Source organism: Cyprinodon tularosa, unplaced genomic scaffold (genome assembly GCF_016077235.1).
Source record: "Cyprinodon tularosa strain WSP-4 unplaced genomic scaffold, ASM1607723v1 ctg166, whole genome shotgun sequence".
Taxonomy (NCBI): Eukaryota; Metazoa; Chordata; class Actinopteri; order Cyprinodontiformes; family Cyprinodontidae; genus Cyprinodon; species Cyprinodon tularosa.
The window spans coordinates 472737-761094 of NW_024038493.1; the positions used below are offsets into that span (position 1 = coordinate 472737).

General features: G+C 38.3%; 5 protein-coding genes and 1 non-coding gene across 8 annotated transcripts; 2 read left to right on the forward strand and 4 right to left on the reverse strand.

Moving 5' to 3' along the window:
- The first annotated feature begins 22201 nt into the window (after positions 1-22201).
- Positions 22202-139160, forward strand: filip1l (filamin A interacting protein 1-like). Of its 2 annotated transcripts, XM_038280913.1 has the most exons (6): positions 22202-22482; positions 68090-68415; positions 70414-70587; positions 70715-70893; positions 126253-129058; positions 138443-139160. In XM_038280913.1, exons 2-6 carry the CDS (start codon positions 68101-68103, stop codon positions 138641-138643), a joined length of 3675 nt encoding a protein of 1224 aa, XP_038136841.1. In that variant the 5' UTR covers positions 22202-22482; positions 68090-68100; the 3' UTR covers positions 138644-139160. The 2 variants fall into 2 exon arrangements, with proteins under 2 accessions (XP_038136841.1, XP_038136842.1); XM_038280914.1 differs by lacking the exons at positions 22202-22482; positions 68090-68415; positions 70414-70587; positions 70715-70893 and adding an exon at positions 114788-114917 and having other exon boundaries at positions 138443-138814.
- trnae-uuc lies at positions 110639-110710 on the reverse strand. The gene has a single exon. It is a non-coding gene; the product is annotated as a tRNA-Glu (tRNA).
- Positions 139161-141675: 2515 nt separating the features above from the next.
- On the reverse strand, positions 141676-167844 carry LOC119780771 (epithelial cell-transforming sequence 2 oncogene-like). The gene is made up of 21 exons (XM_038280915.1): positions 167613-167844; positions 158481-158593; positions 158228-158390; positions 157778-158033; positions 156083-156284; positions 155742-155835; positions 155448-155613; positions 152410-152538; positions 152219-152311; positions 151925-152131; positions 151750-151853; positions 151524-151649; positions 150798-150884; positions 149682-149791; positions 149443-149590; positions 149269-149342; positions 145600-145756; positions 145443-145508; positions 145246-145334; positions 143856-144028; positions 141676-142139 (listed from the first exon to the last, which is right to left on the reverse strand). The coding sequence occupies exons 1-21, from the start codon at positions 167754-167756 to the stop codon at positions 142006-142008; spliced, it is 2835 nt and encodes a 944-aa protein (XP_038136843.1). The 5' UTR covers positions 167757-167844; the 3' UTR covers positions 141676-142005.
- Positions 167845-173138: 5294 nt separating this feature from the next.
- On the reverse strand, positions 173139-181599 carry ccdc28a (coiled-coil domain containing 28A). Its single transcript, XM_038280932.1, has 6 exons — positions 181455-181599; positions 181011-181214; positions 180745-180926; positions 180513-180667; positions 177959-177981; positions 173139-173861 (listed from the first exon to the last, which is right to left on the reverse strand). The coding sequence occupies exons 2-6, from the start codon at positions 181172-181174 to the stop codon at positions 173807-173809; spliced, it is 579 nt and encodes a 192-aa protein (XP_038136860.1). The 5' UTR covers positions 181175-181214; positions 181455-181599; the 3' UTR covers positions 173139-173806.
- A 369-nt stretch (positions 181600-181968) lies between these two features.
- LOC119780774 lies at positions 181969-190412 on the forward strand. 2 transcript variants are annotated; one of them, XM_038280918.1, is made up of 3 exons: positions 181969-182125; positions 182207-182321; positions 187834-190412. In XM_038280918.1, the coding sequence occupies exons 2-3, from the start codon at positions 182235-182237 to the stop codon at positions 189862-189864; spliced, it is 2118 nt and encodes a 705-aa protein (XP_038136846.1). In that variant the 5' UTR covers positions 181969-182125; positions 182207-182234; the 3' UTR covers positions 189865-190412. The 2 variants fall into 2 exon arrangements, with proteins under 2 accessions (XP_038136846.1, XP_038136847.1); XM_038280919.1 differs by lacking the exon at positions 181969-182125 and adding an exon at positions 186583-186689 and having other exon boundaries at positions 182213-182321.
- LOC119780783 lies at positions 190015-192895 on the reverse strand. Its single transcript, XM_038280931.1, has 2 exons — positions 192598-192895; positions 190015-190879 (listed from the first exon to the last, which is right to left on the reverse strand). Exons 1-2 carry the CDS (start codon positions 192889-192891, stop codon positions 190547-190549), a joined length of 627 nt encoding a protein of 208 aa, XP_038136859.1. The 5' UTR covers positions 192892-192895; the 3' UTR covers positions 190015-190546.
- Positions 192896-288358: the final 95463 nt, after the last annotated feature.

Below are 288358 nucleotides of genomic sequence, written 5' to 3' on the forward strand. Positions count from 1 at the left end.
GTTTTGTTGTTAAAGAGAGCCACAGAGACTTTCTCCGCTTTTTGTGGTACAAAGATAACAACATGTCCTGCGAAATAATTGAGTACCGCATGCGCGTGCACATCTTCGGGAACAGTCCCTCCCCCTCTGTCGCTATATACGGCCTCAAGAAAGCGGCAACGACTGGTGAAGCAGAGTTCGGGACCAATGTGCGCAGATTCATAGAGCGAGATTTCTATGTCGACGATGCCCTCAAGTCATTCCCCACTGAGCAAGAAGCAGTTCATGTTCTAAGACAAGCACAGCAGGCTCTCGCTTATTCAAATCTCAGGCTACATAAAGTCACCTCAAACCGCCAAGCTGTTCTGAAAGCCTTTCCACCAGAAGACAGAGCTAAAGATGTCCAAAACTTGGATCTGTGTGCACAAGATCTCCCTGTCCAGCGGAGTTTGGGACTGTTGTGGAATGTTGGTCTTGACACTTTCACATTCAAAGTTGATGAGGATCAAAAGCCCTTCACTCGTAGAGGCGTCCTCTCTACAGTCAATAGTCTCTATGACCCCCTCGGGTTCCTCGCCCCCATCACAATCCAAGGCAAGCAAATACTGAGAGAGCTAACCAGTTTGACGGATGGCTGGGACGCACCTCTTCCCGACTACACAAAGGCAGAGTGGTGCAAGTGGAAGGACTCCCTCCAAGATCTGCAAAGTCTGCAAATAAAGCGTCCTTACACCTCGCTCTCCACAACTAACGCCCAAAAAAGAGAACTCTTCATATTTGCTGATGCGTCTGTAAAAGCCATTGCAGCCGTTGCATATATCAAAGTCTCAATGTCAGAAACTACAGAAACTGGATTTGTGTTTGGAAAGACCAAGTTGGCTCCTCAATCAGGCCTCACGATTCCAAGACTCGAGCTATGTGCCGCAGTGCTCGCAGTTGAAGTTGCAGAGTTGATAGTAGCAGAAATGGACATTTCATTCGACAACATTGAGTACCATACGGACAGCAAAGTTGTGCTAGGGTACATATACAACCAGAACCGAAGATTTTATGTGTACGTGCATAACCGAGTGCAACGCATACTCCAGTCGACACGCCCTCACCAATGGAAGTATGTTCCATCTGAGCTCAACCCAGCAGACTACGGGTCTCGTTCTGTGACAGCAGCCCAACTGAGCAGCACAACATGGTTGGAAGGACCGGCCTTTCTCCTCAAGCCTTCACTACAGGTACCTCCATTTGAAAACTACAACCTTGTTGATCCCGCTGCTGACATAGAAGTACGCCCCTTTGTGACAACAAACCTGACTCACGTCACAAAACCAGCAATCGCTCCAACATGTTTTGAAAAGTTCTCAAACTACAGCGCTCTCATCAGAACAATAGCCCAGTTGGTTCATGTCGTTCGCTCATTCAATCACTCAAACCAAGCATCCAGCTGCCACGGCTGGCACCTTTGTCGACCTACAGAAGAAGAGATGGCAGAGGCGAAGATTTGTGTCATAAATAGTGTTCAAAGTGAGTACTACAAAGAAGAGCTAAAATGCATATCAGAAGAGACAAAGATTCCCCCCTCAAGCAGTCTTTGGAAGCTGCACCCCATATTGGACAATGATGGACTCTTAAGAGTTGGGGGCCGAATCACACATTCTGAGCTGGGTATCGACACCACTCACCCTCTCATCATTCCAGCCAGACACCACTTGGGCACCCTCCTGATACGCCACTACCATGGATCTGTGAAACATCAGGGGAGGCATTTCACCGAAGGCGCGATAAGAGCTGCAGGATTCTGGCTAGTGGGAGCCAAACGAAGCATTAGCACTGCTCTTTTCAAGTGTGTCACATGCAGGAAGTTACGAGGAAGAGCTGAATGTCAACAGATGGGAAACTTACCTCCTGAACTGATGAAGGTTGCACCCCCATTCACATATGTGGGTGTGGATGTGTTTGGACCGTGGGACGTTTTCACCCGTCGCACAAGAGGAGGCCAAGCCAATTCCAAAAGGTGGGCCGTCATGTTTTCCTGCATGTCTACGAGAGCAGTACATATCGAGTTAATCGAAACAATGACCACGGACAGTTTCATAAACGCTCTGAGGCGGCTCTTTGCAATCAGAGGCCCGGCAAAACAAATCAGGTCTGATTGCGGCACAAATTTAATCGGCGCCTCTCACGAACTGAAAATGGTTGAGACGGATCTTTCCATCAAGGATGTCGAAGAATACCTGAACAAACAAGACTGCTCATGGATCTTCAATCCTCCGCACGCATCACATATGGGTGGTGCTTGGGAGCGAATGATCGGGATTGCCAGACGCATCCTCAACTCTATGTTCCAAGATTGTAAAAAAGCAATGTTGACCCACGAACTGTTGTCTACGTTTATGGCCGAAGTCTGCGCCATCATGAATGCTCGTCCTCTTCTTCCCGTGTCTACCGATCCTGAGTCACCTCTTATCCTCACGCCGTCGATGCTGCTCACCATGAAAACAGGATGTGCGCCACCACCTCCTGGAAACTTTGAAAACGGGATACTTCTGAAGGAACAATGGAAAAGGGTTCAAAGTCTCGCTGACATCTTTTGGTCAAAATGGAGACGTGAGTATCTTCACACTCTGCAGCTGCGCCACAAATGGCAGGATAAGAAGCAAAGCCTCAAGGAAGGAGACATCGTTCTGCTCAAGGACTCTCAGGCCAAAAGGAACGAGTGGCCCACGTCTATTGTCTCCAAGACCATCCCAGGGAAGGACGGACTTGTCAGGAAAGTTGAAGTAACTACTTCTCATGCCGGAACTAAGAAGACTTTTTCACGCCCTGTAACCGAAGTGGTGCTGCTTTTGTCCCCCGTGCAATTTGGAGACCGTTAATTTGAATGTGGGATAGTATTATCCCAGGCGGGGAGTGTTATGTTTATTGTGTATAATATTGTTGGTGTTACTATTAGTTGAAATACGCCACCAGGTGGTCACTTTAAGTTATTGTTTAAGTTAATAGTAGAAGAAGAATATGGACAGGAAGTGCCGATACCCAGAATCAAACGGCAGCTCCACACTCTTCCTGGTTCTTTCTTGGTGCTTGTTAAAGCATTGTCTGTGAGTATTACTTGGTAAAAAAAACTGAGACACCTGTAATGTCACATGATATGTTGGTATTGTGTAAAGTTGTATGTTTATAGCCAGTTATTATTATGCTAATGAGTCCGTTTTTTGTAAGCTAATTTTTGTTGCTAATTGCTAGCTAACATCTTCATTTCATTGAAAGTCAATGCCATGTTGGTCCTTTATTTTATTGATATTCTGTAAAGCTTTTGTTGCTAATCGCTAGCTAACATCCTCATTTCATTGAAAGACAATGCCATGTTGGTCCTTTATTTTATTTATATCATTCTGTAAAGCTTTTTGTTGCTAATCGCTAGCTAACATCCTCATTTCATTGAAAGTCAATGTCATGTTGGTCCTTTATTTTATTTATATCATTCTGTAAAGCCTAGATTGTAATACATTGCATTTTCTGTATGTTACAGTTTCACAAAAAGGAACTAGCACTGAAGTAAACTTCATTAACCAGTCATCGCTGTCCGGAGTTTCTTCATGTTCAAGATTGTTTAGCTGTTTGGATAGCTAGTGCGAGTATCTAGCGAGGCCATTAACAGAGAGAGTGTGCCGTTTACAGACACCAGAATGAACGAGTTCACAGTAACGTTCATCAGGCAGTAATACAGTACGTTCAGTTCTCGTTCGCCCAAAAAATGAACAAGTTCATGAACTTCCGTTCAATGAACGCGTTCAGCCACAACACTGACTGCCATTGTGGAAAACGACTTGTGAAGTTGGACCAGGTAAAGGAGCGAGGTGCATGACAACACTGTGACCCTTTCTCCACCTGGATACTCGCTCTTTTTTGTCCTCATGTCCCTCCGTTGTTGCACATACTTGCCCCTTGCGTTTTTCCATTGCCTCACCGCCTCGGCCGTATCTAGACCCACAGCTAGTTCGTGATTATCCCTTTAGCATTGTGAATAACATAGTGCAGACCATGCTTTAAAATTAGACATAAATCAAATATATCTGAAACAGGCTTATTCCTACACACTGCTGCGGGAGTATAACCTGCCCTTAAGGATGGCAGGATAATCCAGAGTGCAAAACGAAAGCCGGTAATGAGAAACAGTTCCAGGTTTGTGTCACTGACAGGCAGAAATCTAGCAGGAGTCCGAAAGCAGGTCGGGTGAACGGATCAGAATGGGGACAGGCAGGCTCAGAGATCCAGAGGCAGAACGAGTCCGGATCAGGCAATCACAAACACTCAAATACACTAGAGAACTCTCACCAAATGCTTAAATAATCTGGCACTGATGACTGTTTGAAAGCTGGTTAATTAGAGGCTTAAGCAGGTGGATCAGAGTGGTAATGAGAACTGGGCAGAGCTAGGCAGGTAAATGAAATTAGTAATTAGGCCAGTCATCAGCAGTAATCTTCGCTTATTGTTCAGACTTATGTCTGAACAATAAGCGAAGATTACTGTAGAGTGGCTTAAAAATAGTTTCCTTAGAAGCAAGATTAATTAATTGGTTACCTGCTCTCGCGTCTGTGGGGGTGGGTGTTTGGTTTATGGGGGGATGCTGTGGAGTAATTGTTGAGGAGGTTGTTGTTCCAGTGGGGTGAAATAGGCGCTTCCTATTGCCTGTTGTCATGGTTGCTCGTTGAATCGGGGCTCCACTGACAATGGCTTGTCATACTTGTTCTGCAATTGTTCCACTCTGAGTGGACCTACTCATTAGTTGATTAAACTAATTCACAGCAGCAGTTGTGAAACAAAAAAAAATGTGAGTTTCCAACCCTAGGCAAGATCATTTCAGAGTTGAGGATTTGACTCTTAGTTTGTTAAATCTGCTTTTTAAAATGGACTGCTGGTCTATTCCTGTTTGGCTTTGACATCATCCTGGAGAGAAATATCATCAGCTGTGCTGCTGCCATCAACACCTTTGTTTATAGATGCTGGAGGTTGGCCTATTTTTCAGTCCTGTTTCTCTGACTTCGAATAATTGTTTGTGCTGTCTTTCATCCTTTGGCATGGATGCTGGCTCTGACCTGGTTTGCCTGGCTTTGTGTTTCCTGGTTGCAACTGCCTGTGGAGATGGTTGATTGTTACCTTTTATATCTTTGCTTCTTATACTTTGTCCACTTCTGTCTCCTTGAACACCAGGCAGCCTTGGCAGATGGCTGCTCACACTGAGCCTGGTTGTGGTTTTGCGGGAGGTTGCTTCCTGTTAAAAGGGAGTATACCTCTCCACTATCGCTACAAGCATGCTTGGTGTGATGGATTGCTGTTGAGTCAATGAGTCAATGCAATGAACTGGTTTTCCTTACACAGAAACTAAGAAAATAAATAAATAAAAATAAAAGATAGAAACTTTTAGCAAATCTGACTGAATGATCTGGTTAAAATTTTTCTGTAAAGTGCCTTGAGATGACTTGCATTGTGAGTTAGAAAAAAAAGAAAATGCTCTTTTATTCATCATGCAGAAAACTGAAAACAAAAAAGTGTCAGAGTGAAATTATTTCACAGGAGGATTAAGGGTGTTGTAATTTCTTTTCTCAAATTGGTTAATGTTTTTGTTTTTTTAGTGCCAAAAACTTTTCTTTCATGCTTATTAGCAGTTGAATCTCTTTTTTGCGTATACAAATACAAAAAAGACTAAATATGAATATGCAAAGAATGTAATTTCAAAAATGTAATACGTACACAGGTTCTCCAAATTTTTGTTGTAAGCCAATTAATTTAATCTGTAGCTCTCAACCAATGAGAGGTACAGTTAAAAATTTAGAAAGTAAATTTAGATAAAAATTTAGATATAATGAAGATAAAACTGACCATTAGAATGTCATTTTTGGTAGAACACTTGCATTGCTGAGCTTGGCAAGACTTTGGCTTGTATAAAAATTAAGAGAGTCAGAACATTCAATTCAATTCAATTCAGTTTATTTATATAGCGCCAAATTCACAACACATGTCATCTCAAGGCACTTTACAGTTCAACCAGATCATACAGTCAAATTGATACAAAGTTTTCTATCTAAGGAAAACCAGTTGATTGCATTGACTCATTGACTCAAATACAATCCCCCACACTAAGCATGCTTGTAGCGACAGTGGAGAGGAAAAACTCCCTTTTAACAGGAAGAAACCTCCAGCAGAACCAGGCTCAGTGTGAGCGGCCATCTGCCGAGGCCGACTGGGGTTCAAGGAGACAGAAGCAGAGATACAAAAAGCAGCTGTAAAAGGCGGCCCCGTCCAGGAAACACACAGCCAGGCAGACGAGCTCCAAGGCAGCTCCCATGCCAGAGGACGAAGAAAGCACATCCACTCAGTCACGGTCAGAGAAACATTCAATTCCTCAAGTTTCCAGCCAGCAATCCCTCGTCGCCCTCACATGCTTGTGGTTGACTTCAGAAATTTCAGAACCCTCTCATTCAGTCATCAGTTTGGTTTAGTTTTGTAATTTACCGGTACACAAATTTTTTATGTCAAAAAACATTTTATACTTATTTTTTGTAATTTTAAAGAAATATGATGATACACTTCTGTCTTATTACAGTGGATGCTATTTAGGGCAAAATTAAGCAATTATGAAAATTATATTTTAAAGGAATGTGCTGAGAGACCATAGATAAACCAGAGACAAGAAATCATCATGTCCTCATCAGTTAAATCTGTAAACAACTAACAGGTCATGAAACTTGTAAACTAAACTTGGTGAGGTAAAGGGCATTAAATCAAAAAATATATATATTTCGGCAATAGCCTGTTAGACATTCTGTTTTATTTTTTATTTGGTCCAAATCTAAGATTTCTCCACCTATCATTAGGAAATAGACAAACAGATTGACGGATGGATGGACGGACTGACAGACGGAAAGACAGACAGACAGATAGTTAAAAAGCAAAATTAGATATAAAACAACGAAAAAATAAATAATAGTTATCTAAAAACACTTTCAAGAGGCATTAAACTGTCTAATGGTGGCAGTGACAAAAGATCTTGTGTGTCTCCTCGTTCTACTTCTCACAGAGATCAGTCTCGAACTATGGCTGCTTTCTAGAGCCACCATAGTGCTGTTCAATGGATGGCTCCCATTTGCCCTAATGGACTTCATTATTGCCCTAGACCTTTTCTCTTCCAGTTCCTCTCTATCAACGGCATCCCTCCCCATCACTGCCACACACCTGATGAACTTGTCTGTTCTGTTCCTGTCCCTGCTAGTAATGCTGTTTCCCCAGCAGACAACTGCAAACAGAGCAGTACTGACCACAAGTGACTGATAAAAGAGGAAAAGTATATCCCTACAAACATGAAACGACCTAAGTTGTTTGAGGAAGTAGAGTCTGCTTTGTCCCTTTTTTGTATGCCGCATTTGCCTGCAACAACCAGTCCAACTTATTGTCAAAGTGGACTCCGAGGTACTTACATGTGGAGAACACCTCGATTTCCACATTGTCCATGATGGTAGGTCTATGATGAGCTCTTCTCTTGCTAAAGTCCACAATCATCTCCTTTGCTTTGCTAGTGTTTTACACCAGCCCATTGCCGTTGCTCCACTGTAAGAACTCATTGATCACAGCTCTGTACTTTGATTAGTCCCCACCCCTCATCAGAGTATGTCTGAATATGGCATGTTGGTGGCATGTTTTCATAGGAAAAGTCTGATGTACAAACTGTGAAGAAGAATGCGGAAAGGACAGTTAGCTGAGCACCAATGTTTGTCATAACTGTTCCAATGACAGCCTTCCCCAGTCTGACGTATTGTGGCCTCTCTGTCAGGTAGCTGTTAATCCATGAGTTCAAACTACCTCACTGAGAGTTGGTGCACCTGTCCCTGCTGTTTTACCAACCCCTTTATGACCTGAGGTCAATACATAATATGTCCGGACAGCTGGAGACTGCCTTTGTTGGAAAACTTTTCCTGGCAGCGGAGAGCTCTTAAAAATCTCTCTAGAAGACTAAGTTTAAATCAAATAATATCAGATGCAGTGGAAACAGTTAGGAAATGTCTTCAACTACAGATCTGCACCCAATTGGGCCTTTGTCTTTCCACAACCTATTTCAAGTTAAGGGATAGTTTTTACAGACAGAAGCATGGTTGTGCCATGGAATCTCCTGTATCACCAATTACAGCCAATCTTTACATCTAAGAAATGGAAAAAAAGAGCTTTGGACACTTTCAGGCGAACACCGCCAACCCATTTGTCAAGATATGTGGATAACATTTTGGTCAAAATCCAGCTAAAAGAACTGAAAGCTTTCACAGGACACATCAACTCAGTTGACCACAACATCAAATTCACCAGAGAGGATGGCAACAACCTCTCTGGTGTCTTTCCTGGAGTGTTTGGTGGGCATGGAAGGAGATGGAAATCTTAACACTGCAGTGTATAGGAAATCCACTCACATAAACCACTATCTTCTTTTTGACTCACACCACCCACTGGAACACAAACTTTCAGTCATCACAACCTTACAACACCAGGAGCATGTCTCTACTAAAACAGAATGGACGCACAAAGAAAAGAAACACATGAATGATGGTCTTGGTGTTTGTCAAATCAACAAGGAATCAGCAAGGAAATCCAAAAGACAACATAACAACATGAAGATTAAACGCAAAAACATTGCCATTCCATATGTTGCTGGCGGATATTCTCCAAACACAAAATCCCAGTATATTTCATACCTAACAAGATCCATAAAGAGAGACTATTGCATCCTAAAGACAAAACCCTCAGACCAAATATGAGTGGAGTGGTGTATGCTGTTCACTGCAATAATGAATACTCTGATTTTTATATTGGAGAAACCAAATAGCCTCACCACAGATGCATGGCCCAACACAGAAGACGGACCTCCTCTGGACAAGACTGTACAATACATCTACACTTTATGGACAGAGGACATTCTTTTGATGACCAAAATGTTCACTTCTTGGACAGAGAGGATAGGTGGGGATTGAGAGGGGTGAGAAGGAAGCCATCTATGTTAAGAAAGAAAAAAAACAACCTTTAACAGAGGGCGTGGATTTAGCTTTCAAAAACCTACAGTACAACCCAGTGATTGGGTTGATTCCTTCTTGCTAACATTGTAATCCTCACCCCATTATGGGGGAACGGAGCACCTCGCCTCTTCAGCCAGGCCAACAATTCCCTTTAAAGTTGTAGGGAAGTCAAATTAAAATTTTTAATCATTCTGGCGTAACCAAGTATATAAATGTACTCTTTATCAGACTATATTGCCCCAAAATTTGAAACATTTCTATAAAAAAAAAAATCCTGTCTTTAAATCTGTCTTTTTTGTTTTTATTTTGTTATTTTATGCATGCCGGTTAGTTATATGTCAGCTTGTACACCTAAATTCGGCCAATCATATATCAACTGTCATCTGCCAATCAAATTTTGTTGATCATAGCATCTTGATTCATATGTTGCAGCTAATATATGCAATGGTTGAAATAAGAATCATCATTTAGTTACTTCCCAGTGTTAACAGGGATGGACTCTTAAATATTGTTTTCAAGTTATGCATTTGTTTGAAAAGTAAAATTATTTTGGGAACCAATATGTGTTGAATTTCCGCTTTAATTGAAAATAAAAGATAATCATTCTGCTACTACTCAATGAAGGGTTCTCTTTACTGAGTAGTAGCAGAACAATTTTGTTTTATTTTTTTTTTTAATAGATTTATGTACCTATTTATGTAGAGGCTAGCAAACTCATTGAAAACATTGCATAAGGTGCTATTTTTTGGCAGTTTTTTTTTTTCATTTTACAAAACTGGCAAAAGCTAACTTTTTTCAAAACTACATGTAGTTTAGTTTCTGTTTACTTTAGTCTCTTATCTAGAGCTCTTTCCTTATTTAAGAACTGTACTTTTTCAGCAGAGACATTCTAAATGTCATTGTTTTTCATTTTTATTCTCTGTGTGTCCCTTAAGTTTTCTTTGTAGTAGAAAATACTCATTGTTCAGTGTCTTGGTGTTTACCCATGTCCGTTTTCTGAACACATTCATTTAAGAAGCTATTGCTGCCAGTAAAACTGGACTTCACTACATCCATTAACTTTTTATTTTAAAAGCACTCCTGGCATTATCGTGCTTCTTTCTATCCTCTTAGCTCTCAGACATTAAAGGAAGATGGTCACTCATATACTGGAGAGCCTTATCCTCCATAATGGATATAGTCCTTACCCTCCACTGTCCTCAGAAGTTCATTTGAATTTCACTGCAATGTATTACATTTTCATTAAATAGGGGATTTTGTACTAAATATATCTGCAAGATAATATTGTGTAATTAAATGAATTAGACTGATTTGAATCCTGAGCAAATTGCATTCTGTAGTAACTCGAAATTAAATGTGTGTATCATGAAAAATTTTGGGGGAATTTTTACTTTATAAATGAAACCCCTTGAACATTAAAAATGTCTCAATGCTATCAACAGCATTTTGAAAGAAAATTATTTGGACATACAATGTTAGCTTGGCAATAATATTAGTCCATATGATAAGATGATCTTAAATATTTTAATGAGGTTTACCCTGTTTAAGTCTTTGACATTTAGTTCTGTGTGCTCTTTACTGTTGAAGGTCGAGGTTAAGTTTTTAAATGGAACAAATTTCCAAATCTGCTTTTTCCCCAGTCCTTCTTTTAAAAGTGCCCTACAGAGACTTTAAACTGTACATGCATGCCCCCTTATGTCAATCCCTTATGTGGACACAGAACTAAAGTAAAACAGATATTCCACACACATCTGCAGAGTGAACCCAATCTGGTTTCATTTAGTATGAATGAAGGTGGAGATTTGACACCCCCAATGTATTTTTTGTTCATCCATGGAAATCTATGAAGCCCAGAGCTTTAAGGGCTGCACGTTTTCTCTGGGTTAGGAATATATAACCTACACTTTATATTGCATAGTCTTCACCCTTTATGTTTATTTCTAATGGGTCGAGGCAGTATGCAGCCTTTATGCTTCAATGGACCCATCCTAACCATAAACACGACTTCTCTGCTGAAACAGAACAACTTCAGAGAAATAATGTTTGGTTAGAGCAGGGGCTGAAATCACAAACCTACTGCTGTGAATAGTGGGGATGAAGGTTATGGACTATAAAAGCATAGAAACGCATAGTAAGTAATGATGTAGTAATGAGTATGGATAAAGGTTAAAAGATAGAAATAAACTCTGACCACTTGAGTATAGATGAAATTCAGCTGTAGTGCCAAATAACGGCAGATGTCACGTCTCAAACTCCTGTGCAAGTTGTCCAAAATGCCCGAAAATATCTTACAACCAGGTAAATCATTACTACAGTGTTTAGCATAAAATATGTGTATTTGGAAGTTTTTAACTCAGTATTACTGCATGTGTATGACATGCATGCAATAAATATTATTAGTTACATTATTAAACATACATTGATAAGAAATGTAGATTAGTGATAACTGTTTATTTTGATTGCTTATTGATGAATTCAATTTCAACCATGAGAGATCACAAGGGAGTTTATTAACATGAATTAATGCAATTTTTTTTGCTGCTCAGATCCAGGCAGGATATATAGAGCTGAAAAGTGCTTCTGATGGTAGTGTTGTGATTTTATATTATTTTCAATTCCCACCCAGCTGGGAGTTTATATTTCTGATTCTTTAAGATGTTTATTGCCCTCCCCGGTAGGGTTGGTAAAATATCTTTTTTAATCAGATTTTATTTTGGCTGTTATATACTTTTTAAGAACACACACCCTACTAGCTATAAGTGAAAGAGTGATTCAAGCACTAATCATGGTCAATCAGTAAATTCTGCACATACATGGAATAAATTCACCATAACTTCTGTTCAAAATATAAGAGTTTATTACCAAAAATCATTCAGCTCCAAGTCAAACATATCAGTTTAACTCTCTCAACTAAGACGAGTGAAACTCAATTAAACTAAACTACTATGTACAAAGAGGAAGGGGGAACATGGTTGAAAAGCATATTACAGTTTAAGATGGATTTTGTGGTTGAAAAACCTAAGTTTATCTGGAAGAATTTGCAATATGATCAAATGAGCTTCTCACTAATTTGGAGAAATTGGAATGTTTTCAGACCAATTAACAATGCAAACCCATGAGGTGAATGAAACATGCGTGCAACGATCGAAAAAAAATCGCACAGTGTACTGTATGCCTGGCTTTGGTGGATTTAGAGGAAGACAAAGGTCAGTCAGAGCCTCTCAGCTAATCCAGGGCAGTCTACGTGAATGTCTGGTTGGACCTGATGTTGACATGGGCAGAGCTCTAAAGTGGAGCCAATACAACATTGACGGTGATATCATTTTCTTTTAGTTTCTCCTCTGCAATTGAAGGAAGGTTGTCAGCCCAGTAACTCGGAGTCCTGAAAACAGAAAGCTTGTGCTCCTGTGGGTAATGTGAGTCAAAAGGCAGATATTAGTTTGTATGTGTAGGTAGACCTCTGTATTAACAGGACAATGGGGTCTTGATTGGAGTAAACCGTACTTATGAAGAGGTCTTTAAATACTCATTCAGGTGAGGGGGGGCAAACTACAGTAGTTTAGTAATATATTAGCTCATTATTATACTTCATTCTGAATTTCTTTTACACCCAGACATGTTCCATAGTAATCCATCACCTGGAATATTGAAGGTAAGGATTTTAGCTGGTTGGAGAAACACAGCATTCAGAATTCATAGTAAAAGACTTTGGTTTCTACACATATATTTCTATCCAAGACCAAAGTAAAAGGCCATAGTCAAACTTTTTGAGGGAGAAAATTTTACACTTCCCATTGACTCTAATTTTCCAGTCGATGAGCCAACAAATTAGCCAGGATCTTACGTGTTTAACAAATGTATAGATCTATAAGAAGTACAGACTTTTGGGTGTATTTTGGGACCTTATCCTTTCTCAATATCAGGGGACTACAGGGCTGATAACATGTTTTAGGAAGAGCATCAGAATTAAATCATTCAAACTAAATGTTCAAGAATGTTTTGAAGAAACTTGCTAAGAGCCCATCAAGCCATTGTGATTTCCCTGATCGCACTGTTAATATAACGGCTTTAAAATTGATAGCAAATTCTAAATTTTGTCTTAAGTCTGGGGAGAGGAAAGCAATATTGAGAGCATCAAAAAGTACCTCTTTGTCTCTCAAACTGCATTCAATTTAAGCATATAAAACTTTAAATGATACATTTTAAAAGCGTGCTTGAATATTTTTTTATATCATGAGGTAAACTCAAAGCTAGTTTTTATATATGGTGATATTTGCCCGGCTCTAACGCTAGTAACCTTGCCCAGGTTTTTAAGCTTTTCCTCCCTACGCTTGTAAAAAAAACAACAAAAAAACAGAAAAAAAAAAAAAAACCTAGAATGTTCTAATACAGCCTCCAATCTGATGGGTGGAAAGTGAAAATTCAGTCTGTATCCTCAACCTTTCCTTATATAACGAGGATTAAGGTGACATATTGTTAAGCTATTCTCAGTATTTGATTAGAGCAATCCTTTTGTTTCTGTACGTGATTACGCAGAATCCAGCCTTTTCCACCTCTCACTCCCTCTTATTCTACGTTCCCACCCAAAGCGCTTCGGGCAACAGAAGCAGCCGCTTTACATGCAAAGTCTATGGTTGAAACGCATCAAAAGGTCCTGCAAAAGGTGTACAGAAGCAGGAGTAGCGCGTCTTGACTCATTTGAGCAGCTGAAGCAGCACCTCATGAGCTTCTGAGCATCTGAGGCGCATGACGAGCCACACAAGCAACAGATGCTGGAGTTGGTATGATCACTCCCCTTAACAGTTCTTGTAAAGTCCTCCTGGTTTTGCAGACAGAAATCACTGTGCTGTGCTAAGTGTCTTCATCTGATATATATATTTTTCAAAAAGTGAATCAGATAGTCTAGGAGCCACTGACTTTCTGCTTTTACCTGTCGCAACAACAAGTTTCTGCTCTTACAATTGTTGTTTTTATTGATTATTGATTAAGACTTGGCTACAGGAAACTTGCTAATACCTCCAGATATACTTAAGAACAATGCCCATGTATGCATTTACACAAAATTGAAGAATTTACCCTGACATATGTCTACACTCCTAAGTTATTTTTAACATGCCCTCATAGGCTCCGGCAGGAGATTAATGCAGCAGCATTCTAGCAAAATACAAAAATCAATAAACCTATTATTACAACATTTTAGGACTATATAGGCTCACTGGGAGGCACCCTAACCCAAATTGAGGGGCAAACAGCATGTTCCTCTGATGAATTTCTAGATGAAAATTAAAGCTTGAACAAAGTAACAAATTGTTCCATTTCTCTTAGTGGAAAAGGTTGACTTTTAGAGAGAACCCTATAAAGTATTTTTCAAGGGTTCTGAGTAAAGCACTTTTTACTCAGAACCCTGTAAAGTATTTTTTATGCCCTGGGACAGCAAATATTCTTGGAAAGCTGTCTTCATAAAGTAATAAAGTCAAATAAAGTAGTTCCCTAGTTCCCCACAGGACTATATCCAGACCCAAGTTGTTCTTCGGTGATTATTTTCAGTCTTTATATCCACTGGCCAAGTTAAACTACACTAGATTACTAAGCTGCATTGATCCACAGATGTTCAAATTGAGGAGTAAACTATTTTTACTTCTGCTAAGATGGAACTGCTAAGTGTGTTTAAAATCAGGAGTAAAGCAGAATCCCCTTTTTTAAACCTTTTGCTTTGTAAAGACTGACTTTTAATAAGAACTTCCCAGAGTCAAACCCACTCTACTGCACACACCCAGGCTTTTTTTCTCCATTGTTTATTTTCTTTTAATAGAAACCATAGCCTTTCGTTCAAATAACTAACACAGTGTGTGGGCAAATCTGGTTCTCTAAATCTTCTTCTGAAAAGTGCTGGACTTGGGTCCCTGTACTAATGCTAAAAAACAAATCGATTGGTGAAACTGCTTTGAATTTTCTTCGAATCCTCTATAATTCTTCTTGAAATTTTCTTCTAAAGTTTAGGAAACTTCTTTCACATCCATCTTATGTCTTCCTCTTATACCTTCAGAACCACTGACCAATTTTAAAATTACAAAATATAAAACAAAAACCCTTGATTTCATCAGATGTTGGCTTATATTCTAATTAGCAAGAAGAACTGGAATTTTAACTGCAACTCTCTCTCATCTATGAGAATGTCTTCTTTCTTGCTGCAGGTTAGTAACTGAGTACTTAAAGAAGGACTCTGTGATATTTATCCCACTCCCTAACCCTCACCCTCTCTCTCTTTCTCATTTAACCAATCCAACAGAGAGACGCTTCATCAGGGTGATAACTTTCTTTCAGCTAATAATTACCTTAAGCTCACTGTCATGCTTTTCACATACTCATGTGAGAGTGACTGCTATGTGTCGTCTCCTGTTATACACAAAGCTACTTACCAGCCAGAGCGTCTCTCAATTCCTCATTTTACTTAACTGAAAAATTACTTTCATTTTACAACATCACAGCTAAATTATAAAAAATCTCTTTCCATTTCATCTCAAATACCCTTTGATTATGATTTCAAAATGTAAAAAGAATTAATTTCTTATTCCAGGCCTCCTAAAATAAGAAATTAACTCTTTTTACATTTTATCAGTGGTAAGCAAATAATTTATTCCTGATTAAAGAACTTATTACAGTACAATTCAAAGAAAAGGCAGCCTGAAACAGGATGCATTCTCACTTTTTGTGATTACTTTGACATGCATGATCTGGTGAATTGTAAAGTGCATTGAGATGACATGTGTTGTGAATTGTCACTATAAATAAACTGAATTAAATTTAATGGAAAATTTTAAATAGATGCTGTAAATTAAGTTTTTCACTTTGCTTTTTCTTGTCTTACCTCCACTGATAAGCATCTCCATTATTCACTTGGTTTTGAAAACATATCTCTCTAAGATATAGACAATAATTCTATATCTTAGAGAGATAACCCTAACCCTAAGCTGCCTGGAATGTGCCAATAGCCACCCGGGCATCCACCCCCAAACCCCGAGCACCACCAGTGCACCGGCGAGCCCAGGTGCCAGCTAGCGGAGTGAGAGCAGGAAAGGGGGAATGGGCTCCGCACTTAGCGGAGACTTGAGATGTGCTTGGGAGGTGGAGCAGTTCAGATCCCAACCTGGGAGAGAGAAAAAAAAAACTCAATCTCAATTACTCCTTCCCACCCTAGTGCCCCCACTCACGCCAAACAGAAAAAAAAAAACGTGGACGCACATTCACACATAACACTCACATCCTCCTCACCCCCCCAGACAATGCCCTACATAGATGTGTATTGTGAAAATGTTGTAGATTGATGTGTCAAAAATGCAAAATAAATTTGGGGTCGGGGATGTCATCAGAAGGTGGGGCCCTCCAGTAATGGCCACCTCCCCAAAAACCTACATGTGTGGCAGTGTGACGGAGCAGGCAGACGGAGGATTCCGGGGATGGGGATCAAAGGACTGGGGTGCTTACTGCACTCCCAGGAAGCCAAACACCCTGCTGACTCCAACAGGCACCCTCGTTCCCCTAGAGGGGGGCCTGACCAGTAGCACCAACATAGTGCGGGAGCCAGGGACCGGCGGAAGGGCCAACAAACCAGGGCCACCCCCCCATCCTGTCCATCGAGAAAAAAAAAAGGGGGAGACAACTCTCGCCGGACAACTCTCGCCCTCCCCTACAGTACATTAACATTCAAATCACTCATCACACAAGAAACAAAAGACTAGATCATTCCGACTCCCCCTACCTCCCCTTCCCCCGCTAGCAGAGTGCAAAGCATTGGGTAAGCATCTGCCATAAGGTGTTAATGTCCATGCCCCCCTCAGCTCAACCGGCCCCGAGGGCCCCCAGCACACCAGAGGCACCGGCAGGGCCGGACAGCCGGGCGTACACCTGTCCAGACCCCAGGCAGCATTCCCCACAGAACCCAAACCCCAACACAATGACGAGGCACCTGCCCGAGGGCAACATGCCCCAGGGACCCCAGACCCCTGGACTCACCCCGGATCTATCCAGCAGCAGCAGAGCTATCAGGGCTGTAGCCCACGTCCGCCACCATGGAACCCTCCAAGAGCACCACAGGCGGCTGCCGTAGGACGACCCAAGGCATCCCAAAGCCCCGCCCCAATGGGGGTAACAGAAGGGAATAAAGGCAACAGGACTTACGTTTCAGGTAAAGGTGTCTTTCTCTGAATCCAGTCAGTGTGGGTTGTTCCAATAATCGTCTTGCTCGTTGGAGGGCAGACAGGGTTTACCCAGGTTAAGGTGTTTCCTTGAGGAGCGAAGGAGCTGACTGCCACTTAGATTTCCTTTGGTATTTGAACAGTTCTTGTGGAGATGAATCCCCTGCTCAGTATGTAAGCTAAAACAATCCTTTGGGGAAAAGTAGATCCGAACCTCCAGTTTGAATCCCCAGCTCAGTTTGAAGCTCAAATGATCCTTACAAGGGGAGAAGGTCCAAAACATCCAGTTTGTAGAATGACTTCCTGCCGAGAGGCAAAGATAAAAAAAAACAAGATCAGGACTCCAAAAACTCACTTTGACTCAGCAAAACTCAGCTTGGCTAGAGTACCCAAAACTGGCAAACACTCTGGCCTCGAATTAGTGCACTGTTAAAAAAGTAAATGGCAATTGTTGTTCTAACACACAATTGTATTGTAATCCGACTCAGAAATATAAATTTGACATCTAACAAATAAATACACGTTTGCCCAACTCAAATTCTCAGAAGTTGGTTTAACAAGGAGTTTTAAATCGCCTATACAAGATTTTTTGAGTTCCCTCAACTGTAAACTCATGGGCATGCGCACTGCTTATGTTCATGGACACGCCCACTACGGTACGGGGTTTCCTATCCCTTTCTTCAAGGGCACAGCCTTTTTCCCTCGTGTTTGAGAAGATTGGCGGACATTGTGATTTTATGCATCTGGAGAACCACGGAGGAACGACCCTGGGACCTTACCAGTTTTCCCGGTGAGTGCTGCAAAGTACAGACAGTTAGCGGTTAGCTCCGTGAGTTAGCATTCCCTTGTGGTGTATTGCCACCGAGTTGAAGCATGAGTTCACATGTTTTTCACGTTCTGATGAAAGGAAAAGCAGCGCACGTGCACGTGTATAATGCGCGTGTGCGCGTGCGTGTTTATGCCGCGCATGTGCGGGTGAGTGTTTATGCATAGAGAAAAGAGTGTGCCTGTTATTTTCATTGTACAAATGAAAAGAGACATTAAGTTGAGTGTAATAACTTATTAAATTTCTAAATTGTTTTATGTAGTGCAGTGTTGTTGCACTCAGGCACAGAATATTACAAGACTACATTATTTTACTTTCTTAATCCGATGTGGGTATTTACTGTTATTTACATTATTTACATGTGGATTTTTTGCTTTCATGATTTTATTTGCTTTACAAGAAAAACAGTGACATTAACATTTTATATGTTAACCCTGTAATGCAGCAGTTAATTCGTAATGAGTTAGAAAAGTTACATTACACACTGAAATTTATCATACTTGGAGAGATATAAACTGTACAGTTAAGAACAAGAAGTGAATGGATTTAACTAAGCCCTGTTGTGCTATGCAGGCTGGGTTTTTTGGATACCCTGGATTCTGGATTCTCTCCTTAAATGGAGATGGCGAGCCAACCGTGTGAACATCTGGATTTGGATTGAAGAGAAGGATTTGGACTGAAGAGGACTTTCTTTTTTTGCATTCATCGTCCTGTCGGAGTGGTAGGACTAAAAAGAAAAACTCAGAGATAAAAAGGGAAAACCTTTTTCTTTTTCCGTTGGGAAACAAGACATTTTATTTCATTTTATTTTTTTTAAAAGGGTGCACCCAATTTAAAGAGACTACAATTGAAAAAAACAAACTGAAGGCCGTCCAAATTTGTAAAACTGTTATTTTTTCATATATGTTAATACACTTACTTCACAAAAAATTACCTGTGTGTTTTCCTCTTACTAAAATGGTGTCTTACTGTTTTTTCCCTCATCATCACTCTTACGAATCTAGAACATTCTGGTCCAGTGTCATGTTACTTTGATCTGTGCAGTTAAGATTATGTTGTTGAACATGGTACTGTATCTATGCAATGTTTGGCTTGAAGCAATAAAAATGTTGTATTAACATAATTTTTTGTGTGTTGAATGATTGGTAGTGAAGACGATTGGTAGGACTAAAAAAACTGAGTTGATAGAACTCAACTTGCAGATAACACTACAAAATCTGAGTTTGTAGAACTCAAAATCTATATGTCAAACTCATAAAACAAAGTTGATAGAACTCAGAACTTAAAGGTGAAACTCAAAAACCTAAGTTGGTAGAACTCAAAATTTCTATGTAACACTCCAAAAACCTAAGTTGGCAGAACTCAAAAATCTTTGTAAACTCAACCACAGTGAATTTAAGTAAGGAAAACTCAAAAAACCAAATGCATCACGTTGCCTAGAAAATGTAAGTTCTGTCAACCTCTATTTTTTTTTCAGTGTGGCAGTCAGCAGCTTAAGAGTCCTCAGGTAATGAGGCAACCATCCGCAGGTGTGCGAGAGGGCCAACGACAACCAGGCCCCACCTGGTGGTGGAGGGAAATCACACAAAAACACAACACAAAACAACCCACACAAACTGGATTCCTGACAAAAACAAGATCAAGTGTGAACGTTGCTGATGTGTTGAGGGAGCATAAACACTATTTTTTAAAATTGGGTCTTAGAGTAGAAAGATCTGAGAGAGTCAATTTCATGTTTCAGCGTGAACATACAAGCCACTTCTTTGTGTAGCTCAACCTACCACTGTAACCTGCATGTGCCTCTTTACCACCATGTTGCCCTGGCTCGATCTGTAGCACATAGGCCTACCTCTGGTTGGTAGCTCCATTTCCTTCACCTTTTCTAAGGTCAACAGTAAAAGCTTTATCCAGGGTAACAAATGAAATGCTGTGCTGTATCCAGACTGCCTTCAGTGTTACATATATCATTATGCAATAGAGACGCACATAAATGACGCTGGTCAAAGTAGGACTAAAGCCTTCTGAAAAAGATCTACAAAGAACAAAATCTACAAAATGTGAATGTGAGGGCATTAGCATGTGTCACACAAAATAAATGTGAAAAAAATAAAGTATTTTTGCATGGGCGTAGGTTTGCATAGGGACCATAGGGACATGACCCTACCAAAATTTTGAACCGACCTAATTGTCCCGACCAATAATTGGATGTGAGCAACATGTTTATAATTTACAGCAGTAATTGTTGCAGCAGTGGCTTCTTTTCCTCTCGCAGCTCCTCTGCCTGGTCTCTCCTGTCCCTTTCATGTAGCAGCGCATGGAACTGTGCTGCGCTGTTTAACTCAACTCTCATTGGTTGTTCTGCCTTAAGTTCCGCCTTCTCTCTCTCTGATTGGCTGTTTTCTAATCTGCGTGTGCTTGGAGCACAACATTGAAAATTTATTCACACTAGAATGCAGCGGTTACTACAATTAATATTAGACTATGAAACTAGTCCCAATAAAAAACAAAAACCTTTTTTTTTCTTTTATAAAACGAAATATTCTGAGTCAGCCAGGAGTTCTGAGGACTGCTTGAAAAATGGGCAAGTAAAGGCTGTAAGCCATCAACATTTCTGATTCTTAGCCACAGCCAACTAAAAAAGAAAATGTGAGGATTTCCTTTTTACCGATATTAAGTTGATATTACTGTTTTAATTTTTTTTTTTTTTTTTTTACAATTTTGATATAATAACTGATCTAAGTGGGTTGCTCTGTGGGGAAAGGCACATTTTACATTTATATTACTGTATGTTTTAAAGTCTCTATACTCCAGTTAATGATGAATCACGTACTAAATTAGTCAACGATTATTGAAATAATCAATTAATATGATTCCTTTTTTTTCAGCCCCAGATGAAATACATGAAATTGGCTACACAGAGTAACTACAGCCCAGATGTTCAACTTTTATAGTGAAGTTAGTATTTTAATGAAGGTATTATTTTGCTTGATACAGAGAGAGAATAGTAGGTGCAAATATTAGAGTGGGGTTTACCTCTGCATAATTCTATATCTTCAAAAGAAAATACTGCATTTACCTTCTTTCTTAGTAGTTCAAATGAAACCGTTTTCAAAGTGGAAAACAGTCCTAATTCCACATTCATCAGAGCCGGTGATACTTCAAACATTGATAAACAGCATCTAATGAGTGTAGAGCTTATAACATTTTTATTAATGGAGCAAAATGTTGCTTTTCTCTTTTAACAATGACTTCCTCTTATCAGTACAGATGCTCACATCAAGCATAAAAAAGGGCATGCATATTGCATAGCACCAATGACACCAGACTAATAGTGTCCCTACCAAAGTTCAAATCAAACCTACGCCCTTGTATTTTTGTAAAACTTCATGAGGATAGGTTGTACCTATGTGTCCTGTCACACAAGGGATTTTGGGTAACCATAAATCTCCTGGTGGTGGCTGAATGAATTGTCCCTAGAAAGCATCCTGCCTCCTCCTCATCCTAGTTTCTTTCTTACTGCCAAGACTATTAGACTGCTGACGCACATTCACCTTGGCTTAAGTGTCCTTACCAAATTGAGATTTTCAAATCGAGCCTGAGCTGTCTACGCATGCCCAGTGTTTTTGTCAGTGCTTTTGGTGTTATTCTGTGGCACTGTCACAGCACCACCAAAGCCCCTGGCATATGTACTACAGCATCTTCAATGGAGCTGTGTACACTGCAAATGCAAATTTGTTCTATGTCTTTGATGAAAAAAAGGGCTCTTGGGTTAGTTGGTCTGTCCAGATCGATGAGACTGTGTATGCATATTTATTTTTTCTCCTGTGTGTTCGGAGCAGGAAACTATCCAGGCTGTACCCTGCTTAAGGACTGTTAGGCACTAGTCTCTGAGTGAGTATAGACAAAATAATATGTATATATGAATAAAAATGGAGGCCAATTTTTCTCCCCTTAATGCCTTTCATTCAGATATTCCTCTCTCTGAGTTTGTCACAGACTTCACAGCTTCGATGTCAGGGTACGTATGTCAGCGTTAGAGCTCTGAGTGGGTTTGAGGGGAAAGGCAGCCGTGTCTCAAGGTGTCAGAGGGAAGGGTGGTTTAAATTTAACCGCAACAAGGCAAATATCTGCAAGGCAGGTCCCCTGCCACTACCCACTCTCAGTGTTTACCCTCCTCTCCCACGAATACACAGCCTGTCCTCACAGCCATTAGCTTCAGAAACACGCTCACAGCAGTGACAGAAGCAGCAGCTTTGGTCTGTCAGGAGACGGAGCATCTCATCAACCTAGACTCTATAAGAGGATAAAGGAGGGACGCCTCGCTGCCTTCACGCTGAGGATAACACGCTGAGGAGGTCTGAGCTGGCAGGCTGCAGGGCTTCACTGCAGAGGAAAAGCGGCACCCGGAGCTAAGGCTTTGCTGTGAGAGGTAAGGCTAGAGCTTCGCTTGGAGATGCAGAGTGGGTGTGTTTGTGTTCATCAAGAGATAAGTGTGTGGTCAGGCTCCAACCCTTTTCCTTTGCTTTTCTATAAAGGCAGTAATGCCAATTGAAAATAATTCATCTCTGCATGACAGTAAGGATGGGAGGTCAAATGAGTCCAGCCTAGATTTTATTCTTTTTTTGCCACGGATTTAAAACAGTCTGTTTTTTTTTTTTTTGCCTACATAAACATATTCTTTGAAGTTCAGCGGACTATAGAAGTAGCCTCTGTGAGGTGCATAAGCTTTATTTGGCAGATTTGTGTGCAGTTCTTACTAAATGAACAGATACAGAGATTAGATTAAGGAGGTGGTCATCTCATTAATTGATGCTTATCTTAAACTAATAGCATTAAATGACTGATTATATTAGAGAAATTGTTACAGATTTGCTGTAGAATTTCCAATTTCCCCATTATCTCTTCATTACGGAATAGATTTAAATCTCCTTTTTTCATTTTTCCTCCAAAATAATTGCTGATGAGAGGAGCTAAAAAAAATATTACCAAGCTGATGGGTACCTTTCAGTGTTTTCCCCAGCATTATGCTGGTTGCAGCCAGGGTATTTCCAAAGGGCAGCATACCGTAATCTGGGTGCACTGAGGGCGACAGAGGGAGGGAGGGAGGAGGTCAAGTTACCAGACTTGCACTGGGATCTCAGTTTGGAAACACACTAAGGCCAGTGGGAGCAATAGACTAAAGTCAAATGTCAGGCCAAGGGAGTATCTTTCAACACGATGGAGCCTGATTATGAATTTCTTCTTTGCATTAAAAATACCAAGATAATTAGCACATGCTCAGACTAACTTTACGCTGGAATAGCCATTACTCATAACTGCTAAATGCTCTACCAATTTTTGATAAATCTACAAGTAAAATGTTTTTTTTCTAAGGTTCAAGAGACATGTCATCTCAAGACACTTACCACAGACAGTTAAACCAGATCATACAGTCAGATTGGTTCAAAGTTTCTATCAAGGAAAAAGAGCTGATTGCCAATAGTCATTGACTTTCAGGAAATGTTCTTGCTGGATGAGCATGCAATGACGATATTAACTTGATTTTTTGGGGAACTTTTAATGAAAATCTTGATTGTAACAGGATCCAGCAGAAAAACCAAAACCAGGCTCAGTGCTGAGGATGGGATTCAAGGAGACAGAAGCAAACATAGAAAAAGAAGTAGAGATACAAAGGCTAACAGTAAACTAGCACCACTGGAGGCTCTGTCTTGAAAAACAAAACAGTTAAGCAGGTGAACTCTAAGTTTTCATATCAAGGGTGAAAGACAGAACATACAGTTCGTCATAGAAAAAGCTGAGCCCAAAGCTATGTCTAGAAAAAAAAACAGGACTAAACACAAAAAAACAACTCTAACTTTATCTTCTATAAACAGAGGTGTTGATGGCAGCAGCACAGCTGATATATCTTTCCAGGATGAAGGCACAGTCTAACAGGAACAAACCAAATGAAGCTGCTATGATGAGAAAAAGCAGAGAGAGCATAAGGTTTGTATCACAACTCACTAAATAATGGGTGTGATACAAAACAATGATGACTCACTGCCTTGGAGACACTATGGCCATGATGAAAAATGGCAGCACAATGTGTGAAATCTTTAATTTTTTAAACCTTTGCAGCCATTTGTAATATGTTTATTTTTTTATGTTTATGTCAAGGGAAACACATTTTTTTTTTTATCTTAAATCATGTTTTATCAAGTTTTATCTTGTTTTCCCTCCTGCAGAAAGTTCCATGCAGTGCAAAGTCCCTTAGGCAGTTGCAAGAATAAACTGATCATTTTTATCTATCTATCTTTAACACGATACACAAATATAACAAAACACATTTTCCCGGAAATGAACACTTGGTGAAAGAGATGACTAAGTGATGTTGATAAGCTAATTTTGCGGATGCTACATCCACATAAACGCGCATATACACAAGTCAAATTCTGGCCATTCATGAGAAGAAAAAGGTATAAAAAAGATGTCAGTATGAGCTTTATTTATTTGATAGTGATGATGATGATGATAATCCATAATGATTTAACATGAATAAAATACAATGTCAGAAGGACTTTATAGGAAAAAATACATGGTTATGACTCCTTCAAAATTTCCAAGAAAAAAAATAAACAGCTGACAAAACATAGAAGCTTGATTTACAGCTGTTATTTTTCACATTGGATTATAAAGTTGCTTGCTTTGTATTCTGTGAGGGCTGGAAACGTGCCTCCTCCTTCCAGGCTGGGTTCAGAATCTCCTTTTCTCTCTCATATTAATGACACCGGTCTTGATGAGAATTTTCTGTCACCTGGCAATGTTCCATGAATGTCCTTTGAGACATCTTGAATTTTCTTTCTACTCTATATCTGGAAATTCATTCGGCACCTTTCTTTCCCACCAGTCTTTACTCCTTATAGGATAATCTTTATTGATTATGTGGAGTCTAATAATACCTGCCTGTTGCATGTCTAAAATGATGTTTTTCCAAATAGTTTATCCATCATCTTATGTACGTGCCAAAGATTTGTGAATGGAATGAGAGCGGTGTCCTTCATCTAAGAACAAATTGTAATATTTTGATAAGGCTGGAGCCATGGATGTCTTCTCATTTACAAACTCGTACATTGTAATAATTCATTTCAATTCAATACCGTTTATTTATAAAGCACCAATTAACAACACATGTAATCTTGAGGCACTTAACTGTTCACCAGATCATACAGTCAAATTGATTCAAAGTTTTCTAAGGAAAACCAGTTGATTGCATCGACTCATTGACCCGAAGGCAGTCCCCACATTAAGCATGCCTTTAGCGAGAGTAGAGAAGAAAAACTCACTTTTAACAGGAAGAAACCTCCCGCAGAACCAGACTCAGTGAGAAATAGCAGAGAAAGCATAATGTTAGAGATAGAACTATCAAATGCTGCAGAGTGGGAGAATAGAGACAGAAATAAGCAGAATAATAATAAAAAATGGTTCCCATTGTCCTCCATCAGTCAGAGGCCACTCTAACCATAAACCTTATCAAAAAGGAAAGTTTTAAGCTTACCCTTAAAAGTAGACAGAGTATCTGCCTCACGGACTCAAACTGGTAGTTGGTTCCACAGGAGAGGAGCCTGATAACTAAAAGATCTGCCTCCCATTCTACTTTTAGAAATTGTAGGAACCATTAGTAAACCTGCAGATTGAGAGCGAAGTGTATGAAGGACCAACTCTGCCATATTTAAAAATAAATATATAAATAAATAAATGCTCAATAAATGTATAAGCATACAATTAATTGCCAACAAAAAAGTGAGACATACCGGTAAATGTATATAACTCTTAATTAGCTTCTTTATTTATTTGCCTTTGTAATATTTACCTTATTTATTTTTCTGTCCTTTATAATCTTCAACTTTATTTTTTAAATACTTATATTTTTAAGTATTTATTTATGTGCATGTTATAATATTTTTGTCAGTTTTATTCTTCCTTTGTATTTTTTTACCTTAGTTATTTCTTCGCCGCTGTTTATTTCTCTCTGCCCTTTTTACATTTCTCTCTGCCCTTTTTACATTTCTCTATGCATTTCTGCCTCATTATGCAAATGAGGAGGGGGTGTGTCCTAGAGAGTCAACTTCTGCTCATTGGTTGGCTTGGCGGTCCATCTTCTTAACTCACAGAGCTCAGAGTACTAAGTTAAATGTTCTCTTTTCTGTTGCTGTTGTTCATTTAAAGTATGTTTTAAGATCATTTGAGGCGAGAACCTCATACTTTTAAGCATCACCATATGGCCCATTCACAGATTTAATGCGTAATTTAAAAGAAAATGTGACGAACTTGAGAGGACCGCGGCAACCAGCAAAGCTCCGAAGCTGACGGCAGCCAGGTCTAACCACAGCCCATCTGCAGCGGCCCTCTCTCGGAATAGCCGTGTGTGAAGAATCGCTGGTGATGATGGCGATTTTTTGTTGTTGTGAAGCGTGTTGGTTAGCATTTTATTACATCGGTCGAATCTACAGGAGGAGAGTCTGATGTCGAGTCTGAAGTCATTAGAACTTGAGTAGGGACTTTGCTAAACTTTGCCAAATACAACAAAAAATCGCCATCATAGCCTGGCTATAGACCTGGCTGCCGTCAGCTTCGGAGCTCCGCTGGTTGCTGCGGTCCTCTCAAGTTCGTCACATTTTCTTTTAAATTACGCATTAAATCTGTGAATGGGCCATATGGTGATGCTTAAAAGTATGAGGTTCTCGCCTCAAATGAACTTAAAACATACTTTAATTGAACAACAGCAACAGAAAAGAGAACATTTAACTTAGTACTCTGAGCTCTGTGAGTTAAGAAGATGGGCCGCCAAGCCAACCAATGAGCAGAAGTTGACTCTCTAGGACACACCCCCTCCTCATTTGCATAATGAGGCAGAAATGCATAGAGAAATGTCAAAAGGGCATAGAAAAATGTAAAAAGGGCAGACAGAAATAAACAGTGGCGAAGAAATAACTAAGGTAAAAAAAATACAAAGGAAGAATAAAACAGACAAAAATATAATAACATGCACATAAATAAATACTTAAAAATATAAGTAATTAAAAAATAAAGTTGAAGATTATAAAGGACAGAAAAATAAATAAGGTACATATTACAAAGGCAAATAATAAAAGAAGCTAATTAAGAGTTATATACATTTATGTCTCACTTTTTTGTTGGCAATTAATTGTATGCTTATACATTTATTGAGCATTTATTTATTTCTGTATTTATTTTTAAATATGGCAGAGTTGGTCCTTCATAGAAGTGCTCTGTTAGGAACATAAGGAATAATCATATCTGTGATATATGATGGAACATATAAGGCTAAATATGTGAGAAGGGGGATTTTAAATTCTATTCTGGATTTAACAGGAAGCCAATGAAGAGAAGCCAGGATAGGAGAGATGTGATCTCTTTTTTTTATTTTCATCAGAACTCTGGCTGCAGCATTTTAGATCAGCTGAAGGCTTTTAACTACAGTTTGTGGACTTCCTGATAGTAAAGAATTATACTAGTTCAGTCTTGAAGTATCAAATGCATGGAATAGTTTCTCAGAACCTTGACAGGATATTTCTAATTTAGGAAATGTTCCGCAGATGAAAGAAGGAAATTCTAGACAACTCTTTAATATGGGATTTAAATGACAGGTCCTGATCAAAAATAACACCATGATTTTTCACTTTATTATCTGAGATCAGTTTAATCCCCATCTAATGAAGTCACTGACTAAACAGCTTCTTTTTCAAAGACTCTGGTCCAAAGACTATAACTTCTGTTTTGTCCGCATTCAGGAGCAGAAAATTAAGAGTCATCCAGGTTTTTATGTCTTCAACACATGCCTCTAATCTATGTAATGTGTTAGCTTCAACTGGATTTATAGACAGTTACAGCTGAGTATCATCAACATAACAGTGGAACTTAATCCCATGATGTCTAATAATTCTACCGATTGGAGGCATATAAATAGTAAGGAGAATTGGTCCTAGCATTGATCCATGAGGTTCTCCACAGGTAACCCTGGAGCATGAAGAACATTTGTCAATAACGTGTACAAACTGAAATTGGTCAGATAGATAAGATTTAAACCACTTTATTTCTGTTCTTTTAATTCCTACGAAATATTCAAGTCTTCCTAAAAGAATATTATGATCAACTGTTTTAAATGCAGCACTATTTGAGGTAATAACAATATCTTTAGTAAGGTGACCAGATTTCTGAAATCAAATCTGGGGACATTTCTTGCTCGTGGATAAAAATCAATACATCTTATCGAGATGAAATTAGGAAACGGGGACAGTAATGGTTTCATATATTTTTACATATTTATTAATATTTAAACAACAAAAATCAAGTGTAAAAGCCAGGAATGTGCCTTTTCAAACGTTTAGTGTATCCTAAGATTAATAACTAATTAATAATGAATAGTGTTATTAGTAGAAAACTAGAACTGTGTCTCTGGGTTGGGGCAAAGTGGTGGGGGTGGGAGTGGAGGGGTCAAGGGTCATTAGCAGGGCTTTCCAATTTTGTCGGGCCCAAAGAGCTCTGCCGCCTCCTAAGGGGAGAGTGACATGAGGAAAAGAAATTTAGAAAAGTAAATACAAACATTTATTCTATGCCTGTGACTGTCTGTTGAGACAGAGTTCCCCCACCTCTTCAAAAAAGTGCAACAAATACTTATTCTGTTTACATCTACTGTACATACCTATAAGAAATATTTTTTTTCTTCATTAACATAAAAAAACAAGTAGTAGTCAAGCCTGCAGGTAAAGGTTCATATATGTTTCTTACTGTCACCTAGCCACATCAGGGGCCTGTGTGTCTCAAAGTAGCAGGTTCATTTTTCCTACTAACCTGAGTATACAGCCACTCTTTGTTCCACAGCATACTTTGCACACTACATCACTCAATATGTTAGTTTATCACTCAAATCATGTCAACGCTTTATCACTTGAACTTTATTAATACATATTATGTATGAATATTATGTATGAAATGTTTGAAACAGAAATATTAACTGAACAGGGTCTGCGGCAGTGGCCCTGGTAATTTGGGTAAAATAATATAAGAGAAGACATAGCAAGTAAAAAGCAAAATAACCTTTTTAAATATCTTAAACAAGTTTAACCATTGAACAGCAGAATAGGCTTAACATCAACACAATGTATATAATCCAAGAATAGTCCATATTTATAAACAGCAATAACATATACATATATAATTTCCCAATGGAAATTCTGATTGTAATTTCTCCGTAAAATGACACTTCCTCTTCTTTGAAAGAGCCATCTGGTCATTCAGTCTTGTCTGTTTTCTTCCCTCTCCACCTTCGCTTTTGTTTCTAGCCCTCTTTTGGATTCTGCCTGCTCTCTGCTTTACTCCTCAAAGTAAATTTTTCTCCCTTATTGTCAACCGTTTTTTCTATCAGAGTTCCTAGTTTCCTCCTCTCTCATTCAATCTCCTTTCTGTCTTTCTATCTTCTTCCTCACTCCTCCAGCATCAATCTTACATTATTCTAAAACAGAGACATTATATAATCAAAATCACCTCCAAAAAAAATTAGGATGTGCAACATGAAAACTTATTATTATTAATATCTCATCTAAATACTAAAAATGCTAATTACCACAATATTAGGAGCTACAAGCAAAAACCACATAATAAATGAACATTAAACAGGTGGTTATCTCTTCCTCCATCATTCTCAGATCATGTAGATCTTGTCTTATTCAGTTCTCCTGTTATTGACATATATATCCAAACTGAGCAGTAAAAAAGCACACCAAAAACTGGAAGTCTATGCTCATAAATCACAACCATAAATCATCAAAACAAATTGAAATAACTCTACTTATAATAACTATCTGAAATATAAACTAAAGGTCACCTATCCATTCTAAATCATCTTTATACAAACCCTTGTTGATCCCTGGAGAACCAGCGTACCAGATTAGCGCCTTACAAGGAGTTTTCAATCATTTTGCTACATTTTAACCCAGCGTCTTTTACTCATGCTCAACTCGTGGTCTTGTCTTACTTTTTATTATTGTTTTAACCTGGACACAAACCAAACATTTATCACAAGATCAGCCCGATCAGAATAAAATTTATTGATTAACACACTTACCATCACTCAGCGTAGCTCCCCATCAGTTGCCACAGGTTATAAAAAACGAACTTCCACTTCTTCTTCTTCTTCTGTTTTAAAAGTGATGCGCTCTTCTTCTTTTTTGTGTTTTAATGGCAGCTGACATCCAAAAGGATCATTACCTCCCTTTTAGTGGTGCGCTCTGTTCCTTATCTTTATGTTATCAGCAGCGCAACCAGCTACCGTAATACCTATTTTTGCGCGCAACAGCTCTACCGTAATAACAGTCTACACGCAACATTTTTCGCCTCGGTAAAATCGGGGACATTTCCGGGGACAGCTTTAGCCGGGGACAGGTGGTCCAAAACGGGGACAGTCCCCGGAAATCGGGGACGTCTGGTCACCCTAATCTTTAGCCCTCTTAGCCCTCTGTAGCACTGCTAAGCGACACACAGAAGAGAGAAAGTGAAACAGATTCTTTAAACTTTATAACTGCATTATCTGATAAGGATGTTCTAAGGTGAAACCTTCTTTTGGAGGCGGAGAACTCTGTTAAAGTAATCCTGAAGGTCATTATAAAGTGGTCAGAGAGGAAAAGGTTATGAGGAAATACTGTTTTCTCTTTACATTCTATGCCGTATGTCAGCACAAGGTCCAAAGTATGAAGATGAGAATGTGTGGAACTATTCACATTTTGAACAAAACCAATAGTGTCTCAGATTGCATTAAAAGCTGCACTTAAGCTATCACTTTCAATGTCAGCATGTATGTTAAAATCCCCCACTAAGATGACCCTGTCAGTATTCATCACCAAATCAGATAGGGACTTTGAAAACTCATCTAAAAATTCAGAGTAAGGGCCTGGTAGACGATACAAAGTTTCAAAAAGAAGAGGTTTTCTGGCTTTGCAATTTGGATGAGGCAAACTAAAGGTTAAATGTTCGAAAGAGTTGTAATTGTTAACTGCCTTTGTAATAATCAGTAAATTAGAATGAATAATTGTTGCTACTCCTCCTCCTCGCCCAGAATTTCTGGGTATGTGAAAATTGAAATCACTAGAGTTGCCTCATTTATGCAAACGTAATCCTCTTGTTGCAGCCAAGTTTCTGTAAGGCAACATAAATCAATGTTAGTAAATTAATATCACAAATCAAGTCATTAACTAGCAGACTTTTTGAAGAAAGAGATCTTAGGTTAAATAAATCACATTTATTTGAGTTATTTTTATTTTAATAAGATTATCATGATTTACTGCTTTGGAAGTCTTGTCTAATTTATTTTGTTTTGTCGTAGGCAAGATATTGTCTGGATGGAGTAATGAGTGGGTAACTCATTGGGTGATTTTGTATACTTGAGTTGTATAAAATGCTAACTGTGATTCGGGGCCACTTCAACAAGATGTATGCCTGGCTGGTAAACCTGCCTTCTGTAACCCTTAGCAACTTCTCTGGTCAGAGTAAGATTACAATTTCTGTCAAAATCTGTTGTCATATCTTATGGTTATTTAATAAAGCCTTATTTAAAGATTTTCTTCTCAGGAAAGAACGCAGAGAGAAAGCTACAAGATGACAGGCCTTCATTAAGCATGAAATTCAGTAGTCTCCCGAAACACTTGGATAAGAAATGTTTGAATATCTAACTCCTATGTTCATAAAAATGCTTTACATTTTGCCCAATTATTCGGTTTCTGCCTTGTCTGTAAGCCTGCACAGACAAGGCAGAAACCGACAGGGAGGAAAGTGTCTCCATAGCAGCTGGATTAGGCAGAAAGTGCTTTGTAGCAAAGGCCTGAAGATAAAAGTCTAAACACTGTATGTCCAGGATGTGTGTGATCTGCAGAGATATTAGCTGTCCTTTTCCAGACCACTGACCTGTGTGTGGAAGGAAGGTCAACCCTCCAGAGACATGCAAGACTTAATTAGTTGTTGCTGTGTAGATGTGCTCGGTTTTGTAGCTGAAATAAATTTTTTGCAACTATCCTGGATAGTTGGAACGCTGAATCCTCTCACTAGTGTGTTAAGAATGCATTAAAAGCTGCAAGGTAGTGGCTCCCAAGGCTTAGGCTAAGGTAGTGCTTGATCTAGATAATTGCCTTGTTTTTTAAAAATAATTTACTTAACATTTCCAATTCTTCAAAGTGAATTTTATAGTTAGATGTCTGTATAATGTTAAAATGAACCATTGGATGCTGTAAACCCAACAGGCTTCCAAATGTGTAGGTTAACATAAGGGGACCCCTGAATGCTCCCTGTGGATGGAGGTTGAAAGGGATTAGGGAGGGTTTTGTTGCGTGACAAGAACTGACGGGTTAATCACTTTAAGCTCATATAATGATGAAAAGAGGCTCGCAACCTTCTGCGGCTTGTGGTGTAATCTGCCCCAAGACGACACCAGGCGTCTGCTCGGCAGGTTGATTAGAAAATATACAGCTAACAGTGTCAGAATGTTTGTTAAATATTAGGTAAAACTCAGAATACATGTTGTCTGTTGATTAATCAGACTCTAATCAGAGTCGAAAGGAGACATTTCTGAAACATCGCCAATGCACTGAGTGCTTGCCTCTCTAAAATAGATGGCTGTACTATTTATACAGAAATAAGTTTAATAATGGGTGAGATAACATTTTATTCGGTGTGTTAGTTCAGTATTTAATACAGCTGGTCCAATAGATTGTTGAAATTTAATGATTTATTATTTTTGTGACTCAGCAGATTATAAAAATATGGGAAGAGGGAAGTCTGGGAGACTCTACTGAGCCTGCTGCTAGGACCAGGTCCCCAATAAAGTAGAAGGCGACAAGTACGAGTATTATTGTAATTATTTAGCCCTTTGTGTAATGAAAAGATTCTTTCTGGCAAAAGCAAACTCTGATTTTAAAGAAAGTGGCTGCTTATAAATCAACCAGTGATTTTATTGATACCTTTCATTCCTATTTAAATAAATGCTGTTGAGGGACAACCTGCTGGAAGTTTGAGTAGAATATTGTGCAGAAACTCCTTTCCTACAAAGTGTTTTCTGCATTGTTCTGTTCTTGTCTTTGATAATGAATACATTTTTTGTTAAAAACACATCATAAATATGTTTTAAAAAAAAAGCTTTTTCTGTAGCAAACCTGTTAGACATCCTGTGGTACTGGCTAAGACTGACAGATTGAGGGTAGTGGGGCAAGAGTCTTTAAACAACTAGTGCTCTAACACAGACCTTCTGACACCCTGAGCGTTACCAGGTGGGGGATGGATTAGAGGACCTGGCTTAAAAGGCTTTACTGGTCTTTGATTTCTTTACTGGAAAGGAGAAAGATGGAGTTCACCAGGAAATGAGAGTATGCTCATTAGAAGTCTCTTCTACCTCATGTAGAGGGGAAGACATACTTGCAGTTTGTTCTATCTTTGCAGCGTCAAGAAAATGCCCCTTCAGTGGGGTCAACCAGTCCAAATAGAGTCAGGTCATTGGAAAACACACCAGGCTTTTGGCTTCATGACTGGTGACAAAGGATCCTGTTTCCCTCACAGAACTCCAAACTGCTCAGGGAAAAGCTTTCTATATACAGACAGCGAAACACAGACGTTAGACAGTCTCTATTTCTCAGAGCTTGGCTTGCAGCCTTCCGCTGTCAAGTGAAGCCAAAAAAGTCGACTGAGATCAGCTTTGCCAGCAGGATATCCACTAATATATCAGTTGTAGCATGCTTTCGCAGAAGCTGTCCCTATGAGAAAAAGAGGGGACAGAAAATATCAAAGGCTCTAGGACTTATTGGGACAGAAATAAATAAACTATCCTATTGAGAGGGAATTCAAGTGCAAAGGATTTATAAAGATAAAAAAAGGTGAAACAGAAACAAAATTATGGAGTTATGGGGAGGAAAATATTTTTTAATTCAGCTAAAATATATGGTTCCTTCCCTCTGGTAAGTAAGGAACAAAAGCTACCAAAATCACAAGATTTCTTGTTGATAAGGAATGAACACAGTTAAGGGCTTGCAGGTAAATGTATTTATTCCCGTGTGTTGGAGGGGGAACTGATTATTTCAGGCAGCTAAAATATCCATTCTCTCCTCTCCTCCCTCCATACCTTTGGGAAATAAACAACTGTTTCCAAATTCTTAAAATAAAATGTTATGTGTGATAGCATGTCTTTTTCTAGAAATTTCCTTAATCCAGTAATCTGTCATATTTCACATTAGAACGGGATTTACCAGAGTGTCTACAGTCATGGCCAAAAGTATTGAGAATGACACAAATATTATATTTTCACATGATCTGCTGCCCTCTGGTTCTCATGTGTGTATGTCAGATGTTGTCATCACATACAGAAATACAATTCCAATCATATTAACTAAAGCTTTTAATGACAGCTAGAATGAGTTAATGCAGCAAGTCAATATTTGCAGTGTTGACCCCTCTTCTTCAGGACCTCTGCAATTCTCCCTGGCATGCTCTCAATCAACTTCTGGACCAAATCATGACTGATAGCATTCCATTCTTGCACAATCTATGCTTGCATTTTGTCAGAATTCCTAGGTTTTCGTTTGTCGACCCGTCTCTTGATGATTGACCACAAGTTTTCAATGGGATTAAGATCAGGGGAGTTTCCAGGCCATGGACCCCAAATCTCTATGTTTTGTTCCCTGAGCCAGTTAGATATCACCTTTGCTGTATGGCAAGGTGCTCCATCATGCTGGAAAAGGCATTGTTCATCACCAAACTGCTCTTGGACGGTTGGGAGAAGTTGCTCTCGGAGGACATTCTGGTACCATTCTTTATCCATGGCTGTGTTTTTAGGTAAGACTGTGAGAGAGCCGACTCCCTTGGCTGAAAAGCAACCTCACACATAAATGGTTTCAGGATGCTTTACAGTTGGCATTGAGACTAGATGTTACAATCTTGACATGATTATGTGAGTTGTTTTTAAAGAGAAATCAATCAGATCTTCACAGGGGAAAAGAATTTGGCACAAGACCGGGACAAACATTTCAACATCAGTCAAAGCTTCACATGCCTGGGACATCCGTCTGTGTAGCAACAGCTGTTGTTGTTGCTGCTGGTGGTGCATCTGTCAGCTTTTTGAAAAAGCTTTTAATATCCATTGATATCTGCCACTGGCCTATCCGTTTTAAATTTACCGCGGAGATACTTTACTCCTAAAAGCTAGCAGCTGAGAAAGGGAAACACTTCTTCTGCACGGGAATGCTACAGGCTGCTTTCCTGTACATGCTGCCACTCTCTGGTGAATTTTAGTACTGCATATTATATTCAGATCAGCTCAGAAGCAAGATCCAGGGATCTTGGGGAAACATTCGGAGCTGTGGCCCAAGTACTGTATCTGCCCCCTAGATCTGCCACTGCTTAAAACTCTTACGTTTGTGACCCATGAAATCAGGGAAATCAGAGGTTTCCGAAGTTTAACGAAGAGAGTTTACGCAACCTCTGTGTCTGTTTTCATACTAACATTCTTCCTAGAGCTAACCTTTTAGGAGCAGGTTTCCGTTTATAAATTTTGTGTCTCTTTTTCACCCTCCTTAAAGCCAATCGTTTCCTCATTTAATCAGTAGAGTTCTGTTATAATTTGTGTAAATACAAAAATCCGTCACTAGGTCCGTTATATGCATTAGCAGTGTTATGCCTGAACGCGTTCATTGAACGAAAGTTCATGGAGTCGTTCATATTTTGGGCGAACGTGAACTGAACGTACTGTATTACTGCCTGATGAACGTTATTGTGAACTCGTTCATTCTGGTGTCTGTGAACGGCACGCTCTCTCAGTTCAACTCCGTTCAATAGGTTGCCAAATTTCTATAGAGCCCTCCAGGCGAAACCCCGGCTAAATCACACCGTTAACAGGCCTTAATATGTAGCGGGGGAAAAACACCCAATCTGGCAACACCAGCTACCAGTGTCGTAGCCTACAGCCGCGTGCGTCATCAAAACAAAATGCAGCGTGGAAGCCACAGCAGCATGGAGAAGACCGTGGAGGCGACAAAGCAGCAGTATGATCACTTAAAACTGTTTTATGACCAGGTGGTCGGTGAGGATGATGGCAACAATCTTACATTTCTCTGCAAACTTTGCCCGCCGGCTTTCAGTAAAAAAAATCCGCACTAAAACCTGCCTGGTATAATTTTCCAGGATTCCTTTTTTAGTATGTACTGAAATGAAATTTCAAATGGAAAAAATTATTAAAATAAAAAAAAAAACATTTGCACCTTAAAGACTGCTTTCCTGTTTTTCTTTTAATAATTTCTCATAAAAAAGACCATTCAAGCAGCACATTTTTCCTGATGTTTTTGAGAATATACTGTAGGGGTGAAAGCTGCAGCTGCTACTAGTGTGAAGTGAATGGACAGCAACAAAGCGTTAAAGCAACAATGGGGAAATGCTGTCCCCTCAAAGCTAATGTAAACCCTGGTTGGATAAGGATTCAAAACTGGATATGAAGATGAAATCTGACGCACAGTTTCAGTGTTACAACTGATAAAATAATTGCTGTCTGTGGTTCTACAGTAGGCTATGGTGTAATTGAGCAATATAAAAAAAAGAACTATGAACTAGTTCATTTTTTTGGAACTGTGACATTTTATTACTGAATGTGTAAAATTTATACTATATATTAACAGAAATGGAAATAATATTGCCCTTTCAACATTCTGCAGACTCTGGGCTTACAAGTTGCCTGAGCAAAATAAATAGAATCAAAGAAGTGGCCAACCATGTGTCATGATCGGTTCTCTAAGAGAGACCCAAAGATGCAGAACACCACTGACGGACTCAGGATGAAAAGTTTAACAAGTTTATTTGCACAAGCACGTAATATGCAGATGACTGGTTTGGGCCTGGAATCTGGTTTCACCGGAGTCTGCGTGAGAGACAACACAGTTAAGGACTGTTGACGGGGTTTGGTTTCCAATGGTGCTCTGATAGTACCTTGAGGGTTCTTGAGGTTCTCCTTGGGAGAGTCACTGTTGGTTCTGGAGAAGGATGTGTTAGCAGAGTCCGTTAGCTGCTTCAGCGTCTCACGTCTTATTAGGACAGACCTTGGCTTGGGTTTCCTAGCTCTTGCCCAGAGCTGCTTAGAGGTTGACTGAGAATCTTCAGGGTTTGGCTCGGAGGGTCGGCTCGGCAGGTTAGCTCTTCCAGAGCCTTCACGGAGGAAGCGCGAGTCACCTAGAGGCACAGAGACAAACGTTAGAATCCGACTCGGGATTAAGGACATGGAAAAATCACTGAGATCAAGGCTTTAGCGCTGACCAACTGGAACAACACTGCGGCGTTGAGGTAAGGTCTGAAGGCAGCTTAAGTAGTGGATCCTCTGATGGTCTTGATGAGCTGCACCTGTGCAGGAGGCTCCCTCAGAGGATCCACGGCGGACTCTGCTGGAGAAAAGTGGTATTTTCTCCAGCTCCCAACACCATGACTATGAGGCTGATCCTAGTGGAAAATGTGTCCTCTGCATTTGTCCCTAACTATGACCTTGACCAAGGTCATTGACCTTGTTACTGACATGTAACAACCATACCATGCATTTTGCTTTAGGTCAGGGGTCTTCAACGTTTCCTACTGTAGGCTAAGGACCCCCAAACTGATGGCGAGATGTGAGCCGGGACCCCCTAATTATACATATTGTATGAAATTGTGTTATATCAAGTTGGTGCTATTGTCACTCTATTGAAAATGGTGTCATGTAACGAAAGTAGTTTCACCCTGGGATTATTTAAGTATTTCTGATTCTAATTCTTCATTGATGGGACAGGTGTTGTGAATGAATCGGTGCCCAGCTTGAAAGAGCTCCTGTGTGTCTCTGAATGAGTGCATTGATGACTGAAAGACATCTTCTGCCTCAATTTATCTGTTTACTGCAGTGTGTTGAATTAATGTTAATGTGTTTTTAAACACATTTCAATTAGTAGAAAAATTGCAGGGGGAATATAAAAAAAAAAAAAAAAAAAGTCTAATCAACCAAACCTTTCGCGACCCCCATGCAGTACCCCTATGGACCCCCTAGGGGTCGCGGACCCCCTGTTGAAGACCTCTGCTTTAGGTTAATAGAGGTTGGTCCCTGATGAGACGACAAGATGGTAGGAAGTAGGGCTAACGTCAGCACCCTTCTAGGATTGACATCATTACAGTAGGGTGTAAAATCACATGATTGTCTTTTTTTCTGGTTTGAAAAATGAGCTGACACACAAAAAGAAAAAACAAGCTACTTTCACACTGTGGATATAACAGCTGTTTTTAAGGAGAAGTCCGGTCAGCAAGGAATAATCAAACACTGCAACTTGCTTAACAGCCGATACGGCACCGTGACTTCACAAACCTGTAGGTGGCAGTGGTGTTCTTTGACAAACATGGATGTCTCCAATAAAGCACATTCAAATGAAAATTACTATTAGTTAGAAAAACGTATCAGTTATTAAACATTATGCAATAATTTCATATTTAAAGTACTTTCAGAAGTTTGAATTCTGAATATGACCGAATATGACTTCTTGTTTAACTGAAGCTGAGCATCAACCAACAGGTTTTGCCAAGGAACAGTCAGATTTCTGGGATAAATGAAAAGTAAGTTTAATATCTGGACAAATGTCGTTATCTTTAAAGGTACTTTGAATATGACAAATGTGTACTATCAGAATGCATTTTCTGATTTATTGATTATTAGCTTATAAGAGTGCCATATTTGTACTATAGTGAAAAACTCACCATATCTGTGGTAGTGAGTGAGAAATGGCTGATAAGTGACAGACTGACAGATGACTGCGTGTGCTGCCTTCAAATAGAAGCTGATTGTGCAGAAATGCAACATGAGGAAAAGACAAACCTGAACAAACTAAATAACTCTGTGTTTTTAACTAAGTATTTTCTAAATCACTTTGGCAAAAATATTGAATGACTAAATCTCAAATCTAAGCCATACATCTTATAGTTTTGTCATTTGTTTCAGTGGGATAAAATGTTTAGTGCAGCAGCAGGGATTGAACAAGATGTTTGTCCTTCTCTGCTCCCATGCAGTGCATTACATACTATAAATGATCTGAAATCCTATACTTCAGCTCTCTTTTAATCTATAAGTGAGAGTGCTATTAAAAGAAAATGTGCTAGATGTCAGCGTGAAGCTCTGCATTACTCGAATGCCAACCAGTCTTGTAGCGATTATGCTCTATGAAGTCAAATACAATCAAGCTGCTAGTCAGATTATACAACAACATACTGTTATAGAACCCAAGGATTCCAGAACACAGATGAAAGATGAACACTTTAAAAAGGGGATCAAAAAAGACAAAGCAATTGTATCAATAATTCGCCTAATTGTCTTTTCTCTTTGTGTGAGCTTTTCAGATTGAAATACTCTGCTGCCATTTTAAAACTTGCAAACATATCTCATAAACAGAAATAAGTGCAAACACAAATAAAAGAGCTTTTCAATTCTTTATACAAGATAGAGACATCATAAATGCTGTGTTCATGCACAGCTGGATATTCCAACTTTTCTTAAGTTTTTATGTGTGTGTATATACATATATATGTATACATATATATGTATATATATATATATATATATATATATATCTTTAAGCACACCATTGCACTTTTCTGTCACCAGTTCGCTGCATTTCTTGCCGCATTTCACACTTTCTTTTACTTTTCCCATTTTCTACTTCTTTCCAATCGCCTGGCTTGCCACAGGTTTGCCTGCTGTGTCTAAAATAAGCTAGCGGCAGCAGCCCTGACGACACAGCTCATTGGCTAATTTGCATCATGTACAACCAGGTCCTGGAGGACACTGCTGTCGGGCAACATGCGGTCATTTATAAATGTTTGAAATCAGGTTGGGTCCAGATTAGCAAGCAGGTTGGTCCGGATCCGGAAAGCGGTCTTCTAACCCGTCACCTCTGCTCTAGGGACATAGTACAAATCAGTTTGTTGTTTTTTTAGGCTTAAATAATGTCTAAATAGGCTAATAATGGGAAAAACTTTGGTTGGCGAGGTTTTTGAAGTGTTTGTAGAAGGGTTTAAGAAGCTGTTGGCCAATGGCAGCTAGAGATAACATCAGTGCCCTCCGACTTTGAATCCTATTATTTCAAAACACATCAAAAAAACATGGTGACAAACGTGTTGCATTGGTATTATGATGTTGTATTACATGGTCTTTTTTTAGATTAGAAATTCAAATTATAAAACACTGGCTCCATTTGATCAAAACAGGATACAATTACTTACCTAAAAGCATCATTGAAAATCTGCACCACTTTGTGGCCAGCTTACATCCTAAAAATGTTTAAACTTTTCTAATAAATATGTTCGGTTGATTGTCATTTTTCTGTAGCAATATTGCTTGTTGATTAATCTTATATTTTTGGTAAGTTTGTTTATTTCCAGCATTTGTGAGAAAAAAAAGCATTTGTTGGTATAGCAGTGACATTAAGCATATGGGTTGTTTTCATGAAAAAGGGGTAACAATAATGTCTACCAACCTACAATTGCACCTGGATCTCTCTTACTGGAAAAACAAGGCTTGACATTTTTGAGGCAATTTTAATGCAAAAAGAAAGTAATTCACATCACAGCCAATCTGGAGTTTGAAAAAATGCTCCTAAAGGGATTCCCGACCAAGAAGAACAAGGTTCTCTGGTTTGATGAAACAAATATTGATCACTTTGCATAAATAAATGTCTATTATATTCAAAAATGATGAGAATTTAAACTCTCAGGATGTCTTTGAGTTCCAAGAGCATTCCTTATTTCTAGATGAATAAGGTCAGTGTTTATTTACATTTATTCGGATGCCACTGAAATAGATCCATTCACATTTATTTCTCATTAAATAAGGTGGTTTATTAATTTTCCACCCTAATACAATGCTAACTTTGGACACTAATAAGAGGAAAGGGACCAATGTTAGAACCATCAAAACAAGGACGCCCTGAACAACCTTGCAACCTTATTATTACTTACATGGCAACTAAATCAGCTGTGTGCTGATTCACAAAAACGGCACTTTGGTGAAGATAAAGGCAAATGTTAAACCAAGCCAGTGTCTGAATGATTCATAATACTGGGCTGATGATTACAGAGGATGGAGAGGTAGAGATGTACGATCATTCACGCAGACAATCCCTCTTTTCTCTTTGCTCTTTCTTATCATTCTTGTAGACATAGGCACACTTAAAGATACATAGAGGAGCCCAAACATGCCAGAGGTCCACAGGTCCACTCGGGCCGCTGGTGTTTTTCTTACATGACTCAGAGACGTCAACCAACGAGGCCAATTAAGCCCTTTAAAGTACCTTTAAGCTAACTCGAGACAGAGAGGTGGATCTGGTTCATTTTCTCATTATGTCACATGCTGCTTCTGCAGGGAAGACTCTGGGATGGCACCTAAAGCTGGCCACATTATTTTCACTGAGCTGTATGTGGCATTGGAGGCAGCTCACACCGTTACACATGATGTAAGTCTTATGATTTCATATAGCTCAACACAGAGTTTTTTGTCCCGCAACTCAGGCTGCAAACCAATTCTTCCCTCTGTTCAGCAGTGTGTGCTCTGCAAGACATTCCTCGAAGGTCTGCGCAAAAACTAGGGTGACCAGATTTGTGTTTCTGAAAAGGAAGAAGACACTTTTTTTTTAGGGGGTGGGGGGATCCGGTGACTGGACCGGACGGGGCATTCGAACCGCGCCAGCCGGGGACGGAGCGACCGAACCCGACCCGGTGACGGTATGCTTCCCCCCGCCAGCCTGAAAATACACAAAGGCTTGAAATTGAATAAAAAAGAATATGCCCCATCGGGCTAAGGTAGTAGAACAATTTGACATAGATTTGGAGTCAGTGGGTCACATGACCTGAAAGCTATTGAAGAAATATCAATTATTTTTGTTATAAAAATGTTAAAAAATTTAAAAAGGCTTAAAATGGAATAAAAATGAGTGTGCTTCATCAGGCTAACGTAATAAAACTATTTCACAAAGATTTTGAGCTGATAGGTCACATGAGCTGGAAGCTATTGAAAAAATGTCCCAACTCTGTTCTGCTGCACTGTAGTCGACCAAAGTCCCAGACGATTTTAGAAATTCCCCCCAGACATTTTTTTAGGTATGAAAAGTAGGACATGTCCGGGAAAAGAGGACGTCTGGTCACCCTACAGAAACCAACAAAAATGGTGGACCCAATAGTATTCTGACTCAACTAACTGAACTTTACTTATAAAGCCTTTTTTTAAAAAACCCACAGCTGCCACAAAGTGATGTATATATTAGGTAAAGTTAAAATTGAAAAAGAAAAACATTGAAGTATAAAGGAATAAAACAAATATAATGAAATAAGTTAATTAAAACAACTAAAACTATTTAAAAAAACGAACAATAAAACAAACCACAAATTCAAAAATAGAGAGAGTCTCTGCTGTGTTGAAAGCCAAAGAATAGAAATAGGTTTTAAAAAATAGATTTCTGACTGGGATTGTTTTCTATGCAATTAATAAGACAGAACCAACTTGACCTTATGTAGAAAAAGTATAACAGATTACGCCCATGTTCCTTATTTTCTTTAGCCATTGATTTCTACTCAGTGTTACATACATCCTTTTCAGCTTCTATGAAATAAAACATGGAATCGTGAGAAATAAAGAAATGTATGAGGAAGGAAATACTTCATATGTAGGCTAATAAAATATCTGCTTTAAAGACAATTTGCGTTTTTTTTTTAGAATCCTAATTTTGATGATACAAAATTTTGTTATCTACTAACATTTAACTAAAGTGTTCTTCTTTATATTTTCATACAGGCTTAGGTGTAAATAGTTTAGCAAATAATGTTTTGTCACTTTAAAGCTAATATGCATTACAGACACATTTTTGGTCCCCAACATCATGTAAGGAATTATTGGAGAGCTAATTTAGCAACCAGGAAAGCATAGCTTGTGGGCCTAGCTTATTTTATGACCTCCGTCACGTTGCTATTTCTGGGACGTTTTCCCACCGGGGGGGCAGCAAGAAGGCTGTGAAATTTTTACCATTGAGGTTATAAAGGTACACAGGTGGTGGCAGGATGCTTAATATGCATCAGAGGAATAAATAAATCATCTGCTTCAAATTGAACTCTCCAACTGTTGTCGGTCATTGTGTTTACCGTTGCTATAGGTGTCGACATGGCTGAAAGAGAGGGCTTAGAGTGGATCTGGGACCCTGCATGGCTTCGGCATTCACTAAACGACAGGGTCAATTATCAGGCTATTTCTGATGACCCACTGACATTTTCCCTTGTAATTCTCATTTAGGAGAAGTTAGGCTTGTTGAGAACAAACAAGGGCAGGAGAGTAAAGGACAGGGTTGAGAAATGTCGCTGTCACATCTTTCGACAGTTTATCTACCAACTCTAGCCTGGAAGATCTAGAAAAGCTCTACAAATGGTTTGATTTGTAAAGAGAAGGATTGCCTTTGGGCCAGTGGTGTCAGTGTGTGAAGAGTTGTACGTCAGAGTGAGAGCAAAGTGAGTTAGACAAGGTAAGGAAGGGTGCAATGCTTTCATCTGCCAGGATGACTCATAACAACACAGAGGGCCAGGGTCACACTAGTGCTTGCGCTTTCACGTCTAAATTGTTAAGGATAAGCTTACCTTGTAAAGTTTCTCCTTGTAATTTCCCTTTGAATGTTCTACATGACTTTCAAAAGAAAGTTTTCTTTTCACCTTTTTTGTCTATGAGTCATCAGGTAGATGTTTAAAGAGCTGCAGCTGTCTTTAGAAAGTGCTGAGATTTTAACGGCTATGAAAAGTGAAATAACTGCATATTGTTTTGTATAAACATATGAACTTCACTATATTTCTAGATATAGCTGCTGTAAATATATGTATATTTGGGGAGCCCTGTGTTGTTGCATTGGTCTTTTTGGGGTCACACCCCTGAAGTTGTTTTACCATCCATCCATCCATTTTCCATCACACTTATCCGAAGTGAGGGGCGCTGCTGCCTATCTCCAGCTGTCAACGGGCGAGAGGCGGGGTAAACCCTCGACAGGTCGCCAGTCCATGGCAGGGCCACACAAAGACGAACAAAATTTATGCAAACACTCACACCTAGGGAGAATTTAGAGAAGCTAATTAACCTAACTTTCATGATTTTGGATTATGGGAGGAAGAAGAAGAGAACCCACACATGCTCAGGGAGAACATGCAAACTCCATGCAGAAACATCCTGGGCCAGGAGTGGTATCTCAACCTTCCTGCTGCAAAGCAGCAGTGCTACCCACTGAGTCACTGAGCAGCCAAGATGTTTAACCAAAATAGAATTAACTTAATTGACAATAAAAGCATTATGTTGTCTATGCTTTTTTGGTCTCAATGGCTGCGCAAAAACAGCTGTAAACAAATTAAATAGCTTTGATAAATAAAAATAAATAAATACATTTTTACTAAAACATATAACTCCAAAAGGAGTCTAGTGACCCTGAGGTCCTATGCAGTCACTTAGTTTGCTGATGCCTTGGGCAGTCCCACAGACTGTGGTTCATGCTTTTGACATGTTATAAACACAAATAAATGGTCAAAACAGTCCAACACTCATAACACATACCGACCAAAGAGTACGTGAATCAAGCATATCCATCCTTCATTATCCTTCTGTCAAAAGAAGGAAATTTTAAGGGGAAAATGAACAGACAGTTTAATGTGATCATAATCATACCCAAAGAATGGTTGTTTAAAAAGAAAAATACTTAGCAGTAATCGATTTACTGCCAATTATACAGAATTATAGTTGATAACCTGGTTAGACAGTAACGACAGTGTTGAGCAGTCAAAATCATTCAGTTCACTTCAGTTCAATTCACTTCAAACTAGAAGGAAAATGAAACCTTGGCAATTAGCCAAGCAGTAAGGTTCAGCTTTCTCCTCACTACATTGGATACTTTTAGCCACACATTTCTACACTCCTGCAGAGTCACAGGCAAAAAGAATACTGTACAACAAAGTGATAATTGGAGGGAAGATCAGACCAAAAAAGATTTCTGTTTGTCTTAAAGAGCTGCCTCTAATGATTATTTGCACTTAAGATGAAAGAACACGGTGGAGAAATGCAGCCACATAAAAAAGCATAACCTTAATCTAAGTAAAAACAGAAACAATTTTAATTGATGATGATTTGTTCATTTAAATTCTAACTTTGACACACATGTATTACCAGACCACACAGTCATATAGAGTGGAGCGCTATGCCAGATATGTCTGTCTGCATTCAAGCAAATCAGTGTGAAGGACCAAAGATTATGGTTGTCTTTTTAAGAGATAAAGCATCAGATTATTTATCAGCTCTAAAACATAAGTACAATTCTCTTTTTATGAATTTACTTAAAATATTTCAAATTCTTGTCTTGGATCTAAGCTGCTGTGCCATATGTACAGCCAGCTTCAGCATGCAGACCAAATGACTGATGTTTATAGCCTGTAATCCTCTGCTGTTCAACCTCAGTCATAACATAGATGGATGGATGGATGGATGGATGGATGGATGGATGGATGGATGGATGGATGGATGGATGGATGGATGGATGGATGGATGGATTTTACAGAGTGCAGTTTGCTCTATTATCATTGCAAGCAAGGAATCCGTTTATTAAATGGAAATTTGAGAAAATGCTATCTTAGATGAACCTTTGAACATATTGAAAAGTTTTAGAGCAGTCTTAATTGATTTTTTCAGACTTTATCTTTACAAAGAGTTTTAAAATAGAAAAAGTAAGATCTTAAAAAAACAGAATATGGAAAAAACTATAAAAGAATTCAAAAACAACAAAGTTGCATTTTAAAAAAGAAATGTTTGCAGAACTCATAATACTATGGCAAATAACCGAGAAAGCTTAGGGCCTTAACTTAATCATTTTAGTCTTGCTTTTAAGTTCACTAAATGTTGAATTATTGTAACTTGAAATTAAGATTTTTTTTGCATCTTATGTATGTAGTAACCTTTACTGTATGTAAAAGTAGTGGTTAATCACAAAACATATAACTTAAAAAATCATACTTTACCTTTAGGATCTAATGTACCTTAGTGAGGAAACCTGTAATCCACATTATTACTTAACCCTCTTGTCAGAAATAGGTTAAAGGGGAGCGCCATTTTTTTATATTGGGCCCTTGATTTTACATTATTACATCATGTTCTACTCACCCTTATGTGTTTTGTGTCATTTGGAGCTGTTCTGAAGATATTCGGTTAGGTTTTATCCAAGTAACGTCTTCCTATGGGCAACAACTTGAAGGCACAAACTTAATTGTTCATAATCTATTCTTTATGGTACGCCAGCGAATCACTGTCCCCCAAAGCGGAGCATGTATGATATCATCCATGTGCGGCCGACTGGAGTTGTAACAGGCAGCCCGGGCCACAGGCGGCTACGCTCTACCCCTTCTGTTCATTCATTCTAGCTACGGTAATCTGAATCGTTCAACTCCATTTCGAGAGCGAGATCATCTTTGGTAGTAGCACTAGACATCTTCCAGGCATGTAAATAAAACTAGCAGTTCAGCGGACAGGATGAACAAATGGTAGCCGACTTGCGCGGATGACGGCATTCACAATCGTAAAATTAAGGGCCCAATGTAAAAAAAAAACGGCGTTCCCCTTTAAGCTTCAAACCTCCAACCTTTAGGCTAATCAGTAGGCCGCTCCATGATATCTCTGATTACTGTTAACTCAACTATAGGTCAACTAAATAAAAAATAACTTAAACAGCACTAACACAACTAAATAATAAATAATAGACAGCGTATTTTCACAGCCTTTTTTATTAGTACTAAGTTTCCTTTCCAAATTGCATTTTTTTTTACAAAGCTCAATATACAAAACGTGTTGTTTGATCCATTTTTGGTCAAAACCTGTTATTAAAATCTGGGGGGAAATCAAAATCCATGTAGCTCAATGTTAGCCTGACGTAGTCCTACTCAATTCTAGTCAGAATATAAGTCTGATACTGCTCCATAGAGCTGTGATTATGGGGCGTGTTTCGAATGAACCAGGAACAAAAAAATGCCTCTGCACTCAATTGGATAGACCCACAACCAATAAGAGCAACGGAGTGCACGACGTATGTTAAGCGATGCATAGTTGTTGTCAACAAAAATCAAAGCGTGCAGTTGCAGGCTAGAATAAGAAGATGAGCCTTGATCGCGTTTCTCTGTTCCTCTTTTAAAATTAATTTGCTGTCGATATCTTCTAGAACAGACCTAATAGCAGAATCTACTCACCTCAACTCTCCTGCAGCAGCCATTGTTGTCACCCAAGCGCGCTTTGGTCACGTGGTTGATTACGTTACTGTTGATCATCTGTCCATCATCGTATAAAGCCCGCCCTGACAATTTGATTGGATCGCCAGAGGGTGGGCGATCATACTGGCGCTACTATGGAGCAATGCCAGACCGAACTTCCCGACCTCAAACCTTGTGGGCAGGACTAAGTTTGGAAAGGCACCCAGGCTAGCTCAATGTATGTGTCTCCAAAAAAAATCAAAAAGCTAATTCTATAACATACTTTATATGGAGAAACAAAACGCGTTATGTAAAAAAAAAAATCAAAACTGGTTAAAGACTATGAAAAAGGAGGTTTGAAAACACTAGATTTTGAATCAGTTATAAAAATAAATTGGATAAAAGCTTTTATGTCACAGACAGAATCCATCTGAACCAATCTAAAAAACTCACACAAAGAGAAAAGACAATTAGGAGAAATGTATTGATACAATTACTTTTTATTTAGCGCTCAGACCTCGGCAGGAAACATAGCCCTAGTTATGATAGATATGCAGGAACAGGAGCAAAGAATAGGGCTGTTTCCCCCAGGCCTGAAACTGGTGGCGAAGTGGAGATAGATGAAGTTGGTCAGTCTGTAGACTGCTGGTTAGAGAGACGGTCTGCTGAGCTTTATGGGGAGATCCAGTGGACTGCGTTAGCTGATACTAGAGCTTAACTCAGGGACCTGGAAGATGGAAGTCCAGTTGGATAACACAGGTTGAGAGAACCTGTCCATTATGAGCAAGCATGAAGCGACAGTGGAGAGGAAAAACTCCCCAATGGGAAGGAAACTCTGGCAGAAGAGGCTCAACATGGCGGTCTTCTGCCGGTTAAGATGAGAAAAAGACACAGCAAAGGTCCAGGAGGAATGACACTTTCAAGATGCTTTAGCTCAGAGATGGAGGAGGGGCAGGAGGTGGGTTGAAACATTGTCAGCTGAATGAAGTCACACAGCGCATCCGCCGCCTGCTCACAGGAGCAGACAAGTGTGTATTGGAGGCCTTTTAAGATGAACTTTGGATGCTGATTGGCTTTCCTGGAGGTGTGGTTCAAAGCTGATTGGCTGTGTTGTAGGTGGATGTAGGAAAGCAATGAGTTTCTTCTGCTGAACTTCCGTCTAGGCTTCATATCCCAAAAAATATTTTTTAAGAATGTGGGAGGGTTGGATTTTGTACTGAAATGTGATTATGAAATTAGGAAACTGCCTGTCATATTATCTGAATTTCATAAACAGATATTGCACTTTTGAAAGATGATTTTTTTTCCCAGATAATTTTACTCTACATAGCTCCACATTGTGGAACAACAGAACCATAATTTTAAAAAGCAAAACAATATTTAAAGAAATTTGGTTTGAAAAAAGGTTAGCTTTGTTACAGAGCTAATGGATGAGCATGGAAATTTCTTACATTTTAACACTTTTAAAGATAAATTTGGTATCAATTGAATAGATAATTTCAAAAACTATGCGAAATAATACCTGCTGCTCTGCTGCATCTAATATGAAGCACACTCTCTCAGTCAAATATGCAAGCAGTCTTACCAAAATTACAAAATTGAGCAATGGCCTATTAGATATAAAAAATGTAACAACCAATTTATCGGGGCAGCCTTTAAATGTCAAACCTTTCATAATTTTACTGGAATGACAAATATTCAGGTAATATAGAAAAATATTTAAAATATTTAAAATTGCCGATTTCACCAAAAGTAAAAGAAGTACAGTATATAATTATCAATATTTATTATCCAACAGCAGAAACTCTTAAGCAAAGACTTGGATTTTTGGTCACTTTTAGCAGAACCTGCATATTTGGTTAAAAAACAAAATAGATAATATAGCACCTTTTGAGATAAATCAAATATTAACATACAAGAATGATATTGCGAAGGAATTATTTGACATGATCAATATTGTCATGAGAATGGGAAGATATATACGTTGTGTGTAAATGGGAAAAAAAACAACTTAATTAATAGGTTTCAAAAAGGAACTCAAAATCTTCTATTCTTCCTTATCTCTGTTAGCCTACAAATATGGAAATATACAAAAACTTTGTAGTGACATGTCACAATTTCTGGTGTTTTGACTCAATAAAATGCTAAAGCTGACATGATGAAAGGAACTGTCTTGTTGTAGAATGAGTCCGCCTCTTAAAAAAAAAAAATGTATGTTTGCATTGATTCTAATAATACTATCTGATTATTTATTTATTTCTGTTGCGTTGCACAATTTAAGTTGATCTCCTGTATATAACTGTTACTTTTCTTTTTTTCACTTTTCATTCTTTTGTAAGAATGAAAAGTGGAGATTCCTACTTTAAAATGTAAATTCATGCTTTTCTGTTCAATAAAAACAAAACAAAAACAAAAAATGTGTTGTTTGCAGGCAACAATTATGGAACAAGGTTCACGATTTAGAATCCAAGCATGTTAATGTACATTTTAATCATGTTCCTATCTGTTCATTCAGTGAGACACAAACCCACAGCAAACCTTTGTTCTTCTGCATCAGAAGTCCTGCAAAAAACGGATACCATATAACTATATATATATATATATATATATATATATATATATATATATATATATATATATATATATATATATATATATATATATATATATATATATATATATATATATAGATGGCAAAAGTACTCACTTTCCATACTTGAGTAACAGATACTTGTGTTAAAAAATACTCTGGTAAAAGTGGAAGTACTGATTAAACTTCTTTACTCAAGTAAAAGTAACAAAGTACAGGCTTGTAAATTTACTTAAAGTATAAAAGTAAAAGTAGAAACCACCTTTTTCATGCCGTTGCCTACATTTTCAATGGATGTCTGCCAAAAGGACTAGATCTCCGTTGTGTTCATTTTCAATCATCTCGTCGTCCATGCTACTATGCTAACGCCACCGCCACCAAGCTGCAATGATTTGCCGCCAATGAATACCGCCGAATCTGTCGATTCATCTTGTAGTGGTGCGTCAAATGCAACGTAGATTCCCATCCAATTAGATTGAATTTGGTATTGATGACGCGAAAAATAATAACGGTAACTCCATTGAAATGATTCAAAACTAAAGTAACGAGCCAATTTTTTAAAATGTAAGGAGTAGAAAGTACAGATATTTGTGTAAAAATGTAAGGAGTAGAAGTAAAAAGTCGCCATAAAAATAAGTAGTAAAGTAAAGTAAAAATATCAGAAAAATCTACTTGAGTACAGTAACAAAGTATTTGTACTTCGTTACTTCCCATCTCTGATATATATATATATATATATATATATATATATATATATATATATATATATATATATATATATATATATAAAACTCTTTTATTGAGTTACCATTTGATAACTGTTTTATTTAGAAAATATTGTTTTTGACCTTTGACCTGGGAATAGCACATTGTGTAAGATCAATCTTGTTTGGCGACTGAGTAAAAAATGCATACTACTAATGCGTATTTTCACGACTATAAGGCGCACTTAAACGTCTTTTTTTCCCCTCAAAATGTGCGGTGCGCCCTATGGTGCGGTGCGCCCTATGTGTGTTGTAACTGCGACTTTTGAGACCACCTCATTGAGGAGATGATGAAAGAGTGGCTGAATGTAAGGAGACCACCTGTTTTTTTTCCCACTCATCACCATTAATCTGTAACTCCATGCGTGCCCATCTCACAGCTGATGTGAAAAACATGGGGAAACAAATTAACCCTGTGCTCGCTGTTCAACCGCTCAACATCGGTGTGAACCGGACCCAGCAGCTGCAGCAGAAGCAGCGAGTTTACATGCAAAGTCAATGGTTGACGCGCGTATAGGCGCAGCAAAAGGTCCTGCAGCGCGTTTTGAGCCGCAGGTGCAGCGCGTCGGGATCGTTTAAGCATCTGACGCACCGCCAGAGGAGATGATGAAAGCGTGGCTGAGGGAGGTGTAGCCTATGTGAGGAGACCAGGTGTTTTTTTCCACGCATCACCATCGCTGCGTGCCCATCTCACAGCCGATGTGAAAAAAAAGGTGAATCAATGAACGCTGTGCTCGCCGTTATCCCGGGGGTCTGACAAAGGAACTTCAACCGCCCAACATCGGTGTGAAGCGCCCGTTCAAAGTAAGGCTGCGAGCGGCGGGGGAGCGATGGATGACAGACGGAGACCACAGTTTCAGGATAAGTGGAAGGCAGCGCCGGGCAAGTTACGCCACCGTTAGCGGATGGATTGTAGATGCTTGGAATAACGTGTCTGCTGGCTCTGTTGTTCAAGCTTTTGCAAAAGCAGGCATTATTTCTGAGGAGCCGCGCTGCACGGAAAGTGACTCTGACAGCGCAGAAGGGGAAACTGGCATGTCTGATTTAGCGCAGCTGTTTAATTCAGAAACAGAGGATGAGGACTTTGAGGGGTTTGATTAATACTCTGTAATAAATACTTGAATAAAGCACAATCATACTCAGTTTTGCTCCCGCTCTATTTTTCTACCTGAAAACTTAATTCAACAGCAGCCTCTGGCCCGCGGCGCATCCGGACTCACCTCGGCAGGTGTTTTTTCATCTAAATAATCTAAATCTTTTTAAGTGAGAAAGTCCACCTGAAAATTTAATCATTGCAGTCAGCTCATCCAGATTATTATCCTGCCTATGTTTTAAGTTAATTTATGCGTCAATAAACGAAGAAGGGGAAACTGGCATGTCGGATTTAGCGCAGCTGTTTAATTCAGAAACAGAGGATGATGACTTTGATGGGTTTGATTAATACTCTGTAATAAATACTTGAATAAAGCACAATCATACTCAGTTTTGCTCCCGCTCTATTTTTCTACCTGAAAACTTAATTCAACAGCAGCCTCTGGCCCGCGGCGCATCCGGACTCACCTCGGCAGGTGTTTTTTCATCTAAATCAGTGGTCTCCAACCCTGGTCCTCAAGATCTACTGTCCTACAGATTTTCCCTGCTTCAACACAGCTGAATCAAATGATTGATTACCTTTTCAAGCCATTCATTTGATTCAGCTGGGTTGAAGCAGGGATGCATCTAAAATCTGTAGGACAGTAGATCTTGAGGACCAGGGTTGGAGACCACTGATCTAAATAATCTAAATCTTTTGAGTGAGAAAGTCCACCTGAAAATTTAATCATTGCAGTCAGCTCATCCAGATTATTATCCTATGTTTTAAGTTAATTTATGCGTCAATAAACGAAGAAGAAGGGGAAACTGGCATGTCGGATTTAGCGCAGCTGTTTAATTCAGAAACAGAGGATGATGACTTTGATGGGTTTGATTAATACTCTGTAATAAATACTTGAATAAAGCACAATCATACTCAGTTTTGCTCCCGCTCTATTTTTCTACCTGAAAACTTAATTCAACAGCAGCCTCTGGCCCGCGGCGCATCCGGACTCACCTCGGCAGGTGTTTTTTCATCTAAATCAGTGGTCTCCAACCCTGGTCCTCAAGATCTACTGTCCTACAGATTTTCCCTGCTTCAACACAGCTGAATCAAATGATTGATTACCTTTTCAAGCCATTCATTTGATTCAGCTGGGTTGAAGCAGGGATGCATCTAAAATCTGTAGGACAGTAGATCTTGAGGACCAGGGTTGGAGACCACTGATCTAAATAATCTAAATCTTTTGAGTGAGAAAGTCCACCTGAAAATTTAATCATTGCAGTCAGCTCATCCAGATTATTATCCTATGTTTTAAGTTAATTTATGCTTCAATAAACGAAGAAGGGGAAACTGGCATGTCGGATTTAGCGCAGCTGTTTAATTCAGAAACAGAGGATGAGGACTTTGAGGGGTTTGATTAATACTCTGTAATAAATACTTGAATAAAGCACAATCATACTCAGTTTTGCTCCCGCTCTATTTTTCTACCTAAAAAACTTAATTCAACAGCAGGCTCTGGCCCGCGGCGCATCCGGACTCACCTCGGCAGGTGTTTTTTCATCTAAATAATCTAAATCTTTTTAAGTGAGAAAGTCCACCTGAAAATTTAATCATTGCAGTCAGCTCATCCAGATTATTATCCTGCCTATGTTTTAAGTTAATTTATGCGTCAATAAACGAAGAAGGGGAAACTGGCATGTCGGATTTAGCGCAGCTGTTTAATTCAGAAACAGAGGATGATGACTTTGATGGGTTTGATTAATACTCTGTAATAAATACTTGAATAAAGCACAATCATACTCAGTATTGCTCCCGCTCTATTTTTCTACCTGAAAACTTAATTCAACAGCAGCCTCTGGCCCGCGGCGCATCCGGACTCACCTCGGCAGGTGTTTTTTCATCTAAATCAGTGGTCTCCAACCCTGGTCCTCAAGATCTACTGTCCTACAGATTTTCCCTGCTTCAACACAGCTGAATCAAATGATTGATTACCTTTTCAAGCCATTCATTTGATTCAGCTGGGTTGAAGCAGGGATGCATCTAAAATCTGTAGGACAGTAGATCTTGAGGACCAGGGTTGGAGACCACTGATCTAAATAATCTAAATCTTTTGAGTGAGAAAGTCCACCTGAAAATTTAATCATTGCAGTCAGCTCATCCAGATTATTATCCTATGTTTTAAGTTAATTTATGCGTCAATAAACGAAGAAGAAGGGGAAACTGGCATGTCGGATTTAGCGCAGCTGTTTAATTCAGAAACAGAGGATGAGGACTTTGAGGGGTTTGATTAATACTCTGTAATAAATACTTGAATAAAGCACAATCATACTCAGTTTTGCTCCCGCTCTATTTTTCTACCTAAAAAACTTAATTCAACAGCAGGCTCTGGGCCGCGGCGCATCCGGACTCACCTCGGCAGGTGTTTTTTCATCTAAATAATCTAAATCTTTTTAAGTGAGAAAGTCCACCTGAAAATTTTATCATTGCAGTCAGCTCATCCAGATTATTATCCTATGTTTTAAGTTAATGTATGCGTCAATAAACGAAGAAGAAGGGGAAACCGGCATGTCGGATTTAGCGCAGCTGTTTAATTCAGAAACAGAGGATGAGGACTTTGAGGAGTTTGATTAATACTTTGTAATAAATACTTGAATAAAGCACAATCATACTCAGTTTTGCTCCCGCTCTATTTTTGTACCTGAAAACTTAATTCAACAGCAGCCTCTGGCCCGCGGCGCATCCGGACTCACATCGGCAGGTGTTTTTTCATCTAAATAATCTAAATCTTTTTAAGTGAGAAAGTCCACCTGAAAATTTTATCATTGCAGTCAGTTCATCCAGATTATTATCCTGCCTATGTTTTAAGTTAATTTATGCGTCAATAAATTGTATCAGAGGAGTAATCACAGCCCTGTGTCATCAGCGATGTGTCTCTCATGGCCAGCTCCCAGGTTTGAATAATACTTTGTAATAAATACACCTTGCAGCTTTATTTGCTGTAATCAGTGGGAATAAAGTAGTTTTAATCTGTTTTTAAGTGGGAAAATCCACCTGAGAGGACATGTACCTGTATATAAAAAAACGCGCCCTATAGTCCGGTGCGCCTTATGTGTGTGTTAAATACAGAAATGGCACACATAACTGAGACTGCGCCTTTTAGTCCGGTGCGCCTTATGGTCGTGAAAATACGGTAGTCTGTTGTCATTTTTTTTGTTGGGTTCACCGGCCTAGGGCCTAAGAAGTACGGAAAGAACGGATGACATATTTGTTTCAAAATTAGGTATCAAATTAAAATCTAAAGTAGGTTTAAATTAAATTTTAATACAGTAATAAAAATAATAATAACAATGAATCATATCGTTCTTTTTGTTTGTTTAAACGTTAATTAATTTCAAAACTTGCTTAAAATTAGGTGAAGTTTACAAATGCAATGACAATTAAAGTACGTTATTAACTTGAATCTTTGGAAATTATCACAATTTACCATTTTATTTTTTTGGATCAACCAGGTGGTTTCCAAGAACAAGGTCAGCTACAGACAGCATAAAATTAATAGATAAGTTTGGACAGCATACAGCTTTAGAAAACCCATTACTACAGATATAATATGCAGCTCTCTTCTGGTTTGAAGCAGTGGAAATGTTTATCTTTTTTCTAATAACTTATGAATAAAACGTTAATAAGAAGTATTGTAAATTTGTAAGATTAGTCTTCCTAGTGGCATTGGTGGTTGAAAATAAGACAACAAAAAAATATAATTTCTCTTCAATTATTTCCTTTACAGATTAACATAATTTGGATGTGGGTCCTGTGTGCTGTATATTTGGCACAGAGAAGAGAGGTTTATCATGTGCAGTTCTGTCTGTGATCCGTCTTCGTTGCCCTAGTAGTGACATACCATTTCAGATATTCACACCTCCCTCTCACCAGATTAACCTGGAGCTGCTCTGTAATGCTGGACACATGGGTCCCCTCAGTAGTGGTGCAAAAGAAGGAGGGATATGAGGGAATCTGTTTTACACCTGCAGAGAGATCTCTGCTTGGTTTACAATGTACAACTCTCTGCTTTGTTTTTAAAAAATATGAAAAATATAATCGTAATATTTTGAATGCAAAATGTCCGTGTTAATACATGAAGAACTGGCAGATCTAAGTTACTTTAATTATTTCAGTGTTTAATCCAAAGTGGGTTAAACTAGCTATCTGTCATGGTTCTCCCCTTTTGTGAATCTGAGTTATTAGTTTTCAGTTATTCTTTTTTGTTGATCATTGGTTTATTTTCCATTATATTAAAGCAGTCTTTAGTTACTCTCTATTGCCCCTTTGTGCTTGTTTCCTTCCCCTTGGCTTCCTTCAAGTTAGTTCCACTCATATCTGCTCCTTATTCAGCCAGTTAGTCCATCCTTTGTTCCGTTCCCCTTATATACTCCACCTCTGAAGTCACTCAGTCCTGGTTCCTTGTTGTTGTTTTGTTGTTTCTCCTGGCTTCCCACGCCAGTTTTCCCTGACGTTTTGGTTTTTTGGGGTTCATTGTATTTTTTGTATTTTAGGAATTTTTCCTCAGTTAGTCCATTAAATTTGCAAGATTCACCTCTGCCTTTCATTCTCTGCATTTGGGTCCTAAACCAACCTTCATACAAATCATGACACAATCAGGTATTAAGCCAAGAAATCTATTTTTATTCTATACATTTTCTACACTGAATTAATAGTTTTATGGACTCTTAGATAAAATCAAACTTTCATTAAATTAGATTTAAAAGAATGAGCATTTATGATAAAAAAAAAACTAAACAGATACCTAGTCTGTTTTTTTGTTTGCTTTTTAACTTTACTGTTGCTTTAACGTAATCAACATTTTTGGAGACATGGCGCCCCCTGGTGAGGAAATCAAGCTCTCCTGCTGGTTTCCATTACTCAATATAGGTGATGAAAGGTCTGAACTGAAAGCAGATGACTAGGAGACTGCATCTGCTGAAAGGGGCTGCACAGATGGTCCCAGTCGATGTTATCTACCAGCATCTGATCTCTGTTTCCAGTTGATCGACTTTTTGATGTTTTATCAGGCTGATTTGCTTCTTTTAAATCCACTGGATGTAAAGTAAAGCTAAAGTTGTAATTGCTGCTTTTTCATTTATTTATTTAATTGCTTCATTCTGCAGAGAAAAGAAAGGCATTAGTGAGATTTTAACTTCAACAGAGCATTTTATCCCATATCCCTAGGCTTTAAAAGCCTGCATTCCTCCATATTATTAGGAATACCACAGTTTGAGTGAACATTTAGTCAAACAGGAGGTTAAATCCAAGCTGCAGGCGACCCTTTGCACTAAAGGGATCCCCAAATTGCTTCTCCTGTTGCTTTACGATCCGGCAGTACTAATGCTTACAGGAAACATCTCCGACCGATTTATGGCACCTCGTTCACCCTCAAGCCCTGAGACCTGAGCTCTACCTGTTGCTAGGGCAACCAGAAGTGTGTTTGTAAACATTGCACTGGTTTCTTTTGGCTGGATGGCGGAAACCCCTCTGGCACAGGGTGCTGCTGTCTACAGTCATTCTTGGAAGCCTTGCAAACCATTCTACACTGTAAAACAGAAAATATTGTTGTGAAAGTAAAGTGTTTTCTGCAGCTTTTATCAGATATTGTCAGAAAAAAAGTTTATCACTCCGTACAACTGTTTTTCAGCATCCTTTTTCACACACAAAAAAAATAACAAAATTGGAGTTTCAAAGTATTTAATGAATCTCAATTATGTTATCAAAGAGTATTTTTTTTTAATGTCAGAAAGTCGAGTTTAAAAAGTTAAACTCACATTAAATCATTGATTATTTCTTAGTTTTGACGGTTATGGCTTACAGCTTAAGAAAATGAAATGATACACTTTCCCTAAAAAAGAAGAATGTTGTGTTGAAGCCTGCACAATAGAAAAGGGAAAGTGTGAGCCTTGAGATGATAGGATAGTTTCAGGAACATTTGGAAAACAGACTGAAATTCTCACAAAACAGCCTTAAAGTGATTGGGAGAGAATAAAAATGGCCGACTAAGAAGAAGCCATGGTGACACTGTGGACAAATTATAACAGAGAAAAAAAACATTGCTTTTAGAAAATGTGTCTGTTAAAGGGCCAGACACGTACTTATGATTTTTTGATTAGTTGTAAATCCCTTATTGTCCCACAACGGGGAAATTAGTTTTCTGCATTTTGACCCATCCCCTTGGAAAGCAGTGGGCTGCAATTGTGTGAAGCTTGGGGAGCAATCAGGGGTTTGCTCAGGAATTCAGAGTGGAGGCTGTGAGGTGGCACACTGCTCTAACCCACTCGGCCAACACTCCCCTTTAGTTAGACAGCTTAGTCAGCTGGTTGCATCCTGTGTGCACTCAGGGAACACTAAAACATTCTGATGTCCTTCCAAACAGACAGGATACATCTTAACCCACCACACACAGTTGGATTGCCTCATAAGATTTGGTGTCTTTGAAGGGAAAAAATGTACACGATTATCCACCTGCATGAACTAGGCATTCCTATCCTGAAAAGTGGACTATAGCCTATTTCCTACAAAAAATACTGGGTTAACGCATGTTTTTCAAACCTCGGTCGATCCGCAAAGAATCAGCATTTGGCTCCCTTCCTATTGGCAAACAAAGTCAGGTCTTAATCCCCCCACTGCTATGTGTCTGGTGACATTAAACAAGCTGGGTTAACGTTGATGCTGTCACCAGTACTACGACAAAAATCAGGAAAGTAAACAATGGAGAGCACCATGGAAGAGAGCCAGCGCTTAGTCACTTTGCTTTATTGTTTTGCTCTTTTATCTGTCCGAATTCCTCTTACCAGTTTTGTGCCATGTTTATCGAATGTAAACAGAGTAGTTTCGGTTGTTTTAAAAAAAAAAACAGATTTTATGTTTTGAAATTCTATTTTTCAAATACCTTTTTTTCAGATTATGCTTTTTCAAATCACATTCTCTTCAATTGTGGTGTCGCACTTTCCTTTGGAGAAGTACATATGTATTTGTTTTGGTTGCTGGACAGTTTGGTTTACATTAACAGTTTTTATTGTGCAAGTGAAGATTCTCTGTACTTTAAACACAATGTAATCTTTAAAACTCAGTTTGAAAGGACAGCAATTAGTAAAACTTAATCTGAAAAAGAGACATTTGGAAAAATTTAATCAGTGAAAAACAAAAGATTTAAAGAAAGTGAGAAAAACTAAATGTGAAAAAGAGTAGAAAAATTTAAAATAACTTGAAAAATTTATACATTTTTTCAGTGTTAAAGTTATACTTAACATAACACTTAAAGTGTTACATTAGGACCAATCTGAGTACATTTCGTCCCACTGGGAACTAGTGTTATATGAACTCTTTCCATAGTGTGTATCTTACCCCAGCTGACGTTGCAACTGGTTGTTACAACAAAAACTTGTTTTCTTGACCATTCGGAAACAAATTATGTTTTATAAACATTTTTTGTTAAACAAAAAAAAGAATGGTCTGGAAAACAAGTCTTTGATGAATGGATTTGAAACTAAATGAATGCAGGCACTTAAGATCAAATGATTAAAAAAAACCCGCTACCCTCCAAATACAATTCAAAATCTACAAAAATCACAAAAAACATAAACTTAAGACATAAATTTGAGACAGTTGACGTATGCTCAAAAGTTTGTTTTTCAAATTTTTTGTTAGTCTGACTGGGACCCAATGGAATTCCAAACATGTTACAGAAAAAAAAAAACAGAAACCACTCTAACCACCCCAAAAATCTCACTCTTATGGAAACTTAACAAAAAGTTGCCCTCTTTAAATTATTAAAAGTGCAGATTTAGTTGAAACTTTGTGTACTGAGCTGCAAATTGACAGAAAATCCACCTAAGCATAAAAAGCATCTCCTCAGTCTCTTCCTTCCTTCTTCTCCCGTTCCCCAATTCCCTCTTTGATCTGAGTTTCTGGTACCCTCAATCATATTGACAGCAGTATGATGTCAGACCACAGGAATTTACTCTAATTTGAGTTGCGTCTGTGGAGCTGTACATGCATGCATATGTTCTTTGTATTTCTACTAGCTTGCCCTGCAAAGCTGCTGAGTGCATTTTATGCATATGGAGAGTAACGGGTGGCATAACATTTAACCATAGCAAGCAATGGACATCTAATCAGCTCTAATCGGTGAAGCTTTAGTTTACATGAAGGAATGTTAACATGGATAAGGTGATATCTGGTGGACTTTTCTGTGAGTGATGATGTGGTGCAAGTTAAATTTGTGACTCCCAGCAGTAACTGAGAATTGGTAAAATAATAAACTTGTTGAAGAGCTCAGGTGCATGATAAAAAAAAATGCATGATGGTCATTATAATCAGAGTTTACGAGGGCTTCACTAGACGCCGTCTGGAGGACTTGCTTGGCGAGCTTGCTGAATAAAAACCATTTGAAGAAATTAGCTATTTGACCTGGTAGCTTGCAGGAGAACACTAGGTGGTCTCTGCTAGATGAGCCAAAATGCCAAATGTTTCCAGTAACAGCTTTGCTTTTGGCTTCAGAAATTAACTGAATGCTTAATGTGAGGACAAGGTAAGGGAGGGACCTCAGGGAAGAGGAAGACAAGGAAATGATACTTTGTTTTTCTTCAGAAAAATATTACTTATGATAACAACTACAACTCTGTCTTGGTGTATAGAAATTTTCTTTGCAGGATGTTGCTTTAGCTATTTCATTTCATAAATAACAGTTAATACAACAAATGAGCCTCTAAATAGACCCTAAGCAGCTGTATTGGTTGTATAATGTACCGATACAATGACAGGAACATGTGTGATGATTACTGCATGTATATATATATATATATATATATATATATATATATATATATATATATATATATATATATATATATATATATATATATATATATATATATATATATATATATATATATATATATATATATATATATATATATATATATATATATATATATATATATATATATATACATAAAAGATATGTAATTGACATACATTACAAAAGAGAAATGCTACAAAAAGCAGAGTATACCGTAGAGAGCAGCAAAGTGCATATGCACTGCAGATACAAAAAAACCTACAACCTACAACGCAAGAAATGTATGAAGGAAAATGTGCTATAAGTAGCCAAAATAGCTGCAAATTGAGAAAAAGGTGCAAACTAACTCTGGATAACAAATGTTATTCTGACCATGAGGGAGAGACAATTGTCATTTCATATTGGACCATTTACCAGGGGCTGAAATTGACCAGCTTGATCTGGGAGACATGATACGTGGGGTGAACTCAGACTAGATGGAAACTCAAGACAAACAGTAGTAGGGCTGATCACAGTTTTACCCTGAAGGGGCCAATATATCTGGTTTCTCAGACATGGATTTGAGTGCAATATCTTTGGAGGAAAGCAAAACCTGTTATCCGAGGGTATACAGTACTGAGGTGCAGGGATATGTTTTCTGTCAGCGAACCTCTTGTTTTGAGCAGCGGTGCGAAGAAGTGTGGCAACAGTGTTAGTCCAGACCCTATGACAGCGGCGGATATGGCGATGGACAGAGATAACTCTGATGTCTTTCTCATCTGAAAATGGGAGATTTGTAACCTAGCAAGATCTCGAATAGGGAAAAACCACTTACAGAATAAACATGGGAATTGTGAGCATACACAATTCACGGCAAATACTGTTTCCAGAATGGCCTTCTTGGTTAAGAAGGCCATGAAATATCTAAAGTGTTTCCATACTTGAGAAATTAATTGTGTTCCATGGGTTTACAGAACATTGAGGTGGATTTCATGGAGCTGGAAGACTTGCTTGTAGGCAGGAAGTCTTGAGAGCTGAGAGGTCTATGTTGTCCGGGCCACAGGCGGCTACGCTCTACCGCTTCTATTCATTCGGCTAGCTGATCTGAATCGTTCAATTCCATTTTGAGAGCTAGGTCATCTGTGGTAGCAGCACTAGACATCTTCCAGGCATGTAAGTGAAACTAGCAGCAGTTTAGTGGACAGGATGAATGAATGGTAACCTGGATGACGTCATACACACTCCGCTTCGTTAAAAAAAAAAAAAAATATATAAAAAATATAACCTAGATGTCTGGGAGACAGTGATTCGCCTACATGTTATGAATGCTGGCATACCATAAAAAATAAATATGAACAGTTTAGTTTGTGCCTTCAACTCGTTGCCCATATGAAAACTAGGAAGATGTTACTTGGATATTACAAAACCGGATATCTTCAGAACAGCTCCATATGGCACAAAACTAATATGGGTGAGTAGAACATGATGTAATAAAGTAAAATGAAGGGGCCAATGTAAAAAAAAAAAAACGGTGTTCCACTTTAAAAGTTGCTGTTCTCATACTGTAGCTCATACAAGCTTACTGTGCCCGATCGTCCGCCCTCACACCTATATTCCTCAATCACTATATAGAGCGGGGACTACAGTATATAGTGGACTTTATAGTGAACTCAGTTAAATTAGCATTAAGACAGATGATCACTACTTTTTGCTCCCTGTTGGTCACATAACTCATCCTCTACCACGCAGTTCCTGCGGCATCTTTTTTATTAGTCACCGCAGTTGGGTAGCGACAGCCTATGACGACAGCGGACCACTGCGCAAAGTATAGCGGGATATATCTGCCTCTTCTGAGGCCTTTTTCTTCTTGTACACTTATACTTTTTCATTTACGAACCTCTGCCATTTTCACAGAATTGCAGTGATAAAGGTGAGCTTCAATGACTGAAAGCGTAGCTGACCACAAATATACACCTGAAAGTGTGCATGCGCAGAAAAACATAGCTAATGGGATGAGCACATAGGACGACCTTATATAAAAAACTTATCACCAGAATGATTGACAGTTAGGAGAACCACTTTTTTCTTCTGGGGCTTAAAGCAACTTTATTTGCACACCACCTCCCGCCACAGCGCTGACGTCACAGTCATCTGTTATAAAGTGTGGCTGATTGACAGGTTTATATATTTCTGTAATAACAATGCTTGGATAACTGCATGTAGCGAGGCTATCACTTTATTCTGCTTTCCCTGCATCCTTTTTCAAACATCACGATCTGACCCAGCATGGATTATGACAATTATGACTAAAGCACTATTCAGATTTTTTTAAATAATTTGATTAGTTTTTGGTATATGTCAATTTTGAAGTTATGGCCTTCCCTTGGAGAAAACTCCACTAGGACATTGTGATTGATCAGCAGGAGAGGATGGCTGTAGTGATCGATGTGGCCATCCCAATAATGGAAACCTCATGAAAAAAGATCATGAGAAATTGTAGAAATACCAAGGCCCCTGGGAAGAACTAGAGAGAACCTGGAAGCTGAAGACAAAAGTAGTGCTGGTGGACATTGGAGCACACCTGAGAAAATACATGGAGAAACATCAAAGATCTCCATCTCTATCCAGAAATGCACATTTCTAGGGACAGCTGAGAATAACCCTCATGATCCCAGGCCTCTGGTAAAGGACCCGACCTTGGGACGAAAAAGCAACCTAACACGCCCAGGAGTATTGGTGATGGAAATGGTAATTTAATATGAATTAAACAAAAAATAAAGTCTAACATTGTACCTACAAGTTCCCCTGGCCTATAGTTTGCACACATTCAGTGGTGTATGTGTGACTATTATAAAATATACATTTCTTTCAATGCTGACTTTAATGCTGCTGCATTACAAAGCAGCATTTTACCCTGACAAAATCTTGATATATTTTGCTACAAATAGCAGCTGTTAGCGGTATGTGCTGCACAGCAGCAGGACATGTTGTTTGTGCGTCCACAGAAAAAAATTACTGCTTAAAGCTGTCATTAGAGTCTATGTTTTAACATAAGCCACAATATGTCTCTAAAGTTAACATATAGCTCTTATTGCTAGACTTTAAAATGAGTAGTTTGTAAAATCAAAGCCACAAAAAAGAAGTTATAAAAGCAGCAAGAAAATCATGTAAAGGACAAGTCAAATTGAAACTACTTTCAGACATGACCAGCTGGTACAGGTCTTGAACTCTTGCGCAACTCCATCAGCTATTATTATTAATTCTACCTTTGTGCTTAATCCTGGTTTTGCTTGACAGACTCTTTTCGGTGTTGGGTTTTCATGAAATGAGCAGCAAAATGTGTTGTGTAAGATCAGAGTACCTGTTCTCTATAACGTCATCTCTTGGCACGGATTCCTGCTCACAATAAAATGCGATCAGAGTTTATTCAAGGTACTCAGAAACTGGTTGGAGGGGATTAAGTGAGAGTTGAAAGCACAGTTAAGTCATATTTGGACAGTTTTCTACACGTCACACACTAATTCATGCTGTTATTGTAAAGTCCTAAGCAGATGAAAACCCATGATAAATAATTATTGCAGGGAAAACGGCAGGTACAAACAGGATGGATAAAGGTTGACATCTGTGTAACACTGTGACTTCATCTGGAAAAAATGTTTTATAAGGTGTTTGTTTGTGCAGTAAGGTTTGATGAAAAGCCTTCCAAAGAAATTAAAACATTGTTTGGCAAAGAAATAGTTATTTGGTCCTGTATTTATTTAGTCAGCTGCATATAGCAGCTTATAGTTGCCTTACAGCGGTTATGATGATACACATTGCGGCTCATAGTCGCCTTACAGGGGCATCCATAAATATTTAATATCCATGATAGAAAAGTAAACATTTGTTATAGTGTCGTATTCTTCAAGAAAACTGTTTAACCTACCATTTAATTTTAATGCAACTTCACCTGTTTTAAAGGTATAGTGGAGGATTTTCGCAAATTTTTGAAAAGACCCACCCTCTTAAAAAAACAATGCACATGCACAACCCTGTACCCGCTCCCGAGACGGAATGCCTATTAAACTGGTGCGAGAGCATGCACAAGCCCATTTTCTCTTCCTGTGTTCAAAAGTTGCTGCTTGCATCACTCATACAAGCTTACTTTCCAAAAGAAGATTTGCAATTTTTTCCACTATGTCAGACTGCTAAGTGTAAATGGGGACAAGCTCGTAGGACAGCCTTATCTAAACATATCACCAGAATGATGGAGGATGAATTAGGAGGACCACTTATTTTGATAATCCACCCGGTAAAGGGAACATCTGCCACTATACCTTTAATATCAGTGCCAATCAAAACATTTTTTTTGAATTTCCATCAATTTCAAGGACATTTTGTGAGATCCTATTCAGGATAAGACATCCCCACCTGTATATGTGCAGGCATGCCTTAAAGCCAGGCTAGAGTGGACCTAACCTGGTAAAGGTCCGTTCCCCAGTCAAAAAATAGACCAGTAACTTTATTTCAGCACAAGAAACAAACTCCCATGGATCTGCAGGCCTCCGCTTCACTAAGACCTGGTATGCTGATAAGATCCTCAACAGAGCTCTTTTTATGTAGCCATTTTGAATGAACATCACTGAAGATCTCTATAAAATGAGGTGTTGGAAACTGTTTTTATTATGAATAATAATTGGAGGTTTGATGACACATGCTTCAAAACACATTTATTTTTCAGCTGGGGGTGATTACTCATGATCTGCAATCCCTTTTTTTCACCAATGGAGTTTTTGTCGATGTTTAGATCCTGAGCAGCAGAGCTTGAAAGACGTCTGGTTGAGCTGATAAAAGATCATCTCTGCATATTGTTCCTTAACTAGGCTCTCAAACCAACTTCATAAATGCAAACACCATATAAAACCTCATTGATAGAGAAAAACTCTGATAAACACTGCTCCAAAGGGGACTAATTAGCAGAGATTAGAGGCTTGCATTAACTGCATAGGTTGTGCCAGTTTTTAAGAGAACCAAGAAATTTGGAAAGACAAGTGAGGAAGACATGTCAGACCAAAGAAGGTTAAGATTCAGTTATTTTAAGCATTGCATTTTGATCTGACTTTTAATATGTGTCTTTATGCAAGTAGCTATGTATTGGCTAATAGAAAGCACCAATTAATATGCCCTCTTGCCTTTCCCATGTTGAACAGAGACTGAGAACAATGGGCCTCTATGTCAATATTTGTATATTACTTTGAAAGAGGAAATCTTTAAATCTAGATCTAAAGTTATTTTGTTAGAGTTACAGGTCTTCCCTAGTGCTAGCAAATGTCGCCTGATTTCAGGGATAAGCTCATAACACTAAGAATATGGCCATAACACACCCTACACATATATTGTTTTCAATCTCAATATGAAGATGTTCTTTCTAAACCTCAGCTATCATTATGTTTCTTAAAAACAGTTTTTTCCACCTCATGATTATTTTGATTTGGAATTTCTTGGCGTGGTATTGTGGGTTAGCAGATTGCTAATAGATGATAATATTTCACAAAAGGTAACCAATTTTTCTCTGTTGAATCAAATTCTATCAGAATCGAGATTTTCTTAAGAATAAAAGAAAAAGTTTTATGTTAATGACAGTTATCTAATACTGTTAGGGTATTATGTGTAATTTAGATGTCTAGTTAATGCAAAGCTTTAAAGGGAAAGTGTCTGTATGAAATATAGAATCTAAATACAGACAAAGTGCAGCTGGCAGGAATTCCAGTTTCTGTCATTTTTCTTTTCACATTCTCTTAAAGTAATAATAATAATAACGATGCTAGCCAAAATCAGGACCCTAGGACAGCAGAAATACTGCCCTGACCTCAAAAAGAAATTATTCAAGATCCTGCCACCCCTGCAGGGGGACTGACCTGGACCAATCTCCACATCCGTCCTGTGAACCTTCTTTATGAGCTATGTGATGCTTTTCTGATCCATCTTGGAAATTTTACAGATATGTGAGACTTACACATGTAGGGATCCCAGAGGGCCTACATCTGTGACCCCCGATTTGTTGCGGAATTTCTGCACATTCTTGCTTCATATGGCACTGAAGGTGTTGTTGTGTCAGAGGGAACATCTGCTTGTTTTTTCTTTTTTTGCATCATTCGTTTGACTCTGATGACTCTTAGGACTTACACATGTTGAGGAGTTCTGTCTATTGTCTGCAGCCCAGATCTGTGAGTAATCCAAAGCGGAGCCCGTCTTAGACAGCAGGGAATTACCTCAGCCCAGAATCATGTGGCGCCTTGCCGAGAGTGTGCACACAGCAATCAGCCAGCCATCTTTCTAACTCATAAACTGTCAAAGGGCCTCACACAGAGGCTGGACACTCACCGTTCTGTTCCTCAGTAAACAGAGTTTGTCCATCCTTTTTATTTCATGAAAATCTTTCATGGTTATATTAATCATAGATTGCACTTTAAATAAAACAGTTACTTTTGAGCTAAATGATTTAGCAAAACATTTTCATGTTGCTTGATAGATGATAGCAATGATGATGATGTAATGCTTTTAGGCAGATTATTCCATGCAGAAATGAGTCTATGCATGCCTTCTTTTCACTCTATCTCCTGGATATGTTTACCTTAGCTCAGTGTGAAGTAATAAATGACTTGGCAAAGCAGCTTATGGTTTCCTTTCCCTGAGAGAGAAGAGCTTATGAAGTTTATCTGTTTGCCTCAGCCTGATTTAATGTAGTCCATTGTTCTTGTATTCTCCGAACTAAAAAACAAGCCAATTAGTTTTTATTTATAGCCCATAAAACATCTATACTGATGTTAACCCTTTTACTGAAAAGGCGCATTAGAGTCCAATTCCATCTTCCTGCTTTAAATGAGGGCTTTAAACACCTTTTTTTCTGAGTTATATCAAACCTAATTAAAAAATAACAATGAAGAAATTGTAGATAATAATTACTGTAGTCAGACAATAGGTGTGACTTTTAATAAATTACCCCAACAACTAACAGTTAGATAAACTTTAGTAAAAATGCACTTACCGCATATTTTTCTTTGACATTGGAAACTTTTCTTTTGGTCAGGAATACTAAAATATTTATATTTTGTAAATTTTTACTGTTGAGAAATAAAATATTTTTTATGTAATATATTATTTTTTCAAATGCAGATTGACCAATGGTTTTATATATGGTTTCAAATGTGGGCGGATTGCTAGTTAGGGCATAGAGCTTGGAATCCAGAGGTTCTGAGTTCAAGCCCCACTCCCACAGACACAGCAAAGACCCTTAACCCCACACTGCTCCCTGGGCGCCACACAATGGCAGCCCACTACTCGCCCTCGGGGATGCGTTAAATGCAGAGAGTTGTTTCGTTGCTCGGTACTTGTGACAGTGTAATGACAATAAAAGCTGGGGAAAAAATTGCACAATATATTTTTAATACCAGAAATATAATCTTTGGACTCTGGATTGATCAACAGGGTGGAAGAACATGCGCTCCCGCAGCAACAGTCTAGAGGATGTAGCAAAAGCCAAATTGCCACAGCAGCACAACATGGACACACGCAAGCGATCTCCAGAGCGAGATGGACCTTTGGGAAGAACAGAACGACACAGTCGACGCCGAGACTCACCAGACGACACTGGCACCATTGAGCGGATCCACAAAGTGGCCAACAACAGCTGCAGCACTGGTGGAAGAACCACTGTCAGCAGTGCTGCAAAAGGAGGGCAACGGGAGAAGGGCAGGGACCTTTCCAGGGATGACCTCGTCTTTCTCCTAAGCTTGCTGGAAGGAGAGCTACAGGTAATCTAAACATTGCCAGTAATGCTGCCAGTTCATTCTAAGCCAAGTGTCCTGCAGCCATGGCACTGACCCCAGTTGGATGCAAGAGCCAAACTTGCTGGCTTAGTGGGCAATGGTTTACAGACAGCCAATGTCAACAGACAGCAAACAGCTGAACTTGCTTTCTGTCATTCCTCCATCAGATCCAGGAATTGACTGGTGGGTTCCAGTTAAGAGTTAAAGCGCCTACCAAACGAAAATTGGTTGAAAAGAAGACATGATTTACACCCAAACAATGTCTACATGTGGTTGAAAAATGAAAGGTGAAAAGCTGTAAATTTTAGATCATTGAAAGACGTTGAAAACTGGGTTTGCAATATCTGTTAAACGTCTATAATTGGACTAACAAATCATATGATAAATTACAAAATCAGAATGACCAAACACAACCCAATTTTCAGTGACTATATCTGGACTAAATCAAGGCTATGACGAACCAGATTTAGCCTCAAAACCAATGTCTGGATGACACCTGGTGTTTAGGGGGGGACCTAGATCTTTACACATCAAACATTTTAAATGTTAGCTGATCTACGTCTATGAGCAAACTTTTCCATATTTTGTTATTGCTCAAATGTTAGGAGGTGCAAAGAGACTTGGGTCGCTCATTAAAATGAGCAGTTTTAGAGTGACACTGGCAGTTGTGACTGGCTTTAAAAGAAAAATGAAGGTTCATGCAGAACCTACCTTTAAAGGTACAAACATGTTTCCACCTGCTTCTGAATATCAGGTCCATAGACTGCTGGAGGTGGACAGTGAACCTGACACACAAGCTTGAAATGTTCCTGTAAATATTTTTTATTTAGATTTTTTTGTTTTTGTTCATAATAAAATTATTTAAATAAGTCAAACTTCACAGAGTAAATTACAGTGGTTAATTTCACCCCCCAAAAAGGTTTGTTATTCCAAACACTGGCATTTCCTGTCTGTTTGGTCAGGGTTTGATGTTTTTCCAAAGATAAGTTGTTATTCCCATCAATAAACCCGGGTGGCGGTTTCCCTCAGTCACACCCCCTTGTTCGTCTGTGGGTGTACAGTACTTTGACCATGAAGCTGTCTTAATGTTCTGTTTATGGCAACTCTTAAAGACTGTAGATCACCTTTCAAATGTATCCCTATTACCGCATATATAGGATTGAACAATGGGTAAATGAATTGGAAAGTGCACTTTTCTCATCCAAATCAAAAAGGTGGGTGACTCACCAGCCATCAGTGATCTACCTGTACACATGCCTGTCCTCTGCACGTGTTGAAACTTAATGACATGTTTTCTTTGGTCTATTTGATTGAGCTCTATCTTTGTGGTTAGAAAAGGGGTCAGATATTAAGTTTCAAACATTCAAAAAACTGGTCTATGGCAGAGAAATTGATAAACTGTGATATTATTCAATAATATTGGAATAAATGTTTAATGACGACTCCGTTCAGATCCTTCAATCCATCTTATGCTTATCCATCAGGGTCAGTAGGGTCAGTGACTATCTCAAGCTATCAATGGGCAAAAGGCAGGGTACACCCTTGGAAAGGTTAGTAGTCTGTCACAGGTCATTGCAGAGACATAAAACCACATGCACACAACACTAAGGACAATTTAGAGACACCAATTTATCTAACAGACATGTTTTTGGACTGTGGAAGTAACCCAGAAAATCCAAGGATGCACAGGGAGAACATCCAAACTTCATGCAGAAAGGCTCTAGGCCAGGAATCAAACCAGAGACCTCCCAGCCAACAGTGCTACAAGCTGCACCAGCAACTGTTCAAAATAATTAAAGCAATTTGTTTAGAACTACGTCACCTTAGATAAAGAGCGCATCAAATGCATCATTAACAGTCCCAACTTAATCCAAGATTCATGCCAATAATGAGCATATCTGACTCTTTTTGTCAGTAATTGTACATCTTCATCCGTTTTGGTGAAGGTCAGTTCAACCACAATCACTCTCTCTCTGTTCACAGGCCAGGGATGAGGTGATCACAGTGCTAAAGGCAGAGAAAATTGATTTGGCGCTTTTGGAAGCCAAATATGGGTTTGTCACACCACAGAAGGTTCTACAGGCCCTGCAGAGAGACGCCATCCAGGGAAAGTCTGATGTTTTCCAGGAAGACATCTATGAGAAACCAATGGTAGAGGTAATGGCAGTTCTCAGTCAAACACACAAAAAAATCCATGCACGAAACAGTACTCTAACAATACTGGCCGTTAAATAACTGTCAAATAACTGAAGAAAAAGATGTTTTCTGTTTGCTCTTGAAACAGCTGGATAAGTTAGTGGAGAAACAGAGGGAGACCCACAGGCGGATGCTTGAGCAGCTGCTAATGGTGGAGCAGGCACACAAACAGGCTCTGTATAAGCTGGAGGATGAGAAGAGGAACCACAGAGAGTTTATGAGGAAGAGCGACGAGTTCACCAACCTGCTCGAGCAGGAGCGGGAGAGGTCAGTGAGAAACTCTGGAGTATTTTCAAAGGCAGTTGCAATATGAAAAGCTGACCCATGCAAAGTATGGACTTAGTCTTCCAGCTTAGCATCCAGCCGTAGCCACAATTATAGTTGAAGCTTGATTCTTGTTCCTGCCATATATCTGTCATCTGTGACATGATTCAAGGTTACTTTTGTATGAGAGATTTGATGTTGTTTTAAAGCAGTTTGAGATGTGAGCTTCCGCTCTTTTCTCCATGATTAGAAGGTTCAGAGGTACAAACGCACTGAAGTGCATCAATGCACAACAAATACACAGATAACTGCAAACACAATCAATTATGCTAACATAAAACCCGCTGCAAACTAATCACAGAAAATAGAGTGGTAAAGTTAAAATGCACTGCTAATAGATACATATATTTCCAACACTTAGAGCTAATGTCAGAGAGCTATAAAGATGTGAAAGTGTCCCCCCAGTTCACAGCTATAAATGATGTATATTATCATTGTAGCTTTCAATGTAGGTTTAGCAACACTAACTATACGACTTTCAGCATGTTAATTTTAGAAATATCAGTTCATGGTTTTGGTGAAGGGATGTTGTCAAAATTTCCGGTTTGGGCCAAACGTGATGAGAGTGTGAGAAGGTGAAATGATATAAAGACATCTTTTTGTGGAATGCATTTATTTTCTATCAATGTTACAACCCATAACATGTTTTGTGAATGGAAAAAAAAAAAAAAAAAGGAATTTTATAAACGGAATTTTTTAAAAAGCTGCATTTCAGATAAAAAGTGTTGAAAAATGCTTTGATAAAAAAAGAAGCTTTTGAGACTGGAACAAGTGGTCTGGAACAATAATGCAGAGCCATAAATTGCAATGTTTTTTTTTTTTTGCTGCTTGCTGCATTTTCAATTATTTTGGTTTTTCAAGCTGTGTTTGCACTGTTTTCCATTTGCATGTGTTTTGTGTGTTAACATCTTTTTTGTGTTAGAAGCTGTTTGTGTAATTTCTATTTTTAGCGTTTACACCATTTGTCATTTAAGTGTATTTTGGTTGTTTGTGTAATTTTTGTGTTTAATAGTGGGGTTTTTTTGGGTTTGGATTTGCTGCATATTTTTGTCTTTGCAACACATTTCTACCCCTCATTTGTCATTAATGAAAAATGATCTAAATCCTTCTAACTCTTGCAATTTCAAGAAATCCCAATCTATGACCAGTTCTACTATCCATACCAATTCAGGGGAATTTTTGAGGGGAAAGAAGGGAAAGTCCTGCTTTCAAAACCATTTTTACCCATTCTGATGATCGGGAGCCAGCCCTTCACCTTTTATGGAGTAAAAGTAAAGCATAAGTTGTCATTGGAGATGAGCCAGTCTGTGAGGTTGGAACGCTACATATTTTTTGACAGATAATTCTGGATTGGAACTTGAATAAACAAATGTTTTTTTTTTACATTTCCAGCTCTGTTTCATAGTCGCACTGTGGATATAAACTGAATTACCAGATTTGGTGGAAAATTAAAACTGGAAGCCATCAGTGAACCTCAGAGGCACCAACAGCTCAGGGTGAAGGACACTTAATAATGAAATTGTGGAAACTGTGGTTTTATGATATGTCATTGATTGATTGATTGACTTTAATGATCTCACAGTGGAGAAATTTACTCATTACATCGACTCAAATAATCAAAGGAGAAGAAGGTTGCAAAGGTGCATGGGATATATACAGTATATACAGTTTGTCCACATAAGACAGTTTTCTCTGTTTTATTTTCTTCTTTTTATAGTAGGATTATTACAGTGTGTTTATATATATATATATATATATATATATATGCACAATAAACATTGCATAACTTATTGCTGTTGTAGTGTCTTATTGTAGAGTTTGTTTGCAGCAGGGATGAATGGGATGTGGATGTAAAGGTTCAAACTTACAGGTAATAGCAGCATAGTGCGACTGGTTGATTGTGCAGCTTCTTAATCCAGTTTTCGGTTCACACTGTGATAACATACTCAGCTTTATTACTCTGAGGATGAACAACTTGGTGAGTTTTAAAGGTTTATGCTAGTTTTGTAAATGTGAATCATTCAATTTGGACCATATTTGGGTTTTTGTGCAAAAATGTTAAAGTGGGCAAATTGTGGGAGATTTGTTTAGCTCTAAGTAGCTTTGACTTTATTATGTGAGGTAGGCTTGCATCAACTTTAGCTGAATTCAAAAAAGTATTAATTCAGTTTCAATTCAGTTTATTAATATTGTGCCAGTTTACAACACATGTAATCTCACGGCACTCTTCAGTGATCAGATCATACAGTCTGTCATGATGGGTTTCAGAAAAGCCCAGTATGCAGAACACCACGGAGACTGATGAAAAGTTTAACAATGTTTATTGATTACAAGCACATGGAATAAACACTGGAACTGGTTCAGGCCTGGGTCAGGTTCACTGGAGTCTGTGAGGATGACAGTTCAGTTAGCTTGGGAGCAGAAGAGTTTGAGTTTGAGAGTTTCTGATGGATACCTTGAGGAGTCCGGGTTTGGCTTTGAGAGAGGAACTGTTGGGTCCAGAGACTGTTTTGTTCAGCAGAGTCCAATAACCGCTTCAGCGTCTTACTTCTAGCTTGAGGGCAGACCTTGGTTTTGGGTTTCCAGCTCTTAGTCCAGAGCTGCATGGGGATCCAGAGAAGAGTCTTCAGGTTTGGCTCAGAGGGCTGGCTCGGCAGGTCAAGCTCATCCAGAGCTTACAAGGGAAACAGGATTCCTGAAAGCAGAGACAAGGAGGTATTAGAATTCAAACTAAATCAAGACAACAAGGATTCTCAGGTGATGCTAGGCTCAGGTGCTAACCAAACTGGATCAACACTGCGGCGTTGAGGCAAGGTCTGAAGGCAGGTTATATACAGGAGGATCCTCTAATGACGAGATGCGCTTCAGGTGTGTTGGAAGCTCAGCTCAGGAGGATCCACGGCGCACTCTGCTGGAGAAAGGTGGGAACAGCTCCAGATCCCAACACAGTCAAATTGATTCAAAGTTTTCTATCTAAGGAAACCAAATGCAATCCTTCACACTAAGCATGCTTGTGGGGACAGTGGAGAGGAAAAACTCCCTTTTAACAGGAAGAAACCTCCAGCAGAACCAGGCTTAGTGTGAGCGGCCATCTGCAGAGGCCGACTGGGGTTCAAGGAGACAGAAGCAGAGAATTATTTGAAAAAAGAGAGAAAAAAAAATTAGAAATAGGTGTGGGCTAAGTTAGCAAAGATGTAGTTAATATGATGAAACTGACTAAAACTATCGGCAAACATGATCCTGCTGAAACAAAGTTTCAATGAAAAAAACCTTTCATCCAGTCAGGGTTCTTAGAAAGAATCATGACTTTCTAAGATGAGGTTCCTAGAAAATGTCCACCAAGTCAAAATGTAGAGGATATTCACTACCTTTGTTTAAAATGGGTAGCAGAGCTAAGAGAAGCAGAGTAAAAACAGGATTTACAGCAACACTTACCTTGAAAGCCCACTCTTTTGTTATTTCAGTTTAATTTATTGGGATTTTTCCCTCCTTTAAAAGCTTCTCTTTATTCACTTACCTATCATCTTGCTCCTGTTTTTATTTTGACCTCTCCTAGCCAGAAGCCTGACTGACCTCCTTCTAGAATTTCCTAAAAAGCTTGTAAATCATTGTCAGAAGAGGAGCGCAGAACTTGGTTCCTCTCTGATTAACTGTTGATCGAACGAAAGTCCACGGCCGATGAGCTCACCGCAGGCTGGGATCTGCAGGAGCAGCAGGGGTGTGAGAGCCGGAGCGGCATGCTAACCATCAACAGATGTTAACTTAAACATGACTTCAGCTCGCAGATTTACACGCAGGCCTTCAGCTCGCCTTTGTTCTTTTCAACAGAGGGCAAGGAGCACATTTTATCACCATGTGCTCCCACTAAAAAAAAAAGAAAAAGAAAAAATAATGCTATCTTTGCACGATGCTTCCAGATGATCGTAACCGGAAATAAACATGAAAACCAGGAACTGCTGTCATGTTCAATATAAGGTCAGCAAAATATGTGTCCTTAAAGTTTAAGGAAGTCACATCTGATATAGTTTTAACAAAAAAGACAAATGGAAAGGTTTATATTCCAAAATTTAATTAAACTTTTATTTGGGAAACCATCATATCACTTACATAAATCAACTTTAAATTTCACAATTGAGTCCTTCTGAAAGCTTGTTTAAAAACACCTTTAAATTAGCATACATTTTCTTACAGAAGATATATTCAGATAAATAACAGCATGATGCTGGGATTTCTTTAAGGACCCACAATATAGCATTTAAATTAAGCTTATAAGGATGTTAGGAAAAATTTTTAAATCCTATTTCATTCTCTAAACCACAAGTTTCTTGATTGTTGTTTACCTCATATGGGATGTGGCTATCTAAAGATGACAAAAAAAGAATAAGACACTTTCAAGCATCCAGTTTAGAGTTAAAGACAATTAATTAACCTTTGGCAAGAGGTTGGTATGTCGACAGAGCTCACTCAGACAAGGGGAGAACCTTCAGGGTCTAAGTACTGGCTAAGATATGAATCCACAACATTTTTTAAGCTTTAAGCCAAAAGGTATTTTTGAAGCTTAAAATGTGAAAAAAAAATCATAAAACCATCCACAGTGCAGAAACGTCAGACTGGAAGGACTGCAGAGATCACTAGGCGATAAACTAAAAAAGGAATCTTTAACAAAGTATAAAACGGGTAATTTTTGTCTTGCATGTAAAAAAAAACATTAACGGATTCATAAAAATAGGTTAATACAGTTAACATTTTAAGGAGTCTTTAAAGTCAGGAACGGCATGCAAATTATAAGATCAATTTACTGCTGACGATTCTGCAAATTAAGCTTATCATTAATTATACAGTACTTGAGGTTTCAGGAAACAAAGACACCTGAGATGAGAATGAAATGTATGATCTGATGTCTCTAAGTTCTCAGACATTGTATCCTTTAGGCCTAATACCTCTGTCTTCCCATTACTGAGTACGAGAAACTGATTTGATTTCAATTCAATTCAATTCAGTTTATTTATATAGCACCAAATTCACAACACATGTCATCTCAAGGCACTTTACAGTTCAACCAGATCATACAGTCAAATTGATTCAAAGTTTTCTGTCTAAGGAAAACCAGTTTGATTACACTAGAGTACATGTACTTTGAGAGGAGAACTCTGATGGCTGAAGAGATAAATACATATATGTTTCATCCATTAAAAATAATAATAATAATTTGGAATGCCTGGGCAATTTGTACACTAGAATTTAAATGAAAAATAGTAAAAGCACAAGAATGTAGCCCTGAGGAACACCAAAATATAGATGAGCATAAAAAGCAAAGACACAAATAAAAATGTTTAAGAAAAAATATTTTCTTAATAAATAAAACAATAAACAAATGCATTCATGATTCATATATTAAACAAGTTAAGATAAGACAATGAACTTTATCTTTAAAGAAGAACTTTTGGATGTAAGAAATATTTTGTCTTGTGTACTTTACATGCCAGTAAATGATGATGCTTACAGTTTTTAATTGTGTTCAACTTACTGCTAAAGATTCTGCAGACCATAAGTGACACTTTATATTCAGCGTAACTTTAAATTAAGTGTCTATTATCTAAAAGCCTGGACAGTGTTTGTTGAATATAGAAGCGTAGGAATCAAAGGAGGATGTTTTACTGGATTTTATCACAACTGATGTGAAAAAAAAAAACTGTGGAGATTCAAGGGCAAATCTAAGAACTACTTTCACACACTGGCAGACATTTGCAGGGGCAGTAAAAATATATATTTTTAGAGGAGAAACAGTTTTATTATATTCAAAATACAAGAGGATTTCATGTCTCTCTTTTTCTGTACAACAGAACGATTTGTTCAAATTCAGCATTTTTTCTTTTTCTAGGCATGATTTCTACATGTTGGAATGTTTATCAGAAATGAAACGCAACAAACAAAGCATGAAAAGCTTTATAAATCAGGCTCTCCTTAAATTAAATCCCTTCTTTAAAGCTCTTGAAAAAAAGAATACTTTTTTTTTTTATCACATTTCACTTAGATGCATTTTTTTCTGGTTTTATCAGACAGATGAAGACAAATTGTTGGTCATATTGTAAAGTGGAAGAAAAATCTTACTTATATTAAAAGTCCTTTTAATCTTGATTTATGATTGTTATACGAAGCAAGAACAGATTCTGTTTGATTTTTTTTATTTATTTATTTTTTTTTGAGAGTGAGAGAGAGAATTCTACTCAAAATGTTATAATCTACCAGTGCAGTAAGACTTCCTGTTTGGAGGATTTCAATCATTTCAGTAAGTCTTACCAAGTATAATTGTCTTACTGCACTTCCAGATTGTTGCACTTTTTTAGTAGAATCGTCTCCAAAGACAAACAATCTAACAAAATCTGCTTTGATAGCAATTTCCAATGGAGAGCTAAAAGATTTTGGACAAATTTAAGATAATAGTAATTGGCGAGATAAACCCTTTTTGCAGTGCATGCTGCACTGTTTAACTGAGCAAACCTTTGATGATGGAGAAACGCTGATTACAGAGAGAGACGGTTTATTTTTCAGCTTTAACGTAAAGCCAAATACGCATCTACATTTATAAAAGAATGGCCCTCTTTTTGTTTAGCATAGAACTTCTACAAACCAAAATATGAAAGGTGAGGTTAGGGAAGCAGACATTTCATTCAGTCTCACACGCCTTCTCATCTACAACATTTGCAAAAGCAAATTTCAAATGGATCTGTCGGGTTTGCATTATAAAATAAAACATTTCAAGCAAAATAAATACATTTTTAAGACATTCAGTTGATATTTGATCCTCCTTTAAATGCAGTAAGATAGTTAAAATGAGAAAAAGACATGCTTGTAAAATTCTTTAAAAAAAACAAGTTTTTTTAACTTTCATGCCATACAGTTGAGGTTTTAGGAGGAACAAATAAAGATTGCAAATGTTTTGACGTCATTTATTACAGCATTTATTGATTATTAACATTACTGAGGGCTTCTTTAATGCATAGACAACCACAGTAGCTGCATGTGTTGAAACAGACAACACTCTATTTCGTCTATGCAGTTTACAAGGCAGTATAGGTTCATGCCATCTGGTTGACTTAATTTGCAGTCAGAGTTACGTCATTCTCGTGGATCAGATTGAGAAAATTCCTCCTCGATGTCCTCATCTTCATCATTGTCACAGAGACGCTTATTATCCAGACCTACCTTCCAATTTGAAGTGCCGTTAGAATCTTTTACGAGCTGAGTGTTTTTGGTGTTAGTGATTGGTGTTCATGCCTCTGCAGGTTTATCTAGGAGGTGGTTTGTATGAATGACAGTGTTCGAGGGGGTTGCCAGGCGATAACAGCACTATATGCAAAGACTTTTATGCACACAAGAGCAGTACCTGTCCGCACCTTGGATTTGAGCTTAGATCTTAGAACGGACAGGAAGACGGATGTTTTTACATCATTTTGGACTCTGCAGAAAAGACACCTGCATTCCTCCCAAAAATGTTCCAGCCTTACAAAAAAAATCTCTAAATGTGTAACATCACTAGAAGTTCAACTTAAACTATAGCTTCAGTGTGATGGATGGGTGGAGAAAAGTGAGAGATATTTTTTGGTAACAAAATTGTTATGGTTCTCCCCTTCTGTACTACTGTTTGAGTTTCTTTTCAAAGTTTTTAGTTCCACTTTGATTTATGTTATTCTCAGTGTTGGGCACGTTACTTTAAAAAAGTAATTAGTTATAGTTACTAGTTACTTCTCCCAAGAAGTAACTCAGTTACTGAGTTTTACTCCACAACAATAGTAACTAGTTACTAGTAAAAGTAACTATTGCGTTACTTTTGCGTTTCTCGCCCCCGTAACCCTCACCACCCGGCCCCCACCTTCTTGCCGTGTGTTTCCAAAGCCAGCTGAATAGAGCGGACGACTATCTATCTATCTATCTATCTATCTATCTATCTATCTATCTATCTATCTATCTATCTATCTATCTATCTATCTATCTATCTATCTATCTATCTATCTATCTATCTATCTATCTATCCATCCATCCATCCATCCATCCATCCATCCATCCATCCATCCATCCATCCATCCATCCATCCATCCATCCATCCATCCATCCATCCATCCATCCATCTATCGGCTAACATTTGATCGTTCACGCTCTCCGTAGTTCCCCTGTGGAGCGAGCACAGGGGGGCTGTTACGCGCATGCGTGTTTCCTGTCGCTTGCGCGGTGAATCGTGCTGCCTGCGCTGTGCGGAGAAGCAGGGGAAACCGTATCTGATGGGGAAACGCAGCTCAATGTAACACCGGTATTTCCATCTGGAAAACGCTGTTTTGCTGCTGGAGTCCTCCTCACTCTCCATGTCTCTGTGTGTGATGTATGATCCAGATGAGATCATGTATGTGTGCTACATGTTTGGGGGCACTACAGCGATATTTAGTGTAGCTATTGGCGATTATATGCTTATAATAACAATGAGAATATCTAAAAAAATAGAGTTATGCAAATTTCCCCCCAAAAAACGTAGTGTGATCCCAGCGCAGTGGGAAACTCCTATTTAGGAAACTAGAGTTGTAGTTCACCGCCTGCCTTGCTGTGGTTGCTGAGAGATGTCGGTTTTGAACAAGAAATGATCGGTCGATGACTTATTGCCGAATCTGAGAGTATCTTTCTTACTTTACCGATGTTTCTTACTTGTGTCCCGAGAGAAACTCTTTTATTGTTTCGGAAAACAACTTATGGCTCCATGTCCTTGCTCAAGCTCAGTTACTGTCATGTTCTTGGCGCTGTTGGTTCGGTTTTTTTCCTTTGCTCCTTCTCACCTGTCTGATTGGTCCAGCGGCTGATTAACGCCAATCGTTTCCACCTGGTTCCTCTGCTATTTATGTTGTTTGCTTGCTTATCATCAGCGACAGGTTATTCGAGAAGTTTGGTGAGATTATATCCAGGGTTCTAAATTCTTTTCTGTTGTCCTGATATTGACCGGTGTCTGCCCTGTGGATCCCGAGTTTTACTTTGCCTCTCTCTGCTCTGGGGCTGGTTATACTCCCCGCAGCAGTGTGAGCTGCTTTGATGCAGACATTTTTGATTTATGCTCGATTTTGAGCGTAGTCTGCGCTATACGCCGTGGGTCTAGATACGGCCAAGGCGGTGAGGAAGTGGGGGCAAGTTTTTCTGACAACGAAGGGACAATGAGGGAGAAAAAAACGAGGCTCCAGGTGGAAAAAGGCTCCTAGCGTTCTCTCGCACCTCGCTCTTCTCTCAAAAACGAAACAAGCCAGTCTTCTGTCTGTGGCACTGTCTGTGGTCTTGGGAGAGGTGCAGCAGAGTGTCTGCGGAGGGGGCGGGGACGTCTTTTTGTTCACTGCAACATCTATGCAGACGACCTAGTTTCGAACTATAAATCAGCCTTTAGTTTGATCTGTTATGGACTGATTCCTGGACCCTACTTTGGATTTCACCTCAAGGACACTGTTGCTGTTCGGCGTCGGCCTCCGCCTGCTCTACTCTCTCTGTAGGAACTCTTGGGGGGCGGCGCCCGCTGCAAGCTGGGGAGTAACCTCCCGTTTAGGTTAAACTCTTTCCTCCGGTATCAGACCAAACAATGATTTGCCCCACAGCTGACAAGCGGCCTTGTGTTTCTTTGAATCTTCCCACTGCCTGTCTTGCCTTGAAATCTGGGTCAAACATTCAGAATTTATTACAATTACGCAGCAGCAAGTGCAAGTAACCCTACCACCCAAACCATTATTATTCCAGATATAGAGGTAGATAAGCATTCTTTGAATCAAAAACAGCAGGAAGAAGCTTACAAAACATCTAAAATGGATCATACTAGCTCTCTCAACAAGCTAGAAGTTTGTCCTCAGGAGCTGACAAGGCTCTAGTAAAGCAAATAAAGCGTACAATGCCAATGAAGGCACGAATGAAAAAAAAAGAAATAGATTAAATGTGGTTGTGATTTGCAGCTGTGACCGAGACCACACTCTGCTGTTTGCTCTCATTCTTCCCACATTGATATATATTGTTTCACTTTGACACTCGTCACAGTATCACTCCCACATAGGAGGAAAATCTGAGCGGCTTCTGACCTAATTTGGGCCGGTCAGCCAACACTCCCTTCTTCGCCTTTGCCAGATAACAAGAAGATCTGTCCTCAGCCTCCTTCACCCTTGGTTCATTTGTCTAAACATTAAGACAGACCAAACTTTCCATTCACTTAACCCCATATTTTGACACTCTTTAAAGTTTTGGATAAAAAAAAAAAAAAAAAAAAGATTTAAAAACGCAATTCCAACTGTTTTCTTTTTTTATATGTTGACAAAAAAGGACTAATTGATTTGTGTGACTACAGCGAGAAAATCAGCACCAGTAACAGACCAAGTAGATGTGAAACCACTTAAATAAGAAAAATATGGTCTTTAAACACTGTCAGAATGTTACTTAACAGCATCTGTAAATCGGGGAGGTAATTAGAACCAGGGATTCGTCATTGCATGCCATAATGTGATTACATCTTTACCGCAGAATGCAATGATAAGACCTCACCAACCACAAAGCCTCAAGACTGCCCCTTGTATTTTTCCAGCCATTTTTAGACTTAAATCCCCAGTCAGGAAGAATCTAAGAGCTTTTTATGAAATATGAACATTTTGCTCTGGTATACACTGTCTTTTACATATTGCCTAAGTGGTGCAAACTCACTGTAAATACATTCATTTGCAGGAAGCAAAGAAAGACTAGCAAACACTAAATGTATCATAGAAAAACATGCAAAGAAAAAACACTTTAAAAGGTTGCAAATACACAAAAAATCCCAGTAAAGTACTAGTGCCCTGCACAATGAAAAAAAATTTTAAGTAAGTGATTTTTTCTTAAAATAGGTGCATTTTGTCTCTAATTAAGGAGGTAAGTGAGACTCGTTGCCAATAGAATAATTATCTTATCTTAAGGGTAAAAATACTAATTCCATTGGCATATTATCTTATTTACTAACTTAAATTAAGGATAAATACTTTTAGTTTAAGAGAGTTTAGCTCCTTGCATACACATAAGTTATGCTACCTTATAAAACACAGAAAAAAATTAAAAGGGGAAATGTGTGCATGAAGCAACAACAACTGCATGTTAATAAGGCTACCAACAACAACTAGGAATAAAACTGTTCTGCCTCAAGAGATAGGATTTTCATAAAATAGCCAATACAATCTGGTTTACTTTATCTAATCAGTAGGATAGAGGCTACAAGATGTCATAAGATGTTAAAAAAGTAAAAAAAAAAAAAAACACTGCACTTTGTTTCCAAAGCTAAGGACTTTTTGCTTAGAAAGTCTAAGCCATAACAAGGCTTTGTTGGGCTGCTCTATAACCTTTGAAACTCAATGCTAATACAGCCATTTTTAATTAAAAAAAACTTCTTGGATGGGAAGCAAAGCATCTTAAAACTTGGGAAACAAAGTCCAGTGGTTTATTCTCTAAATTTTTTTAACTTTGGAATGACTATGACCTGCATGACTGAGAATCTTCACCAGCATAAGTCACAAGAGCAGAGTTATAGCATGCACTCATGTGTGTGACATATTTGGGGCCTCACGCTATTAAATCTGCATGCTTGAAATGTTTAGAATGAGTGCAAAGACTAGATTACATGTGTGTTTTAAAGAAAAGTGCTCATATCGGTATTTCTTTTAGCAGAATTCTGACATCATGGCTACACTAACTCAACACACTTAAGTTTACACACTTATAGGTGATGTCAGGACACATGTGGATTGATTGTGTGCCATCCAGAGTTCTCTTTAATGGAACAAAGGGGGAGAACCAAACTCCTTTGAAAACAGCCTTAAAAACAAATTTGTGACTGGATAAAACATGGGAAAAAAAACTCAAGATCCTATCAAATAATAGGGAAACACGAAGGCCATGTTCCTCACATTGATATTTAATTTCTTCAGTGGTGGCATACTGTATATTAAATCAGACTATAAGTGGGCTGGTTTGTATATAAACCAAACAGGGGGGCAATTTTTACTACACAAAGGCTAGAGAGGGAGATGTTTAGAGAGGACCTCTGATAGCTGAAATAAAGGGATAATGTGAGGAGACATTTTGACAGCTTGTATGAAAATTCTTACATGGTCAAAGAAAAAGCCGAAACAACTGAGAGGTCAAACTAAACAGAGCTTTTATACACGATTATAGGGACTGGGAATATTCAGAAGTGATGTATGAGCTAATCTTGTGTTTGCGAAAGGAAATAGTACCAAGGGTGGAGGTCAAGCGAGTGAGGAAAAAATGCAGCTAATGTGGACTTAGCAGGACATTTTTCCGTTTGCCGTGAACCGTGAAAGGCTGCTGCCAGACCTGGAGACAAATGATAGGGATACTGCAACCACTGCAAAGAAAACCCTATGACTGACATGCAAATGCAGCATGGAGGAGGATACTTTTACCCGCCTGCGACAACTCTGATTTAGTCCTCTCTCATTTGTGCTGGTGGACACAACCTTGATTTATTACTTGGAAAAACAGCGCGAAGGAAAAGCCTTTCAGCCAGCCGTCCTGTCTGGCTGGTAGGAAGCGACAAAATGAAACACTTTATGTCCCAACTGCTGGCAGCTGCTGTTCTTGGACAATAGGTCCGAGCCCGTTCTCCGGGTTAGGTCACAGCAGAGATAGTGAGTGAAATATGGAGGGAGGACCGAGCCTGCCTGCTTCTGCTAACTCACATGTCTCATTGTGGTGAAGGGGCTATCTGGATGTGGTCACAATGAATTCTGCAAATGAGGGTTGTTAATCAGTCCTGTGGGGCTTTTCTCTATGGCGCACTGCGGTGCAACAGAAGAACAATTTGGGAAAGTTTATAGTAAAGACGTAACTTCAGAGACTTTTTTTGTTCAAATTGTTAGGAATATTTTTATAGGTGATGTGTGGGTCTGTTAAACCCTAATAATATCTGCCTGTTGTGTGTCAGAACTACTGTTTTCCCAAGCAGTGTATCTTATTTGGACAGTTCCTCTGTCAGGATAAAAACTCATCTTCATTATGTATGTGGCAAAGATTTGGGAAAGGAATGAATCTGGAGTGTCCTTGATCTAAAAACGTAGTGTAATATTTTGATAAGGCTGGAGCCATGAATGTCTCCTCATTTATAAACGTGTATGATTTAATGATGTGATGATGTGGCAGACTGGTGTGATATATAAAATGCTTCTTTAACTGTGATTCAGGGCCACTCCAACGAGATGTTGGTAAACCTACTGTACCTCTTGTAACTCTAAGCAACTTCTCTGGTCTGAGTAAGATTACCTTTTCTCTCTAAATCTGTTGTCATGTCTCATTGTTATTTAATACATTTACATTATGAAGTGTTAAAGAGTTTGCCCTGCGTGATCTCTTCTCAGGAAAATAACCAGGGTGTAAAGACAGAGTTTTCCTTTACAAAGTATGAAAATAAGGCTTATCAACAACTGTAATTTTTCTCATTCCTGGACAAACATTGCAAACATAAAGCCAAAAACAACGAAGGATGTGTGGAAATCAACATTTGTAACTTCATAGGCTGCTTCAACATCTTTCATTTAAAAAGACAAACAAAAAACTATTGTTATCTAACATTGTTTGTTGAGCTTTTTATTCATTCATTTGCCTTTTTTACACAATAAAATATTATTTTAAATTAAATATATTTTTAAATGATAAAACAGTTTCAACGGATACCAATAACCGATAATTGTCTGCTTTTCATGACCGATACGGATTTACCAATAAGTTCATATTCAATATAATCTTTGAATAATCTGGGGTTTGTGGTTGATACAGCTATGAAAAACAAATTATTTCGTAGCGCTGGCTTATCTATAACACAAAACAAGAGGTTTTGGCTCTTCAAATGTTTATTTTTTTCGTCTCATCACACAAGGGGAATTCAATTCAATTCAAAAACATTGAACATCCCTTGAAAATTAAATATTGAACCGATCTATGGTTTAACTGCAGAGGTATTTTTGAATTCCAGTACTTTTCAAATATAATATTATATGCACTGACAGTTTAAAAAAAAGTCAAAGAAAAAGGGCATGTTAAAAAAAAAAAAAAAATCAGAATCTGCAAAGGTATTTGTGGAGCAAAGTCAAATATTTTCAAACATGAAATTAGCTGTACTAACACATGTATGTCAGCTTTGGTAACACAAAAATGTATGTGGATAAAAGTGTTTCCTCAAAAATGATCTGAATAAACAACGAAACGTTGCCTGAATGAACGAGGCCTTGTAGGCCTTGTGCATATAGCATTGCTTTTTGCGTGTTAAAATCTTGATCCAAGCACTGAGCCGTTACGTTTAACCTGCTAACCGGAATAACATCTGAAGTCTTTACGTCTGTGGTAAAACTTGTGTAGTCCGTTCTTGTTGATCAAGTTGTGGATGTGAGTTGCGACTACCTCAATAAGGGCAGGCAGAGACACGTCTGAGAAGAAGGATTGTGCTAACAGAGTTACATAAACTGGGCTTCTCAATGAAAGAAAAAGGCTGTTTTTTGAGCGCTATAAATTCCATCACTTTGTCATTAATAGCTTGAGCTTTCTCATTGTCTCTTGAAAAAAAATGTCCAGCTTTCAAAAGCCTTCTGAATGGATACATCTGCCCTTTGTGTTGTTGTTATCTTAGCCTTAGCACCACTATCTGCCACTGCTGTTGCTTCTTCCCATATTGCTTTGCTACAATGACGATTTTTCAGGTGAGCTATTAGGTATTTTGCATTAAAAACTCAAAGTTCCAGTGTTTTTTTTTTTATAATCATTACACTGTCACAAGTACAGAGCAAAGAACTTAACACTTTTCACCCCCTTGGGAAGCAGTGGGGTGCCATTGTCACCTTGTGTGACTTCTCAAAGGAGGGATTAGCATGAAGGGTCTTGCCTAAGGACCCACACTGGCAGCTCGTTTCCCCCATCCCGAATACCAACCCAGGCTTCCTATTTGCAGGACGGGTGACTTACCACTTTAGCTAGCCCGTACCAACACCACTAAAATTCAGTTAAATGTACAAGGTATCTTTAAATGAAACATGACCTCATGTGAGTACTACTGAATACTTCAACACAATAATCTAAAATGATTGATATTTCCACAAGTTGTTTGTAATGACAAACTGGTAAACAATTTGGATGCACTTCCTAAAACAGGAATCCCCAAAGTCAGTCCTCGAGTATTGCTGTCCTGCTTGTCATGATCGCTTTAAGGAATCTGACCCACATGCAGAAAAAAACACTCAGAGAACGCAGAGAAAAGTATAACAGGTTTATTTGTAGCAATGTGAACGGAGGTTGGATCTGGAAGTCAGAACTGGAAAGTCTGAAGGGGAGATCACAGAGATCAGTTCAGGGACCTTGGGAAATGAGACTGCAGCTTGAATTATGTTGGAGTGGGACTTACGTTTGAGTGGGCTCTTCGCAATCCTTGAATCCAGCCTGTGGGTTTATCCAGAGAAGAGGGAACTCGTTGGTGAGCGGACAGGTAGACATACATACGATGGTCCCGGAGGAGTAATGGAGCGGACTGTCACTTGGATTTCCGATGGGAACTTGAATGGATCATGTGGAGGTTTTCCCCTACTCAGTGTGTACTCGGTAAATCCTTCCAGGGGGAGAAGGTCCAGGTGTCCAGTTACACAGGAAGACTTCCTGCGAAGACCAAAAACAAAAACATCATAAGACTCAGAGAAATAAGACTCAGGTTAGGCTCAGCTAATCTCAGCTTGGCTTGATACCCAAAACTGGCAAACACTCTAGCCTCGAGGTAGTGACAGCCCACTGCTCAAATACTCCTCCAGTATTGAACCAACGAGCCGCAGGTGTGCAGGGAGACCCAACGAGGACAGGGCACCACCTAGTGGTGGAGAGGGAAGAAAACACACAAACAACCCACACAAACTGGATTCCTAACACTGCTGTTTTTAGAGGTTTCCCTGCTCCAGTACAGCTGATAGTTGATTAACAGGCCTGTGATGAACTGCAATAATCAGAATCAGCTGTGCTAAAGGAGTTAAACCTCTAAAACCTGCAGGACAGCGGCCCTAAAGAACCGACTTTGTGGATGCCTGTCCTAAAGAATTTAAGGATGTAGACGTTTTTTAAATTGTGGATGTAACTGTTTATAAGGGCGGGTTCAGTAGATTTCATGACCAAACTGAAGCCGCTATCTTTTTTTTAGATGTTTGTTTCAAGGGTGCAGTAGTCATTTAAGGTATAAAAGTGCTTATTTAAAAGCATTAAAGGAACTAGCTTTGTAGTTGTTACTGGTGCAAAAAAAACCCTACTAGGATATATTTGTTGAGCTTAAAAAGGGCCTGTCAAGACTTAGGCAGTCGGGTGTCAAGTTGGGACATGGAAACCCAAAATTTAAGGCTTTGGGGGAATTGGCTTGTTGGTGAGGGACAATAGAAAGCTGTCAGTGAGACCATCCTATCCCAGTTCATCCTAGGCTCTGACAAGAAACCCCAGAAACCAGGAAATAGAAGCCACAGTTGGGTTTTAAATTCTCTGCTCACATAGCTGACGCAAGGTGCCTGAGATGATTGATGAGAACACTTTCCTGTAAGGTTACGAGACTAGAGGAGAGCTGTCAGGGAGCCGTTTCTGTTTCAGAATACAAGGATAAACATTGTCTATTCAGGTCCAACTTTTATCCTCAATGGAAGGGATTGTTTTCCAACACGTTTGTCAGTAATATACTGAGAATTATCTTTTTTTATGAAGAACATAAAACAGCACAGGATAAAAAAAACAAAAAAACAATAAGATACATGATTTAAAACAGTATCACTCAAGCTTATAAAGTTAAATGAAAAAGTACCCCCACAGATGAAGTGTTTCGACATTTAGATTTTTTATTATCATGAAATAATTTTAATAATGGACCAAAAAGTACTGCATGACTGTAGAGTGGAAGAAAAATATTGACAACTAGAAGTTAGTTTTTGTATTTTTGTCATGATGGGTTTCAGAAAAGCCCAGTATGCAGAACACCACGGAAACAGATGAAAACTTTAACAAGTTTTATTGAGCACAAGCACATGGAATAAACACAGGAATTGGTTCAGGCCTGGGGGCAGGTTCACTGGAGTCTGTGAGGATGACAGTTCAGTTAGCTTGGAAGCAGATGAGTTTGAGTTTGAGAGTTTCAGGTTTATACCTTGAGTAGTCCGGGTTTGGCTTTGAGAGAGGAACTGTTGGGTCCAGAGACTGTTTAGTTCAGCAGAGTCCAATAACCGCTTCAGCGTCTTACTTCTAGCTTGAGGGCAGACCTTGGCTTTGGGTTTCCAGCTCTTAGTCCAGAGCTGCATGGGAATCCAGAGAAGAGTCTTCAGGTTTGGCTCAGAGGGCAGGCTCGGCAGGTTAAGCTCATCCAGAGCTTACAAGGGAAAACTGGATTCCTGAAAGCAGAGGCAAAAAGGGATTAGAATCCAATCAGGAATCAGGAGCAACAAAGGTTCTCAGAAGAAGCTAGGCTCAGGTGCTAACCAAACTGGATAAACACTGCGGCGTTGAGGCAAGGTCTGAAGGCAGGTTATATACTGGTGGATCCTCTGATGATGAGATGCGCCTCAGGTGTGTCGAAGGCTCAGCTCAGGAGAATCCACGGCGGACTCTGCTGGAGAAAGGTGGAACTTCTCCAGATCCCAACAATTTTATTTTGCAAAAGAAATATAACATTTCAATGTTATCTGCAAATGTCTTTACACGCTTTGCACATCTACACATTGAATTATTAGACCAATGTTCTTTGTTTTGGCCCGTTCAGATTTGGTGGAAAGCATCTGTGAACACTGACCTTCAAAAGTCATATGTGGAATTAATTCCTTAATTGGGTCATTTTAACACAGTGTCCTGCAGCCTGGTGGACGACAGAACAAAGTCAGTTTTAATGAAGATGACATATACGTAACTCCTTTTCTCAAGACATTTTTTTTTCTAAGGGCATTGAATTGTTAATATCTTCTCAAGAATTTCTTCTTCTATAAATTGTTTTAAATCTACATTTGCTGAAATGTACAAATGAATGAAATGTATAGGTGTTACTATCTCTCCTAAACTGGTTGAGTCATTAAATGGAATCAAATTTTTTTTAAATGAAAGAAAATGGCAGTAAATATGCTGCCTGTGTCTGGTGGCCTAGCATCTGTCAGTGCGCCCAGTGCAGGTGTGGCTAGAATGTAAAGTTTGTCCACATCAATGTGCGAACGACTGAATATATTGGAAAGCACTTTTGGGTCTTTGGATTACACAAAGCGCTATGTAGGATACAGGCCAAAAATGTTATATGAATTTGAAAAATTTTGAGTAGCATTTTAATTTCTTAGACTTTTTTGACTGGTTAATCGCAAAATCTGGACCTACAGTACTGTAGTATGTTTAAGGACTACTGTCAGAACAGAAAAACAAACTTGATCCATAAAGCCTTTTTTTGAAGCCATGTTGGGAGTCGATCTGAACCTACAACAATACTTCCATTTTATAGTTAAAGGATGAAATTATGTAGCCAATTTGTTTTAATTGAAAACTGTTCTTCTGTTCTTTTGTGCAAACTTCATCTAGTTGACTTTGACAGATAAAGGTGTTTGAGATAATATTTTGACAAGGTTACAGCAGCATGCGAGACAGCTTACGTAACGCACAGCAAGAGATCGGAGAGATAAAATGTGTCTCTTGTCAGAGTCCACAGACTAATATCTCAGGACATTGTTTCCGAGCTTTACACAGATAAAGTCATGCTGCTGGGGTGACAGCTGGAGCCAACTAAAGAGCTGTGAAAATTGTTTAACAGTCTATGCTATTTCAGTGCCCTTGTTATGTTTAAGTTAGATGGAAGAAACAGGAAATATCAATATCAGCAATGAAAACAAGTAGGGCTGGTTTCTACAGTTTACATCAAATGCTTCAGCTTTCATTGTTCTAGTTTCTGCTTTGAGGGTCGCTTAAACACATAATTGCACTTCTTACTTCGTGTAGGTATTATCTACAAGCATGCCTGAAACATCTCTTTAAAGGATAATACATTTATGGAGTAGATATTCTTCCATTATTGTTGCAAGCAAAGAAAAATATTTTATAAATTTATATTTTGTTAAACTTTTTAATAGAAAAAAAGGTTCAAGAGTAGTTTTGCCTTTTTTCAGATTTTAATTTTCTAATTTAGTTTTTAAGTGTTTGATATGTTCAAAGTGTATCTTATGAATTCTATTTATTCAACAACAAAAAATACAAAATGTGTTAAGCTAAAAACAGTGTTCATTCACTATTAGCTAAGCTGATCAAAGTTCTTAATTTAACATGATGTTCTTATAGCATATGGGTATATGTGTTTGTTTCTCTTAAAAATCTTTTTGCCTATTTCATGTTGACAGATAGACCATTTATTAAAGAATTCTGGTTCTGATAGCCTCTCAGTAATGAAATTTGATTGATACATATTCAGTAGCAGCCATTGAAAATGGCCTTTCCCAGTCAAATGCCAGCTGAATAACAGCCAACTTCCAGTCACTGGAGTGACCCCTTGCTTCTTCTAGGCATGCATATTTTTTACTCCGACTCCACCTTTTCACTGAATTACAGAGTCTGACCAGGAGAAGGCACTTCTCTTTAGATCTTAATGTCCAGAAATCATGACAAAAAGAACATTTTAGTACAAGGATTGATGTCTAAAAAAGGAATGTTAGGGGACCAGCCAAGGGCCAATCAAGGACAGTGGGGAAATTTTGAATGGCTTCTACTGTAAAATTTTAGTCATTTTTACAGTAAACTACTGATTTGATGTTTAACTTTTTCACTGATGTTTTTACCAAAGTAAAATAGTTCTGTCTTCCTTAAAATAAACTGTTTAAAATATTAAATACTAAATGTAGTAAATGCATTAATAAATATTAAAATACTTATTAAAATATTAGTTTAAGAATTCCAAACACAAAAGTGTAATATAAATATATAAATAATTTAAAAGAAGACAAATACTATTCCTCTTCAACTGTTCCTTTTTTTTCATTTGGTTAACCATAACTGGATATGACATAGTTCGTCTTATGTTTTCCTCAACATGGGCACACCCAGTTATACCCTTAAATTACAGACCCCCCTCATGGAGCACATTTTAATTAAACACTACAGCGACAATGTGTGCATAAATAGCTGACTGCTGCTTAGATTCTATAATTGTCATGTACAGTTATACTGTTTAGACTGAAATACGGATTCTTGTTTCCAGGAATTTACTTTAGCCTAATGTGCTTCTTAAGAATTTCCATTCCACTCCTAAACCAGATATCCAGAAAAATATGAAATAATGCTGTGGCATTCAAACTGTGACTCTTTTCACTTTAGAAGACAATCAAAGGCAAATGACCAAGCTATCACTAAGGATATTCACTAACAATAGAAAGTTAGCTTTCCAAGATCCCCAACCCACTGCCCAGCCTTCTTCTCTTGCCCTGCGAGACCAGTGATGTCACTTTAACACACAATCCAGCACACAGACAGCAAATTCCAGCGTCACACCCTACATCCTGAAAGACTATCATTTGCATTCCTCTTGAAAGCTAGAGGTAAAGGGTGACTCGGAGTACGGAGAAGGGAAAGACTGGAAGAGAGGAGCAAAAATAATAAAACATGTACAGGAAGTCGTAGCAAAAGTTTGGGGCTGCTTATATGTGACCATAATGGAAAAAACACATTATACAGTAACTTAGTGACTGACTGCTGTTTCATGGTTGTTCAAAGGTTTTCAGCATTGATATATTACATTCTTTACTAGCTATTTCATTTAGTGTAATGAAAATGAAGCTGATGTAACAGAAAAACCCACCACCAATTGCTAAATTGAGTGAAATAGTGGCACACAACACATTGCAGCTTCTTCTTTCATCTGAATTGCTTAACATTTCTTCTGCATATCCAAACAGATGAGTTCCTTTTTTGTTTATAATCCCTCAAATCTGAGACATTTGTCCAAAATGAAATGAGTGTAACTCCTGGGGTGTTGTTCACAGGTTGGACGCCGGGAAACACTTAATGAGAGATGTGATATAAATGACTAATAAGCACATCTGGAGAATTTTCTGGGAAATTTGTCATCTTGAGAGAGAGTTTGGAGCAACAGGAAAAGGGAGAGGAGGACACATAGACTCTGAACAGATACACAAAGTGGAGGAGGTGGGGAAAGAATTATAATTATATGGATAAACTACTACTAAATATCTACTGTTTATGTATAAGTTCTATGGAAACAAGCCTTTTACCATAAAGATGCTTCTGCTTCTGTTACTAAGACACACTGAACTCTCTGTAGTCGGTATGTTATTCATGAGATATTATTCATCTAAAAAATATTCAGTTCATTACAGTTTGTTTATATAGCGCCAATTCACATCTCATGTCACCACAAGGCTCTTTACAGAGACAACCAGATCATACGGTCTGATTGTTTCAACGTTTTCTATCTAAGTTAAACCAGCTGACTGTATTGATTTGTTAACTTGCTACAATTCCCTTGATTCACCAAGCATGCTTGTAGTGACAGTGGAGAGAAAAACTCCCTTTTAACTGGAAGAAACCTCCAGCAGGCCATCTGCTAGAGCCGACTGGGGTTCAAGGAGACAGAAGACGTTGAAAACCCAGTTTGCAAAAACTTTTCAAAGATCTGAAAACTGCAGCTTTCCACCTTTCACTTTTCAACCAAATGTAGCAGTTGTTTTGACATAAATACATTTTTGCTTTAGGGAAATGTCTATAGTTCAGTATGTTAGAAAATAAATCACTTTTTGTCTATTGCAGATTTTGACAAAGAGGGAAAGAAAATACACAAGAAACAAATACTTAAAACAAATACTTTTTTTAGCCATTAAGAAGCTCTGGAAAACTCTGGTTTGATGTTTGAGATGAGATCAGTATAACTGAAATCCTATCGTAGAAGTGAATATTTATCATAGTTATCAATACAGGGGGGAAAAATAATCCCAGATTAGCCCTATTTGTTACTACTATGGTTTATAACCAGCAACAAAAATAAGGGAGATGATACAAATTGAATGACAATTTTTACTTTTAAGAAAATTATGTGAATGTTTTGAAATGAAAGCTTGGAGAAGAAACCCAGTCTGAAGCAGCAGCACCATCTCAATCAGGAGCACGCTGGAACAGAAGCCAGACTGAAAAAAAAATCTCTAGCACCTCCGCACACCACCCCTCTTTATGTGATCCTGTTGATTGCTAACACCTGTGGAGGAGAGTAGGCAGGAAAGAACAAGCCCCCCAAAAACCCACAAGACAGACAGAGACGTCACAAGATATAAAAGAACTGGAACAACCTTCATAGGAATCCAAGGAACCAACTAAACTGAGGTCTGCCATGAATTAACACTAGAAGTCCCAGAGAATTTCAACTTTCCTGCAAGCCTCCCATCCTTAAGTTTGTGTTTTCACTCTACCTTGCTAACTGTCCCTATAGTAATGCAAATAACCCGCAATATGACCAGCCGTTCTACATGAGACTGGATAAAGGTTGAAACAAACTGACATTAGAACAAGATCAGGTTCCAAACACTTTTCATTACCTGCCCTTGTAATATCAGATCTTTTTGCAGGAATATATTGACAAGTCATATCTAAATCTTTTATTTAGGCAAACTTATTGAACAACAATATAATATGGGTCCAAGTTCCCTAGCTGGTAAGGCAAGGCAAGGCCTTGTGATAATTAATGTATTTTGTCTTGTCTTGCCTTTTCATGTCCTTCAACATGTCAGCTTAGAGAATGACAGTATGATTTCAGTATTGGAGTAACATTTATTTCACGCAAAGAAAAGCTCTACATATGAAGCTTCAATTGTCAATTGTTACAAAATTGGCTTTGCGCTGCAAATCGCGAGCAAAGCCGTGCTGCAGCTGAAGAGAGATCCCGCTGAACTGACCTGAGTTATATTTGCCCCCTATTAAATAGGGCGGATGGTCATTATTGCTTTTCCTCTCTACAGCTTTCCAACTCATGCAGCTATTTTCATTGTACAGATCAGTTATTGTCTGATCGCTGCGCTGGTGGCTCTGCTGTCTGGAATCTGTCAGAATCATTGGCGATACTGATGATGCAGACCTAGTTATATTTAATTACAAATATGATTTTTTTTCCACCTGCTCTCAGGTAAAACACTCGTCAACTGAGAGGCTTGAGTTAAAACCAAAACTGAAGGGGGTGGAATGGTTCTCCTACGACAGTACTGTTGGGGGGACTGGTGGCCGATGAAAGTTCTCGTATCTCTGGGCTTTCGGGTATTAAGAACCCCTGGAAATCCACTGACCCTAGAGGCTGTTGGGGGGTCAACCAATAAATTCACCAAAAACAAAAAATCTATAGGAGTAAAAAAATTCTGGTTGTTTCAGCTAAAATGACAAAGGGATCTGTTGTGAATACTGTAAGACCAAGACACAAAAGAAAGAAATACCTGTAGTAAAGTATGCTGTTTGGCAGCACTAGTGCTTTCCACACAATTATCTAAATAATAAAGAGGAACAGACATTCATCTAAAACATGCATCAAAACTGCTTTTGTTAAGGACAGAGTAGCCGCAAAGTTAACCCTACTAAAAAGGTGCTGATTACAAAGCTAGGTTAGTTTTAGAAAACGGGTTAAATTGGTTTGTATTCTTTTTAATAAAAAAGAGTGGAAGCATGCAGCTAGCATTATGTCAGAATGCTGTTGAAAACTAAAAAGGTGTTGCAAATATTGAGCAAACCACTCAGAGACACTAACTGTTTTTTTTTTTTTTGTGTGATAAATACATACCTAAACATAGCCCGATAAACCAGACTAAATGTGAGATTAAATGCGTGATTTTGTATGGCCCCGATGAATGAGACATCGACAACCCGTTGTCTTTCAAACCATGTCTGTGCCTATTGGCCAACGCTCTGACTCATGAGAACAACTGACTGGGACATAGGAAGTGCGACAGAAAGCTGATGGGGGAGTGTAAACAAACTGACGGTAAAACGGTGAATACGTCATTCTTAAAAATGAATGAGTGTAGATCCTCCTCCTGCTCACATTTCAACAAAAACCCCCAAGTCTAATCCTTCCAAAACTGATTCCAAAGCTGAGTCAAATGAGAACTGTTCAATAGTTGTTGCCATCTTCCTTGTTGTGCTTTCTCCAGCGTCGAACAGCTTTGTCGCTGCAGCGTGCCGCCCTCAAAACCCCGCCCGCTTTGCATCAAAAAATTCAAAACACATCTCTGCATTGTGATTGGCCCGCCAGTTCTAGGGCCTGGGGCACTGATATAGGCTAGACCACTCGCAGGCAAAAAGGATTTTGGCCGCTGGCGGTTGGGGCTAGTTTACTAGGCTAACCTAACCATGCATATTTACTGTATATGTTAATTAAAACATATTTTTGAATTTAACTCTTTAAAGCCAAGTGTATCATATTTAATACATGTGTTTTTGGGAAATCTGCATCATTAGTGTAATATTTGTGTTTATAAAAAACCCTGACTTACACAATCTTGTACACATGTAGTGAACAGAAAACCTTTAAATGTTTATACAGAAATGCCTACATATAAAAACTGATGCAAGTGAATTATCTAATTTAACTTATACAAAAATTATCTTTTAAATTTCATTTGTCAGAAAGTTCATTGACAAACCTAATTTTTGGGGTGCTGCTATGTCATGGAGGTAGGGCGCATTACTCATATTCCAGCTGTTGCAGCTTCAAGTTCTGGCCCTGCTGGCCTTTGCCTTCTTCTATCCCAATTTTCTGTCTCCATACTATAGAAAATAACAAAATAAAAGGCCGCTGGGACTTAAAAAGGATCTTTAATAATTAAAATATTAATATTATTAATATTATTTTCTGTCAATTATTTCATCGTCAAAGCTTGAAGAGTTAACTATTTAGTTTGAACTATAGTTCTAACACTAAACAATAGCAGGATAACAAATATACTTCACTTTCAGTTCAAAGAGCAAATACAGTTTGTTACAGTAAGAATGGAACCGATAGCTATGTCTAGGAGAGAATAAATTTAATATTTCATTCCAGGATGAAGTCTCAGCCAAGAAGGACCAGACCAGATTAAACTACTTTTATGAGAACATAAAGTTACAACATAAAGAACATAAAGTTACAAGTTCAACTACCATATACTGCAGAGCTAGAGAATAGAAGTAGAATCAAGCAGAGAGAGCAAAATTGGCCCGTGTGTCCTCCAGCAGCCTAAGCCTATAGCAACATGTAGAGATAACTCAGGATAATCTGTGCTTCTCTAGCCGTAAGCTTTATCAAAAAGGAAAGTTTTAAGTTGGTCTTAAAGGTAGTATATATTATAGTTTTCTTTTCTTGTAAGCATATTCATGAATGAGTGACAAAATAAAGAATCTCATTTCCTGTGTTTAAAGATGCTACGACGTGTGTGGGAGGAGTTGTCTTTAAGTTACTGTGGAGAATTTTCCATCCACTATTTCCTCTGCCGCTGGCCTCTTGTTAAGTAGACATTTTGGTTCCCCCATCTGTTATCAGAGTATAAGTGGGAGGTGAAATGAGTTGGTGCTTATATTCTGTCGGAGAATTGAGCTTAGGTTTACTTTAAGCAAGCTGAATTTGGATAGAAAGGGCTGGATCATTTTTATTGCTGCTGCTCATAAGAGAGCCTCTCTTTTTCAATACAGCCTATGTGGAAACCAAACATCAAGAGATTTAAGCAGATAGGGAGTGCGTTGAGAAAAATAGCACCTACCTTTCACCTTTGTGTACCAAGACTCTATCTGGAGAAAAAACAGCCTGATTAACGCTAAGATATAAAATACTACAGGTGGGAGAAAATAGTAAAGACTATCCCAGGGATTATGACTTGACCAATCAGGATCACTTTTTTGAAAATAGATGAAAGAGCAGCTCTTATATGTCTCCACGGACCACTTGAAACCAATGCTAATCCATCAGGAAACTATCCAAGGGTATTAAGAGGCAGATCCACCCTGCTTACCTAACAGCTGTGCACGATATCCCATCCTCTCATTTCTGTGAAATTAATGGGAGGTATATTTTACTGTTGTAGCATCGATCGTACAAAGCTTTCCTCCATTTTTTGTTGGTCTATGAAGTTATGGCTGCCGAGTGAGCCAGTGGCTGAGCCCCTCAACACAAATCCCCCACGTCTTTGCAAACAGGGATCAACGCATCCCCTTTAAGCATCCTTGATTTACATCAAAGTCAAAGCCGGATGGGAGGGGGGTAATGATTATTAGCTGTACCAACTGAGGGACAAACCTCCGCTGATGCCTCGTCTCAAGCACATGCTCCAGCACCTCTCTTTATTTTCTCCCTACCTGCAATTGTCATTGTTTGTTAGCCAATGGCTGTTGTTAGTCTGTAAATTATAGCTTCTTTCTCTGTTATACAGCCCTTCATCTTAAGCTGTAAGACTGACTCCCACCTATAATCTTGCATCTTTCTCTGATGATGTTTTCATCGTTACTCGGGTGGAAGGAACCATTTGTTCCAAGGGGGCTAGGTTTATAATGAAACACTTGTTATTACATAATCCTATAAAGCTAAATTTAACAACTCTTGTTTTAAACTGTATTCAAATTTAAACCTTACCGATGACCAAAACTGTAAATAAATTAAGTAGCTCAAGGTTAAATGCAATGCTTATCACTTAGGCTACATTATAGTCAGCCTCACTTGAGGGATGCTCTCACTGAGCCTGGTTCTTCTGGAGGTTTACTATGTCAAAAGAATGATATTTTCCTCTCCACTGTCACTTAATGCATGTTTTGTGTGCAAGCCAATACCTACTGTCACTAAATGCTAATCCATCAGCTGGGTTGCCTTAGATAGAATACATTTTACCTATCTGATTTAAGATAACATGTGCTGTAAATTGACACTAAATAAATAAACCAGTGAATTGAATTCTTAATGTGTGGAAAGCAACTTGGATCTTCTTCCAGACTTTGGTACATCTGTATTAACCTGGTATATATTCATGCTGCTTCCAAATTTGCAGCCTCATATTGCCACAATAGGGTTACTGTCCATCATTTAAATGGTGCTGGACCATCCAGAGGCCTAAAAAAGAGAGCCTGATTTAATGTTTGATTTTGGTCTGACCAGTTAGCTGGTTAACTGATTATTTTGGAACCCACATAACTATACAAATAGCCCCAAGAGGCTATGCTTACATATTTTCCCTCGAGTCCCTTCAGCTTTCATATTCTCCAGAGTTTATTTTTATTTTTTTTGCAAAAGCCGGGCGTACATTGTGTGATTTTCGGGGCGATTTTCCAGTCGTGCAAGAATCTTTCTTTCAGCCTGATCGCGCGTTGTCAGTCGTTTATTGTACAGGGGGATACGAGCGGCGAATCAGCCTCTCACGACCACGTCTCAATCAGGAATGGTGGGCAAATCGCTAAGTGCGCAAACAAGGACTCTTCTTTTTCTTCTTCCTCTCAGATGTAAACACAGCAGCATGGCAGGGATGCAATGAGTGAAAAGCAGTTCTTTCTGTAAAATTGACAGACCGTAGTAGCCACATTTGCTCAGCCATGTCTTTTTTACAAATATGTCGTCGTCTTTTCTTTTCAGGGCTTTCAGCACAGAATTGCACAAATTGCCAAGGCAGCACGTTTCACTATAGTGAGCTTATATTCCCCTTCTATTTATTTGGCTTCCAGTCAGACCAGTCAGAGCAACTCGATCTCACTGCGGAGCTGAGTCTGACGTGGCTTTTAGTCGTATAGTGTGAGCAGCAGATGCGTACGACTGAATAAAATCGCACAGTGTACGCCCGGCTCAATCTAAATAGGACAATCGATTAAAATCAGATTTGAATGGATCTTGGTATTGGCAAGTACAAATATATTTTTTAGAAACAAAAGTTCCATTCATAAAAGATTTCTATCAGCAAATGTTTATATTCGACCCTTTTTCGCAAACTTTACATTACATGTGCCTTAAAGGAATAGTACACCCAAAACATGATTAGCCTTCATTTTCTACTCACCCCCATGCTGAACAACACTCTGGAGTACTTTTTTGATATATCAAATGCATCTGGAGATCTGGGAGGCTTCTTGCTGTCTGCTGACATTCAAATAATGGAGGTCTATGGTGACCGAGACAGAAAGGTCCATAAAAGTCCACAAAAAACGTGTCAGTATTCCTCCATACTGCTCGTCCAATATATTCCAAGTGTCCTGAGTGGGTAGCATCCAGAATTTACTCGAAACGAAGTCATTTAGAATGTTTTTAGAGCTTAAACAGTAGTGTATAGGATTTCCTGAAAGCGCGCACATGCGCGTTCACAACGCTACGGAAGCCGGCATGCACACTTTCATCTGGTTTGGTCTGCCGCGGTTTCCGTAGACTCGTGAACGCGCTTTTAGGAAATTCTATACACTACTGTTTATCCTCTAAAAACATTCTAAATGACTTAGTTTCGAGTAAATTATGGACGCTACCCACTCAGTTACACTTGGAATACATTGGACGAGCAGTATGGAGGAATATTGACACGTTTTTTGTGGACTTTTATGGACCTTTCTGCCTCGGGCACCATAGACCTCCATTATTTGAATGTCAGCAGACAGCAAGAAGCCTCCCAGATCTCCAGATGCATTTGAGATATCAAAAAAGTACTCCAGAGTATTGTTCAGCATGGGGGTGAGTAGAAAATGAAGGCTAATCATGTTTTGGGTGTACTATTCCTTTAATGCCTCTAAGGTTTTGTTGTACCCAAAAAAATGTGTTTCTTTCTCTCTCAGAGTGTTTTTCATGAATTTCTTATAGAAGCACTTGTGTTATTTTTCTTACTATATTCGAGCAAGTTGGCGTTCGTTGTTATTACATTGACATTTATTTTTGCCATCAAAACATCCATATTTTAATAAGGTCTCATCCTGGATTCCACTAACACTATTGGCTTGAAATTTTGATTTTCAAAGGATTTCACTGAGTGCCCTAGAAAGGGTTTAAGACGATCCACAATAAAGTCAAACTGTAAGAAATGCCATAAATTCACAGTATTAAGTACTTTATTTATTTAAAGGAATTTAATGTAATTAGTTTTTATGGATCTTTTAAACAATATTTATCAGAGCCGTTTAGGTAAGAGAGTTATGACGACAATTGGCAACATTTTAAAACAATTTATGATAGAGAATCAGGGGATTTTTTTTCACAGGAAAAATAAAACAAATAGAAAAGGTCCTGGCAGAAAATTACCAGGACGTATTGTTTTGTTTTTTTACAATGCAGACCCAGTTCTTGTTTTTTACTGAGAACAAAGAAGTTCTTGCAGAGCAAAGAATTTATCGAGTGACACATTTTAATGAAAGCTGCAGAGACGTCTTCAAACGGGAAGGAAATGATGAAAGTCATAATGTTAATGCTGTTTACCAAAGAAGAATTTGCCTTCCTTGAATATGCTGTAATGCAGTAATTTAGACTCCGGAAGTTACCATCATAACAAAGGGTCTAAAGCCAGAGAATGGCCATAAAATCCAATTTTGGCCATAAAAGGCCAGCAAACATCCTCATGAGATTTTCTAAGCTGGCAATTGAAATCATGAGCCTTTTAATGGCTGAACATATGTTAGGGCCCAGGCTGAGATCAGAAACAAGAGACGAGTAGCCGTGTGGAAAAATTTGGGAAGTTAAAGAGAGAACAAATTTGATGACAAGGGTTTAAACAAATTACAAATTTAAGAACATGGAGGAAAAGTCATGGGTGGATAAAAAAAAAAGGAAAGAGCAGAGCAGTCCTGAGACGGACTCCAAAGAGGGGGAGGAAGAGGGAAGCAGACATATGGAGCTGATTACAAGCCGATGATGTCATACATTCATGTCAGGTAACCAAGCCCTGGGCTGTGTATCACACAAGCATGTGTGTGTCAGATGGCGCTGAGAGTGCTGAACAAGACCAGACCTTGTCCAGGAGAAGTGCGATGCACACCAGATATTAAACTAAACAGAAAGATCACACTTAGTGGAGAAGGTGACTGTGTGTCTTTGTCTTGCACTGTCTGGTTCAGCTGCAATCAGACGCTTGTGGGAATCTTTGCCAGACAGGAACCTTCTGCGATATCTCCACCTTCCATCTGGTTTAAACATTAATGTCTCTTGCTTTCTATTGATTCCTGTTATACATTTTTAGAAGTGCACCTTATATGATTCTAGCTATAAATGAAATTATTTTTATACAACCTGAGGGTCAATTTCATTTCTTCTTTTACTATTAAATACAGTATCCTTCCTTTTTGTAAAAATGTAGTGCAAAAATTTTCACCCGTTTGATATTTTCATGGTTTAATATCAGAAAGCTAGCTAAAATGAAATATTTAGAATTTTAATGGTGCAGAATAGTTCACACCACCATTTCTCTCATAAGATGTTTTTATATAAACTTCATCATTTATTACAGTGCAAGTTGTTCATTGCATTGTTTCTTAAGCCTTTTCAACCATACCTATTGTCAAAGTTAAAGATTTAAAATTTAGACTGTGCAGGGAAACAACAGTGTCTCACCTAAACACTCTTTCACCATATGAGTGTAATGGATCCTGGCATTGTTGTCCCAATTGATTTAGATGTTTAAGGAAAACAACCCAATTCAGGCCATCGGCTAGGGAAGAATCTCTAATTCCCAGCTGTAACTTATTAATCGCTGTGCTCCTTTGGCATTTGGAAACTCTTACCCCCTTGTTTAGTTAAACCCAGGTCTTTCATTTTTAAATACTCTTTGCTAGACATTTAAAGTAATGTGAAACGCTGAAACACCTAAATGTTTCCGATTAGTAAACAAATTTTGATATCAGGCTAAAGGTCGTTCAATGGAATGGGCCCAGCTGATATTGACATCCAGGTTCATGTCACAGGTAAACAAAACCAGACCAGATGAAGCTACTTTGATGAGTTAGAAGTTGAAAAACTAAAAACTGCAAAACCGGGGAATGGAAATAGAATGATGAAAAGTTTTTTCTGTGTTATCCAGCAGCCTAAGCGTATGGCAGCATATGTATAATATATAATATATAGTAGGGATGCACGATATAATGGGCCCCCTATCGATATTGGCCTAAAAACTGAATATCGGACATCGGCCACCCCACCGATATTTAACTTGATATTTGATCAGCTTCTGAGTTTCTAAAGTCTAAAAAAATAAAAATACTACTTCTTCTTCCTCAAAAGCTTCTTTTTTACAGACTTAAAAACTTCTAAAGACGAGGGAAAAAATATTGATACAATAAAATTTCACAATATCTTCATATGCTGATATATTGCCATTTAAAAACACCATATCAATCTCTTTTACTAATGAAATATTGCTATATGTCATCGTTACGCTACGAAATCCCCCGAAAATTCACGAAATTTTGCCATATTTTTATATGTTGATATATTGACGCGGTATTGATCTATTTTACTAACAAAATCTTCAAAAGAATTTGCAAAATATCACAAGAGTTTGTAACAGAACGATCAAATTTCACGAGATTTTGAAAGTAAAATAGATCAATACCGTGTTTTTAAAAATCTATTTGATATCAGCATATGAAAATATATTTGAGTATATTATTTTTCAAAGTGTCAGAAATGGATAACAAAACTGCTATTTTCAATGACTACTTATTTTTGTCCAGCTTTATCATCGGTATCGATATCGGTTATCGGCTACACGAGTTTTAAAATATCGGCATATCGGATATCGGCCAAAATCCCAATATCGTGCATCCCTAATATATAGTTAGCTCAGGATAAATTTTTCCACTTCAGTATTTTAGGTCTGAGAACAAAAATAGAGAATTTATTTCCAATTTCCTAATTAAAATGTATTCAGCTATGTTTTATGTAAAATGTAAATACTTATGTGGGAATTTGTGTTCAATAATTGGCATCAAGTAAGTACAAATAATTATCACAAAGTATATTATGGCTTTGTTCACACTGTTGACAAATGTGGCCCAAATCCGATTTTAAGATTCTTTCATGACTGTGTGAAAAGGCCAATTCAAATGGAATTTGACTTTTTCAGATCTGATCTGTGCCAGATTTTATTTGGTTTTAAATCAGACTTAAATTTTTTAATTAATAAGTATATAATTTTTTTATGAAAACCTATTTGGGCTGTTACAATAACCCCCCGAAAAAACCTTGAAGGGTCATACTGTAACAGGTCAGTAGACAACAATGCTTCAGCTAAAAAATTCTCCCCATAGATTTCGCTGCCTCTGCTCCTCAAAGAGGCATAATTAATAGTTTAGCTCTCTTTCTCCTCTGTCTCCTTATTTCACATCGTCTGCTGTATCATCCCGATATTCCACTGCTTAACAGCTTTAAATCTATCCATAGACACTGGCATCTGACACATCTTTTTATTGTTTTTCTGCGCATGCGGGTCACTTTAGACACACAATCTGAAATGGTTGTCAGTCACAGTCACACATCTGACAGAAAACAATTGCAATTATGCATTAAAACCTGCAGTTTGAACATAGTGAAATATGAATTGAGCTTTCTTGTGACCCTTTTACTATCTCAAAACTAAGCAGTTGGTTTTAGACACGTTTTTTAGGTCTAAAGTTGACCATTTCACCTATTTCCGTCTTTCGGACACAGTTTAAGTCCCATCAAGTGTTTGTTGAAGACTATGTCTCAATACTTAACTGCTCTAAAAGCTGAAGCTCAAACCTCCACATTATTCTGCACAGTGTCAGAGCAAGTGTCATTCTTTAGCGGTTACACAATACCTCTTCATCTCCCTACTATTTGTCATCTAGCAGAGGCTTGTCACAGCAAACATGTTCATGTGGCTTGCTCGTGTGTTTGATCCCCAACATCTGTTTCAAGTGTGCATTACTCAGAGCCCTCAATATGTCCAGGTCCCAAAATAGAATCCAACTCTGGATGACCAAACTGTTTGTTCCAAGAGCAAACATTGTGTTACAAAGGAATGGGAACAAACATCAGAGTTTAGAGTAGGAGTCTCATCGAAGGGGTTGATGGATTGTGAGTCTCCAAACACTGCACAACAATGTCAGTGGAGGTGAATGAAATCAAACGTTGTTACACAACTGTTACACAAGCAGTGCTTTATATATGTAGGAGGGAAAGGTTTCTCTAATTCATCCTAATGATATGATTTTGAGTTTGCAGGAGGACTAAGAACAGGGGAAGGGTTTTAGGTTTAGGTTCCTCTTATATCACACTTTCTAAAATTTTTATTAAATATATGACACCTGACATAGAGAGCATAACAAATAGTCTGGTCCATCTGTCTCCATACCAAACCAAATTCAGTGTGTTTTCATAGGCACGGCTGAGAAGTTCCTGCTATCTTTGGCTTTGCTTTGCCTTCTCTGCCTAGAAAAACCTTTTCTACACTGCCTCATTCATTGTCCTCCAAAAACTGTCTCCTCAAATTAGTTCCAAGTGTTTTGATTAATTCCAATTTCTTACATAAGCTATCGGGTTGCATTTTTGCAGCTTAAATCATTTTCTAAGATGATTCTGAAACAATACTCAAGACCACATTCATTTTTAGGCATCAAGGATCATCCTTTGAAGCGGAAATAACTGTGATTATCTTACTATTGTTCCCCCTCATTAAAGTATGCCTGATGTTTAACTGTGTCATCAAAAGGCATTAGCAACGGAACACGTTAGACGTTGAGTCATTGCTTGTGATGGTCCAGCCTGGCTGAACTCTTGGCAATTTTGTTACAAAACCCATTTCGACTTGCTTAACTTGAATCTCTTTATCCATCATGCTTTATATAAGAGTCTTGAACCCTCGTTTTAAATAAATCCCACAAGTATTTCCATCAGCTTGCCTGGCAAAGCTGGTAACATTCAGCAGCCATTACCTCAGCCATTGTGGAGCCATGACATATTTGATTCAGCGGTTTAGAGAAAGGAAGACATTTGGCCTTGTCATACAACGTTTGTCATCTGGCCTAAAAGTGCATACTGACAGAGAAACCCTGTCTCTTAACAAACTGTTTGGTAGACATGCAATACGTCATGCCTTATCACCTTACATCAAACGTAAGTGCTGGTTTTTCAAGAACAACTTGCTGATTTGCTCCTGCAACATCAAGACGATTCTTTAAGGAAATGCTTCTATTTTTCATCCAACAATAGATGTCGACAGAGGAGCAGCCGACTCCTTGACAGACACAAAACTTTCCCATCATATGAAAAAGGGTTGCTCACAGGGGTACGATTTGTTAATGTTCATGTAAAGTTGAAAAATGTTTTACCCCAAAGTTGCGTTGAAATTGGATTACATAAAAAAATTAAAGTTAGATTTATTTTAGATGCTTTCTCAATTGAACATTAACACTCAACTTTGAGCAGACATTGGATATGGGTCACAGTCCAACACCTTTTGATATTTTAACTGACATTAGACTGACATACTAACGTTGGCTTTTGGTTGTCCAACGTTGAAACCCATATCCAACCAGGAACCAACATTAATACAGCACAGTGTGCCTGCTAGCTATGAACTGGCAGGAAAATCTTGTATTGTTTACAAACCTGTTTAATTATTTGAAAAAGTAGTCAAAAGAATTTTTAAAAAGGATAAATGTAAAAAAAAAAAAAACTACTGTTCAATATTGGAAAAAGCTAACTTCATGATATTCAGTTATAGAGATAAGAGCAACTGGATTTAAACTTTCTATTAATGGTACTGAAATTGATAGTGCAACGCTACGTTCACACAGAGCGCATAAATGGGATAAAACTCTACTAGGTTTACATGGGAAATGGCCTGTACTTATAAAGCCCCCCGTAATTGACATTTATGCACTATTTTTGCACGCCACGCATCACTTTACTTGGATTTTCACTTTATTTGGATTTAGTTTTTACATATGCATAGATATACGTACAAATATATATATACAGCAGAGCTATATGTGTATATACTTATTTCTTTTTATTCTTATTTTTTTTATCTTTATTATATTGTATAGTTGGATGTGTGTATATATTATATAAAACTGTAACTGGAGCGTGTAACAAAAATAATTTCCCTCTGGGATTATTAAAGTATTTCTGATTCTGATTTTCAAGTCAGGAGACTTGACCAAAGCGCTTTACACTACGTTCAGTCATTCACCCATTCACACACACACTCACACTGTGGCAAGCTTCATTGTAGCCACAGCTGCCCTGGGGCTCACTGACAGAAGCAAGGCTGCCGTACACTGGCGCCACCGGGCCCTCTGACCACCATCAGTAGACAATGCAGGTGAAGTCTTACCCAAGGACACAATGACACTGAAAGTCGGAGCCGGGGCTAGAACCGTCAATCCTAAGAGAACTTAGGTTTCAGGGAATCATGCTTGATTAGAATCACATCATTTATACCAGAGTAAAACTATCAAAGACATTTGCAATTCACTACCAAAGCAAAAAAGTATTGCATATTCTATACAATAGTGACTGATCCTTATCTAACATATTGTGTAAACGTTTGGGGAAGAGCATGTAAAACATCTTCAATCAATTGGGTACATAAAAAAAGAGCCCCAAGAAGAATAAGTGGAAAAAACTATGTAAGGGCTACAAATCCCATTTTTTTGCAGTTAAATTGAGGAATTAGAAGATTATAGTCTTTCATAAACTATTTTAAAGCATTTAACCTTGAAAAGTAGACAGGGTGTCTGCCTCACAGACTATAACTGGTGTCAGATGGAGTTTGGCCATTTAAGGCTTTATATGTGAGAAGGAGGATTTTAAATTCTATTCTGGATTTAACAGGAAGCCAACGAAGAGAAGCCAGGATAGGAGAGATATGATCTCTCTTTTTAATTTTCATCAGAACTCTGGCTGCAGCATTTTGGATCAGCTGAAGGGTTTTAACTACAGTTTGTGGACTTCTTGATAGTAAAGAATTACAATAGTCCAGCTTTGAAGTAACAAATGCATGGACTAGTTTCTCAGCATCACCCCTGGACAGGATATTTCTAATTTTTGTAATATTCCGCAGATGAAAGAAGGAAATTCTAGAAAGCTCTTTGATATGGGATTTAAATGACAGGTCCTGATCAAAAATAACACCAGGATTTTGTTACTTTAGTATCCGAGATCAATTTAATCCCAAATGAAGTCCCTGACTAATCAGCTTCTTTTTCAAAGACTCTGGTCCAAAGACTATAACTTCTGTTTCGTCTGCATTCAAGAGCAGAAGGTTAAGAGTACATATCAGTTGTGCCTGATTTTAATGCAAAGTAAATAATCATCATAAAATTTATGTTGTGGTTAAGAGTATGCACAAAGACATTATGTATATTGTGATGTTTATTATATAATTATTTATGACTTTCGTATTTAAAGTAAAAATTCTTCCTTAAACTATTGCTTTAGGGAAAGGCATCAGATAATATTATGATATTAAGATTATTCTCCTTTTACCCAGTACTTTAAGTTATTTGTCTTAAATGATGTTTCCTTTTAATTTAATCATAATAAAAAAAAATAAAAAAAAAAAACTGGTGGTTAATGACTACAATCCAGTAGTGTTCATGATAAGGTCAAAATAATAGTTTAAATAAAAAAAAAAGGAAATAGGACGTTAAACAGGTGAAGCTGACAAGTTTAATTTTACTTGTTCTAGGACACGTGAACATAATTTTCAATGTATGAATAAGCTTCAGCTAAGCTAACAATATCTTGGAGCAGCATTAAGACTTAAAACAGATTGTTTTCTGTTTTATTGTCTTCTAATTTTGGAATGTAGCTGTGTAGCAATGCTAGGTTATATGCAAACAGAAACATAAGATCGGGTTATCTTTTGTATTAATCCTCCCCCTGATCTGAGCTTTCTCCTACAATGTTTTTTTTTAGTTTGCATCCTTGGATATGAAACATTGCTGCAACTTATTGTTTCAAGTTAAAAATTTTCATAGAAGCAAGCTATGTAGCAATGTTATATGTTTTTTTTATCCATAAACAGAAATATAGTTTATCTAAGTTTTGTAATTTTTTTCTGTAAAGAAAGATAGAAACATAACATAACATGTGGTTATCCATTTATTGAAATCGTCTTGATCAAAGCTTTAGCTAACAATATTTTTTTGCAAGCGTTCATTAATATGAAAAATTGTTCTCTGCTTTATTGTCCTCAGTTTCTAAAACTTTGCAGGTAGCTCCATATGGATGCTAGGTGATACAGTTAATCTTAATCCTCCTCCTGATGTGAGGTTTCTCCAATATTTTGTTAGCATTCTTAAATATGAAAAATTGCTTTTGCTTTACTGTTCCAAGTGTCTAGGTACCATAACAGCTAACCATGTTGCAAGGCAAAACAACTGTTTCTTCCCTTAACAGAGACACCGATTTTATTTTTAATCATTTTTTTTAATCAAATTCTTTCCTTTATCAACACTACAGTTGTCAGGTTGGGTGGAAGCTTTGAGGACCCAAATGCAGAGATTAGTTTTCCTGATTTAATTAAGGACTAGTGTGGTGATGGTGAGATGAAGCTTCATGAGGCTTTGAACCATTTGGCCAAATTGCTTCAACGATCCCCACAGTTCATGAGGCTTCATGTGAACATTTTACCACCTACTGGTGGAGTGCATAACAACTTTTAGTAATATAATGTGTGATTTTTTTTAATAGTTTTTTTCTTGTTTTTTTCCCCCATCTTAAGTTCCTTTAAAATTGTTAATGATTGGTGTTTATGATAAAATCCTTTGTAAGGTTTTTTGTTTAAAATGTAAGAAAAAAATGTACATCGTTTTTCTGCCATTATAGTGAAATAAGTTGAAACAGACAGTGAAAGTGTTTGTGCAAATTGGGCAATGATAAGCCAAATAAAAGGGGTTGGTCAGTTTTATTCAAACATAATTGTTTTTCCGTAGTTTTTGGTTTTAATCAGGTTGGAAGTTACAGACATCCCAAGTTCAAAAAACTAATTTCAAGGAGATGCTTATCCCCATACCCCCGCCCCCCCGGAGACAACGGATCCATACCGTGCCCCATACATACACACTTAAGGCCAGCAACTTCTCAAAAACTGTTTATTAACTAACAGTAATTTCAGTAAAAACACAAAACAGAACAGTATCGGTCTTTTATTTTTAATACTTTCAATCTTGTAGCCTTGAACATCGGTTGTGCTTTCTGTTTTTCATGGGACGTCAACATACAGTGCACCTTGCCACGGTGTCATCATTCCTCACCATGGGATGCACAGCTTTAAGTGGCAACTAGGTGACTGCCAGAGAGTAACCCCAAACTTAATTTTTTTCTTTGTTTGTTTCTTATACTTTAATAATCCCAGAGGAAAATTACTTCTCTTCATTTAACATATCCCCTTGGGGCTGCCATTGTGTGGGTCCTAGTTCCTGAGCTGAGAACAGGTCATAACCATGCTTTTCCAACAAGGCATGGCAGAGCCTATTTATATTGTCCATTCACCAATAGACTGATTTATATTGCAAAGCTCACTATGTTAAAAGAAAGAACAACTTAGAGAATAATTGTATTTTGTCTGTTCTTGCCTTTTCATGTAATTCAACATTTCAGCTTAGAGAATGACACACGGTATGATTTCAGTAACGGAGTAACATTTATTCCACCTAAGGAAAAGCACTACATATGAAGCTACAATTGTCCCATTTAGCAGTTTTTACAAATCCAAGGTGAGTCCTTTCTGCATTTGTGACAGGTATACTTTGTGCAGCGCACACAACGCTCAGTGCTGTGGTTCCTGTTGCAAAGATTGCACACCTGGCCTGCTTATAATAATCATGAAAAAAAAAAAATAAAGTTTAGCACATTTTTCCAAAGTAACAGTTGTAGTGTGAACTAGATGAGGTTATCTAAGTTTGGAGGCACTACAATGATCTATAGTATAAATATTGGCTATTATATGCTTATAATAACAAAGAAAAATGTTGCAACTTGCAGACGGAACATTTTTGGAGCAGCGAGCTCCCCATAGGGGCCAATGTAATTCTCCCAGCGCGATAGGAGACTCATTTTGAGGAAACTACGGTTGTAGATCACTGTCTGCCTTGCTCTGGTTGTGGAAAGGTGTCTGTTTTGTTGAAAAAATCATCTGCCGACGAGTTATTAATCCAGAAAATCTGAATCTGTGAATATATTTCCAACTTTACTGCAGTTTCACGATGCTGTTTGAGTGTCTGCAGCGGAGGAGAGAGAGAGGAGAGATCGCTTGAGTTATATTCCCCCCAAATAAATAATGGTCATTATTGCATAAATGGTCATTGTTGTGTAAATATTGTTGCTTTCTACAGCTCATGCAGCTATTTTCATTTTACAGATCAGTTATTGTCTGATCGCTGCGGTGGTGGCTCCACTGAAATCATTGCGGTGTTGGCGACACTAATGACGTATAGCTTGTTATAATTAATTACAAATATGATTTTTCCCCCCTACTCTCAGGTAAAACACTCAAAGAGAGAGACTTGAGCTAAAACTGAAAGGGGTGGATTGTTTCTCCAGCCACAGCGATAATGGGGCATTTACATCTGAAAAGGGATTCATATTCATGGATAATGAAGACTGTTGGGGGGATTCGAGGCTGATGAAAAGTCACTTAAGATTGGGATATCTTGTGCTAACCACTAGGCCAACTCACCCAAAGGAGAAGCATTCCCATACCGGGAGTCAAACCCGGGCCGCCTGGGTGAAAACCAGGAATCCTAACCGCTAGACCATATGGGAAGTTATTGATCTAATGCCATCAGCTCTCTCACAAACAGTCGCCCAGAATGCTGGTTGAACAGAGCATCACTTTGGACAGGTGCAGGATAATTTATCCAACTCGCAGGCATCTGTGATCAACTATCTATATCATGGAGACTTCCGGAACTTCCAGAAGTTATGTTTTTCAACCAATCTTTAGGCTAAACCACCCAATCTAGTGTTTTTACCCAATCTATACAGTATTTTTTCAAGGGCAAACTATTAGAAACTAGTCACATTAGCCAAAATACTTGTTAAATATTATCACAACTTTAAAAATCTGAGGTGGACCTCAAACTAACAACCTCAGGGGTGGAAGTCAATGTCTTACAGCTGACGCCACTAGCAATGGTAACTTCTTACAAAAAAAGCAATACTACTTAACACTAACTTTAAAACTGTAACCAGTGGTCTGATCAGATTTTGGTCATTAAATTGTTTAATCTAACCAAAATAGAATAAACCAACTAGATTGGTGGTTTTTCTAACCAATCTATTCTTAGAATATATCTAAACTCTATCCAACTGACAGCCACTCTGATGGGGAACTGAGTAGTGAGGCTGTTTAAAAGCCTGTTGAAGTTCTCACAGGGTCTGAACCACTTCCTAAAATGGTCAGGTGGTATCATGGTAAAAAGGCTTTGGATGTCATCAATTTTGCTCCTCCTTTAAATGAATCACACCTCGGCTCATATCATAACATCACAAACTATCAGGCAACTGAGGCAAAAATCCAGTAAAATTCTAATTTACAGAAAACCAAACTAAATCCATTAAACGTCAGGGAAATTTCATGTGGGAAGCAAGAGATCAGGAACCAACAAAACAACAGGAAACCAGCGAGTAGGAACTGCAGAGGTGGTGTATATATGGGAAACAGAACAAAGGATGGGCTAATGAGCTGATAGGGAGCAGATGTGAATAGGACTAGCTAGAAGGGAGCCACGGGGAATGGAACAGGCACAAGGGGGCAACAGAGAGTTACTAAAGAAATACCAAACTGACAGAAAGGAACTACAGAGATGTATAATAAAAAAGAAACCAGAAATAAACTAAACAGAGGGCAGAACCCTGTCAAGAATAACATTTTGGTAGCATTTCTCCTTTATTACTTATCTCTGCTTCATTGTTTCAATAATTTCTTTTGTAGCTAGCTGGACAGCAGTAATAACACTAGATTGTCATTAAAAAGGATGTTACATGGAAAAATTAACTGTATTATTTAATTCAACATGACAACCAAAGCTCACAGCATTTTGTCCCTGTGCTTAAGAGGAAATAAGTGTCTTTATTTTGTGGATTTTCAGTTAAACTATATTTTAACCATATACCCTCAATTCCTGCTTATATACCTGTGCTTTTAAAAACCAATGTCTGTATCTACATGTCATGTATCTACAATCCATGTTTCTTTCCAATATTAAAAAAGTCATAATAAGGCAGTTGCACATGTTGAACTGTGGCAGATTTGAAGTCAGAAGTTTATTTGTATTCTCATCTATTTTCCATTGACCATGTGGAAAACTCCTGTGTTGTTTAAACAACAAAAGTTTTAATCATTACAAAACAGATAGCGAGTAGACTTGGATTATGCAAGCCTTTGTTTTCAATAATAGTAACCAAACACTGCCTGGTTAAGCAGGAACAGACAACAGATGGATAGGATGGGAAATTATATATTTGTACCAAACAAATAATTATATAATTTTGCTCAGTAATAAAAGACAGGAAACAAAGGAGCTGGCTGAAGTTTAGGAAGAAGTGGAGTTGGGCATATAGCCCATTGTGAGTCGTGGCCTCGGTACATGTTGCAATGAGAAGATCCATATTCACTGACTTACAGGAGCCCCCAAGGCCTGAACTTTTTCTGGAAATTCAATACAAATAAAAACAGGAAACACTTAAAAAAAAAAGTATTTCTTATCCTCAAGCAAAAATAAACAAAATTTTAGACTTACTAAACCTCTTAATATCCACCTCATTTTGGGTAATCCTTGCCTATTTTGCATACCCAAATGGAAAAGGAAATAACTTAGCCCAAATTACATGTGCAATACATTATTTGAAAGCTAACACCGTCTAGTTTCCTAATATATAAATTAAAACTGGGTGACTAGAACACAGACCAACCTGCATCAGTTCAAACATGACTCAAAGTTGTTTATTATTCTCGGAAATGATAGGTCTTTTTCCAACAGCAGTAATAAAGACATTGTTGAGAAAAGGCAGGTTTTATTGTATTATATTTGGTCTACATCATGTCGACCACAAATGCAAAACAATTCAGACCTCTAGCTATAACAGTTCCAGAGCTGTGGGGCTTTGAACTTTTGGTGTTAGCTTGGAGCTGCGCACAATGGCTCCACCTGCTGGTAAAAATTTAAGCGGTCGAATTTTATGCATTCTGAATTGTTAGCCCCACTTAAGGTCCACTTAACCCCCACCGAGTCGCCGGCGACCAGGTGGGGGTTTAAGAGGTTAAAAAATTACCTGTCATGTATAGGACTAAGATTTAGGCCTACTTATTACAGTACTCATACAAACTAGTTGTTCATGACAGACCCTCCCCAACAGGTGTTGTCATCATTATTCCTACTATTAGCTGCTCATGTTGTGAAGATACCAGTCACAATTGCTAACTTAAAGGTGCAGCTTCTTGATTTCCTTGTTTCCTTACCCTTTAGGGCACTTCTTTTCAGCTACGTTTTCTCTACTTTTCTCCTCTTTTCTCGACCCTTTGTCAAATTTTTTTGGTTTTGCCACTTTCTTCCTGGATCATTTTTGCACACGTGAAGTAAAATTACACTCTTTCTGGTTTAGCAAAAGAATTTTAATCAAAAACATAATTAATGTGTCCAAAAAAGCAACAACTTCATGAGCCATACTACACGTATGGAGAAATTTGCAGGCAACCACTTAGTGTATGTCAAAAATGATTGCATTCTTGTTCAACTCAGTGATGAAGTTTCTTCATCCATGCCTATCTTCAACGATTTTTTAATACTTTTGTATTGAAGATTTTGTTTTCAAGTTCCTTTCTGGCCAAACAGGAGCGCATACATGCCTGAACTTAAAACCTAAATTACAATCTAAGTTTAAAATTACATGATAAAACAAGCCAATGGCACTTTACTGTGCTAATGCGCTGTTACAGGTCCAGTGTATTTTCCTCTTAATGGTAAGTGCATTCCTGCCACTGGGAAGAACGTTAGATTGTCTATCCATTTAGAAAGTGTGTACTGGGTCATCCAGCCTGGTTCCATCCATTAAAATTTACTTTTTAATACTATATCCCAATCGTGGAAAGGGGATAACTTTACATGTATACATAATAAAAAAATAATATAAGCTAACAAAACTAACCACTGTTGTTACGATGCTCGGGGGAATCGCTCTGCCTTCAGCTATGCTATGTCTACAGAAAAACATCATGTTTACCAAGTGAAAATGGGTCTAACCCTACTGTGGTCATTAGAGTTTGTGTCTCACTGTGTCAATTTTGCACAGCAATCAGGCTATTCAGAAATCTGTACGAAACATTAAATAAGAAAGCTTATTTTCTCACTATGTAATGTTTGAAATCAATCCAAACTGCTCCAATTAGACCAGCCCTAATAGTAGCTTGCTCAGACTTTAGCATTTTCCAATTGCCCTAATCGGTAAAACTGTACAAGAACACCGCTTTTAATTACATATCCTTGTCCAAATTAATTCATAACTTCACAGAATGATAATTTAGTTCCCTTCTCTTTTGACTCCATTAATGCTTTGATTTGACAGGACCCAGAATAAAACACTGAAACTCTACCCTCTCATCTCTCTTCACCTCCTAGCCTGCCTCCAGAGCACTGAAAGAAAGCCCCGACAGATATTTCACATATGACATACGTCAAGAAATACCTTTCCCTCTCTTTTACAGAAACTTTCAGTTAAACGTTTGTCTCACTCAAGCACGAGCTGCGGCTCCTAAAAGCAAGCACACCCCCTTTTTGTGAGTAGCTGCAGTGCAAAAGCCCCATATAAGGATATGCTGATGATGTAATGGTCTACAGGCAGGGAGCACATATTGTTTGGTCTATCTGTAGGAATGCCCACATTACAGCTACTCAAAGAGTGAGAGCCATAGACGGAGGACGAGCTGAGGGGTCCACAAGATAATAAACCCATGGTAAAGCTTTAAACCCAGGTAGGCAAAATAAATGCAATTATTTATGTATTCAGGATAACAAATTGAAAAACTTGAAGCAAGCTGATAATCATTATTTTGTTTAAATCCATTAAATTTAGCTTTTGCGTGTAGTTTAAGCAGTGTTTTGGTTGTTTCAGGGAAACGTCTTTAATTTCAAGTCTATCGGAAGGATGCCTAACCTCATTCAACTAAAATAGTTAGTTCTAAGACATGAGACCAGTAGCTTTTTAATTATACTAAAATTAAGTTTCCCGAATCTTGATTTAATATAAAATTATTAGCAATGGTAAAAGATTTTTGCAAGTAAATAACCTTATGAAAAGAACATATTTTATTCATTTATATCTTATTTTAAGTTTGGTGAACAAAATACAAATTCCACTGGCAGACAGTTTTATTAACCTGCTCTGATGATGGTGAAATACACTTATACAGAAAGTTGTACTTATTTTTAGATCACTTCTTTCACGGGGCTGTAGAAAATACTAAATGTTAGCAAATGACCACTTATCTGAGGTCTAATATTTCAGTTAAAAGTTTAGGATGTTGCGGTTATAAAAAGAAATGAAAGAAATATGTTTATCCTTTCATTAAAAAAAAGAAAAGCATGAAAGGTTTCAGATTTTTGTGAAGAGTTTTCACACCACTCAGTGTCAAAAGTAGTTTTCTTTTCGTGATTCGTTTCATGTTTTCCCAAAACTTTTTCATCCAACTTAATTCTTGAAAAGGTCAAATTTAGCATTTATATTTAACATGAAAGATTATAAAGCGTTTTAATTCTAAACAGTAACCGGATAATCCTGAGAGATTCAAATTACTTGAGTTGGGAAAATGTGTACTATAAAATGTTGGTTTCACCGACAACAACAAAACATTAAATTAAGACAAATGGAGTCTTGTAATTATTATAATCAAAATACATCTTTTGTTTGATTTGTATGAAATACTTCACAGAGTACAGACTGCTAAAACTGAAATCTATATTTCAATTTATCTTGAAACAAATGCATTTTTTCTTGTATTGAGCGGATAAGTAAAACAATTTGTCGAAGGCATAAGATCCATTATGTTTAAAATAAGAACTAAAAAGTCTATATTCTTATCTGAAGTGCATAATATATAGTCTCATTTTTACAGCAAAAATACTCATTCCATTGTAAGATTACGTTATTTACCTGCTGAAATTAAGTGCAAATAGACTCACTTTTAGAAATGTTCTCACTAACTCTATTTTTTCATTAATTTTTATATTTTATTAGCATCCATTTTAAATTAAATAAACATTCTAGAACAATATTTGTGTCACAAACAATACGTCGAGCATTGCTGGTTAAAATACTGACTTTTTAGTTACTAATTTATAAGCAGCCATTTTAATGGTTCTTAATTGTTTTTTTTTTTACACATTTTGGATGAACTGAATTGTTTATTTTTTAACTGACAAGGAATTTTTGGCAATTCAAGAGCTGTATCATTCATTCATGCTCTAATGAATAAATATATAAGGAATATATTTTAGACATTTTGTTTGCCCTCAGGAGGGAACCTTTATATTTGCCTGATTCACAATATGAATCATTATCCCTCTGAAATAGTCACTGCATAAAGCCGTACATACATGACCTAACCAGTTGTGGTGAAACATGCAGGGCAGATTTAGGCAATAAGCTGAGCCACAGTTTCCAGTCCTTTGGCGAGGGAATCCTGTTGGTTAGACCTGCTGCTGCAGGCTGGATGCTCCTTTTTTCCCTTTTATGATAGGATCTAATGTTGAGCTAACAGGAGGGGGAAATTTAATATCTTTAAAGAAAAGCAAAAAACAGTCCAGTTGAAGCCACAAACCCATCAAATCACACCATGAAAATTATTTGTCCTTGACATTTTTAAAACCCACGGTGGCTGTCAGGTTTTTTATTTTTACAGAGCTGAAAATCAACAGAGTTGTTAGTAAGGAGTTGTACTATGCTCTATGTTACAATTTAAATATGAGAGGAACTCGGTTTAACTGCTTTGGGCTTCCCAGGTCAGACGCTCGTTGCATATTCTAGTCCAAGTGTCAGTAATCTTTAAAATCCAGAGTACCATTACACTTTTCACATCATAAGAAATGTCTGGAGCCCCAGAAACTTTGAACATTTGCAGTCAAGAGCCCAATTTTTTGTTAATAAACCTTCATAAAGATCATAGGGTAACAAACATTTTCTTGTATGGAATGTTACATTTTTATTTAGAATTTTGAATCTATTTTTAAAACCATGTGCTTGGGAAGTACGATATTTCTATTATATTCATATATTAGAATCCATTTCCTTTTTGGGCTAAACTCACGAGAACCCAGTTATACTCATGTTTGGGCTCTGCCATTCTGGGATAAAGTTTGAAGTTTGAATGTCTCAGGTTATTCTGAGCTATCTCTTTAATTATGCTGCTTTAGGCTTAGACTGCTAGAAGACATAGACACTACTTTTATTCATTCTGTTTCATTCTATCTCTATTCTCTAGTAGTTCTTCCTCTAACTTTATTTCCTCCTTGCTTGAACTTTCATTATAGTAGCACCCTCTGGCCAGGTTTTGATTTTTCTTTTTTATTTATAATCCACAAAACACACCCCACCACCTTTATTTAGGAAAAATAACTTCATTAATGTCCAAAAATGACATTGACAGGATTAGTATCTGGCTGAAAACGTATAAAGAAAAAAACGATCAGTAGCAACTCCTGTCCTCCTTTGGGACAAAAGCCTTTCTGCTTCTATTTTCGACAATGACATCACCACCATAACAGCAGGGACTGAGATAAGAGGTTGAGTAAATAGTGATTACAGGCAAGTTTACCCCAGAGATGTGTTTGTTTTAGAGTATCCTTAGCAACCCCATGTTTGCGTATATGAGGTCTGTTTAAAAAGCAGCATTTTTAGCACTTTTCTCTCTGAGCAAGGAGGGTGCAAATTGCACGGTGGTTTATGATCACAGCAATATATGAACACAACAAACTTAAGTTACCATAAAGAAACACTTACTAAAAACATCAGGAAAATGGAAAACTCCACTTTCGGACATTTAAAGAAATTTTCAAAGACTTGATTAAGTAAAATTTAAAAATTAAAGGCCTACACAAGCATACCTAAACTTTCTCTTGTATTTGTAGTTGTATGGCATAACCATTAACAGTTTAAAATGTGATGCAAGAAGAAGTTAGAAAATTATACTTTTAGTAAAATTGTTGATTACTAATTTATAGCAAATTCATATTTTATATGTTCAAGGTGACATATTGACAGAATTTTCTCAACCAAAATATTATAGGTAATCTTTTTAGGTTTAAATATTTCTAGGTTGTAATCTTTTAATATAATAAATAATACAGAAAATTAGCAAAAAGGAAAAAAAAATTGCAAATGCACCAATCTAAACCAGAGTCACTGAATAGGCAGTTACATTGTTATATTACAATGTCTACTTTATAATATACTTTTTGTATGTATTTGTTTTTCATTGTATTTGATTTACAAAAATTGTGTTTGCATCTTTTTCTATAATAGAGGGTCCAAATATTTAGTCATCTGACTCACAAAATAGAGCCAGAATAGAACCAGGACCCAACGTATTGCTTTAACAATCAATATATTAAGTTTAGTTTTTTCCTAAGTGGTACATTCATATCTTTAAAACATAAATATGCCTCATCAGTAATATTTTAATTGTTTATTTTAATATTTGCAGAGGATCTCAAGACCCCATTCTTGATCTAGAAGTAGCTAGTAGCTAGAAAACCCCAACTTTGGGAGTTACTTTTAAAGAAGGGAGAGAAAAAGTATGAATACAGCAGCTTTACAAAGGAAGAACTGACTGAATATACAGAAGTTTCCAAAAGTATTTGTATAAGAGTGAAACTATAGTTAATAATTCTGGGCACATAATAAATAGTCATATCAGCATTTTAATTTAAAACACATTTATGTTAACTGTTGGCCAAACTTGAAGCTTTAATGAGTGCAGATTAAATACCATAAGATTCCATGTTTCCATAAGATTATGGTCTCTCTCCTACACCTGTGTGGAACTGTTTGTTGTTGTTGTTTCTTTGCGGTCATCCGCAACTTTTGTCACTTCGATAGAGGAACAAACCAGAGAAAGTCATCTCCCCTTGACAGGATACTTTTCGGGAAAGCCTGTTTAGACATTTCTGCTTTCTTCCTGTTTAGCAAAGCATCTTTAGTCTAAAAGCTGTTCTCTTCAAGAGTAAAATTTTGACTTCATATCCAGCAGTCATCTCTTGAATCAACTGGCAACGTAATAAAAAGAGTACTGACTTAAAATAAAAGAATTAACAAACAGTTTTTTGTAAAATGGTTATAAATGTCTATGTAGCTGTAAACATGTGTTTATTCTAAGGTGACCAGATTTCTGAAATCCAATCTGGGGACATTTCTAGCACATAGATAAAAAGAAGTATGTAACATCAAAATTCATTTAGAAAACCGGGACAGTGATCCCTTTATTTATTTTTCCATATTTATTAAAATTTAAACCAAAAAATCTATTGTGAAATCCAGGGATGTGCCTCTCCATACTGCTAGTATTTTCTAAGATTAATAAAATGAATCAATCAGCAGTGTTTATTGGTCTTCTCTGTCTTCTTCCCTCTCCATCTTCTTTTCTTTCTAGATCTCTTCTGACTTCTGCCTGCTCTCTGTTTAACTCTTTTTAAGCAGATTTTTCTTCCTTCACTTTAACTGACCTATCCATCAATGTTCCAATTTTCCTCTGCTCTCATTTAATCTTCTTTCTATCAGTCTTATAATCTTCTTCCTCTCCTCTTCTATCAATCCAGCATTAATCTAAAACAGAGACATAATACAATCAAAATCCCTTCCAAACAACAGTATGTACAACATGAATACTTACAATTTAACAGTTAAAGCAAGATTCCTGTTTCACACACCAGATGAAGCAACAAAATGTGTGACCCATCATGCATTGTGACCCAAGGAGGCGCTACATGTATTTAACCATAAACTTCTTTAGGTTTAGATATGAATCCAGTAAAGTGACTTTAGGGTCAGTAGATAACAGACTTGTGAGGAGACTCCATTACAGCAGACACTTTGGTCATAGTATATGATGGGTCATAACACCGGTATAATCTGATCATACATATTATGATTATGATGATGATTATCACTATTGTTATTATTTTTTTATCTGATTAGATACTGAAAAGGCTAATCACTACAATATTTGGATCGACAAGTTAAAACATACATAAAAAAATGAACGTTATACAGGTGGTTATCTCTTCCTCCATCATTCTCAGATCATGCAGATCTTGTCTCATTTAATTTTCCTGTTACTGCCTCATATTTTTTATGATGAGGAACATTCATATATCCAAATTGATTAGTAGATAATTGGATGCAAGCCTAGAAGTCTGTGCTCATAAATCATAACCATAAAACAGCAAAACAACTTACCGTATAACCCTACTTACAATAACTAACTATCTGAAACTATAAACTAAAGGTCATCAATGGATTCTAAAAACATCTTATGGTGAACCGTTGTTGATACCTTTCAAACCACCATACCAGATTTGCGTCTTACAAGGAGTTTTCAATCATTCTGTTTATTTTCATCTGAGTCTATTTTGGGTCTCTTCATCTTTAGCAAAAAAAAGCCCTTTTTTTTTATAAAGCTAGGCACAAACCAAACATTTATCACAATGATCAGCCCAAACCAAATCAAATGAACCAATTAACAGGCTAACTATAACACAAAGCAGCACCCCATTAGCTGCAACCAGTTGTGATAATAACCTTTTACTTCTTTCTCATCTGTCTTAAAAGTGGTGCCCTCTGCTTCTCATCTATACATTAACACCTGCCAATCAGCTAAAAGGCAAGGCAAATTTATTTGTATAGCACAATTCAGCACAAAGACAATGCAAAGTGCTTTACATGATTAAAATACAGGAAGATAAAACAGAAACAAAGCACATAGGAAAAATAAATAAATAATTTTTTTTTTTTTTAATTTAAAAAATAAAACAGCGTTTTCTGTGTGCAACATGCTCAAGTGCTGTTTCTGCCTTAATAATAGTCTACACACAACATTTTCCGCTTTATTCATAAAACTGTAAAATCTGGGACATTTCCGATGAAGGGACTGTGAACAATTTCCGGGGACAGTCCCCATTTTGGACCACCTTTCCCCAGAAATTGGGGACCTCTGGTCACCAATTTTATTCAAACTTATTCTATTTGAGCTAAGGTCATACCAAATTATACATTTTCATGACTGTGCTAATCTAAGTTATTTAGCAAACAGTAATGTATGCATAAAATTTTCAAAATTACTTGTAAGACTGCTAGTAAGAGTATTTATTATGCATGTGCTCTTTTTGCAGGATTTTGATTAAATATGCAACACTATGCATTAAGGGCTAAAAAGATGACAAGTTATTCTTATATTTAAAATAACATTTTACTGGATGTTATTTCCGGGCTGCACAATGGTAGTGTGGTAGCACTGGTGGCTTGCAGCAGTTCCTGGCCCGGGGTCTTTCTGCATGGAGTGTTTATGTTCTCCCTGTGTATGCGTGGGTTCTCTCCAGGTACTCCTGCTTCCTCCCACAGTCCAAAACCATGACGTTACATTAATTGGTTTCTCACAGTTGTCTTAGGTGTGAGTGTGTGTGTGCTTGACTATGTGTCTTTGTGTGTCTTTGTATTGCACTGCGCCAGACTGTCAACCTACACAGGGTGTAGCTGCATGTATGTATGTATGTATGTATGTATGTATGTATGTATGTATGTATGTATGTATGTATGTATGTATGTATGTATGTATGTATGTATGTATGTATGTATGTATGTATGTATGTACACTATATTGCCAAAAGTATTTGCTCACCCATCCAAATTATTGGAATCAGGTGTTCCAATCACTTCCATGGCCACAGGTGTATAAATTCAAGCACCTAGGCATGCAGACTGTTTTTACAAACATTTGTGAAAGAATGGGTCGCTCTCAGGAGCTCAGTGAATTCCAGCGTGGAACTGTGATAGGATGCCACCTGTGCAACAAATCCAGTCGTGAAATTTCCTCGCTCCTAAATATTCCACAGTCAACTGTCAGCTGTATTATAAGAAAATGGAAGTGTTTGGGAACGACAGCAACTCAGCCACGAAGTGGTAGGCCACGTAAACTGACGGAGCGGGGTCAGCGGATGCTGACGCGCATAGTGCGAAGAGGTCGCCAACTTTCTGCAGAGTCAATCACTACAGACCTCCAAACTTCATGTGGCCTTCAGATTAGCTCAAGAACAGTGCGCAGAGAGCTTCATGGAATGGGTTTCCATGGTCGAGCAGCTGCATCCAAGCCATACATCACCAAGTGCAATGCAAAGCGTCGGATGCCTTGGTGTAAAGCACGCCGCCACTGGACTCTAGAGCAGTGGAGACGCGTTCTCTGGAGTGACGAATCGCGCTTCTCCATCTGGCAATCTGATGGACGGGTCTGGGTTTGGCGGTTGCCAGGAGAACGGTACTTGTCTGACTGCATTGTGCCAAGTGTAAAGTTTGGTGGAGGGGGGATTATGGTGTGAGGTTGTTTTTCAGGAGCTGGGCTTGGCCCCTTAGTTCCAGTGAAAGGAACTCTGAATGCTTCAGCATACCAAGACATTTTGGACAATTCCATGCTCCCAACTTTGTGGGAACAGTTTGGAGCTGGCCCCTTCCTCTTCCAACATGACTGTGCACCAGTGCACAAAGCAAGGTCCATAAAGACATGGATGACAGAGTCTGGTGTGGATGAACTTGACTGGCCTGCACAGAGTCCTGACCTCAACCCGATAGAACACCTTTGGGATGAATTAGAGCGGAGACTGAGAGCCAGGCCTTCTCGTCCAACATCAGTGTGCGACCTCACAAATGCGCTTCTGGAAGAATGGTCAAAAATTCCCATAAACACACTCCTAAACCTTGTGGACAGCCTTCCCAGAAGAGTTGAAGCTGTTCTAGCTGCAAAGGGTGGACCGACGTCATATTGAACCCTATGGATTAGGAACGGGATGTCACTTAAGCTCATATGTGAGTCAAGGCAGGTGAGCAAATACTTTTGGCAATGTATGTATGTATGTATGTATGTATGTATGTAAGTAAACTGAGGTATCCGTCTGTCCGTATGTTATGTTAATCCCAACCTTTCTTGTTGTTATATTCTCATTTGGATGTCTTGTTTAAGACACATGACACTGCAGTGCTTATAAAAGACCCACATTGCTGACGTCATGTATCACAGACCTTTTTAGGAGGTTTTCGTTTAAACTCTGTAGAGCAGGGGAATTCCGGTAATTTTAAGGAGGAAAAAAAAGGGAAAGAAACAGGGAGGGTGGCAGTGGCGGGGGCATGCTCTAGAGGAACCCCTCAATTATTGGGTTGTTCCATGCCAGGGGGGTTATCGTTGTTAAAATGCCTGGCAGCGGATCCCCTTAGGGGATATATGAGCCATGCGGCAGCAGCCCTGACCAAGGTTACATGCTGCGGCTCCGACAGACATCACACATTGAGCATTGAGAACTAAACTATCAGATAAAGTTGCTTATGCTACGTTTTAAACAACAGAAGATTTCTCCTTGTTTCCTTGCAACTTTTACTAAGATCGCTCTAATTTTTACTTTACCTTGTTCTTAAATTTACCCATACTCACAAGTAAACTCTAAACTGTTTTTATTATTACAAACAGCTCAACTTTCTTCTGGTTTTTATATCTATTAGTGATTTGAGTCATTTGACCTGGATTTCTAAGTCTCCTATGCTTCTACATTCAATTTTCCCACCAAACCTATCTGACCTCATGCTGCTAAAGTCTTTAAAAATATTATCTATGCTCTATATAACTTTACAGCTTGTGGAACCACCTTCAGCAGCAGTAACGCTTAGGCCCCATCCTCATCCAGATTATATTAGGTGTGCCTTATAGGTATTTTGCCATCTAGGCTTTGTATCAAAGAGATGCAGCCCTTTTTGAAACCAAATAAATAATTTTTGACAGGTAAGTAGAGTAACTTAAATTTGACTCAAGTAAGAGAACTACTTTATTCATTTATTTTAATTCATTAATTTTAATTTGAGTGAATTAGAAAACAGGTTCCCAAACATGACTCAGGTAAGTGTAAAAGAGTTATTGGTAATATGGCTACGGAGGCACTGAGTGGGATAATAACACTTTATTTAATGTTCAAGTTATGAAATCAGACAGACTATTATTTTCACTTTGTGATACTATACATAGCACGTATGTTAGGATGGTATAGACTGAATTCTGTTCTATTGTTGTTGCAAGTTAAAAAGAAACATTTTGCAAAAAAAAAAAAAAAAAAAATTCAAACCAGACATTAAATTTCAAATTTTATGTTTTAAACTTGTATTTTAAGTGGAAAAAAATGTGTGGCAGTAACTTTCCTGTTTTCAGAAAAGTAGTTTTTTTGTTTGAAGTTTGACAAAAACATAAATTACATAAAAAATTACATTTAATATTTATAAATGGTGTTTATCAAGTATCTGTTCTTGAGATGAGTTTCTTAAACTGGATTCTTTTCAAATTGCATTTCATACCATTTACCTTCGGGGGCGGGCTTTTCTTTGCATGGAGGAGCGTAAACCCATTCCTATTGGTCTGCATCTGCGTTAACAACAAAGCTGTACTGGTGCATGTCCATGTCGGGAGTGATGGTTTGGATTACGCTTGAAGTGAAGAGAATGTGATCTATGAAAAAATCTAAGAAAACACCAGAGTTTCTCTTAAACCATTTTCTGATTAAAACTTTTTTCAAAGCTTAATTTCTGAATCCCATTCAACCAAATTTTCCATTTATGTTCTTTTATGGCAAATATAATGGAGCAAAATTCACAACATTCAAATGAAATTTCTTTTTGTATACACTTGTGTTCAAAATGACAAATAAAATCTATCTAAGTGGACATAATTATTTCCTAAGCTGCCGATGAAAACATACTGTGTTCATCTCCGTGTGGACTATGCCTTAGTTATAACTTTCTGTACGAATTTATCAGGCTTTTAGCTTGTTATCCGTGACTTCAGACTGACTGTACAACATTGCTTTGGCTCCATAAGGTTTCCAAAGTTTCCACAATATTTCTTTAGGTTGAAGATCTGAACCTTGAATATTTAACTGCAGGCTGTTGAAGATTTGTTGCTCTGTTTGGGATTATTTTCATATCGATGTTGGACAGATGACTTGACTTCAATTCTTTATATTAAAAATCAAATCCCGGTAAACCCGAACTGCTGATGTGTCTAGTTGTTTGAATGTGAGCTCTACTTCAGTTTTTCCCCAGTACTTTGTTCCACTACATTTTTGCTTGTTCATTGTCATTTATTTTAGCATTGAAATTTGAACTGAAGCCTTAAAATCTGTTTGTGATTATATATAAATAAATATATATATATATATATATATATATATATATATATATATATATATATATATATATATATATATATATATATATATATATATATATATATATATATATATAAGCACAAATTCTCATTACTAATGTCTTTTCACCTTGAAAAATAATCAGCTAATGAAGCAATTTTGTTTATTATACCCAAAAAGATTCAGTAAAATTTGTTGATGTAATGCAAAGATATTAACATTTAACATAAGAAGAAGAAATAAATATACCTAAAAACATGCCACTATGCATCCAGGAAAATAGCAGGAAGTCCACTACCAATAAATTCTACAGACAAAATTTATTTGTCTAATGCCTGTTATGCTTAAAGAGATTAAGAAGAAAGATCATTATGCATTGAGATGATAATCTTGAGATCAGTCCCTTTTTTTTAATTATTTCAACATCTCTTCTTGTTTTTAAACCTGTTCATGTCTATAACCTGTTAACCTGTTTATATCTGTCCTTAAAACAGTTAGATAAAGAAGCAGCAACACAATGTGATGTCTTAGAGTGTACCTTAAGGTTGCTAAATTTCATTTGAAATCCAGTGGAGAAAGCAAAAGTGGCCCATTTTGTTATCACAGCAGTACTTGAAACATGTTAAATATTACTGTTTCTATTTCACAATGACATAACATCTTAAATGTCTGCTGTTTTATGATGTATGAAATTTCAAATGAAATTTGCTCTTCAGTCAAAGTCAACAATGGAGTAAAGAGTTTTTGATGTCTTAGGAAAAAGGGCCAAAGGGTATAGGCAAAGTTGTGAAGCTGAGTCACACCAGCAAAGTTTGTGATCAGCTACTTCTGAATTCTCTTTAAACAAAATCTTTTCTCTTTTTACAGGCTAAAGCTGTTAATTGAACAGGAAAAGGCCTATCAAGAAAGAAAAGACCAAGAAAACGACAAAAAGGTTGCAAGTCTGAAGGAAGAGCTCACAAAACTCAAGTCTTTTGCATTGATGGTTGTGGATGAACAGCAGCGCCTCACTGAACAGCTGAATCAGAAAGCAGTCAAGGTCCAAGAGCTCAGCACGGGCTTTGCACAAGCTCAGGAAGAACTGAGTCTAGCTAATGCTCGTCTGCAGGAAGAGGAGCAAAAGGTCAGTCGTTTAGAGACTGAGTTACATGACCAAGCAAGTCAACATTATCAGGAACAGGAAGCAATGACTGCCAAACTGACCAGTGAAGATGCTCAAAACAGGCATCTGCGCCAGAAACTGTCGGCACTCAGCCGGCAGCTCGATGAGCTGGGGGAGACCAACAAGACCCTCAGAAGGGCCGAAGAAGAGCTGCAGGAACTGAGGGACAAAATTAGCAGAGGCGAGTGTGGAAACTCAAGTCTCATGTCGGAACTTGAGGAGTTACAAAAACGAGTTCTGGAGATGGAGGGGAAGGACGAGGAGTTGATCAGAATGGAGGACCAGTGCAGAGACCTCAACAAGAAACTGGAGAAAGAGACCAAACAGAGCCGGTGCTTGAAAGCTGAAGTTGATCAACTGAATCACAGAATTACAGAATTAGAAAAACTAGAGGATGCTTTCAGTAAAAGCAAACAAGAATGCATTTCCCTGAAGAGTAACTTGGAAAAGGAGAGGACTGTGTCAAAGGTTTTGAGCAGCGAACTGGAAATATTGAAGGTTAGAGTCAAAGAATTGGAGGGTGCAGAAGGCAAGATGGTCAAGACTGAGCAGATACTAAAAGAGGAGCTGTCCAAACTAAAGACTCTGACAGTTATGCTGGTAGATGAGAGAAAAGCAATGGCAGAAAAGCTAAAACAAATGGAGAACAAAGTACAAAACAGTACTGGCAAGCTTCAAGCAGAGCAGGACAGAGTTACATCGGTCACAGAGAAGCTAATAGAAGAAAGCAAGAGGGCATTAAAATCAAAAGCAGAGCTAGAGGAGAAAATGTGCTTTGCAACAAAGGAAAGTGATGACTTAAAGGCCAAACTAAGAGCTGAGGAAGAGAGGAATAAAGATCTGGAGTCTAAAATCAACATGATGAAGAAACGGTTGCAGTCACTTGAGACAATTGAGAGGGAATATCTAAGAAGCAAAGCGAAAGAGGAGCAACTTAAAACACCTCTCACTAATCGCTTCCAGCAAGAAGACAACAAAATCAAAGATCTGACACAGGAGGTTGAACGCCTTAGACGTAAGTTAAAGGATATGAAAGTGGTAGAGGGGGACTCCTCAAAAACACCCGAGTATGAAACACTGGAAAAAAGGTTCACCAATGAACAACAAAGAGCCAAATCCCTGATGGAGGAGCTTGAGGTATCCAGAAAAGAGCTTTCCATGTACCAACTGGCAGAAAAGAAAGAGTGCAATCAAGAGCATGTTCTTTATAAACGCTTGAAGGAGGAGGAAGCAAAGTCTAGCCATCTGTCCAGAGAAGTGGCAGCTTTGAAGGAGAAGATTCATGAGTACATGGGAACAGAAGAGTCTATTTGCCGCATGAAAACTGACCATTCTACTCTGCAAAGAAAGCTAACCCAGCAAGAGGTCAGAAACAAAGAACTGGCCCGAGAAATGGAGACGCTAACTCGAGAGCTGGAGAGATACAGGCGCTTTAGTAAAAGTCTTCGCCCAGGCATGAATGGAAGGCGGTTTTCAGACCTTCATGTTTCTACGAAGGAGGTTCAGACTGAGCCGCTTGAGCTCATGTCCCCCAACAGTAAGACTACTGTACCCCTTGAACGAGCAGTGGTCAACGGGAAGCTGTACGACGAAAGCGCCCCTGACGATGACGCAAACTACAGCAATGAACTACAGCTCGCCAAGTATAGCCCTTCGCTCATCAACAACGTCAACAACCTGAACAACAATATGAGACGAGGCCAATTCTTCAAAACGAAAGACAGCACTCATCAGGTGAATGGCAAAATGCAGCCGCGGCATAACAGCAACCATGTCCAAGCTGGAGACTTGGTGTTGACCCATAGTCCTGGGCAGCCGCTGCATATAAAAGTTACCCCTGACCACGGACAGAACACAGCAACTCTAGAGATCACCAGTCCAACCACAGAAACACCTCAGTCATTCACCAGCACCGCTGTCATACCCACAAGTGGAGGTCCCCCCAAGCAGAGAATTACCATCATTCAGAATGCCTCGATTTCCCCTACTGCAAAATCCATTTCTCCGACAACTAAATCAAAGCGTTCCTCAATCTCAGATGAATCATGCTCCCCAGATAGAGTACTATCACCTTTCACCATGGCTACATACTCTAGAGCTATGACCCCAGACTCATGCGGCTCTGTAACCCCAGACCGAGCCATGTCACCCATACAAATTGTATCCGTGACAACAGGTGTGCAGGATCGCTCCCTCTCGACAGAGCCTGCAGAGGTCGGGCACGCTGTCTTCCGTGTCACCCCTGAGAGACAGAGCAGCTGGCAGGTACAAAGGTCCAACAGCTCGGGGCCAAACGTCATCACCACCGAGGATAACAAAATCCACATTCACTTAGGAAGTCCGTTCATTCAGAGTATCAGCACTCCTTCGCAAGCGCCTGGAGCCTTGGAAAAAATGACTCAGGTTACTGCAAACTCCAGCACTCCAGTTGCCAAAGGCAACAGTAAAATTACAAGTAGCATCATGATTAAGCCCACATCTACCCCAATCCAAAGACCATCACAGATTACAGTAAGTAATGCCTACCAGTGACCCAACAGTCCCTGAACCCTCCATCCCATCCCTAGTTTGGAATCATAGTATCTTTGGCTCTAACAACTCTTAGAACCATGTCTGTTTTATTCATCTAATAGTCTAAACAGTTGGTTGTTGGACTTTTTATTTGGTTTGTTTTGTGCTGTGTGATAAAAAAAAAAAAAATAACCAAATGCATGAACACAGTAAAGACACCAGGTTCTAACTCATGTGCACTTACTGTATTGTACTCAATGGCCCATTTGCCATGTAGTCTGATTCACACTGATGTATCGTGCCAGTTTTTATTCACCATATTTTCACAAACTCCATTTTGTCTGAGCTGTTTTGATTTTATTTTGAATAATTAAAGTGTGAGAATAAGATTTTTGTTTTAGTTTGTCATCCATGCTTGCTGATTTTTATTCATTCAATAAATCCAGCATGTTTTAAGAGTGTTTCATTCAAGAAAAAGACTGAAGGGGATTATATACAAATTGAAACTTGCTGCGTGATTTTTACCGCATGTTAACAGGATAAAAATCCATTGTCTTTATTCAAAACTTCCTGTGAATCTATTGAACTCTTTCGCAGGCATAGATAAAGCACTCTGGGATTCTCACATATTTTCTCTTGCTTGACCTAAAATCATAGGCAGATGTCATAGTTTCTTCCTAGAATCTATCGCCCAGAAACCCAGTGACTAAAAATGAAAAGCAGGGGGGATGTTAACTTGGGAGTTCTCTGCCATGACTAAATGGAAACTCGGCTTTAAACCTTTGGACCTTAACATAGTGTCCCATAAACGGGGCAGTGGAACCAAATCCTTGCTTGTCCCAAAAATAGCTTTAGGAAGCAAAAGTAACATTATGGAGTGAATTTTTTCCCATTTATTCTTGTGGAAACCAAAGAACACAATTTATATAATTAACACATTCTGTGAATAAAATAAAAATAAATTAAAAATACATATTGTAAATGGAAATCTTAAGCTTTGTAAATTGGAATAAAAATAATAATGCAATTAATGCATAAAACTCAGTCTGAGAAAAGTGAAATAAAAAAAAACACACACACACACACACACACGAGTAGGTAAGTGAGATACGTTGCCACACACACAAACACACACACACGTATATATATATATATATATATATATATATATATATATATATATATATATATATATATATATATATATATATATATATATATATATATATAATATATATATATTTTTTTTTTACATTTTTTTATGAAAATAAACTTACTTAAAGTTACATATCTGTCTGGGCTGCATCTTTTTGGTCTTCTCTTGAAACAAATGAACCAAACTCACTCCATAATTATAGATGTGTTAAAACAAAGGCTTTTCAAGCTGTTTTTATGTTGTAGTACACTTGAAAGTTCTTCTACAGAAATCCACTACAGAGGAAATTAAAAGTATTCACATATAGCCGATAGTGATGCTGCAGAACTGTTGCTCACTTCCGTTTGGACCTTAATGTTTCTGAGTTAAAGAAGTAAAAGCTAATTGCAGTGCCTAATAAATATAAAATCTTTTTCCAGCCCTCATTTTAACAGCTTAGAAGAATCAAAAAGTGAATACATTCTTTTTTTAAAGTGGCTTATATTCCTACTGACAAAAGTATTAATGTGATAAGAGAATTTATTTTACATTTCTATATTAAATTAATATATCCCAATAATTATAATAAAATATCAGCTGATTATTGCAATACAAAAAAATGTATATCTATGTAGGTCCATTTTTCTTAAAATAAGTGCATTTTTTCTTAAATTAAGTAGGTAAGTGAGATACAATGCCAATGAATGAACAAGACAATTTATATTTGAAATAAAAAACAAATACACTTTTTATTCCAAATCCATCATATCTAATTCTTTTATTTTAAGTATAAAACTGCTTGTTCAATTAGTAGGTTATCTTATTTGCCTCCTCAAACAATATGCTTATTTTTAAAATGTCATGTGTATTTTTAGAGTTTTTCCATTGCATATTACCAAAACATTTTAAAGGTTATTACTGCAGGCACCGTAGTAAGGTAGTATAATACGAAAGCCAATTCTTGGTAGTAGTGACGCTTTTTATGCATTCTGCTGTGTAAAAATCAGATATATTATATTCGTCATTGTATTCAAGGTTACATACTATACTAAAAACTATGATGAATGCAGTTGATTACATCTAAGAGTCAAGATAAATAGTTTTAGCACAAGTGGATCAAAAACTGCAAATGAGATTGTTCTGGTGTTATTTTAGATTTATATTGAAAATTTATAGAGGTAATTTTAAATTTAATTCTAGAGCAAATGGCCAATTTTCCTATTTATAGATATATCAAATCCTCTACCTTTCATTTTTATTTGACATTAATAAGCTTGCAGTTAAGATGTATTTTTTGATTCATGTACAGAAAAAGGAAAGATAATATTGAGGAATTATTGAAGAGACATCAGATTCCTTTTTTGGGTAATTGACCTGCCAATCAGCAGTCAGTCACTGAGCATCGAACTGCCCCTAAAAGGAGATCTGCTTAAAAGAAGATCTGGTGCTGGGTGCTTCTTCCACAAGGTAGCATTTAGTTTTTAGACAAATTCTCGCTATGTTTCAACATATTCGTCCCCAGCACTCTTTACTTTTTCTTCACTCTTTTATAGTGAGCTGGTTAATAACCCATTCCATCTGTTTAATTTTCTTGCCCTGGAAATCCTGTCTTGTCAAGTGAGTCATCTGTACAGCTTACAAAAGCCATTCCATGAGTATGCATTACTCTAGAGGGGGGGGGGGACTGCATGCATGTGATTCATAAAATTGAGAAATGAGGAACAAATATGGGCGGAGATTGGGAGATTATTCACATTTCATGCCATGGTCAGGATCAAGGCAACATATTAAATTGACTCCATTTAAAGGGGGCTTGACCAGCTCCATATTCATTTGGCCCATTAGAGAGTTCCTCTTTTATTGCTTTTTAAGTAAAAGAGCATGTTGAAGAGCAAATATGGGCTGTTTTAGTAACAGATAAAGATGATGTAAAATATAGAAAGCAGTTATGAAATTAGGAGGAGAAGCAATCCAACCAATACAGCCTAAAACGTAAAAGTGATTGTAAACATTTCAAACTCTGAGTCATCCGAGTCAAGGCAACCACAAATCAAGCCTAAATGTGAGGTAATCAAACTTTCAATCAGTTTATCTGAAAATGTTTCGACATCTTAGACAGTCTAAGTTATCTACGTAGGACTCTTTGTTACTTTGGCTTACCATAACCAGGGCAATCCGGGTTGTAGCACCAATAGAGGCCCAGCCTCCTAGGTACATTTCAAATCTTCTGTTATCTATGGCTGTGTTTTTGATCATTTTAATTATTAAGACTTTTGTTGTGCAACGGGGACCGTTCGGACTCCTATGAGAAATCAAACAGAAACTAAACGAACGCATGGTGCAGCAAAGGCCAGCAGTTCTGGGCAAGATTCAGCTGTACACTTGCATCTCAAGAAAAAAAAACTTAACACCTTTGATGCCTGAAATGTTAGATTTTGGACAGAGAGGACAATGACAAGTGGATCTTTGATTTGCTTCGGACTTGGAATGTGCTTAGGGGTAATTGTTAAAGACTCGTGGATAAGTCTCTAGAAAAACAGAGTGAACGTCCAGTTTCCTCTGATTTAAGCCTGTTTTGTGATAGCAAGCTTGTCAGACTACAACTGCCATGAAGCACTTGTTCTATAAGGTAAACAGTCCATCCAATTCAATTTAGTTCACACATATCATCTCAAGGCAGTTTACAGAGACAATACAGACAGATTGGTTCAAGTTTTATTTTACATTACTAAATAGGAACTTTATCCAAATCTTGCAAATAACTTATGGTATTCCTTTCTGGTCATTTTGGTCAACAGCTGTATTCACACTGTTGACCAAATAGCCTCACATGGAGGCTATTTTTGCCCAGGTGGTTTCTTATCTTTGAATCAAAGTCAATGACCCTGGCAGACACAAAGCTAGTCCTGAGGTTTTTTAGATGTTGTTCTGGGTTCCTCTGTAAAGTGCTGATGGAATAAATCACAGAGGTCTACCCCTCCTGTGTCATCCACTCTTCCCTGTTTCCTCCATTGGTTCCTAAAGGCATTTCCTGGGGTTCCTTCCTACACATAAAAAAATGGCTTTGTACACATTTCCCCGTTTATGGGTGGCTTTTTTTGCGTAAATCAAGCAAGGGTCACTTTTTGACATCTTTTAGCCTGCTTCATGTTTTCTTTCAGGTCCTAATTAAAGTGTTTTTTGTTCTGCTGGTCTCACGGAAACCTGGAATTTCTATGATTTATAAATAAACTCTGCTTACCAAAGAGTCCATTTTATCAGTATTATCAGACTTATCTATGGGTCAAGACATTCAAACAGAGGGTCAGATTCTTGGCTTATACTTGATAATCGAAATGTTCTTTTAAAAAACACCCCAAATAATAGCAGTAATAAGAGTTTTTTGATTGCTAATTTGGAAAGCACAAAAACTCAGCCCTGCTTTTGCAATAAAAGATAAATGTCCATGCTTTGCAGTAAGAAAAGTGCAACTTCTTCAATTCCCAAAAATGATCACTCTGGCAGAGAGAAGTTTAATGCAAATCCTAGCTCCCATACACACACACGCACACCCACACACACCCAAATCATGAGATGATGAAATAAAGCATTAAATTGAACAAGTGAGAAGAGATGCAGCTGCGGGAACCAGATCCAAAACTGTCTGGGTGCGATGAAACGACTCAGGGGCCAAACAAGATGCTATTCATTAGAGAACCACCCGATAAACCACCAGCAGCTGAGACGTCTGTCTGTGACCTCAATTACCCCCCTGACTCACTTACCACTTCTTTGATCCATAAACTAAGCTCACCGGGTTCAGCTAGGGGAGGATATATGTGTGCAGGGAGTAATAATGGGACTTTCTAGAACGTTGCTCTTCTAAAGCAGCTCATAGTGATGCTGCATGTTATTCATAAAAATTCCTCAAACATCCTGAGAGCAAAAAAAAGAAAAAAGATAGAGCATAGAGACTGCAATAGGACCAAAACAAAACTTGTGTTTGGTTGCTACAGCAGCAGCAGCGGAGGAAACCCTCCTGCTGCACGGATACACGAGAGAACCAAACCACACTCTCTTTATTTTACTGTAAAATAAACAATGTTTCCATGTTGTGGAACCACTTTGGATTTTCAGGACCATTAAACAACACATATCGTGATACTGTCCTGAAGATTTCAGCATGTACTTCTGCAAGGTCAGTTTATGTGATTCCAGGAATTTCACGGCCCGTATGAACAAACGTCCGTGTGTTGGTGTCTGTGCGTGCTTTGGAAATGTGTGTGCCGTGATGAAACTACTGGAAATGTACTGAGACGTTTGACGAAGCGCTGTCAAAGCAGAATAATACCCCCACTCAGAAAAGAAAAAGGGAAAACAAAGACATTTGGTTATATTCAATCTAATTCAGCCAGGGTTGTGAACAAGGGGGGAAGATTTCTAGAGAGTTGTGTGCAAAGAAAAAGGAGGAGACTGGTATAGTGCTTAAGGGGGAAGTTATTCTTTGTGCCAATTACACTTCCTTGATATCTCTGGACAAAATGGAGGCTACCCACTATTTTCTTATAGTTACTCAGAGTTTGCAGTAAAGAAACTGGAGTCTACAGGCACTCATTCATGTATGAACTGTTTATACAACTCGCTTCGTGGATTAGCAAGAATTAAATAAATGAAAGAGTGATGTATACAGTGTTTATGGCTGAGTTTGCAAAGCTGTGTAACTGTGCAAACGTCTTATCAGGGTTACTGTAAACAGGATACAAAAGAGATTTACATCAGTATCCTGGCATGAGGCTGTACGAGTAAACACGTTGATTAAGATGGGATTTGGTGCTAAATGGAGCGGGGAGATTTTTGGAAAACATGAGTTGCTCGGTTTGTTTGACGGCCATGTGTCAAGAGTGGTCAATGGTTTTTAAGCCCAAAAAATAAATAAGGAAAACATCCAAACAGACAGGTTTAAGGTGCACACACACAAAAAATAAAGTTTTTGTCTTTCCACTGGGACCCCTACTGTAATGACAGTTTTCTGGCCTACAGTAAGTCTGACCTTTGGACAATTGGTCCGGATAAGTTAGATTGAACCCCTTTTTTTCAATTTACAACTCTTTTCATCTGTTCCTTTAACTGTAGCTTTTACTTTATGGTGCATCTGTTTTTTGTATTATTATTCCATTATTGTTGCAGGCAAGGAACGTATTTATCAAAGGCTCTGTAACTGGTTTTATTTGAATCCCCCTAAGAGAAATGCTTTTTACCTGGTAAATTGTGTGGTCATGTTGTTAAAATAAATTGATTGCGAATATGCAGGGGTTCAGGCAGTTTTAGCATCTGCTTTTAACTGTAATGTGGCATTTTCTCTGCAAATTGAGCTCATTCTGTAGGGTTTCCAGTGTTCAATCAGCCACTAAGAGCGTCGTCCAACAAGGAGTGTTTTCTCCAAGAGGATGCACGGTATGTCTTGTAAACAGACGCATGGGGGTCAACAAAGGGATAGCAGTGATACTTCTATGGGCTGTCACTGCATATACAGCAAAGCAACCTGAAAAGATCAAAAAGGAGGAAGTAAAGAGAAAGCTGAAATATAGAAATGACCAAAGAAGGTCTTGTTAATCTTAGGCCAGCCTACTCTAAGTGGAGACCTTTTCGGAATTTCCTCAGACTAAATATGGACTCGAAAATGGCTGTAGTCCTCCTAGACAAGTATGCCTGGGTAAATTCTGTCATCTGGGTCATGGCGACCATGATCTTGCTTAAAATGGAAGGCAACCAAACTGACGCTCAGTTTTTTTGAAGACATTTTGACATCTATCTAGGAGTCTTTGTTAATTCTGTTGGCTCGCACCAGAGAAAACTCTATTTGGATTGCTGATGTATTTAAGCAGCATGGAGGACCAACCCCTTGAACAAATTCCAAGTCAGATGGTAATCAATTAGCCACTCTTTTTTCTCAGGCTGATTTATACTTCGAAACTAGATCGTCTGCGTAGGCGTCGCAGTAAGAGATGTCCCCACCCCCTCAGCAGACACTCTGCTGAGGGGGTGGGAGGGGGTATTTATCTTCTTGTAAACTAAAACAGACTTTATTATGCTGCTGAAAAATTCATAAATGATGCTTACATGTTGCAAGTAGCAAAAACAACAGAGAGTTAAGGCAACCTGCACATCACAAAAGAGCCCAAGGCCAATACCGGGACAATTATTAAGTCATATGAGACCAGATCAAAGATGTTCAACAGATTCCTTTACTCAGATCAGACTCCTAGCAAAAACATAAATGGAATGATGTACAGAGGTCATCTGAAAGGAATAAAGGAGAGTTTTGTTTCAAATATATTTTTAACACTTCTTAACTCTAACTTTGTGTCAGCATATGTTGCGTTTCCAATAGTGGCAAAAAAAAGGTTATTGTCCATCATTGCAAAGGTTTCATATGTTATACTAGATCATTGCATGGGTTAGAAAACAGCAACAGATATAATTGATGTATTTTCAGGCCTTTTTGGTGATTTTGGGTGTGGCCACTTAGCAGTTCAATTTATTTTATTTATATAGTGCCAATTCCCCATACTTGTCATCTCAAGGCACTTTTCAATTCAACCAGATCATACAGTCAAATTGATTTAAACTTTTCTATCAAAGGGAAACCAGTTAATTGAATCAACTCATTGACACGAAGGCAATCCCTCACACTAAGCATGCAGCGACAGTGGAGAGGAAATACTCCCTTTTGACAGGAAGAAACCTCCAGCAGAACCAGACTCTGTGAGCGTCCACCTACCGAGGCCGACTTAGGTTCAATGAGACAGAAGCAGACATACAGTAAGAAGCAGAGATATAAAAGGCGACTGTAAACCAGCTCCACAGGGGGCCCCGTCTAGGACGAGCCCTGAGCCAGTTTCTTTGTCAGTGGATGAAGAGAGCACATCCAGCCAGTAACAGTCAGATTGGCTGGGTTGGGTTGTTTTTAGAATGTGATGAAGATGTGTGTGAGCCCAGTCAGACTGGTTGGATGGACAGATGACCCTCTCTTAGCTTCCCATTTATGCTTTGACTAAGGATCTTGTTCCATATCACCTCCTACTGGTCTAGAACACTTCAGTGATGCGGTGTAAAGGGCTCGCAGTGAGCTTGATGGAGACATTTTTGATTTATGCCCAATTTTGAAGAGTGGGCTGCGCTATGTTATTCCTCGCCACAACGCAAGATGGACAGTCACAAACTAGCTGTGGGTCCAGATATGGCCGAGGCGGTGAGGAAGTGGGAGCGTGTGTTCGACAACGGAGGGACATGAGGGCGAAAAAGAGTTGGGATCCAGGTGGAAAAAGGGTCACAGCGTTCTTGCGCACCTCACTCTTCTAGCTTGTCCAACTTCACGAGTCGTTTCCGCAATAGTGGTCATACAAACAAAAAACGCCGGTAAGGTACCAAACAGGAAATACGCATGAGTAGGGCGGATGCAGATTTGACCAATCAGAGGCCTCCTGTCTGCAGCACTGTCTGTGGTCACCTACAATCTGGGAGAGGTGCAGCAGAGTGTCTGCGGGGGGGCAGGGATGTCTTTATGTTCACTGTGACACTTACGCTGAAAATCTAGTGTCGAAGTATAAATCAGCCTTAAGTCGCTGCTTTTCTGAACAATTTTATTTTTTGCAACTTAAAGCATTTTCCCTTTGCCCATGTTTTGGTGTTTGCTGACCTAATTTTGGAGAATTTGCTGTAAAATAATTTCTTCACACCCCTTGGTCATTGTAGCATCCATTCCTACATATAGATATCCATCCATTCATCTATCTATCTATCTATCTATCTATCTATCTATCTATCTATCTATCTATCTATCTATCTATCTATCTATCTATCTATCTATCTATCTATCTATCTATCTATCTATCTATCTATCTATCTATCTATCTATCTATCTATCTATCTATCTATCTATCTATCTATCTATCTATCTATCTATCTATCTATCTATCTATCTATCTATCTATCTATCTACTCAATATAAGGAGCAATGCTTCTAAAATGTTTTCATGTATGAAAACGGATGATTTGCTTCCATCTACAGGTTTCTGTAGGCATTGCAGATCATCCTAGAAAAACCAAAGGAAGTTCTCTTTGTTAAAAACCAAAACTAAGTATTTAGAATTGTTTTTATAAGACACAAACATTTTTTTTCTGCTTGTAACAGCTTTCTGTCCCAACAGAGCTCTAGGTGACTATAAAGTCATAGTCTGTCCCTACTGAATTGTATTTTTCTCCTTCAGGTACCCCTAGAAGCATTCCGTCGTCCAGGACCGACAAGAATCCCCAAACCAAAGGGATTCACCTCCCAGAAGGGCACAAATAACCCAGCATCACACCCAGGACAACCACTGCTGGCTCCTGGAACGGGAAGGGAGTCGGCCTCACACACATCTTCATCACATTCTAAAAACAACCCAAACCTGGTGAACCGCAGAATCTGACAGCAGTTCTTCTATTCCCCACTAATCCAACTACAATAGACAGTATAGATATTGTGCTGAATAGATTGATTCTGTTCTTGTTCCACTTCACAAAATCTCCATCTGTGGTGCTGTGAAACTGACTTCACACAGCTGTTTACTGTGTCTGTATTATATTCTGTGAACACATGTTGTAAAAATATCTCATTTAATAACCCACAAACTATTGAGGATAAATTAGTAACCGATCTAAGGATTTACAGATTAATGGCGATGAAATAAAAATATGAGATCGAAGCGTATGATAGCCTATATGTATGTGTTGAATAAAAACTGTATGTATGTTTTCATTGTGAATATTGGTACAGGTCTAGATAATAGAAGAAGTATTTATCCCTTTCAGGAGATGGGACGCAAGTATATTTTAAAAAAAGAAAAAAACAGTGGCAATAATGTACAGAGTGACTGAGCTGTAATGCAGCTTCTTTGTTAAAATGTGATGTGTTATTTTTCAGTCCAATAAAAAGCCTTTTCTACTTCTTGCTTTCTCTGATCTTGACCTTGAGTTGCTTCTGTGTGCTGCTCAATAATTCCCTTTCCCCTTTCCCTTCAGGAAGGGGGAAAGGGAATAACTGGTGATCCAGTGTTTATTATTAGGGAAATTTACAATATATTTTCTGTTCCCCTTTTCTTTACGTTTACAAATTATGTTAATGTTGCCTGCTGTGTGACCAGGAAATAGATTATTTTAGGGAGCTACATTTCTTACAGCACTTTTTGATTAGCTTTTGAACATAGTCTTCTTGAACTTAAAGCCCAAGCTGTCTCTCAGTATACCAGATAACAAAACCATTTTGGTTCATTCCTTATCTTCAACTTTAGGATACTTGCAGCTGTGTAGAAACTTCAGGTTAAATCCAACATGCTAATATACCCTCCTAATTATTACATACATGAAACGGGAATCATGTTAAATCAAAAGATAAGTTCAGATGGATCCAAATGCATGTTTTTTTGTCTTTAGTTAAAGTCGTAGGGAAAACAACAATTCCAACCGTTGCATTTCTGAATTCTCCCTAGTGGTGCCCAACTTTACAGGAGTTAATAAAGTGAATGTGATTGGTTGATTATCAAGGGGGCGGGATTGTTGTGGCGGAAGGTTCGCAAGCAAGTTTGGTTGTGGCCGGTGTCTCAGAAGCATCTTGCTAACCAGTTAGCAACTTAGTGCTAGAAGGTTCCCTATGGGAAATTCCATTGGGACCCAGTAGCACTAAATTGGTGACTTAAGAACGACACTGTCAAGGAACGCTATGGACAGCGGAAACATGCAAGAGGATGAGAGTTTTGTGTCGGAGGTCGTGGATGAGTCTCTTCCGTCATACATTTTTTATTCAGTGGAAAGTGGGGATGAAGATGTTGTGGAAGAGGACGCCAGGGTGGCAGAAGCTTGGTTTGGTGTAGAAGGCTTCCAGCCGTACATGTTTGAGCCCTTGCCTCGCAACGCTGCCAGTTCTGTTAGCTCTACGCCTGCCGAAGACACAGACGTCCAAGCCCGTGAACACTGGGACGGAACTCAATAGTAAAGCAATAAAGAATTAATTATTCTTATTTCCTATTCCAACCGTTATGCATATAAATCAATATATTCATATATATATATATATATATATATATATATAAACAGTGGTCAATAACAAAAGTTCATCTCAATACTTTGTTATATACCCTTTGTTGGCAATGACAGAGATCAAACGTTTACTGTAAGTCTTCACAAGGTTTTCACACACTGTTGCTGGTATTTTGGCCCATTCCTCCATGCAGATCTCCTCTAGAGCAGTGATGTTCTGGGGCTGTCGCTGGACAATACGGACTTTCAACTCCCTCCAAAGATTTTCTATGTGGTTGAGATCTGGAGACTGGCTAGGCCACTCCAGGACCTTGAAATGCTTCTTACGAAGCCACTCCTTCGTTACCCGGGCGGTGTGTTTGGGATCATTGTCATGCTGAAAGACCCAGCCACGTTTCATCTTCAATGCCCTTGCTGATGGAAGGAGGTTTTCACTCAAAATTTGATGATACATGGCCCCATTCATTCTTTCCTTCACACGGATCAGTCGTCCTGGTCCCTTAGCAGAAAAACAGCCCCAAAGCATGATGTTTCCACCCCCATGCTTTACTGTAGGTATGTTGTTCTTTGGATGCAACTCAGCATTCTCTCTCCTCCAAACACGACGAGTAGAGTTTTTACCAAAAAGTTCTATATTGGTTTCATCTGACCATATGATATTCTCCCAGTCATCGTCTGGATCATCCAAATGCTCTCTAGCAAACTTGAGACGGGCCTTGACATGTACTGGCTTAAGCAGGGGGACACGTCTGGCACTGCAGGATTTGAGTCCCTGGCGGCATAGTGTGTTACTGATGGTAACTTTGGTCCCAGCTCTCTGCAGGTCATTCACTAGGTCCCCCCGTGTGGTTCTGGGATTTTTACTCACCGTTCTTGTGATCATTTTGACCCCACGGGGTGAGATCTTGTGTGGAGCCCCAGATCGAGGAAGATTATCAGTGGTCTTGTATGTTTTCCATTTTCTAATAATTGATCCCACAGTTGATTTCTTCACACCAAGCTGTTTACCTATTGCAGATTCAGACTTCCCAGCCTGGTGCAGGTCTATAATTTTGTTTCGGGTGTCCTTTGACAGCTCTCTAGTTTTGGCCATGGTGGAGTTTAGAGTGCGACTGTTTGAGGTTGTGGACAGGTGTCTTTTATATATATACATATATATATATATATATATATATATATATATATATATATATATATATATATATATATATATATATATATATATATATATATATATATATATATATATATATGTATATATATATACATATATATACATACATATATATGTATATATATGTGTATATATATATATGTGTATATATATATATATATATATATATATATATATATATATATACACATATATATATTTAGCTTGACTTTCACTTTAACTAAAAAAAAAGGAAAAATAGCAACTAAGGGTAATTTCATTCCCGTCCAAATGTACATCACTAATAATAAGTGAGTAACAGTTTTTGTACATTTAGGAAACACTTTTGGAAGGATGTATACCAGCAATGGTAAGGAGAAAATACCATTAGTGGTAGCAAACAACAAAACTTAGGGTTTACCAATCATAGTTAGGAAACATCATGAACTCAGGACAAGAAATGAGTTGTAACGGTTGTGAACAGTGCCACAAATAATTTTTCAGCAGTCCAGGGATTTGATGTCATATATTTGTTAATCCCTACAGAGACATCTATAATGTCTGGCAGTGGAGGGGATGGTATTGGATGGAGAGGTCTGATGATCAATGGTGTTCATTCAGGGAGGAGTTTATAGCCGAACGCAGCACAGACAGGAAGTATTCCCTCTCCTCTTCTTGCTCCATTGCACAAACCCAAGAGCGGTGTGGTCCGTCCAAGACGAAGGCATGACGCACATCTGGGTTTAAAGGAAAAAGATCGCTGTGTGTCAGGAATTGATGGGGGATCAAACAAAAAGGAATACTTTAAATAAGGATATACAGGTGCTGGTCATAAAATTAGAATATCATGAAAAAGTAGATTGATTTCAGTAATTCCATTTAAAAAGTGAAACTTGTATATTATATTCATACATTACATACAAACTCATATATTTCAGATGTTTATTTTGTTTAATTTTGATGATTACAAATGACAACAAATGAAAATCTCAAATTCATCATATCAGAAAATTAGAATATTGTGAAAAGGTTCAAAATTGATGGCCCCTGGTGCCACACTCTAATCAGCTAATTAACTCAAACCACCTGCAAAAGCCTTTAAATGGTCTTTCAGTCTAGTTCTATAGGCTACACAATCATGGGGAAGACTGCTGACTTGACAGTTGTCCAAAAGACGACCATCGACACCTTGCACAAGGAGGGCAAGACACAAAAGGTCATCGCTAAAGAGGCTGGCTGTTCACAGAGCTCAGTGTCCAAGCACATTAATAGAGAGGCGAAGGGAAGGAAAAGATGTGGTCGAAAAAAGTGTACAAGCAAGAGAGATAACCGCACCCTGGAGAGGATTGTGAAACAAAACCCATTCAAAAATGTGGGGGAGATTCACAAAGAGTGGACTGCAGCTGGAGTGAGTGCTTCAAGAACCACCACACACAGACGTATGAAAGACATGGGTTTCTGCTGTCGCATTCCTTGTGTCAAGCCACTCTTGAACCACAGACAGCGTCAGAAGCGTCTTGCCTGGGCTAAAGAGAAACAGAACTGGACTGCTGGTGAGTGGTCCAAAGTCATGTTCTCTGATGAAAGTAAATTTTGCATTTCCTTTGAAAATCAAGGTCCCAGAGTCTGGAGGAAAAGAAGAGAGGCACTTCATCCACGTTGCTTGAAGTCCAGTGTAAAGTTTCCACAGTCAGTGATGGTTTGGGGTGCCATGTCATCTGCTGGTGTTGGTCCATTGTGTTTTCTGAGGTCCAGGGTCAACGCAGCCACATACCAGGAAGTTTTAGAGCACTTCATGCTTCCTGCAGCTGACCAACTTTTTGGAGATGCAGATTTCATTTTCCAACAGGACTTGGCACCTGCACACAGTGCCAAAGCTACCAGTACCTGGTTGAAGGACCATGGTATCCCTGTTCTTAATTGGCCAGCAAACTCTCCTGACCTTAACCCCATAGAAAATCTATGGGGTATTGTGAAGAAGAAGATGCAATACACCAGACCCAACAATTCAGAAGAGCTAAAAGCCACTATTAGAGCAACCTGGGCTATCATAACACCTGAGCAGTGCCACAGACTGATCGACTCCATGCCACGCCGCATTGCTGCAGTAATACAGGCCAAAGGAGGCCCAACTAAATACTGAGTGCTGTACATGCTCATACTTTTCATGTTCATACTTTTCAGTTGGCCAACATTTCTATAAATCCTTTGTTTTTATTGGTCTTCAGTAATATTCTAATTTTCTGATATGATGAATTTGAGATTTTCATTTGTTGTCATTTGTAATCATCAAAATTAAACAAAATAAACATCTGAAATATATGAGTTTGTATGTAATGTATGAATATAATATACAAGTTTCACTTTTTAAATGGAATTACTGAAATCAATCTACTTTTTCATGATATTCTAATTTTATGACCAGCACCTGTAAGATTCTCTTGTAAACTCACAGGGTGTGTGCAGGATTTCTCGGACGGTCAGACTGCTTGTAGCAACAGAGGCCAGGAAGGTGTGAATGCTCCGATGAGACACAGTGAAAGGGGTATGCTCTAACTTTCTTCGAGTCAGAACTAAAGCATCGTTGAACAGGAACAGTCCCACGTCGCATATATGCTCAAAGGTCCTATGTTATGGAACAAAACCAAAGGATCTTAAGATCTACAAATAGCTTCTTACTAACTAAACCAAACTGTAAATGCTTGATTTCAGCTAGTTGTTATAAAGTCTGACAAAAGGGTACATGCAGGTGTGTATGCCCCTTCTCTTTGCTGGTAGCCATAGTTTCCAAGTCCCCTTAGTCACGCTAATACTGTGGACCTGTATCTGTGTACTACTGTCAGCTTTAGTAACATAAAGGAAAGAAAACAACTGGAGGAAAGTAAAATGGCTCTGATTGGCTACTTTTCAGGAAATCTTGCCCCTTGAGACAGCACTTTTTACTTCCTGTTTTTGGGCAGTAACGGTTACTACCGATCCATACCAGAAGCATGCTCCATACATCAGCTAATTTGAGCATGTGCAATCAGATATTCATGCAGGTCCCCATAAAAATAATGTAATAATAGTACTAAAAGTACTTATTTCTATCCCTAAATCACTGAATAATGCTAATACACATCTTTTAAAAAAATTCTGACTTTTCTCTGACATTTTGATGCTTTTTTACATTTTCTCCGTGCTGCTTGTCTGACATCATCATCGGATATGCTCAGAGTAGTCCGGCAAAATATGATTAAACCATGTTTATGTGCATTTTAGTTGTTTCTTTCTTTAGATTATGCATTTTTACCATCACGTTAACATGAAAGGAAAACATAAAACATAAAGTCAAGATTTATGTTTAAATCCAAAGCCGAAAAAGTTTGCACCCGAAAGTAGCACAGATCGGGCACAGGTGAGGGAGAAAAACAGCATTTATTTTCTCAGGAAATACATTATTCACATTTAATACATTATAGTTTAGTACAGTTACTATTTTTAGGGAGGGAAAAACTTAATTTAGATATTTTTTACAAAGCGTCCCAGATGTATATCTGGTTGCACATACACAAATGAGCTGATGGTACGGATCATGCTACCAGTACGGATCGGGTAGTGACAGTAATTTTAGCAAAACTTTTCAATAATAACAGTAGCATTGTCACTACCTGATCTATACCAGTAGCACAATAATTACATACAGCTCATTTGTGCATGTGCAACTAAAATATCTGGGTCACAATTGATTCTATGAAAATAGACGAACATTACTTATTTCAGCTTTTGTGTGTTAGTTTTAAATAGAATTGCTGTAATAGTTATGTTGTTTCCCTTTTGGAAGAATTCTGACTTTATAATTACCTCAGTGAATCTGGAATCTGTTCATCCGGGCTCTTGAGCAGCATGGCGTCCTGCGTTATTATGAGATGCCTATTTCCTTCATTAAGGTTCTGAAAATAGAAGTATATAAAAAAAAAATTATAAATAGGAAATTATTCAAGGTGTGACTTTTTTTTTCTCTCTACCAAGTAATAAAGAATTAATCTGTGTCTTCTGACCGGACAGCCCTGTATCAGTTTCTGTGTCTCCTCCAGCTGCCTGCCTGCCTCTGAGTTTCCCTTTAACTAAAACAAGACATCATCAAAAAGCAAAAAAAAAAAATAAATAACAGAGAAGTATGAAATGATGCATTAAGATGGATCCAAGCTCTTCTACCTGCTGAATGAATGTTCTGAACTGCAGCATCGTGTTGAGGGCGGAGCAGAGGTCTGAGTAGTCGGGATGACCGGGTCGTGTCTGTGAGGTCAGAGCCTGAAGCAGAGTAACATACTCTTGGATTCGCCACACTGGACACAGCAGCAGCTCCTGCAGGCTTTTACACACTAAAAATTAATTAGGATGTAACATAATAACGTTTAAAAAGCAATCAGGGACAGAGCTAAGATTTTTCAAAGGGGGGTGCGCACCTTAATGTCAAGACAACATGGAACTAAATAACATAAAATGCCTTGTTAACTCTTTATGGGGACACGTGTGTGGGGTGGCGTTTCATTTCATGAAAAGGTGCATTTCTAAAGTAATATGATAGTTAGGGTGGAAACTTTGATTGATGTTGGTAGCAGACCAATGGAGATGAACTATGTGTTTTCACCCCTCGTTACTTACTTTTCATGGCTATAAAAAAATTACCTGTGGTGGATTATTACGACACGAGTTTATCTTATGGGAAATAAAACTGGATATTACTTTTCTGTGAAGTCTAACTGACAAAATTATACAGTTTTTACCATGATCTGTCAACATCCAGTTGGCAGAAGAGGTAAAAAATGTAAGTGCTGGAAGTTATGAATCATAAATTGATGACAGAAACACATCAGCCTCAAGACCAGATTGTAATGTCTCTGCAGTGGGCCTATAAATCTGATAGGGTCCTGCTGTTGAAGCTCCTTGAAAATGTTATTTGCACCTAGAACTGCAGTGAGAGGTGATGGAGAGATAAGATCGCTGGAGGATTTAAATCAGAGATCACGAATAAGTGGACCGCTGTTCGGATCCGGACCAGCCTGCTGGCTAATCCAGACCCAACATTTATAAGTTACTGCATTTTGTCCGAAGGCAGTGTCTTGCTTCTCTTGCGCCACTTCGTTGCTTTGTCGCCATTCATACCCAGTTTTAAAAACCTTGCAGGGCAGCATACAGCCCCATTAGCTCATTAAGCCATAAAAAAACAAAAACAAAAAACAAAAAAAACGGTCAGTTCAGGTGTTATATAAAATGTGTGAATCAGGAAATACCCAATTTTTGCTAACTGAAAGATTGTTGTTCTCTACTTAAAAAAGCACTTTAGATTTTAAAATGGGAAAAAAAATAATATTTATGTTTTTTTTTTTTTTTTATAAACTCAATGTATAAAATTCTGTTTAAAGTAACAGATTATAACTGAAAATGTCTCCCAAACTTTACTGGTTGTTGATTTTCTTTTTTCGGACCCAGAAGATTTTTAATAGGTTACCCCTGATTTAAATAATAAATGTAATGCTTAATTCTCATCTCGGGGATATGGACATATTATAAATTATATCCTGTTAGGTTTATTCTTTATTAGTCATATGTATTACCTATCTGTCAGCCAGATTAGATGAGGTGGACGGCCTTCCTTTGCATGGTGTATCACATTTTGGATATGAAGGCTAATTAGGACAGTCCTTCTGTCTGTACAATAAGCACAGGATAATGCTACATCCTGGAGCCAGATTGATAACGAAGAGCTATCTGTAATTCTGAGGTTCCTGCGGAAGTTGCTGGGTCTACCGCGGAGCCTGAGCAGCATCGCCCTATACGGAAAAAAGAACATGCTGAAGCTCCCCTTCAGCAGCCTGAATGAGGAATTCAAGGTGAGCCAAACTAGGGAGGTGCTGCAATACAGAGAGTCATGTGACCCAAAAGTCTCTCAGGCTGGTATCGAGGTCCTGACGGGGCGGAAGACGCTGTGGAAGTGGCGGAGTCAGGGCTGCGGCACAGGACTCTGGTGGGGACAGTGGCTCGGGGAAGAGCAGGCCTTGCTAGCAGCACAACATCTTCTTGCGGCGGGATGGCAAAGGAGAAGAGGAGGAGAACGCTGCTCCAGGAAGAAGTGCGGGCAGCAGTGGAAGAAGAGCGGGCCGGCAGGGTGCTTGGAATGCGGCAGCAGGGAGCCTGGACGCAATGGGAGCAAGCAACAGAGCGCAAAGTCACGTGGACTGAACTGTGGAAAGCCGAGCCCCAGCGCATAAAATTCCTGGTCCAGGCTGTATACGATGTACAGTATTGCCAAGCCCATCTAACCTGTTCTGTTGGGGGAAGGTGGAGTCACCAGCATGTGCACTGTGCCAGAAGAGAGGGACCCTGGAGCACATCTTGAGCTGCTGTCCGAGGAGCCTGAGTGAGGGGTGCTACCGCTGGCGTCATGACCAGGTCTTGAAGGCCATAGCGAACACCATCTGCAGTCGAATAGCCCATTGCAAGCGCCTCCGCCCAGCAAAGAAAACTATCTCCTTCATCAGAGCTGGAGAAGGACCACCAGCTGGTGCCAGGGTCTCTTCCTCTGGCCTGCTCACAATGGCACAGGACTGGGAGCTGATGGCAGACTTGGGGAAACAACTGAAGTAAAAGCACTTTACACTACATTCACGCACACAGTCATGTTTGCAAGCTACATTGTAGCCACAGCTGCCCTGGGGCTCACTGACAGATGCAGGGCTGCCATACACTGGCGCCACCGGGCCCTCTGACCACCATCAATAGACAATGCAGGTGAATTGTCTTGCCCAAGGACACAACGACACTGAAAGTCGGAGCCAGGGCTTGAACCGTCAATCCTTCGATTTCAGGGCAAACTCCTACATCTGACGCCCCTGTGGCTCTATGTGTTGTGTGTACATGTGAGGGCATTGGAGCGAACTGGAGCGGAGCGGAATCCGTGCTCCGGCCTTTGAATTGAAAACCGCTCTGCGCCCCACCATATTTCTTTCACTCCGCTCCACCGCTGGCTCAAATCACATGCTCTGACTACCGCCCATGGTTTCATGTGACTTCATGCTCCTGTGGTTGGCCAAAAGGTCAACATGGGAGTCAGGTACTGCATGGTGATTTACCCAACCAGCTCAAAGAATTAATTTTACTGACTGTCCATCCCTTTTTGTGAACACTTTCCACAGGATCTCTTCCAGATAGATACTGTTTAGTATTCAAACTGAACTACTCTGATCAATCTGAGTTATGCCAGCTTACAATACGTCATTTACTGCAGTTGACTACTATTTTTTCAACTGTTAAAAAAACAGGTTAGGATGTTAAATAAACACATGAAGAAAACATTGAAAAAGAAGGGGCACCCAAAAAATTTGGAAGCCACTGATTTATTGCAAGCAGAACTGGGTTGGTGTCATTTTGGCTTCTCACATTATTCAGTGGTCTCCACAGAAAGTCAGTAAGAGTTACTCATTGACTTGGCAAAGTTTTCACTTCGGATGCTCTTTGTAATATAACAAGAGCTCATTTTTCCAAACTATTGAAATTCCCCCTGAATCATTTTTGACTTACTGCAATAGGGTAATTGTAAAGTTTTCCAGCCAAAAGAAGACCATACTATGACAAATTATTGTTCTATTGGCAGTTAAGTCTGTTAATAAATAGTCCTTTGATACACAGTTCTTGCCTCTCTGCATATGGAACCACTCAAAGCTTTGTAGAAACCTAAACATGCTTTACATATGATGACATTGCCCCAAATTGTGATAAAATCAACTCCTTTTTTTTTTTTAAACAGAGTTGTCTGTACTGTAGTGTACAGTGCTCCCAAATATAACTGTTTTTTATATCACATAAATAACCACATGTTTTTACCTCAGCATATGTGTCGGCAGAGTTCTGTCTGCTCTCTTCAGAAAAGCCCGAAATGCAGGATTTGCTTCCCTGCACTAAAACAGACACAAGGTTGACACAACAAAATTTTTCTCCGTTGTAATATTCCTCTGAGAAGACTATGATTATTATAAAGCTATATTCTTTGTAGATTACCTTATCGATGGTGCAGATGGTGGTGATGTAGTTATTCAGGTAGTTAGTGTAGATGTTAAGTTTTGAGCAAAACTTCACAAACACATCTCCAACACACTGCTCTGCACCCCAATGCTGCAGCCTGGTCTGTAAATCTGCCTTAAACAAACTTAAAAAAAAAAAAATTCAAAAATTCTGCCTTGCCTGGTCCTGACAGCAGACTCCTAAAAATTATAAATCAATCACCTATGTACCTTTACCTGTGTAGTTGGACTATCACTGTAACAGGGCTGAAGATGATCTGGATGTCGTTATAGCCGAGGATTGGTCTGCTGGAGTTGAAAGCAGCCATTAGAGGCTCTTGGTACACCTTTACAAACAAGAAAAGAGATGATAACAGAATAAGCCATTGCATAGCTACATCAACAAATATATGTAATGCCATAAGCTATCAATTATGGTCATTGAGAACCAATGATTTTTTTTAATATTGACAAAGGAAGTTTGAGTCTTCTGTATTCTCTGCTGTTATTCCCACTCTTCCCTCAGCTTGAGGGCAAAGCAGCTGCTTCTTGCTTGTCTCATCCTCTTTTGTAGGTGCCAGCCAATAAAGAGACCGATGAATGAAAGACCATGCAGGCCACCGGAATCATAACCTTCTGACTGCCAAAGTTAAGTGAGTCTGTTGCTAATCTCAGAACCAGACTTTTCAAAACAGACTTTGTGCAATGTTTTACTCTTAGTTTAAAGGACATTTGGAGATGTCAGAAACTGGAAATGTAGAGCATCTGAGAAGAAAGGGTAAAGAAGAAAGCTTTCCTGCTCCAGCACTGACATGTTGAGATTTGGAGATGCCTCGCCTTTCTAAAAGTGAGATCAGAAGTTAAAGGTCTGGCTAGGAAGTTAGGAAATGAGTTTTCGTCTAAACACTTAATATACATATGATGAATGATGGGGCTCTGTTTTTCCTTAAGGATTTTGTTTGGTTCACCCTTTAAAAAAAGAACAGTGCCCACCCTTGCATATTTGGTTGAGGACCTCCTCTTCTTCAAACCCATGCCTCCTTCTCACTATAACTACTGCAGACATTTTTCTGTGCCTATTTGCTCCTGATGTGCTAAATAAAATGCAGTAAGCAGTTTAACGTTTGCGGGTTTTGCAAGTTTCAAGGAATTGCATTAGCATATAACTCATTCCGATGATCAGCATATGTTCTTAATATTGTTTAAGACAAACAGATCAAATTGTTTGCAAGTGAAAGGCAACAATCTGCTGAACTGGTTGCATATGCCTTGAAGTTGGAACATGTTTCTATACAGCCAAACCTTATCATTTAGTTTAGATATATTAATTGTTAAAGTGTGCCACAGGTTTACCTTCAGCACGGCTCTTAGCCTTCCCAGATAAAGGCGTTCACTGTGGAGCACCTCTCTACCGACCGAACATCTCCAATCCAAAGTTGACTAAAGAGGGGGGAAAAAATGCTTTATTATGTTTCCCAATTATGGAATGACTTTTGCTCTACTGTTTTTGAAGGCAAAGAAGACATTTTTTAAATTGAAATTTGAAAAAAAAAATGCAATACAGAAATTCCAAGTTGAAATAATTTTAATACAAAAATGGTTATGAGCAAAGTTAGAAACTTTGCAGTTTTCTTAGATTTTTAGAGAATTTATAATTATGTATATTTACATTCTTTAGAGATTTTATATTTTTTATGCTCTTTTTCAATTTTGGGTATATATTTAAAATTGTATGAATTACCTTGTTCACAATTCATAAATGTTTTTTTTTTTATCAAAAAAATGTTAAAAGAATTGAAACAGCTGAGTCTATAACATGACATTTTTTTTAAAAATCAGCAACAAAAAAAAATATATATTATAAAAAATATTTTCAAAAAAACAAATTCTGGTAATACAGCAATGTTATTCTCAAAACAATTCTTTGAGGAAAATGTTTTCCAAATTTTCATTTCTGGATTGCAATTTGTTTTTAATTTTACTTACAAAATCAGTTTTTTAAATGTAAAAATAATAGAACAAATCAGACTTCAAAGCTATTCACTATTATCAGAGCAGAAAGGGTGAAAAGAGAAGAACCTGGGGTAGATCCTGCATTAGGCCTTCATGTGGTGCAGTCTGACCATTTGCTGCTTGTTTCATCTCACCCTCCTTTATTTCAGTCCATCTGCTTAAGAAGCCGGAGATAAACTCCACAGGTCTGCTCTGAAGGTTTGAAGACAGATAAAGATTTACATGAGCTCCTTTTAAATGGTAAATTTCCACTTTTTTGATTCATTTAAAACATACATAGAGCACTTCTCACCTCTTTCTCTCTAGTTAAACTTGTAAGTCCCTCCGTCAGAGCTTCACTGAGTTCTCTGGACACACACAGCTTATCAAGGGATAATTGTTCCCACAGAAAAAGTCCTAGAAATAACAAAGAGATATGTTAAACTAGATCAAAGTAGAGCTGTGTCCTCATTGAATTTGAAACCCACCCAGAGCTCTGCCTCTGGCCTGAACACTAGCCTGCTGAAGCTGAAGCTCCAGGGTGGCCCTCAGTCGTACCAAAACCTCCTCCATCCACTCAGCCTGTCTACACCAGTTCAGCAGCACATCGTCAAAAATATACTGCAGAGGTGGAGCTGCCTGATCCTGTTCTACAGATGCAGCTGCACCAGCACCGCTGGACCATTCGCTGAGGACTACATTAATAAAAAACATAACCCATGACCAAAAACAACAGCTGTTTTGTTTTTGTTTGTTTTTTCTCTTCGGTAAAAGTAACTCACTGTTCTGGAAACTTCCTGTGGCGAGACCCAAAGGCGCTCGAACTACCAGACCAGTTAGAGTGGAAAGATTACGGATCAATGTAAGTCCTGATGCTGCGAGTAAGAAACAAAATAAGGGCAAACAGATGATTTAGCAGATCCTAAAAGTATTTCACAGATTTCAATGGGTGTTAATAAAAACATAAGTGTACCGGATGCAGCGAGTGGGCAGAAAATGTCTATCCCTCCACCTTGTTGACCGGGTGCCACCAAGGCGAAAAGCTGTTCCCAGAAATCCATTAAATCTGGGGATGATAAAGTTCTCTCGGACAGAATACTGTCTGAACGTAAGAGAAATAGAAATTTAAATAAACAGGATAACAGAAAAAAAAACTAAGGGCCCGTGTCACAAAGATATTACTCAACCTGTCTTTGTTATTTAACGGGGTATATTGAAGTTTAATTGCATTTTTTACATGTTTAAACCAATAGCTCACACCTGTTACTTCCAAAATGTGTTTTGGAAGCTTTTTGTGTTTCCAGTTTGTGTGTTTTTTTTTTTATTATTTCTGCTCAGTTTGTTAAACAGCGTAGCTTTTATTAACAAGCCTCATACAAATCTGGTCTACCTTAACCCTTTAAAGCCCAATTCAATAATAAAACAAAACAGAAAATTGCTTTTTTTGGTTTGAAGTCCTTTTTTGGCCTTTTAACAAAATATGTAAAAAGAAAAAACAGAAATACATTTTTGATATTTTGATATATTTTACTACTTTGCGATAAGTCAAGATTATTTCTTGTGTAGTCTTCTGCTCTCTGTTATCAGGTATATCTGATTGTGTACAATAGGATTTTGAGCAAAGTTTTTACCATTAAATTATGCAAAAGGTGTCAGACGCAAAACATTTCAGAAACCGTATGTATCAAATACGATACATTTGGCATTATAGGGTTAAGCGATTGATGCTGAATATATAGAAGTTGTGCTTGTTCTTTTCCTGTTGGTTCATTGTGATCAACATATTTAATCCTCAAGTGGTTTTGGCAGCTGTTATTTTTTGTCCCTACCTATCAGGCCACACCTATGTAAATGTCCTGGACACACCACTGCAAAAGACCTTCACTCAAAAAGCTGCTTATACTTTGATGAAAGTGGCAATGGTATTTCCTTTGCCAAGTTAAGGCTGAAAATTATGGTGGAGGGGCAGAAACCTCTTAAAACCTCTTAAAACCTCTTAAAACCTCTTAAAACCTCTTATTGTTTAGATGTCTGAATGGCAAAGAAGTGAACTGGGACTATTTGGACTTAAAGATACAGTGTGTAATTTTTAGCGACATCTAACATCTCTCCCCCACTGCTTCTCCCCCCCAACAGTACGGCGAGCGTTACGGGACAAAATGTCTTCCACGACGTCCGCATCACCTACCTTCTCAAGTGATGAGGTTTGTTTACATAGATAATTTTACAGATAGTATTTCATTAGTCTGTGTGTTCAGTACCGTCTCAGTTCATCTCTCTCAACTTGCCGTAGTTACTTTCGAGCGTAATGGGCAATCTCACAATCGCTAGTTTGTTGGCTCTGCGCTGCCGTAGCGCAAAGATATCTGCCTCCATGGCTGCGAGACCCGATCCTATGTAATTATAAATAACGAATTCTAAGGCAACGCAAATATTAAGGTTAAGAGGCTGAGCTCATAGATGATGATAAATAACATAGTTATGTATAATATATTACATTTCTGACTGTATATCCCTGTAATTATTACACACTGTAGCTTTAAGAGTGAAGTGGAAATAAGATTTTATATAAAGTTTTCTGTGGAGCAACATTCAAATGTTGTTTTTTATCCTGGAGACGACCAGGTTACCTTTATGTCCTTAATGAGGTTCCTGAGTCCCTAAAGTTTGGGTTTTGTAGATGCTTATTCATTGGCTCCAACTTCCTGACGAACTTACTTACTACTTACTAATTACATAGGTAGCTGATGATGGGAGAAAGGAATAAAAGGGGTGGTTACACGTAGAGAGAGAGAAGGAGACAGCGGCAGAGAGAATGACTGAAATGCTGCCAATGCTTGAGATTTGATTGGATGGGCAAGCATGGGTGGGAATGAGGCCGACACATACCTGGGGGAGGCACAATGGAACCTCAAGACTGTAAGGATTTAGGCAGTAGTGGGGCCATAGAGAGGTGCACCTGAGCTATGCATGAGAAAAGAACCCATCCAGGACTAGGGCTCGAAGGTAGACCTCAAAACGACCCCAGAAAGTAGTGGTGAACCCTCACCATCATCTGTCGGATTTAGTAATGTTGGTGTAGGACCTCTTTTTTTTTTAGGTTTGTCCATCACTAGTGGGCTGACAGGGAAACAAGGTATGAGAGAGAAATCGAGACATAAGGCAAAGGACCACAGGCAGATTCAAACCCGGGTCAGCCACGTCGAGGATTAAGGCCATCGAAGCACAGTCCATGTTGGTTTTGAAGCTTTAAGCTTTTTTGAGCATCCAGCTACACTTTAGGAAAAGGTTTTATTGACAATCCAGTTTCTAAGGGTTATTTTCTATTTGAATTTTCAAATTTCAATCTGGCTGATTTTCTGGCCAAACAGTGGCACTGTTGGGCTAATTAGTTTGTCAACCTAAAATAATGATAATACCACTCAGCCACCGAAGCCAACCCATTGAGTGCAAATTATTCGAAAAGACGACATGATTTACCTCCAAACCACGTCTACATTTGGTTGAAAAGTGAAAAATGTTCAGCTATTATCTAATACTGGACTGAAATGAGACAAAATAAGATTGAACAAACAGCACAATTTTCAATAAATTGACTAAATCAAGACCAGATTTGGCCTAAAAATCCAACATCTGAAAGACGTCTTGTGTTTGGGGGGCATCTTTATTTAGCGTTGGCACATCTTCACGGCACGTGTGAATGGCCAGTTCTTCACCAGGATTAGAGATCTTTGCTCTCCAGTTTACCCTTGAAAAAAATTACTATAAATATCAGTTATCAATACTTACTTTTTTAAACTGTAGCGACTGAGATTACTCCTTATTCAAGGTATTAAGAGAAGTGTTTGTCCTACAGTTACAAACAAACAGATATCTAAGAGTTCAACTTTCAAAAGGAGCTGATGGTATATAATGGATTACAGAACGTTGAATGTTAGTTATTTAAAAATCGACGCTAGCTGTAGCTCGAGTAAATTTACCTAAAATGAATAATGTCTCATGAAGACTCACCATTAACGAGATAAATCTCCTCTGTTCCTCCTGGAACTAAAAGCCCAATCCTTCGTACTTGCTGCCCTGAGACGGCCCTCTCCACCTGGGCTAAGAGGGCCGAGAGAGTCCCTCTGTGGTCATACAGAACCACTATCACTTCAGCCTTCAGTCCACTGAGCACCAGCTAAAAGAAAAAAGATGAGACATTAGTATATAATCTCTGCATTGAATGATATTTAATCAAATGAGTGATTTTAACTGAAAACTGAATCTTTAACTGAAGATTTTTTATTTGTTTGTTCGTTTTTTTACCTCATAAGCAGGAATTCTGTTGGAGAGGAGCAGAAGGAGGCCAGCAGAGACTGTCTGAGTCAGTGAGGCCGACACCTTATTTACCTTCAATGATCTTTTAAAGCAAGAAAATATACATTCACATAAATATATGTATATATAAGCACTCCATTGTACATTATACAGCTTCATACAACAATATTTCCAACTTAAAACATATGATCAATCTTCACATGGTTTAATGTTAACAGAATAGATGCAGGTTCTCAGAACAGGACACTTATAAGGGTTAAAACAAGCGGAAGTAGCCTTTTGCCTGAAAGCAGCAGAAGTCTTCAAGTGTAAAATTAATAAAAAATCACCTGCTAGCACTTGTCACCTGAGCTCCATCCAGAAGTTGCCCTCTCTTTGGACTGATGGGTGGAGACTTGAGTGGCCAGCAGAGGGATGGCAGAGATCTGATGGTTAAATCTGAACAGGACCTTACTGTCTGAGGACTTCTACCCCTGAACGCCTCTGATTTTGGATTAGAACCCCATGGTCTCCTGTGCATCATGGACAACCCTGGAAATATCACACAAATATATATAAATCTGTTTCACTTTAGATTGAAAGTGGCTTTCATTGGGAGAGGAGAGTAATTTGCACATTACAGCAAAACCTGACAGGTCGCAAAAACAAACAAATTGACTGCTCAGCCATGAATCATATTTTTCTTGAAGTTTTTTGTATACATTTATATCTTTAAACTGCTGTATCTCACAACAGTTTTCATTTAGATATTTAGAATAATTCTCTAGCCTAAACATAGAGACAATTAATTGATCTGCATTAGTTAATTAATTACAGTTGAACATTATTTTGCATTACAAAGAAGAACATTTAGCTGATGATGTTATGTAAAAAGAAGGAAATGCTGTCACTGTAGAAGTTAACTAATCAAAGCATGTGAATGAAGCTTTAGAGATTTATGCTCATTTGCTGAGGCTCTGTGGATTGAAATGCTTAGATCAGCAGCTGTAGAAACGCTAGTGATTCTGGACTTTCCACAATGGTTCCTAATTGTTTTTACAATAATTTTTGGAGATTTCCACAAATACTTGTATTGAATTTCCAAAACATGAAACTAAAAATACCAGTGATCTATATTTCTAATTTGGAAATTATCTACTTTTTGGAACATGACAAATCACTGTAAAATAATAATTGAAGGTGTTGATAGTAGCAGCCCAGTTGATATTTCTTTCCAGATTTGAATCAGAGACCAATTCAACTAAACCAGATGAAGCTACTATGACAAGAATATAAAGTTAGGGGTTGAACAAGTACTGCAGAATTTGAGGATAGAAGTAGAATGAAGCAGGACGATAAAAAAATTGGTTCTTATACTCTCAAGCAGCCAAGCTCATAGCAGCATCAACTTTTAGCTTTGTTCTAACTCGCTTGCATCTATTTAGATGAATCAATCAATAGGATATTACGAATAAATTTGAAAATTCTGTGAATGTAAGAGTAAGAGGATCCAAATACCGTATTTGACTGGATTGTATTGAGATTTATTCTTGTTCATCCTCTGCTAAATGAAATGCTTAGATCAGCGTTCTGCAAACTGCAGCTTCAGAGCCACACATGGATTTTCCACTATTACTCTTTTTCTTTAAAAAGTGATAAGGAATTTTTGGAGTGTTTTATAAGAACTAATGCAATAATTTTCTTTCTTTTTTTTCTTTTTTGTTAAGTTGGAAACAATGTGCTGTTTTAAATATTTTTCACAAATATTGTCATCATTCCATTAGAGAAAATTATATTTTATGATTTTAAATTTTCTCAAAACTTAAAAATAAAAGATAAAAAGGCAATGCTCCAAAAAGGACAATAACCTTTTGGACATAATTAAAAATTTCAATCAATTTTTTTTTTTTTTTTTGTCATGTTGAATTAAATGTGAAACTTGCAGATCCTTGGTGTAGATCAACACTATTTTTTAAGATCCTCTTGGTAAAAGTATGACTAACAAAACTTCCTTTACTAGACCATCAATATTTATCATGACTCACTCTTCTCCCCCTGCAGTGCCTCTTTGATTTTCTGTCTAACCCTTCTCTCTTTACTCCTCTCCTCTTCATCCTCTGTCAACCCCGTGCTTGGCTGATTGAGGGTCCCAAATATCTTGGCTGCCTCCCGAGGAGGAAACCAGTCTAATGTAGAAACACATGAGATGTAGTGATACTTCCAGGCTCCAAACTCCTTTTCTCTTGGTGCATAGGGAAGAAACCAGCCTCTCTTGATACACCGGCCTGACCAGAGACAGTCCTGATTGAAGATAAGAACAGATGCTTTCACCCATTTGCTAAATAAGAGTTTCCTTATATTAAGCAATGGGGGTTGAAATCATGGCAAAATTGCATTTAAAAAGTCTTTAAACATATGTATTTGTACACTTATTGTTCTTTCTAAATGTTCAACTCATTAGGAAGCCTACGAATAAGTCAGAAAGAGTCCCTCACCTGTTCTGTAAGGTATCTCCAGTGCCAACTGACCTGTGCGGCACTGCAGAGGTCCATAGGGGATAGGAAGGACATAACATACAGAGAGAGAAACCGTGGCAGTACAGCTGTGAAGTCCGCTCTAGTAACAGGGACTGTCTCATTAAGCATATCTCTGCAGTACCTGAGTTTGTGAAAGATACAACAAAGGGACCAAAATGCAGGTTCAGGGCTGAGACTTTATAACGACTTAAAGTGTTGGAATGAGCCTTACTTAAGCTGGGACTTGGTTGAGCGCATCAGCAGGGAGTGCAGGAGATGTTTCCTCTGTGAATCGTTCCACAAATCAAACCAGTGCAAGGCAAGCTTTACCCGCTCCTCAAACAGCTTAGATTAAACAGGAAGAAGACATGAAATGAGGCCAAGCAATCACTCCCAAACTTTCTCATGATGTTGACCACTATTGGTGTTGGTTTTATTAGGGGAAATTAGATTCTAAACTGAATGTCTGGGGTTTCTAAAGTGATATTCGTTGAGGCTTTAATTTACCCTATTTCAAAAACCTCATATATCAGAGCAGCTCTTGTGAAAGAATGTCTTGATTAAATTAATTAATCTTGTCTGCTACTGATGGATGTATTAAGGAAGGTTAACAAAGGTATTAAGGAAGGTTAACATATTTAATTTAGTTTATGTCTATGAAACAAAATTACAACACATGTAATCTAAAGGCACTTTACAGAGACTCAATTGGTAAAACATGTTTCAAAGGAAACCCAGCTGATTGCATCCAGCGATTGACTTTACAGGATTCAATCCTCCTGGATGAGCATGTAGATCATTTCTTGCATTATGTTGTTTACCCTACAGCTATTCCCCACAATGAGCATGCGTGCAAAACTCTTTCAACAGGAAGAAACCCCTTAGCACAGACTCAACAGGACCAACTTTGGGTCTTATAGGGCTGATGTCCTGAAGGTTTTAGAGGTTTCTCTGCTTCCGCACAGCTTATTTCCGTCGATAGCTGATTAACAAGCTTTTGCTGAACAGCCATCATCACACTCAACAGATTGGTCAATACCACCAAAAAACTTGGTTCAATTTCATCAATCTGGTTGGTAGTTATGTGTCCAACCAATCAAATGTGGTATAGTTTTAACTAGTCTATATTGGTAAAAGTCAAATCAATGAACATTGGTCACATTAACCAAATTATTGGTTAAGTAGAGCAACTTTCACAGCAAAGAACAGAACTTGACACAACAATCCTTCCATTGAAAGGCAAACTCCTATCTCAAACACCACTGTCAAGACTAACATCTCTTGGAATTTAATAGTACTTAATACTAATGTTTCAACCAAGGTGATCCAGGATAAGCATGCTGTATGTGTACAAATCACTGTAATTGTTCTCTAGGTCCATAAGTATTACACACTACACTAGAGTACAACCAAACAGTCAGAGTAGTAAACAATCAGTTACCATTTTTGATTGGTTGTCTGATTAACCAATTAAATTGGTTGATCTAAAACCAATGGCTTGGCGAGAAACTGACTAAGCTATTGGTTGATTCAACCAAAACTGATTTAACCAACTAGATGGGCTGTTTTTTCTGGAAAGTCTCTATATCAGGGGTGTAAAACTGGTTCCAGAAAGGACTGTATGGCTGCTGTTTTCCAACCAAGAAGTAGCACACAAGATGCCATTCATCATAATAATAATAATAATGAATTTTATTTATCATGCACTTTACATTTGATTTCAAATCTCAAAGTGCTACAAAACAAGTTTAAAAGACCATAACATTAAAAACAGAGTAAAAAGACAGTCATTAAAATCAATACATTAAAAGGCATACGTAGCCTATTAAAAAAAATCTAAAATCAACAATTGTAGGAATTTCTAAAAAGGAAAGTTTTTAGTCCTTTCTTAAAACAATCCACCGTCTGTGGGGCCCTAAGGTGGTCTGGGAGGGCATTCCACAGACGGGGAGCTGCAGCTTCGAAGGCCCTGTCGCCCATTGTTTTTAGCCGTGTCCTGGGTGGGGCCAGACGGTGCTGTTGGCCTGACCGGGTCCGGGAAGAGGTGTGTGGTGTGAGCAGTTCAGTGAGATACATGGGGGCCGCACCGTGCACACAGTGATGGGTGTGCAGAAGAATCTTGTACTCTATACGGGCGTGAATGGGCAGCCAGTGTAAAGTGTGAAGGATGGGAGTGATGTGCTGGTGTTTCCTCACGCTCATCAGGACCCTGGCAGCGCTGTTCTGTACATACTGGAGCTTCTGAAGGCTCCTGCCAGAGATCCCGACGAGGAGAGCGTTGCAGTAATCCAGCCTGGAGGAGACGAAGGCGTGGACGAGCTTCTCTGCAGCAGGGAGGGATAGGGAGGGACGGAGTTTAGAGATATTACGGAGGTGAAAGAAGGACGTTTTGCAGATGGAGGTGACATGATTGTCAAAGGAGAGGTGGGGGTCAAGCTTGACCCCAAGGCTTGTAACAGAGGGAGAGAGGGGAATGGTATGACCACAGAATGAAACAGAGGTGAGAGGAGAGGAACGGAGTTGATGAGGAGTACCAGTTTGGATGGCCTCTGTTTTTGAGGCATTAAGCTGCAGGAAGTTTTGATTCATCCACGCCTTTATATCCTCCAGGCAGGAGCTGAGGCGGGTGACAGAGTTGGCGGGGGAGCTGGGAGGAGTCATTTTAATGTAAAGTTGTGTGTCGTCAGCATAGCAATGGAAGTTGACCCCATGCCTGCCGAAGACACAACTAAGGGGGAGCATGTAGATGGTGAACAGGGTAGGGCCGAGCACGGAGCCCTGGGGGACCCCACAGGTGACAGTGTGAGGTCTGGATTTTGCCTCCCCCAGGGCCACATACTCGGTCCTGTCAGTGAGGTAGGAGTGAAACCAGTGGAGGGCAGTGCCAGAGAGACCAATGAAATGCTGGAGGCGGTGGAGGAGGATGTGGTGATCTACTGTGTCAAACGCAGCAGACAGGTCAAGAAGAATGAGGAGGGACGTGAAACCGGAATCAGAGGCCATCAGCAGATCGCTGGTGACTCTGATGAGAGCTGTTTCTGTGCTGTGGGAGGGGCGAAAACCAGATTGGAATTTTTCATACAGATTATTGCATTTAAGGTGGTTGTGGAGCTGGGTGGAAACAACTTTTTCTAGGAGTTTGGAGATGAATGGGAGGTTTGAAATGGGTCTGTAGTTTGACAGAGGTTCAGGGTCCAAGGTGGGGTTTTTTAGGAGGGGTTTAATGAGGGCAGTTTTAAGGGTAGATGGGACGGTACCCGTTTCCAGGGAACTGGCTATTATTTTGGTTATGAGATGACTAATGGATTGATGGTGAGTTTTGAGCAGAGGGGATGGGAGGGGATCTAAAGAGCAGGTGGATGATTTAGATTTGCGGATGATGTTCTCGACCTCCTGCTGCGTTGGCAGAGAGAAGTGTGATAGGAGTTGTGTGGGAGATGTCTCAGGGGTATCAATAGTGGTGCTGTTTGAAGGTGAAAGTGAAGAGCGGATGCTGTCTATTTTTGATATGAAGAAGTCCAGAAACCGGTTGCAGTTTATATCTGTGTGGTTGTAGAATGAGGAGACCTGTGGTTTGAGAATATGGCTGATTGTGGAAAAGAGTTTTCTGGAATTACCTGGGTTATTGTTGATGAGCGAGGAGTAGTAATTGGACCTGGCCTTGGAGAGGGCTGTTGCATAATTTCTGCGATGTTCCCGGTAGGCCAATTTATGCACCGTCAGGCCAGATGTTTTATATGCCCGCTCCAGGACACAGCCAGACCTCTTCATTTGCCTTAGCTCTTTGGTGAACCAAGGAGCGGAACGTGTGAATGTGACAGTCCGGGTTATTACAGGAGCATGAGTATCCAGGATGGAGTTGAGGCTTGTGTTGTAGAAGTCCATTAAGTCACTGGCTGATGAGAGTGGAGAGGGGGAAAGATGCTGAAGATGTGAGCTGAAGGATGAGGAATCAATGTTTTTGATGTTTCTGAAAGTGATATGGCGTTTTGGTTTGGTGAAAAAGGTTATTGGGAGTCTAAATGTTACTGCCAGGTGATCTGAGACACCAACATCGTATATGTTGATGCTGGTGAGTGGAAGGGAGTCAGTTATAACAAGGTCCAGAGTATGCCCTTTGCTGTGGGTGGGGCCATCTGTCAGCTGTTGAAGATTTAGACAGTCCAAAACCTGTTTGAATTCGGCAGCTAGACGGGAAGTGTGTGAGTCCATGTGTATATTGAGATCACCAATTACAAGAATATTTGAGTGTGCTGTGCAGAGAGAGTTTAGGAACTGATGAATGTCAGAAATGAAAGTTGGTTGTGGTTTAAGGGGGCGATATATGACAGCTACTGTAGCAGAGAAAGGATTATTGCATTTAAAAACATCATCTAATGAAGTCATCAGGTTAAGACTGGTTACAAAACCCAGAAAAGGTGATGGGATAAGTAGAACCCCTAAAAGATAAAATGACTGTCAACTAGGGTATCAGAAGGCCTAGTCACAAATTCCAGATTTCCTAAATTAATTTTTCCAATCTGTTCCCTTAAGTGCATGCTTTGTCTGGTATAAAGAAAAATTCTGCATTTTTTGCTACATTTAAACAAATTTTATAAGCACTACACACTAAATGGTGTTTGTCAATGTGTAAAGCATTCTGTTATATACAGGTGCTGGTCATAAAATTAGAATATCATGAAAAAGTAGATTGATTTCAGTAATTCCATTTAAAAAGTGAAACTTGTATATTATATTCATACATTACATACAAACTCATATATTTCAGATGTTTATTTTGTTTAATTTTGATGATTACAAATGACAACAAATGAAAATCTCAAATTCATCATATCAGAAAATTAGAATATTGTGAAAAGGTTCAAAATTGATGGCCCCTGGTGCCACACTCTAATCAGCTAATTAACTCAAACCACCTGCAAAAGCCTTTAAATGGTCTTTCAGTCTAGTTCTATAGGCTACACAATCATGGGGAAGACTGCTGACTTGACAGTTGTCCAAAAGACGACCATCGACACCTTGCACAAGGAGGGCAAGACACAAAAGGTCATCGCTAAAGAGGCTGGCTGTTCACAGAGCTCAGTGTCCAAGCACATTAATAGAGAGGCGAAGGGAAGGAAAAGATGTGGTCGAAAAAAGTGTACAAGCAAGAGAGATAACCGCACCCTGGAGAGGATTGTGAAACAAAACCCATTCAAAAATGTGGGGGAGATTCACAAAGAGTGGACTGCAGCTGGAGTGAGTGCTTCAAGAACCACCACACACAGACGTATGAAAGACATGGGTTTCTGCTGTCGCATTCCTTGTGTCAAGCCACTCTTGAACCACAGACAGCGTCAGAAGCGTCTTGCCTGGGCTAAAGAGAAACAGGACTGGACTGCTGGTGAGTGGTCCAAAGTCATGTTCTCTGATGAAAGTAAATTTTGCATTTCCTTTGGAAATCAAGGTCCCAGAGTCTGGAGGAAAAGAAGAGAGGCACTTCATCCACGTTGCTTGAAGTCCAGTGTAAAGTTTCCACAGTCAGTGATGGTTTGGGGTGCCATGTCATCTGCTGGTGTTGGTCCATTGTGTTTTCTGAGGTCCAGGGTCAACACAGCCACATACCAGGAAGTTTTAGAGCACTTCATGCTTCCTGCATCTGACCAACTTTTTGGAGATGCAGATTTCATTTTCCAACAGGACTTGGCACCTGCACACAGTGCCAAAGCTACCAGTACCTGGTTGAAGGACCATGGTATCCCTGTTCTTAATTGGCCAGCAAACTCTCCTGACCTTAACCCCATAGAAAATCTATGGGGTATTGTGAAGAAGAAGATGCAATACACCAGACCCAACAATTCAGAAGAGCTAAAAGCCACTATTAGAGCAACCTGGGCTATCATAACACCTGAGCAGTGCCACAGACTGATCGACTCCATGCCACGCCGCATTGCTGCAGTAATACAGGCCAAAGGAGGCCCAACTAAATACTGAGTGCTGTACATGCTCATACTTTTCATGTTCATACTTTTCAGTTGGCCAACATTTCTATAAATCCTTTGTTTTTATTGGTCTTCAGTAATATTCTAATTTTCTGATATGATGAATTTGAGATTTTCATTTGTTGTCATTTGTAATCATCAAAATTAAACAAAATAAACATCTGAAATATATGAGTTTGTATGTAATGTATGAATATAATATACAAGTTTCACTTTTTAAATGGAATTACTGAAATCAATCTACTTTTTCATGATATTCTAATTTTATGACCAGCACCTGTATGTTATTGGCAGGTCACTTCTTAGTATTTGCAGGGACAATTGGGTTTGTCAAAAATGTTGGTAGGGACATGTCCATGTTGTCCGTATGCAAACCTACCTCCATCAAGGGGACATACAAACAGATGCCTGAGCTACCTTAGCTCCTGAAGTGGAAATGGAATGCTTCTACTCCAAGTAACTCCCTAATGGCCAAGCTTGAAGCTCCTTGAACCACCAAATGGGGTAAGCAGTAAGTGATCCCAGAGGATATTTGCTTAAATGCCCCCATGTGTTGGGCTTTTGGCTCACAACTATAACGATGACAAACATCAAGGCAAGTGTCGTCCGACCTGGGATAGAAGCTCTTTGGCAACTGCCTGGTGGCTTCTCCTGGTTTACGCCAAACCAAATGACCGACATCCCCTACTACCCCCAACATCTGCAGGGGGCAGTGCTACACTGGTAAAAAATCTAAATCTAGATAAGTCATTTTTTTCTTAAAATAAGTGAATTTGTTCTTGTATTGAGGAAGTAAAAGAGACATTTTGCCAAGGGAAAAAGACAGTTTACATTTAAAATAAGAAAACACAATTACATTGTCTTATAAGTGATTTTATCTAATTATCTTATTTCAAGAGTAAAAATACTCATTCTATTGGCGAATGAGTATCATTTACCAACTCAAATTAACAGTAAATACATTTAATTTAAGAAATTTGTACTTATTTCTAGATCATTTTTCCAGTGTATGTGCTCAAATCTAGACCTTCTCCACCTTTCTAACTCCTTCTACAAAGCTGATCACAGGAAGAGACAAATGCGCCCTTGGATCTGATTTCAAAAAGATAAAAAATACCTAATTTGATGTAGAAGACCTACTATGTTGGTGAAAGTGACAAATATATGAAATAATCGTACAAGAAGAACAATCATAAGTAGTATTATGATTAAAGTTCTTAGTTAAAAGAGCTTAAGCGAAAAGTTAACCTGGAAGACTCTTATTCAGCCTAAGCTCCCTTGCTCAGTCTTAGCCAATTGACAACGTGCTGCACCATCTCCAAAGCCAATAATTACTCAAGATGCTATTCATTAAGACGAAGGCCCAGCTTCCCCATTCAGCACTTCAGCCGAACTTTAAATGCATCTGCTAAACTCCATTCATGCTTTGATTTAAATCTGTTGCACATCTCCATGCCTGGTAGATCCAGTTCTCTACCCTTTCAGAATCAGCATTCTGGTCCTGGAGTCTACTAGGACTCACCAAGGCCTATCTCATGCTCACCCATTCATGACGCATTCCATCCAATTCCACTTTATCGCCCCTATGGTTCCTTATAATGCTACGACTTCTTACACTGTTTGATGTGTCCATTATTAGAAATGGCTTTTTGTTATAATTATTATAGAAACCTTATTGCTCGCTTAGCCTTGACGTAAATCCGATTAGCAACTTATTGGAGGTGGAGGGCCTGTAAAACTTCCTTCTCCCTTCGTTTAGCTTCATTTTCTCTTAATTTCTCTATCCTGTAGATACTCTTGCATACACTCAATAGACAACCCATCGTCTGAGCATCACATCTCATCAGGTGTTCACTCCTCTTGGCGCATAACCACGCATCTGTCCTCTCTGCATCCACTGTATCGTCAGTTCTACTAATCTCAACAGCTCCTAACAATGGATGAATCAGATTCAGTAGCAGCCCTGACTCAAACCAGTGTAACTGCCTTACACAAAGCATGCTTGTAGCAACAGTGGAGAGAAAAACTCCCTTTTAACAGGAAGAAAGCTCCAGCAAAAACAGGCTCAGTGTGAGCGGCCATCTGCTGAGGCATCCTGGGGGTCTAAGAGACAGAAGCAGACATAGAGAAAGAAGCAGAGAGGCAAAAGGCAACTGTCAACCAGCTCCACAGTCGGCCTGGAAACAGCCAGGCAGATGAGCTCCAAGCCAGCTTCCATGTCAGAAGATGTAGAGAGCCCATTCAACTAGTCACAGTCAGAGAAACAGGACTACACTGAAAAACAGGCCAAAATCCAACATCTATAAACAAAGGTGTTGATGGCAGCAGCACAGCTGATATGTCTCTCCAGGATGCTGTCACAGCCAAACAGGAACAGACCAGACGATCCTGTCTCCTTATGTGTATGTATACTTCTGCCTCCTTGAACCCCATTCGGCCTTGGCAGATGGCGCTCATACTCGGCCTTGTTCCGGTTCTGCTGTAGGTTTCTTCTTGTTTAAATTGTAATAAGGGATCACTGTCGAATCAATAAGTCAGTGCAATCAGCTGGTTTTCTTTAAATAGAAAACTTTTAACCAGTCTGTGACTTACAAATAGTTGATTTGAATAAAACTTTTGAATGTACATTTTCTCTGTATAAGTCTCTCCAGGTTGAACTTCTGTGTATATTTTCAAGTAATGAATTGTTTTTTTCAAATAAAGAAAATTCTAAAAAGGCATTTTTTTTATCTGTACTAATATTTTTATGATTTTTTTTTATTAATTGCATTTAATCAATTATTGAAACGGTGGTCAAGAGACTTTGTAATCAATTAACCATTAACTGTAGTATAGGGACTCTATAACATGCCTTTAGAATAGAATTCAACTTTTATTGTCATTCCACTGTCACAAGTACAGAGCAACAAAATTAATTCTCTGCATTTAACCCATCCCCTTGGGGAGCAGTGGGCTGCCATTGTGAGGCGCCCGGGGAGCAGTGTGGGGTTAAGGGTCTTGCTCAGGGACCCAGAGTGGCAGTCTGTGGGAGTGGGGGATAGAAATCACAACCTCAGGATTCAAAGCCCAATGCCCTAACCACTAGGCCACCACTCCCACACTTTAGCTGACAGATTATACCAATTATACCAAAACTGTAAAAAATATGTAACAACATTTTGCAGGATAAAGAAAAAAGCCTTTATCATCTGTCAGCTCTATCCAAAACTCCACAATTGGAAAAGTTTTAGTTTTACCCTGTTTAATTCTGTAAAAAAAATTATTGACAGATTAATCAATTAGCAAAATAATCATTAATTGCAGCCCCAGTATAGTCCCATATTCTCTCTTAATACAATGCATCTACGATTGTTGCTGTTAGAGGTGTACAGTGTAGTTTTAACCTGCAGGTTGCTTTGCTTGTTGGTCAGTGGGGTCCAACTGCTGAAGCGTCTCTCCATCCCCTGCTTTAGACTCCGCTGTGGCTCATAGTCCGTCCCGCTGAGCTGCCAAAGCTTCACAGAGTGAGGACGGCCTATTAGGTCCATCTCAACAGAGCCTTCTGAACGTCAAGGAAAGTCACAAGGACTGCTTTCTACAGGCCTATTTAAGCAGAGGGGATCTGTTTCAGTTGAGTTGATGTGTACAGGGAGTAACCTTGGAGACACATCAACAATGGATGAGCGCATTCCGTTACACAGCCCATCCCATCCTGAGCATTAATAACTAACAATATTTGTTAAAAACAGGCTCAATAAGGACACAAACATTTTCATGAGCTTCTTTACAGGAACATTTAAAGACATTTGAAAGCTTATAGTAGCTAATTTACCAAAAAATCCCCAAATGTCATTAAATTATTCAGGCTCATGTAGCTAAAAGTTCAATGACTTGTTTAATTTTAGGTTTTAAATGACGCATTTGAACCCTGTTCCTTTTACAACTCTGTACTGATTACAAAGATGCCAACATTGAAAACATTTAAAATAATTCAGTGCAACACAAGTTACAGTGTTTATTGTTTGTTTTTTTATGGAGTGAAATTTATTCATTTATTTTTACAGGCAAAGAATATATTTTATAAACGCTCATTTAAAAAAAATGCTTTCAAAATGAAAAAAAAAAACTTGTTAAAAAGTGTTTTATTAAAAAAGGTTTAGAGTAATTTTGCTATTTTAGATTCTGTTTTTTCTAATATATATATATATGTATATATATATATATATATATATATTTGTTTGTTTTATATTTTTCTCCTCAGTTTGTGCCTAATACAAATGTCTAGCAGACCAAAATAAATGTGTTTTCTGTACTCCAGAGGAAAGCAGACAGCCCAATGAAGAGAGAGCAATATGATCTGAAAAGCATGATTTAAAAACACAATCTATAAAATTCAGTCTAAATTTTTTTTTGTGTGTAGAGTAAAAAAAGGTGTAAATTTACACATCTACACAAGTTACATCTACATACAGTCTCCAATCTACAAATCTTTTCCAACAACAATGGAACAGAATTCACTACATAAATATATCCTGATCTAAGATGGAGCTTGGCCATTTAAGGCTTATTTGTGAGAAGGAGGATTTTAAATTCTATTCTGGATTTAACAGGAAGCCAATGAAGAGAAGCCAGGATAGGAGAGATATGATCTCTCTTTTTAATTTTCATCAGAACTCTGGCTGCAGCATTTTGGATCAGCTGAAGGCTTTTAACTACAGTTTGTGGACTTCCTGATAGTAAAGAATTACAATAGTCCAGCCTTGAAGTAACACATCCATGGACTAGTTTCTGAGCATCAGGATATTTCTATTTTTTGCAATATTCCGCAGATGTGAGAAGGAAATTCTAGAAACCTCTTTGATATGGGAATTAAATGACAGGCCCTGATAAAAAAAATAATAAGATTTTTACTTTATTATCTGAGATCATTTTAATCCCATCCAAATGAAGTGACTGGCTAATCAGCTTCTTTTTCAAAGACTCTGGTCCAAAGACTATCAATTCTGTTTTGTCTGCATTCAGGAGCAGAAATTTGAGAGTCATCCAGATTTTTATGTCTTCAAGACATGCCTGTAATCTATGTAATATGTTAGCTTCATCTGGATTTATAGACAGATATAGCTGGGTATCATCCGCATAACAGTGGAAAATAATCCCATACTGTAATAATTCTACTGATTAAGAGCATATATATAGTAAAGAGAATTTGTCCTAGCACTGATCCCTTTGGTACTCCACAGGTAACCATGGAGGAGGAGAAGGATTTAAATATTCACATCTAAAATGGAGGAGTAAATCAAAGGGAATACTTCCTTAGATAACTAGTTGGAACTGGATCTAACATAAAAGTTGAAGGCTTAGATTAAGACAATAATTTAGCTAACTCTGAAAGTTCAACTGGATCAAAGCTAGGGATGGGAATCGAAAACCGGTTCCTGTTAAGAACCGGTTCCGTATTTTTCGATTCCATGGCATCGTTTGGCAGCTCGCTGAACGATTCTTTTTTCGATTCCCGCAGCAACAGAGCCTAGCGCGCCGGCTCTGGGGAGCACGACTTACGTCACGTTTTTTACGTACGTTACGCAACTTACGCAACTTACGCAAGTTGGAAGAACTATTCGAGGAGGAAGACAACGAGCTGCGGTCACTTTGTGAATCAAAGCCCCGTCTTTCCTTAGCCCAGAGGGTAGATCAGGAAATCCAGCTCTGTAAAAGCTTGCCCTCCATCCCCTGCAGGGATAGCGCCACACTGTGGTGGTGGAACAAGCAAGATACGCTGCCCTTGCTATCTGGACTGGCTGAAAACTACCTCTGTGTGCAGGCTTCCTCCACCCCATCTGAGAGGGTGTTCTCCACGGCTGGAGACACCTTAAGCCCTGAAAGATCCCATATCCTTCCAGAAAAAGCAGATATGCTCATCTTTCTGCAAAAGAACTGTTAATTTTCCCTACTACTGTTTTATAATTAGTACTTTTTGTTATTTAAAATAGGTTATAATCCCATCATTTGTTATTAGACATTGTTTGTTATTAAGTTTGTTCTTGTATTCATTTTTCATTTAAACACAGATGTTACTCCAGTTTCACATTTCCTGTGGACATCTTGATCTTGTTGATTTTGTAAGATTGTGCAATAGTTAAGTAAACAAAGTTGATTCTGATAATCAAACTGTTTGTTCTCCTTTTTCCCCCAAATTGGAATCGAAAAAAGAATCGATAAAGAATCGAATCATTTCATAGAATCGAAAAGGGAATCGGAATCGTGAAAATCTTTTCAATTCCCAACCCTAATCAAAGCAGTCTAAACCCGGTTCAGATTCCATGACTACCTCAGATGCTGCCTCAATTTCTCTGTCCTGTAACAACCTGACCTGGAATAAACACTGTTACTTATTTACTCCTGATTTATAGTCCTTTTTTATATGGTTTTACCCAGTTTGAGTTAAGAGTAGTAAATAACTTGCTCCCAGGAAAAGAACCGGTAGGGAAGTTCCAAGGCGCAGCTGCCTTCAGGGGGACATAACTTCCATATTTAACACCATCCTGAGATAAACCTATCATAGTTTTTTATGATCTAATTTTTAATAGAATCAATCTTATTTAAAAATCCCATAAAATCATTACTGCTAAGAGCAGAGGGAAATATTATTTATTATCACAAATCCTTTTTCCATTTGTGTTTTCTGTTTTAACTAACATTTTAAATACTTTTCACATTTTTGTCTCCATTTATTATCTGAACCCTGTGCATTGCCTTAAGGTTTTACTTTTCCATTTAGCTTTTGCATAACTCTGCTTTATAAGCCATTATTGAACTGTGTATAAGCTGTTTCTAAACTGTTCATAAGCTTTTATCAAGCTGGTAATAAGTTATTACTATACCGTTAATAAACTTTCATCAAACTTGTTACTAAACTTATTAGTTTATTAGTAAGAGCTTATAAATATAAGCTGTTAGCAACTGTAGCAAGGAATGATCAATGGATCATTATGTATACCTAAAACTAATACATTCACAGTGATTAGATGAATTTACCGTTAATCAAAAAAATAATTAAAAAAATAATTTTCATCGAGATCATTTTTTTCTCAAATATAGTAATACCTCACTCCTGACATCTTCCGGCAGTGACATCACAGCGCGGTAAACCGAGCGCCATTCTCCCCGCTTAACAAGCAAAGTCAATAGGCAGAAACAGACACATCTTCAATCAGCAGCAATTTTTTAAGATTTCAAGAGGACTTCGCCATTGAAATTTGTAAGAGCTATAGTTAAACTGACAATGCCCATGTGCATGGCAGTTGGATGTTGTAATACATTGGCTAAAAGTTAACAAAAATGTGTTATTTCACCTTTCCGATTCATGATCCTACACAGACGGGTTTGTCATTGGATTGCCAACTGGAAGAGGGAGGATTTGTCTTTGAACGTCTGGCCAAAAATGCGTAATATGTAGCCAACATTTTGTAGAAGAATGTTTTCATGATGACTTGGATAATAGCGCGTACAGCATTGGAACTTGCTCAACAGCCGATACCGCACCGTCACAAACCGGTAGGTGGCAGTAGTGTTCTTTGACAAACACTGATGTCTCTGGTAAATCACATTAAAATGAAATTATTTAACTCTGTAATGCCAAATGTATCATATTTGATACATACGGTTTCTGAAATGTTTTGTGTCTGACACCTTTTGCATAATTTAATGGTAAAAACTTTGCTTAAAATCCTATTGTACACAATCAGATATACCTGATAACAGAGGGCAGAAGACTACACAAAAAATAATCTTGACTTATCGCATGGTAATAAATTATTAATATCAAAAATGTATTTCTGTTTTTTCTTTTTACATATTTTGTTGAAAGGCCAAGTAAGGACTTCAAACCAAAAGAAAATATGACTGGACTTTTCCTTTAATAAAATTAAAAACTAAACCATCAAACCAACACTTATTCAAAGTTAACTATCAACAAGATGAAGTTAAACTGTTACCATGTTGTGTTTGGGTGACTGAAATGCAAAATGTAAGAAACGTAAATGCATTTTCTAAGGGGATTTAAAAAATGTGAGGTAAAAAGAAAAAAGGTGATAAAAGGGGATTCCTGTTTCTGAAAACTTCATTTAGAGAATTTGCAAATGATCTTTTAAATTGCAGTATAGTATGCCCTTAAAATAAAAAGCACTGATAGAGCACTGAGACCTAAAAAACTCTCTAGTTATTTTAAAAGATCTTTATTAGCAATAGAGTTGGAAAAAGGAAGTTGAACTAATAACTCCTTATTTTAAACAAAATAGACACATATGACAAAGGAAGTTAAATGCACAATATTTGTTTAATCAACATAGAATTGAAATCAAGCAGCAGGTTAAGAAGTAACCCTCCTCCCCTTCAGTGGTGAAAATCAGACATAAAAAATAAATTCCATTCAAATAATTTTATATAAAGTCATCAAATAAATCTGAACTAAAAAGGCAAATATGATTAAACAATCAAACCAATTAATAAGGCATGGATGTGATTAAAACATCTGGATTTGTGTCTTTACAGCATCAAACCGACCCCCTGCTGACTACACGCTCAGTGGGTTGCATGTTTCACAAGATGTGCAAATGAAGTGAACACTGAAAGGCAGAAGCTGGATCCCCTGCCAGGTTGTGCAACAAAGATTTTTTATATATGAACGTTATTCCTCTGCTGTAACTCAAAGCTGCAAGTAAAAGGTAAACAGTTCTATGTTAAGAATTCAGCAGTCGGTATGGAGTGAATTAGGTTCCAAGATTGTTGCAAAAAAACAAATTTTGTCAAAAGAAACTTGAGAAAAAAAAAATTAATCCAAAAATGAAACTTTGAATAAAAAAAAAGAAATTGAGAGTAACTTTTATTTTATTGTGACAATAATTCTGAATTTATATCAAAAATTTTTTTTTTTCCAATTTACAACTATATTATTTTAAAATTGCGTTAAACAGATCACATTCTCTTTGCTTTTGACCAATAAAAATGTTGCTAACATTCAGCAGACCAATAGAAAAGCTTTTGCATCTTAAACCAGAGAAAATCTGCCCCCAGAAGAATGTGATCTGTACAATGCAAAAAAAACTTAATTTGTAACACTCAGCCTAAAAATTAGAAGAAAAAAAATTAAATATGGAAAAAAATACAATAAAAATTGTTATGTTAAACAAAATAAAATTGGCAAAAAAGCAATGTTACTGTTACAACCTTACTTTGATCAACACAATTTACAAAGGTTAAATTTCTGAAATGCATTTCTTTTGTTTGTTGCTTGCAACAACATTTGGAACAAATTTCACTCCATAACCTGGTGCATATTGAACAAGATAACATCTTAAAAAGCATTAAAAATATGTTTTAAAGTCTTAAAGTGTTCTAAAGTTTGATCAAACCTAAGATCTATCTGTCCTCATCCTGTCTAACAGTTCCAGAAGAAAACACAGAGAATCCTGATTGACACCCGGTGGATCCAGTGAAGATAATCTGAAACTACATTCAACCCGAGGTAAAGCCGAGAACGAGCCAGAATGAAAACTCTGCCTAGATGTGATTTCAGGAGAGGTGCAGGAAGAGCAGATCATCACACGTTTGCCGTCTTCAGGATTTCCTGACTCTCTGCGAGATTCAGCATCTGTCTGGAGGCGTGTCAAGTAAAGGAAAGGTAACTTTCAGAGACAGGATAAGTAGTTTTTCAATGAACCTTCGCTTTCCTTTTCCTCTTTACATGGAAAACACTTCAATCACCCCAGATTCTGCATATAATCCCTGTGCAGTACCTAAAACAATCCAACCCTGCTGTTCTATAATCATTCAGACATGAACATGTCACTAAACTACAATCAATCTAAGAGGGAAAAAAACAAGAATCATTACTATTCTGTGTTTAAAACAAAGGAGAAATTGAAATTAGACAGCTTTAATAATGGTCTAATAAATGTAGAACAACAAGGAAAAGATTATGTTTATCAATTTGGGGAGTTAAATTGTGGAACAAATTAAATGAGAACCTAAAGCAATGCCCAAACATATTCCTTTTCAAAAAAATGTACAAAGAAATTATTTTCAAAAGGTTTAGAGAAGCATTGGAGAAAGTTTTATTTGTGTTTTTTGTTTTGTTTGTATACATATTTATGTATGTATATGTGTAGGTAGGTATATATTTATATGGATATAAATAGCAACATAATTATAAATATTGTAAATTGAAGAAATACAAGATTTAAAGGGGTAGGAGCACATAAGTTTTACTTCTTCCTTCTCCCTTTCGCACATTTAATAGAGGTATTAACAAAGGAAAGAAGGGTACCTTGTTTGTTGTTTTTCTCTCCAATGATTTTAAACATTATTTTATTGTTTTTCTCTTGCATGTTCGAAATAAAGAATCCAATCAATCAATCAATCAATCAATCAATCAATCAATCAATCAATCAATCAATCAATCAATCAATCAATCAATCAAAAGAATCCAATCAATGGTACTTAGTAGGAAAGTTATAGAAGAATAAATGAGTGTAAAGTTATTTGAACTGTTAGGACATTTAGAAAAAGCACATCATCATATTTAAATTACTCAATAAAGCCTGTCTTTAATGCTAAGTACATAAATCAAATGTGTTTTTTTCACATAATTTAAAGATTTGTGGCAAAACATGCTATTGAGTAACAAAAACAAGAGGGATAATAAAAAATGTTAATATGAGGAGGACATGTGGCTCTAACATACTGTCAGACTTTACTGTGGTAACAGTGATGGTAACAGTGATGTAGGTCTGTTTATTAAAACAATTCAACAGTCAGTGGCGGGAGCGGCTCTTTGTCCTGTTAGCTGTGTGTCTAAACTCGCTGCACCTCAGTTTACAGTTTAGTTCATACTAAAGGAGAAACTGTTTTAGCTTCAACATTTTGTTTTTTTTACAAAGAGTTACACTTCAGTCTTTAATATAAATCTCTCAGGCAGGTTTAGCAGAAAGTTCATCAGATGGCCTATAATTTGGGCCAATATCATTTTTTTTTTTGCATCCATTCATTGAGTTGGCTCCTCCTGGATGAGCAGGGGGCGACAGTAGATGTTTCATGATGCTGCAGGTGAGGTAACGTGAAATGATTTCGATGCATTTTCAATTGGCTGTCAATTAGCTGCCTATTAATTACAGTTAGCGCTACCTGTCACTCTTTTGGACACCAAGCGGGGCATCCCCTACTGGCCAGGAGGAGCTAAACTCCTTTAAATGTTTGTATTTAGGTAACTCTGCTTAAACAAAGAGATTAACATTTTTGCTAAAGGGTATAGTGGAGGATATCCGTGTGGATCATCAAATAAGCGGTTCTCCTAATGGTCAATCCGTCTGTTTATAAGTTTCTGCGCATGCGCACTTTTAGGTGTGCACTCACCGGCCACTTTATTAGGTACACCTGTCCAACTGCTCGTTAACACTTAATTTCTAAGCAGCTAATCACATGGCGGCAACTTGGTGCATTTAGGCATGTAGACATGGTCAAGACAATCTCCTGCAGTTCAAACCGAGCATCAGTATGGTGAAGAAAGGTGATTTGAGTAACTTTGAACGTGGCTTGATTGTTGGTGCCAGAAGGGCTGGTCTGAGTATTTCAGAAACTGCTGATCTACTGGGATTTAAGAGACAGAGAACGGTCCGAAAAAGAAAAAACATCCAGTGAGCGGCAGTTCTGTGGGCGGAAATGCCTTGTTGATGCCAGAGGTCAGAGGAGAATGGCCAGACTGGTTCGAGCTGATAGAAGGGCAACAGTGACTCAAATAACCACCGGTTACAACCAAGGTGGGCAGAAGAGCATCTCTGAACGCACAGTACGTCGAACTTTGAGGTAGATGGGCTACAGCAGCAGAAGACCACACCGGGTGGCACTCCTTTCAGCTAAGAACAGGAAACTGAGGCTACAATTTGCACAAGCTCATCGAAATTGGACAATAGAAGATTGGAAAAACGTTGCCTGGTCTGATGAGTCTCGATTTCTGCTGCGACATTCGGATGGTAGGGTCAGAATTTGGCGTCTACAACATGAAAGCATGGATCCATCCTGCCTTGTATCAACGGTTCAGGCTGGTGGTGGTGGTGTCATGGTGTGGGGAATATTTTCTTGGCACTCTTTGGGCCCCTTGGTACCAATTGAGCATCGTTGCAACGCCACAGCCTACCTGAGTATTGTTGCTGACCTTGTCCATCCCTTTATGACCACAATGTACCCAACTTCTGATGGCTACTTTCAGCAGGATAATGCGCCATGTCATAAAGCTGGAATCATCTCAGACTGGTTTCTTGAACATGACAATGAGTTCACTGTACTCAAATGGCCTCCACAGTCACCAGATCTCAATCCAATAGAGCATCTTTGGGATGTGGTGGAACGGGAGATTCGCATCATGGATGTGCAGCCGACAAATCTGCGGCAACTGTGTGATGCCATCATGTCAATATGGACCAAACTCCCTGAGGAATGCTTCCAGCACCTTGTTGAATCTATGCCACGAAGAATTGAGGCAGTTCTGAAGGCAAAAGGGGGTCCAACCCGTTACTGAATGTGGCAAAAGGGGGTCCAACCCGTTACAGAATGTGGTACCTAATAAAGTGGCCGGTGAGTGTATATGTGTGCTGAGATACATTTTCAGCCAGTCAAGATCACCTTTTTCACTGCGGTTCTTAAAAATGGTCGAGGGTCGTAATAGAAAAAGTATCTACGAAGTGTATGAGAAGAAGAGAAAGGCCTCTTTTTTTTGTCAGATTCTTAACACAACCTGAAATCTCTTGTCGGGCTTCCCATTGCCCCGGTAGCAAATTTTCTACTCGACAGGTAAACCTTGGCATGCTATTTGGGGAAATCCATTTCACATCGCTGCTATTAAAAAGAAGAGGACTGGGCTCATGCATGCTCTCCCGCACGTTTAATAGGAGTTCCTTCCCTCTCTGGAGCGGAGACAGGATTGAACATATGCATTTCTTTTTGAAAGTGGAGAGGACGGGTCTTTTCAAAAACTCTGGAAAATCCTCCACTATACCTTTAAGAGACAAAAGAAATTAATCCTAAAAGTGAAACGAAAGCAGTTTTGCTAAACAAATCATTATTTTAATTCTACATTTTTTTTATTTTGATTGGTTGGTGGAATATTTAAATTTCCTCTTTGTTTTAAACAAACAGAATGGCTCGTTTCGCACCCTTTTATGATGACAGGGTTAAAACAGCGACATAACTGTTTACAAAAAATATATAAATAGGACTTCATCATATGAGTAACCTTGAAACCGTTAAAACTCATTAAAGATTCCTTCAAATAAGTTAATTTGCACGTAATCTGAGCAGGTAACAGGATGATGTCAGTGGAAACGGTCTACTTATCTCAAATCATGGAAAAATACATTTATTTCAGGAAAACTGACCTAAATATCTTTATTTTCTTTGCAGTGTTTGCTTTTCCTAAGGAAACCTCTCTCATTCATATTTAGTTACTTTAAGACAATTGTTTTATTTCCTACCTTGCTAACATGAAACAATTGTGTTAAAATAAAAAAATATGATTCAGTGAATGCCAAAAACGGTTGCAATGTGTTTTTCAGTGTGTTAATTGTAGCATCATGTGTGTTGTTAGCTTGCACCAAACAGAGATTAGCTCCTGGTCTGAATAAGTCCCTCTTGTCTTAAAATCCTTTAAAAGCAAGAATGAAACAGGCTTATTTGAGTGTTTTGCTTGTCAAAAGGATACATGGAAGAACTCAGCTCCTCAAGCTGTGGAGAAAAAGAATAATTGTGATGTTAGATCAATGTTTTACTGAAGCAGGAGGTTAGCATTCGCTTATGAAGGGGTAACTTAATCAGTACACGAATGACAGAGGGCTAGACATGAATAGCAAAACACTGTTAAACATTTCTGCATTCTCAAAGATAGATTAGCTTGATACAATCCTACTCTACTGTAGCTGAGGTGTGCAAAAGCCCCGCAAAAGCATAAATGGACAGCAGACACAAAAAACATTTTGCAATGCAAAATTGTGGCAGTGGCTGTTTTTTTTTTTTATTTGGCGATTGCTCCCTTTTAGTTAACTTGTGTTTGTGCGCTTGTCTCATTTTTGTCTCTTCTGTATTTTTTCATATTTGCTGCAGTGGGCATCCGGACTGTGGGGGAAACGTGCCGGATCAGTCTAGAGAGGAGCTGATGAAGCCAGATTTCACCGGTGGGACTAAGGCTATGTTCACACTGCAGGCCTTGATGCTCAATTCCGATTTTTTTTGCAAAATCCGATTTTTTTTGCGTTGCCGTTCATATTTTCAAATATATGTGACTTGTATGTGATCTCCTGCGTGAACTGCATTCATTCAACGCAAGTGTTCCGTATGCGCAGTAGAGGACGCAATGACATCACAGGTCAGCATGCTCTGCGTTTCTGGAAGTAAACATGGATGGTAGTGCCGGCGTGCATCTAGCGGTCTTTTCCAACCATAAAAACTCAATCTTTTCAATATGGTTAAAACATAAATACTGCTCTCCGCATCATCGTCTGCCATGGTTGTTGTTTTTCTTGCCAGAGAAAGACGCAGAATAGGGACATTTGTCGGGTATTCATGAGGTTCAGGTCGGATGAATCCGACCTGGCTGTTCACACACAGGTCACATTTGAAAAGATCAGATCCGTATCGGATTCAGGACCACATAGCCAAGTGGCCTGGGTTGCATTGGAAAAAAATCGGATTTGGGTCACTTCAGGCTGCAATCTGAACGTAGCCTAAGAGAGCCAGTGGGAACTAAGGTTAGAACCAAGGATGGGTGATTGGACAAATGTTTTATTCTTTTTTGGACTTCAAAGCCTAAGACAAAAAAAAAAAAAAAAAAAAAATGCTGTTTCAATGGTACACATTTTCCTCCAGTGCCACCGTGCAGCAGTTTTATCCACTTACACTTGAGACAGAAAGAAAGAAATTATCCAAGTTTTTTTGTTTGGTTTGGTTTTTAAGTGTGTTCACAGTCTGCTCTCTCTGTTACGGATTTAATCTTAACCCAACAAATAAAAAATGGAAAAACAAAAAAGTTTCTCTTCTCCTCCAGTGAAGCTGCGCACATTCCCCCCAAAAAAAAAAAAAGAAATCTCCCGCCGCAGTCTTCAATCTGTTTGCTTTTATGCATTCAAATGAATAACGATAAAAAAAAAAATATATATATAATGTTTCATGACATAGAACTGGAAAAGAAGAAACTATTCCCACAGGATGGAACTTCTACATTACTGACAAGTAAACAACCATGTTTACCACCTTTGGGTTTTAGCAGTGGTTAGCAATATTAGCAGTGGTGCGGGGGACATGCTCGGCGGTGTGTGTGTGTGTGTGTGTGTGTGTGGAGGGGGGGGGGGGTCTGTCTTTGCCCACAAAGTCATCTAAACCAATACATCATCCATCGCATTTTCTTGTATTGACCTTTGGAACATTTTTACATTTTATTGCCCAACCTTAGTTAGAACCAATCAGATACCTACAGATGTGATGTAAAAACACCTTTAAACAGAAAAAAGAAAAGCTTTTATAGGAGCCACTTTACAAAGATAAATTCAGGATCATATAAGGCATCACTTTTGAATTTTTTTTTTAATCTTTTTTTATTTCCTTTTGAATTTTGATTTTCAATTCTATTTTTTATTATTAATTTATTATATTCTTTAGCTAGTTTAGTTTTATTAGTTTCAGTTATACTTTACACACTGGAGGATAGAAAATAAATAAATAAAATTGCAGATAAGGGCAAAGTGCTGCAGCAACACAGATATACTGCCACCTGCTGGTGTAACAGAAACAACAACAAGACCTCACAAGGAAAAACTTTTTTTCCCCTTAGAAATCAGCTTGTTTTTATTTGTGCTCTTATTACATTGTTATTATTAGTTTTTGTTTTTTCAAGGTCTAGCTTTTCATTTAATTTGTTATTGAAAATGTTTTTTTTAATTTTAGCTTTTGTGATTTTATCGGCTTTAGTTAACAATAATAACCTTGTATTGCTAATCGGCTAACCTATTAACCATTTTTATCAACAAACTGATAATTATTGTAGAATAGATTTGTTTTTCTACAGAACTCTAGAGTGAGAAAGTTGCTCTTTGGCACAGTTGTGAATCGAACCCTTCCACTCCTTTTTCTGCCTTTATCAAAGGATAGTAGATTTTCCTGGAAAACAATATGATTCACCAAAAGATCTGAAATTTTTTTTAGCAATATGCAGAAATTTCAAAGAATTAGATTTTTGATTTTCTTTTTTAAAGAAGAAGCCTTACATTAAGAAGTAGCCTGTCCATGTTTGTGTCTGAGGCCATTTTCCTCTGATCCTCAGGCATTTCATCAACCTCACCATAAAGGTCAAAGTGCAATCGTGCCAGCTTCTCCTGCATCTCTCTGACATGCTCCATCTGATCGATGGAGCACTCATTGCCTAAGACAGAACAGAAATAGTGTTATTGTCTGGATCAAAACATGAAGGTGACATGCTTCCCCCTTTAGCTCTGTTACCAAAAGCTTGTAGTTTCCCTGAGTGGAAGTCGTTGAGGAGGCTGAGCAGACCGTTTTCCATCTCTTGCACGTCTGAGACATCAGTCAGAAATGAGTGCTGGACGATGGGAGCTGCCTGGCCCTGGTTCTGATTCAGTTTACCTCCTAAGCCCTGTGGATATCTCACTTTATCTTTCATGCCCCTAATAAAACAACAGGAATATGAGTTAATACGGATCCGGACATTTATTTGTGTCATTTCTGTGGATAAAAGGACAAAACTCGACCTCCTGCTCCTGTTTTTCTGGCCGGACATGCCGCCCGTATTGTGGCTGTAGCCCACATGCCTTCCCCCGGAGGCAGCGTTACTCTTCCGGCTTGAGCCTCCGATCTGGGCCGCCGAGTTGGTGGAAGTCCGGGGACTCTTACGCTTCAGCTTCCGCTCCTCCATAACTTCATCCTACGATGCGATCCCCTCTTAGCGATGGCGGCTAAAACCAACCACAGGCAACAACAAACAGTTAGCTAAGTCAAGCTGACAGTCAACTCAACATTTTCTGCTGTTATTACATCATTTATAGACGTAACGTTTCATTTACAGCTTCCAAAGTCACGCCGAATAACATATTCTGATACAATATCAATGAATAAACATAAGGAATACAATTAGAGGTTACACTAAGCAAGAAAGAATGAAATAATTACTTAATAAATACATGTTTACAACGTACCACGCTAGGCTACCCATGTAGCTTCCAGCTGTGAGCTGTGAAGCTTCCTGATTGGACGCTGAGTACCGGAAGTGCATGCCTGCTGAGATATGCGTCCCCAGTCGCGGGAGCGCGCCTCGCTCTGTACTACTGCATATCGACGAGCCAAAACGGATTAAAATGACCAATGGAGCTACTTGTTGTTATATTAATGATATAAACACGATTAAATACGGAGCCCGGGAGAGCTCACTTTAAGTTATATTTATTTTCAGGTCGTGATAATTTGTGAGCACGTTTCCTTTAATTGAGCCCTCGAATTAATAAAACGTGACCACGTTTTCATTTAATTGAGCACTCGAATTAATAAAACGTGAGCACGTTTTATTTTAATTGAGTCCTCGAATTAATAAAACGTGAGCACGTTTTATTTTAATTGAGCCCTCGAATTGATAAAACGTGACCACGTTTTCATTTAATTGAGCACTCGAATTGATAAAACGTGAACACGTTTTCATTTAATTGAGCACTCGAATTAATAAAACGTGAGCACATTTTCTTTTAATTGAGTCCTAAATCTCGCTCACATTTAGTCATTTCCGACATGCTCTCACCGCTGCTGCCTGTCGTAACTTCTGTTACTCAAGCTGTTGAGATTCGGCTATTGTCTGCAACATTACAGTTCAACATTGGTAAGTGATACCGTGGTTAATTAAAGCCTTTTTAGTTTTCATCGGTAGGTGATGACGATAGCGAACTTTTACTCTTTGTAGCAGGGTCACCTGTGGTGTCCCGCCAGCTATGGAGCCGACTGCTGATAGCCTGAGGGACTTCTTGAAAGATAGAGGTGTCAGCGAAGAGTTTATTCAGAAACTCGAAAACGAAAAGGTAGGCTATGTGATGTGGGCTGCAAGAATATGTTTAACTTCATTAATGTTATTTGTATTCGAGTAACAGGTGGTCTGACTGACTGGGTTAGAAATAGGCTAACCCTGCTAATGTGTTTCGTTGATGTCATGTCGTTTGCAGTGTTAACGTAGATCAATGCAACATGTTTATGCCATTACAGTAGCCTATGATAGCCTATTTTAGTGCATGAACCTCATCCAAAGCCATGCAGAGAGGGGATGCAATGAGCTATATTATACATTGGAGTGCTAATCGCCAGCTGTTAGAACGAGTTGCTTTGAAGCCACCAGCTGCCCTATTGGTACTCCATATTTCCCCCCAGTAACTAGGGAATATGTGCGCTACAGCATCGAATAACGAGGATTTTCTCATGTTCAGGGGGGGGTGTTGTGCGAAAAAGTGAATGTCTGCGAGAATCTGATTACGCTCGCGGGAGCGCGCACCGCAGCCTGCTGAGCGATAGCGTAAACCTGCTTTTCTCTGGATTAAACGGTCCTGACATGCAGATACACACAGTTGCTTTATAATATAGGCCTAATTAAATTATAATATAGGCCTAATTAAAGATTCGAAAGCTTAACGTTTGTCACATAGCGGCAGTTACGTGATAGACATGTTTCTATACTCGGTCTGATGACTTTGTGTAGCCCTGACATTGGAGACTACACTACAATAAATATGATTTACTGGAGGGTTTTCAATAAAGATATGACAACTTTTGCAACGATCCTCGTGACTCTGCATTGTGTTTTTTTCTGATCTGGCCGTATATAGCACGAGTTTCCCATGTTTCTATGTGTTTTTGCAGTTTTCAATCGGTTTTCACCTGTCAAAAATTGATTGAAGGCACAGTATAGTCACTCAAAGGTTATTTCTACCTAAATATGACTAGATTTCCTTCAGGAGATGCATGATTTAAAGATCTGAGCTCACAAAACAGCTTGGAACTCTTTTAAAGGACCATTACAACACAAAATAGCCATTTTGACTTGCAAAAAATGTATTAAAGCCCAAATACTGTCACTCAAAGGGGATATCTGCCCAAATATGACTTGATTTCATTCAGAAGCATCTTATTTTAAATAGAACAAGTCCTTTTTAGGCAAAAATCACCTTTCTTCAACCACATTTGGCCTTTAATCAATTTCTAGCAGGGTGTTTTGACCTCAGCCGACTTGCTAGAAACTGATTAAAGCCCAAATACTTTCATTTAAAGGGGATATCTGCCCAAATATGACTTGATTTCATTCAGAACCTCCATAATTTAGAGATCTGAGCTCACAAAATAGCTTGGAACTCTTTACCATACCACACTAAAAAGCCATTTTGACTTGCAAAATGGCTTTTTCTTATATGATTTCATTTCAAGAAATGCTGGGAAATGGCATGAAATCAAGAAGTTGTTCAATCTCTTAAAAATACTACTTTACTGCCATAGAAATGCCAAGAAAAAAAAGTCAATTCATAAGTGTTGGTGCAAAATAATTGTATTTCTTTTAATCTAAAGAGATTTATATAGACAAATGAATGAACATGAAATATGAAAATTTGAAAAACAAAGATATAACTATTTACATATCAGAGGGACAATAGCAACACATGCTACTGGCAGGCCTTTAAATGAGAGTATTTGGGCTTTAATCAGTTTCTAGCAAGTCGGCTGAGGTCAAAACGCCCTGCTAGAAATTGATTAAAGGCCAAATGTGTTTGAAGAAAAGTGATTTTTGCCTAAAAAGGACTTGTTCTATTTAAAATAAGATGCTTCTGAAAGAAATCAAGTCATATTTGGGCAGATATCCCCTTTGAATGACAGTATTTGGGCTTTAATACATTTTTTGCAAGTCAAAATGGCTATTTTGTGTTGTAATGGTCCGTTAAAAGAGTTCCAAGCTGTTTTGTGAGCTCAGATCTCTAAATTATGGAGGTTCTGAATGAAATCAAGTCATATTTGGGCAGAAATAACCTTTGAGTGACTATACTGTGCCTTCAATCAATTTTTGACAGGTGAAAACCGATTGAAAACTGCAAAAACACATAGAAACATGGGAAACTCGTGCTATATACGGCCAGATCAGAAAAAAACACAATGCAGAGTCACGAGGATCGTTGCAAAAGTTATCATATCTTTATTGAAAACCCTCCAGTAAATCATATTTATTGTAGTGTAGTCTCCAATGTCAGGGCTACACAAAGTCATCAGACCGAGTATAGAAACATGTCTATCACGTAACTGCCGTTATGTGACAAACGTTAAGCTTTCGAATCTTTAATTAGGCCTATATTATAATGCAACTGTGTGTATCTGCATGTCAGGACCGTTTAAAGGAATAGTACACCCAAAACATGATTAGCCTTCATTTTCTACTCACCCCCATGCTGAACAACACTCTGGAGTACTTTTTTGATATCTCAAATGCATCTGGAGATCTGGGAGGCTTCTTGCTGTCTGCTGACATTCAAATAATGGAGGTCCATGGCGCCCGAGGCAGAAAGGTCCATAAAAGTCCACAAAAAACGTGTCAATATTCCTCCATACTGGTCGTCCAATGTATTCCAAGTGTCCTGAGTGGGTAGCATCCAGAATTTACTCGAAACAAAGTCATTTAGAATGTTTTTAGAGCATAAACAGTAGTGTATAGGATTTCCTGAAAGCGCGCACATGCGCCATTACGACGCTACGGAAGCCGGCAGACCAAACCAGATGAAAGTGCGCATTCAGCGTCTGCTCTTCCAATAATGCAAGCGTAGAAGAAGAAATGTGCCGTTTACCTGTGCAAAGAAAGAAACAACGAAAGAAAAATGTCTGAGGACTTCAGTGTTGAGGAAGAGCATGAGTTCTTTGCCGAGCTGAATGCGCTGGTTTGGTCTGCCGGCTTCCGTAGCGTCGTGAGCGCGCATGTGCGCGCTTTCAGGAAATCCTATACACTACTGTTTATGCTCTAAAAACATTCTAAATGACTTCGTTTCGAGTAAATTCTGGATGCTACCCACTCAGGAAACTTGGAATACATTGGACGAGCAGTATGGAGGAATATTGAAACGTTTTTTGTGGACTTTTATGGACCTTTCTACCTCGGGCGCCATGGACCTCCATTATTTGAATGTCAGCAGACAGCAAGAAGCCTCCCAGATCTCCAGATGCATTTGAGATATCAAAAAAGTACTCCAGAGTGTTGTTCAGCATGGGGGTGAGTAGAAAATGAAGGCTAATCATGTTTTGGGTGTACTATTCCTTTAATCCAGAGAAAAGCACGTTTTCGCACAACAGGGGCTTAAAACTTTTAAAATGTCAAATGCCATATCCTTTTATGTTATGTTCTAAAACTATCAAGTACTGAGAAATTCATGTGCTGAAATATTTTGATATATATATATATATATATATATATATATATATATATATACACACACTGGGAGCTTAATGCAGGATACATTACAATAACATCACTTATTTAAAAGAAAAACCTTTTACTTAGAGTTACTATAAATAAGTTATTTGCCAAAAAAAGGCAAGAACAAAAAATAATAAATAAATAAATAAATGCATTAATTAATAAGGTATTATTAAGTTATTTAACAAAAACCGGCTGCTGCAGCCACCAAAACGGTGTCAGTAAACCTGGGAGTCGCTCGGGAAGCCTACTGGCATGACAGCCGGACTGTCATCATGGTGGTCGCTGCCAATATGCTGCCAACGGTGGTGCCCGCTGCCGGCAGATGCTGCCATCGGAGAGGCTGATTGTGGCTGCTCATGGGCGGTTCTAGACAGGGGCCAATGGGAGCCAGTGCCCCTGTAAATCATGTCCTGGCCCCTGTACTGAAGAAATAATGCTTATAAGAAATTATAATGATGATATGCGCTGGAACAGACTTGGTTACTAATGGGTCCTTTGGATCTATTTCATTTTTTTCCTTTACTAATTATTTAAAAACAGTAAGGTGATAGCTTCAGTCGTATTGAGATAGGATCCCATTTTTCATCTGCTAAATGTTTTTTTTCAAAACAAATAAAAAAAGGTACTAAATCAGATTTAATAAATATGTAAAATTCCTAAATTATGAATGTATATTGACCTCATAAGAAATACAATTTTTATTGAACCTAATTGAAAAGAAATTTCACTTCATACAGCTCTCTTAATATATTTAAATCCCTTGCCCTGTTTTTTATTTCATGCTTTTCTGTGCCCCCATGAAAACACGCTGGCCCCCTCCTGGCTCCCTGGTGCATTTGGTCTAGATCCGCCACTGCGGCTGCTGCCGGCAGAGCTTGCCATCGGAGAGGCCGATGGTGGCTGCTGCCGGCAGAGGCGACTTATTGGCAGATAAAGTACTCCGTTCCATCAAGTAAATGTGACATTATATATATATGTGTGTGTGTGTGTGTGTGTAGTTTCATGTTTAAAATGACAAGAAATATGAAAAAGCTTATGGTCGGCAAGTTGTAGTTACTCTCATATGACAGCAGATGGCAGTGAAAGCCCAAATTCATGAGATTAAATGTTTGAAGTCAATTTTTAAACGTCTGTCCAACAATATTTTTTTTTTTTTTTTTGAATCATCACTGGCCGGTCTAAACATATTAAAGGGATAGTTCGGTATTTTTGACATGAATCTTTATGGCATCCCCATCACCAGTGTTATGCAATCACACTGACTTACCCCTGGCAGCGTCCTGTGAGCAGAGTTCTCGTCCAGTTTTGGTCAAGCCGAAAGTAGTCCGGCAGGTTTGCTAGACCCAGCGAAATAAAACGTTTCTCTTCCCAAAACATTATGTGTTCAAAAGAGTGATATTTTTGCATCCCAAAAACGTTGTAGTGGAAAGTCACACGTCGTTATCACTTGGTCCTATTTTCTCTCTGTTCGTATCAGTGCGCGCCGTCATTCAGACAGCGAGCTCAACAACAGCCAGATGCATGTCTCCCTCCGCCTAGCTCCTAGCTGGGCGGAGGGAGACATGCATCTGGCTGTTGTCAGGTTAGTAGGCCCTAGCTGTCTGAATGACGGCGTGCACTGATACGAACTGAGAGAAAATAGGACCAAGTGATAACGACGTGTGACTTTACCCTAACCCTAATTAGTTGTGAAATATTCCTCCTTATGTTTTCTTTATCATTACACAACTTTTTCAGCATTTGATTGCCCCCATCCCAACTTTTTTGGAAACGCGTTGCTGGTATCAAATTCACAATTAACATATATTTTCCAATGAAATGGTCAAATTTGTCATTTTCAACATGTCTGTGCCCATTTTGCAGCTAAAGATGACCTTATATTTGCAGAATATTACATTTTGTTTTTATTCGCATTTCACAACGTCCCAATTTTTTCCTGATTTGGAGTTGTAGGCTATAGCCTGACAACAGGACTGGTTGTTTTGTCCGGTCAGCTGTGCTGATAACCAAAATGTTGAAGTAGCATCTGAAGCTATGATTTATTAGTTAATATTCAATGCTAACATTCTTCTTCCATGTTCTGTTCTTTCTCACAGATTGATCCATCTGTGATACCACTAATGAGTGATGGTGACTTGGCAGAGTACATTCCTAAATCAGGGGACCGAATAGCTGTGGTGGCCTTTTGTAGGCGATCCAGCACAACCAGTAATTCAAGAAGAGACCATATACTGACTCGACTGCGCCGAAGACTATCAGCACCAGGTGTGAAGCCTTCAAAAAATTCAACTTGGATTGGGAATAAGAATGCAGAAAAAAGAGAGAGGCGGATTGAATTAGGATGGATGGATTTTGATTCTAAGCAACAGCAGTACAAGCAGGTGAAGGCCATTAAAGGTGGAGGAACCAGACATTTGACCATTGATAAAAACCTAACAGTGGAGGAAGTAAGGGTCATGGCAGAAAATATTTTTTTTCCAGATGGGGCATCAAAGAACAAAAAGCTCTCATGTTACCATTCTGAAATTCAGTCGTCACAGATTGAAGTGGAGATATCAAGCACTATTGAGCAACTGTACAACCTCAGTCGTGTTCGAATACTACGACTGTATCTCTGCACCAAGTTAAGGGATGTACAGATAGAAGAAGACATCCATCCCAAAACCCCGCAGAGCTCAACTTCAGTTGCAGATGTTGCTGAAAGTTCTTTTGAAGTCAGGCAGTACTTACCAGAACCAGATGACGACTATGTTGTCAACATCGAGATTCCCACAGACAATAACATGGACGACACAGTGGTTTGGACTGGCCAGTACACATTAGCAGGAAATGAAGCTTCCCCTGTTACAGTGTCTCTTGTTGTAGATAATATGACCCCTGCTGATTCATCTCCATTGGCACAGCCTGTCAGTGATCCTAAACCGCCTTTAAGCCAACCATTAGTTACAGGGGTGGAACCCACAGTTGCAGGAATAGGCCTACTGCACACTATCTCTTCAACAGCCAGTGAATCCTTGCCATGTAATTCTGTGTATTCCTCAGTTTTTGACCTGACCACTACTGAATCTCCTCCCCAAGACTCTTGGATGTTGCAGCCTCCTGTTGCAGACTCTTTCCCTGAGTCAGACAGTGACCATGTGCCCAGTGTCACGTTAATCATACGTAGAGGACACTGTCTCGCTGATCTTATCAAGGCATTTAAAGATCCTCTTGTTTTAGAGTCAGAGATCTACATTAAGATGCGATTGCCTAATGGTCAGCTTGAAGAGGGAGAAGGGATAGGATTGCTCCGTGATTGCATCACAGAATTCTGGACAGAGTTCTATGGGAGATACACAATGGGCCGTGATGCCAAAGTGCCTTTTATCAGGCACGATTTTCAAATTGAAGAATGGAAGGCTGTTGCTAGGGTGCTTGTTTTGGGATGGAAACGTGCTGGGTACTTCCCAGTGCAGCTAGCAGCCCCATTCCTGGAGGAGGTGCTGTATGGGTCTGCAGTTAGCAGCTGCAAGGATGGATTTCTACAGTATGTGTCAGATCAGGAGAGACAGATTCTTCTCAGGGCCTTGGATGACATTGATTCAGTCGAAATGGAGACTCTGCTTGATCTCCTTGATGTCCATGAGTGTCACCAGGTGCCAAATAAAGATAATCTTGTCCCATTACTCTCACAAATGGGTCATAAGTCTATAGTCCAAGCACCAATGTACATCATTGAATGCTGGCGCCCCGTAGTTGATACCTTAGCCCGCACTCTCCCGTTCGATGAGCTGCATAAACTGTTAGAGCAAAAAACAACAACTTCGAAGGCCGTGAAGGAGCTTCTCCAGTTCCCAGATGTGATGACCGCAACACAGCATGCAGTTGCTCGCCATCTGAAACGTTACATTGTGGAAGCTGACCATCAAACTTTACAAAACTTCCTGAGGTTTTGCACTGGCTCAAATTTGGTTGGGCATTCCATTAAGGTTGAGTTTACTGAAACATCTGATTTTCAGCGCAGGCCTCAGGCTCACACATGTGGGTGCATTCTTAAATTGCCTGTTGGTTACTACAATTACCCAGACCTCAGGAATGATTTTAATAGTGTGCTGACTAGTTCTGTGTGGGTAATGGATATAGTGTAGATTGTCTCATCAGCTACATAATGTCAGTTTGCAGTTCTCAATAGTTTGGTTAGCTTTATGAAAAACTGCCATGTCTCAAAAAAGGTGACAAGTTGGTAAGCTGTTCTGATACTAAATAACTCAGGTTATTTATTTGTTAAATATAATAAGTAAACTGAATATGTGCAAAACATTTTATTTTTGAATGACACATTTTGTAAACATTCCTGGATAAAACAGGTGTCAACTTTCTTAAGTTCTTGCACAAGTGTTTAAAACAAGCAGTTGTGAATAACACATTTACAGGTTTTAGTCTAGTAAAGAAACAACAAATCTTATTTTGTTTTATTATGCCTAAAAATTTTTTTTTTTTCTGAACCATGTGCAATGTTTTACATATGGGCAGATGTTTTTTTCAATTAAGAGCAAACATTTTTAACAGGGTTCTTTATATATTTAGTATGCCCTGTATTCCTTGTCATGATGAGGAACTGTTACTTGTTCAACTGAAAAGCAGTGCGTTTTAAACAATAAATGTTGTTTTTGCAGAAGTCATCTTATGTGTACTGTGCTTTTTATTACTGTATTTAAGCTGGGGGATACATTATGTGTTCAAAATAAATAGATTCAGATCCTAGGCTAATTTTCTTCAGATTTGCTGTAAACACAGGTGAAAGAGATGTTTGTCTCTCTCTACAGCCACCTACTCAATTAGTAGTGGACGAACAAAGTCCCTCAAAGTAATGTACAATTCCTGTGCCTGTGGACAGTTTGAAGAAAACTCCAATCCCCTCTCCAACATCACATTTGCGCAAAAATCAAATATTTCAGGATCGCATGGAACAGAACTTAAGAATGTGCAGTTTTCCTTACATACAGCTAAATCGTCTGCATTAACAGGCACGAGAAGATCATCAGCTCCCCACAAATGTGATGCCACATACATCAGATCAGGTATGCCAGACGGCACACTCGCGTTTGTAGAGGGGCGGATGCGATGTGCGTTCCAGATGTTCATGATGCTGTTTAACTCGTCCTGAAAAAAGGAAATATACATAGGTCAGTGATATTTAGAATCCCAAGAAAATGTTTGGATGAAAGAAATGTGCCGTATTTTCACAACTATAAGGCGCACATCAACTAGGGTGACCATATTTTCATTTGGGAAAACCAGGACACCTTGGAGCGGGGGGTTTGATTGAAAGAACAAATGTCTCATCATCGGGATTTGCTCCGTGATGAGAGGAAATGTTACTTGTTACTAGTTGTTTTAATGGTTATAGAGTCAGATATGTGGCGGTAATGTTTGGTTTATCTAAAGGTTTTTATCTGTTACTGTGTAAATGGGTTTGGCTGTAATTTAAGGACACATTCTAAGAAATCTGCAGAGTGGGAACTATAAATCTGATAGTTTAATTTTTTTATTGTTTTGCACAATATGCTTAACTAAGTATTTTTTTTTGTTGAATATTAGAGATTTTGCAGATACATTTTGTAGATACATTGTTTAGATTTAGTTATATCTCTCTACGTCACACAAATGAGGACCTTAGAAAAATGTATAAGAATAACATAATAGGGAAGGGTTAAAATATAAAAAATAAAATTCTGTAAAGTGTTTTAACAATATAAAACTGGAGAATAAATAACCAATATGCAACTATGGACATTTTTACAGTAATGGATATTTGAAAATAGCAGCAACATCAGAGATGTGCAGAATGACAGCAGCAGGTTATTTAACTGACTAAGGTTTCTATCATTACATTTGATTTGATTTGTTCCTGCTCCCGGTGGTTGGAACCTTTATTCCACTCTGGATTCTTGTGAGTGTAGTCTTTGTTCAATTTAACTTTTTAAAAAATAAATAAATAAACAGTTTTGAAAAGCTCGGTATTCATTCTTTTCCTGCTTTGTGTGTCACCTTTCACGGTTGCTAAGCAACAGAACATACGCCGGTAAAACCCGCCGAAGGGTGGACCTGTTAGAATTTACAGCCAAAACTCTTCCAGTCTCCTTATTTTCAAGGACTTCAAAGGATCCAGTCTAGGTAGACCGCGTCCTTGGAGGATGCAGCCCAGGTTTTCGAACAGAGCCTCTGATTAAGAGCAGGGCTGCCCGCACTGACGCGGCTCAGGGATTACGTCACACGGAGCGTTGTGCGCAGTGAAATCAGGACATTTCCTTACTTTCTAAAAAAAAAAAAACCCGGGACAGGACGTGAAATACGGATATGTCCCGGGAAATACGGACGTTTAGTCACCCTAATATTTTCCCCTCAAAATGTGCGGTGCGCCCTATGTGTGTTGTAACTGCGACTTTTGAGACCACCTCATTGAGGAGATGATGAAAGAGTGGCTGAGGGAGGTCTATGTGAGGAGACCAGGTGGTTTTTTTTTTTCACTCATCACAATCGCTGTTAATCTGACTCCATGCGTGCCCATCTCACAGCTGATGTGAACGCGCTGCTGCAGCGAGAGATGGAAAAATTGAAGTTTTGCTGCTGGACGCGCCGCATCAACCGTTTTTCATCTAAAGAATATAAATCTTGCAGCTATATTTGCTGTGATCAGTGGGAGTAAAGTAGTTTTAATATGTATTTAAGATGCGCAGTAAAACAAAATCACTTCGGACGGTGAAAACTTTCCTTTACAAACAATGAAGATGCTCTATATCTCTAGGCTATTCCGTCCCTCTCTTTATTTATATCAGAGGTTATCTAATATATTACTGTGCATTCATTAGCCTACTTACCTTAATGGGTCCCATGAAACACAGCTGGATTAACGCCTTGTCCAGATAGTCCCCTGTGAAAAGACCTTCATCCTTCAGCTCGCTAAACATCTGGATCCAGTGTTCAATTCCTTGTCTTCTCATCACTCCCCACCAACTTTCTATTCTTTGGTTAGCAGTGCTTTCTCCTGTTAAAAAACTTGATTGTCCTGCTCTATTGTCTTCATCATTCCGTCTCAAGTACACCTGCATGTCTCTCAAGACCACATTCTCGGTTCCCATGTCAGTGCGCAAAAGTCTGGGACAGCCCCCCATCCTTTCTATCGCCTCTGCATAGTAGCCCCCAACCACACATGGATCACTATTTGTAAAGGCGGCCCTGAGCCAAATAATCTTTCTGCTATATCCATCAATGCAACCATTTATGCATATGCCTAAGGCTTGAGCTTGTCATAAGAATCGATGTGCCATATGAAATTAGGCCCACGGGAAAAGTATTGTCTGCGTCTCAGTCGTCGTCTGCGGCGGGACTGAGCGCTTTCAGGGTCAACTGCGCTGAGAATGATGCGCACATCTTCTTTTCTCACGCGCAAACCATGTTCTATACATTTATAGTACATCCAGCGGTACCCATGTAACCTCCCAGAGCCTTGGAGTTCGTTCAAAATGAACTCTATAATATGACCTAAATCGTCATACTCACGACGGCGGAGACGGTTCGCCCTCAGCATCCTTTTTAATGTGCTTAAACTCATAACCATCCCATGCTGGGTGGCTAGAGTTCTCAATATTTCCTTATATGCCATGCCCAAACCATGGTATATCCTGACCAGATCCATCTCAAAGGCTACGAAACGGAAATGTAATCTATTCGACCAGGAGTTTCCACTATCTTCTGGATTGATTACTATAGCCTTTTTGTGCACACAATTTATTCGAGCGCACGTTTTAATTACTCGTGGGTGCGTTTTAGTAGATCGAGATCTCGAATATACTATAACGTGATCATGTTTACATGTGCCAAGACAATATTGAGTGCACGTTTTACATATTGCTGCCACGTTTAAGTATATCGTGCACACAATATTCTATAACCATGTTCACTAAATTGTGCTCTCGTTTTAATAAATTGTGCCCTCGTTTTAGTAAATCGTGCGCTCGTTTGAGTAAATAGTGCACTCGTTTAATAAATTGTGCCCTCGTTTTATTATGCTTAAAATGAGAGCTCAATTTAGTAAAATGAGCTCACACTATAGTAAAACGAGAGCACTATATAATAAATTGTGCCCTCGTTTTACTATGCTTAAAATGAGAGCTCAATTTAGTAAAATGAGCTCACACTATAGTAAAACGAGAGCACTATATAGTAAATTGTGCACACGATTTAGTAAAACGAGGACACAATATAGTTAAACGAGCGCACAATGTAGTAAAACGAGCGCACAATGTAGTAAAACGAGCGCACATTCTCTCAACATGCAAAACTTTTTGCGATGACCCCTCTAGGGCTCCGTAATTAAATATTCCTCTCGTGGGAAAAAATTGTGGTTATTAGGCAGATTCATTTACAAAAGTACGGTTATTATGAACAACATTAAATCCAAAGATTTTGTGCTAGGCAGGGGTGGAGCTAGATGGGGGGCCATGGCCACCTTTAGCAAATCATTCCCACCCCTATCATTCCCCCCCCCCTTTAATACAGACGGTGGCAACAGTAATACTCTAAAGTAGAATATTCAAAACATTTTATTTTTTGTGGTTAATTATGCACATCAATATACTAACATCAAAGATGATAAATACAGAATTCATGCTATTTTCAGAACTAGATTTTCTCTTATAAGGGGTAAAGAGAAAAGTATGTGTCTCTATAAGTCATTCAGGAGTCTTCAGTGAAATCAAAGATAAATACATTTTTTTATAAAAACTTAACAAATAATCAATTTATGTAGATATAAGTGCTTGTAAATATTAATTTTATGCAGAATGTTTATTGATACAAGTAGGTAAGTAATGAGAATGATGATTGGTTTACACCCCAGAACGTAAAACTGAGTTTTATCCATTATACCTTTTACCTACAAATTACGGGTGTTTAAATTTATGCATCTATTTGTTAGCAAAGGATGTAGGAAACTATAGTTAGTCATTATTTAGAAAATATGGATGTTTTGCTCATTAATGTTTCTGTTGGAACAGTGTAGATGAGGTTCTGGTTCCTATCCGCTTTCGGCCTCCCCTCAGTGTACATTGGTTATTGCCTGGCCACCCTTATAAAAATCTTTTAGCTATGCCTCTGGTCCAAAGTACGGCTGATTGATTTGTTGTAGTCTCCTGTTCTTCACACACAACAATAAACAGTGATAGCCGACGTGAGTTCTGAAACTGCAAAGCTTTGTCTTAAGCACATCTACACAGCACAGCGTTCACAGAGCAGTGTGATGCTTCGGATAGCTATGGTGCATTCAGGAGCATGGGACATTTCATACTTACAAGGAAAGAGGCATAAACGGAAGAGAACTTGACTCATACAATAATGTATTTATTCAGAAACATTGTGGGCTTTCTTACAATACTGAATGCTCTATAATTGTATTTCTGTTATTTTGTCATGATGCACATCTGCTAGCTTTTTTTTCTAAAAAAATGTATAATATTACAGCAGCAAATTATCAAAGTCTTCCAAAAGCCTGTTTAAAAGCTCCAAATGAGGCTTCAGATCATACAGCAACAATTACGCTGTCATTGTTTTACAGGGCAGAATTTGCATTTTCTGTTCCAATTGGTTCCAATTGGTTTACATATTATCCGTGGCGTGAAATTACACTCAGAACATGCATGAAAGACAGGATGCAGGGAATTTTTATACACAGAATTGACAAAACAACAGCACATTGTTTTTTATTTAGCTAAAATGTTAATTAGTCTTTATTATGTTTAATATCCACAATGGAAAGAGTCCTGCAGAAGGAAATGTAACGTAGCCCAATAATCAGGTCTATTATGAAAGTGTTTCCATTTAAAGGAATAGTACACCCAAAACATGATTAGCCTTCATTTTCTACTCACCCCCATGCTGAACAAAACTCTGGAGTACTTTTTTGATATCTCAAATGCATCTGGAGATCTGGGAGGCTTCTTGCTGTCTGCTGACATTCAAATAATGGAGGTCTATGGCGCCCGAGACAGAAAGGTCCATAAAAGTCCACAAAAACGTGTCAATATTCCTCCATACTGCTCGTCCAATGTAATCCAAGTGTCCTGAGTGGGTAGCGTCCATAATTTACTCGAAACGAAGTCATTTAGAACGTTTTAGAGCCTAAACAATAGTGTATAGGATTTCCTAATAGCGCCCCCATGCGCGCTCACGATTCTACGGAAGCCGGCAGACCAAACCAGCGCATTCAGCTCGGCAAAGAACTCATGCTCTTCCTCAACACTGAAGTCCTCAGACATTTTTCTTTCGTTGTTTCTTTCTTTGCACAGGTAAACAGCACATTTCTTCTTCTACGCTTGCATTATCGGCAGAGCAGACGCTGAATGCGCACTTTCTTCCGGTTTGGTCTGCCGGCTTCCGTAGAATCGTGAGCGCGTATGGGGGCGCTATTAGGAAATCCTATACACTACTGTTTAGGCTCTAAAACATTCTAAATGACTTCGTTTCGAGTAAATTCTGGATGCTACCCACTCAGGACACTTGGATTACATTGGACGAGCAGTATGGAGGAATATTGACACGTTTTTGTGGACTTTTATGGACCTTTCTGCCTCGGGCACCATAGACCTCCATTATTTGAATGTCAGCAGACAGCAAGAAGCCTCCCAGATCTCCAGATGCATTTGAGATATCAAAAAAGTACTCCAGAGTTTAGTTCAGCATGGGGGTGAGTAGAAAATGAAGGCTAATCATGTTTTGGGTGTACTATTCCTTTAAGTCCGCCTGACTTCGTTGCTTATCTAAAAACACAACTTCCGTGCTCCTCACCCCATTTCCTGTTCATAGAGCTGACACTGCTGGGGAAGATTCTCTGTCATCCAGGTCATAGTCATTCCAAAAAAGTTAAAAACAAAATCAGTCCCACCCCCCCGCAGTTGTTTTGTTTTTAACTATTTTTTTTAATTGCTGTGAGATGTGCTCCCTGTGGTACTTCTACATATCTTGCTCTCTTTTTACTTTATTTTTATTTTTTTATTTTTTTTATGTGTCCTTGTTTTACAATATTCGGACTATTTTTTTGCGATTTTGCATAATCCAACAATTATTTCTTTAAAAAGAGGGTTGAGGGGAACAAAATAAAATTAATATGCTAAACATAGAAATAAAGCCCTATAAATGTTAGGATATCTATATATTCATCTTAAAAGATCCATTACTAGGTTATTTAATACATTTATTTTGATGTATTGAATAATAATGTATGAAATAATGATATGTTTTGTTTGATACATAAATACAAGTGATTATATATAAATATATATATGTACCATATATATGTATGCAGACAAATTGGATATATATACAGAATACAGGATCTATAACGGGCGTCACAGGGGTCTGTGGGCCTTGTTAATAGGGCTTCTAGCGGATTGGAAGAAACTGTTCTTGTTGTGTCAGGTTTTAGTCCTGATTGACCGCAGCCTCCTGCCAGAGGGAAGATACTGAAATATTTTATGGCTGGGGTGCGAGAAATCAGCCATATCTTTCCCTGCATGTCTCAGAGTATATATATAAATATTAGAATAAATGCATACATTTAGTAGAAAAAATGACTGAACATGTGATGAACTAAGCTAAAACATATTTATAGTCTGTGTATTATTGTCTTTCATGGGTATATTTCAGATATTTGATGGTTTCATTTTCGATAAATCACTGATTGATTATTTAATTTTGAATAAAATTTGAATTTGGAATAAAACTAGACTGAGTCAGTATAAGTTAATTTAAGTTCTCTCTAAAAACAGAGTAAGAAAAAGAGGAAAATGTACCTATTTTCTGATAATGGGACATTTTTTAAACAATATTATGTAAGATTTTAACACAATTTAAAACAAATTCTAAATGTTAAGATTATTTTATATCTTTGAGGCAAACTTATAATTCTTATATCTCTTGGACTTAAGTACAACACATAATCTGTGCTTTTCTGTCTTAAATATTAGAAAATGTGAGCAGTTTTGACAACACTGCTAAAATGAAAAAAAAAAAAGTTATCATGTTACAGGACCATTATTAGTTATAGTTCAACTACAACGCTGGCAGCTGCATACTTCTGTAGGAATGGGTCAGGAATCAACTAAGGCTGTAGAGGCACCACACTGGAATTCTCAGGTTAGACTGCAATAGAGATGAACGAACGCTAGAGGGAGCCACATTAACACATAATTATAATTGTTGATTCCCCGTTCTGCTATTTAAAACTGAAAATGTAAAAAAATTGAAAAAAAGATATAATTATTGTGCAACTAATTAAAAAAGTAAAATAACAAGTAATATATTGAAATATAGAAATAGAAATGATGTAAAAAATGTTTCTAAGACAGTTTTCTTTTTTAAGCTTGAATGCTGGACATATACAGTAAAAGACCAAGAAAAAAAAACAAACAAACATAAACTTTATGTGTTTACGCTCATTGTTTATAAAAACAAAATCATATCAAGACAATCTAGTAATAACCAATTCTTTAAAAATCCTTTTAATATAGATGTTTGAAAGGAGCCCATTTTGTTTCCAAACCCTGCTGCCAATGTTTGTGGCTAATTTTTTAATTTTTTTTTATTGTTTTTTTGCTCCTTTCATTTCCTTTTGATTTTTAATCTTTGCTAATAAATATTTATTTTTGATTAAATTGAAACCTGCGTAACATTTATCAATGTATCATATAAATGGATGCAGAGAAAGAATGTCGGCTACTGTCAAAAACCTATATCAGCTGATCTTTAATCTATAAAAAGCAGAGATAAAGTAAGGTATCATCAAATATTCAGTTAATTTATTAAAAAATGTTCAGAATTAGATGTCTAATAGCAGTGTCACTTACCTTCGATGGAATTCCCTAAACAAAGATTCTTGTTGTTGCCCATCTTGAAGAACGTTCCTCCAGTCGGCCTAAGATTTTCCTTCTCTTCAGTCTCAGCCATCGTTTGGTGGATTTACCTGCTTCTTGTCATGTTGCAGTGGGAGGAGTTCCACTTGAACCTTTTTCATTGATGGTTTCCTCTTTTGCTCAAGCAACTTCTGAAATATGATGAAGATCCTTCTCTTTGAAGGACTCTCAGGTGGTCAGAACAGGCTGTAGCAAAGAATCTCCAAACCATGGTACTTCCAGATCTGTGCTTCACCTGTAGTTTTACTGAAATGCTTCCTGTATTGTTTTTTCCTCTGGGGTAGAAATAATTATGTTTTTGACTCATTTATCCAGGGAGTGTTATTCTAAATATCTTATTTTTTTAACTCTCAGACTGGAAAAAAAAAAAAAATTATGTTGCATTTTAGCGTAGGAAATAAGGCTAGACACTTTATAAAAATATAATGGTTGTCAAAACTCCAAATTGAAATGCTGCAAACTTCAAGTTGAGTAAGTTTTGCACTTCGACTTAATAATTTGCTTTTAAGTTTGCAAAACTTTAAAAGTAGAAGTACTGAAAAGTCTCTTACTAATGTTATAGATACCTTGGCTTTCTCGACTGACTTACGCAACATGTAGCATTTAGCTTTTCATATTTTCATTACTGAAAATAATTTTTCATTCTTAAGAAACTCTTTCATTTTTGTATTTTTTTACAGTCTCCTGTTGCGATTGATCCAAATATATAATCACACATAGATTTTCATATCAACAACCTCCATAAGAAAAAGCCGTAGTAGGTAAGTTGTAGGACTTGACTGTTTTCAAGCAGTTGAATGGCTAACTTTGAAATAATTCAAGGCCTCTCAGTTAGTAGATACGAATCTTTTGATGAACCATACAAACATACAATAAATATGCAGCAAAGACAAAAATTAGGCTAAATAAACATAAAGTTAGATAAGCAAATAAAAAACATACAAAAGAAAATAGCTGTTAGTAGCAAATATAACTGCTTTTTCAGAACATCTGAAAACTACCTTAGTAGTGCTCCAGAACACAAGATGGAGACAATCATCAATTTGCAAGGGATTTAATATCCATGGACCAGACTTTTAGAAAACAAACAAACAATATGCACGCCCAGATGACATCTGGAGGAAATAAAGGAAATGTTAGTTTTCCTTTAAAAAATTTTTATACAAATTTAATTTCTTCAAGGTCTGGTTTATGTCTTTACCAGGGTCTGGTATCATATGAGGTGTTTGTTGTCTCCTTCTAGTGGTCTGTTGCATTTATATTTTGCAAAACTAATTTGTAATTTCTCGTTTTCCTTGCATAATTTTTCTTTGCAGGCGTTTTGTGTGTTTGCATCATTTATGTATTTGCAGCATGTTCTCAATTTTCTGTCATGGCAGCATTTCTTTTTCACTGTTTCTTTTTTTTTTCTGTTTACATGTGTTAGCGCATTTGGATGTTAAGGAAGCTATCACCCCCTGAAGGCATCTATGCTATGGAATTCTTTTCCTGGGAGCAATCTACTAAGTTTAACCATTTTTAACTAAATGCTTGACAATAAACAGAAGCAAAAAGCTTAAAAGAATTTATTCCAGATCAGATCAGTTCAGAAAAGAAAAATTGCAGCGGTTCACACAGCTGTAACTTGTCAGTACCCATTGGCACCCAAAAAATAAGCCCAGAGCAAGATCATCTCTTGCTTCTTATACTTCATGGATGCTTAGCTGTCATCATCAAAACCCTGCCTTTGTTCTTGGCCTCAGGATTACAGGCGTGTTCTTAAGTTTCATTTCTGTGTTTGTGATATTTTTCTAACTGTAATTATCCAACACATAAGCTTCAACAGGTCTCAGGCAGCTCTTGTGTTCGTTTTTACTTCAACAGACCAAGGACTCCCAAACTTAATGTTCCTCAGGGGGGGTGGCGGCCTAGTGGTTTGGAATAGAGTTTGGAATCCCGAGGTTGTGAGTTTGAAACCCACAACAACAGACTGCAACTCTGGGTCTCTGAGCAAAGCCCTAAACCTCTGATTGCCCCCTGGGTGCCCCACATTTGCAGCCCACTGCTCCAAAAGAGGTAAAATGCAGAGGTAAATTTCTCCAATGTGAAATCAATAAGAATCAATAAGAAGGGATTTTCTGTTCTATTCTAATAGAGTTCAATTACGGTATTATTATTCATCAAAATGTTCCCGTGTGTCGGCCCATGTGCATCTTTAATAATTTGAATCGAGGATAAAGTTAAAGTGCACTTCATTTTTTCTCTATATATTCTTAATAAAACTTCAAGGTCTTTTCTTCAATATCTAGTTTATTTTGTTGTGAAACTTCTCTGTATTAACCCTTTATAGGGCACTTATTGAAATACTTTGAAAATCAAAGCTTAGAGCCTAGAGTGTTAATCGAGGACAGGACAAGGCTTTTTACCTTTGTGACATTCAAATAATGTTCATAATAATAATAATAATAATAACAATTCTGCCTATCCTCTTCATAATGTGCTGGTCACCCATTGAAGCACCTTCAGTCAGAAGAGTCATTGCTTCGCCACAGGAAGTGATTCCTGCCTGTGGCCATCAAACTATATAATTCATTTCTCTGACAGTCATTTCATTTCATAACCTATTATTTATTCATTTCATTACTTCACTATGTGCAATAACAAAGTCATGTGCAATAATAGTAATTTGATACATTGCAAAAAATTGAAATCTAAGTAAGTTTATTTTTCTTTAAAAAAGCGCATTTCTTTCTTGAATTAAGCAGTTAAGTGATACACTTTGCCAATGGAATAAGGCAATTTACATCTAAAATAAGAAAAAACAATTGCGTTGTCTTATTCCAAGTGAATATAATCTAATTATCTTATTTTAAGAGTAAAAATACTCATTTCATTGGCAGATCTTATTATTTACTTGCTTGAATTATGCTAAATACACTAATTTTGAGACATTTTTACTCGTTTCCAGATCGTTTTTGCAGTGTACTACATTGGAAATTGTAATTCCCTTCGATTGTATATAATCTGATCCTTATCTGATTTCATTCTTACCTTTAGCTCCTTTTATTTTTATATCTTATTTTACACTTTTTATATGGGAAATGTGTAATTTTTACTGTGTGGGTTGTAATTTTACTAATTTTACTTATTTTGTTCTGTCTTATTATACTATATTCTATTTTACTCTATTGTATTTACAGTCTTATTTTTCTCTCTTCTGTAAAAGGTTGCACTACAAGAAAATAAATAATTAATAATAATAATAATATAATAATAACAATAACAATAATAATAATAATAATAATAATAATAATAATAATAATAATAATAATAAAAAATTCATTCTGATTCTGAAATAATATATATATTTTCATGGAAAATTTTAATCCCAATGTAATAACAAACATCCACTTGACCAAGATAAGGAAAAATAAGAAAAGTGCTTCTGTAAGAAATTTATGAAAAACTTTCAGAAAGAAAAATTTTTTTTTGTTACAGAATAACCTTAGAAGCATTAATGCTGACATAAGCGCTCACATTTTTTTAAACTTTAACTTAGCTTCTTAACTTTTAGCTATTCTGTGAACTTTTTCCTTTTTTCAGTGACAACGTGCATCGATAACATATCATGCACTGGAAAAACAATCTAGAAATAAGTATAAAATTCCTAAATTAAGTGTATTTACTTTAATTTAAGTAGGTAAATGAGATAGTTTGCCAATGGAATGAGTATTTTTTATTCTTAAAATAAAATAATTAGATAATACGCTCTTGGAATAAGACAATGCAATTGTGTTTTCTTATTTTATGTGTAAATTGTCTTGTTCCATTGGCAAAATGTATATTTTACCTCCTTAATCCAAAAACAAATGCACTTATTCTAAGAAAAAATGACTTATCTAGATTTTGAATTTTTCCAGTGTGTTATCTACTGTTATCTACAGGGCTAAAGTAAGTGGTCAAATGCCATAATAACAAATACAGCCATGTAGCAGTATCTGGTGAATGATCTGGATATGCATCTTTTGCTTCTAGACCTAACTGATGGATGAGGGGGGACACTATGTATGTAAGTGATCAAAAAAACTGTAACTCTGACTATAATTCAATTAAATTAAATTCAAACATACTTTATGAATCCCAAAGGAAAATTAAATGTTGCAGTAAAAGGGTTAGAATATGAGAAAGATTAGACAAAATACTTTCAGGCTGGAATTCTTCTCTTTATACATTCTCTGCTGAAGGAAATTCAGGAAGTTTGACAGATTCATTTTTCAATCAAAATTCTTAATCATGATATTTTTACACACATCTCAACAGGAGGAGATTCAAACACTTAAAGCTTTCATTAAACAGTAAATTCATTTTTCTTTCTGTCTTTCTTTAAATAAAAAGTGTAACTTTTATTTCCTAAATAACCTCCTAGATTTCCTCCTGGAAACAGATGTCTGCGGTGCATTTCCTCTCTTTTTCCCGTTTTGTGTGTTTTCAGCGTGTGAGATGAACTGAGTGAGATGAACCAGGATAAAACGTTACAGATGAAAACATTTAGACCGTCGCCTCCATACAGCCATTAACTTGCTGCAAACACACACCTTTCTCTCCCCAGTAATTGTAGTGTAGGCGCTGTTTAGAGAGGCAGCTCCTGCTCCTGCTACTTACAGGCAGTTCGTCCTTTTCTCGTGTGCATGGCTGCTTTAATGGTGCATTTGGATTGTAAACGAACAACAACGTGTTTAATTACACGGCTCGCTTTTCTGCCTCGTCGATGTAGAATTATCTCTGTGTTTCAAAGGCCGCAGAGTAAAACCTGCATCTTAAAACAGGAGTTACTCATATCGTCTGCTTCTAACACAAAAGCCAAATTTTCAAGCAGTATTTCAAGTAGCGGATCTATAAAATTGATAAATATATAATGATAAATATAAAACGATGCAGGTCTCTTGGAAGTTAGAATGAAAGCAGGAGGTTTTTCATCCAAATTCAATGTTCTTTCTCATCAATCAAGCTATACTTAAAGTGTCTTAAAGTGTCCAACCTATATGGATGTAGATTTTATTGCAGTCAATAAATAAAATTTTCTTTGTGGAAAAATTAGGTGACATGGAGGCCGAGTTCGTCATCAATGCTTTCAAATTTTAAAAAACACTGTAGAACGCTCTCCTTATGTCCAACAGAGAAGAAGCCGTAAATTAGGCAGTTAATGATGGAGAAGACAAATTAAAAGAAAAAAAAACATGATATAATTTTAAAGACAACGAAAAAAAACAAAATTACATTTTAAATTTTGTCTTCTTTTATTCCCTTTCCTGAATCCTCTGTCTCTTCTGCTCTCTCAGGGGTCTCTTCCTGTCCTCCCCTCGCCACTCTGTAGAGGGTCCAAGTGACATTTGGCTGTCAACTGCCTCGAGGGGGTCCAGGAGATGCAGACGTTTTTGGCAAGCAGGCATAGGGAAGCCTACGGGTTCTGACAGGGGACCCCTGGCCTAAGAAGAGAAAGAAAATAACTCAACTGTGAACATTATAAAGTCCATCCACTGTTAGAACGACACATACTCTCTCAGGGGTAACATCCATTAGTAAACATGTGCAAAACACTCACTGTGACACATTTGAACATATATGCTAACCACCATGTGTCCAACTGTAGTAATGCTTCACAATATTTCTTATATCAGATTTTGGAGAATAAAAGATTCTGAAACACAGAATTTGTTTAGAATTATTCAGCTTTAAACATCCCCCTCATTTGAAGTAATCCTTGCCTATTTTGCATACCCAAATGGAAAAGCAAAATAACTTAGGAACTGTAGACCCAAATTACATGTGCAATACATTATTCGAAAGCTAACACCATCTAGTTTCAGAATATATAAATGAAAATTGGGTGAGTAAAACACAGCGCAAACTGCATCAGTTCAAACATGACTCAAAGTTGTTTTTTTATTCTCAAAAATAACATAATAGGACTTTCTTGAACAGCAGTAATAAAGACATGCTTGAGAATATGCATGCCTGATTGTATTTCAATCACAAATGCAGACAACTTCAGACCTCTAGCTACAACAGTTCCAGAACAACGGGATTTTGAACCTTTGGTGTCACCAGCATCCAAATCTCTCCAAATGTGCCAAATAGAAAACTTTGAATCAATTTGACTGTATGATCTGTTGAACTGTAAAGCGCCTTGAGATGATATGCGTTGTGAATTGGCGCTATATAAATAAAGTGAATTGAATGCTCTGACTGGAACATGTTCAAAGCTGCAGCAACCTATGAAAACAAGATAAATATGGATGAGTATGCCATGACTGTCAGCCTACATCAACAAATGCATTGACGATGTCGGTGTTGCACCCTGAGCATATTTTATTTGGATATTTAACATTTGTTCACTGTAATATTGATTTGTTTAATGTGACCATTATTTGTCAACATCACATCTAGTTACTATTTTTTAGGCACATCTGATCTGGGTACTACGTCAATGTTAGTAGTGGGAGTAGCAAAAAAAGAATAGAAGAAGAAGAGTGCTAGAGTGTGATGGTTTTATCTGTCAATGCCCGGCTGCTCCAGAGTGAAACCTCAGGAAAAAAAAAGCAAAAACGAACAGCATGGGGCAAATAAAGTTGTCAAAAGCGAGAGTCCTTTCTTTTTCGGGAGTGCAACATCAGCACCACAAAGACTGTATGCATCACACTGATAACACCAAACCAAAATACTGCATATTTGCACCATATGAATTTTTTCTTGAAATGTTCTGAAGTTCCATATTATTGCGATTTTTGCACCATATTTTTTCTCCCACACTGTTTACATTTGATCACTGCTGCACTTTATGGAATGAAAATGTGTGTTTCACTGCTAAGCTGCTGCTCACATACTGTCTGAAAGCTGTACAAAACAAAATAATCATTTTGTATACACTCTTTGTCAACAAAAGGGTTGAGGTTGCTTGAGGACCCAAATGCAGAGATGAGTTCTTGTTGATTTAATAAACTGAGGCAAAAATACAAAATCCAAATAACCAAAAAAAAAACAGATCAGGAAAACTCACATGGGGAGCCAGAGAGGTGGAAGCAACTAACAACAACGAGGAACAAAACAAAAACCAGAGTCCAGCAAGGAAGTACAGTCTAGACGCCACCTATGAGGCCAGAGATGTTGAAGGCTCTGGAGGCTGGCCGTGAGGCCGGTAGCAAAGCACAGTCTCTGGAGGCCGGCCGTGAAGCCAGCGACGAAGGAGGACCTCTGGAGGATGGCCGTGAGGACAGCGTCTCTGCAGCAGGAACCTTGGGGGCAGCCTACCGCGACACAGGACCCTAGGAGGAGGCAGCACAGCTTGGGACCCACAAAGAGGCAAAGAGCCCCCGCTAGGTAGGCGTGGAGCTGATGGGCCTTGGAGGTTTCACAACCTTGGAGCTCTTGCAGTTTTCTATTATGCCATCTGATTCTTCCTGGGGTTCAGGGGCCTCTGAATTGCAATGAGCGTGCTTAAAAAATAGAATCTAACTGTGGTGGAACACTTAAGAGATCTGAGTGAGGAGAAGCGGTAACAGGTTCTGACTGAGGAGTGGAGACGCTAACAGGTTCTGAATGAGCAGTGGAAATGCCAACAGGTTCTGACTGAGGAGCTAGGACACTGGATGGAGTTGGGTGAGTGGCTAGGACCCTGAGGGGAGTTAACTGAGGAGAAGGGAGGGTTGGCCCGTTAATGGACTCTGGCTCAAGGACTGGCTCTCTAAGGGGCTCTGGCTCGGGGACTGCCCACTAAGAGTCTCTGGTTTGGGGACAGCCTTCAAAGGGCCTCTGGCCTGGGAAAAAAAAAACACATAGTGTTATCGTTCTCCCCTTTTGGGATTTTGAGTCATTAGTTTAAGTTTATTAGTAATCACATATTATCAGTTTTGCATTCCGTTACTATTTTGTTTCCAGCAAAGAAAACATTTTTCAAATTAATATTGCAAACAACACAGAAATGCAACTTTGAAAAACATGGGGAAGAATTATTTGTTTTCTTGGATTTCTTTTTTAAATATTTTTCTAAAGTATGTTTTTTATATCATATTTTTTTGTATAAACTGCATTAATTTTCAGTATTTTTATATAATCAGAAAGTTTTTTTCATTTAGACAAAACTAATACAGCCCCATGACAAAACTCATTTATGTATTTTCTCCTTCCACTTTGAACTGTCTTACCGGTCTCTTCATAGAGATAATACGGTGGTCATCAGGGTAGCTGTGGAGCGCAGGGGGAGAGATAGAGATGCAGCCTAATTGCAGGGTGTCGTAGCATGCCTAAGCGGCACTGCCCACTGTTTTCGGCTCAGCCATAATTACCTGTTAGCTGCAGATGTTTTCCGCCATTGTCAAGCGCCCGTAGATAGATGGACAGGGAGAAGGGGAAACGCAGAGGGAAGTGCAGCTCTGCCAGGCAGCTGCAAACTTCTGCATACATGCAAAGAAACGAACAAACAAACCCTCTCCCCATTTATTTATCCCCATTCTTTTATTCATCTCTTTCAATCCATTATCAAAGCCAGCCTTTTATGTCCGCACCTTGAGTGTTGATAGCTGATAATAATTTGTGTGTGTACAGGGTGCAGCCTCCTCACTGAGGCAGAACAAAGTAGCGTAATAACTCAGACACTGAGCTGACCCTCTCTGCTGCTCTCAAGTACACTTAATGGAGGTGTGTGCGAGTGTGTGCGAGTGTTTTTGTGTGTTCATCTTGTACGTATCTCAGTCAGTTGTGTTTGAATATGACTGCAGGCACACACTCAACTGTATGTTTGTGTGAGTTCAAATTACTGATCCCTCCAGGGGTGAATTGTTATGGATGCCGTTCGGTTCAAATTACAGTTATTTGTTTCCTTTAAAACAAGCTAATTGCTGCATAGTCTGCGATTTGCGTGCATTTCGATCAGTGTGTATGGAGACTTGTTGGCTTCCTTGTTTATTGTTTGTTTGTGTCACGTTGCAGACCCCTCTAATTTCTTTAGCATGGACAGATTTTCATCCTGGCAGCAAAACTCTTGCCACTGCAGCTGCTGGGCAGCAATTTGACCTTAGGAAGCTCTGCTTCAAACCTTCTCGATGATAAAAATCCATCAATACTTGGAATTCATCCAAAAAAACACCTTCATGTTCAACCAATAGTCCCCCAACATCCTACAATACCGTTTTCATTGTCCGAACACCCCTCTGTGTACTTCTGTTTTTTTTTTTTTATTTATCATTAGTCAAGTGTTGAATATTAAGTGAGAGTAAAAGATAAAATTAAGTTTAAAATGGTGTAGCTGGCACTTGTCAAGCCAGAGGTTGGACTGACTGGGTAAGGTTTACCTTCTGCACTGTTTGGGGGAACAGTTTATTGGACAAAATAAGGGTATGTAATATTATTTTTTAAGAAACATGGATCGACCAATTACGGTCATTTGGGACGAAAGCCTATGTTTTACCAGTCTGTAATTCAATTCAATTCAATTCAGTTTATTTCTATAGCGCCAAATTCACAACACATGTCATCTCAAGGCACTTTACAGTTCAACCAGATCATACAGTCAAATTGATACAAAGTTTTCTATCTAAGGAAAACCAGTTGATTGCATTGCCTCATTGACTCAAATACAATCCCTCACACTAAGCATGCTTGTAGCAACAGTGGAGAGGAAAAACTCCCTTTTAATAGGAAGAAACCTCCAGCAGAACCAGGCTCAGTGTGAGCAGCCATCTGCCGAGGCCAACTGGGGTTCAAGGAGACAGAAGCAGAGACATAAAAAGCAGCTGTAAAAGGCGGCCCCGTCCAGGAAACATACAGCCAGGCAGACGAGCTCCAAGGCAGCTCCCATGCCAGAGGACGAAGAGAGCACATCCACTCAGTCACGGTCAGAGAAACAGGACCACACTGGAAAACAGGCCGATCTCCAGCATCTATAAACAAGGATGTTGATGGAAGCAGCACAGCTGATGTTTCTTTCCAGGATGGCGTCACAGCCAAACAGGAACAGACGAGGCGAAGCTACTCTGAGGAAAAGCAGAGAGAGCAGAACGTTAGAGATTGAACTAACAGATTCTGCAGAATAGGAGAACAGAGAGAGAATGAAGCAGAATGATGAAATGGGGGTCCCTATGTCCTCCAGAAGTCTAAGCCTATAGCAGCATATCTATAGAGATAGCTCAGGATAACCTGAGCCACCCTAACTATAAGCTTTATCAAAAAGGAAAGTTTTAAGCCTAGCCTTAAAAATAGACAGGGTGTCTGCCTCACGGACTAAAACTGGTAGTTGGTTCCACAGGAGAGGAGCCTGATAACTAAAAGATCTGCCTCCCATTCTACTTTTAGAAATTCTAGGAACCACTATAAAACCTGCAGATTGAGAGCGAAGTGCTCTGTTAGGAACATAAGGAAAAATCAGATCTCTGATATAAGATGGAGCTTGGCCATTTAAGGCTTTATATGTGAGAAGGAGGATTTTAAATTCTATTCTTGATTTAACAGGAAGCAAATGAAGAAAGGCCAGGATAGGAGAGATATGATCTCTCTTTTTAATTTTCATTAGAACTCTGGCTGCAGCATTTTGGATCAGCTGAAGGCTTTTAACTACAGTTTGTGGACTTCCTGATAGTAAAGAATTACAATAGTCCAGCCTTGAAGTAACAAATGCATCGACTAGTTTCTCAGCATCACCCCTGGACAGGAGATTTCTAATTTTTGCAATGTTCCTCAGATGAAAGAAGGAAATGTGTTTCTATTTCTCCTTCTTGTAGTAGGTGACAAGATATTTAAAATTCAATCTGGGGATATTTCCAGCTTGTAAATAAAAATAAATATATCTTATTAGGATGACATTTGGAAACTGGGACTTAATTGTTTCTTTTATCTGTACGTATTTATTAATATTTAAACAACAAAAGTCAAGGGTAAAAAAGGCCTAAGATTATTCAAATTAATAATTTTATATTGTTATTGTTATCAATAAAAAATTAGAAATGTGTTGCCAGTCTCACCCATACACTGCTGTAGGTAGGCCCCACTTGGATGGATGGATGGATGGATGGATGGATGGATGGATGGATGGATGGATGGATGGATGGATGGATGGAACAGTGTCTTTGGGTTGGATGTGGGGGTGGGAATGGAGGGGTCAAAGGTGGTTATCAGGGCTTTCTAATTTTGTGGGGCCTAAAGAGCTCTGTTATCCCCTAAGGCAGGGGTGGGCAATTCCAGTTTCTGGGGGCCGGTATCCTGCAACTTTTTGATCCATCCTTGGTCCATCACACCTGAATCAGATGGTTGAGTTACCTCCTCAGTAGGCAGCCAGTTCCTCCAGGGTCCTCAATCATCTAATGACTTGATTCAGGTGTGTTGAACCAAAGGCACATCTAAAAGTGGCAGGATACCGGCCCTCAGGAACTGGAATCGCCCACCCCTGCCCTAAGGGAACAACTAGATGAGCAAATCCAAACATTTTATCCAACATGTATTGAGTTGAGTGGCCTTGGTAACCACACCTGTACCTTACTGTGGCTAATGTGAGTGTACACATTGATTTTAATGATTGGGTTCCTTATGGAATACTAGAGCCACACTATAGTTGGTGTGTGGTTGCTGTAAATTAGAGAAAAGTGATTTAGATTTTAAAGGTTTACAGTGAAAGCACTGAAGCTAAAATCAACAATTAAAACCAAGCAATGTCAGTAATCCCTCCCTTTGCTCGCTTTCTTTCCTTCTTTTCTTTCTTTCTTGTTCACTTCCCTCATTTTCAGGAAATTATTACATAATGGCCTAATTACATCACAGCTTACATCACTTGTAATTTGTGTGCCTCTGATTCAGTCTATGCTGGATTCAGGCAATCTATAAAAACTCATACATTTTTCATGTAAAGTAATGTTAATGCATGTTGCAGTTCAACAACTTTTGAACAAAATCGACATAGTAACGTTTTAATTAAGATGCACATGACCCACTACCACAGTTAAAACCCCAGAGGAAACCCTGTAGTGTTCCTACAATATTCTCCTGTATGGCATTGGGACAAAGAGCATCTTCTTGGTAAATTTGATCTGTGGTAATGCGTCTGGCTGTTTTCTTGACTCACTCAGCAGAAACTGAGTCTAGGTCATAGACAGATAGAGATGCCACCCCCCATCATCATACTGCTTCCACCGTGAGCTGTACTTAGTGTAGGTAGATACCCACCAATTGTCTCGTGTATTACAACAAAAAAAAAAGAACAAAATCTCTATTATTTTTGCTTTCATTTCAGAGCTGACTTAAAATACTTTAAAATACGGTGGCCCTGAAGTGCAAACTGCAACTACAAATCTAAAAGCGCAGCTACACTAAGAAAAACAAAACTACATAAAGCAACAGGCAACTACATTAAGAAAAACACAATTACATTAACCTACCGGAAAAGGTAGATACCAGTGAGAAACATGAGACATCGCTGATTGGACGACGGCGCCGTTTGACCCTTGAACCAGAAGTCATTCTGCCTGCTGCGGCTTTTGAAAACATGGATATTGTCGGTGCCCCAAACATAGCTGCCGTTATCCAGGAATATTTTGAATCAGGACATACGTCCGAGGTGATACTGGATATGCTCAAGACTAATCACGAAATTTCAGTTAGTTTGCGTACACTGAAGACACACTTAAAAGAAGCTGGACTGTTCAGACGACGCAACTTCCGGTTCGAGGGTCAAACGGCGCCGTCGTTCAATCAGCGATGTCTCATGTTTCCCACTGGTACCTACCTTTTCTGGTAGGTTAATGTAATTGTGTTTCCTTAATGTAGTTGCGCTTTGCTTTATGTAGTTGTGATTTCCTTAATGTAGTTGTGCTTTGCTTTATGTAGTTTTGTTTTCCTTAATGTAGTTGTGCTTTGCTTTATGTAGTTGCGATTTCCTCAATGTAGTTGTGCTTTGCTTTATGTAGTTTTGTTTTCCTTAATGTAGTTGCGCTTTGCTTTATGTAGTTGCAATTTCCTTAATGTAGTTGCACTTTAAGATTTGTAGTTGCAGTTTGCACTTCAGGGCCACCGTATTAAAATCTACTAAATGCCTCACTTAGCTGTAAGGGATTCATCCTCAGTGATTTTTTTTGCAACAGATATCTGATTTCTCTGTGCTAAATACTCAAAAGAAGTAATGAGATCCACCCTACTCTATCAATATTACAAAAATTCTCAACATAATTAGGGATTTTTACACAAAATGTGGTAAAGTAAACAATGCATATTTAGACATCCTGCTAATGTAGTGTGTAAGAAAGTGCTTCTTTGAGTGGGTTAAGTGTGTAAGTGTTTACTTCAGTTAGTGTTAAGTGGGGCATCTCAGGCTGTCAGGCGCCATTTTCTGCCAGGCAGGTGAGCCAGGTCTCTTTGTGTTTCTTTCTCACACTCACTCAAACACAAATGCACAGTATTCTGCCAGCTCCTTCACGGCAGCCAGTGCCAGGTACGTCCCATCTTTGTGTGTGAATGAAAGCTTAGCAGATCTGAGGAGGAAGAAAACACACACACACACATGCGCACGCAGAAGCGCAAGCATTCTCACGGGGGGATGAGCAGAGGAGAGGGAGAAGAAGAGGTGGCCTCTCTTCGCATGCTCCAGTACTTCTCCTCCTTTCGTTTGGTTCCATTCATTCGTCAGTTCTTTCCTTTTTGAGCTGTTCCATGTGCTGCCACTGTCTGTCCCTGACTGCAGCCACTCTTCTCCTATTCCCTCTTTCTTTGCGCTCCATCCTTTTTCTCCCTCACCGCATCCGCTTCCTTTCTTTCTGATCCATCCCCTTCTTCTTCTCGCCTCATTCCAATTTCTAAGAGCTCGGATGGGTGGGTGCTTGCTGCTCCGGTCACTGCTCAGGGAGTTTGCTGAGCTAAAGTAGGCTCAGAGTAGAAGAACACAAACACAAGCTCAAACGAACAGAAATGAGCCTTTTTTCTTTTACTCCAATTTCAATTGTGTCTTGTTTCCTACCTGCAAATGTCTCTACCTTCTCCAGATCCCAAAGCTTATCTGTAAGCGCAGCCTAGAAAGCACTATGAGAACTGGTCGGACATCATACACCAGCCAAACACCAAGCATGCAGAGATAATGCTCCCTGTTCCCGTTATCGCAATCAGTTGCTCGACACTTTTGTGCCAAGGAAAGTTCAGCTCCGCAGAAGTTCAAACCAACAGAAAAAGAAGAGGCTGTTGGTTTCTGCATCTGCAAAATGAAAGTTTGCAGATGAGTTTAAGCACTAGAAAAGAAATAAAGAAGAAATAAAGACCTAAAACAGAAACCAAATGATCTCCGGAGTTCAGATCAGAAATCTGCTGAATGTCTGCTAAATGTATTGATTGACCAGATCTACACCTCTATATAAACAAGGGGCATCTAAGGGGTGGCCTGGGGCCATTTGTGGCCCTTAGAGGGATTATGGATGACAATCACAATCAAGAAAGGTCTAAAATAGATTTGCCAGCTAATGATGCAGCTACACATTTAAAAGAATACAAGGGAGCTTTCAGAGGGATGAAAAAAAGATTAAAACCTTAAAACTAAAAACTTAAGCTTTTTTATTGATCTGATTTTGCTTTCTTTTTATTTAAAACTAACATCAGGAGACTTTTACTTTAAAAAATGAGGAGTTTATTTATTGAATCTGGCAATATACAGCAAGAGCATTGTGTTTGTTGGAAATAATGATAAAACATCTTAGAAAAAGTAATTAATTTGTTGTGTTTTTTGCTTTTTTCCATAAGAAACCCTGCAAAAAACTTATTTTTAGATGTATAATGTTTTACCTCTCGGTTCTGACAAAAATCAGACTGCTTTGCTTGATTCATTGATATATTGTCTAATTAACACATTCTTTTCAATTTTATTTAAATAAGAATTCAATAAAATTCCGAACTACTTCCTTAATTACTGAATTTGCATCAGTTTTATACGTAGCTGCATTAAAGACTGGATGTACCTGTTTATTCAGGTCTCATAATTGTATTATTTATCTAGATAGACTCACAAAGCTGACATCCAAAATAAGCTGGTAACGAGGGATACAAACTTTGCTTCACAAAACTGACTTCAGTCCAAAACAGTGCGCTTATCTTGCAAACTATGTAAATGTAAGCAAGTCAGTTGTGCATGCATTTTGTTTGACATTAGGTGACATTAGTGAAAGAAGATGATTTCAATTTAAAGTGAGAAAAAGTATTTCAGGTGGGTAACACTTCATTATTATGCTTTATGGGTACAATACCCATTCCATTGACAAATAATGATTAAAGAAAACTTAACTTACATTTTGATTAGTTTAGAAGTTCACAACTTTGGAAAAAGTAGCTCAAACATTATCGGTCTTCTTTCCTATATTACTAAAAGCCTTTGCTAGAACCTTTTCTGGGTTCATAGAAGTCAAAAATCCAATGTTCTGCCTCTCCACAACAATAGTTCTCCATAACGTCATTCACTTCCTGCCTTCTGGACACAGATATCAGACACTTTAATATAGAAGGGTTTGTTAAAAATGCTTTTTATTCCTTCAACAATTACTGGCTTTTTGAGCTATGTAAAGATTTCTTTGTAAAATTAGGGAAGTTAGTAGGTAGAAAAATATGAAATGTGCAACGGAAGCTGATAACCTCATTAATAGATCAGACAGAATATCACTGCTAAGAAAAAACGGTTATAAAAAAAAATTCTATAGGAAGTTTCAATTACTGGTAAATTGTTTGAGTTAGGGTTATTACTAGAGATGACAAAAACAGACACCACACTGGACATGTAATGATTAAAAACCACTTGACAAGAATTATAAACATTTAAATAGACCTTATTTAAAATGATTGACTTTGGTCTAAATATGATAAAAATCATTTCTAGTTTCTCTATAAATATGTTCATCATCACCATCCTCTTTTTTGCTTTACTCATCTTAGGCCGAATCCTCCTCATCCCTTTCCATTGTTGCTTATTGATTTCGCTGTGGCTCTCCAGGTGTGTTCTGACCTTTCGCATGAGCTGCTCGTTCTTTAAGACTTCAAGAGCCGAGGATGATTGAAGTCTAATCTTTGATATCCTCTGAAGATGTGAGCGTGCTGGGTGCTTATATGTGGGAGTATGGGTTAGTTGCTTAGGACCTCCCATAGTTAAAAAACCAAAGGTCTTCAGGGTATTAGAGCAGGAGATCAAGAAGTCATTGCACAAACACACACACACAGAGGCACACACACAAAAAAAAACACTTAAGCAGACATATTGTGGCATCTGGGCGAGCTCTTGGGGAGTTCAGTGACAAGCGTGCTGGGAGTAGTCATTTGAACCAGGAGATCTTTAAGACCACACACTAATATCTGAATATTAATGGATGGGAAAATTTGAACCTTTTGTAAAATTTTACTCTCTAGTCCTCAAAGAAAAAGTAGAGATAAAGAAAGAGGAGGAAGAAGAGGTAAGCTGTGTTGATACAGTAGGAAGAGGCAGAGATGAAGGAGAAGAGAGGAGTCTTTAATGTGGGTCTTGTAAGGTCAGACAGGGACTGGGGAGAGGGGGGGAAAGGTTATAGCAAAGGTTACCATGATTTATTTAATCACTGATCCATCAGAAGCAAAGACTCATGCACACTTTCCTTCTAACAGTAACACACAATCATTTCCCATATGCCTTACCAACCAACAAATACAAAGTTTAACAGTTTCATCATCTGTCGGGCTGAGAAAAAGAACGATTAGCATCAAAGGAGTTATCCCCCAGAAATCAGTCTTTTTCCATGTTAAAACAAGTGTTTTGTTGTCGGGGATCTGTTAAAACCTCCAGAGTCTTAAAGCGTTTTTTCCCCCCATTTTTTTTACTCTTTTTTTAAACCAAAAGAGCTCTCTCTTCACAAAGTGCAACTTTGGTCCTCCTCAATATTGATGTCAATGCTGGAAGAGTGCTAACGATCTAACAATTTGTCATTTATGAAAAACAAAACACTAAAAATCAACATAAATGTACACTCACCGGCCACTTTATTAGGTACACTTGTCCAACTGCTCGTTAACACTTAATTTCTAAGCAGCCAATCACATGGCGGCAACTCAGAGCATTTAGGCATGTAGACATGGTCAAGACAATCTCCTGCAGTTCAAACCGAGCATCAGTATGGGGAAGAAAGGTGATTTGAGTGACTTTGAACGTGGCATGATTGTTGGTGCCAGAAGGGCTGGTCTGAGTATTTCAGAAACTGCTGATCTACTGGGATTTTCACGCACAACCATCTCTAGGGTTTACAGAGAATGGTCCGAAAAAGAAAAAACATCCAGTGAGCGGCAGTTCTGTGGGCGGAAATGCCTTGTTGATGCCAGAGGTCAGAGGAGAATGGCCAGACTGGTTCGAGCTGATAGAGGGACAACAGTGACTCAAATAATCACCCGTTACAACCAAAGTGGGCAGAAGAGCATCTCTGAACGCACAGTATGTCGAACTTTGAGGCAGATGGGCTACAGCAGCAGAAGACCACACCGGATGACACTCCTTGCAACTAAGAACAGGAAAAGGAGGCTACAATTTGCACAAGCTCATCGAAATTGGACAATAGAAGATTGGAAAAACGTTGCCTGGTCTGATGAGTCTCGATTTCTGCTGCGACATTCGGCTGGTAGGGTCAGAATTTGGCGTCTACAACATGAAAGCATGGATCCATCCTGCCTTGTATCAACGGTTCAGGCTGGTGGTGGTGGTGTCATGGTGTGGGGAATATTTTCTTGGCACTCTTTGGGCCCCTTGGTACCAATTGAGCATTGTTGCAATGCCACAGCCTACCTGAGTATTGTTGCTGACCATGTCCATCCCTTTATGACCACAATGTACCCAACTTCTGATGGCTACTTTCAGCAGGATAATGCGCCATGTCATAAAGCTGGAATCATTTCAGACTGGTTTCTTGAACATGACAATGAGTTCACTGTACTCAAATGGCCTCCACAGTCACCAGATCTCAATCCAATAAAGCATCTTTGGGACGTGGTGGAACGGGAGATTCCCATCATGGATGTGCAGCCGACAAATCTGCGCCAACTGTGTGATGCCATCATGTCAATATGGACCAAACTCCCTGAGGAATGCTTCCAGCACCTTGTTGAATCTATGCCACGAAGAATTGAGGCAGTTCTGAAGGCAAAAGGGGGTCCAACCCGTTACTAGCATGGGGTACCTAATAAAGTGGCCGGTGAGTGTAACTAATTCTATTTAAACAACTTCTCTTAATTTACTTTATTTAAAAAAGGTTTTGTATATTATATTGAATATCAAGTTAGCTTTTAAGGGTTTCTTATATCAAGGTGTATCAAAAAAAACAGTTTTACCTGCCATAACAGCTTTTGTTTTTCAGACATGTTTACTGCAGTAAAGGTGTTCATAAAACAAAACCTCTGAATTGTTTCTGTATGTATTTATTATGTGTTGATTTTCACTTTTGTCAGCCATCCAAAGTATTCTTGGCTACATTTCCAATTAGTTTTTAAACTCTACCTGCTCTGACTTGACTGCTGGGCTTCCTGGAACATGTAAAGAGGTAGTGGAAGACTAAAGAGAATAGGAGAGTGGCGCTTTTCGTGTTGATGCAAAGGAGGCTCATAAAAAATGGACGACTTTGGGGTGGCTCATCTAATTAATCATAACACAAAAAACAAATTTCTGCCGGTCCTGTCAAATCACTGGTTGCATGCATCCCATGCGGACAAGACGGAGGGTTGTGTAGACGGACAGCATGGAAGATGCGGGTGGGGGATTAAAGCGCAACACACATTTTCCTAGCTTTTGTTGTGGAGAATACACTGAGGCAAGATTTAAGAGAGAGAAATAGACAGACACAGGGACGTGGCTAGACCTATTTTAGGGTGGCTGAAGTCATCCCTTCGTTGGTATTAGCCACCCCATAATTATTTTGCGATTTTTATTGTTATTTTTTTATTTATTGATTTTTTTTCCATATAACCCCAAACAATTGCAGTAAAGCACTGAAAACGAGCCACCAAGAAGGCAAGTTAATCTGAAGATAAGTTCCTGTTAGTTTATTTACAAACACAATTATTTATACAATTATTAATATCGTTAGGATATTAATTTCCTTCATTGGCTCCGCGTCCAGCGTCACGTCACGTGGTACACGGCCATCAACTGGACCATAGCTGCTGTGCAGTGCAGCAACAGCGCGCCCTTTGAATCTCCACACAGTCATCGAGCTTGATTAGGAAAGTTATGGTTGCGTGCAGATACATACGGTGAGTTTGCCATTTGATGTCAGCGGTTTACATTTTCTTCACTTTACCTGGAGTGAGGAAAGAGACAATATAGGCCTAATAGCTTGTCTGATTCAGTAGGAATTACGTTACCATGGTGAACAAAGTCAGTGGTGTGGGAAAACACAATGTTGTTGTAGCCTACTAGCATCATTATAATAGTTTTGTCACAGGAGCAGTGATGGGCAGTAGCGCCGCTACATGTAGCGAAGCTATTAGTTTAACTACATTTTCAAGTAGCTTGACCGTAGCGTCGCTGCTTTATTTATCAAGTAACTTTCCTGTAGCGACGTTATTGTTTTGATCAAGTAGCGACGTAGCGTCCACAAACGCTACAAAATCCAGGGCAAAACTAAGAAATGAAACCAGGTTTTCTATTTCTAAACAACAATCAGCCACAAAACTACTGTAAATAGCAGTTTCAGCTGACGCTTTATAAGTGGCGTAGTAGCACAGGCACACTCCGTAGGGTTAAACAAGCGCACCTTTTCCGAGGCTGTCGTTCTATTGGCTGGAAAGGTTGCTAGGCAACGATCCAACTGCAGTCTGAGAGAGCAAAACAAATCCGCAAGCAGAGCGTAACTGAGACCCGTGCAGAGCGGAGATGGAGGCAAGCGAGAGGAAAAAATATCCGTGATAATATAGAAAATATCTGTTTAAATCTGAGAGAAGAAACAAAGATTTTTGAGAGAAGAGAAAATATTTGAGAGAGAGCGCATGTTTTGAGTGTGAGCATTATAAGTTTTGAGTGCAAGAAGATGAAATTCTTTTCTCTAATTGAAGTTATGTGCTCTTGCATTATGGCAGGATAATTCTCCCATATCTATGTGCCACCAGTCTGATAGGGCGACACTGTGTGATATGGTAGTGCTTCCTTGGGTTGACTATAGTTCTAAGTTGTACGTTTCATATACTGTTGATTTTGTGTTTTCATTAATACATTGTACTTAAAAATACTTCCTTTATTTGCATTAAAACTTTGTCAGACTGATGTGAAAAAGTCTCAAGGATATCCTTCTTTGCAATGATGCTATTGCCTATTGCCTACTGTCCATTTATGCAACTTGTATTTTGTGGTTAAACTTTAGATTAAGCAGAAATCTATCAAAGATAATGCTGCATTTATTGTTAAGTTCCTCACATATATGTGTTTCTCTCTGTGCCAGGTGTAGAGAAAGACATGCCAAAGTCCAGGTCACACACACACACCAAGCACACACACAGAAACAGGGTTATTGCAAAGCAGACAGGGGTTCCTGACAGGTTGTGGGTGCAGGGGAGATGGGGAAAGATGAATGGCCAGGTTAAGGGTTTATGAAGATGTTGGGAGTCTGTTGGTTAGACAACTGTCTTCTGTAGAAGGTTTCCATTATGACTAGGGGTGGGTATTGGCAAAGAAGTCACGATTCGATTCGAATCACGATTCACATGCCACGATGCGATTCTATCACGATGCATCACGATACTTGAAATATTGCGATGCATTGTGATATTTTCACTGAACACTGTAAGAAAAAGATACAGCCCTTAACAGTGGCTGACTGGCTGGGTGTGATCTGGATAGTGTCTTCAATTGATACATAACTGAAAGCAACTGAATTCATACATAGCTGTATTTATTGAAATTACTTTTGGAGGTGTTGCAATGAAAACAAATACTGGACAGAAATATTACTATTACTGGCATGGACACACCAACAAAAAGATCTTAGGATTCATCAAACTTAAAATAACAAAATGAGGATAATCAGTCCGGACATGCTTATGACACAAAGCAGCAGGCGTCAACACATCCGCAGCGACATCTGCTGGACTGGAAGTTGTATTCCATTTGGTTTGATTGATGTACGCCAACCATTAATGTATTTTATTTGTTCATTTTTTTTTTTTTTTTATAATCGATTCTTGCCTTCAAGAATCGATTCAGTAGATCACAAAAATTAGAATCACGATTCATCGATATGACGATTATTTTGCACAGCCTTAATTATGATGAGTGGCGAACCACTTGCCTTCTTCCATTTATGCAGTAATGCATGGCACCTACCATTTACTCTTTGTAATTTAGCACATTTTAACTGGTGTAGTTTAGTTGGTGAAGTAGCATTAGTGAGGGAAGTGTTTCCCAGGTATGTTGCTCTTAAAATAATTAATTTATAGACAGCGCCTTAGAAAGTGCACTGAAAAAATTTCGGCGCGCGCTATGCGCGCGCAATATCTTACCTAGGGGCTAAGCCACCCATGTCTCTCAAACCTAGTGACGGCCCTGGACAGACATATAAAAAAGAAGCGAACTGTTATTGACATTGCCAACCCCCATCATAACCCCCCACTCATCTGTCCCTTTTCCTGCATCATTCTCAGCAGCCTTGCTGGAGGCCCCACAAGCCCTTCAAAGGTGCATGGAGCGACCTTGGTGGTCATGAAGTTGGTGTGAACATACAGTACATGAGACGAGCCATATGGTTGCGATGGAGCAAAAAGAAGAGATTCAAGGAGAGTATGATCTAATCCTTGATTTGTCTCAGTGTCTTCCAACCTGCCCCCTCCCTCTCTCTCAAACAAACCGTCTGGACTACATATGTGCTCCTTCACCCTTCCCTTAACCAGGGCCAAGGCCACTGCCCCTGCCACCTTACTCAGGGCAAGGGCTACATATGTTGGGAAGGTGAGGACTGTGGAGAGGGTGTTAGATGGGCAGCAGATGGCTGAGCCCTAAGGCCTCCGCTGGTGTGGCTGGTGGTGATGGTGTTCGCGTGTGGTTGGAGACTGGGTAGGTGGGAAGAGTGTCCGTCTGTGTTTCAGCGGGCTGGTTTTCTGCTTGAAAGGATGGATGGAGGGGCACCAGTGCAGAAGAACTTCTTCTGGTGACTGAATGTGAGGAGGAGACTGGATGGTTGAGGGCATTGCTGCAAACATTTCTTGCACTTCAAGTGCCATCAACCCTTACTGAGTCAGGGGCAAATATATATATAGTATACTTGAAACGTTTAAAATGACTTAATTATTGGTGCCCTGTAACGGATTGCTGACCTCTCTAGGGTGTACCCTGCCTTTCCAAAGGAAGAGAGGGACCAGCAACCCTAACCCTGACGGACAAGCAGTACAACTTCTTGTGGAGAGGAACGAACAAATTTGAAAAAAATAAAATAGATTTTCTAAAGTAACATAAAAAATACAATTCCATTAATATAAGACATTTCTTATCAATCTTTTTTTAAATTATGTTTTTTACAATTGTTTTCCTCTTTTTTTTTCTCCTGTGCTTTTTTTTTGCTTTTGTTTTCATTCGATATATGCAAACGTTAAATGTAAAATAACCTTTTAGTTTTTTAGACTATTTTTTCTGAGTTGCCTTCTTTTCATTTTAGAAACACTCAAATAGAAATGCTTGCTCTTAAGGTAGACATTGACCAATACAATGTTGTCGCTACTGTTGATGCTGACCAATAGAAGTGTGTCTTTACTCCTCACTCAAGAGGAATTTAAAAAGTATAGCACAAGTTTGAGAGTATTTGCTGGAGTTTGCCTCCTCTGGCAATAAGTTGAAATGACATGCATAGGAGAACAAAAGCAAAAATACAACATATTCCGAGGATGATGTGACTCAATAAGCACTCCAATATATGAACATAGGTGTTCATTGAAGCTCAGGCTAAAGCTTATGAGCCATCAGCTAAGTTGATGGATGGGTGATTAAATCTCTCACAGTCTGATACAAAACAGGAGTAATTCTAGGATCAGTGGTTTAGAGAGCTGTGTGAAAGGCAGAGATGTGAAGTAACGAAGTACAAATACTTCGTTACTGTACTCAAGTAGATTTTTCTGATATTTTTACTTTACTTTACTACTTATTTTTATGGTGACTTTTTACTTCTACTCCTTACATTTTTACACAAATATCTGTACTTTCTACTCCTTACATTTTAAAAAATTGGCTCGTTACTTTAGTTTTGAATCATTTCAATGGATTTACCGTTATTATTTTTCACGTCATCAATACCAAATTCAATCTAACTGGATGGGAATCTACGTTGCATTTGACGCACCACTACAAGATGAATCGATAGATTCGGCGGTATTCATTCGCGGCAAATCATTGCAGCTTGGTGGCGGTGGCGTTAGCATAGTAGTATGGACGACGGGATGATTGAAAATGAACACAACGGAGATCTAGTCCTATTGGCAGACATCCATTTAAAATGTAGGCAACGGCATGAAAAAAGTGGTTTCTACTTTTACTTTTATACTTTAAGTAAATTTACAAGCCTGTACTTTGTTACTTTTACTTGAGTAAAGAAGTTTAATCAGTACTTCCACTTTTACCAGAGTATTTTTTAACACAAGTATCTGTACTTTTACTCAAGTACGGAAAGTGAGTACTTTTGCCATCTTTGGTGACCAGGCACGACAAATTTCACTGTTTTCTACATTCATTTTCTACATTGCTAAAATTGAGTGTTTTTCACCAATCACTGACTCCATATTTCACAAATGTATTGTATCTGAGACTTTTGCCAAAGACCCGACAAGCACAGCAGAAAGTGGTATTTTTTGTGAAGCTGATTCCAGCTATTTAAACCTTTTCAAACAGTTTTCATGAAAGGCTCTCTTTTCTGTGCCAAACTGAGTGAGTCGGACCAATCTTCTAAGTTTTCAGATCCTCTGGGTTGGTGGCTGCCCTCTCTGTTTCGCCTCTCCTTCTCTTTCCTTGCTCTGCTCTGCCTCATCTTAGGATTCTTCTTCTCCTTTTTTTGTTTCCAAGTAGTAAAGCATATAGATAATTAGGAAAATGTAATAAAAATGTCTTGTTTAGACAGAAGTCAACTGATTTGTTAGGTGTGTGGATACTTCTGTAAAGCATTTAATATGGAGTGATCACATAATTTCCATCATAAACATCCATCCATCCATTTTCCGTCACGTCTCGGGCAGTGTAGAAGTCACCATCTGGCCTTCTGATGGCACTGCCGGTAGATGTTTATGGCTGCTCATTACACTGGTGCCTGAATTCTTTCTAAACATTATCAAGGTGGAGGCTAGGTGCATACACAATTATTATGATAAAATGGTTTTTGTCCTTTTTAAAAAAAAAATAGGAATATAATGTAACTACATCTCATCAAAGTCTTAATGTCTTCTGAAGTCATTATAAGTTATAAGTATTGAAGTCAACCATGTTCTTTCATTAATGCCGAAATGCCAGCAGAGACTCCGAAATAGGGAAAAGAAAATTACACTTTTAAACTGAGGAATTCACCTTTAAGTAACTTTCTTAGCATCAGTTATTCCTTCATATTCAGTGCTTTTTTAAATTGGGTCTTAATAAAGTAATTATCAACACTGGAGCGAGCAATGTCCTTGGCATTCATAGACATATACAAATGCATTTACTCATGCAAGCATAGCTCAATTCGAGCATATCTCACTGTGTTCGTGTCAAAAGTGTAAGAATCTATGGCCTCTGGCACACAGACTTCTCTCTGTCCTTTAAGGTGGTGGCAAAAATCCATCCAGATGTCCTTCACCGTGTGGAAAAAGCAGAAAGCAAGAGCAAAAGACAGAGGGGACATAGAGGTTTTGCCTTTAATCATGCCCAGCAATCCTTGTCTTCTGCTCCATTACAGATGAGCATTAAGTCCCGAAGACGCTTGCAGGTATGACACAGCTGCCGCGCTCTGAATCACACATATACACCTTGCAGGTATGGGCCGGTTGCCATGCTCTAGATAATGGGCTGCTGAGGGTGAAGCTTGTTAGCAGGCCACAGCTGACACTCCAGACACACAGGAGACAAAACCAAGATCTGAGCAAAGAGCGAGCACGGATGCAATAGTGATGGCAGAATCTTTTCTCCTCTGTCTGTTTTTCATAGTTCTTCTGGGTTTTTAATTCCCCTGTATAAAACAGTTTCATTTAAATTGGTTCTAATGTTTCTCTCTCTGTAAGACAGATGGGTCTGCATACTGCTCCCGACATCTCTATTAAAACAACATCACAGGTCATAAAAAACGAAACTTTGGCAACCAGCAACCAATTCATGATCATTTAACTCACATCTGTTTATGTTGGTGTTTATAAAGCACTTATATGATAAAGAAATTTCTAAACCAACCTTTTTTAGCCACAATCTTATCAGAACTATCCCAGTGCAATTATTCCTGTAGAGCTGCTAACTCATCAGTAGGTAGTATTTTAAATAGCTCCCAGGATGGGGAGCAAAACTGGGGATTCTATCATGAAGGAGATGAGAAATCTGCATCTATTTAAAGTTTAAGTCAAAAAGAAATATATGAGACTTATCCTGGACTCGTGTTCTAAATATTTTAGACTTGAAACATGTTTTTAGCCTTCATTAAAAAAAAGAAAAGTACTTTTGTGAAATCAGGACCCCTAATCCAAGATGTCTTCACCATCAGTAAATGCAGATAAGTTGGTTTATTACTATGCAGAGTGATTATTATTGAGTCATTAACTCAAAGGTGAGAAGAAAATCCTGCTCTGAGATGCAATAGCTGTGTAAATAATCAAAGACAACCCCAATTAAAACAATTGTACTTTTATTTAACCTCATATTCCCTATGATAGTATTATTTCTGTAATAGACTATGCACATAGCACACAGAACACAACAACTACTCGAAAAAATACAGGATGCATAAAAGAATCTGTGGGAAAACTGTTCAAATGAGTCTTTCAGGAAGAGTTTTTGATAAGGTTAATTTTTTTTTCAGACCTCATGTGCGTGCCAGCTGACCTGATTGCCTTTACCCCTCCTGGCATGGTGATTTTTAAAAAAATTTTTCAGGCCCCCTTTGTGTGTGAAAGTATTTTTGTAACTATGTAACTCCAATATGTATTGAATTAGATTCATATTTGCAGTGTGCTTTATATTAATTATTGCAGACTTTTTACCACCCAGGTATTTGTTTTATCCCATTCCTCCCTATATTAGACTTAGACTTAGACAGATTCATTTGTCATTTTGTTTACACCAGTGTAAAACAAAAAGAAATTTCGTTTAGAACAGCTCTCTGGACAATTTCACTTTTTTTGAGTGATCCTAGAAAAATAGTAAAAATATATATATACCGTATATATAAAAAAAACAGTAATATAAACATATGACTGTAGATTTACAGTTCAAACATTATACATATATATATATATATATATATATATATATATGTATAATGATAAAGTATAATAAATACAATAAAATACAATACAATAACCCATTTTACAAAGCATTCAGCAATCTAATGGAAGTGGGGAAGAAACTCTTATTGGATCTGCTGGATCTGCATTGGATGCTTCGAAGTCTCTTCCCAGAGGCCAGCAGAGAGAACAGTCCATGGTAGGGGTGTGAGGGTCATTTATGATGTTTTATATATATATATATATATATATATATATATATATATATATATATATATATATATATATATATATATATATATATATATATATATATATATATATATATATATATATATATATATATATATATATATACTATATTTCTGCATTCTCTTTCAAAGATGTATCGCCCCCAAAAGCAGCGTCAGCATTTTGGCTAGAGTACCCAAAACTGGTAAACACTCTGGCGTTGGGGTAGTGACAGTCCACTGCTCAAATACTCCTCCAGTATTGAACCACCGAGCCGCAGGTGTGCAGGGCGGCCCAACGAGGACAGGGCTCCACCTGGTGGTGGAGAGAGAAGAAACACACAAACAACCCACAAACTGGATTCCTAACAGGACTGTGACAAAACTGGGTCATATAAGAGATTATTTTGGGTCATAAAGCTAACTGTCTTCCACAAGAAGGCCGATCACAGATCAACACTCGAGTGGCAGTGTGTGTAACTTCAACTCTAAAAAATGCAAGCAACCCGTGGGGAAAGAGGTGAAAAATAGACCTGGAATCAGGTAAACACACAAGCGCATGGCAAAACTTTACGGCAGCTGTACATTAAACACAAACAATTGGAAAGTTTGTCATGAATTTTTTTTACCAATCTGACCATATTGTCTTTGTAAAGTGTCTTGAGTTTCATATCTTGTGAATTGGCGCTACATGAATAAATTTAATTAAATTAAAAACTGAATTGAAGGCTTATTTAACTAAATATTTAAGTTAAACCACCCTGACAATTATTACATGGTTCAGATTAAGTTTATTGGATGACAATCTTGAAATGGAAGAATGGTCAAACATGCAATGAATAGTGTTGACAGTCATCCTTGTTCTAGAATAAATGAGTTCATTAAAATGAACAAAAATTTGGACAAGTCCTGTCGACACAAAATATACACATACAAAAATACACACACACCCCACAGACTCCCAGAAGGTCAACTCTCTGAGATTGTCCGTTTGAAGTAAAGATCTCTGTAGCTGGCGGCTGGTGGTCCGATTCAATGTCAGGTGTGTGTGTCTGAGTGTGAACTCTAACGTTCATGTACAGAAATACCTTATGGATCTAATCATGGTAATTTACCTGGTTCATTCCAAATGACTGTACATGAAAAAACGTTGTGTTTCTTTTAAGGTATTTAGGAGTTGCAACGTGTGATGAATGCAAAATGAGTGTGTTTGAAGAAGAGACGGACTTTCTGAAGCCCCAGTGTGTCCGTACCTCCTAGTAATGGATACTGATGCCCGTGGGCAGGCCTCCATGGAGCAGGGGGCTAGAGTTGTCTGCCTGACCCCATCCTGCTGCCCTAACCCTGGGAGGGGATGCCCTGAGGGGCAGTGAGCCCTGCAGGGGTCTGGGTCACCATCAGCATGCATAACGCTCAACATAAACACACACTGTTAGCCTTGTTAATGCAAGAAAGCGGGTTAGATGATTAGAGGTGAACCTGCTTCATTCCAATAGTGTATTTTTTGAACCAGTTCTTGGAAAATGTTTTTTTTTTATAGATATTATCAACTCAAAGGAAAATATTCTTCTTGCCTTTAAAGCACTAAATGATGAAAAATGTATACAAATCTGACATCATTGAGGATGATGAACTCTTTAAACTGAAGTGAAAAATCTACTTCCTGTATTCACCTTAAGGAGTATTTGATGGATCAGTTTTTTTTTTTACTTAAAAGAGTAATAATCTTTTGCCCCATAACCAGTTTTGGTAAACCCAGATCCTTTTTTTGGTTTTGAGCAAACGTTTGTTTACCAAGACAAGATGACATTTGTTCTTCCCCTCTTTTTTCCTGCCTCCATCATCCCTCCAAGTAGGTGAATGTCAGAAAGAGGGGAGCAGTTCAGGTAAACAGGGCTCTCAGGGGAGAGGTGACCTTTGTGATCACAGTCAGGGGGACGAAATGGGGAAGGGAGCGGGAAGAAGTGGGAGAGGCCAAAAAGGAAAAAATAGGTTGCGTATAAAAGAGTATAGAATAAAGAAGAACAGGTAGGAAATCTATGCAGATAATACTTTTAGGAACAATAAGGCTTCTTGAAACTAATCTTGGTTTTTCATTTTAGAGTTTTTTTTTTAATATATCATGAATGTCCAACAAAAAAAATTGTGTGTCTGACCATAGCTTTTCTGCTAAAAAGAAAGTCAATAGACTCGAAGTGAGAGTAACAAATCATTTAATACATCTATGTTTTGAAAGAAAACAACTTACAACCTTTGTTGTTCCAATTATGTGTCAAAAAATAAAGCTTTATAAAACAATTAGATCAAAATTGGTGTTTTTGTCTTTTTATGAAAAGAATGTTGAATTGTTAAACAGATATTTAATATCTCTTTGAAGTGGTCATGCTCTCTTTTACATTTTTTTTTCTCATTTTACAACAAAAACGTTATTGGGATTGTTTTAACCATGGACAATTGCGAAGCAAAACACGTTGTTTTTTTTTCAATTTAAAACCCTCAACATTATTCTGAAAGTTGTGGCTTCCATTTGGATCAACGCTTTTGAAAGCATCTTATGATCCAGTTTCAGCTCAGGTCTATTTGTTTGCATCCACCAGCTTAACCTACTGTAAACCGAGTCAAACTTGATACACTCTCCATTTTCTAGGTCTGGATTTGAGTGGTGCATCTATATCTTTGGTACAGTATCTTTGGTTGTATTGTTGGCATTTTTTGTTTTAGCGAATGGGGCTTCCGTTAATGTAAACAAGTTCTTAATCACTGGCCTCCATTTAGCTCCTTTCTTCTTTTAGCTGTTTACCAATTTCCCTGTCCCTGTTGAACAAAACATCTCCACGTTATAATACAGATAATACCATGATTCACAACGGACTTGTTGTGTTTAATGGGTTTTAAGTGTTATTTTCCATGTCAAAATCTTCCAATTTTGACTCATCTCAACAGAGAGCTTTGTTTTGTTCTTTTAGGATGACATTTCAGTCTTGAAGACATGTTTACTAAGGTCACAGCTGATAGTCAGATTCTGTATCAAGAAAATACTCTACAGCACAAATTGATCCTAGTTTTATTTTAGTTTAATAGTTTTCATGAAAAAATTCAAGGAAACAAAATTATTTGTTAAAACGTAAAAGTAATATCCTAGATGTGCCAGCATGGTAGAAACAAGTCCTGGTTTATATAAACCATAGCAATGAAATAAAAAATAAAGATTTTAATAATGCATAAATAGATTAATCAGTAGAGATTAATTATATACAATTGAGTATATAAATGAACAAAAAGAAACATATAAAACATTTTCAAAATCCAAAAATGTACACAGCACATCCCTTTTTAAGTTGTTTTTCTTTTTATACTGACAATAAGACAAAGGGTGTTATATCAGATATAAAAACTGGTTTCAGGGAAGAACTCCTTGATTCTTGACTGACAAATGGCAGCACAATGTTTTAATACATTTTAGATAGTGGAGGTATAAGAAAAAATCAATATTTTAATATTTGTGGTGATTCAGAATACCAATATCGCAATATTTCATCAGACGACATTACTGACTCAAAGTACAGTGGAATGAATCTTAAATATTGAACGTATATATAGACATATAACCTTTCTATTGCCTTAATGTTGTACAACTCTTTAACCGCCAGCTTGAAGTTGGCAGTGCACCACATAAGGGCCATTTATGCAGCTGTACTGATTCAATGCTGCAGCAGAGCAGCTATACCACTGGTCTGTATCTATATCTGACCCCCTAAACATCAGGCGTCATTTGGACGCAAGTTTTTAGGCTAAATCTGATCGGTCCTACAGAGTCTTGAATTTAGTCCAGAAATAGTTGTTTAAAATTGGGCTGTGTTTGGTTGTTCTGATTTTATCCCTTCTGATTTTGTCCCACTTAAGTCCAACAAAAGACCTGAATAAAAGATCTGAAAATGACAGTTCAATTTTCAACCAAATGTTGATGTTGTTTTGACGTAAATCGTGTGATCTTTTTAATGTCTTTTGAACCAATTTTTGCTCGGTCAGGATATATCGTAAAAATTGAAATAGATTTTCTTTATTATTCTATTGGGATATATCAAGACAACAAAATTTGTGACACATGTATTGGCATATTCTTGTTAATTTGGACCTCTAGTAAATGGAGATATTTACCCTGAATAGTTATGTCGTCTAATAATGAAGAATTGTTTAAACTGTTTGAAGATAAACCAGTAAGGTTACTACCATATATATCACTTTCATATAAAAGCTAGCAAAAATATTCAGCTGTTCCAGAATGAGTTTCTAATTAACAAATAATTTCTGAATCAGCAGCTTTTTATTAAAACATGATGGAAATATTCTGCCCCAAACAACATTACAGTAGGATTCAGGTAACTTCCCAAACACCATATGTTGGTTTTTAGGCTGAATCTGGCCGTCCCGTCTGGATTTAGTCCAGAAATAGTTGTTGAAAATTGGGCTGTGTTTGGTCGGTTTAATTTTGTCCCACTTTAGTCTAATAATAGATGTTGGCATTGAATATTGGGTTTTCAATGACTTTTCAACCGTCTGAAAATCATGTCTTTTCACCTTTTCTCTAGACGTTTGAATGTAAATCATGTCTTTTCAGTGTCTTTTTAGCCAATTTTTGCAGGGTGGGAAATAAGATTTATATAGAAAAGACAAGGCAAGGCAAGGCAAATTCATTTGTATAGCACCATTCAGTACAAAGACAATGCAAAGTGTTTTACATGATTAAAATATAGGAAAATACAACAGAATCAAAGCAAGTAGGAAAAAAAAGACTATTATTCTCAAGCAATCTCTAATAGATGGTTGGATCTCTTATTAAATTTTTTTTTTTTGCAGACAGCGCCATCCTTTTCCTTCCAATATAACTTGTCATTAATTAAAAGCCCTTGACACCAGTTAATAGCATGAAATTAGATCTATTGTGTATTTATAGCAGTCAGAGGGATTGCTGAGTGGAAGTGGCCTATTTTGGAATGAGATTAAATCACAACTTATCATTAAAAAAATAATAATTCTGCAGTATTTGTTGTTGCTCAGATTGAATATACAATGCAGGTTATGTCCTTTTGCAAAACTTGAAAAAAGTAAGTCTATTGATAAAATGCGTTTTGTAAAGATATGCATCTGTCTAGCCACACAACAGGGATGAGTGTATGTCTCAATTCATCAGCGGGACTTTTCTCAGATGGGAGTCTCGACTCCACAGGTAACTGTCACCGCTCATAAAGGAGAATCTTTCTCCCCTTCTAGGAACTCAGCTGCATGGATAAGCGAGCAAAAACAATACATAACCTCATTCTTCCTATCATTTCCTCTCTTTTTACTTTGAAACTTTTCTTTATTACCTTCACTCTCGTACTTCAGTCCCTTCCTCCTTGTTTCAGTCTTCTGTTCGATCTCTCTCAGCTTTTTTTTTTTTGCTCCTTCTCTCTGGCAGCAGACATCTGTAGCCCTAGGGAAGTGCTTCGCTGTGGGAAGGAGCCTTGGCTTTAAGTGGCTCTAAGTGGCTCTTGCTGTTTGTCTGTTTAGTTGTTTATTTTCTCCTTCACTCACCCTGGGCAGGGAGGAGAAAGGGACACTTAGCGTCGGGGAAACCACAGCGTGGCCAGGCGGGGAGGTTTAATACCGCTTAGTAACCTGCAGAGTTCCCATGTGAGGTAGACACAGAGGGACAAAGTGCAAGTTTATTATTTCTGTTTGCATGTGCTTGTCATTTTATCATTAGAAATGTTCTAAAAGCGTCATATGGCTAGTGAGAGTTTTATTATTTGGTTGTAATTATGATGTGTTTGTGCATGGTCTTGTGATTGTATCGACAAAGCCAAAAGGTCCAGGTATGACCTTCCAAGATGACATTATTTGTCATTGATTTGCTTCTGGTTTCATTTTTTTGTCTCACTAGGGCTGCAGCACCAACAATTGGCCCCTATTGTTCTTTTTTTTAAAGACAAACAGCAACAGTGAGTCCCTTCATAAAAAAACAAAACAAAACAAGAACAATCAGGGGGTTGGTCAATGTGAGCAAATCAGATCTGAAAATTTAAACTGGTAGATTAAAGTAACATAATTTTTCTATGGATGTATCAAACCAAACCATGTTTTTTCTGATTGTATTGATTTAGTCTATGTTTTTAAAATATAAAAACATTTTTCACTAATAAGTGTAAATTAGCAGTTGAGATTAAATAATTCTTTCCCTACCCATATATAAAAGTCAAAATCAGTTAAATTCCCTCTTTTGGGGGGAAGTAACTCAAAGTATTTGTTAAACTCAAGTTTTGTTAAGAATTATATTTGTTTATTTTCTTAACTCTGTCACTTATTCTGTTTTTTTTTATACACTTTCTTAAGATGATCACTTCTTTTGCTGCTGCTGTAAAACCACAATTTCTGCATTGTGGAATAATAAATAGATTTCTTCTCTATTATATTCTATTCTATTCTATTCTAAACATTGTCTGAACCTGGTAAAGTATTAATGTAATCTCTCTAAGGCAGTTATTTTATCCCTTTTAATTTCCACTGATGAATCCAGCCGAAACACAGAAAATTTTTAGATAAAGAGGTAGTGCTATTGAAACTTCTGATTCCACCTTTCTGGTTGAATATTAGTAAAATATACATCTGATAACTCCTTTTATCTTGCTAGATGTTCATTTCAAAAATGAAGACACAAAAGTAAGGATGTTATACTTTAGAAACATTGATTCAGGGGCTGCTATGTTAATCTGTTAAATGTTAAATATTGAAAGTAAAAATAACATTACATATAAACAATTTGTGCTGTAAATGGTCTAAATGTAAAAACATAACCCTGCCCTTGGAAAAATTTTACAAAAACTGAAACAAATCAGGCAGGGCAGGGCCAGGAGACCTTCACAGGGATGCCTAAATGTGGGTATGAAAGGCGGTGGTCAAGCAGGAGTGAGGAAGAACAAAAGTTTTAGCTAGTTTAGATGAGCTATACTGAAGCATTGAGAGTGAGCAGATAGTTACACAAAGGATATTTCTTTTAAGCATGAACATTTTTTAGCATCTTCACCATCAAAGGCTGATGGAGATTTATGGGCCGAAGCATTTTCAGTTTTATCCACTTTCTCAAGGTTCTGACGAAGCTGGTGCTGCGGATGCAGTAAAGACAGAAGGATTCACTACAGAGTTCCCTTTATATCCAAACAAGTACTGTAGTTCTCTGACTTTGTATTCTGACTGCCCATGCTTTCCCATTTCATTGTTTACTAGAAATAGCATTTTACCTATAGGTTATCACCTATAACAGAAAACATCTTCTGCAAATATTTACTAGTAGTTGTAGTAGTTAAAATTGATGCTAAAAATCTGTATGTCAAAACTGGCTTGATGAGCTCTAGTTCTCTAAATACTTTTTTTTATTTTCAAATAAGACAAAGTATTATTTTTTACTATCATTTATTATTTTATTATTTATATTCTATTTTAACTAATATATAAGTCAATATATCTTAAAGCTCTTAACATTTTAAACCATAAAGTTCTAGAGAAAAACTGAAACTTAAATAAAGCAAGAAATAAGCAAGTAAAATGAGTAATAAAAAGATGGATAAAATATATTAAACACTGTAGAAGTTTTTAAAAGCATTCAATGTTACGTGACATCCTCAATTTGTCTAGAAGAGCGTTCCATTAACATGGTGCCACAGAGCAAAAGGCCCTGTATACTATGGTGTCCAGCTTTGTCTGGGGAAGATGGTATGATTTCTTTGAATGAAGAGACTGTGTTGATGAATGGGAAGAAAAAAGTTCTTTGATGCACACAGGAGCATTGCCATTTATGCATTAGTGGATAATCACAAATGTCTTATTTTCAGTTAGCCCCTGAAGAGACTGTTTTGTATGTTCTGCAGACATTGGATATGCTTGGATGATGTTCCATAGATAACTTTAATGCAGCAATATATTTTATGAAGTGAAAGCATGCGCTAGTTTTTCTGCATCAGATACAGAGAGCAATGGACAGACATTAAAGTTGGTTTTGAAATGGTAGAAGGAAGTTTTGCAGAGGAGTTTAATGTGTGTTTCCAATGTTAAATAATGGTCAAATATTAAACAAAGGAACGTAAATAAGGTGTAATTAGCGTAGCTTCTGGTTTGTACTTAATTGAAGGAAATTGGAGTTCATTCAACCTTTATCTTCCTCAAGACAAGTGGTGAGAATAGAGACAGATTATGTGATGTCAATTCAATTCAGTATATTTCTATAGCACCAATTAATCTAAGGTCACTTTAAAGCGACTATCTAACCAGATCATATAGTCAGATTTGTTCTAAGTTTTCTTTCTAAGGAATACCAGCTGATTGCATTGACTCATTGACTCAAAGCAATCTCTGACACTAAGCATGCTTGTAGCAACAGTGGAGATGAAAACTCCCTTTTAAAAGGAAGGAACCTACATCAGAACAAGGCACAGAGTTAGTTGCCTTCTGCTGAGAGAAATCTTCTGCAGAAAGAATCCGACTGCAGAGGTTCTACATATCCTGAAATGTTGTTTCTGGCATCATTATATTAGTAAAGAGGTTCATTAATCTTTTTTAAACAGAGCACAGAGAGAAGTAGGGAGAGCTGCGGATTAAACGTGAAACAGATTTACTGGGATATGCAACCTGCAATAAAATATATCCCAAGTTTACCACAAACTTTACGATAAAAAAATATTCTATGCTATATTTAAAATGCAGCATATCCAATTTTTTTCTGGATAGAATTGAAATTGTACTTCTAGGGACACATGATATATCAATTTTGGCATTGGCTCTTATTAATTATTTTTTTCATGCATTGATATTTTGGGCCCTATATTTGTAATGCACTAAAAGGCATCTCTCTAACATCTATAAATATAAATATCAGTGTGTTGTGGTTCTCAAAAATAGGAAAGCATTCAATAAATATATGTTTGAGTTCATTTTTGGAAAATTAGCCAAATGAAAGTGTAACTGTAGGTCCATGAGCCACCACCCAAGTTTCCCCACCAACTTTCATCACAAAGTTACACCCTGCAGTGACGGTAGCCTGGACACCGGCGGCCCCGTGTTCCCGAGGTGGTTGAAGCATACCTTCACGGATCAAGTTTGTTCGCTCCATCACCACCTGGCTCCCTGCCCCCGTATGCCAGGGTTCCCAACCAGAACTGATGGCTCGATTGCCATTAGCACCCCCCCCCCCCCCCCCCCTTTTCAGAAACCCAAATCTGGTCACCCTAGCTCAGAGGTCCAGGAATCCAGGTAAGTCAAACAGATCACAACAAGAACAGACAGGTACAGAGGTCCAGGAGTCAAAAGACAGTTCAGGTAAACTATTCAGACGGGAACAGGCCGGCTCAGTGTTTGAGAGGCAGAAGAGGTCAGGATCAGGTAATAAGAAACACTCGGATACGCTAAAAACCCTCTCACAACTGGCATGAGACAACAACAATAATCTGGCATCTGATAACTGCATGCAAGCACCTTAAATACAGGGGGGAGAGGGTGGATGAGATGAGCAGTGATTAGAAACAGGTGATTGAAATGAATAATTAAGCCAATCATCGGTGAAAAGTGAATAGATGTTTTTGAGAATAAAGTGATGTACTGCTATGCCTTTTTTCAAAACTTTAGACACTAATGGAAGGTTGGTAATATGCCTGAAGTTAGTAATTTTAAGAAAAGACAAGATCATTCAATAAAAGTATGCCAGAGTAACTGGCTGCCTTAAAATCTGCTCTTTTTGTTAGCTTTTAGTGAGAGGTAACTATTATTAGCATGATTGCATGTTGTTACAAGATTATGGCAAACAGGGCTCTAATTTTTATAAGTGCTATGTAAGCATGAGCAGCTAATTCATGCGAAATGCCAGACAACATGTGCTTGTAAATCTGTGTGTGTTTCCAAGGACCGTTCCGAGTGCATCTTACTGTGTAATGCGTGCAAGGCCGGGCAGATGCATCTAGAGAAAAAAAGCCCCCTCTTAAATGGTCGCATCACCTCACACGTATTGGCACACACTCCCCTCATAAATGAACACTTCCACATGATAATGAGAATTACCTGCATGACCTCACACTACTCCTTTAGTCCCTTTGCAAACATACCCAAACACACATTTGCTCATCTGTCCTTGTGCTACCCTCCCTCTGTTGCTCTTTCTTGTTTCTCCCGCTTGTTTTCCCTTCTACGTAAAATTGTACACCCACCTACAGTGTCCTGCACATCTCTACTTGAGCAGCAAACAAACGCAATTAGCTACGGCTCTACAAACACACATCGGGGTATTGTTCTGCTCGCACTCAGTCCTTAATCTGCTCCTCCATTGGGACTGTGTGGGTGTGTGTGTGTGTGTGGAGGCAGTCGAGGGGAAGCATTGCTGAACCCAGCTGACAGAAGGGGCTTCCAGCCCTTTTTCTCCCCCCTCAGAGTTTTCCACGACAATGATCAACTCCTCATGCCTTAGTCCAGACTTTGAGAGTTTGGCTTGAACACGTTTCAAAAACACTCGCAGCCCTTCGGTCAGAGCCAGATGTTACAGGGTAAAAAAAAGGCACCAAGTCACAAGTTACTGCTGGGGACAGCAGGTTGAGCCTCGGGTCATTATTAACACACCCTCCTTCAGTTGACCGGTACACTACACAGCACATCCACTGCCTGCACTCATCGGTTCTTCCCCTTGAGCAACTGTGCGTTCTGCCTGGATAATTGGAAAGCAGGTATCTGCCTGACAAGATTTCTTGCAAGAACACCTACACAAGTGGCTGAATAATTACTGCACTTTAAGATGCCTTCCAGGCCTGAGCGGGGAATGGTTCAGCAACTGGCTTGAAACCAGTGGGTGCAGTCACACCAGCAGTATGAAATATGTTGCATGAACTAAATGCTCTCAAGTTTTTGTTTCATGGTTCTTCAGTTTAGGTTGCTAAATGTTAGTGAAGTTGTTGGAGAAAATTTTGTCAAATTTGGAGTGTGTTGGTTTCCTGAAGAAACACCACCGGGACCTTAATAATCTATTAAAGAAGAGTGTTACTTGAATTATAGACCAGGGAAATATTTACCATTTAATATGACAGCCTTTTCTAGGGTCGGGGTTATCAAGATTAAAATTTTTAAATGTGAATACATGAGGTTAGGTTAAGTTAAAATATGGAGGAAAAACCAATGAATAGAACATCCAGTTGTTCATCAGATGGATGGATGGTTGGATGGAGGGATGCAGGGAGGGAAAATAATATACTAATATGTTTCTGTGCTATGTTATCAAGTCCATCCAAACATAAACTAAATTTCAATTGTTATTATTCCAATACACATTTCTGACCTGGTTTAGAGCCGTCCTTGAGTCCCTTTTTTTGCTGATTCTGTTATGATCTGTAAAGTGAATTGCCGTATTTGAACAGTCATCCCCATGATAAAATGTCTAGCTTCACTGATGTATTCACAAACCATACTTTTTAGGAAACTTCTTGTTGCTCGAAATATGTTGATTCTGTGGTTTTGTAAAATTCTTGACAGGGTTATTATGTACTCAAAAATGTAGACATTTTGAAATGTACGGTTGTGTTAGGTTTCTCTTTCTGTTATAATTTTCTTTTTAGTATTCAGTCTTTTGGTTTTCCATTTGTTGTCCTCTGCTGCCCCCTTGTGTCCTCTTTCCCTTGCTCTGTTTTCTGTTCTGCCCTCACCTGTTTTCAATTCCCTCGTTAGCCCTCTCTTTGTCTCTGTCCCCTTTAAAAGCCCTCCCTCTTCAGTTCCTGTTGGCTGAATCCTCGTCAAAACGTCTATCTGTTTACCTCGTCTTTCCCTGGCTCCTAGAGTTTGGTTTCCCCTGATGCCTCCTTGGTTCTGGTTAGTGTTATTTTGTTGGATCTTTGATTCCTGCCTCCGAATCTGTAAACTTCAATAAACCCACCAAAATTCACCTCTGCCAAAATGCCTCTGCTTTTGGGTCCTCAACCCAACACCGCTTCATGACAGGTTGGGATCCTACTCTTGGGCAATAAGTGGGTTTCTTATATCATGTCTAGAAATTAAATTACATGTAAAAATAATTCTAACTTTATCCTTAGAATGTAGTTTTTGCGATGGAATGAGAACTTATAAGACAAAATCTATGTCAAAAGTTTTGATATGGTAGAATGAATGTTGGGGCTCCATGATTGATAATATAGTTTGGCCTATTAGAAATAATTTAATAGATCAACTTGAAATAGTTTGGTCTAGCAGTTTAAAGCTTCTGAACCATTGATCTGATATGGGGAGGAGAAATAAAAATAAGAAATATGTCAAAAGATTGGCTGAAAACTAAACGTTTAATTTCTGTCATCACAAACATATTTAAAACACGAAACACAGGTTTAGCCTTCTTTACATACTTAGACCTGTCTCATACCATTCACCATCAGTGTGATCATGTTTTATGGCTAGATATTTTCCCTCTAACCTTTCTGTTAAGTTTCAGACCAGTGGGGACCTTGTACATCTCATAGCTGTTAGGGAAAGTGACAGAGAGTCTGCCAACCTGACTCCTCTGTGTTTACAGTGACCTTCCCTTCAATGGGACGTGCTGTTGGAGTGCCTCTGTAGCTATGACAACTGGACATATTTCAGTGGCGATTCCAGTGTCTGTTTGCATATAATTAACCACGTTCAGATGTTAAGGCCTTCACACTCCAACAACACTTCATAGCAGAGGCAGGTTTTGACCATTATTTCATTCTTTTTCATAGCTGCTGTATCCTTTTCTGTTGGTCGTCTTAACTTTATACAAAGCATCTCATGGAACGGTTGTCAATATGCCCTCATTCAGGAGCTTCAACAAGAGTTAGCTTTTATTTTAAAATTACTCAACTGCTTTTCATCTTAAGACACTGGAGGGACTTCAGCCATTGACTTCCAAAAATCCTCTTGTTTTAATACAATTTTAACTAGGCAATTTCACAGATTGAATGTTCTCTCTATATAAGTGGGTTATCTCTAAATAAAAAAACATTGCCCAAAGACTCTTAAAGATAAGAACCAACCTGTCTAGACCCTGGGAGACAAGAGTGGGATTGACTGATGGACGGATGGACGGACGGACGGACGGACGGACACACAATATGCCATGGCGTTGAGGTGGGGTTTCTCTGATTACCCCCAAGCTTGGTTGGGGTTTGTAGATTTGACCTTTGGTTACTTTTTACCTCCATCTGATGGACTGGAGGTGTAATGCAGTTTTCCTCCCAACTCCCTCGCTCCTTATAATGGTGGATTCACACCAAATGCTTTTGGAGTATCGAAAAAGTGTCCAACACCTTATTTTTTATGCCTGTGCTCATTATATTCAGACACATAGCAATAACATTTTGACACCCTTGATCCACATCAAGCAAAGTGTGTACAAAAGCTGACTGGCAAAACCACCCTCTTGTGTTTACAGATATCCCAAGTTCCAAAAACTCATTTCAGGGAGATGCTTATACCCCAACCCCCCGCCCCCTGGGGACAACGGATCCGCAGCATGCCCCATACATACACACTTAAGGCCAGCAACTTTTCAAAAACTGTTTATCAACTAAAAGTAATTTCTTAAACACGAAACAGAACAGTATTGGTCTTTTATTTTTTAATACTTTCAATACTTTTAACCTTGTAGCCTTGAACATCGGTTGTGTTTTCTGTTTTTCATGGAACTTCAGCATACAGTGCACCTCACCACGGTGTCGTCGTCACAATGGCCGGTTCTGGACAGGGGCCAAGGAGGCCAGTGCCCCTGTAGATCATGTCCTGGCCCCTGTTATGGCCTCTGTACTGAAGACATAATACTTACAAGAAATTCTATTGATGATCTGTGCTGGAACAGACATGGTTACTGATGGGTCATTTGGATCTATTTCATTCTTTTTTCAAATTCTGTTTTACTAATTATTCAAAAACAATAAGGGGATAGCTTCAGTGGTACTGAAATAGGATCCCAGTTTTCATCTGTCAAATGTTTTTTTTCCACAACAAATAAAAAAAATGCTCAAATTTTTTCAGATGAATTTAACAGTTTTTCTTTAGTTCTAAATACATTGTTATAGAAAACGGTAAATTCAACTTAAATTAAGTCAAAAAATATGTAAAATTCCTAAATTATAAATGTATATTGACCTAATAAGATATAGAATTTATATTTAACCTAATTGAAAAGAAATTTCCCTTCATGCAGCTCTCTTAATATATTTGAATCTCTTGCCCTGTTTTTATTACATGCTTTTCTGTTTCCCCATGAAAACACGCTGGGCCCCTCCTGGCCCCTTGGTAAATTTGGTCTAGATTCGCAACTGTTCCTCACCTTCACTAGACGTGGATATACTTTAGTATATTCTGCTGTAAAATTAATACTATATTTTAGTTTTTTACTCAAGGATTCAACCTCTGCCGTTTCGCAGGAGGCACAGCTTTGAGTGGTAACTAGGTGACTGCCAGAGAGTAACACCAAACTTATCGGACTGATCCAATCAGCTCTCTGACAACCAGTAGCCTGGAACGCTGGTTGAACAGAGCATCGCTTTGGGCAGAAACGCTGCACAGGTTTCATAGGCAACCTTCTCACCACACCCCGCTCTCTCCTATTGTTCCTGGGCAATCGCAGTAGTTATAATCCTCACATAATGCATGAATTATTGTACTGCCTGCTCGCTCTCACTCGCATTAAAAAAACACCACCTCCAATAGTCTAAATTCCGGGATAATTTATCTGACTCGCGGACATTCGTGAACAACTATCTATATCAGGGAGACTCCCGGAACTTCCGGTAGGTGGTGCGAGGTCACCAATGGTTCCATTCAAGATGCGCGGTCACTATTTTTTCCAGGTGTGATGTATGATCGTATACTACTGAGAATTGCATAATTGTATCTTCTTGGCCGATTTATGGAACTGTCGCCGTATCCTGAACCTTTATCAAGTACTTACTTACGGGACTATTGTTGTTGTTACACCATTGTATCGGTAACATCATTAAATTAAATGCTGCGTGTCCAAGGGCCCTGGCATAATTACATGACAAGAAATGTCGGAAAATGCCTAATCTTCTAAATTTGAGTGAGTGTGGAACGATTTCGCCTGAGCGGCAGAAAAAGTAAGGTGAGCGCAGAGCAGATTTTGAGCGGAGCGTCCTGATGCAACTTTGTGGCGAAGGGAATAAGCAAACATCTTCCTGAGCTGGGAGCGGGAATTGCACGGCGGTCCGCACGGTTCACATGCACTCAGTGGAGTGCTCTGTTAGGAACATATGGAACAATTATATCTCTGATATAAGATGGAGCTTGGCCATTTAAGGCTTTATATGTGAGAAGGAGGATTTTAAATTCTATTATGGATTTAACAGGAAGCCAATGAAGAGAAGCTAGGATGGGAGAGATATGATCTCTCTTTTTAATTTTCATCAGAACTCTGGCTGCAGCATTTTGGATCAGCTGAAGGCTTTTAACTACAGTTTGTGGACTTCCTGATAGTAAAGAATTACAATAGTCCAACCTTGAAGTAACAAATGCATGGACTAATTTCTCAGCATCACCCCTGGACAGGATATTTCTAATTTTTGCAATATTGCACTGATGAAAGAAGGAAATTCAAGAAAGTTCTTTGATATGGTATTTAAATGACAGGTCCTGATCAAAAATAACTTACAGTACTTTATTATCTGAAATCAGTTTAATAACATCCAAATGAAGTGACTGACTAATCAGCTTATTTTTTTCAAGGACTCTGGGCCGAAGACTATAACTTCAGTTTTATCTGCATTGAGGAGTTCAAGAGGAGGAGGAATTGTTGTTTCCTTCTGGAAAATATTTTTTCTAGGTAATTTGTGAGATTTTTTTTAAATTATTAAATGTTAGCAAGAATGTAAAAAACCAAATGAGCATCCTTCAACAGCATTGATCACATGTCTTTGGCCATGTTGTATTCTCCTGCCGATGACAATAAAAAGGAGCTGAATCCTTTGAAGCTCCACGGTGGCATTTGGAGCAAATACGCTGATGCCCGCAGACAAATCCACACTGCTGCCGCTGCAGCGAGCCAGAGTTCAGCATCAAAGTGCACCAGATGTGTTCCCTTGTAAGATTATTCCAGCAAAGACGCTGGCATGTTTCTGTGTGTTCTGTGGAGTCTTGCTGGAGCTGTAAATGTCTTCCATTTGAGCTGCTGGCTGACCTTCTAGCTCTCCATCTTTCCTGCTTAGCCTTTTTGCATGTCAATTGTAATTGCATCTTTAATTCCTCCAACTAATTCTTTTAGGAAAAAGTATGAAAAACAAAGTACAAATATACTGTTAGCTGATCACCTTGAATTCCAGTAGCACAGACAAACACATGCAAGGTCCAGTTAAGCCCCCCTTCCCCCCACTAACTGGAACAGTAGTGCCAGCTTTGTTTTGGTAAATTGCTGCAGCCATTTGCATACATCTGTTCTGTGTTTTAAGTTCACATTGTTTTAATCTGGAAAATATGCTAATGCTTTTTATGAGTGAGGTGCTCATGCCCCATATAATGTGTGTGTGTTGTAATAATAGCATAAGGTGAGGGTGATAAAGGTGAGAAAATGTGTCAAATTAGTACTCGCTGCACCTTTTAGGTCTATTTGCATTTGTCTAAATGCTGCTGCTGCTGCGAGCTGAAGTGTTGCTCCTTGATTGGTGTTAAAATTAGGTTAGGGAAGCAGATATTAAATCTTGACCCATTGATGTAACTAGCAGAGAGATTGCCCAAGAGGATTTCAAAACTTTTGTTTACTCATAAACAAAGAAATCTAATTTGGGTTCTGATAATAAAAGGAATTAAGTACTTTGTCTTGCTAAAATATAATATTCTTTATACATTTTTACATGCACTTTAAACCAGAATAAGTTTCCAGAACTCAAATATTTTGAGGAAATCTGTGATTTTAAAATGTTTTAAGTTGACAGACATAAAATCAAAATTGATCAGAAAAATCACTTTTTTTTTTCGAAGTTGTACTTTTAGATTGTTTTGAATTGTGTATTACACCAAACTCAGACATTTTACCTAGTAAAGGTTTTTACCTGAACATACACTTTTTCATTTGCAAAGAAAATACATTAACATTTGTCTCTCTCTTTATTCCGTAAGAGAGAAGGAGATACAAATTAGGGGTGTAAGAAAATAATGCTAACTGCCAAATTTCGCAATATTTCATTAAATTATGTTGGTAGTAATTCCAAATACAACCAAAATGCATCTGTAAAGCAAAATTTAGCTCTTGATTAATTCTTAAATAAAGGATTTTCAATTCCCATCCCTAATCCAGAGATTACTTGTAAACCAGATTTACATTTATATCCTTTGGGTATTATAATAACACCATATATTTGTCAAAATTACTTCAGTATGCATTTATATAACATGTAACAGAATGACATGTGTTGTGAATTGGCACTATATGAATAAACTGAACTGAATTGACTCAGGTTGCTGTATGATTTAAGATAGACAGTTAGTTAGTTAGTTAGTTAGTTAGTTAGTTAGTTAGTTAGTTAGTTAGTTAGTTAGTTAGTTAGTTAGTTAGTTAGTTAGTTAGTTAGTAAACAAGTCTCTTTAAATCAAACAACAACCTGAGTCGATTCAATTCAGTTCAGTTTATTTCTATAGCGCCAATTCACAACACGTCATCTCAAGGCATTTTACAGTTCACCAGATCATACAGCCAAATTGATTCAAAGTTTTCTATCAAAGCACACCAGTGGATTGCATCGACTCATTGACTCAAATGCAATCCCTCACACTAAGCATGCTTGTAGTGACAGTTGAGAGGAATAACTCCCTTTTAGACACTAACCTGTTTTAGAGTTCAGTCTGAGCCCAGAAGAAGGAGTAGAATCTAGCCGGATGGCTAACATCACTCGGCAAACACTGCCCAGAGATTTCAGATGCCGGAGCCTGAAGACTGCCGAACTGGCTGACAAACAGCCCCAAACCGGCAAATCAGAGAGGTAAACTGGAGTCAAGACCAGAAGATCTGAGATCTGACAGTTCAGTCCACAGGCAGAAACCAACAGGAGTCTGAAGACTGACCAGGCAAACAAATCCGAAACAGGAACAGGCCGAATAAAAAGGTCAGAGGGCAGAACTGGTCAGGATCAGGCAACCAGAACAACAACAGGTACGCTAGAGAACTTTCACCGAAGGCTCAAATAAGCTGGCACTGGTGACTGGGAGCCAACAGCTTTATAGATTAAATAGAGGCAGGAGCAGGTGAATAAGATTAACAGTGGTTGCCGGCTGGGTGGAGCAAGGCGGGTGATTGGAATTAACCAAATAAACGAATCACCATTACCAAGATCACGACAAGATATTGTACTACAAACAATAAACATTTGTATTGGTGTGCTCAGAAGATTACTTACCAATAGTTAAAGGAATAGTACACCCAAAACATGATTAGCCTTCATTTTCTACTCACCCCCATGCTGAACAACACTCTGGAGTACTTTTTTGATATCTCAAATGCATCTGGAGATCTGGGAGGCTTCTTACTGTCTGCTGACATTCAAATAACGGAGGTCTATGGTGCCCGAGGCAGAAAGGTCCATAAAAGTCCACAAAAAACGTGTCAATATTCCTCCATACTGCTCGTCCAATGTATTCCAAGTGTCCTGAGTGGGTAGCATCCAGAATTTACTCGAAACGAGGTCATTTAGAATGTTTTTAGAGCATAAACAGTAGTGTATAGGATTTCCTGAAAGCGCGCACATGCACGTTCACGACGCTACGGAAGCCGGCAGACCAAACCAGCGCATTCAGCTCGGCAAAGAACTCATGCTCTTCCTCAACACTGAAGTCCTCAGACATTTTTCTTTCGTTGTTTCTTTCTTTGCACAGGTAAACAGCACATTTCTTCTTCTACGCTTGCATTATTGGCAGAACAGACGCTGAATGCGCACTTTCATCTGGTTTGGTCTGCCGGCTTCCGTAGCGTCGTGAACGCGCATGTGCGCGCTTTCAGGAAATCCTATACACTACTGTTTATGCTCTAAAAACATTCTAAATGACTTCGTTTCGAGTAAATTATGGATGCTACCCACTCAGGACACTTGGAATACATTGGACGAGCAGTATGGAGGAATATTGACACGTTTTTTTGTGGACTTTTATGGACCTTTCTGCCTCGGGCACCATAGACCTCCATTATTTGAATGTCAGCAGACGGCAAGAAGCCTCCCAGATCTCCAGATGCATTTGAGATATCAAAAAAGTACTCCAGAGTGTTGTTCAGCATGGGGGTGAGTAGAAAATGAAGGCTAATCATGTTTTGGGTGTACTATTCCTTTAAGGATAAGAATTATTTGCCAGTATAAAATAACTCACCGAAACTCTATCTAATAACTTGATAGAATTTTTATTTTATTTCCTCTACTGACCTTTTTTGAACAAAATTTGTATACCTAGTAAGCATTTCACATAAAATACAGTTAAAAAATTTTTTATCTGATATTCTGTCGGTTTTAGTGTTAGGTGCATGATGCTCAGTTAGCATATGTAACCAAATGTTGCAGGTCTTCATCAGAGGTCTGGAACAACAGGGGTCCAAATCCAACAATAGAGCAATGTGGATCGAAGTTCAATTTTCTCTTGTTCTGTTGTCCATGGTGCTGAATACTGTGAAACTGGAAAATATCCAAAAAGGTATTTTAATTTTTTGGTTTATTTGTTACCATGCATAACCATATTGACCAGAGTTTTTGTTTTTTCGTTTTTGGAGCAGCTCATTGACATCATTAAAGCTGAAATAATACTTAAGCTGTTTCTACAAGCACCAGCTGAGTAGAAAAGGTGACCAAGGATGGGGCACAGAAGCAAGGAGGAGACAGAGGAGCAGAAAATTTGAGTTTTCTCTTTAATCATCCCTTCCAGAAGACTGTTAATAACCAACAAAGTGTCTTTAGTCAAAGGCTTTTCCAGATTATGTGTAAGACAGGCTGCTACCAAATATCCTGACAGCTTACAGCTAACAACTCCATGAAAAATGGCAGATGTCCTGTTTCAACATGTAACTTCATTTTGGGATTAACATAGTAGGTATATTCTTGATTTTAATTAGTTAATTTTTTTTTACAAAGGCAAAGATTTGCAACCTGCAAATATAGGGTCAGGGCTTCAATATCTGTTAAATAAAAAATAAAAAAGATCTACGCCTGTTGGCTTAATAATTCATAAGTTAATAACCATATATGTTTAAGGTTATTTAATTAGGACATTTTCAATTAGGCAGTTTACTGGTCATTGTGTCATTAACAATATGTAATAATGTAAATGTTTACATTGCTATGATGAATAGCTACTACTGATTGTTTCAGAGAATCCCTCTAAAAGTCTGGATTTTAAGAGCTATAAGCTCAGCCAAACCACTTAGGATAAAGAGGAGCTTGAGGTGAATTGGGATTCAGCCTATGCGTTCCTTCATTCAGTCCAGTGTTTCCATTTGCCTTTTCTGTGCTTGGCTGTAAAGTAGCTCCTTTCTCCTGTTCTGTTCCCCTGCCTTCAATTAAATGCGTAGGCGTTTTATCCTATGATTAGTGTCTTGGTTGTTTCAGTGGGCAGGCTCATTATCTATGCGCCCTGTTAGTAAAAGCCTTAACAATGCCTAACGAGACGTCTAATCAGACGGGTTTTTTAGCCACAAAGGGCTAATTGCAGCTGTTGCTTCGCTCCTCCATCGATGCTGAATGAGGCAGAATCTGTTTGGATTGTTGGGTAAAGTGCACACACGATAAAAAAATAAAAAATAAAAAAAAAATCACAAATGCACACAGTATTTATTGGCTGTTAAGAGCAATGTGTTTGTTTCTCGGAGGGGAGCCTCTCGGCAGCAGTTTGTCATCGCCGCACTGAAAGGGCCGGATGTGCGATCACGAAAAACACACACACACCTGAAACAATAATACTTCTATCCAGGCTGTCACACACACAAGTACAATAGACTGATGTGCACATCTGTGTGTTTTAAAACATTTATTCAGATTTCTCTGTTGATGCCCTCTCTGATTTTGTGCCAACATTACATCCATCTGTCTCCCTGTGAAACACACTAACGCTCACACACACACTCAAGTGCAGAAGCATACCAAAAGCTGTTTGCTCTGAAAAAGCAAAAACAGGAGCAATTGTTCCTAATTTCTCTTTGTGCTACGGTTTCTATTTCCAACCAGGCTTATAAAAAACTATAGAACACAGGACTTTGTCTGATTCTTTTAAGTCATTCTGAACATTTAAGGATGTACGATTTTGTAAAATCTGGACCTACCTAAAAGAAAATAACAAAAGGCAAATCCACGGATTGGCCTGCAAATCTTTTCCATCATTGTGGAGAAATCCTTGCTCAGCTTTCTTTGCAAGGCTATTTTGATTCACCTTACATTTTCCATGTTCAACCTTTACTTCCAAAATTGACCTTGGTCTTCCCAAAATCTTAATTGTTCTTTTGGGCTGTTTAGTGGTGAATGTGTTGGTGTAAACCGAAAAATTTCTTTGAAAGTCATTGAAATTATTAAAAAAATACCTTCATAGTTGTTGGTTGGGGCCATTTATCTTGGCATTTGAATTCCAAAATTATTGCTTGTTTTATTTTTTCTTTATACATTTAGATGTTTAGTATTATACATATTATACATTTAGTAAGGAAGAAAATACACATATTCACATATCGGTTTTGGATAGAAGTCTTTCCTTAATCCATGAAATCAGTTAAAAAACATCTTTTTTTTTTTATCTTTATCTAGCAACAACTTCTTCATTAACAATGGTCTTGTGTTTTACTATCTAGAAAACATATATTGTCAAATATTGTTGTTGCAGTATGCACAAGAATTTCAATTATATTTTACTTTCTTTTAATTCATAAAGAATACAAAATACCAGATCTACAGATGAGGTATTTATTGTTATACAGGAAAAACAATATTATTTTCAGTCCTAAACAATGCATATTCAGGCAGTTACTTTGCCACTGGAATTGTAAAATATGCAGTGAAATATTATTTTTGTGGTTAGCATTTGAGATCTAACAATTAGAAACTCAAAATACTTAAATGTTTCATCCTAGAAATTGGTCATTTGTTATTTTGAAATATATTGTCGTATTTTTCTTTTCCTTTTTTTTTTTTAATGAATAACCTATAATTTCTGGCTTTAATTAAGGATTGAAATATCTCTTAACAATGCCTAATGCCAGCATTTTACAATATAGACATTAAGGATCTACTTATACATATGGTGCTTTTTTTTCCTGCATTACGGCCCTTTTGAGGAACAGAGTGTTGCTTGTAGTCACCTCATTTGTCCAGTAGGTGGGGACATGTTCGGTCAGTTTATGTATGCTGTCTGAGCCATTCTGCTTTTACAGAACTTGCAATATTTCAGTGAGTATGAAGAACCTTTTATCAATAACATAAATGTTTTAGTCTATTGTGGTCTAAAAAAGGGTTCAAAAGAAGTAAAAAAAAAAAAACATGTGGAGAGCTATTTGTACAAAACACAAATATGGCAAAATCCTTGACATTAATAACATCGCAACAAAAAAGTGTAGTGAACTGTCTTCTTCACCTAAGGCCCTCTTAGGGGGGTCTTCATGCTGCCTGAAAGCGTTGATCCGATGGCATCTCTTTTCGCATGGTTGTGTGTGTGAGAACTCAGTGGGTCCTCTGTTGTTCACTTCACCACGTGTGTCTTTGTGTGCGTTTTGACCCGATAATCTGTGTGCTTTATGGAGTGCTGTTCACACATTGGTCCCTGCTCTGATCCCAAACCCAAACACAGTGGCCCTCCTCCCGCCTTTATCAGCCTCCGCATGCTGTCCCACAGGCAGAATATCCCTCCATTCTGTGATTAATAAGTCATACCTTTATTTACTGAATCCTGTTGGAATGGGGTGGGAGGGTGAGGAGGAAACACAGACAACAACAAAAAAATTATTACACAACAATAATTATTTCATGTTAGATAAATCTCTGCTTTATTTTTCTGGAAGTGATTTTTTAGTTTTATAACCTCGGTAGCCTAAAAGATTTCATCATTTAAAGAGCTGTTTCTTTCTCTCTGACTTATTTCCCCAGAAGGCCAGTCATGCTGATCAACCACAGAATACCATACAGATCCCAAACTCAAATACCAATTCTTTATCAGGAAACACACTCCCACATAATCCCAGCACAACCCAACCTTTCCACGTGTTTGTGTTCCATAATCTGTGCTAAATAGCAATGTGGAGGAGTAAAGTAACTGGCTGTTTGTGCTTTTAGCAGATGCAGATTAAAAAATATGGAAACAGTGACTTAGGTATTGCCCTGCAATAAATCAAATTTCAAATGGTCTTAAAAGAACTGGAACCTTCCAAGAAGACTGCTTGAGCTAGCGGCTCCTAGCTCAGGTGGGAAGTCACCCGACTTGCACACAGGAGCAAGAGAATCTAGCTGCAGACCTGCACTGCGCATGCGTGGGACCCTTTGTTGCAGACCTGCAAAATGGGTCTCCTGTGCTGTCAAGACCGGAAGTTTAATCCGGAAGATGTATTCAAAGCCTTCTGAAATATTGATTAAAAGAAAAATAATTAATAAATAAATAACAATGCAGGAGACCTCACAGTAAAGCTCTGCAGCCAGGGTCCATACAGAGCAGCTCAGCAGCCACTGCTGTGACAGTGCAGGTCTGCAGCCAGAGTCCTAACAGTACGGCTCTGGGTCCTGGCAGTGCAGGTCTGTAGCCAGACCTCTCAGCACAGAAGGCCCTGGGTTCGATTCCTTACTGGGGGGAATTAGCTGCCAGTGTGGGTCTTGCCTTCTTTGTACATCACTTTGGATAAAAGGCTCTGCTAAATGCATAAACATAAACCTAACATAAACATAAAAGACAAGACCTCTTAGCTTAATCACAGGATACCAACTGATGCAAATATGCAAACACTTTGTATTACATACACAACTAAGATAACATGTGCATTCTTGTACACATTCAGGGTGCACCTAGGAACCTTTGGGAAACTCTTTTTGTTACTACTTGTCACTAATTTGTAATATACCTACATTTCTGCTTGTTTAAGATAAATATTAGGTATAAAAATGTCAATTTAGCAACTACTGAAAGGCAAAAAACTTTTTTTTTAAAACATATTAATAACAAATTCAGGTGTCAGGGGGTTATCCATCCATATTCCATCATACTTATCCCTCCACGGGTCGCGAGGGGTGCTGGTGCCAATCTCCAGCTGTGGGCAAGAGGCAGGCTACACCCTGGATAGGTCTCCAGTCTATCGCACAGCAACACAGAGACAAACCAGATTAAACAAGCCTGCGTACACACTCACACCTAAGGTGAATTTAGAGAAGCCAATTAACCTAACAGTCATATTTTTGGACTGTGGGAAGAAGCTGTAGTACCTGGAGAGAACCCATGCATGCACAGGGAGAACATGCAAACTCCATGCAGAATGACTCTGGGCCAGGATTTGAACCCAGAACCTTCTTGCTGCAAGGCTCCAGGAGTCATGACAGTTGTAACCAATGTTCCCAAATTTAGGTACGTTCACAATGAATGCTAACCCTGGAGTGAAGGAATCCCAAGCTATCACTATTTAGAGGGTGGATATGGAGGGAAGAAAATGGGAGCAAGGCAAAGGTCGCAAATTTAGAGAGGTGAATTGCACAATTCTGATGAAGTTGGTAATATTTTATTGTTGCCTCGCCTGCAAATTTAGCAAAGCAAAATTCGCAGAAGTAGAACTGAACTTTTATTCACATTGCTGCGAAATCTAGTCAGGGCTTAGATGTGGCTATGAGCTGCAGTGAAGGAGTGCAGTGGAGATAAGTTTTTTCTAATCAAAATGGAAGATAGAAAATAATGTTGAGAAAGGATGAAGTGGGAGTGCGCTCAAGAGGTTTTAAGGTGGCTTTTAGAAAAGCCATTTTAATTTAGCCCTAGATCGACTGTTTCTTCATCCTACCTCCAGGGCAGATGGATACCCTCTGTCCCCTACTCCCCCGGTGTCTGTCCAGGTAAGCTTTGCTGATCCAAAGCTGTCCTCCTTCCAACTCCCTCAGCCAGCTGTAGCCTCTCCTCGCTCTGCCTCCATGGCTGGCTTCTCCGATTCACCACTATCCTGGAGAGTCATAGTCTCTATCCCGCCTCACTTGTTCTGTCTTCCCGGTGTACTTATCCAATCTGCCGCTGTGCCCCACAGACCAAGCTGCATCAGTTCAAACATGACTCAAAGTTGTTTTGTTTATTCTCAAAAATGATAGGTCTTTTTTGAACAGCAGTAATAAAGACATGCTTGAGAAAAGACAGGTCTCATTGTATTACATTTTGTTCTACATCATGTCAACCACAAATGCAGAAAATTTAAGACCTCTAGCTACAACAGTTCCAGGGCTGTGGGGCTTTGAACTTTTGGTGTCACCGGCGTCTCCAAAAATCTCCAAATGTGCCAAACTGGCCAAATGCTTTTACTGTGCTTTGCTTTACTATTTGAACCATAGAATAAAACTGAATAATTTTGATAGCCACAAAACATCTATGAAGAAAGTATTTTCCACTTATTTTCAGAATCAGTGTAACAAACTGTAACATTTTTACATCTATAATAACATAAAAATCTATAAAAGATAGTGAAACTGCTGCTTTTCAAGCTAAAATAAGCCCCACTGCCTTTTCTGGGCTGTATTTTTTTTTTCATCCTTAGGCATTGTAAATAAACAAAATCAGTGTCCAAAATAATAAAAAAAAATATATGACTGTTGTTGTCACTCAGCTTGGAGCTGCGCGCATTGATCCAGCCGCAGCTGTGTGTTCCACACTTAAGCAAGCCGGTAAAACGGGCTGACAGGAAATGACAGGAAGCGAGATTTCAGTGACTGTGTATTTCTCAAATCGCATCATAAAACAATGCGGACACTTTTGTCTTGTAGGTGGGAAGACGATGTAAAGAACCATACCAAACATTGCAGGCTAACAACTGAAGAAATAAGTGTTAGAAAGTAAATATTAGCATTAGCTTTGACCAGCTAACTTTTCTGATGTCAACAACCGCACATTATGGGTGATATGCTGGATTACATTTAATCTGTGGACCCTTATGGACGAATGAGTATAAACAATTGAAGATTCGATTTATAAAATGGCTTCTGGATGCCTTCAAATGTAGTTGTGTAGTTGTGGGTGTTTTGTCACATTTACTTTCTTGACATGCTGCTATATCTATGTTGATTGTGCTTTGTTGTCGCTTTGTCCACAAAATGAACTTGGCGGTTGAATGGTGGAGACTCTAAGTTTTCCAACGATGTCTAACATGTCCAGATAGGGCAAAGATTTTACCCGTGGAATTTTCATTCATTCTGAGTTATTAGTTGTATACGCGTCGCCAGGTCACCGGCGACCCGGTGGGTTTTGAGAGGAAAAATAAACTGAATTGAATTGAATCTTTCATTAAGTCACCATGTTTGAGCAACAGAGCTTTTCCAGTACATTTGATAGGCTGAAGAGCAAAGCAGGATGGTCTTTTGCAAGGGCAGTTATTCAAAAAGTGACTTGGACGTTTCATCTTCATTTCTGGAAAAATTGTCCACTATCTTTAAATACCTTGCCAAGGACCACATAAACACGTGACCTGAGAAAGCTGAAATTAAAGCTACAATTTTCATTTGCAAATCAAACTGCTCAGCCATGAAAGCATATTAGACATATTAGACAATGATCATTCCACCACTATAAATCAACAATGTAAAAGTGTGTGAATGTCTTTATATATTTTTTCCCATTTGTCCTTTAGACGGCCTTTAGATGATGGGAATAATTTCACAGTCTCTTTTCTGAAACATACTGGACATGTTCACCCACCATGTTAGATTAATCATCGTATAAAGTCCTTAATGTTGGATTTCCTACCTTATAGGGCAGAATGAGCTAAATCTCCAACATGAAAAAGACAAAAACCTGAGTACTAAAATACTAAATGAATCTATGTATTTATGGCATCCTGCTTTTCGCAGTTTTTTAACTAGGTGGTTTTTAGCATAAGTCTATCTTGCAGTTTGAAATGAAGCCTTATGATTAAATGGGTCGTACCCAGGTTTCCTTGTTGATGTCAATTACATCTTTAATTAGTGCATGTGTAATATAAATACAATCTGTTTTGATTGCTGCCATGCCTCCTGTCCCAGAGTAAAACAGATTTTCTCCCTCATTAGGCAGTCACTCCTTCAAGTGCCTCCATCCCAGAGGACCTGCCCTGGACGAGCCTAGCTGTGTGTGCGCTTGAAAAAAAAAAGACTGAAGCATATGGACCCATGTGTTAAGAAATTTTCCAAACCCCCATAGAAGAATCATTAAATATTTTAAGCATATTTTTTCAAGTACATGTGATCTGCCTCAGAGTTTGTCAAAACCCACATGATCTTTTTTGTGTCGCAGACTTTTGACCTGTTCTCCTCAACTAAATTGCTTCTCTAACTGCCCTTTTATGTTGAAGATGTCTTTATTTGTGTCTTGCCGTTATCACTGGGGGCTTCTGTAAACGTCCAAGAGATGAAAGGATGAGTATGGCTTGAATAACTGCATTCATTTGTTATTTTAACCCGCCTTTATGTGAGCACGAGCTGCCAGTGTGCTTAAAAGACTCCATCTTCCTAGGAAGTATGGGTCCAGGTGAGTGTCTGCGTCTTCACAGACGCATGTTCAACACAAAATCAACTAATAATAGACAACGCATACACTCAACTGTGGTGAAGTTGATTCTAGAAACAACAGCAGATGCAAGAAGGGAGTAGAAAATGATCGAGAGAGAACAAGGGAGGAGGAATCTGGGAGAGATGCCATGTGCTGCACACCTGAGCCCTGAGAAAAGGAGGGAGTGTTGAGGTTACAGGGTGAGTGTGAGGAGACGGAGGAGGAGGAAAATAGGGAGGAATCAGTTCCACTACACGGTCATTACCACCAATTCATCTGGAAGACATCTCTGCACAGATCCACTCCTGGCTAACTCAAGCGTACTGGCCCTCAGTGTTCCTGTGAGTGAGATTATAATTTGTCTCCATGTGTATACAATAACTAAAGAATTGTATGTACTCATGCCTTTTATTTATTTCAGTAGCCAAAATAATATGGCCATGAGCCATATCTATATTACTGTTACTTTGTGTATGAAATATGACCATAAGCTTTAAAAAAATATATTTTCTGTGGTTGATTCTTATATCTAGTTGATTAAATCAATCAATATATCACAACTACCTAGATTTAATATCATCTCATTCCGAAAAGTGCTGTTGCTAAAAATGACAGAATATTCTTAATTTTTTTTTTTTTTTTTCTGAGAGACTTTGGAAATTTCACTGTACAAATTTTCAAAAATTGACTTTTCAATGTTTGAATTTTCACTGTCTGAAATTTAAGTGTTTGCATTTTAATTGTTTAAGTTTTTCAGTGTGTAATCTCACATTCAATGTCAATTCAACAGATTTAGCTCTATAGAAAAAAGAAATGATTAAAGAAAGTTACAGAGGTTGTGTTTATAAGAGAAAAAAACAATATATAAAAAAATAGTTTAGCATTGAGATTAAAAAGTTAAGTAACACATTTGAAGTCGATTTAATAATGAAAAAAGCAAGTTGGCTAAACTGTTACAATGTTACTGTTACATTCAGGGAAACTAACTAGATAAGCCAACATGTGTGAAAGTATTAAATGTCCTTTGCTGCGTTCACACCATACGTGTTTTGAGTTTCAGGGGCAGTCGGTTTATACATAAAGGCTATGGTTAACCCGCATCAAGGGGTGTCAAGAAGTCCTGCGTGGTGTTTTGATTGTCAAGTAGGACACAACTTGAAGCGTTTTGAGCAAAGGGCACAGCACATATTTAAGCTTCCAAGCCCAAAGCTAACGCTCATCAAGTGTGTCCAAAGCATCAGATACTGCATCTAAGCCATAATCTCTGCTCCTCCAGGGCCGTATGCACAAAAATATCTAACATGTCTGGACACATTTAGCTCAATGGTCATCAAGGGAGTCAAAAATGCTTTGGATGTGCATCTTAATTCAATGTGTGATAAGTTCAGGGACAGTGGGAAAATAGATTGATGCTTGAATATTGCTGGAGAGGCACTCACTTTTGGGGGCTCTTGGTTTATCCTTGGATCCAGTTTGTGGGGGTTTAATCCAGAGAAGAGGGAACTAATTGGAGAGCGGATAGGCAGACATACGTTGGACCCAGGGGAGTAAAGGAACGGACTGTCACTTTTTCACGTTTTCCAGGAGTGGACTTGAACGGATCATGTGGAGGTTTTCCCCTTGCTCAGTTAGACTCAGTAAATCCTTTCAGGGGTAGAAGGTCCAGGCTTATCCAGTAAAACAGGAAGTCTTCCTGCCGGCGAATAAAGACAAAAAACAAGTTCAGACTCAGAGAAACAATGCTAAGGTTAGACTCTGCTAATCTCAGCTTGGTCAGAGTACCCAATACTGGCAAACACTCTGGCGTTGAGGTGGTGACTGCCCACTGCTCAAGTACTCCTCTGGTAATGACCAAACAAGCCGCAGGTGTGTAGGGAGGCCAAATGAGGACAGGGCATCGCCTGGTGGTGGAGAGAGGAAAACACAAAAAACAACCCACACAAACTGGAATCCTTACAATATTTCTATCTACTTTTTCTTTAGCAAAAAATACTGATTAAAGAAAATCTTGAGATAAAGAAAATAAAAGGAAGAATCATTGTTGTCTTTCTCAGGCACATATGGAAAAATGTTAGTCAGTTAAGGTTTTTTATTTATTTTAAAACAAGCTAAGTAAGCTAGCATTTTTGAGTATTAGGTGTGTTTTCAGATGTGAAAGTAAACCCGTAACGTTCAAACAATGTTGTCCTGCAATGTCAGATTACCATTGGATTATGATGCGAAAAGGAATGTTAGATCTACGTTCAATCATTTCTCAATTGAACTCAACATTGAGCAGATGTCGGATATTAGTTAATAGATAACACAACTTCAAACCAACTAAATGACAACTTCAGATTTAAGTTAAAAAATGTTACATCTAACTGATGTTAGCCATTGACGTTTTATCAGTGTTGGCTTTTGGTTGTCCAATGTTGCAACTGTCATCCAACCAAGAACCAACGTTGATACAAAGTAATATGTCTGCTGGGAATTAAAGATTTGGAGGCAGTATGAAGTACCTCTGCTGTCTGCTATAATGCTGTGTTCACACCCAATGGGATTTTAGCAGCAAAGAAGCAATTAAAAAAATTAGATCAATCTAATTTCACCAACTCATAAAGTTTGTCCTGAAGATTAACTAAACAGCTCATACACATGTATCTGTCATTCAATCCTCCAACAATTGGCAATTTTAATACAGGTGGTTGTGACTCATGAGATTGTCTAGTTTATGTGTTTATTCCTTTACTTATCCTTTTTTCAGGAGAGTTTTCGAAAAAGGGGCTTATTTTTGAATGATGGGTTTATTTTAAATGCATTATTTATTTATTTTTTCTTTATTGGAGCTGTAATGAAGAATCCCTCATCTGCAAATGCAGCAGATACTGAAATAGACAGCTTTGCCATCCGCTGGTTTAACATTACATGTGACAGTAAGGATGGTTGCAAAAGAACAAAAAAGAGCCAAAGAAACCTCAATGTAAAAGTTCCTGGTTGGAAAATAAGTTACTGGTGTGTAGAAAAACAAAAGATATTCATTTTTCTTTCTCTGTTCTGTGTGTTTGGACTGTTCTTACAAATCTCAATACCACTGAGGAGTGTATAATCACATTTGGGTGCTTTTACCGCATAAAATGTTGCTTAAAACTATAAGGTACTAAAATGAACACTTCTCTGTATTAGAAAATACACATGGTGCATGTTTGGCCCAAATCAGGTCCTACTCCTTATCCGGTTCAAATGTGGTGCAGTATCAGAAGATGAGGGTCAAATATCGCCCAGATTTGGAGCAGATCAGGGAATACCAATACATCATCTGGTATAAATCTGGCCCTTATCATTAAAATGGATCCATAACGGTATTGGCCCTTGTGCTAAAGAGCACATGCCCAGATCCGGATTTAGTCCAGAGGTGGTGATGATATTTGGGAGGATACCTCTGAGGCATTCACTTTGTGGAGAGTTAGTCCTAAATCTCAAAAGTCAAAACATGATAAGAAGAGGGAAAATATGAAAAAAAAGAATACTATTTAAATTGTTGCTTACATGTAGCTACGCTAAAATTAAATTTGAAAAGACTAGGTCAGGATGAATGAAAAATAATCAGAGAAGATTTTATTATTTAAACGTTGCCAAAAACTGAATTTGTATGCTACATTTTTATCATGAATTGCAATTTCTGTTCAAAATAATTACAAAAAGGACTGAATTAATTTTACTTGAATGCCTTCCTTCCATTGCTTCGGGTTTGATGTGTTGTCATGGAAACTAGAGTTTCAAATTTTTCACCCTCCGTGACCTTTGATCCCAAAACCATTCATTGTTTATGTATTTTTTTATTCAGCCACTCTGGTTCTTAATAACACACTTATTAAAATGCTTCTCCTAAATCTAATATATTTTTTCAAGAAAGTAGAAAGGAAAAAATGACACCATATTTAGCATCAAAAGTGTCACTTTATGAGTAGTTGACCAAAAAGGAAATACTATATCTCTGCTCTGTAGCGTTTAAGTGTATTGCAGTATTCGAGGACTATTCAGTAGGTATAAATAAATAAATAAGATATATATAATTGTAAATTTCCAGAAATAAAAACTGTTTTATCAAAAAAGGGTTTGGAGGAAAGTGGCTGTTTTTGCTGATTTTATTTTGTCAAATATTAATATATTATATTTTTTCAAATTTCTTTTAATTTTCATTTCTTTCTTTTTTCTTTATAGATTTTCCATTTAAATTATTTCAGATTACTCTTTTACAGATCAAGTCTTAAAAGTTTTCTTTTTTTCCAAATGCCTTTATAATTCTGGTGGTGGTGGTGGGGGATGCTTTTCTAAAGATCTAAGATGAAATTCTATTTGTCAACTGCATTTTTATTGGTTAATGATATTGAGCTTAAGCTGAAGACAAAATTATATGTAAAAAAACGATTTGATGAGAATGAAATGCATAAAACTCAATCAAAAAAGTAAGTTTGAGTTTGAAAATAGAACATTTGTAAAAAAAAAAGTTCAAACCAATAGAATTAGATTAGATACAACACAATTTTAAGTGTAAATAAAAAACTTTCAAATTTTTGTTGTTTTTTTTTTTGTAAAAAAACAGCAAGGTCACTCTCAAAACTTTTTGAAGTTTTTCCTACCATTATTTCCGGATTGCATTTTCCTCTTTGAAATGTCTATTTACCAAAGGTGAAAGTTTTTTGCTTGCAACAATAGTGGAATTAAGTTTGCTCCATAAGCTGCAGTCTCCATTTTTCAAATGAGAAGAGAAGGCAGAGATTTTAAAATCAAATAGCTTCAACTCGTCTTCCCCTTCTTAAAGCACTTAAAGGAATAGTACACCCAAAACATGATTAGCCTTCATTTTCTACTCACCCCCATGCTGAACAACACCCTGGAGTACTTTTTTGATATCTCAAATGCATCTGGAGATCTGGGAGGCTTCTTGCTGTCTGCTGACATTCAAATAATGGAGGTGCCCAGCGCCCGAGGCAGAAAGGTCCATAAAAGTCCACAAAAAACGTTTCAATATTCCTCGATACTGCTCGTCCAATGTATTCCAAGTTTCCTGAGTGGGTAGCATCCATAATTTACTCGAAACGAAGTCATTTAGAATGTTTTTAGAGCATAAACAGTAGTGTATAGGATTTCCTGAAAGCGCGCACATGCGCGTTCACGACGCTACGGAAGCCGGCAGACCAAACCAGCGCATTCAGCTCGGCAAAGAACTCATGCTCTTCCTCAACACTGAAGTCCTCAGACATTTTTCTTTCGTTGTTTCTTTCTTTGCACAGGTAAACGGCGCATTTCTTCTTCTACGCTTGCATTATTGGAAGAGCAGACGCTGAATGCGCACTTTCATCAGCCGGCTTCCGTAGCGTCGTGATCGAGCATGTGCGCGCTTTCAGGAAATCCTATACACTACTGTTTATGCTCTAAAAACATTCTAAATGACTTTGTTTCGAGTAAATTCTGGATGCTACCCACTCAGGACACTTGGAATACATTGGACGAGCAGTATGGAGGAATATTGACACGTTTTTTGTGGACTTTTATGGACCTTTCTGTCTCGGGCACCATAGACCTCCATTATTTGAATGTCAGCAGACAGCAAGAAGCCTCCCAGATCTCCAGATGCATTTGAGATATCAAAAAAGTACTCCAGGGTGTTGTTCAGCATGGGGGTGAGTAGAAAATGAAGGCTAATCATGTTTTGGGTGTACTATTCCTTTAAAGCCCTGATAGCCACCTGAACTACTTTGTTACTACACCAACTTTGCATGGACAAGTTGTGATGGCAGAGAAAAACAAAACCAAAAAATTTTAAGCTGCGAAATCACAGAGATATTATAAATCCATAGAGCCTATTTCTCCCCTGATGACAGAGTTTCTAGCAGTAGAAAAGGAGGAAGCAAAAGGAAGCTGTATGCTTTCTATCAATATCTCGTTTAGCATAGCGACTTCCCAATGTTTCTACCTGCCATTTAGCAGCCGTGCATATTTCCACAAATGCATTGCATAGGAGGAAATACAAGAACAGCCCATCCTTGGGAGTAACAAAATTCCTCCAAAATTACATTATGTCTCTGTTTGACGCATCCAAATGTACACAACTTTATAGGGTGTTTGGTTTATAATGGAGAACTACAGCCATTTAGTTTTTGTTTTAGTTCTTATGCAGACGGCTTTATTCCTAATTTAACTGTGCATCTGTGTCATAATGATCTTTAAACTTCAAGTCATGCATATTTCAGGTAAAATTCTTGACTTAGCAAAACCTGATTAGACAAATTTGCTATGATGTGCATATAGAAAAAAGTATATTGAAAGCAGTTGGGAACCATGATAAATAAAGAGATGCAATGATATCACAGGTCGGCATGGAAAGTTTATATTGAAAAGCTGGGAATTAAATCAACGCTTTAACTAAATTATAGAAATTTGAAATAGTTCAAACTAATTCATAGCTAAATATTTCATTATTCGATTAATAATATTTTATTAAATGCTTTCCCAAATCAGAATAAATAACTCTTAGTCAATTTTAATTCATCATGGGTGATTATTATCATATTAGGTCAATAGACCCTTACATCGCTATATTTGGTCTATTAACACTATAAAGCTACTAGCTAGCGGAAACAAGGAAACTCTTTTTAAAGGTCTCCTTGGTCATATTTTAGCACAAATATAATGAGGATATCAGGAAACACATAAATGTTATCAAATATAGTTATTCTTAACTTTTATTAACTGGCACTAAAAAAACAGGTTAGTATGATGTTAGCTACCGGGCAACTTCTGTGATGTGATAAAGTTTGAAGATCAATGTAATCATTTTGCTCCATTAATGTTCCAAAATAATATCATGGCTTATTACACATAATCATATTTCAGACTCAGAACAGATTGGAGAAATTTATTTAAAAAAAAACACAGAATACAGGGATACTTGATATTTAATGAGGCTAAGAATGTTTAATGGCAAAATTTAATTTAAAATTGTATGTTTCACAAATTTCAGTTATAATATATTCACCATTACCTGACAAATTCACTTCCCAAATTAAACTTAGGCTACTTTTCCGTTATACACATAATAATGTGAAGTGTTGATGTTTTTATCTGTGGATTATCAGGCATATGTACATGCATATTTGTGTGGTACAGCTGAAACAGGTGGGCTGGTACTGCTGGTCGTAGCCTAACAAATGTTCCCCTGTGTCTATCTCTTCTTTCTCCCTCCACCCCTATGCTGAATAACCTCCTCGTCTTGTTAGCTGCTGTTTTTTAATGCGCGATCCCAATCTGGAGAGACATATGTAGTCACACATTTCCCTCCCTCATATTCAGCCTCCTTAGAAATTGTCCCACATAAATGCTGCAAACTAGTTAGACCAAATGGCCTTTTATGAATTCTTCTGTCGCCCAAACAATTTTCATCGGCAACTTTTATTTTTCAGTTTGATGTACATCTGTTAAAGGAAATAAAGAAGAAAATGACAACAAGAAAATGGCTAGAATAGATGTCCCGACTTCCATCTGCTACTAAGTCTGTCAATTTTAATAAAACTGATATCTGGAGAAAACAAAAAAGAAGGAAAAAATTGGTACCGGTGTTTACATTTCAGGAAAATAATTGTGACGGAAACAAATTCAGAGCTTCAGTGTGCACAATGTCACCCCAGTTGCAAACACATTTGTACAGAAGTGTAAATGCGAGAGTGCATGTGGTCTGAAGTAACGTGCCAGAGCCCTCTTCCCCCTCTCTCCATCTGCTGAAGCCCCCTAGGCTGGACCAAGGTCACTTCTATCCTCTACTTTGCTACCGATGTGCATCTGTGGGTGCATACGTATGCACATGCATTAAAGTGTGTCCTAATAATGAGCATGCGATTAAGACATTATAGATTTATGCAATTCATGTCAATTCCGTTTATTTATATAGCTCCAACTCAAAACACGTCATCCCAAGGCACTTGACAGTTCATCAGACCATACTGTCAAATCAATTCAAAGTTTTCTATCTAAGAAAAACCAGTCAATTGCATTGACTCGAAGGCAGTCCCTCAAACTTTGCATGCTTGTAGCAACAGTGGAGAGGAAAAACTCCCATTTAACAGGAAGAAACCTCCAGTAGATCCAGGCTGAGTGTGAGTGGCCATCTGCTGAGGCCAACAGGCATTCAAGGAGACAGAAGTACAAAAGGCAACTGTAAAAGGTGGCCCCATCGAGGTAACACACAGCCTGAGCCAGCTCCCATGTCAGAGGATGAAGAGAGCACATCCAGCCAGTCACAGTCAGAGAAACAGGACTACACTGAAAAACAGGCCAATCTCATACATCTATAAATAAAGGTGATGATAGCAGCAGCACAGCTGATATTTATTTCCAGGATGGAGTCACAGCCAAACAGGAACAGATGAGGCAAAGCTACTATGTGAAAAAGCAGAGAGAGCAGAAGGTTAGAGATTGAACTAACAGATTCTGCAGATTGGGAGAATAGAGATAGAATGAAGTAGAATGATCAAAAAGGGGTCCCTATGTCCTCCAGAAGTCTAAGCATACAGCAGCAAAACTATGGAGATAGCTCAGGATAACCTGAGCATCTCTAACTATAAGCTTTTAAAAAAAGAAAGTTTTAAGTCCACCCCTAAAAGTAGACAGGGTGTCTGCCTCATAGACTAAAACTGGTAGTTGGTTTCACAGGAGAGGAGCCTGATCTGCCTCCCATTCTACTCTTAGAAATTCTAGGAACAACTAGTAAGCCTGCAGATTGAGAGCAAAGTGCTCCATTAGGAACATAAGGAACAATCCTATCACTTATATAAGATGGAGCTTAGCCATTTAAAGCTTTATTTATATTAAATAAAAATATTGAAAATGTCTGAAGGCAGAAGTTGGTGAAGATATGTTTCTAACCAGATGTTATCAAGATATACAGAATACAATTCTCAACTGGCATTGTTGTCAAAGTTAGAAACTAGGGCTGGGCGATAATTCAATAACGATATATATCGATCGATAGACGTGTGGCGCAATAGAAAAAAAAAGGGTCGATAAAAGTTCGATAAAAAAGAAACACAGTTTTCCTTCCTTCTCATTGTAGCCTAGCATGTAGATTTATGCTAGTCACTGCTTCCTCCCAACCAATCACAATCGCGGACCCAGGCATGCCGTCACCAAGTGCCGCCCTCTCAAACCACAACACAGAGCACATGAAGATGTGCAGTAAGGAGGCGGAGGAAATTGTTTCAAAGAAAGGTTTTTGTAGTTCAGCAGTCTGGCAGTATTTCGGTCATGGCAAGTCGGACAAAAAACAAACCACAGTCATCTGGAAAATGTGTCGGGAACCAGTGAAAACGAAGTCTGATAACACAACCAACTTTTTTTTTTTTTTTATCATCTTAGCCGCTCACAGCTGCAGGAGTACGAGCTGTGTAGGCCCTGACGCGGCTCTCCTCCGAGGAATCTTCGGAAAATATATATATATTTTCAGTTCTGGGCAGTTTCCCACGTAGTTCTAACAATTGAGATAAAAATGCTGAGGGGCCAGAAACTTCAAAGTAATAACTCAGGTTAAAGCAGGAAACGGGGGCGGCGTTATAGTTATTTTTCTTTAAAACAATTCTGTTATTGTTAAAAAAGTTGGTTAAATAAAGATTTAATTCGAAGTCTGTGTTTGTGTTTTTTATTAAAATTAAATCATTTAGCAATATTATAAAAAGTCCAGGCAGAGCTGCACATAAAATATGGTTTCAAATCTTTTCAATAATTATCGATATCGATCAATATGCATTTTTTTTATCGATAAGCTTTTTTTCTATATCGCCCAGCCCTATTAGAAACTGCATTAAGTCCTTTAAAATGGATCTGGAATGTATAAAAAAATCAGAAATTATAGAAAACTCCATGGATTCCTTGGGTTACACATTCTTTTATCCTTTGGCCCATTTTCAAAAGTTTTAAATTTCAAATCCATTTAAATGTAAATTCTATAACATTTAGCTTGACTACAATTTTTACTGTGTGTTCACCATGGCAACAGGATTTACAGTAGGTTCCCTAATAGACCCTCTACTGGACAGTAAATGTGCTTTATTTGTCATTATACTGTACTAGGGCTGCAACTAACGATTATTTTGAAAATCGATGAATCGGCCGATTATTTTTTCGATTAATCGATGAATCGGACACAAAATATTTTTTTTATATTAACCTCTTCATTCCAAAATAAAAATTTTAGACAGAACAAACAAGCACACAAGTACAGGTTTCTCATTAACTGTACTGGTGCAATATGAAAAATAAATGTTTGTGTTAAAACTACGCAAACTTACATGAGAAATGTAGCTGTACATCCACAAAATATAGGGTATTTTGTTTCATAAAGCGCAAAAAGAGACAGGCATTTTTGTTTTTTAAAGCCCCTAAGGGGTTCAAACAATAGGTCCCCCCATTTCAACAAATGAGGTTTTTTTTAGACTAGAAGAGTTCTGCCTTTTAAGACAGGAAAGTATAGCAGTTAAAGTTGCTACTTGAGAAAATCCTGAACCCTAGAGATAAAAATAGCCCTGTGATTCAAATTATAAATTGTATTTGGAATAAAAATGAGAGAACTAGGGGTGCTAAAAAACACATCCTCCAAAGACAGATATTTACATGGGAATGTGACATATAATTAATTGACATATTACTGATCTTGCTGGATTTTATTCTGCTTTACTTCCATAAATTGCAGGATCTTCTTTACTTTATCTTTGCCAGAAGATTTAAACTTTAAAAGCCTTGCCCTCATAATTTGCAAATTAATTTATTTATAAAGAAAATATAAACGCTGCTTAAGCTAATTCAAATGAAATTAAAAGTAAAATAAGAAGCCAACCTTATCACTGTCTGTAACCTACTAACAAGCTAAGGAAAGCATCAGATGAGCTACCTGAGAAACTAACTTACGTTTCCCCACTTTAAAATGAAAAAAACATGGTTACTCATCCTGCTGATCAGCTCTCTTCACTGCCATTGAAGGCTCCAACGTGTTTTCTTTTCAGGTGCTGCATCATAACAGTGGTGCTTCCGTGCCATGTTCATTTTTTTTTACAAAAGTTGCATGTTACGACTTTTTTCACTTTACAAAGCGCAGGCTATTTTAATTATTGTGATCAATTTGCGCCGTCAATCCCGGGGCATGCGCGCTTCATTTGCAGTCTGGACGCTGAGGGTAAACTCCTCACTAAAATCCTGCGGCTCTGACTGCAGCGCTGAGAGGGATTCCTGTGGGAGAGGGAGAAAGGGGTTGGGATGGGGGAGGCGCCCCACGGCAGCAGCTGCCGCTGTAGGAGAAGAGTGGGAACGATACATGCTTTTACGTAAGAGTCTCCAAAAGCCGCCAGTGACACCGTAAAAAGTCGCCAGATTTGTCGCTAGTCGCTTTTTAAAAAAATAGTCGCTGGAGGGGTCTGAAAAGTCGCTGAGTTGGCAACACTGCAACTGCGGCGCTGACTCGCTCCGCCATATTTTTTTTTCTTCCCCGGGATGACGGCGGCGGCGGATGACGCATTAATCGCGCGACACAACTAATCGATGATTAAATTCGTTGCCAACGCTTTTAAAAGTCGATTTTTATCGATTTTATCGATTCTATACTGTACATAGAACATAATTTTACAGAATAAATGGAGAGTTAGCCTAAACCACTGCAACTAAGTGTCAGGACATGACCTGACTGGAGGAAACCTATGCAGACACCGCGAGAACTTTCTTTTGCATGTGTGTGTGTGCTGTTTAGCCAATATAGCTCAGAGAACAGAAGTCCCAGATCTAGATGATAGCCCAACAGCTTTGCCTTAACAAGCAGACCATTTTGACTGTTGCCATAAGGTTCTGCTTGATGCTAGTATATTAAACTTTATTGAAATTTATTTAGTGAGTAAAATTCCATACAATAGACACGGAGATGGAAATAGAGGTAAGGGAAAAGAGGGAATAAGAACTAAGGGGAGAGATAGAGACATACAAACAAGAAAGAGTGCATTAAAAGAGAGGAAATTAAACAAAACAGCAAAAACGTACACATAAGATATACAGTAACTCCTAGAAGTCTACTTACCCAACTGTATGAGATAAGAGCAACAGAAAACAGAGAACATAACAGCAACAAGAAGACAACAAACAATCAAAGTGAACATCAAAAAAGAGCAGTGGTTATCCCTTAGGTATTTATGTCTATGGAAAGAAAAACCTATGATGATTACGCATCGCTATTCAGAGTGGTATATATCTGTAGCTGCAGCTTAGTATTTAGTATTAGTGTGCAACACCTGGAACCAAACTCCTGTGGGATGAATGCATAGGCATGCTCATGCATAAAGAATTTTTAAAGCTTCTTCAGAAGGAAAGTATGCTCAATGGCAGGTGTGGGCGGCCCCAGATTCACCCAACGGGGTCCTGGACAAGATTAGCCTGACGTAGTCCTACTCAATTCTAGTCAGAATATGAGTCTGATACTGCTCCATAGAGCTTTGACTCAATTGGATAGACCTACGACCAATAAGAGGAACGGAGTGCGTGACGTATGTTAAGTGATGCATAGTTGTTGTCAACAAAAATCAAAGCGTGCAGTTGCACGCCTAGAATAAGAAGATGAGCCTTGATCGCGTTTCTCTGTTCCTGTTTTAAAATTAATTTGCTGTGGATATCTTCTAGAACAGACCCAATAGCAGAATCTACTCACCTCAACTCTCCGGCGGCAGCCATTTTTGTTGTCACCCAAGCGCGCTTTGGTCACATGGTTGATTACGTTACTGTTGATCATCTGTCCATCATCGTATAAAGCCCGCCCTGACAATTTGATTGGATCGCCAGAGGGTGGGCGATCATACTCGCGCTACTATGGAGCAATGCCAGACCGAACTTCCGGACCTCAAACATTGTGGGCGGGACTAAGTTCGGAATGGCACCCAGGCTAGGACAAGATATCCATAGGCACCCCAAATCTCTAGCACATCTAGCATCTGGAGCATCTGGAGCCCGACCCCAAAGTGGCCTAGTGTCTGAGGGGCCCAACCCTGGATGTCATAGTGCTGAGGTCTAACGGGGCCACTGTAGTGAGCCCATGAGCCCAAGGTGGATCCGGAAGAGAGCCTTGGGTTCCAAAGTTCACTTTACTGTAACTGTTCATTTGAATAACTTGCAGTTTTTTCTCAGAAATACTGGACCTCATCTTGTATTTTTGCTGATTGTCTGGAAGGGGTAACTCAAGTTTTTTTTTTTATTAAAAAGTGTATTTATTTAATTAAATAGCTTGAAAACCATTATTTTGGGGGTTTTTACTATTATACAGTTGGTTAACTCGCAGAAATATCTAGTTTTCTTTATGGGTTTTTTTCATTCCCAATAATCATATCAATACAATAATCAGATCTACTGTAGTTAGAAAGTATTGGCTTTAAGTGTCTTGACTCACTTACCTACCTCACCCGCCAAAATCTTCAAATTTATTTTTCAGTTCGTTAATTGAATCAACTCATTACTTAATTATTTATTAAATGATTAAATTCCTAACTCTATTTAAAGATCAAATAACAGGAAAGTTATCAACATATCAGATCATAAAAAAAGCGGCAACGACTTTGCCTTGTAACTTGTTACTAGTGTATGTCTTTAAATCATAATCTTTGTAATTTTGTGGTAGAAGTTAGTTGCTTTTTTAAGCAAAGTTCCCAACCATCCCCTGTAGTCAAAAGATCAAGGTAGTTTTTTTCTGCAAAATAAATCAAATCATTTCCAAGTTTTCAGTGCCTGATTTGATAAATTTTTGCCAAACTAGGCAGCTTAAAATTCTCATAGGAAAGTCAGACAGCTACACTGCTCCACCTGCTACAGCACTGACTGAAGACTGAAAAATATACGGGTTGTAGGAGCAAGAAGTGAATTTTCATCAAGATTTATTAAACTGAATTAATGTATAGTTCTATTTGCTTAACCAGAACTGTTAAAAATCTCCCCATTATATGAGGCACAACCAAAAAAAAACTTAAAGGAGAAAAAAAAAAAAAAAAATCAACAGCACTCTTGCTGAAACACACACATCTACAGCGCTGAAACCAAACATTGACAGAGCGCCGCTCCTTCTGTGGATCTTAAGACGTTTTCGTTGCCCCCAGAGGGAACAGACTGGGCACACTGCCAGACCCAGGCCCACTTAGGCGCTAATAGCTCACATAATCACTGCACACTCATCCGAGCCCACGCTGAAAAGACACAAAGACCATTATGCTGCATTGAGCAGACACAGACGTGGTAATTATTATATCAAATAAAAACAGCTAATCAGGTAAATGTAGGCTAAACATGTTTTAGCATGTTTAGACTTTAGCTGCAAAAAGTGTGTGTGTATGTGTACAATGGAGATAAACACAACGTCTCATCTCACACTATACATCTATATATTACAATAGTTTGAGAAAAAGGGCAGATTCTTTGTTTGTTTGATTCTGTGTAGTTCACATATTTTACCCTAATTTCACTGTTAAAAATCATTCAAACTGCCCTATAACGGGGTGTTCTTATGGTTTTATAACTCATTGTTTCGCTTGCCTTAAAAGGAACAGTTTATTTCCCCTTCTGTGAAATAAAAAGCTGCTAGTTCCTTGAGGTTTCTTTTTGTGGAGGATGGCCAGAGGCCTAATTAAGCTGTTTACAGTTCAAGCGACATAGTATAGCATTGTTTGTGATGCTAAAAACTAAAAATAAATGATAAAGTTTCAGATTAAACATTAAACTGTAACAATATCCCGATTTTGCTTACATGATGTTTTGGAATATAGTGTGCATCTCAAGGTGATAGCATCTTATCTCCTCTGTCTTCAAGGTGTTCTCTTCATTGGTCGATAGGGACACAAAGACCCACAGCTGTGCACTTTTCTTTCATTGTGCTGAAAGAACCTCCTCTGATCCTCATTCTCTAATTGTTTTCTGTCGTTGAACTTAACTCCTTCACATCTCATTGTTGGGTTCAATTAGCTGATGTTTTCTTTATTAAAAATACTGATACAGTATAAACATATAGAGATATGTATTAGATTGATTTTTAGTCAATGAATTTGTAGGTAGAGCTTAAGCATAGCTGACAGAAATATTGAATTGCATCTCAAATTTCTCACACCCTTCTAAAATAGCTGAATCTATGAAATTGAATATCAAAGTAATCCGCAATAAATATATCTGTGAGATTACAACCAAAGAAAATAGTTTATAGTTAATTAGTTCTCTTTCTAAAGGCTATTACACCTATGATGCTATCATTTTCAACCAAAAAAAAGGTTGGTGTCAAAATAAGCACTTGAGTGGGATATTAATGCTTTTATTTTCATAGCTAGAAGATGAGATGTATTCCAAACAAAAAAAAATAAAAAAATGACAGTTGGTCAAATACTCTGCAGCTACTATCTGGAAGTGATGGATCGGAGATCTAGTTTAAAATCCTTGCTTTCATTTTAAGGGTCGTATACGGTCAGGTCGTTTTTGCTGAACCACTAAAGCCACAGATCTTTTTCACAGTGTCTTCCAAGTCTTGACTTATTTGAAAAGCAGCTGAAAACAATTCAATTTACAGGGTTCCTACAACATAAGGCAAGTTAAATTCAAGACTTTTTAAGACTTTTTAATGCTACTTGAAATAAAAATTTAAGATCAAATTCACAAGAAACACAAGAAAAACCCGCTTGCGACAATTTAACACAAAGGTTTATTTTAACATAAACCACTGCACTAATGTTTCAAATTTTGAAAAACTTCCCATACAGGAAGAAAGCTAAAAACACACAAATTACATATATTTTAACAATTATTTAACTGAATTCACAAACTTTGTTTTAGCAGGGAACAAAACAAATCAGTTTTAAAGCCACAACATAACCAGTGATAAGTCTTTATTGCAGCTATTTTTCTTTGTATCGTTTTCTTAGTATGTTTGATTTGGTGATAAGTGGAGGCGTTGCAGAGACAAGGGTGGAACAAAACTGAGAAATAACGGCTGTTTCTCAGTAACTCCATTTTGACGCTTTGTGTTTCGTGCTTCGCATGTGAGACTCCACTGCCTTAATTCCCATCGTTCTGAGCTTGAATGACTTTTTGCACAAAATCCACTGAGCCTCATGTATGTTCTCTGGTACTGGTTTTAGCCATGGAGAAAACTCTTGGCTGGAGTCAATTTTCCTTACATTTACACTTGCTCATATTTACCAGACAAAAAGTAAATGGTGCATCTCCCAAATGTCCCGGCCGCAACAACGTTTTTATTGGTTCCGCTATCAGAACGGTACCAGTAATGGCGAGCCGTTATTTTTTTTTAATAACGTTTTATTTAGATTACAAAAAGAAATCGTAATAAAAATGATCCTATCAATGATGTTTTAAAAATTAAGACCAACGAAAGACTGATTTAAGACATTTTAATACCAATTAAGTCCTTAGTTTTATTTTGAAGTATTTAATGCCTTTTAAGACTTTTTAAGGACACGCGGGAACCCTGATTTAAACATCCCTGTTACATATATCTGCTTTAATATTATTGTTAAACTGTTTTGTTTGTATCCTTTTTTTAATTTTATAGTGTTTACATTTTCAGGCTTCATTAAACTCTGAGACTTTTATCTGTGAGCTTTATGACATTAGCATGAAAATAATGTCTTCCTGTTAGAAGGTGCCTAACGGCTTACTGATAAAAAAAAGTTACCAAAGTTAAAACAAAATAAAATTGAAAAACTAATACCAAATCTCTATTAAACATTCTTTCTATGCAAACATGCTTACAAATGGCTTGTTAAAAACACAGTGAACAGGTAAATGCACGGATAAAAAAGTAATTTAATATCAGAAAATTAGCGGCAGAAAAAAACTCAGTCTGAAGCTAATAACATTGTATGCTGTTTTACCAGAGTGAATTAGAAACATGTTTAAATTCACATCTCTTATTGTTATCAATGTACAGACAAGATTAAGACTGCTACGTAACTAGCTTCACTGTTTTCATTTTCCCTTATAAAAGCTGCAGTTTGAAAACCCATAAGCCATTGATTTAAAATTTGACTGATAATCAAATTACAAAAACTGTTTTTAAAGACATCATTATTATTGCAGATTAATCCTTTTTGGATCATAAGAGATGTGCAACCAGTATATGTAGAATGGTAAAATTTACAGCAGTTCCAAGTAGAAGAAAGCCACAAAGATAGCCACTATAGTGGCTCATTCAGGGAAAACTGTGCTTCTGTTTTCATGTAAGCATATCCTGCATGGAGAGTCAAAGACAAACCTACAAATTTGGACACCGCAACCCAAACATAGAAACTTCCACAGATACACCTGCCGGTTCTATACACATGAAACACACGCACAGAGTAACTCACACGAGGTTGTGAATAAAGAGAAATGTCACCTTACTCCTGCAAGCTGTTAGCCAGTCACATCCATGCCAAACCAAACTGCCCCTCTGGAACGTGGAGAGAGGAAAAGCTGGTGTGTGTGTGTGTGTGTGGAGGGGGGGTGGGGGGATAGGGGGGGCTTGGTGGGTTGGTGTATTCTTTGGACAGCTCTTTAAAGAAGAGAGGTGCCTGAGGCAGAGTAGGTTGAGCGGACGAAGACAGGCAGATAATGGAGGGGCATCTTTGTGCCAAGGACTGCACCTCAAAGTCACATACACACACACACACCAATTGGTACAAACAAGCACACACACACATTGAGTCACCACATCCCTGCCCTAACTATACCTTTTCTGTCCTTTGATTCTATTTATCATTTCTACATTCAACTGAAAGCTTTTCCAACATGTCTGTTTCTTTCTATTTCTATCACCAGCTGCATGGCTATTTTCTTCTCTTTCCTGCTGTTTTTCTCTTGATTTTTACCCTTTACTTCTGTTCATCCCATTCTCTCCACTCATGTCATATCTCTCTTCAATTCCACATATCTTGAATTAACTGCAGATAGCCTTAAGTACCCTGAGGTTGACCGCAGATAGGCCCTTATTCAGCGATGGGGAGATACAGTATACAGTAGGCGGGACGAAATCAGCTGTGTTTTGGAAAAGGAAACAATTAAAGGTCCTAATGAAGTAAGGGGGTAAATAAGTGGCCAGAGAACTCTGATAAAAGATTGTTTTTTCAAAGTTTAAGTTATGTCTTGTCTTCAGGATTTAGTGTGTACTGCAGACGGAGTTGTTACCTCATTGGTAGCAATTTAAAACTGGCCTAAAATCAAATAATGATAGCTGAAAACAAAACTAAGACGCAGATATTAGATTTTATATACTCCCTTAAAACCAGGGGCTGATATCTTAAAACCGTCAGACGTGTCCTCAGTCTAGCACACCTGAATCAAGTAATTCAATGATTAACAGGAAACTGGAGAAACTGAGTGCACACCATGGCAGATATGTTGGACCAAGGACCAATCTAAAAGTTGCATTTATCATGCCTGCTTTCAAGCAACACTGCATAACTTTTGAACCAACTAGGTAATTTAAAAAATGATTTTTATGGTCAAAATACCTGTCCATAACAATGCTGCATGTGAACTTTTCTCAAAAACCTGAACATGGAACCTGATAAGACTTTTTTTAGACTAGTTGCCCAGCTATAGAAAACAATTATTTGGGACATAAACAGGTCATTAAGTGACACTATCTACTAAATCAATATAGCAGATTTATTTCTAGAAAAGAGGACACTTGCCTCTGCCTTTATATATGTAAATTATAATCAAAGTTTCACGAAAGATACCTTCTACTTTTTAAAGATATAAATATTATATTATCATTATAAAATTAAGTTAAAGAACTAAATTAAATATTTCTCCATAGTCTTCTCAGTAGTTATTAAACTTGATTTATTGTCCCTAAAATTATATTATTGAACAAGTTTCAATAGTTCAAAAATAAAAATGAGAAATTAAATAAGAATCTGGAAATAAATACTTATATAAATGAAATTAAACTACAACTTCAGTTTTGAATTTGACCTACGTAATGAATTACCTTCTAGTTAATTACATAATTGCCTTAAACATAAAATATAAATAAACAAATAAATATTATTTAAATAATAATTTGTAATCTAAGTATATAATATATTCCAAATATGATTTAAAAAAGTAAGTTTTACTTGTAGTAGTTTAAACTAACTTTGACATGTACCAGCCTCCACATACCAATTGCCAAGGCCGACTGGGGTTCAAGGAGACAGAAGCAGACATGAAGAAAGAAGCAGAGAAACAAAAGGCAACTGTAAACCAGCTCCACAGGCGGCCCCGTCCAGGAAACATACAGCCAGGCAGATGAGCTCCGAGCCAGCTCCCATATCAAAGGATACAGACGAAGAGAGCACATCAAGTCAGTAACAGACAGAGAAACAGGACCACACTGAAAATCAGGCAGAAATCGAACATCTATAAACAAAGGTGTTGATGGCCCAACTGATATTTCTCTCCAGGTTTGCATCACAGCCAAACAGGAACAGACCAGATGAAGCTACTAATAGAGAGCATCATGTCAGAGATTGAACTAACAAATACTGCTAAGTTGGAGAACAGAGATAGAATGAAGCAAAATGCTGAAAAAGGGGTCCCTTTGTCTTCCTGCACTCTAAGCCTATTACAGTAGCACTGGATAACCTGAGCCACTCTAACTATAAGCTTTATCAGAAAGGAAAGTTTTACATTCTCATAGATGAATAACAATAGTTCAGTTGGTGAAATGGATGTATAGAGAAGTTCAAACCCCATCGACTCCTCCTTTCTCTGCAAATCTCACAATTCTAAACATCCGTCATAAAACGAATTCAAGCGAAGCCCAGAATTGACGTCAATTTGGGTGTGGATGTTGCCTAATTTGCCTCTGGTCTGCACTTTTGCAAAAATTGACATACAGACCAGCCCACTGGTCAACGTGCCCAAGAACATCAATAATACAGGTAGATGTAAGACACAATTTTCACTGTTTAGCCTACCGTTGGGTTTACTTCTACAAGAATTACAAAGTAGGCAGTTTGTGCCAGAACCATGGGCGTAAATGCAGTGTTCCAGGCTGCACAGAGAAAGGGAAAAACTGTCATAGTCTTCCCAGGGATCTTAAGACTCGACAGGAATTAATTAATTTTGTGTATCAGAAGATCACTGCAAAGTTTGATGGTCAGCTGTTCATTTGCTCTAAGCATTTTAATGAAGACAGCTTTCAAAATCTTTTACTACACCGGCCATCACAACCACAAGCTGTAAGTACAATTCTGTGGCTTAGCTGTTAAAAACAATGCTAGCATATCTATAATGACCAGATTTGTTTTTTTGGGGGCATCAGCTTCAGGGCTGGTCCAAACACGAACCGGTAACGGTACGCTGGGCCACCGTTGTCCAGACTACCATCACCGGATCGAGTTCGATCACTCCATCCCCTACTGATGGCTCGGTTCTGCTGCACTGTAGTTGACCAAAATCCCAGACAATTTTGAAATTACCCTAGACATTCCATAAAAGTTCAAAAAATATCCACTGGACTTGGTTTCCAAGATTTGAAGAAGTTTCGCCACCTCTCCAGGAAGCTTTCTCAATTCAAATGTCTGGATCCGCAGTGAGTTTGAGTCTTATATAGACAAAGCCTTGTATCGCTTGGAAACATGCAAATGGTAATGCATGTTTCCAAGCGATACAAGGCTTTGTATCATGACTATGACCTGGATGACTGATCTTCATCAGCATACTACCCTAGACATTTTTTTAGGTATGAAAAGTAGGACATGTCCAGGGAAAAAGAGGACGTCTGGTCACCCTACCATATCAACAATTTCGATGTTTCAGTGAGTGAGTGCTTGTTGCTATGATTCAATTCAATTCTGTTTATTTATATAGCGCCAATTCACAACATAAGTCATCTCAAGGCACTTTACAGTTAAATCAGATCATACAGTCAAATTACTAGATCATACAGTCAAATTTGACTGTCTGTGCTCAGCAGCTTCGCTCGTTGTAAACCAACCAATCAGCACACAGCTCATCTAAATATTCATGAGCATACCATAAAAGGGAGAAACTCTGTCGTTTCATTCTAGGGCTCATAGAACAGCTGTTGGGATCCTCAGGCTTGCCCACCAGAGGGAGCAGAGGATCCTCTTCTGCTCTTTGTATTTTCTCCTTAGGGCTGGAGTAACTGTTGGGATCTGGAGATTACCCTCTGTCTCCAGCAGAGTGCGCAGTGGGTCTCCTAGGGCTGGAGTCTTCTTGCACACCTGTTGTTAATCGATTCATCAGGAGACCTCCCCTTTATAAGCTCCTGCCAGGCCTTGCTTCCACGCCGCAGTGTTGATCTTAGTTGGTTAGCTTCCAAAGCCTCTGTTTCAGATTGAATATTGGTTGTCTCTAGTATGAGATCCGATTCTAATCTCTCCTTTGTCTGTGCCTCACAGGAAACCTGTCTCTGGTCTGAAGCTCAGGAAGAGCTGCCTCACTGGAAACCTGTCTCTGGTCTGAAGCTCAGGAGGAGCTGCCTCACTGGAACCCTGTCTCTGGTCTGAAGCTCTGGGAGAGCTGCATCACAGGAAACCAGTCTCAAGTCTGAAGCTCTAGGAGAGCTTAACCTGCTAATCTGCCCTGGTGAGCCAACCTGAAGGTTCCTATGTGGAATCACCCTGAAGAACCCTATGTGGATATTCCCTGTCGTTCTCTGTAATGAGCTGGAGGCTCACCCTGAAGAATCCTATGTGGACATTCCCTGTTGTGCTCTGCAATGAGTTGTAAGCTCACCCTGAGGAATCCTATGTGGATATTCCCTGTTGTTCTCTGCAGTGAGCTGGAAGCTCAGATCAAGGTCTGCCCTGCTCAGCCTGAAGCTAGACGCTTAGCTTCCCATGAACTCTGCTAACCAACAGTCTCCTGTCCCAGTCAAGACTTTAGTGAACCAGCCCTGAACCTGTTCCAGAACTCATTCTTTATCGTGTGCTTGTGTTCCATAATAAACTCTGTTGAACTTTTACCCAGTTTCCGTGTGTGTTCTGCATTTTGGGCTTTATTCAGATACCCATCATGACAACAGCAAATATGCCATTTTCAGCCGAACCAATTTTAGACACTCTATTTAGAGACCATAAGGACAGGAACCAAATACCCCATATAATCATTATATGACCCCTTTAAAAGTAGCCAAGGAGAGGTTATATGTGGAACTTGTGCAGCAGATAGTGGAAGTTGGCTTTTCCCGTATCAAGACCAGCTTAATAAAAACCTGAAGAAGGTGTAAAAGTACAGGGATCACAAAAGGGACTTATTCCATAACAGGCCTTGCCACACCTTCACACTCCCAGCAAAGAAAACATACACATCCCAACACAAATATTTTACATCATTGAGCAGTCACAAGGGTGATTAGGTCTAAACACTATAACCTCAATTTTCTTCTAGTCAAATGTAAAAAGTTCAGGGCCGGACAGATGATAATGTTACCTCAACAGTTTAATAAAGACTTCACTGAAAAACCGTCTCTCGGCTTTAGGGGGAAATAAATTTCACAGTCATCAGCATAAAGTACGGAACCAAGTGGCAGCAAGTACAAAGAAAATAGCAAGACCACTAAAATTGAGCCTTGTAGGACTCCGTAGGATAGAGAAGCACTATAGATGATCCGGCATTGCCAATTTTGAGTAAGAAAGTTCGGTTGGTCATCCAAATATGACCTAAACCAATGAAGAGAAGTTTGCTGGATGAGAAAACAATCTTTTCCAAGACTTTTGAAATAAATGGTAACTTAGCCTAAAATAGGCCTATAATGGTACAATATAGATTGATCGAGTCATGGTTTTTTACAGATAAACCAGACTACTGCATGTTTAACTTTAGTAGGTTACACACCAGGACAGAGACTAAAAATTATAATTGTAAGGACAATCTCAGCAATGCAAGAAAAATTGTGGAGAAAAAGGATCCCATTGGGAACCTGATGGTTTAAGATCTGTTACCACATCTCTTTGAAAAGAGAGAGTCACAGGCAAAACATTGTAAAAACAGAGAGCAAGAATCTGCAACTGAAGAACCAGAGTCAGAAGGTGATTTTAGAGCCCTCGTGGTTTCCATCAACATCTGCCTGTAAAATGATAGAACCTTTCTGTTAAGGTAATCCAATGGGTATCAGGTAGTGTTATAATAGAAATGTTTCTGCCATCTACTGCTCCAACATATTGCGGGGCTTCCCTATCTGCTTTGGAAAAACAGTGCTAGTTCATTGAGCTTTCTGACATCAGGACTCTCAACATGTGTAGATAATAACAATTCAATTACAGCATCACAAAAGTCCTGCAGACAATGGCAAACCACACCTACTCCAAAGCCGGTAAGGTAACTCGCTGTCCTGTATTCACTGTTTATGTCCAACTTCCCCATCGCAACAGCAACATGTCTATCCACAGGTGAACACAAACACTGGTTTGTGTTTCTCTTCCTCAGCAGGGGGAATAGACAGCGGCAAATGTAGCTGAAGGTGTCCCTGTATAGACAAAGTTTGGACACAAACTCCTCGTCAGTTATCGCTGTAACAACAGCATCTCAACACTGCTGTGTGCTGGAAGAACCCAGACAACGCCCCCTCTCCTTCGCAGAAGGTTGATCGGGCCCACAATTCTAAAATAAGACATTTTAACTAGGGATGCATGATATTGGGATTTTGGCCGATATCCATTATGCCGATATTTTAAAACTCATGTAGCCGATAACCAATATCGATACCGATGTTAAAGCTGGACAAAAATAAGTAGTCATTGAAAAATAATATACTCAAATATATTTTCATATGCTGATATCAAATAGATTTTTAAAAACGCAGTATTGATCTATTTTACTTTCAAAATCTTGTGAAATTTCATCGTTCTGTTACAAACTCTCGTGATATTTTGCAAATTCTTGTGAGATTTTGTTAGTAAAATAGCTCGATACCGCGTCAATATATCAACATATAAAAATATGGCTAAATTTCGTGAATTTTCGGGGGATTTCGTAGCATAACGATGACATATAGCAATATTTAATTAGTAAAAGAGATTGATATGGTGTTTTTAGATGGCAATATATCAGCATATGAAGATATTGTGATATTTTAATGCATCAATATTTTTTCCCTCATCTTTAGAAGTTTTTAAGTCTGTAAAAAAAGAAGTTTTTGAGGAAAAAGAAGAAGAAGTAGTATTCTTTATTTTTTTTTAGACCTTAGAAACTCAGAAGCTGATCAAGTATCGGGTTAAATATCGGTGGGGTGGCTGATGTCTGATATTCAGTTTTAGGGCAGATACAGGCCGATACCGATAGGGGGCCAATTATATCGTGCATCCCTAATTTTAACACATGTTAACCAGTCGATTCCATCAGAATCATTGAAGAACATCAGCAGTTTTTTTGTAGTTTTTACTATATGTCTTATAAGCATTTATTTTTTTAGTAAAAACCCTTTATTAATACCAAATACCTAAACCTGATCATTATTTATTTCAAATGGATATTCTTTATTATACAAATGAGTAGGGATTATGTAAGGTTTATTTCTTTGGTTTGGGTTGAAATTTACCTATAATAAGTAAATGGGAATTAGTTATAAAATCAATCTACACAAATCTTAACCCCTTGATGCCCATTGCTGCAAATATGCAAGAAACACTTTGTATTAGGTACACAGCCAAGATAGCATGTGCATTCCCCCAGTGGCAGTTATCACACATTTAGAGTGGACCAAACACCTTTTGGCAAGCTCTTGTTTCCATTACAACTGGACCCTAACGTTATATTTTATCACTTAATGTTATTACTATTTTTTAAAATGTATAATATACCTACAATCCCATTTGTTTAAAAAAATATATAAATAGCAAAATCTATAAGTTGGGAACTACTTAAAGGCAAAAAACCCATCATATATATCTATTTATAAATACAGGCATCAAAATGTTGGGAAGAGCTGTTTTATACTTGTGGTGTCTGTGCGTTACACAGGCAATTGTCATTTCTATGCAGAACCTACCTACGTCAAGCAAAAATGCTCAGTGATGAGCTTAAGTGGCAGGAACTCCACCATCATTTTAACTCATCATATATACTAGATATAAGTTGGTTCTTTATACACAAGATTAAAAAGTAAGCAGTCCTAAACAAAAAAACAACAAACACTAAAATGAAACACTTAAAAATTCATCCATCCATCCATTTTCCAACACGCTTAATCCCAAGTGGGGTCATGAGGGGGACTGGTGCCTATCTTTAGCTGTCAATGGGCGAGAGGCGGGGTACACCCTGGACAGGTCCTTAGAAAATAATATGAAACAAATTATTCAGGTAAAATAAAGTAAGGAACAGCAAACTAATATTTGAGCTTACCTCTTTGGCATCACTTATTAATACTCAGGGAGGGGCTGAAAAAACAGTGATATCATTCAGTGTCAGAGAATCAAGCCCTGGCTGATATATTAGTAAACTATTAAAATATATATGTCTTCCCTCAGTTTTGGTGCATTCTGTATGTAAAGAAAACTTTTGAAAAATAGAGGCATCATTAAAAAAGAAACAAATAAATGTTGATGAATTCAGAATCCATTTCAACCTTGAAATCCTTTAGAGGTAAAGATACAAATCTGTTGTTCCCTTACACGTTGCTGAGAGTTGTTACCCACATGCATCTTTCAGCAGGACCCTGCCATCAGTGGGTAGCGACAGGTGACTGCCTCAAGTCATATTAAAGAGTAACAACCAAAGTGAATTACATTTGTCATAAAATGGTTTTCTGTATGATTCATACAGTAAGGAAGATAAGAGCTGGATAGTTATTTAGAAAAAAGGCTGTTTTTATCAATAATTGTACAACTCCTGGATCAATGACCTCAATTATGTGAGGAAGGCCATTTACAGAAATACCCTTAGAATACCCATAGAAATACACTTAACATATACAATTTTACAATGGTCTCATTAATTATAATAGTTTGCAAACACACACCGGCAATCCATCACCACCGGTACCCACCTGGATCTCTCCGTCCGTTGGACTTCTCTGATTTACCGCTTTCCCCATTCCATCTCCTGCGATTCCCAGATGGGATAATCTCTAGTGGATCTGCTGGACTCAGGGATAACTGTGACTTTGTTCAGATTTCCTTTTTGAATAAAGCATAATGTCTCACTCCCTTAAATAAAGGGCTGCCATGTTAAGGTGAAAGCAGATTTATTTATTGATTTAGTGGCTGTTTGAAATGCTGTCACTCATCAAGTTCTGAAAAAATGTCAGCAAAAGTGCACAACATTGCAGGGCTCTTTTTTTTCTAACAATTTTGTATTCGGTGTGAAGAGACTATAAAGGAACACGTGCACCAGACGTGTTACAGTACGTAAGCACAGCAAAGCAGCATGCGTGCATCCTACATTTATGCATGTGATAGCTTTCTAGTGCACATTTTGAAAGAGTGTATTTGTGCTACACTGCACTTAAATTAGGTTGAGGTTCTAATTTCTTATGGAATAAGCTCCTGTTTGGCAAGAAATAAACAGACAAAAAAAACAGCAGTTCTCTGTAGTTTTGTCAACTAACAAGTATTTTAACCTGTTCATTGTGACACAAATCTGTAAATTCTAATCAAACGGTCAAGAAGTGGACTAGGTGATGAAATCATAGGTTGCATCAAGTCATTTATTAACCCAGGCCCCTTGAAACAGTGCAAAAACCTAGCAATTTCCTAGTATAAACTTCATCTACTGACTAACAGTATGAGTATGAGTATGAGCGCCAGTGTTCCATCAAAGCTATGCGCTCGCACAATTGAGCACTGCTCTCTTCTTGGCACGCATTAAAAGCTATACAGCGCATAAAATAAACTGTAGATCAATTCTCACGCCTGCTGCACCCCGGATATGCAAGGTTATATTGATTAAACAAATTTAACTGTTTTGGCGTATGATCAAGCTACTTTTGAATCGCAGTTCTATACATCCCTATGAAATCAGTATTATTGTAGAGCCATAATGATGGGTGTGCATCAGTGGCGGCTGGTGAAAAATATTTTTGGTGGGGCTGATATAGCCTAGTGTATGTCTCCAACTAATCCGGAATAAGAATTCGATTAAACAATTGGACAATACATACAATTTAACAGTAATGATTTAATTTACTATATAATAACAGTAACAGTGATGATTTGGGTCACTGTGACGGAGTTCTTTGGCCTCCAAGAATCCAGGCTCAGTCGGGTTACCGGTGTTGGTGATTTATTGTGCTCAAAAACTCAAAACAGGGTGCAAAAGAAACTAAACATATACAAGATACTCTGGGCCTCAGCCTCCCTCCAGTTACCAGCAATGTAACAAAGAAACAGAAAACAGAAATTGCCGCTTTTCTTCCCACAGCCCTCATTAAATAGTTTAAGCCCCTCACCTCAGGCTCTCTTATTTCTGATTTCTTCTCATTAATCAGTTTTGTCCATATATTACCTCCACAAACAATTAATTTACAAAAACAAATAATTTTTACAACTTAATTCTTTTACACAGATTCATTGACTTATTCAATTACACCAAACTGGATTTGAACCCAGCAAAGATGCAGCCAGACTGAAGATGACAAGTCCCCATAGCATAAACACGTACACACCCACCACACACACACACACACACACACACACACACACACACCCACACCCCCCACATACCACACACACACACACGGCTAACCCCACTGAAATATTAAGTGTGCACCCTCAATACGCCAGCAGGTAACCAGGAACAGCTTGTGTGTTTTAAGTTCATGGAGCTACTGGTCTCAGCGCGAGTGTATTGGTCCTCACAAACACAGTATAACAGGAATGTGTGTGTGGCACGCAAAGTTAGAGAGGTTGTTTTAAGCGACGAGGGGGATTCGTCACAGTCACAATAACCATGACATGAAATGTTCATATCCTACAACAGGGATGTTCTTCCGGCAAACGGGTAGATAAATAAGGATCTCACCGAATTTGGTGGAAGCTGCATCTTCCTTGTTACGTTCGCCATCGTCCCTCTCATTGTCTGCACCTGCGCTTGGGTTCAGAAGCCTGTAAAAGTGCAGTATTTTCAGCGCCCCAAGACCATAAAGTTCCGAGACGCTGATTGGCCATTAAATTCACCTAGCAATAGTACATGATTGACAGATTCTCTGCAAATGTGGGTCAGTCTGATCACAGCCCCCAGAACAGAGACGGTAGGAGTCTGTCTGTGGAAATCCACAAATTAATGACAGTAGATAGGGAAATGTAGTTTATATAATTTGTTTTGCTTATAGGTACACAGTCTAGAGAGTAAAACTGACATTTATGATTTAATTTCTAAAAATATATTTTACGTTTCTCTCTTCTTATCAGGGAGGGCGGTGCCCCAGCGCCCCCTATGGGCCGGCCGCCACTGGTGTGCATGTATTTGCATCATGTGGGGCATAGGCTCTGTGGTGACACATGTGGTGACAGCTGAATGCTTAAATGGGCATGTTTACCTGCACCCCGCAGAAGAGAGGGGACCGTTCGCTTTAGCACTTAAATCAGTATGTCACATCATGCAAATGTGTTTCTCTTCTGATGTGACATAGTGATTTAGCTTTTAAATCACAATGTCACATTGTGTATGTTAAGATCTTTTGTGAGTGACTATGTAAGCCACTGGACAGTTCTAAAACAGCAAAAACAGATTCTGTGTGCATTTCTGATTAAGACGGCAGCTTCATACACATACAGGACCCTGTCTCTACCACTCAAGGGACAAGGATTGCTATAGAGTCTCTACAATTACATTAAAGATTAATACACTTAAGAGTTCGATATTGATGAATATGGTTAATAGAACATCAATGTCCTTTAAAAAATGTTCAGCAATATCCTCATTCAAGAACGCTCTAGGTGCATAAATTAATAATCCCACAGAAGAAAGACTATGTGGTGATCCAAATTATTTAGCAGTCTAGGCTTCCAAACAATGAAACTCAGATTTGTAACAGCCTTGCTGTCCATGAAGCACCTAAGACTTCCTGCTTTATTTCTTTCTAAATTCTATTACACCATCCATCCGTTTTCTTACACGCTTATCCCAAGGGAGGGGTGCTGGTGCCTATCTCCAGGTGTCTACGGGCAAGAGGCAGGGTACACCCTGGACAGGTCGCCAGTCCATCACAGGGCAACACAGAGAGACAAACAACCATTCACACACACACTTACACCTAAGGGGACTTTAGAGAAGCCAATTAACCTAACAATCATGTTTTTTGGACTGTGGGAGGAAGCCAGAGAAGCCATCATCAGGAGTCAATCAGCATCTTCTCAGAAAAGGTGGCTTCAGCACTTACATGTGATGAGCCAAAGCAGATACTTTTGCTACTATACAGAGACAGAGTTCTTTGAAGGATACACTGATCTGACTTGGGACACACCCAAAGCTCTGGAGTGTACCGTGTCTGGTGTAACTTTCAATTTTTGAAATCCATTCCTGTTACGTTAGGTGCCCACTACTATCTAAAGAGACTTTTCTGAACACACTTTTTTGCCATTATGTGAAGTGTGAGAGCTACTGGACATTATTTAGGAAAAATCTTTCCATGATGATTTTTTTCCAGGCTTTCAAATTAAAATATGATATTTAAATTTTTAAGATTGAATCCAAGATTTTAGGATTTTTAAGCGGTTTTATAGAGAAGATAAAGCCCAGTAGCCTGACAGTGGTTGATATGGACCCCAGGAGGCCGTCCCAAGCACACCTAGAAAGTTGTTGGGAAGAGTCAAGACCATCAGAAGAATGCCAGTATCTATAGTTTTTATGCCAATGGCAAGGGTGGTCACGTGACTAAAAGTGTATAAAAACAGGAGGCTAACAGTGCTAAAGATATAGCCTGGGAAGCAATCCCCAGCAGATTAGATTTTCAGACGGCCATCCAGGAGTTTTTTAAGATGCGCCATGATGATCAGAAGAACACCAGTCTTAAGGCCAATGGTGAAGGAGGTCATTGGACTGAAAGCTAAGATGGAGCCCAGAAGGCTGACAGAGGTGAAGGTGGAGCCTTGGAGGCTATCAGCACTTGGAATCCCAGAAGACTAAGGGTAAGTGTTAGAGGTTGGGATAGACTAAGACATCGGCTCTGTCTGAATGTCGCTGTAACCCTTAAATCCCTATATAGAACTGGAGATATATAGAGCTACTGTATGTAGTGAACTCAGTTAACTTAACATTAACGGTGCCATAGATGGCACAGGTGCCTGTGCCATCTATGTTCTTTCTTGACGCAACAACAAATCCCATGACTCTGGAATATATCTGCCGTACTAGTTGCCATGGATGATCAATACTTTTCAACTTGTATTGTGGGAAATTTGGAGTCCACTACTTTTTCATCCACTAGACCTTCGGAACACAGAAAACTTGTATGCTGATGGAACAAGGAGTCAAGAACTCATCTTAAGCTGAAAGAACTCACAACACACCTTGCCTGGAAGTTATCAAGGGCACCTGGAAAACATAGGGAGAGGATTGTGAGGGAGTCAATCTCAGTTCATGGAGAACCCAATAGGGACATTTTCAGGAGGATGGTCACATTTGATTTCTCACTATTCTACCAGTGAGTGGCCTGATACCCAGCAATAATTATGCTAGAAGCCTCTTAAAGGAAACAAGAACCATATGGTCAACAAGAAAATTGCAAAGAGTTGCATTAGGGGATCTCAATTGATCTTTGTCCATGCATTTAGTCTTCAGTAATAATTTTTATTAGATTAACAAAGGTTCAGATATCATCATTATCATTCAAATATCATCAAAAGCCCTGAATATGAATAATGTTTAAGATTGCAGCCAAACTTTTGGTGTTTAGCTTAACATTCATATAATCATTCCATGCACTGTGTTTGTTTTGAATATAAAGTCACAAATGTAAATTAAACACATCTTTTTGCAAATCTCTATCGTCAGTCCTATAATTTACTGTGTTCCTCTTAGAGATGGAAGAGATGCTACACTCACCTCTGGCCTCTTTGCCTGTGTCTGTTCTTAAGGCTCTAAATGAACAGGTTTTTTGTTTCTTTCTTTGTCTCCTGCAGAGGAGAGTGAGGTGCGTACATTAATGACTGTTTTACGGTTCTTGCTATCTGAGTCTCTTTCATTCATGTTGGCCATGACGGCCTAATATCTGCCTGTCAAACAACTTCCATTCACTCCTCTAACAGACTGGAGACTGATACTTAAGACACAAAAAAACCACACACCTACGTATCCCCTCCTCGGCAGATTAGTGGGTGGTGAAGGAGCCACACTGGCCATTATCTGCTTCTCTTGCTCCAATCAATTACTATTCATTTATTCGAAAGGATTGACCGTGTCCTGATCTGAAGAGGTGTTAAAACTAGTATGTGCACCTTGCAGTTTATTCCAGTCTTTTTAACAAAACTTTGATTCTCCTCCTACCTCTGTCACTTTCTTTTTTTTTTCTAGGGGTTCTAATTTGTTGCTTTTTTTATTCCACTGATAACTTTCTTTTGGTTTCTTGTTAGCATATTGTACTGTCTATTCTGCCGTCTCCAACATGTTGCATCAGTTTATTTCTTTTTCTTCATACTATATTATTTCAGGGCCTGGATATACCGAATTAATTTTGATTAATAATAATGAACTTTATCAAGCTCACGCTGTTTATATATATATGTATATAAAGGCATACAGGTTTCTCTAGCCAGGTGTCGCATTACACCAGGGGCTCATCTCCTGCTTAAGAAAGCTTTTCTACTATGATAACTGGTGATGAATATAAGAGTCCCATTTTAACAACAGCATTTGAAGATAATACTAAAATCTTTGCTTTGAATGTCTGTTGTGATATGAAGATCAAACATCACAATAGGTTCTAAAAATGTATCATATTAAACCCTAGCTCTAGAAATGAAGTAGGGTAAGAAATTACAACAGAAGCTACATTTTCAAAAGCGTCACACTTTATCCACATTCACCCAAGCTATCATCAAGAAGCAAACATGATATTGTGGTAATCATTTGTGGTGTCGTGGTAAAATGAAATTTAAAATTACATAACATGGCCTGCCTAAAGCAAAGGAGTGAGGTTCCCAGCTGACATTGATTAGTTGCACACTAACCCCAAAGTAGTTTTCGTATTGACAGATGTCCAGGGGTCCTCTGTCAGTGCTAAACAGGTCGCCTCTACCAACCTCTTATCTTTCGCGGCTTTCTACACGGGTTTCTGGTCATGTATTCTCTTCAGGATATCTTGCCTGGCAAGTAAGTTGTAAGATGGGTCACCTATGGCTGCCTGTAGGACAAACTTTAGCCAATCATCTTCAACCACGATAAGTTCTGCATAGGCTAAGGCAGTGGTTCCCAAAGATTTTCTTCTGGGCCCCCCTTTGGATTGCAATAAAATTTCCGCCCCCCCCCCAAAAAAAAAAAAAAAAAAAAAAAGAATAAACCGGGCACACACATCGTTCAACCAGATATAATAAATCTATACACATATTTTGTTTTCAAACTCCACTGAAGTTTATTTCACACTTCAGGTTGCAACAAAACAAACTACACCATCTTTACAGTGGAACACTTTTGTGTAACTGTATTTTTTTCATAGTTCTATTATGTAGATTAGAAGAGGAATCTTTGTTGTCTGTGTTATTTTAAACATATTTCTTTTTTTTTTATTTGTTACAATATTTAACTTTGCTATAATCTATACATTAAAAAAGCCTCTGTGCAAAATGGAGTGAAAACATTGAACAGCTCCCTGAGAGTTTTTTCTTTGTACTTTAATCCTCCCATCTTTTCAGTGGCTGTAGTGAGCCTGCTTTTTGCTGTAGATCTTCTCAAATCTGGGTTGCAGTGTCACAACTGTCCATTATGCTCAGTCAAGCAAGCGCTGTTTTTTTTTTTGTTTTTTTTTTGTTTTTTTTCATTCATCCATACCGCTTCCCGCGCCCCCCCTGCAATGGCACCACTGGGCTAAGGGATGCTTTGCATTTAGGTGGTACTTGAGACTGGAAGAACTCCTGCAGTAAACTAAATCCGCATTGCACAACTTAAGTCTTGCCAGGGTTTGCATTGGGAAGCTTCTTAAAAATACATTTTCTCCAAAGAAAACGTGGCTTTTTAGCTGCCTCCATGTCAGCACGTCACTGTTGACGTGGTAATTTCACATACTGTATTTCATGATTTTTGTCAGTCTTTAATGTATACATCAGTGAACACTTCTTCTTCTTTATGGTCATGAGTAAAGCCAACAACACACAGTTAATACCTGCACACACTCTTACAATGAGAGCACAACTGCCACCTATTGTGACGGATGTGCAATTACTCTTTATTGTATTATGGCCAAAGAAAAAGATGTCCATCGGGGTCATAGGCCCAAACTTCTCCCTGAAGAATCTGAGTCAATCATGACACCAAGATTTTGGCCATATTCAGTGATTTCTAGCTGTAGTAGCTGAAGCTGTGAGCTAACACTGGATCATTCCACCTTTAGCCTGAAGATTGTTACTCCCATTTTGTTTCTATTCAGTTAGAGAAAATGATGGCACAGCCACAAATTGATTTGTTCTATGTATCTAGCCTATGCTCTGATGGGTAAATTGTCACCTTTTGATATTTTGATGTAAAGCTTTGTGTCGTCTGCATAGCTATGATAAACTGATGTGGTTGTTTGCTATAATATGAGGTAAGTGGAACATGTAAATATTGAATAGGAGGGCCTCAAAATTTTACCTTGAGGAATCCAGCATGTGATTTTTTCTGGTAACAGTTAGAAATCTGTGATAAAGATTTTCATCAAGCTTCCTCTTCCCGGTGGGCCTACACTGGTGATTTATTAATAAAGTAAAGTGAATTGATTGAATTTTACACAATTTATAATATAGAAACCATAGCATTGTTCTTTTACAAACAAGAGTGAAATAATACTTAAAATACTTCATCAAGTCCTACGAGAGTTGTCAGGCAAAGGAGTCAGAACGAGAGCAAGGGGAAGAGTCAAAAGGATGATATTTTTCCAGTTTTTCGCAGAGTAGGCCTATACGAGAAGAGACCATGTATTTTCATTATTTCTATGAGCCTATATGTCCTGTCCCACAACGGATTGTGGGCAACTGTATTAACTAGCTCCTAACAGCAGTTAGGGACAGCAGGACATAATTGTTGGGGCTACAGTAGGAGGCATACCGATTCAAGTTACTTGAACAAGCAAGAGAAGTCATACCCATAGGAGACCATAGCTTTTAGCTGTAGCAGTAACTTGGTACCAAATACTAGGGGGACGTACTTGTAACCTAGAGGCATCAATAAAAAAAACAGATTTTTTGTATTGCACCTGTTAGGACACTTGAATTCATGCAGGATGTTGACACTGTCACATTTATGAAGCTTCGGGGTGTCCATCATATTTTGCGCTTACCAGTGAGACACCAAATGGCATTTCTCTGTCGTTTGTAATTAATTTAGAGCACCACTAGATGGGAGTAAACCTGACACTCTGGGGCTTTAAGAGTTTCGTCAGTGAAAGCTTTTATAGATTCTTTTCAAAAATACATTTGGAAGTTTAGACAGTGATGTCGGCAATATACTGTATTTCCCACCAATTATTATTCATCTAAATTGCCTTGCAAATCATCCAAGATTTACTAAAATTGTAATAAAAACATAATCTTCGCATTGAAAAATCATTTAACTGATCCTACTAGAAGTAAGATAACGCTACAAGAACACAGTCTGATCTAACCCTCTTCCCCCCAATAGGTGGCAAAACTGTGCTGGGTTGAGATTTCATTGCCACAATTTATTATTTTAAAAAGTAAATTAATTTCTCCAAGGTTTCGCCTGCAGCATCCTCTTTCTTTCCCCCTCTTGAAAAAACACAATTTTTTCAAAAGTGTTCAACCTCACTTCATCTCCCTCTGTTATGCTTTAACCTTCCTTCCTCCATTTCTTCAAGGCTACATAAGATAGCCCAGCCTCTTTTCCATTTCTCCCCTCTCCTTTCTTTCCCTTTCTCTGCCCCCCATTCATTGTAAGAACCAACAAGTCTGTCAGACAGAAGGAGGTCAGACTTCTTATCTGAGCTTCATAATGGTTTTGAAAAGAGGAGAGCCACGCATTGCAATAATTAGCAAGCCACTGGACAATAGATGCCGCATAATCAGTATGGAGATGTATGCTGTCCCTGCTTCTCTAAACACTCACTGTATTTCAGTTTCCTTGGAGTATGTATTCAACTGAGGGGCTTTTAATTTTCTTTAGGTCTACTGTATTGC

What these genes read in the sequence shown, in the direction of transcription:
- filip1l (XM_038280913.1), top strand. Translation starts at nt 68,101, where the DNA reads ATGCGCTCCCGCAGCAACAGTCTAGAGGATGTAGCAAAAGCCAAATTG. An exon ending in TGCTGGAAGGAGAGCTACAG is followed by an intron (nt 68,416 to 70,413) that starts GTAATCTAAACA and finishes CTCTGTTCACAG; the next exon opens with GCCAGGGATGAGGTGATCAC. An exon ending in CTCGAGCAGGAGCGGGAGAG is followed by an intron (nt 70,894 to 126,252) that starts GTCAGTGAGAAA and finishes CTCTTTTTACAG; the next exon opens with GCTAAAGCTGTTAATTGAAC.
- LOC119780771 (XM_038280915.1), bottom strand. Translation starts at nt 167,756, where the DNA reads ATGGACCTAATAGGCCGTCCTCACTCTGTGAAGCTTTGGCAGCTCAGC. An exon ending in GGCCAGAGGCAGAGCTCTGG is followed by an intron (nt 151,854 to 151,924) that starts GTGGGTTTCAAA and finishes TGTTATTTCTAG; the next exon opens with GACTTTTTCTGTGGGAACAA. An exon ending in AACTGATACAGGGCTGTCCG is followed by an intron (nt 145,335 to 145,442) that starts GTCAGAAGACAC and finishes TTCTATTTTCAG; the next exon opens with AACCTTAATGAAGGAAATAG.
- ccdc28a (XM_038280932.1), bottom strand. Translation starts at nt 181,174, where the DNA reads ATGGAGGAGCGGAAGCTGAAGCGTAAGAGTCCCCGGACTTCCACCAAC. An exon ending in CAGAAAAACAGGAGCAGGAG is followed by an intron (nt 180,927 to 181,010) that starts GTCGAGTTTTGT and finishes TTGTTTTATTAG; the next exon opens with GGGCATGAAAGATAAAGTGA. An exon ending in TGGACAGGCTACTTCTTAAT is followed by an intron (nt 177,982 to 180,512) that starts GTAAGGCTTCTT and finishes TTTTCTCCACAG; the next exon opens with CTTGAGGAGCTGAGTTCTTC.
- LOC119780774 (XM_038280918.1), top strand. Translation starts at nt 182,235, where the DNA reads ATGGAGCCGACTGCTGATAGCCTGAGGGACTTCTTGAAAGATAGAGGT. An exon ending in AGAAACTCGAAAACGAAAAG is followed by an intron (nt 182,322 to 187,833) that starts GTAGGCTATGTG and finishes TCTTTCTCACAG; the next exon opens with ATTGATCCATCTGTGATACC.
- LOC119780783 (XM_038280931.1), bottom strand. Translation starts at nt 192,891, where the DNA reads ATGGGGGGCTGTCCCAGACTTTTGCGCACTGACATGGGAACCGAGAAT. An exon ending in GTTTCATGGGACCCATTAAG is followed by an intron (nt 190,880 to 192,597) that starts GTAAGTAGGCTA and finishes TCCTTTTTTCAG; the next exon opens with GACGAGTTAAACAGCATCAT.